Source organism: Ornithorhynchus anatinus, chromosome 3 (assembly GCF_004115215.2).
Source record: "Ornithorhynchus anatinus isolate Pmale09 chromosome 3, mOrnAna1.pri.v4, whole genome shotgun sequence".
NCBI classification, from domain to species: Eukaryota; Metazoa; Chordata; class Mammalia; order Monotremata; family Ornithorhynchidae; genus Ornithorhynchus; species Ornithorhynchus anatinus.
This window is the reverse complement of record NC_041730.1, coordinates 81,602,532-81,858,076: the sequence shown is the minus strand read 5'-3', so window position 1 is coordinate 81,858,076 and position 255,545 is coordinate 81,602,532. Positions and strand designations below refer to the sequence as shown.

General features: G+C 46.7%; 2 protein-coding genes and 3 non-coding genes across 10 annotated transcripts; 3 read left to right on the top strand and 2 right to left on the bottom strand.

Moving 5' to 3' along the window:
* Positions 1-15,713: 15,713 nt before the first annotated feature.
* On the bottom strand, positions 15,714-15,851 carry LOC114810682. The gene has a single exon (XR_003758377.1). It is a non-coding gene; the product is annotated as a small nucleolar RNA SNORA7 (small nucleolar RNA).
* Positions 15,852-37,418: 21,567 nt separating this feature from the next.
* Positions 37,419-37,556, bottom strand: LOC114810391. Its single transcript, XR_003758091.1, has one exon. It is a non-coding gene; the product is annotated as a small nucleolar RNA SNORA7 (small nucleolar RNA).
* A 26,234-nt stretch (positions 37,557-63,790) lies between these two features.
* Positions 63,791-96,006, top strand: OPN4 (opsin 4). Its single transcript, XM_039911324.1, has 11 exons — positions 63,791-63,934; positions 70,221-70,366; positions 73,977-74,110; positions 74,902-75,105; positions 78,488-78,659; positions 81,379-81,540; positions 86,096-86,203; positions 88,234-88,414; positions 89,861-90,013; positions 91,304-91,339; positions 95,821-96,006. The coding sequence occupies exons 1-11, from the start codon at positions 63,791-63,793 to the stop codon at positions 96,004-96,006; spliced, it is 1,626 nt and encodes a 541-aa protein (XP_039767258.1).
* Positions 78,879-79,015, top strand: LOC114810509. The gene has a single exon (XR_003758208.1). It is a non-coding gene; the product is annotated as a small nucleolar RNA SNORA7 (small nucleolar RNA).
* A 4,864-nt stretch (positions 96,007-100,870) lies between the features above and the next one.
* LDB3 (LIM domain binding 3) lies at positions 100,871-244,808 on the top strand. Of its 6 annotated transcripts, XM_039911504.1 has the most exons (18): positions 100,871-101,061; positions 112,829-112,953; positions 145,297-145,448; positions 160,445-160,520; positions 173,207-173,229; positions 174,938-175,141; positions 179,091-179,105; positions 182,940-183,109; positions 183,820-183,856; positions 196,613-196,648; positions 200,343-200,513; positions 201,343-201,450; positions 210,681-210,814; positions 227,755-228,166; positions 229,238-229,418; positions 232,335-232,455; positions 235,817-235,932; positions 241,028-244,808. In XM_039911504.1, exons 1-18 carry the CDS (start codon positions 101,034-101,036, stop codon positions 241,115-241,117), a joined length of 2,199 nt encoding a protein of 732 aa, XP_039767438.1. In that variant the 5' UTR covers positions 100,871-101,033; the 3' UTR covers positions 241,118-244,808. The 6 variants fall into 6 exon arrangements, with proteins under 6 accessions (XP_039767438.1, XP_039767437.1, XP_028915427.1 ...); XM_029059594.2 differs by lacking the exons at positions 100,871-101,061; positions 173,207-173,229; positions 174,938-175,141; positions 179,091-179,105 and adding exons at positions 105,082-105,141; positions 167,024-167,445; XM_029059593.2 differs by lacking the exons at positions 100,871-101,061; positions 173,207-173,229; positions 174,938-175,141; positions 179,091-179,105 and adding exons at positions 109,362-109,451; positions 167,024-167,445.
* The last annotated feature ends 10,737 nt before the right edge of the window (positions 244,809-255,545 follow it).

Sequence of the window (255,545 nt, the reverse complement as noted above, 5' to 3'; positions counted from 1 at the left end):
CGACGCCATTTGCCCTCCTCCTCCTCCTCCCCCCCCCGCCACCGCCGCCCGCTCCGTCACGGCGCTTCCCGCACCCGCCGCCGGCCAATGGGGACGCCGCTTGCTCGGCCGCGCAGGGCGCAGGCGCCGAGGCCTCCCGGGGGCCCGTCTCCCCTCGCGCTCGGGGCCCCGCCGCGAGGGCTGATGGGAAATGTAGTTCCCAGCGGGGGGCTGATGGGAAATGTAGTTCCGAGCGGGGGACGGGGAGGGGCGCCGGCCAGGGCCGACCGCGAGGGGTGATGGGAAATGTAGTTCCCAGCGGGGGGAGGGGGCGACGCCGGCCAGGGCCGCTCTGGCTGCCGCTGGGGACCGGCCGCGAGGGGTGATGGGAAATGTAGTTCCCAGCGGGGGGGGGGGGCTGATGGGAAATGTAGTTCCCAGCGGGGGGGGGGGCCGCCCGGGCTGCCGCTTGGGGCCGGCCGCGAGGGCTGATGGGAAATGTAGTTCCCAGCGGGGGGCTGATGGGAAATGTAGTTCCGAGCGGTGGGGTGAGGGGCGACGCCGGCCAGGGCCGCCCTGGCTGCCGCTTGGGGCCGGCCGCGAGGGCTGATGGGAAATGTAGTTCCCAGCGGGGGGGCTGATGGGAAATGTAGTTCCCAGCGGGGGGGGGGGGCGGTACCTGCCCTGGCTGCGGTTCGGGACCGGCCGCTGCGGGGCGACGCCCGGGAGGGAGGCGGGAAGCTGGGTACATGCATGAAAAGCAGTACTTATAATCATAATGGTGGGATTTGTTAAGCGCTTACTCTGCAGAGCACTGCTCTAAGCGCTGGGGGAGATACGGGGTCATCAGGTTGTCCCACGGGAGGCTCCCAGTCTTCATCCCCATTTTCCAGATGAGGTCACTGAGGCCCAGAGAAGTTAGTACTGATGATAATGTTGGTATTTGTTAAGCGCTTACTCTGTGCAGAGCACTGTGCTAAGCGCTGGGGAGATACGGGATCATCAGGTTATCCCACGGGTGGCTCCCAGTCTTCATCCCCATTTTCCAGATGAGGTCACTGAGGCCCAGAGAAGTTAAGTGACTTGCCCACGGTCACACAGCTGACAAGTTAATAATATTAATAATGTCGGCATCGGTTAAGCGCTTACTATGTGCAGAGCACTGCTCTAAGCGCTGGGGGAGATACAGGGTCATCGGGTTGTCCCACACGAGGCTCCCAGTCTTCATCCCCATTTTACAGATGAGGGAACTGAGGCACCGAGAAGTTAATGATGTTGGTATTTGTTAAACGCTTACTATGTGCACAGCACTGTGCTAAGCGCTGGGGGAGATAAAGGGTCATCGGGTTGTCCACGGAAGGCTCACAGTCTTCATCCCCATTTTACAGATGAGGGAACTGAAGCACAGAGAAGTTAATAATCATTCATTCATTCAATAATATTTATTGAGCGCTTACTATGTGCAGAGCACTGTACTAAGCCCTTGAAATGTACAAATCGGTAACAGAGACAGTCCCTGCCCTTTGATGGGCTTATAGTCTAATCGTAATAATGTTGGTATTTGTTAAGCGCTTACTATGTGCAGAGCACTGCTCTAAGCACTGGGGGAGATACAAGGTCATCAGGTTGTCCCACATGAGGCTCCCAGTCTTCATCTCCATTTTACAGATGAGGGAACTGAGGCCCAAAGAAGTTAACAATAATAATAATAATGTCGGTATTTGTTAAGCACTTTCTATGTGCAGAGCACTGCTCTAAGCGCTGGGGGAGATACAGGGTCATCGGGTTGTCCCATGTGAGGCTCCCAGTCTTCATCCCCATTTTCCAGATGAGGTCAGTGAGGCCCAGAGAAGTGAAGTGACTTGCCCCCCGTCACACAGCTGACAAGGGGCAGAGCTAGGATTCGAACCCATGACCTCTGACTCCTAAACCCGTGCTCTGTCCACTGAGCCACGCTGCTTCCTATTTATTGAGCTCTTACTATGTGCAGAGCACTGTACGAAGCCGTTGGAAGGTCCAGTTTGGCAACAGATAGAGACAGGGCTGCACGTCCTTCTCTCAGTGTCATATTTCTCCCCCCTTTATCTGCAGGTCCCTGGCTTAGTGTCTTATTTCTTTCCTCTTTATCTGCAGCTCCTCCATCGCCAAGGTTATCTGCTTCGGGCAGGGGCTGGCCGTGGGTCTTCTGCAAGGAGCCTCCCGCCCCGGGTTTGGTCTTCATTGAGTAACCGTCGTTGACTCATGCTCCAGCCCCCACCCCCATAAAGGTCCTTTTTTTGTGGTTTTGAGTTGCCTGTTGGAGCGGTTCCTGGATTCCTCCACCCCGCCCCCCCCAAGATCCTCCGTGGGTCTGTGTTTAAGAGGCTCATCCGAAAAGGGGTGATGTCTTTTGGGAGTACCTGACCTCTGGGAGTTTGAAGAAAGGCATGCAATGTTGAAGCAGCGTGGCTCAGTGGAAAGAGCCCGGGCTTGGGAGTCAGAGGTCATGGGTTCGAATCCCGGCTCTGCCACTTGTCAGCTGGGTGACTGTGGGCGAGTCACTTCACTTCTCCGGGCCACAGTTACCTCATCTGTAAAATGGGGATTAACTGTGAGCCTTACGTGGGACAACCTGATGACCCTGTATCTACCCTGGCGCTTGGAACAGTGCTCTGCACATAGTAAGCACTTAACATATACCATCATCATTATTATTATTATTATTATTATTTCATTGGACCTTCACTGTAGCCAAGGGGGTTGGAGACTGGAGTTGGACCCGGCTCCTCGCCCCCTACGAAGACGTCGGTCGTGACTGCTTCTTACCTTTTGAGCAGTGAGACCCAGAAGGTATTACTCTGAAATATGTTGGAGGATCAGAGACCTTGCCAGCCAACATTACCAAACACCAAGAGGCAGAGCCCTCCTGAGAGCTCACCTCCTCCAAGAGGCCTTCCCAAACTGAGCCTCCCCCTTCCCCTCTGCTCCTCCTTCCCTCAGCACTGTGCTCATTTGTATATATTATTTATTACCCTATTTATTTTGTTAATGAGGGGTACATCCCCTTGATTCTGTTTATCTTGATGATGTTGTCTTGTTTTTGTTTTGTTCTGTTTTGCTCTGCTGTCTGTCTCCCCCGTTTAGACTGTGAGCCCGTCGTTGGGCAGGGACTGTCTCTATCTGGTGCCGAATTGTACATTCCAAGCGCTTAGTACAGTGCTCTGCACATAGTAAGCGCTCAATTAATACTACTGAATGAATGAATGAATCCAACTTAGTCGTTATAGAAATTCACAGTTACCAAGCAGCAATCCTTGAACTGAGCCTTGGGGCTCAGGTTACTGACAGCTTTTTTCTTCATTCGGGATCACATGCTTTGGAGCCTTTTCGGGTTGTCGGTTCTTCGGTTTTATTTCTTCCACCCACATCATCGAGTAAGAAAAATGGGAGGCTATAGGGCTCAGTTATTTTTCCTCTTTTCGAAAGCAGGAATTGTATGAACTGCAGAAATGTAAATAAAAACGTTCTAACTCTCCTCTGCAAGGTCTTGTGTGGGGATCGACTTTGTTGTGGGGTTTTGAGGTTGTTTACGTTGGAAGTTCTACCTGGGAAACGCACCCAGAAGAGGTAATGAACCATTTCCTCCGTTTCAGGACCCAGGGTTCAAGGAATCTACACTCCTCCGACGATTTAGAAATGATAGCATTTTTTCCAGGTAGTTTAGAAAGACCCAGTTTAAAGGCAATTCCGATTACATTTTTTAAAGATGAGCACGACGATTGTTCATGACAATATAGGAAGCTGCATTTTTATTCAGTTGACTAGAAGGGAGATTGTCAGTGTAATGAATTCGCTCCATCATGTCCTTGATAGGAATTAATTTCTTTCCTGTGCAAACTGCTGGTAGGAAGCTTGTCACAAATAAAAACTTGTTCTGTCACTCTGGCATTTTCCATTTTCTTGGTTCTTTGAATCAATCGATCAACGGTTATTTACGGAGCACACATCGAGTGCAGAGCTCCGTACTAAGCGCTCGGCAGAGTACAATACAACAACAGAGTCCATAGACAAGTTCCCTTGCCCACTAGTGTTAGGGTAACTTCAGGATTTTGAATCGAAGCCTTGGCTTCGATAAGGCTCCCTTATGGGATGAACTAAATTATAACTGCCTGAATGTTTGATTTTGTAAGAAAATCAATGTAGGATCTCCTTTTATAATTTTGTTTGAAGGGTGCCTGTTGAGATTTTGCCCCCCCCCACTATAATTACTTAAATGATACAATGGTAGGTGCTAATTAAAGGGTAATTATCATCAGAGGCAAAAGGGAAGATCAAAAGGCCCCAAAAGGCCCCAAAGCAGGAGAGTGGCAATTACGCAGAAGGAGCAATGAAGGTTTGCTGCTAACTTTCTAGAATCAAAGTGTCCAGGGTTCTTCAAAGCCCTGCCCGAATGGCAGGGCAGCCTGCTGCGTATAGGAGGACCGTGGCTGTTAAGGATCAAAGATACGGAATAGAAAATGAAGAACCCAAAGGCCTTTTCTAAGCTGAAATTTGAACAAACTAGCTTCCTTCTCCCCTGTCTTGGTTAAATGGTACTCTCAACTGGTATCCGACTAATTTGCTGCCGCAGCGGGGTTTAAAATCAATCACTTAATGACATTTCTTGAGCATTTAAACACTCACCTAGGCCACTTTGGAAAGTACCGTACAGTAGCGTTGGTAGAATTTATCCCTGTCCGTAAGGAGTTGAGTGCTTTCTGTGTGCAGAGCCCTGTGGTAAGTGCTTGGGACAGTGTAGTGCAATAGAATATTAAAATAGAGTGTTTTAAAGAAGCTTGTTCTTAGAGATTATTTTTGCCCTTTTCTACTTAGGTATTTGGTGCTTCACTGCAGGACAAACTTCCAGCTTACCTTCAATAATAACTTTAAAGAAAATACCACGGAGAAAAGTTAGGACAGTTGCCTGTATTGACTTAATCTGTATCTTTGAAATGTGGCCACTGGGGCATTTCCGGACCCCTGCCAAGAGACCCGGGCAGGCAGAGATAGACAGAGACTTGAGAGAAAGAGACTTGAGAGACTCTGACACAAATAGTCAGGGTGGGAGGCGGCAGCCAGTGCATTTCAAGACACCATGACTGTTTCATGAACTTCTACTTATTTCTCTTTAACGGGGTCATTTTTCAAAGCCGTGATCACCAAATTGTTGAGGTGTTCCCCTCCTCCCCCTCTCCCGTCCCATCCCCTCAGCACTGTACTCGTCCACTCAACTATATATATTTTCATTACCCTATTTATTTTGTTAATGAGATGTCCATCACCTTGATTCTATTTATTTGCTATTGTTTTAATGAGATGTTCTTACCCTTGATTCTACTTATTGCTATTGTTCTTGTCTGTCTGTCTCCCCCAGTTAGACTGTAAGCCCGTCAAAGGGCAGGGACTGTCTCTATCTGTTACCGACTTGTACATTCCAAGCGCTTAGTACAGTGCTCTGCACATTGTAAGTGCTCAATAAATACTATTGAATGAATGAATGAATAAGTACCATTATTATCAATTCAATTCATAATATGAATTATGAATGAATGAATGAATGAATAAGAGGCCACTGTAAAATATGAAAATCAGAGTTGTATATCCGTCTTGCCCTTAGAGGAACATAAATTGGTTTGCCTTTTTTTAATTTATCAAAGATCCTGCTTGGAAAATAACCCAAAAGTATGCCTTTCTGCTCAATTTTAGAAAATCGAGACATTGAGAAGCAGCGTGGTCTGGTAGATACAGCATGGGTCTGGGAATCAGAGGACCTGGGTTCTAATCCCTGCTCTGCCAATTGCCCGCTGTATGACCTCGGGCAAGTCACTCAACTATTCTGTGCTTCGGTTTCCTCAGCTGCAAAATGGGGATTTAATACCTGTTCTCCCTCCTACTTAGACTGTGAGCCCCATGTGGAACAAGGCTGTAGCTAGCCTGATTAACTCCTATCTACCCAAGTGGTTAGAACAGTGCCTGACACAGAGTAAAAGAATTAACAAATTCCATAAAAAATTTTTCCAGGATGTTGTGAGGTTGCCATTTTTCCTGCTGTGGTCAGGTTTTATGAGTGTTCTCCCTGTTTCTATAATGTCAGAAATAATTGGAGGGCACTCTTATTATTCACTCCATTAATGGTGAAATCAAGAATATCTCCTCTGGGTCATCTATAGCCTTATGGCAACCTAATACAGCTGATTGTTTCCAATATGGCTGAATGAGAAAATTTCATCTTGGGACTTTGCCAAACAAGAACTTATATATCTGAGCTTTAAAATGTGTCAATAGGACAGGAATTACTAGTGGGTTTCAGGCCTAGGTCTCCCTTTCACACAGTACCTGAAGCCTTAAGTAAACCTAAAGATGGGGTTTAATACAATAACAGCAATCTATTCATTCATTCATTCAATAGTATTTATTGAGCACTTACTATGTGCAGAGCACTGTACTAAACGCTTGGAATGAACAAGTAGGCAACAGATAGACACAGTCCCTGCCGTTTGACAGGCTTACGGTCTAATCGGGGGAGATGGACAGACGAGAACAATGGCAATAAATAGAGTCGAGGGGAAGAACATCTCGTAAAAACAATGGCAACTAAATAGAATCAAGGCGATGTACAATTCATTAACAAAATAAATAGGGTAATGGAAATATATACAGTTGAGCGGACGAGTACAGTGCTGTGGGGATGGGAAGGGAGAGGTGGAGGAGCGGAGGGAAAGGGGGGAAAAGAGGGTTTAGCTGCGGAGAGGTAAAGGGGGGGTGGCAGAGGGAGTAGAGGGAGAAGAGAAGCTCAGTCTGGGAAGGCCTCTTGGAGGAGGTGAGTTTTAAATAGGGTTTTGAAGAGGGGAAGAGAATCAGTTTGGCGGAGGTGAGGAGGGAGGGCGTTCCAGGACCGCGGGAGGATGTGGCCCAGGGGTTGACGGCGGGATAGGCGAGACCGAGGGACGGTGAGGAGGTGGGCGGCGGAGGAGCGGAGCGTGCGGGGTGGGTGGTAGAAAGAGAGAAGGGAGGAGAGGTAGGAAGGGGCAAGGTGATGGAGAGCCTTGAAGCCTAGAGTGAGGAGTTTTTGTTTGGAGCGAAGGTTGATAGGCAACCACTGGAGTTGTTTAAGAAGGGGAGTGACATGCCCAGATCGTTTCTGCGGGAAGATGAGCCGGGCAGCGGAGTGAAGAATAGACTGGAGCGGGGCGAGAGAGGAGGAAGGGAGGTCAGAGAGAAGGCTGACACAGTAGTCTAGCCGGGATATAACGAGAGCCCGTAGCAGTAAGGTAGCCGTTTGGGTGGAGAGGAAAGGGCGGATCTTGGCGATATTGTAGAGGTGAAACCGGCAGGTCTCGGTAACGGATAGGATGTGTGGGGTGAACGAGAGAGACGAGTCAAGGATGACACCGAGATTGCGGGCCTGAGAGACGGGAAGGACGGTCGTGCCATCCACGGTGATAGAGAAGTCTGGGAGAGGACCGGGTTTGGAAGGGAAGATGAGGAGCTCAGTCTTGCTCATGTTGAGTTTTAGGTGGCGGGCAGACATCCAGGTGGAGACGTCCCAGAGGCAGGAGGAGATGCGAGCCTGAAGGGAGGGGGAGAGGACAGGGGCGGAGATGTAGATCTGCGTGTCATCTGCGTAGAGATGGTAGTCAAAGCCGTGAGAGCGGATGAGTTCACCGAGGGAGTGAGTGTAAATGGAGAACAGAAGAGGGCCAAGAACTGACCCTTGAGGAACTCCAACAGTTAAAGGATGGGAGGGGGAGGAGGCGCCAGCGAAGGAGACCGAGAATGACCGGCCAGAGAGGTAAGAGGAGAACCAGGAGAGGACGGAGTCTGTGAAGCCAAGGTGAGATAAGGTATGGAGGAGGAGGGGATGGTCGACAGTGTCAAAGGCAGCAGAGAGGTCAATCTACCAAAGAGACTCTGGGGTAGTGAAGAGGAAAATAAGAGAACAAAACTGGGGCTGTGCATAGAGCAAAGTAGCCTGATGCCGCTGGACTCCCAGATTGAGGGAGGGAGGAGACTGAATTTTTTAAGGGAAAATTACCTCTTAAATCGATCCCACCACCAGACCATCTATACCAAAACAATTTTTTTCCAATGGTTTACCTCTCTTTTTATCAAATGATTTTTGTTAATCGCTTACTCTTTGTCAAGCACTGTTCTAAGCGCTGGGGTAGATACGAGATAATCCGATTGGACACACCCCGTCCCACATGGGACTCATAGCCTAAATATTGAAAATCCATTTTACAGTTGAGGAAACTGACACAGAGAGGTTAAGTGGCTTGCCCAAGGTCACAGCAGGCAAGTGGCAGAGGTGGGAAAACAGGTCCTCTGGGTTAAAGTACTTTGTAGGTGGTAGGACCTTAAGGTAGAGACTTTATGTTTTAAACAAAGGAAGTACCAACTGAACTCAGCCCAATCAGAAGGAGGCGATTTCACCCTGTTCTTCGCAAGTAAAGATCCATCATCTGTGTGAACGTTGTTGGAAGGGAGAATCTTGAGAAGGCAGGGAGGGGAGTTCCTGAAGGTTGTTTTTGCCAGGACTGTGGAGAACTGTCACAGTCCTAACATGCTCTGGAGAAACTGGGGCATTCTGGAACTCTAGCAGATGGTGCAAAGAAGCCCTCCTGCAAACTAGCGAGAACAGAAGCCCCTGCATCATCATCTAACCAAGCGCAGATACCATGCTCCCAGAAATCGGTTCTAATCCCACTCCGCCACTTGCCAGCTCTCTGACCTTGGGCAAGTCACTTAATTTCCCTGGGCCTCCGTTCCTTCATCTGTAAAACGGGGATTAAGGCTATGAATCCCACGGGACTGTGTCCAACCTGATTAGCTTCTGCCTTTCTCAGTCAGTGCCTGGCACATAGGAGGCACTTAACAAATATCCTGCTATCAGAGATAGTCCCCTCTCCTCAGGCCCTGAACTCTAAAGGCCTCGCTGAAAGCCTGTTTGAGTGCCATGGGCACTAAGACTACAAACCCGATTTATGGCTGGGTGATGAAGCAGTGTGACCTACTGGATAGAGCAGGGGCCTGGGAGTCAGAAGGACCTGGGTTCTAATCCCTACTCTGCCACTTGTCTTGCTGGGATACCTTAGGCAAGTCACTTAACTTCTCTGTGCCTCGGTTACCTCATTTGTAAAATGGGGATTGACCGTGAGCCCCGCGTAGGACACGGACTGTGACTGCCATTCATTCAGTCGTATTTATCGAGTGCTTATTGTGTGCAAAGCTCTGTACTAAGCTCTTGGGAGAGTACAATACAACAACAAATAGACACACCATCCCAGCCCATAACAAGTTCGCAGTCTTGAGAGGGGAAACACCATATTGATACCGAATTTAGTGCAGACTCCCGATGGGCATAGCAAACTGCAGCCCAGAACTCCTGAGTTCAAGCGATCCTCCAGCCTCAGCCTCCCGAGTAGCTGGAACTACAGGCACGCACCACCGTGCCAGGCAAACCTGATCAGCTTGTACAGTGCCTGGCACATAGTAAATGCTTAACCAATGCAGACTGTACTGCAGTCTGTCAGGGCTCCCCAGGACTATCCATCCACCAGAGATCCAGATGGCTATTTGGGATTTTTTCATTTTGTTTTGGGGTTTTTTTTTTTGGTTGTGTTTTTTTTTCAAGGTACTTGTGAAACCAAAAGCAAACTTCCCACACTGGAAGTCATCGCATGCCTGCAATTATAGAGATGATTCTGTGTCCTCCTTCTCCATTCCCATCAGTTTAGGGCAAGGCAGGAGTTGGCCTTTAGGGTAGAGAGAAGGGAGTTGACCTAAGATTTCCTAGAAATGCTTATAAAAAACATATGGGGTCTCTGTGTGTGGGGAGCCAAGGATGTTCAAAGCAGAAATTCAAACCTTTCGCACCCCCTCCTGAGAGTTCCCCACGGGCTCCCCAGGGCATGCCTCCATCTGCTTTTCTATACCATATTGGTCTTTCAGCTCTCTTCATGTTCCCAGGGTGAATCTCATTCTTTTCTCTAGTCACTTTTCTAACCAGGCTGAAAAATCATTTTGCCCCATTGGGATTTCCCAGCCTGAATTAATACCGTTTGGATGAAGGAGTCACCCCCTAAATGGAAAAGCCAGACGTGTTTGTAGATTCTTTTTTCAAGCAACTTTATATTACTGGTAGACTGGCAGAACATTACCACTGCACTAAAACTTCTGTGGCAAAATGCCTGCTTCCCCCTCAACCCCTAGCTTGGTGTCCCCGGCACTTCAGGTGAGATTTTTAATTCTTCATGATCATAAATAGCAGAGACTAAAGTTACCTTCAAGCTTATCAAAATCTTTGCTAGAATATTGATTTTTTAATCTGCAGGACCTCAGTTACTATAATGCCACGCATTTAATATGTATGAAATCATAGACTCTAAAGCCATGGCTGGCTAAAGGGTTCCATGTCCTGAGAAAACTTGTGTCCCGGTACTTCTGCATTCACAGAGTACGTCACAGTCAGCATGGCCAAGTGGAAAGAGCATTGGCCTGGGAGTCAGAAGACTTGAATTCTAATCCCGAGTCTGCCATTTGCCTGCTGTGTGACCTTGGGGCAGTCACTTAACTTTTCTGTGCTCCAGGGTCCTCATCCGTAAAATGGAGGATTCAGTCCCTTAGACTGAGAATCTTATGCGGGATAAGGACTGTGTCCAATCTGCCTGGTATTTACCTCAGCGCTTAGAGCAGTGCTCGACACATAGTAGGTGCGTAACAAAAACTGTCCTCATCATCATCACCAATAGCATAAGCTCGTTGTGGGCAGGCAATGTATCTGTTTATTGTTATATTATACTCCCCCAAGCGCTTAGTAGAGTGCTCTGCACATAGCGTTCAATAAATACGATTGAATGAATGACTAACTGCTGTTGCTGCACTAGGCTTTTGGAACATGAAGAAGATGTGAACTCTGTCCTCAAGGGAGTCAGAAGGACCTGGATTCGAATCCCGGCTCTGCCATTCGTCTGCTGTGTGATCTAGGGCAAGTCATTTCACTTCTCTGTGCCTCGGTTACCTCATCTGTAAAATGGGGATTAAGATTATGAGCCCATGTGGGACAGGGACTGGGTCTAACCCCGTTATCATGTATGTACCCCAGCACTGGAAACTGTGCTTGACACACAGGAAGCACTTAACAAATACCATCATCATCATCATCATCATCACTGCAAAGCAAGTACACATGAAGCTTGTGGGATCGACCTGTTTATTGAGACTTCTGCCCAAGTGAAGAAAGTACTTTGGTGGGAAGACCCGAAGCTTTTAGATTTGAATATGAAACCAGAAATGAACAAGGGTTCGTAAAGTCATTTATGCTGATTCTGCCCTCTCCCTATTTTATGGGAAACTGAAGGTGCTAGGTCTAGAATTAGAATTGTTATCAGTTCTCTCACATCCATCCCCTTGCTCATACTGAACCCACACCCTGGAACTCCCTCCTTTCTTTTTTTTTAAAGTACTTGTTAAGTGTTTACTCTGTGCCAGACACTGTTCTAAGAGCTGGGGTAGATACAAGCAAATCATTGTCCCACATGAGTCTCACAGTCTAAATATTGAAACCCCATTTTACAGGTGAGGAAACTGAAGCACGGAGAAGGTAAGTGACTTGGGTCATACAGCAGATAAGTGGTGGAACTGGGATTAGGACTGAGGTCCTTCTGACTTCCAGGCCCGTGTTTCCTTCTCCAAATCCATCAGACAAATCCTCTCCCCATGTTCAAAGACCTCTTAAAATCCCATCTCCTCCAACCTTCACAATTCCCAAACTCAACTCAATAACTGCCTCAAGCTCTTGTGTATTTATTCATACCCATTCTCAGCACTTGGGGATAAATGTATAGTCAATTGTGGATTCAATTATAGTGAATTCTCTATTTGTAAATATATTTATTTCGGCCTTCCCCTATTACTGTAAGCTCCTTGCATCCAGTGAATATTCAGTTTATAACATCATTGTACTACTATTACTAAAATCCAACTTAAAGTCATTGAGGGGCAGTAAATCCAAAGCTTTTATTGTGCTACTTGAAGTTGCGATTGTAACTGTTTCCCACCACCCTTCTGCTAGGAAGCCTTCAAAGTTCTCTTCTTACTTATCTGATCTCTTCATCTGCTAATCAAGCAATCAGTGGCATTTATTGAGCACTTTGAGTGCAGAGCACTACACTAGGGGTTTAAGAGAGTAGTTCTCTTTGCTTCTCCTAACTTAACCTTGGTATTTGTTAAGTGCTTACTATGTGCAGAGCACTGTTCTAAGTGTTGGGGTAGATACAGGGTAATCAGGTTGTCCCACATGAGGCTCACAGTTAATCCCCATTTTACAGATGAGGTAACGGAGGCACAGAGAAGTTAAGTGACTTGCCCACAGTCACACAGCTGACAAGTGGCAGAGTCGAAATCTGAACTCATGACCTCTGACTCCCAAGCCCGGGCTCTTTCCACTGAGCCACGCTGCTTCCCTGCACAAAACAAAAACTCTTCACTCTTGGCTTCAATGCTCTCCATCCCCTTGCCTCCTCCTACCTCACCTCCCTTCTCTCTTTCTACTGCCCACCCCATACTCTCCGCTCTGCCTCTCACCTCCTCACTGTCCCCCTTCACGTCTATCCCAGCGATGACCTCTAGCCCACGTCCTACCACTGTCCTGGAATGCCCTCTCTCCTCACCTCTGCCAAACTAACTCTCTTCCCCTCTTCAAAGCCCTACTGAGAGCTCACCTCCTCCAAGAGGCCTTCCCAGACTGAGCTTCCCCTTTTCCCTCTGCTCCCCCTCCACCCTCTGCTCTTCCCCCTTCCCCTCCCCTCAGCTGAGACCCCTTTCCCTCTGCTCCCCCTCCCCTCCCTTACCCACTGCACCCTCTGCTCCTCCCCCTCCCCCTTCCCCTCTGCTCATTTGTGTATATTATTTATTACCCTATTTATTTTGTTAATGAGGTGTACACCTATCGTGATAATGTTGTCTTGTTTTTGTTCCGTTCTGTTTTGCTCTGCTGTCGACTCCCCTGATTAGACTATGAGCCCGTCATTGGGCAGGGATTGTCTCTATCTGTTGCCGAATTGAACATTCCAAGCACTTAGTAAAGTGCTCTGCACATAGTGAGCACTCAATAAATACTATTGAATGAATGAATGAAGTACTTATTGTATGAAGAGTCCTGTACTAAATGCTTGGGGGAGTGCACTACAATAGAGTTGGTAGACACAATCCTTGCCTTCAAGGTGTTTACAGTCAAGTGGAGGAGACAGATATAAAATAATATGATAAGGGAAGAAGTAGAGTATGGGCTGGGGGAGTAGGGGTGGGCTAAGTATAGCTCCTCTAATACTAACCCTCTCACTGTGCCTCCTTCTCCCCTATCTTGCCAGCTGACCCCTAGCCCACGTCCTACCTTGGGCCTGAAACGCCCTTCCCTCTTCATATCCAAAAGAAAATTACTCTTCCACCCCCCCAAAAGCCTTATTGAGGGTGTACCTCCTCCCAGAGGCCTTCCCAGACTAAGCCCCTCCTTTTCTTTTCTCCCACTCCCTTCTGTGTCACTTGCTCCCTTTGTTCTTCCCCACCGCACTTATGTACATATCTGTAATTTGTTTATTTGTATTGTTGTCTGTCTCCCCCCTCTACACTGTAAACTCTCTGTGGGCAGGGAAAGTGTCTGTTTATTGTTCCATTGTATTCTCCCAAGCACTTAGTACAGTACTCTACCCACAGTAAGCACTCAATAAATACGATTGAATGAATGAGTGAATGGGCATTAAAGTACTTAGAGGTACAGACCCAAGGACATAGGTAATGCAAAAGGGAGGAAGAATAGGATGGAGAGATGAGAGGTTGGTCAGGGAAGGATTCTTGGAGGAGATGTGATTTTAGTAGGGCTTTGAAGATGGAAAAGTGGCCACCTGTCCATTATGAAGTGAGAGGGACTTTCAGGCAGGAGGGAGGTTGTGAACAAGGGGTGGGACAACTGGAGAGAGGAGACTGAGGTACAGTGAATAGGTTGGTGGTGTTAGAGGAGTGAGGTATGCAGGCTGTTTTGTAGCAGGAGAAGAGCGAGGTTATGAAGGAAGGGGAGAGGTGATTGGATGACCGACCCACACTTCAAATCCTCCAGACTGCAGCTCTCTCCAACTTCAAATCCCTTCTGAAAACTCAGCTCCTCCAGGATGCACTCCCTGATTCATTTTCTCTACCCATCACATTCATGTCAACCCAACAGCCACCCTTCCTGTTCATATAAGAAGCAGCGTGGCTTACTGGAAAGAGCCCGGTCTTGGGAATCCGCGGTCATGAGTTCGAATCCTTGATCCACCACTTATCAGCTGTGTGACTTTAGGCAAGTCACTTAATTTCTCTTTGCCTCAGTCACCTCCTCTGTAAAATGGGGATTGACTGTGAGCCCCATGTGGTAGAACAGTGCTTGGCACGTAGTAAGCGCTTGACAAATACCACCATTATTATATATATACAGCCGCCCTTCAAGCTTACGTATCTTTTTACCCTACTTTTTTCATATTTATTTATCATTTTATTTTCCTGCTACTACCTGTTGAACCTCTGCTCCCTTTACTGGGCCCACTATTTATAAATCACTTCTATCTGCCAGTCTTCGCTATTAGCTTGTAAACTCCAAGAGGGCAGGAACCACATCTCTTGCTTTGAATTTTCCTAAGTGCTTAGTACAGTGCTCTGCACACATTAGGCACTCCTCTGAGCCCCAATTGGGATGGAAAGTGGGTCCAATCTGCTTACATTACATCTCCTGAGCACATATAAAATATAACAGGTAGCACAATTAATATTATTATCACCATTGATTGATTGCTTAGCCAAGCTTCCCAGTAGTTTTCCCACATGGCTTAGTGGAAGGAGCACGGGCTCGGGAATCAGAGGACGTGGGTTCTAATCCCGGCTCTGCCATTTGTCTGCTATTTGACCTTGGGCAAGCCACTTAACTTCTCTGTGCCTCAGTTACCTCATCTGTAAAATGGAGATTAAGACTGTGAGCCCCAGATGGGACAATCTCATTACCTTGTATCTACCCCAGCACTTAGGATAGTGCCTGACCTGTTATAAGCACTTAACAAATACCATCATCATCATCATCATTATTATTATTATTATTATTTTCCTACCAAACTTCCCAGGTTACTTTGGCCGTTTTATGGGCTGCCATCTTAAACTTAACTATGATACATGTCTTGCCAGTGGGCCCTAGCCCAAGTTCTGTCTCTGGCCTGGAATGCCCTTCCTCCTCTAATCTGACAGACAGCCACTCTCCCCCACTTTAAAGCCTTATTGAAGGCACGTCTCCTCCAAGAGGCCTTCCCAGACAAAGCCCCACTTTTCCTCATCTCCCACTCCCTTCTGCATTGCCCTGACTTGCTCCCTTTGCTCTTCCCCACCTCCCAGCCTCAAAGCACTTATGTACATAGCTGTAATTTTATTTATCCCTTTGCTCTTTCCCCCTCCCAGCCCCAGAGCACTTATGTCTTGTCTCATGCTGTGGAGTCATCTCTGACCTATAGCAACGCCATGGACATATCTCTCCCAGAACGCCCCACCTCCATCTGCAATCATTCTGGTAGTTTATCCAGAGAGTTTGCTTGGTAAAAAATACGGAAGTGGTTTACCATTGCTTCCTGATGTACAGTAAACTTAAGTCTCCACCCTCAACTCTCTCCCATGCCACTGCTGCCCAGAACGGGTCAGTTTTGACTTGTAGCAGATTGCCTTCCACTCGCTAGCCACTGCCCCAGCTAGAAATGGAAGATGTATGCCTCTGCTTGACTCTCCCTCCCATAGTTGAGACTGGAAGAGTACTGGAAACTCTCCAGGTGCGACCCCAAGAGGGGCAAAGCACTTATGTACATATCTGTAATTTTATTTATTTATTTGTCTGTCTCCTCAACTCCAGTCTGTGAGCTCACTGTGGACAGGGAATGTCACTGTTTATTGCTGTATTGTTCTTTCCAAGTGCTTACTACAGTGCTCCGCACACACTAAGTGCTCAATAAATACGATTAAATGAAAGAATGAATGAACGAATGGGCGCTCTTCCCAAGTGTTGGTCCCTACTTAGAGACTGGCTCATGCTGCAGTAGCCTGCTGGACTTCTACCTGCCCCAAACCAGGCAGCCTAATAATAATAACTGTGGTATATGTTAAGGGCATATTATGTGCCAAGCACGATACTAAGCGCTAGGGTAGACACAGACAAATTGGTTGGACACAGTCCCTGTCCCACGTGGGGCTCCCAATCTGAATCGGCACTTTACAGATGGGGTAATTGAGGCACAGAGAAGTGAAGTGACTTGTCCAAGGTCACACAGCAGACATGTGGCAGAGCCAGAATTAGAACCCATGACCTTTTGATTCCAAGGTCCATGCTCTATCCCCTGGGGGTGCATGGCGGGGAGGTAGTCCTGCGGGCCAGGAACATTTGACCCTCTGGATGACCCGGGATGTCATATTCCAAAACTGGAAGAGGGTGCAGGGTCGCATGGGTTAAGTGACCGTCCCTGCCGGCAAGAGAAGGCAACATTAAACCTACTTCAGGAAGTGGGTTAAGGAACTCCACTAGTCTCAAGTGGGCTGAGTCAGTGCAGCGTCTGCTCCACTTTCGTGAAATTGCTGGGCCAGGTGTGAGAGCCGTCAAGAGCAGACAGGCACCTGTGACCTCATTTTAGAGGTGCCTGTCTGTAAGCCAGAGAAAGCACGGTTGTTTCTAGGTAAGCAGCCTGCACAGTGACTGAACACCAGGCTGGGATTTAGCCTTTTTTTGTGTTCCCCGTCCCAGAGCCGGTTCAGGGGAATGGCTCCTTTGCCATTAAGGTCTCTCAGATAAGTAACCACTGGGCGTGAGCCTAATTGCATAAATGTAGATGTCTGATTCCCTCTGGTAGTGGCATGATGAAGGGGTTTTTTTGAGAAAACATCTTTCTGGTGCAGCACTGAAATCTGCAGTGGTTTAGAGTGAGTCACCTTTGGCTATTATCACCGGTCCTTTGCAGACTTGTTTTCTAATCCAAAATATGGCCAGCCCAAAGTGTGGTTCAGCACTCACTTCCACAGCTCCAGTAGCTCCAGTGACCCAGGTCTAGGGCTGAGACCTTCAGCAGGCTTGTGCTCGCTGGGCTCACTTGTGCCCATCTGGGACCACCACGTCAAAGTGAGTTGTGTGAGTGATCTCCCTGACACTTTCTGTCCCTCTTCTCCTCTGCCTCCACCCTATCTCCCCCGAGGTTTCTGGGCCGCTTACTTAAAGGCTGAGGTCTCTGGGCCTCTTCCTGGGAGTCTGGGCAAGTAGCTCCAAACTGGCATTCTACTGGGCTGGTTTTAGTGCCTGTCGACCCCAGCTAGATCCGTAAGCTTCTTGAGGACGGACATTATGTCAACTAATGCCACTGTACTCTTTCCAAGATCTTAGTACAGTGCTCTGCATACAGTTGGCCCTTAATAAATGCTTTAGAATGATCAATAGGGGAAAAAGTACTGATCACAGAGGATTTGAGTATCAAATCCTTCCACAAGGTTTGCACCTTCAGCCAAGCTACCTAATCGTCAGGCAAAAGGCCTGAAGAAAGGTGGTGAGTGCTCAAAAAAACCACAGATTGGTACCATGGTTGTTTCTGCAGGAAGAAATAATGCATTAGCAGATGCTCTTTTGACTCTAAGCAGGACTAGCCTAAAGTACTTTGGAATCCAAGCAGATTTGAAGCACAAATACTCCCATAATGAAATCCAGTTAGTCACAGGCCAAAAAAAAGTATTCATATTTATTTTTATTTCAAAAAGCAGCGTGGCTCGGTGGAAAGAGCACAGGCTGGGGACTCAGAGGTCATGGGTTGAAATCCCAGCTCTGCTGCTTGTCAGTTGTGTGACTTTGGGCCAGTCACTTAACTTCTCTGTGCCTCAGTTCCCTCAACTGTAAAATGGAGATAAAGACTGTGAGCCCCATGTGGGACAACCTGATGACCTTATATACTCTCTGGCACTTAGGACAATGCTTTGCACATAGTAAGGGCTTAAGAAATGCCATCATCATCATATTTATTGCACGGGCTAATTTGAACTCAAATTTATACCTGTGGTATTTGTGAGAAGCACTACACTAAGCACTGGGTTAGAGATGAGATTATCAGTCCCTGTCCCACAGGGAGCTCATTTAACTCACTTAGACTTAAGGGGGAGGGAGAATAGGGAGAATCCCCATAATACAGATGAGAAAACTGAGTCAGAGAGGAGTCAAGGAACTTGCCTAAAGACACCCATCAGGTAACTGGCAGAGTCGAGGTTATAACACAGGTCTTCGTAGTCCCAGTCCCATCACTCTATCCATAGGCTATGCTGCTTCTCAATTTGTAAAAATAACAATAACAATGATAATAATAATTGTGACATTTCTTAAGCACCTACTATATGCCAAGCATTGTACTAAACATTGATGCAAGTTCATCAGGTCCCACATGGGACTCACAGTCAGTGTAGGAGGGAAAACAGATATTGAATCCCCATTTTGCAAATGAGAGAACTGAGGCACTGAGAAGTTAAGTGACTTCCTCTAGATCACTCAGCAGACAAGTAGGGGAGGAAGGCTCAGAACCCAAGTGCTCTGACTCCCAGAACTGGCTCTTTCCACTAAGCCACACTGTTTCTCATGTATTCTATTGTGGTTGATAAGCTAAGCACCTTTAAGGAAATAGCACCCTGGACTCTCAACTGACTAACACACAGTTTATTAATTCATTCAATGGTATTTATTGAACCCTTATTGAGTGCAGAACACTGTACTAAGTTCTTAGAAAGTACAGTTTGGCAACTGATAGAGACAATCCCTGCCCAACATTGGACTCACAGTCTAAAAGTTTAGATTGGCCCTGCTTTGTGGAAAATGCATGTTTCCATAGCTTAGTGGAAAGAGTGGCTTGGGAGTCAGAGGACCTTGGGTTCTATTCCTGGCTCAGCCATTTGTCTGTTGGGTGACCTTGGGTAAATCACTTAACTTCTCTGTATCTCATTTACCTCTTCTGTAAAATGGGGATTAGATTCCTCATTCTCCCTCTCCTTAGCCTGTGATGCCGGGTCTGTGTCCAACCTGCTTACATTGTGTCATCCATAACGCTTAGTGTAGTCCTTGGCACCATACAAATAATACCACTTATTATTATGCTTATTACTGTTATTGCTACCACAATAAGCACTGCAGCCTGAATTTATGGAGCTGCAGCAGCACCTTCACTTCCAGCAACTATCCTGCTTACACACAGGGCCTCATGCCCCCAAACCTAGAAGCTGAGGCTGTCAGTCATATTTATGGAGTGTTAGTGTTTGCAGAGCACTATACTAAACGCCTGGGAGTATACAAAATAACAATAAACAGACACATTCCCTGCCCACTTGTCAGCTGTGTGACTGTGGGCAAGTCACTTAACTTCTCTGTGCCTCAGTTACCTCATCTGTAAAATGGGGATTAAGACTGTGAGCCCCACGTGGGACATTCTGATTCCCCTGTGTCTACCCCAGCGCTTAGAACAGTGCTCGGCACATAGTAAGCGCTTAACAAATACCAACATTATTATTATTATTAGACTCCTAACCACAAAGTGACCTTGACTGCTATTTGGATGCCTCTGAACCCAGGCAATCTTCCTGCCAACTATGTGGTTTTCCCCATGGCACTGTATGCATTTTGCATTAACCAGGTGGTTGACAGGCAAACTGAGCATCAGAAGTCTTGTTCTGGTGATCATGTGATTTCTCCAAGTGTAAAATATTAATGTGCTTCCTCCTTGGCATATAGTGGTGCTCTGAATAGTCAAAATGCTTTGGATGTTCTGGAAAGTTTAGCAATCCATGTTTGCTGTATTTTGTGCATTGCAAAGCAGTGTGGCATAATGGGAAGAACCCAGGCCTTGGAGTCGGAGGACCTGGGTTCTAGTTCTGGCTCTCCCACATATCTGCTGAGTGGCCTTGGACAAGTCACTTAACTTCTCTGTTCCTCAGTTTCCACATGTGTTACATGGGGATTCGATGCCTGTTCTCCCATTCCTTGACTCTGAGCCCTGTGTGGGACAGGGGCTGTATCTGACCTGACTACCCTCTTGAATCTACCCCCGTACTTGGTACATAGCACTTAACTTATTATTAAGAGGGGGTAGTGGGAATGGGGGTCTTTCTTTTGGTCTTAACCAGGGAATTTCCCATCTGTTAATAATAATTATGGTGTTTGTTAAGCACTTACTATGTGTCAAGCACTGTTCTAAGCACTGGAGTAGATATAAGGTAATCAGGTCAGACACAATCCCTGTCCCACATGGGGCTCACAGTCTTAATCCTCATTTTACAGACGAGGTAAGTGAAACACAGACAAGTTAAGTGACTTACCCAAGGTCACACGGCAGACAAGTGGCTGAAGCTGGATTAGAGCCCAGGTCCTTCTGACTCCAAGGCCCCTGCTCTAACCATTATGCCACGCTGCTTCTCCCATCTGTTATTGAGTTAGCTGGATCTAGTGAGTTTCAGGCCTCAGTTTTGCGGAGGTGTGGGGCTCTATTCCTTTGTGTTTTTTCTCCAACACTAAGATCAGGCTAGGCAGGAGACCAGACCAAGCAGGAGATCACAACAGAACAAAGAGGGAGGGAGAAGAACAGGAAGGTTAAGTCCTTGTGCTTCTGGGTGTGTTTCACTCTGCAGAATGAAAACAGGAATTCTGGCCAATTTCCCAGGCCCTGAGAAGTGACTTTGCAGATACAAAGTGCTTTAGACATGCCAAGCAGCAGTGATCACCATGTCACCGGGATCTGAAATGTTCCACTGCATAACTAAGGGCTGTTTCCTCATTGACATGCACCTCAGTGAAAAGCCTTTTGGAGCCCCACAGTGAAGGCAGATTGCCTTTAATGGGGCCCAGGAAGCCAGGATCATTGAACCCTTTCACATTTTGCCAAAAGAAGGTCTGATTGATTGAACTTCTTGAAGGTGTGATTGATGGGCTACTTACAGGGGCAGGCATTAGGGTGACCCAGGGCACCTTGTGGGGGAGCAGGGGAGACCTTGCCAGGAGAGGCCCTCTGCACCTTTGCAGTTGCGTTAGAAACAGATGAATACCTGGGAATGTGAACCGCAAGACAGAGGCCCACGATTCTTCAACCGGAAACACCAATCGCCTGAGGGAGGAACAGAGGTGGCATTTGATGTTTTGCATTCTTCAGAAAGGCCCCAGTGAGGGCCAGCCCAGCCACAGATTATCCGAGGAAACTGTATGTAAGTCTTAACAGAGCTGCTGGATTCAGAGTGGGCTGGTCGCTCAGCTTCTCTTCACTGGGTCCTGCTGGGTTTGATTTTCTTTTTTGTCAAGTTAAAGAAAACCGGGATTGGACTACTGGCACTAAAGCCCCATTTGGACTTTAAAGGCTAAAGGTAGGGGAAGGGTGTCCCAAACCCACTGGGTGGCAATGCAGTCATTCATTCAGTCAAGCTCATTGAGCACTTACTGCAGGCAAAGCACTGTACTAAGCATAACAGTATAACAGTAAGCAGTCACATTCCCTGCCCACAGTGAGCTTACAGTCTATGGTCAATGCAGTCCAGGCTCAGAGCAGGATGTTCCCAGGGCCAACAGGCCTAGCTCAGGAATCACACCCTACCCTATCTGTGATCGGAGAGAGGACTGCATTATGGGGAATTGTCGACTCGGTTATATTGTACTCTCCCAAGTGCTTAATGCTCTGCCCACAGTAAGTGCTCAATAAATGTGATTGATTGATCTAATAACTGGGGCAATTTGCCTTGCTGTTTGAAGGGTCAGCCCAGAACCATTCTCAGTGGTGGAGGAACAACCCAGGAAAACTTACTTCCAAACTGCTTTTATTTACCCGGGATGATTTGGATGATTTGCCCAAGGGGCACAGGCAGTGTAGGGAGGGGAAATTCACAGAAGATCCCAAACCAGACCATTTCTGGGCCAGACCTGTGGCCTGTGTAAACATGGAATCCGTCTCCTGAAAGAGGTAAGGCTGCACTCGGAGGAGCTGTGGGGCCGGCCCCGTCTATAATAATAATCATTATTATTATTATTTCGGTATTTGTTAAGCACTTACTATGTGCTGAGCACTGTTCTAAGCGCTGGGGTAGATACAGGGTAATCAGATTATCCCACGTTAGGTTCACATTTTTTTAATTCCCATTTTTACAGATGAGGTAACTGAGGCACAGAGAAGTTAAGGGACTTGCCCAAGGTCACGCAGCAAACAAGTGGCAGAGCCTGCCTTAGAACCCACGACCTCTGACTCCCTAGCCTGGGCTCTTTCCACTAAGCCACGCTGCTGCCTGACTACTGCCCTAAATTGGGGTATTCAGCTCTTGGACAGGGCTGACAGGCCTGAATTGAGTAGGTTGCAGTGATTCCCCTCCCCAGACCGTTTGCCTGGAGTGGTGAGCTCTCAAGAGCCTCCTTCCAGTATTCTTTAGCATACCTATTTACTGCTGTTCCATTGAATTTTAACTTGCTTTGCTCCCCAGTGCCTTTGCCCCAGATGCCTGTGGTTCACGGACCAGATCTGAATAGATTTTTGTGTAATTACCCCAGCACTTAGAACAGCGCCTTGCACATTATAAACACTTGATCAGTGTCCTTAATAATTAAGCAGAGAGCTGAGCTCATTTATGGTATTAAACAGAAGGGAGCAGGCCAAATGAAAAGTTCACATTTGAATGAAAATCTGGCTTTCATATATTTGATCTGAATCACTGGTGCTTAGAATTTCAGGCACGCTCTCTGATGGGCCAATTTTTCCAGCCAAACCCCCTGGTTCTCGGGATGAGAAGATAGAGGGCTGGGGGGGGGGGGGCAGATATTTTTCATCACTGGATCTACCTCACTGCCCTGGTGGACTCCCACCCTGACCTGCAAAATGAGCAGGTGAGATGGGCAGGGGCCGATAAAAAGTCACCGACACTTGCGTTCTAAATTTGGATCGGGCTTTGTTCTTTGAGCGCATATGTTCTAAACGACTCCTGTTATTATCGCACCCTTATGGCACGCCAGAGTGGGCTGGGGGTTGCAGGAACCAAGGCTGAAGCAGAGTCTTCCCGATGAGTTCCCCTGGGGTAGAGTTTATGTCTGCCCCAGCGGACTTTTGGGGGATGGGGCTTGGTTGCTACAGGTGAGGCCCTTCAGGAGACACTTTATCTGTTTGCTTCTCAGCCCAGGACCCGGGAGAGGCCAGTGATTGGGGAGGATGGCTTGTTTACTTTGCCGAGTCGATAGGAGAGGCTTCTGAGATGGCACCCTCCTTCAGTCAAGCTGTTCAATCTCAGCTGTGAGTGTTGGGGATGGGGGGTGGGGGAGATGAGGCTGCTTTCCCCCCTTAAGAAACGTTGGGCTTGGCTGACTAACAGTCAAAGGAGGACAAGGGTGTTTTTCTGGAACTCTGTCTTCTGTGTTCCCATCAGAGCCAGAAAATAAAACCAGAGTCCTCAGAGAACAGAGCACTCTGGGTCCTTGGCCTTCGGGGGTTTTGCCCTTGGGAGAGTCAGGGACACCCAGGTGAAATGCCTTTTCAAACCATCAGAAGCAGGTCTGCCAGGGCCCTTTGGATCCCTAGCACTATGCTAGGCTAAGGGTAGTCTAGCTTCCCGGGGGCAGGAGCTGAGTTAGAAATGATTAATCAAACAAAAGTATTTATAAAGCAATTACTGTGTGCTGAGCACTGCACTAGATGCTTGGGAGAGTACAACACAGTAGAGTTGGTGTACGCTTCTTTTCTTAATTTTTTTTAACGGTACTTGTTAATTGCTGTGTGCCAGGTACTATAATAAGCTCTGGATTTAGATACAAGATAATCAGGTTGGACAGAGTCACCTTCCCACATGGGCTCAGAGTCTAAATCTGAGGAAAGAGGATTTATTACCCATTTGACGGGGAAGTAACTGAGGTGCAGGGAAGTTAAATGATTTGCCCAATTGGAAAGTGACTGAGCTGGAATTAGAACCCAAGTCCCCTAACTTTCAGTCACGAGCTCTTTCCACTAAGCCACACTACTTCGCTCCCCATAGGGAGCAGTCTAGACAGGGAATGCCCTGTAAAACCTGGCTCACTAACATTAGTTTGTCTTGTCAGTATTTATTCCCCTCTATTGCATGAGACACTTGGTTGTTCAGGGTGTGGTGGATCAGGGAAGATTCCTTGGACGAGGACTTCTGAGGAAGGAAGAGAGAGAAGGAGCATGGCCTAGTGGAAAGAGAATGGGACTGGGAGTCAGAGGACCTGGATTCTAATCCCAGCTCCTCCCCTTGTCTGCTGTGTGACCCTATGACAAGTCACTTAACTTCCGTGCTTCAGTTTTCTCATCTGCAGACTGGAATCTCACTGCCTGTTCTCCTTCCTTTTTAAAATGTGAACCCTCTGTGGAACCTGATTATCTTCTATCTACCCCAGTGCTTAGGACAGTGCTTGGAATATGGAGAGCCCTTTAACAAGTACAACAATTACTATTAATTTCCCGCCCACCTCACGTCATGTGCCCCTGTAAGATCACAACTCTCTGGAGGGATAGGGTGTGCTGGGTGTTGGCAGAGTGTGGGTCCTTAAAGCCTATTTGGATCAGAGGAAGGAAAGGACATTTAAAAAGCAGTGAAATCGGTCAATACTTCATTGGTATCAAGCCGGGAAACCCCTTAATCAAATTATGCATTCCATTACCTCCATCTTTATTCTAATTAGGCACCACAGAATAGTGGCTACCCCTGGAAAGGTGCTGGAGGCTGGAGTTTATAAAGGGGTTGAATTCTACCGTGTCTGCCTCCTTCCACTAGATTTACTGCAGCTGTCTTTCTATTCTGAGCAGTCAGAAAGCAGAGTGGAGCCTGAAGCCCAAGTTGTCCACATGTGGGCCAGGCACCACTCTGACTTTTCCAGGATTTTCCAGAACCAAACCGATTACTGTTGGAGCCCTTGGAAAAAGCTGCCGACCTACGGGCTTTCCCGAGGTTCAGAACAAGGGAACCATTCAGCCACTCTCCGGTGCAGGAGGGCAGGTCGTCTGCATGAAGAAGCGGGATCTGGCTTTCCAGTGCCAGGTGAGAAGGCTAGAACAAATCTGGCCTTGACAAATTGACAAATCTGGGAAGAGCCAAGGGGTTGTAGCAGGTACTGAAGAGGAAACTGAAGGCTGGGTGATCTAATGGAAAGAAAACTGGATAAAGCAGAGATCTTTTTGGAGGGGGAGGGGAGTCCATTTCTGACTTGGGTCTGAGTCACAGCCCCTTTCTAGCACCAGACAATGCAGTACTCACCCTCTCTGGAAGGGATCTGGAAAATCATATACCTCCCAGAGTTCAGGTCTCTCACTGCAGCCCTGCCCTCTTAGCCAACTGGGATTCAATTTGCCAGCCTCCAGAGAGGCAGCATGGCAGAGCTGTTTTTATGAAGTCTCCCCCAGCCGGATGAGAACAAATGATGATGCAGCCTCGGTAGGAGGGGAAGGGCAGGCCACGGCCTTTCTAGCCGAACTGGGTTGAATGTCCTGAGGCCCAGAGCCAGACTGGTAGCTCAAGGAGGTTCGTTTTGAGGTCAGGAGGAGAATCAGAAGCTGCCTTCCCCTGCTGGAGCAGAGGCCAGTGAGAGTTCCGATGACATGGTCTGTTAGTAGCGGGTCAGATATTTCTCCTTTCCCATTACCACACAGGAGATAATTGCATCAAGAATCAATTAATCACCAGTATTTATTGAGTGCTTACTGTGGGCAGATCACTGTACTCCATATCCTCAGAACACCCATTGGCCTCTGCTCCAGGCAAGGAAGGATTCCAACCCTAGCAGCCTGAGGCCTTCTCAACTTTTAGAAGATTGAGTAGGCCATGTTGTGGTTATGCAGCTGGGACTTTTGTGTCAGTTGGACTAATGTGAAGAGCCTAAGCTCCATTCCTTAATTGATATTTATTCATTTGATCGTTCAGTCAATCGTATTTATTGAGCGCTTATTGTGTGCAGAGCACGGTACTGAGTATTTGGAATATACAGTTTGGCAACAGATAGAGACAATCCCTGCCCAACAACGGGCTCACAGTCTAAAAGCACATGGTCCATGCAGCTGAGAGTGTGTAGAGGTAGTAGACACCATCTCTGCCCTCAAGAGGCTCACAGTCTAGGCACAGTCAAGTTCCTCTAGCCACAGGGCCCACAGTCAAGGTCCTCTAGCCACAGGGCCCACTGTCTTGCATTTATCAGGGCTTGTATTTATCGTCGTCCTTGTCTCTTACTTTTTTGTTGTTTTCATCTTTCTCTAATAGTCCCTTGCCAATCCCCTCTCTACCTTTATTTTTACTCTTTACACCCCATCTATTCTTTTTTCCCAGAACTTCCTAAAGTGCTTTGTATACTATAGACACTTAATAAGTACTATTACTAATATCACCACTGTTGTATGGCCTAATGGAAAGAGCGTGGGATTGGGAATCAGGTGACCTGGATTCTACATTGAGCTCTGCCTGCTGTGTCACCTTCTCTGATGCCTCAGTTTCCTCATCTGTAAAACGGTGATAAAATACCTCATCTCCCTTTCTCTGAGACCCTGAATCCCCTGTGGTGTCTGGGGTGACTTTATCTACTCCAGTGCTTAGCCCAGTGTTTGGTACAGAGTAAGGTCTTAATAGCTATCATTTTTACTACAGCAATAATAGCTATAATAGTAACTACAATTATAATAACTATATAACACTGCAAGGGCTATTGTTCTGCTCATATTGCCAACATTGGAGGTAGAGCTTGCCAGGTCTTTGTTCTGAGGACTGATTTTGTCCCACACTGGTTGATTTGTCCTGGGCTAGAAGGTCTCAGGAATGTACCATCCTGTAGGATTAATAATAATTATTAGGAATAATGTAGGAATTATTCCTAATAATGTAGGAATAATAATATTTATGTTATTTGTTAAGTGCTTGTTAAGTGGGGAAGCAGCATGGCATAATGGATAGTCAGAAGGTCTTGGGTTCTAATCCCGGCTCTGCCATTTGTCTGCTGTCTTACCCTGGGCAAATCACTTCACTTCTCTGTGCTTCAGTTCCCTCATCTGTAAAATGGGGATTGAGATTGGGACAGGGATAAATGTCCATCTTGATTTGCTTGTATCCACCCCAGTGCTTAGTACAATGCCTGGCACATTGTAAGCACTTAACAAATACCATCATCGTCATTATTATGTTTATTATGTGCCAAGCACTGTTCCAAATGCTGGGTTAGATGCAAGCTAAGAGGTGGGACTTCTTAAAATAATAGGGTATAGAGCAGCAGTCTGGGCCTGCCCTACTTTGGGGAGAGTCTTGGCTCCCAGTGCCTAATCCAACCTGCTCTTGAGCCCCAGTGGCAGCTTTGTAGCATGCCAGAGGGAGCAAACTGGGTGGACACAGGAAGGACGCATATTAAACCTAAGGGGAAACAGTACATAGAATGCAGGTGCTTCTCAAGGCTGCTTGGAGGAGCCTTAAAGAAGGACACAAAGTAATGAGATATTTGTTAAGCTCTTACCATGTGCTAAAAAGTACTGGGGTAGATATGGTGCAATCAGATCTGACACAATCCCTGTCCCTCCTGGAGTTCGCAGTCAGTGGAGGGGAAAGAACAGGTATTTTATCCCCATTTTACAGATAAGGAAACTCTGTTTAGGGAGTAGTAGAGAAAACTCAGGAGCCCAAGAGAGTTGAAAGAGATAAAGGGCTGCAATGGAATATCCAGAGGTCTTGAAAGGTGGGGAAAGGGCAAGAAATAGAAATACAGTGAGTTAAAAAGAAATAATGTTCTCTGGCCTTTGTTCAGCTATAAAGAAGAACCCATTTGGCCAGGCTGAAGCTCCGATCCGTTTCTGGAATGAGAAGATGTTAAATACATTGTTCTCCATATTGACAATGCCTAAACATAGTTTCATATGACCAAATCGCTGTCATGCAAAAAAAGTACATTGCTATCCAAGACCCATTCCATTTTATATTATTGATTTGTGCCCTCCAACAGCATGGGAGAGATCAGACAGTGTTAGGAATCAAGAAAGCAGATGTTGAAGAGTTTCATAACCAAGGTCCAATAACTCCCCTTTCACGTTACCAAAGAGGAGATACTCAACTGCATCAAGAATCAATCAGTGGTATTTATTGACCACTTACTGTGTACAGAGCACTATACTGAGTACTTGAGAGAGTATAGAATAACAGAGTTGGTAGACATATCCCTTGCTCACAGCGAGCTTACAGTCTCCAGTGGGAGAAAGATCTTCAGTCATTCGATGGTATTTATTGAGTGCTTATTATGTGCAGAACACTGTCCTAAGTGCGTGGGAGAGTACAATTCAAGAGAATTAGCAGATGTGTTCCATGCCCAAAAACAAGCAAACCAGCTAAAATAAACCATAAATGCTCAAGATTCATAGTAGGGATCATGTCCACTACCCCCAACAACTAATAGAACACTGTCAGGGATGCCAAATCCTAATGTGTGTCACATCTACCAATTTTAAGAAAGCATTTGCTTCTGCGGAATTATGCCCTGTTCTAGCCTCAACGAAATTGGAATCGATTGGACATACATAACCTTTCTGGAGGAGGTGAGCTACAGTCGCATAATGGGCAGCATGCTGTTTTAACAGCCCATGCTGTATGAGTTTACCCAGCTGTTTATGTAAGCCCACACAGTATAAATCTCACCAAAGCTGTTTACAACCCAGTTTCAGTTGCTATTTAACAAACTCAACCTGGAAGAGAGAATCAACATTGAGAGTGAACAACTGACTTATCTCCTTTGCTGACAGCTGAGCATTTGAGAAGAGGGGAAAACGGAGCTGAAAGGCAAGAAATGGAGAGGAGGTACTTGAGGAGAGGAGGGAGACAATTAGAAGAGAATGGTACATAGGTGGGTCACCAGGAATACATTTCCACAAATCAATCAGTCATTCATTCATTCAATGTATTTATTGAGCCCTTACTAAACTCTTTGGAAGAGTACAATATAAGAGTAAACAAACACATTCCCTGCCTGCAATGAGTTTACAGTCTAGAGGTGAGGAGAGGACATCAATGCAAATAAATAAATTACAGATATGTACATAAGTGCTTTGGGGCTGGAAGGGAGGAAGACTGAAGGGAGCAAGTCAGGGTGACTCAGAAGGGAATAGGAGAAGAGGAAAGGAGGGGCTTAGTCAGGGAAGGCCTATTGGAGGAGATGTGCCTTCAGTAAGACTTTGAAGGGGGTGAGAATAATTGTTGGATATGAGAAGGAAGGGCGTTCCAGGCCAGAGGGAGGATGTGGGAGAGGGGTCAGAAGTGAGATAGGGGAGATTGAGTCACAGTTAGGAGGTTAGCATTAGAGGAGCCAAGTGCGCACTGTAGTGATTGGTACATAGTAAGTGCCTAACAAATACCACAGTTTTTATTATTATTAGAAATGGCATTAAGGAAGCATCTGTATTTTGAGGCAAGGTTTGCAATCTGAGATTCTGAACCATTCCAATAGAGTAAGGGATTGTTTCTAGTTCAATGAAGGGATAAGGGAGCAAGTGAATTGAGTTTAGTAGAGAGGGTGGTGTAGAGACCATCAGTTTGGTCATCAAGGGAAGGTAGTTTGGATATGGTGTGGCGAATGATGAGTTGAGAAAATTGGATGGAGTCAAAAGATCAGAGGTCTCAGGGGGACTAGTACAGATTTACAGGGAGGAGGTGTGTGGGAGAGGAGTCGAATGAGGAGGTTGCTGTTGGATAGAGGGATTTCAGAGTTGGTGAGGGTAGAGATTATGGAGTGATTAGAGATGATGAGACTGAGCGTGTGTCCAAGTTGGTGAGTGGCTGAGGTGGGGTGGAGCAGGAGGTCAGAGAAGTTGAGGAGTCATAGAAGGCAGGCAGCAGAAGGGTCATGTTCATCTATGTTCATCTATTTAAAGTCCCCAAGGATTAGCGTGGGCATGGAGAAGGAGAGAAGTAAGAAAGAGATCAAAATGGTTAAAGAAGTTGGAGGTGGGACTTGGGAAGTGGTAAATGACAGCTACTAGAATCTGGAGGGTGGGGGGGTGGTAGAGGCAAATGATATGGGCTTCAAAGGAAGGGAAAGAAAGGGATGGGGGAGGTGGAATGGTATGAAAGCAGCTTTGAGTTTGGAGAATAATAATAATTATAGCATTTGTTAAGCACTTACTGGTACTTAGTACCAGTCACTGTACTAAGTGCTGGGGTAAATACAAGCAAATTGAGTTGGACACAGTCCCTGTCCCACGTGGGGCTCATCCCCATTTTACAGAAGGGGGATTGAAGGGTCATGGTGGGGTCGGTGAGGTAAACGACAGCAATAACAACTTAATCCAGTGATACCCAGAGGAGCTGATTGAATTGTCCTTGAGAATGAAAAGGCCAGGTTCTCCTGAGGAGACAGTTGAACTGTCCTTGGGGCCTTGGGAGTGAAGAAACCGGTGAATAGGAGTAAACAGCCTGGGTTGGGCTGAGCAGGTGTGAAGCTTTTGAAATGTAATAATGTGCTGCTGAGCACTCACTCTGTCCAGACCACTGCAATAAGTAGAGTAAGTAGACTCATTCCCTGACCTCGGGTAGCTTGCAATCTAGTTGGAAGTTCAGGGGAGGCAGACATTAAAATAAGTTACAGGTCAGGGAAGCAACTGTGTATAAAGAGAAGGAGCATGGCATAGGCTTACAGTATGGGCCTGTGAGTCAGAAGGTCATGGATTCAAGTCCTGCCTCCACCACTTGTCTGCAGCATGACCGTGGGCAAATCATTTCATTTCTCTGTGCCTCAGTTACCTCATCTGTAAAATGGAGATTGAGACTGTGAACACCAGTGGGACAGGGGCTGTGTCCAACCTAATTTGCTTGTATCCACCCCAGCGCTTAGGACAGTGCCTGGCTATATGGTAAATGCTTAACAAGTGCCACAATTATTATTAATAGCTATGATGTGGAGGTGGGCTTTTCCCCACCAGTATAGACACTGTCTGCCCAGAGCACAGAACGATGGCAGAAGGTAGGATGAGAAACAGCCTCTGAGGGCAGGTCTGTTGCCGTGGCCTCAGGCAGCTTGAAATCCATTCATCTGCTGGCTAATATAGTGCCACACTAAGAACTGTGAGGAAAACGGGGGTTGGCAATAATAATAATGATGCTATCTGTTAAGCTCTTACTATGTGCCAAGCACTGTTCTAAGCACTGGGGTAGATACAAGGTAATCAGGTTGTCCTGGGTGGGGCTCACAGTCATCCCCATTTTACAGTTGAGGGAACTGAGGCATAGAGACGTTAAGTGACTTACCCAAAGTTACACAGCCGATAAGTGGCAGAGCCGGGATTAGAACCCACGACCTTTGACTCCCAAGCCTATGTTCTTTCCACTAAGCCATGCTGCTTCTCTGGTGGCCCTTTTCCTTTGCTCTGCTCCTGCCACGGCAGCTCCACTCTGGGATGTCACCACCACTGAAATCGTGACTTCTATGGGTCCACGGACATGGCTCTGTGAACAGGTGGCAGATTTGCAAAGCTTCCAGGAAGCCCAGGCCCCTTAATTAAGGGTGCATCTTTGAGGGTGATGGGTGAGGAGACAATAGTAAGCTCATCCTCTAGATGGTAAATTCACTGTGAGCAGGGAATGTGTTTGTTCATTGTTATATTGTACTCTCTCAAGCATTTAGTACAATGCTGTGCACACAGTAAGTGCTCAATAAATACAATCGAATGAATCATTGAAGAGGCCACTGTAGACTGTAAGTTTCTTATAGATGGAAACTCAGTGTGTCTGCCAACTCAATTGTAAAGTACTCTTTGAAGTGCTTAGTAGCATGTACTGCACACAGTAAGTGTTCAATAAATATAATTGATTCTGTGCCCCATAAGGCTCCCAGTTATGGGGGCAAAACCATTATTTCCTCCTCTTCTCATCAGCCTGAACCACAGCCTCACTCAAACCATCCAATGGTATTTATTGAGCATCTGTTGTGCACAGAGTACATCCTCTAGGCTGAAAACTCCCTCTAGACTGTAAACTTGCTGAGGGCAGGGAATGTGTCTGTTCAGTGCTTTGTGGAGTGCCTGGTACATAGGAAACACCTAACAAATGCTATCATTATTACTATTATTCATTCATTCACTGAATCATATTTATTGAGAGCTTACTGCATGCAGAACCCTGTACTAAGCGCTTGGAAAGTACAATTCGGCAGCAGATAGAGATAATGCCTACCCAACAATGGGCTCACAGTTGCATTGTATTCCTCTAAGCACTTAGTGCAGTATTCAGTGCCCTGTGCACAGTAAGCGTTCTGTATATACAAATGAATGAATAAATGAACTTGGGGGAGAACATCAGAAGCGATGACAGGGTCCCTACCCTCAGGAGTCTTAAAGATTATCGCCCCTTCTCTCCCTCCCCGCTCCCCAGACTCCAACAAGGTCTGAATGTCCCCAAGAAGGACTTTCTGAACTGTTAGATCTTGGCAGTCTGTCTCTACTTCCAAGCTTTGTCCTGCTCCCTCAGCCCTCCAAAGTCTCGCCCTTTATCGTCAGTCTACACACAAGGCACAGTGGTCTCCCCTTGAAAAGTTGCAACCCAGCTCTGCCACTTGTCAGCTGTGTGACTGTGGGCAAGTCACTTAACTTCTCTGTGCCTCAGATACCTCATCTGTAAAATGGGGATTAACTGTGAGCCTCACGTGGGACCAACCTGATTACTCTGTATCTACCCCGCGCTTACAACAGTGCTCTGCACATAGTAAGCGCTTAACAAATATCAAAATTATTATTATTAACCCATAGTACAGAAAATGCTTTCTTGTTTTGGGTAGAGCCCAGGGGTGCAACCCCAGAGCTTTGATCCCTTCGCGTTTGGACTCTTTAGACTCCATGAACAGTTGTTGAAGAAGAATGCTTCGTAATTGTCACTGAGGGAAGACAGCAGAGTCCTGTGTCCCATCCCCAGTGCTTTTTCAGCAGGGCTGCTCCAGAGCGGACTTAAAAAAACAAAGCACATTCGGTGATTTAGCTAGTCAGCCAGCCAAGCAGCTAATTATACTTAATTTTGCATAAAAATTCAGAGGTGTGTCTACATAAACACGCACAGAGGTGTGCAAGGCTCCCCACCAAGAGGCAATTAAGGGGGGATGTCAGCATGGACTGAGGCTGCAGCACCCTCTAGTGGCTGTTGATTAATTTGAAGACGTCTGTGAAAGGCCCACAGGTGTATTGCAGAAGTCCGCTCCAGACAGATAGAAAAAATCACTTTTTGAAGTGACTGAAGTTCTGGTCTCCCCTTCACCAAGTTCATCAGGGAAATAGCTCCTCCCTGTCCTCCTTAGTCCATCTCTCCCCGTTCTTGTAGGTTTCCAGACTCCTTTCTCACCCCCTGGGCTCACCCCCTGCCTCCCTGGTCCTCTCAAGCCCTACTCTAGTCCCAAATCTATTTTTGTATTTTTTTTAAATGACTTCAACGTGCTAGACTCTGCTGCTGTTGCTAGTTCTGCCACACCCTGGGGCCGGAAAGTTGGAGGGACAAGGATGGAGTGGGGTGGAGGGAGAAACCTTGTTTTTGTCTGTCTCCCCTGATTAGACTGTGAGCCCGTCATTGGGCAGGGATTGTCTCTCCCTGTTGCCGAATTGTACATTCCAAGTGCTTAGTACAGTGCTCTGCACATAGTAACCGCTCAATAATTACTATCGAATGAATGAAACTTGGGGATGAGACGGAGGGGGATTTGGTGTGGGGATGGAGGGGACATAGGATTGGGTTGGAGGTGGTTTTGGGATGAGTCAGCGGGGACTTGGAGGTGGAATGGAGGGAGACTTGAGGGCGAAGGTCTGAGACTCTTCTGTCCCTTTCCAGTTGTCTGCTTTACTCCCATTCCACCCCAACCTTAACCCCCCGGGGGGTTTTGTGGTCAGGAGTCCCAATGTGCAGGACCACACCCCCTGTATGGTCTTCAGCTGCTGCAGGATCAGTCATGCAGGAACTTCAGAGGGAGAAATGGAAGCTTTGGGCTGGATCTGGAGTGGTGAGATCATGGGAGATGAGTTTGAGGTATGGGAAGAGGGGCTGAGAAGGACCAAAGTCATGAAATGCCAAGGAAGCGGGGATGGGGTGGGAACAGGTAAGGGACTGGAGGCAGGGCTAGTTTTGCCTTGCCCGATTATAAATGCCTCGAAGGCTGGGATCATGCCTACTAACTCTATTGTTCTCTCTAAGCATTTAGTATAGTGCTCTGCACAGAGTAAATGTTACATAAATTCCACTAATCTGAGGCTCCTAGAAGAGTAATTTTTGCTCCTCTGGTGGGTATCTAGTTCAGGATCTCACATTAGCAAAAAGAAATGAATTGTTTTAGCAAAACCTTTGAGGGTTAGAGGTAAGTAATGTGGTCTGCTGAACAAACAGACTGGAGACCCAGGATCTGTGCCTTATTCCCATCTTTGCTTCTCCATCACCTGCTGAATGTCTTGGGCAAGTAACCCTCTACCATTCTCATCTCTGCCAGACAGACAAGCCCATTAATCACCGAGGAAGGACTGAGGAATTACTAAAACAAAAATGGTATAAAGATTGTTGCGCAAACATAGAAAGCTGTCAAAATGTGAGCCATCCCATCTCTTGGGCATTCGTTCCTCACATCACTGTTGAGTGTTTTCTCCCATCATAGACTCCTTTGCTGTTCATCTTCCATCATTTTGTTCTTTGGAATTGAACACCTTTGGGCATTCTACATTGAAGAGACATTCTCAGGCTATTTTATGCTTTTGTTTTTTCCCTCTGAAGGAAACCCAATCTCTAGTTACATCCCAAAATGATGTTTCAGAAGTGAGAGAGAGTGAGTCTTTCAGAGGTGGCTTTGAGATAAGGAAAGATAATCACCTACAGGCAGAGATGCCCAAAGAAAGTTCTTTGTGGCCTTAAGCAGGTGAAGAAGGGTGTTGTGAAAATGGCAGCATTACCAATGATGATGAGTTCATTGTTACTGGGACTATGCCTACCAGCTCTATTGTTTTGTACTGTCCCAAGGGCTTAGCACAGTGCTTCGCACATAAGTCCTCTTTAAGCGCCATTGATTGTGTGATTAGACCTTGGCATTAGGACCAACTGTCCTAACTCCCCATGCAGCAGCTACAGCATCACAGAACCAACAGGTGAAGTACACTGAGTCCTGAGAAAAGTCTTTTCCACATTTATTTCCTTTTCCTGGCTACTTTTGGTCCAGTATGAAAACTGTTCTAGGCCTGCTAGTCTGACCCAGTTGACCCCTCTTTGCCAACCTCTTTTTTATGTGCTGGGCTGAGTGGTGTCCCTCTACATAGGACCTAGCAGAGAGAGGGCAGAAAAGTGTGAAGGGGCCAGGGATAGGAAAATGGGAAGGATCTGGGAGAGGCCAGGGGGCTTTTAATAATAATAATAATAATGTTGGTATTTGTTAAGTGTTTACCATGTGCAGAGCACTGTTCTAAGTGCTGGGGTAGACACAGGGTAATCAGGTGGTCCCATGCGAGGCTCACAGTCTTAATCCCCATTTTACAGATGAGGTAACTGAGGCACAGAGAAGTTAAGTGACTTGCCCACAGTCTCACAGCTGACAAGTGGCAGAGCTGGGATTCTTGCTCAGGCCTGCATGTTCCCAGACTCCTTTGTGTCTCCAGGAGTCCAGTCCAACTGTCTCATCTCCAGAGCTAACCCCTAGCTGAATCCCCATCCCCAGACCACCCTCCTCAAGTTCATCCCACCCCTGGGTATGCCCTCCACATTGTGGTCATCGCTGTGGGACTTTCCCTTAGGTCTCCAGACCCCAGACCACCTCCCACCAAAGATATAATTGTGGTATTTTTTCATGCACTTTTTATGTGCCAAACACTTTATTAAGCTCTGGGAGAGATAGAAGAAAATAATGTGGATCAAAGTCCCTGTCCCACATGGGGCTTCTAAATAGGAGGTAGAACAGGTATTTAATGTCCATGGTACAGATGAGAAAACCTAGGTACAGAGAAGCAGTGTGACCTAGTGGAAAGAGCCCAGGCCTAGAAGTCAGAAGTCCCAGCTCTGCCAATTGCTTGCTGTGTGATCTGGGCCAAGTCACTTCATTTCTCTGTGCCTCAGTTCCTCAACTGTAAAATGGGTATTTAATATCTTTCTTCCTCCTATTTAGACCGTGAGCCCCATGCGGGACAGAGACTGTGTCTGACGTAATTAACTTGTTTCTACCCTGGGGTTTAGGACAGTGTTTGACACACAGTAAGTATTTAATGAATGCCATTAAAAAAAAGTGACTTGCCCAAAGTCACACATCAGGCAAGTGATGGAGCTGGGATTTAAAACTATGTCTTCTGACTCCGAGGCCTGTGCTTTTTCCATGCAACTAGGTTGCTCCTTTCCTGTGGCAGCCTGTTGACCTGAATAATAATAATAATGATAATAATAATAATGATGGTATTTGTCAAGTGCTTACTGTGTATCAAGTGCTGTTCTAAGTGCTGGGGTGGTTACAAGCTAAGGAAAGTCCCTGTTCCACTTAAGGCTCACAGTCTTAATCCTCATTTTAAAGATGAGGTAACTGAGGCCCCAAATAGTTAAATGACTTGCACAAAGTCACACAGCAGACAAGTGGCGGAGTCAGGATTAGAACCCAGATCCCTCTGACTTCCAGGCCCGTGCTCTGTCCCTTAGGCCATTCTGCTTCACTAACAGCTTTCCCACAGGGGCGCCCCCTTCCCCTCAGGGACTGACAAGCCAGCAGCTGAGGTTGTGGTGAGCGGGAGGGACAAGGTTCCCCACTCGCTTCTGCCTCTGCACTAAGTCATCTAGGAGACAAGCATCCTGGGCAGAGCTGAGGATTGTGCCTGGTTACGGACTGGTCTGGAGCACAGATTTGGACTCATGTATGCACGCACACACACACACACACACACACACACACACATGCACACACTCACACACACATACACACACATTCCCCCTTCCCTCCCAGGCCCTTCAGTTGGGGGTGTGTGTGTATCACCAGTGCCCATATAATTATCTGGGCAGCCAACATTGTCTGTCTTGTTCTGGATGAGTAGGATCTCTAGATTATAAACTCTCTGTGGACAGGGAACTGTGGACTTCTCTTCCAGGGGCTTATTACAGTGTTCTGTACACTGTTGTTGTTGTCGAGTCATTTCCGACCCACAGCGACGCCATGGACACATCTCTCCCAGAACGCCCCTCCTCCATTAGCAATCGTTCCGGTAGCGTAGCCATAGACTTTTCTTGGTAAAAAATACAGAAGTGGTTTACCATTGCCTCCTTCTACGCAGTATACCTAAGTCTCTGCCCTCGACTCTCTCCCATGCCCCTACTGTCCAGCACAGTGCTTAGAACAGTGCATGGCACATAGTAAGAGCTTAACAAATACCATTATTATTATTATTATTTTGATTTGTAGCAGTTTACCTTCCACTTGCTAGCCACTGGCCAAGCTAGGAATGGAATGGGTATGCCTCTGCTTGACTCTCCCTCCTGTAGCTGAGGCTGCTAGATTACTGGAAACTCTCCAGGTGTGACCCTGAGAGGTGACTGTTCACAGCTAGAGCTCAATAAATACCGCTGATTGATCTGGTGGAGCTGGAATGTTTGCATATTGGACGAGCCTTTTAGTTCCGTGGTTATACCTTTGGGTAGATTTTTCGTGGTGAAAGGAGTTTGATCTCAAACAGCTCCGTGAGAGGAGCTCCCTGGATAGACCTCGAGTAGGTGTCTACTCCCAGCCCCAGGCCATGGAGATGCTGTGACCAGACTTGGCCACTGGCCAGCCATGCCAGGCTCCGGAGATGAAGGAGGTGGAAGTTGGATACATTTTTTTTTCCTTTCACAAACTCACAGCACTGCTTTCAAAGCCACAGCACTTGCCAACAGAAATGAGCAATGAAAAGCTGATCTATTTTTGTGCCTGTGGAATTTTCCCCTCTCTGTGATCAGTTCTCAGTCACAGCCCCGTTGATACTGGTCCTGGGGGCGGGACTCCAGAGGCCTTGGAACCAGCTAATCAGGCGGCAGCAGCCGCAGCTTGGCCTGTGAATCAGAAAAGCCACCAGTCAGTTAGTCATATTTATTGAGCGCTTACTGTGTGCAGAGCTCTGTATTACACATCTGGGAGAGTACAATAAAACAATATAACAGAAGCATTCCCTGCCCACAATGAGTTTACACCAGATTTTCTGAAGCTCGGGCTCCAACTCAGCCAGGTAGAGCTTCTTTGGTATTAGTTGAGCTGGTTTTGACGGGATGGACCCAGAGGGCCAGGGTATGCCCTGTTGTCCATTTTAGCTTTTTTCAGACTGAATTTAGGTTCCCAAAGACCAGTTGCTTCCAGACTCACTGTCCCTGGAGCAACACAAACCTGCCAGTTAAGCTCATCTCTAGACTGTAAGCTCAACTCTACGATGTAAGCTCCTTGTGGGGAGGGAACATTTCTACCAACTCTGTTAGATGGTACTCTCCCAAGTCTTAGAACACTGTTCTGGATGCAGTAAGTGTTAAATAAATACTGTTGATTAGGTGGTTGATTTAGATGTCCAGGCATCTCAGCCCTTGAGTCTGCTGTGTTACCCTGGGCAAATCACTTAACTTCTCTGTGGCTCAGTTACCTCATCTGTAAAATGGGAATTAAGATTGTGAGCACCCTGTGGGAGGGACTGTGTCCAACCTGATTTGCTTGTATCCAACCCAATGCTTAGAACAGTGTTTAACAAATACCATTATTATTATTATTATTATTATCCATGATGTAATTGAGAGATGCATTCTGGTAAGTAATCTTTCCCTCCAGAATAACAAGATGACCAGAGGAGTGATGGCCATGGAGAAGGGCCATGTTGGCCCAGAGCTAAGGGTGCCACTGCTGATGCTTCCACTTTCACCACCACCAGGAAACATGGAGGTTGAAGATTCCCTTCAGGATCAGGGGTCACAAGGACTGGAAGGTGTCGGAGCTTGGACTGATCTGGACCTGTCGCCTGGGCATCAGGGTTTGGGGTCTGGATTGCCTCCCACCGGTTGTGTTCCCAGCTGGGTACTGCCTGCTCTCCATGGGCTCAGAAGCCAGGAAAGATGTCTGGAATCAGAGGACCCACAGGAAGCAGCAAAAGAAACCAAACTCAGCCCCCACGGCTCTCTCATCCAGAGAGAGGCAATAATATTGTGTATTTGGTAAGTGCCGTCTCTATGGATGCAAGATAATCGGGTCATGCCCAGCACCTGTCCCATGTGGGACTCACAGTCTAAGTAGGTTGAAGGATTGAATCCCCATTTTAGAGATGAGGAAACTGAGATAGAGAGAAGTTAATCAACTTGCCCACAGTCACACAGCAGGGAAGTGGTGGATCGAGGATTAGAATACCTGTCAATGGGCAGGGACTGTCTCTATCTGTTGCTGATTTGTACATTCCAAGTGCTTAGTACAGTGCTCTGCACATAGTAAGCATTCAATAAATATGAATGAATGAATGAATGAATACAGTGTTCCTGACTCTAAGACCCCAACATCTTTCTGCTAGGCTTCGCTGCTTCTCAATTTCCCTGGCATGACAAATTTAGAGATGACAAAATAAATGAAAAAAACCAGAACTAAGCACATTTTTCTTAGTAACCCCAGGCTCCAGCATGTCTTGGTTCCAATTGTGCCCTACTGTGTCCATTCCAATCTGGGCACGTGCCCGGTTTCTTCGCTGCAGGATAGTTTGCATGGCCGTGGCCATGACCACTGGTGGTGAACTTGCCCCAGAAAGTGAGCAAGGTGCCTGGCTGCAGGATTTCTTGTAGGGCCACGGCCGTGATTGGTGGTAGCAAGGTCCCAACCCAGGAAGGGGTGGTGTAGGGTGGTGTAGCCATGCTTGCGAGTGGCATTTTCCTCATCTGAAGAAAGGACCAGAGCTAAACTTAGTGTCTTTAGGTGGGCCCATGGAGAATCCAACCCTGCTCACAGTTAGACCAATTAAAACGAAGTAGCGTGGCCTAGAGGAAAGAGTAAGACCTGGCTCAAGGTGTCTGAGGACCTGGGTTCTAATTCTTCCTGCTCCACCCCTTGCCTGCTGTGTGACCTTGGGCAAGTCATTTAGCTTCTCTGGTCCTCAGTTTCTTCCTCTGTAAAATGAGTGGTCAATGCTTGCTATCTCTCCTACTTGGATTGTGAGCCCCCATGAGGGTCAGGGACTGTGTTGGATGTGATTATTTGGGATCTACCCAAGAGTTCAGTACAGTACCTGGCACATAGTAAGTGCTGAACAACTACCACAAATATTGCTATTATTTTCAAGGATGCCGACTGCTGCACAACACTTTCAGTCGCTTCCACCCATTCTGACTATTTAAATGATTTGGCTGGATCCAAAGGAAATGGGAGGTCTTCCCCTGGCTATACTTCTGCCTCCAATTTCCTCTGCCATTTAAAATGAATTTAAATAATTTCATCAAGTCTAAATGCATGAAGCATGTAGACACTGATGCATGACATGGAAATCTGTGTAAATGATTTGCAGACTGAGAGTCTGGACTCTGTCAGTACGGTTGCCTTGACGTTCTCCTGCACTGAGCCGTGGAGCCTCGGTGAAGGCCTGAGGAACAGGTAGAGGCCTCCCCAGTGCCCCCCTCGTCACTCCTCAGTGTTCCCACCCCTAGTGCTCTCCTTTCCCTCCCTCCCTGCAGCCAGCCGCCGCAGCAGGACAAACTAGTCTGGGTTCTGAGCAACACCTGGATGTTCTGAAGACGAGCTATCACTGCTATTGGGCCCTGTCCATTAGATTATCAGCTCCTTGAGGGCAGGCTTTTGTTGTACTTGTTCGATTAGACTGTAAGCCCATCAGAGGGCAGTGACTGTCTCTATCTGTTGCCTATTTGTACATTCCAAGCGCTTAGTACAGTGCTCTGCACATAGTAAGCGCTCAATAAATACTATTGAATGAATGAAAGTGTTTAGGACAGTGCTCTGCAAACAGCAGTTGCTCAATAAAGGCCACCGATTGATTGATAGGTTGAAAGAGAAATTGGTAAAGGAGTCTCATGATTCTCTGCTTTCGGCTCTTCCTAAGTTTTGGAAAATATTGCATTTTTAACTGTAGCTCTGGCTTGTGTCTACAGATGGTTTTTAAAAAGAATTACTGGGCTATTTTCCACCTAAAAAGATGTTCCGTTGTTTCAAATCTTTGGAAAAAAAACAAGCCTCTGAATGTCCTGGAAGTAGCCACGGAGTGGGTGCTCCTGGAAAAATTTCTGTGAAATGAGAAGAATTCTGAACCAAAATGAGTCCAAGTTACCATTAGTTAGGAGTGACACAGGGCTGCTCACTGAAAAGTTTCTTCATTTTGAGTATATACTTGTGACAAAAAGGGTCCTTTCATTCCAATCCTGGGTTCAGCGCCCTACATTGTGCCAAGCATTGTGCCGGGGGTTAGACAGTAAACTCACTGTAGGCAGGGAATGTGCCTGTGACATTGTTATATTGTACTCTCCCAAGCACTTAGTACAGTACTCTGCACACAGTAATCACTCAATAAATAATAATAACAATAATGGTATTTGTTAAGCACTTACTATGTGTCAAGCACTGCTCCAAATGTTGGAGTAGATACAAGCTAATCAGGTTGGACACAGTCCCTGTCCCGCATGGGGCTCACAGTCTTAATCACCATTTTACAGATGAGGTAACTGAGGCCCACAGAAGTGAAGGGACTTGTCCAAGGTCACGCAGCAGAAGCAGCATGGCCTAGTGGATAGACCATGGGCTTGGGAGTCAGAAGGCCACGGGTTCTAATTCCAGCTCCCCACTTGTCTGCTATGTGACCTAGGGCATGTCACTTTACCACATAGGTGGATATGGTGGTGCAGCGGGGAGGGCTGGGGGTCACCATTGGATGGTCTCCAGCTCAAAGGGTAGTGGTCCTTCACAATTGACCTTGCTAGATCATTCTGGGAGTTTCCAACTGGGTCTAGAAGGCCTGGTTCAGCTTGGTGGCCTCAGAGCATGGTGGGGTTGGGGGGAAGAGAGGAGGAAGAAGAAGGGAAGGAAGATGAGATGATGATAACAGCTGTGTGGCCTAGTGGAAAGAGCACAGGTCTGGGAGTCAGAGGAACTGAGTTCTAAATCCAGCTCTGCCCCTTGCCTGCTTGTGACTTTGACTTCTCAATGACTCAGCTTTCCCACCTGTAAATTGGGGATCCAATCAATACCTTTTTGTCCCTCCTACTTAGACTGCAAATCCCATCAATCAATCAATTGTATTTATTAAGTGCTTACTGTTTGCAGAGCACTGTACTAAATGTTTGAGAGAGAACAATATAATATAGTTGGTAGTCACATTCCCTGCCCACAGTTGAGCTTAGAGCCTAGATGGGAGATAGATGTTAATATAAATAAATAAATTAGTGCTGTGAGGCTGAAGGAGGGGGTGAATTTATAGGTGCCAATTCAAGTGCAAGGGTGCCCCAGAAGGGAGTCCCTCTGGGACAGGGACTGTATCCTACCTGATTATCTTGCATTCATTCATTCATTCAATAGTATTTATTGAGCGCTTACTATGTGCAGAGCACTGTACTAAGCGCTTGGAATGTACAAATAGGCAACAGATAGAGACAGTCCCTGCCCTTTGATGGGCTTACAGTCTAATCGGGGGAGACAGGCAGACAAGAACAATGGCAATAAATAGAGTCAAGGGGAAACACATTTCATAAAAACAATGGCAACTAAATAGAATCAGGGTGATGTACATCTCATTAAACAAAATAAACAAAATAAATAGGGTGATGAAGATATATACAGTTGAGCGGACAAGTACAGTGCTGAGGGGGTGGGACTGGAGAGGGGGAGGAGGAGAGGGAAGGGAGGAGAAGAGGGTTTAGCTGTGGAGAGGTGAAGGGGGGGGGTGGAGGGAGCAGAGGGAAAAAGGGGGGAGCTCAGTCTGGGAAGGCCTCTTTGAGGAGGTGAGCTTTAAGTAGGGATTTGAAGAGGGGAAGAGAATTAGATTGTCAGAGTTGAGGAGGGCAGACATTCCAGGACCGCGGGAGGACGTGGCCCAGGGGTCGACGGCGGGATAGGCGAGACCGAGGGACGGTGAGGAGGTGGGCGGCAGAGGAGCGGAGTGTGCGGGGTGGGCAGTAGAAAGAGAGAAGGGGGGAGAGGTAGGAAGGGGCAAGGTGATGGAGAGCCTTGAAGCCTAGAGTGAGGAGTTTTTGTTTTGAGCAGAGGTTGATAAGCAACCACTGGAGGTGTTTAAGAAGGGGAGTGATATGCCCAGATCGTTTCTGCAGGAAGATAAGCCAGCAGCGGAGTGAAGAATAGACTGGAGTGGGGTGAGAGAGGAGGAAGGGAGATCAGAGAGAAGGCTGACACAGTAGTCTAGCCGGGATATAACGAGAGCCCGTAGCAGTAAGGTAGCCGTTTGGGTGGAGAGGAAAGGGCGGATCTTGGCGATATTGTAAAGGTGAGACCGGCAGGTCTTGGTTACAGATTGGATGTGTGGGGTGAACGAGAGAGACGAGTCAAAGATGACACCGAGGTTGCGGGCCTGAGAGACAGGAAGGATGGTCGTACCATCCACGGTGATAGGGAAGTCTGGGAGAAGACCGGTCTTGGGAGGGAAGATGAGTAGCTCAGTTTTGCTCATGTTGAGTTTTAGGTGGCGGGCAGACATCCAGGTGGAGACGTCCTGGAGACAGGAGGAGATGTGAGCCTGAAGGGAGGGGGAGAGGACGGGGCAGAGATGTAGATCCGCGTGTCATCTGCGTAGAGATGGTAGTCAAAGCCGTGAGAACGAATGAGTTCACCAAGGGAGTGAGTGTAAATGGAGAACAGAAGAGGGCCAAGAACTGACCCTTGAGGAACTCCAACAGTTAAAGGATGGGAGGGGGAGGAGGCGCCTGCAAAGGAGACCGAGAATGACCGGCCAGAGAGATATGAGGAGAACCGGGAGAGGACGGAGTCCGTGAAGCCAAGGTGAGATAAGGTGTGGAGGAGGAGGGGATGGTCGACAGTGTCAAAGGCAGCTGAGAGGTCAAGGAGGATTAGAATGGAGTAGGAGCCATTGGATTTGGCAAGAAGGAGGTCACGGGTGACCTTAGAGAGAGCAGTCTCGGTAGAGTGGAGGGGACGGAAGCCAGATTGGAGGGGGTCCAGGAGAGAATGGGAGTTAAAGTATTCTATCTACCCCAGAACTTAGTACAGTACTTGACATATAGTTAAATGTTTATATATACCAATTATTATTATTGTTTTTAGGTGTTCAGCTTCTTCTTCCTTTCGTTTCTCTTCCCTGCTGTCCTGCTGGCCCCATTGCTGAGCAGGTTTCTCCTGCCATGACCCTACTGGACAGACCTTCTCCATGGTAGTGGTGGTGGATGGCGGTTGTCTGAACACCTTAGTTTTGTTCTCAGAGGTGGGGCCTCAGGGTTGGAAAAAATCCTAGTCCATATGGCTGATTTTTTGCTGGCCTCACTCCAACCACACTTTCAGCCTTGAACCACACTCTCTGTGAAAAGACAAACTCCACCTAAGAATTCAACATTCTAAATCAGGTGAGATCCCCATGTATGTGACATGCAATTGTTAAAGGTCAAAACTCATCCACGTTTGTTCATGGAAGCGGGGGGGGGGTGTTAAAGGGTGGAACATCAAGGAGGTAGAGCATTGAGGTAGAGGGAGGAAAAGGGGGAGTGAAGAAAAATGGAGCTGAAGGGGAGTGTTATAGGAAGCCAGGTTGGGGGGTGGGGTGGAGAATCAAAGAATCAAGTGGGAGAAGAGGAAAAGGAAAGATGAGGAATGTGATAGGAGGGTGCCTGCCATGAGGCCAGGCTGTCAGCAACAATAACACTAACAATAATAATGGTATTTGAGTGCTTACTATGTGTCAAGCACTGTACTAAGTGTTGGAATATATGCAATGCAATCAGAGAGAACATAGTCCCTGCCCCATAGAGGGCTTAGAGTTTAAAAGGAAGGGAGAACAGGTATTTTATCCCCATTTTACAGATGAGATAATTGAGGCACAGAGAAGTTAAACAACTTCCCTAAAGTCACACAGCAGGCAAGTGGCAGAGCTAGGATTAGAACCCATGCTTTCTGACTCACAGGCCCAGTGCTCTTTCCACTAGGCCACCAGCTTTAACCCTTTGCAGTCCACAGTGCATCAAGCATTCTCCAGAACACAGCAGGGGTTGGAACTAGAGCTGGCCTTCCCACTTCCCCAGAGGAAGTTGCGGGCCTCAGAGCCTGGAAACAACCCAGAGCTACAACCCCCAGGCTTCGAACCAGCTCCACAAAAGCTGCAGTTCTGATTCCACCAGGACTCCAGTGGATACCCTGGACGCTTGGAAGGGAGCCTTGCCTCGGGAGGATTTGGGGAAGGCATTAGCAGAGAGGACTCTTCATCCTCCTCTTCCTTCTCCTCCTCCTCCTCCTCCTCCTTCTATCCCTGTTCCTCTCCCTCCTCCTCCTCCAACCCTTCTTCCTCCTCTCCCTCTTCTCCCTCCTAATCTTCCTCCCTTCGTCCCTCCTTCCTTCTCCTCTTCCCCTTCCTTCTTCACCTCCCTTCTCCTCTTCTTCATCCTCCTCTCCTTCATCCTCCTCCTCCTCCTCCCCACTTCCCCCTCCTTCCCCTCCCCTTCCTTCTCCTCCTCCCTCCCTCTGCCTCCTCCTCCCTTCCTTCTCTCTTCCCCCTTCCTCTTCTCTATTCCCCCTTCTCCTCTCCCTCTTCCCCTTCCTTCCCCTCCTCAACCTCCCCTTCCCACTCCGCTCCTCCTTCCCCTCCTCTTCTCCCCATCCTTCTCCTCCTCTCCATTCTCCTCTTCCTCCTCCTTTTCCTCTTAGCAAGGGGCAAGATGTGGGATACACCTCTCAGATCATTTGCCTCCTTTCCAGCTTCAGGAGGCAGAGCAGGCCTGCTATGGCAGCCTCCCCTGCCCCCAGAGCTCTGAGGGTGAAATTGATGGGTTTGCCCCCTCATTGCCTGTCCCGTAGCTCATTCAGTTAGTGCCTTCGACGCTGCTGTTGCTGGTTGCGGGGGATGGGGATGAATATGAAGTGTGACTCACTTATCTCCCACAAACATGACAAGTCTCATTAAAGAGCTTTCAATTTTACAGTGACAAGATCAGAAATACCTCACACCTGGGATCAGGTCGATGTGAAATTCACAATACCCCTAATGCAGTTTTGTTCTTTCACTTACAAAGCCTAAAACAAATCCTCCTATGCGCTACTGTCCTTCCTAGGTGTGATTGTAGCTCAGGGCCCCCCTGGATCCTGTGGCCTTGTGTGCTGGAGGGCAGGGCCTGCATCTTTGGGAGATTGGGCTTCAACCAGAGGAGCCTTATCCATAAGATACCCATGATTACAGGCCTTTACGGGGCTTCCCCAGAGCTTGTTTTTCACTTTTCAACCCTGTGGGGGAAGTAAATTTCAAAACAGCAGAAAAGGACAGGGTTGTGTCCTTGGAGATCTTTAGCTCTTTGGTGCACGTGATTGTGTCTTTTTCATTCCTTTCCCGAAGGTGAAAGCCACAATCCTTTGCAATCCTTGCTCAGTGACAGTAGCAGTTAACCTCCCCTCCCTCCCCATCCTTCTCCCTCCCCATCCTTCTCCCTCCCCGTTCTTCACCCTCCCCATCCTTCACTGCTGCCAGAGGCTAAGGGTCCTCTGACTGGCACTGGGAGCCCAAGTTGGACATGCCTCATCCCCTCTCTATGACAGGGACTCCGCCTCATCTTCTCTGGACTGAGCAAAGCTGCCTGGGTTCCTAAGCTGGGCTCCTGTTTTTGCTGGATGCTGGGGGCCACTCAAACCAGTGAGGCTGTAGAGTCATTGGCTTAGGAGGGGCAGGGTTAGGGAGGCCACTAAAGGCAGATGAGAATACCAGGTGCCCTTTTGCCACTCTGAATTACATTATGTGGTGTGTATTATATTACTTAAATTACCCTTTGCAGGTGATGGGATGGAACGCAGAAGCATTAAAAGGGCACATGAAAAGGAGTTTTGCAGAAATTCATACTGCTTAGAGCTTGTCACTGGGGACCCCTGATCCCTGTCTTGCCCAGGGGCCATAGCTTTCCCCTCCCAGGCCCCGGGGAACATGGACGCCACTTCTGGGCTGTGTGACTAGCAGGCAGGAGCCAGGGCAGAGGGCACAGCAGCTGAAAAATGGGCCACCTGACACGACATCAAATGGCAGGGTCCCTGAGGCCGAGCAACAGGGGACAGTCACTTTTTGCCCCTCTTCCCCACTTCCCCTTCCTCTTAGTTGATTTAGCTCCAGAGTGTTTTCTTTGTCTTTAACCCCCACCCCTCACTTATCAACTCTACTCTCCAACTGCTTTTGGTCTCAGCAAAGGCTTTCAAATCCCTTTTTCCTTTCCTTCAGTTTTTTTCCCATCTTGCTGGGTGTGGGGGAGTATCCTGGGCACCGGGAGAGCATATTAGCCCTGCTGTAGATGGCAGTAATAGAGGGGAGGGGGAGAGGAAACACCTTTTCCTAGTTCAGGGGTTTGAATCAATCAATCAGTATATTAAGCACTTCAGAGTGTGCAATACTCAGTGTGCAACTCAGTGTTGGTAGATATGCTTCTTGCCTACATCTGAAGACATAGGAGCTACTGACAATTGGCTTCAAGAATCTCTATCACCCATTTCCTTCAGACCTTTCTGCTCTCTCTGCCCATTACACATGGTTTACACACTTGGTCCTTCCAAGCCATCTTCCTCACTGCACTTCCCTCTCAATTCTTCCATCTCCAATCCTGCCATTCATCGTAATACTAATTGTGGTAGTTTTGAAGCTCTCACTATGGATTGAGCACTGACATGGATAGAAGCTAATCAGACACAGTCCGTCTCAAATGGGGTTCATTGGTTTAAGAAAAAGGTTGGAACAGGTATTTAATCCCCATTTTACAGATGAGGAAACTGAAGCTCAGAGAAGTAAAGTGATTTGCCCAAGATCAATCAATAGGAAGTAGTGGAGCTGGGAATAGAACTCAGGTCTCCTGATTCCCTGTCCTGTGCTCTTTCCACCTGGCCACTCTGCTTCCACCAAGCCACATTGCTTCTCATCTGCCAAAGACCCCATGAAAACTCATCTTCTCCAGGAGATCTTTCCTGATTAGCAGCCCCCTCCTCCCCTACCAACCCCAGTCATTTCATCCCATTAGCCACTCAAAGCAATTATAGGCAGTTAGCTTTATTCAACCCACTCATTTATCAATTATTTTTTCTCCCTTTTGCTATTTCCTATTACCTTTTTGTTTCTACTCTATGCCTGCCATGTCAGTTAAGCCCTCTGTCCCAAAAATGATTTCTGGGTGTGCTTCTGGAAAGGGGTCTGTCTTTGAAAACCATGTGGGGCTATGTGGGAACCCGAATCCCCCCTATTGATAGTATTTATTGACTGCTTACTCTGTGCAGAGCACTGTACTGAACCACTGGGAGACCACAATAGCACTGGAGTATAATAGAATCTGCAATCTAATTGGGGGTGGAGTCACGGGGAGGAGAGGGAGATAGGTGACAGATACTAAAATTACCAGTAGCGGGAAGCATCAGAGTTTAAAGACAAAGGCTGTGCTGGGGAATAGAACAGTGAGCTGTAGTCTGGACAGACGAGTGGGTAGTGCAGTTTGGCTTAGTGGATAGAGCACAGGCTGAGAGTAAGAGGATCTGGGTTCTAATCCCGGTGCCCCCACCTGTCTGCTATGTGACCATGGGCAAGTCATTTAACTTCTCTGGGTGTCAGTTATCTCATCTGCAAAACGGGGATTAAGAGAAGCAGCATGGCTCAGTGGAAAGAGCTCGGGCTTTGGAGTCAGAGATCATGCGTTCGAATCCCAGCTCTGCCACTTGTCAGCTGTGTGACTGTGGGCAAGTCACTTAACTTCTCTGTGCCTCAGTTACCTCATCTGTAAAATGGGGATTAAGACTGTGAGCCCCACGTGGGACATCCTGATTCCCTGTGTCTACCCCAGCGTTTAGAACAGTGCTTGGCACATAGTAAGCGCTTAACAAATACCAACATAATTATTATTATTATTAAGAGTGTAAACCCTATGGGGGAGAGAGTCTGTGCCCAATCTGATTAACTTATATCTACCCCAGCACTCAGAACAGTGCTTGGGACATAGTAAGTGCTTAACAAGTACAATAATAATAGTAATTATTATTATTACAGGACCGTTGAGCTGAGGGACTCACCCTTCTCAGGTAAGGCAGCTGCAGTCAGAGGATTAATGGCAATCAATTAATCAGTGGTATTTATTGAGCACTTACTGTGTGCAGAGCACTGTACTAAGTGTTGGAGAGTACAACAGAGTTGGCATATGTGATCCCTGCCCTCAAGGAGGTTGCAGTCTAGCAGAGGAGACAGATATTAAAATAAAATGCAGGTAGGAGAAGCAACTGAATATGAGGATATAAATGCTGTGGGGGGGAGGGGGGTAAGGTGAGAACCTAAGTGCTAAGTGGATTGTAGTAAGTTCATGGGTGAGGGAAAACAGGATGTGGGGGTTGAGATCTTAGTCAGGGAAGACTTCCTGATGGAGATATGATTTTAGTAGGGCTTCGAAGATGGGGTGGATGTCAGTTTGTGCATGCACGAAGTAAGCCATGTAACCCTGTGTCTTTGCCATGCAGATCAAGTTCTGCTGCAATAAGTAACTTTAGGGAACCCACAATCTGGCGCTTGTCTTCTGCTATGGGCAGCCTGATTCAGATGAAAGACTTAGATCCTGGGGCCCCTATTATTGTTAGTATTATTATTACTATTATTATAACCATTATTGTTGTTAATGATAGAACAACGTTAAACACTGTTTTAAACACTGGGGTAGATACAAATTAATCCAGTCAGGCACAGTCCCTGCCCCACATGGGATTCACAGTCTAAGTATCAATCAATCAATTGTATTAATTGAGCACTTACTGTGTGCAGAGCACTGTACTAAGTGTCTGGGAGAGTACAGTGTAACAGATCCACAAGGATCTTAAGGTTTAGAGGGAGAATAGGAATTGAATTTCCATTTTGCAGATGAGGAAACTGAAGCATGGAGAAGTTAAGTGACCTTCCCAAAGTCATACGGCAGGCAAAGCAGTATGGCTCAGTGGAAAAAGCCCAGGCTTGGGAGTCAGAGGTCATGGGTTCTAATCTCGGCTCCACCACTTGTCAGCTGGGTGACTTTGGGCAAGTCACTTAACTTCTCTTGCTTTAGTTACCTCATCTGTAAAATGGGGATTGAGACTGTGAGCCCCATGTGGGACAACCTGATTACCTTGTATCCCCCCAGTGCTTAGAATAGTGGTTGGCACATAGTAAGCACTTAACAAAAGCCATCATCATTATTATTATTAACTGGCAGAGTGAGGATTAGAACCCAAGCCCCCTGACTCTCAGGTCCGTGTTCTTTCTAATAGGCCACGCTCCTCCTCTAGGAGCCAAACCTCCCTCATCTTGGAAGTGGAGGGCCTGAGAATGCATAGGTACTGGGGGGAGGGTTAGAGTCCCTTTCCTGCTCAGGATCCCAGATGGAAAACCAGTGACAAACAGGTGGCTGCTGCAACCCTCCTTCAAAAGATTCCCCCTGCCCTGATCCAGATTACAAGACAGAGATGCTACTTCCATGGCCTATTCCTCCTATCCTGCACCTCCAACCTCTGAAATCCTAACATGTAAAGGGAGTCAAAAACCAGCCCTGCCACACTGAGGAGCCACTGCCGCCTCCACCTCCCTCCCCATCTTGGCAACCCGTACACGGAGAATATCTTGGCGGCCTCATTCTGGGGCCATAGGAAAGCCCCTCTTTCTGGATTATCTTTCAGGCCACAACAAGGGACACTGATTTGGAAAGGAAGGACTTCAGGGGGTTAAATACAAACGTGGATTATTTCAGGGAAGATTTCCTACAATGGAAAATATTCATATGTAATTGCTCCAATGTGGCCTGGGTGGTAGGATCCTTATGTCCCTCCTCCTCCAGTCAAACAGCGTGCTAGCAGGAAAAAGTTAGAAGAAGGTGAGCAGGCACCCCTGGCTGCTTCCCAGCCCCTGAAAATTCAGAATTCCCAGTCTCATATTCTGCTTTGAGAAAGGGTGATAGCTAATGAGGATTTCAGGCTCCCCGTTAGTCTGGCCCGATGGAGGCTGGGCTCAAAGGAATAAGCTGCGGAACAGCAGCAGCAGCAGCCGGGCATGGGGGTGCTGGGGGCTTCCTGGTGGCTCCCTGAGCAGCTTGTTGTTGTTTGATTTTATACCTCAGCCTCTTCCTGTAGTGATGACTCTGGTCCCCTCAGTCCCTCATTCTCTCAGGATAAAGAATGTAGTTTGCTCCACCACACTTAGGCACTCAGTAGCACATGAGGGACACTGAAATGGGGCAAATCTGGCTGGTTGACCAGGTTGGGTGGGCTAGGGGAGGGTTGGGGTGGTGGAGCCTGGAATCCTTTGGGCTGGATAGGAATATGAATACTTATTCATATTAATGTCTTAACATCTCTCTCTCACTCTATACCGTAAGCACGTTGTGGGCAGGGAAGGTGTCGATAATTCTGTTTTACTGTACTCTCCCCAAGTGCTTAGTCGAGTGCACTGAACATAGTAAGCACACAAAAAATACCACTAATTGATTGATTTGCTGGAAGACACTGGTTCTTGTCTCAATAAAAGCAAGGAATGGCTCAAGAAGCAACCATCAAAGATCAAGCAACCTAAGATTCGTGGCCTGAAAAATTCATTCATTCATTCAATCATGTTTATTGAGTGCTTACTGTGTGCAGAGCACTATACTAAGCACTTGGAAAGTACAATTCAGCAACAGATAGAGACAATCCCTACCCAACAACGGGCTCAAGTCACTGAAATTCTGCTAGGAAGCAGGTTGTCTCCTGGGCCTGGCCAGTGGTCTCTGCAAGCCAGTGTTTTGTCTCCAGCTAAAAATTCAGAGGGCTATCAGAACAAGACTTTGTGTTACGTCCTCAGGGCTGACTTCTGAGTGGGTCTGTTTGTGCTTTCTGGGACTCTGAGCCCTTATCTGTTTAGAATATCCGGCTTTCATAGTTTCGATTTTGATTGTTTGTCCCCAGCCCAGCTCTATCGTTAACTTACAATAAACCTTCCCTTCTTTGGAGAACAAATTCAACCTTTGACCTTTTCAGTCTTTGACCATTTCACAGGGGGCGGTCGATTAAGCATTCCCAGAAAGCCAGTGATTTGAACCTCCAAATGCCTGCCTTTCTGGCTCATGGCTGGTCCAGCCACTGGAAATCAGATAAAAGGGACTGGGAGTCCGTCCCAACTAGCCAAACCCTACTGTCTTTGGTTTTCGGTTCACTTGACTGTCAAATCTAGTCCAGTCATAGGATAGTCAACTCTTCAGGAAGGAAATGCCACAGCCCTAGTCCTGGACTCTTCAGTTGCATCTGGGTTTAGTAGTAATAGCACTCTGAAGCACTTACTGTGTGCAGAACGCTATACTGGGTCCTGCAAAAAAGAGTGTACAGGAAGGAATTAAGCACAGTACAAGGGACAAGCAAGGTATGGAATTGCTCCGAGTTCATGAATTTGTCTTGATTTCCTTCCAGATCCAGTCAGCCAAGCCATAAAGAAGGGCTTTCTGAAGGATGATTATGTGAAGAAGCACTTTCCTGCAAAATGGTCCATCCTGCCTTAGGAACTCACACTGATCTTCCTGGTTTAGACCCACTGGGAGCAAGCTCTCTCACCCAGAAGAAAGAATTAGAGGAAGCCAGTGGGGCAGGCACCTCTCTTAGGGTGGCACCTGGAAAGTTTCCGGTAACTCTACAAGTCTCGGCTATGGGAGGGAGAGTCAAGCAGAGGCCTGCCCATTCCATTCCTAGCTTGACCAGTGGCTAGCGAGTGGAAGGCAATCTGATACAAAGGCAAAACTCACCCGTGCTGGGAAGCAGCATCGTAGGAGAGTCAAGGGCAGAGACTCGAGTTTACGGCAGAGACTCGAGTTTACTGTACAGAAGGCGGCAATGGTAAACTGCTTCCGTATTTTTACCAAGAAAACTCTACGGCTCCACTACCAGAACGATTGCAGATGGAGAGCAGGGCGTTCTGGTAGAGATATGTCCGTGATGTCCCTCTGGGTCGGAAATGACTCGACGACATAAAATAAGACAAGTGGGGCAGGCTAGCTGCAGAAGGGATGAGGCAGAACTCCCAGTTGATTCTGTTGCCTTTCATATTCTTTCAGGACCACAAGAAGCAGCGTGGCTTAGTAGAGAAAGCATGGACCTGGGAGTCAGAGGACCTGGGTTCCAATCACAGTTCTGCCACTTACCTGCCATGTGACCTTGGGCAAGTCACTAACTTCTCTATGCCTCATTTTCCTCACCTATAAAATGAGGGTTAAATACCCCTTCTCCTTCCTATTTAGATTCTTAATCTGTGACCTTGGGCAAGTCATAACTTCTTTGTGCCTCATTTTTTTTCCCCCCAAAAATGGGGATTAAATATCAGTTCTCCCTCCTACTTAAACTGTGAGCCCCAATTCATTCAATTGTACTTATTAAGTGCTTACTGTGTGTAAAGTACTGAACTATGTGGGTCGGGGACTGTGTCTGACTGGCTTATCTTGTATCTACCCAGCATTTAGTATAGTGCTTGGCACACAGTAAGCACTTAATAAATGCCACTTGTTATTACTATGTCCTCACTAGGATGGGCCTGCTGGTGGCCGGCATTGCTCCTGCTCTTGGCTCCTGGCTGTCCCGGGCTGGTGGCCAGGACTTGGGGAGGTAGTTGGGGGCTCCCAAAATATATGTCATAAACAGCTCATTGAGAGCAGCCCAAAGAACATGCCGTCTTTTCGGAGTATGTGCGATTGTGGAGACCCTGCCCTGAGAAGTTGTCTCCATGTGCCATCTCCAGGCTCTTGGTTGGGGCCAGGTTGTCAGATCGGGTTTGTCCTGGAGGCTTTCAGGGAGCTGCATCATCACCACTGCTTGCCTCAACATTCTCCAGGGCATGGACTCCTGCTACCAATGTAGAGGACACTGATGGGGTCTCCCTGGGAGTCGGGAGGTGAGTTGAGAAAATAATTTGAAGGGTCCCATTCCAGGCCTCTGCCATAGTACTGTTTTGACTGTATCCAGCAGTCAGCAAGCCCATGGTGAGGTCACAGTGAAGCCAAATGTTGATGCCTAAGACACAGTTTGCGACCATTTTAAAAAACTGTCCTCTGGTCTCCAAGGCTTCGCCTGAAGAGCTCCCACCAGACGGGACACCCTCTCCTCATGAAAACTAGTCCAAATCCCCTTTGTCTTCCCCTCTGTCCTCCTTTCTCACAACTTTCTGCCCAGAGAAATACACCCAGAGCCAAGCTGTCCTCTAGTGCAGCAAAAGGCAGTCATTAGCATACCAGATGATAGAAGAATCAAGCTGCTCCAGTGGGCTTCCAATTCTCAGGGCTTTGACCAAGGTCTCCTCTTTTTCCTGGGCTCTGGGCTCCTGCTTTTAAAGTCCCTGCAGTTCCCATTGTCCACCATGATGCCAGACCCCCTACAAATCTTTGAAAATGACAACTTCTGAACTAGGGAGCTTAAGATCATTGTATTGCCTCAGGTTAGTCTATATCAGAGCAAACAGGATGAGGAGAAAATGTGGTCAGAGTTGGCTAGAGGAACAGGAGAGGGTGGAGAACAGGAAGAAGTCAGGAGAGGCAGCTTGGAACAGGTACCAAGAAGGAGGAAGAGAAGCAGCAGTAACAGTCTCCATCTCACCTAACAGGGGCTGCCAGAAAAGGTGAAACTGAATTTCTTACGTGGCCGAGGATGTGTTGGGGAAGAGATGGAAGTACTGATGAAAGGCTGGGTTGGGCACTTACTAGTTAACTTGTGGCTGCTTTTGCTAATGTCCTCACTGCTGCCCCTGAGTCCATTCACACCCTGAATTTCAAAACCTTCAGAAGCTGTGTTCTTCAACTGAAAATGGGCATTCCTCTGCCTGGGTACCGTGCTATCCACTCTGGGGCCACTGTGGGGAGATAAAATTCTGTATGGGGGTGGTGTCAAAGTTTCAAACCTTTATGGAATTAGAAAACTTTATATTTCCAAACTTGTCCATATCCTCATCTTCTCACAGCATGAAATTGACAATTTCTCTTGGACTCAGGAGGCAAACAGGATAATTTCACACCAGGACAGGGAGTGACTGATTCCAACACTTTCTAACCCTTTGGGGAGCTATCTTCCAAGCCTGGGGGAGTGCAGTGTGCACACATGCACACACATATTAGAAAAAAGAATACTGCTAGGAAGATGGAGGCAGTAGGAGCCCATTCCAGAAATGTTTCAGGGACTGGAAGGATGTGAATTTCTCATATCGGCTTAGGGGCCAATGCTACTTCTTCATTGTAAAGAGCCTGTTAAGAAGAACTAAAGCCAGTGCCCTGAAGGCACAATATTTTCAGGCCCTTGTAGCTGGGAAGACCTATCTATGGGTCCCTGGGCCTGATGCCAGCGTCAGTTTTTCAAGGAAACAGGCTTAGAGCAAAGCTGTTGTTCCAGGGCTGCATGGGGCAAGTATGATTTCAACCCCTTGAACCCCAGAAAATCTGTTTCTTTCCTAACTCAGCCCAAGCCTTCACAAGTGACTTGCAGCCAGGGAATTGTTTTGTTGGGGGGGGTCTCCAAGAGACCCACGGTCCCCTATTCCTCATGCTGATGCAGTGCTTAACTCAATACCACGTATTAGCTTCAGGCTTGGGCCCAGCCCAGCTCTCTCTCTCCCTTCTTCTCTCTCCCTCTCACAAATAGCGTGGCTCAGTGGAAAGAGCACGGGCTTTGGAGTCAGGGGTCGTGAGTTCGAATCCCAGCTCTGCCACTTGTCAGCTGTGTGACTGTGGGCAAGTCACTTAACTTCTCTGTGCCTCAGTTCCCTCATCTGTAAAATGGGGATTAAGACTGTGAGCCCCATGTGGGACAACTTGATTCCCCCCGTGTCTACCCCAGCGCTTAGAACAGTGCTCTGCACATAGTAAGCGCTTAACAAATACCAACATTATTATTATTATTATTAAACACACACACACACTGACACATGCACACTTTCTGTCACTCACCTTTGAACTTCCTCCAAAACTAATAAGTATTTTACACAGTACAGTGGACTCCTGCTAATTTTGAAGTTATTATTTTGGCAGCAATTTTGGGTTCCTAATGATAGACTTTCTCAGCCCCTGACTTGCTTGCCTTTCATACAAGGTGCTTCAGTTTCCAGCAGAGAACTGTCTTGGCCAGCTAATATGCAGGGAGCCACAAACTCAGACTGATTAGATGGCCTGGCTCTGCCCCTCCGCCTTTGTTTATTATGCCAGTACAATGTCCCTAATATACAAGGAGGCATCATGGCCTAGTGGAAAAAGCCCAGGGTTGGAATTTGGCAGTCTTGGGTTTGTATCCCTGTTTTGCCCCTGACCTACTATGTGATGTTGGGCAAGTAACTTAATCTCTCTGAATCTCAGTTTCCTCATCTGTCAATTGTGGATAATCTAGATCGTGAGCACAATGCTGTGCCTAATCTCCTATCCTTGTTTCTACCCCAGCATTTGATGATGATGATGATGGTATTTGTTAAGCACTTACTATGTGCCAAACACTGTTCTAAGTACTGGGGTAGATACAAGCTAATCAGGTTGGACACAGTCCCTGTTCCATGTGGGGCTCACAGTCTGAATCCTCAGTTTACAGATGAGGGAACTGAGGCCCAGGGAAGTGAAGTGATTTGCCCAAGGTCATACAGCAGACAAGTGGCAGAAGCAGGATTAGAGCCCAGGACCTCTGACTCCCAGGCCCAGGCTCTACCTGCCATTGTAAGTGCTTAATAAATGCCACTATTATTATGCATTTCTCCAAATATTACATATCTTCAGAACTACTCTCCATCTCCCTGGAAATGTTGGAAAGTAAAAAAAAAAAGACATGATTTCCTGAGGAATAATGCCCCTTCCAGCCAATTTCATAACTTGTTTCATTAGCTCTGATTGGTTAAAAAAAATCAGACTTTGTAACACAAATGGAAAAGTGTCTCCATCCACACTGACACATGCTCAGTCAGTATGCTGTTTAGGCTCCACAGCATTCTGGGACTTCAACAGCTGCTTCATAATCCGTGCTGAATCTCTACCTCCTGTTTCATGTTGAGAAAGAAGGGGAGGACGTGTGAAATTGGGATGAGGATTCCATCAAATACAATTTGTTTACCATGACCTTGGGAAAGGAATGAAGGAGCCTCAATCTCACTGAGTTCCTCATGTGATTCAGAAAATTTGGCCATATCACCATCTGGCCCTCAATTTCCTTATCTTCACAGGTTCCTGCTTTCTTAATTCCCTTGTCCCAGGACCCATTTGTGGGGAAAACAACACCCACACCTATCATTTAAAGAGGGATAAAGCTCTGATGGGTGCTGAGTTGGGTGCACCCCAAAGAACATTTTATCCCTCTAAGCTAGACTGTTAGCTCATTGTGGGCAGGGAATGTGTCTACCAATTCTGTTATATTATACTCTCCCAAGTGATTACTATGGGGCTTGCATAGTAAGCACTCAATATTTAGTTACCACTGTTGATGCTGAGGATGCTGATGATGAGTTCTCATGGTGGATCAGCACGACTCCTGAAGCCATCCCAAATGCCATCTTCAGGGCTTGACCCTGGATGCAAAGGAGCTGAGAGCTTGGAAGCAAAAAGCAAAGCTTTTCTTCCCCCTACCCCTTACCCCAGCCTTCAGGCCAGAGGGAAAAAAGGAACTACTCTTAGAGGCCTAATTAATTCGCCAATCCAAATCATCTGGTGAGATGGACTGTAGTACTGATCTTCCCACCAAGGCTGCTGGGTCACTCCACTGGGGATCTTAAGGCCCTTGGGCAGGGCCAGTCCCCCTGGATTTTTTCACTTTGTGTTAGAGACTATCCCTTCTCAGGGTCACACCTTGAAGAGTTTCCAGTACTCTAGAGTCAAGCAGAGGTATACCCATTCCATTACTAGCTTGGCCAGTGGCTAACGAGTAGAAGGCAATCTGCTACAAGTCAAAACTCACCCATGCTGGGCAGCAGCAGCATGGGAGAGAGTCAAGGGTGGAGACTCAAGTTTACTGTGCGGAAGTTGGCAATGGTACACCGCTTCAGTATTTTTACCAAGAAAACTATGGTTTCACTACCAGAACGATTGCAGATGGAGAGCAGGGCGTTGTGGGAGAGATGTGTCCATGGTGTCGCTATGGGTTGGAAATGACTCGACGGCATATGATAAGTCAGAGGCTATAAAGATTTTCATCTAACCTACAGAGAAAATCAGTTGAGACTCATCACACAAAGCTATGCCAGGTAGCTACTCTTAGCTTATTTTTCAGGTGGGATAGGGGAGTCTACAAAGGGCCAAGTCACATCATCTGAGCTTTTTGACCTTTGATAGGCAGGCTACCTGGGATGAGAATTAAGATCAGAGCTAGGACTGCACGTAGATAGGCTGTGATGACACAGTTATCTCCTCTAGAAAGACTAGATGAGCAAGCAGACTGCCTTGAGGTATTGGGGAGGGGAAGGGGGGATGGTCAAGGGTTCACCCCAGCCTTCGGGTGGTGCCAAGTGGCTGGTTTTTCCCACATCCTGAGCCCCAGTCTCAGCCGAAGTGCCAGACTCAATGAGGTCTGAAGCTGGAAATGCCGCGGAGAGTGGAGAGCTCAGGAGGGAACTCCCGCGGGCAGTGAAACATTTTAAGATCGCACCGAATAAACTGGCAAGCCCCTCTGGGTTAAGATTGCCAGTCCTAGTGGAGGTGGCCAGTGCTTTATCAGAAATGTGTGACTCTAGGGGGGGGATGCAGGGGAGAGGGCTGAGGATGGCTTGCGAGGGGCCTCGGAGGAATCACTGCTAAGTGCACCAACTGCGGTCAAGACTGTGGGAAGGAGCCTCTGATGTCAGTGATCTGGTAGCAATGGATGCCATCCTATCTGCAGCACCAATGGCGAGACAGGTCTGGACTAGTAATGTCCTTGCCAGGGAGAAAGGGATTCTGGGAGAAATTAAACCTGAGCCTCCTCTCTCTCCCAGTGACAGAATGGCTTGGTCCCTAGGGAGCAATTAGGTCCCCCAGATGGATCTGTAGGCAGAAGGCCCACGAAGCTAGTTTGATAAATTTCCTCTCATCTGGTTCATCCTTTGGTTTTTGTCCTTGATCTTCCTGCCAAGAGGACATGTTATTCATTCTGTCCAGTCCAACAGAAAGTACCTGGGCTCTTGAGACAGTGGGAACGCTGGAGAGGAGCCATCATGGAGTAGAGGGGAAAGGAGGCAGGAGATAACCCAGAAATGGCCAGAGAAGGGGGAAAGTCTCATAGAGCTGGGGAAGAAAGGAGATGTCTTGCTCCTGAGAGCTTAGAGGAAAGACTAGTTCTGCCCCACAGGGGAAGCCCTGAGGTTTGGGCCCCGGAAAGCATGCTCTGGTCAAGGTGGTGACCCAGTCAAGGATGTGATCACCTCCATCTTGAACTCTGTGCTCTGACCATAACTCAGCTACAATCTTGGGCAAATCATTTTGCTCCCAATGTTGCCAGTTCTTCAGCTTGGCAATGAACAGAGCAGCCTTCCTCCCCAGTCCTTCTTCCCCCTCTTCTGACCCTCCTCAATCAATCAATCAATCCTATTTATTGACCACTTACCCTATGCCAAGCACTGTACTAAGCACTAGGGAGAGTACAATATAAGAGTTGGTAAACACATTCCCTGGAGGAAAGCATTTCAGATACTTCCAATGAGGGAGGGTCTCAGGTGGAGGAATCAGGTTCCCTCAGCTCCATCTACAAGCCACACAACATCGAAAAGTGAGCCAGGGTCACCCACAGTGAGGTCTTTGAGGGGTTCAGCTCACCAACACTTAGGGGTGTTGTCATCACAATCCACTCTGCTGGGCGGGACCCGAGAAGGGAATGGATGACAACAACTTTTCTAAGCTGCTGCTCTTGGCCGACTAGGCCCCGGATGTGCATGAGCAGAGAGGGCTGAGGAGAAGCTTCCCAAACCCACTGAAACTCAACCCCAAACTCTAGAACATTTCAACAGACCTCTGGGAACTGAATGTAGGGTCTACTTGTCTGAGTCTCTGAGGAAGGAGGAACCCTCTAGAAACAAAACCTTCAAAAACAAACTCCCTGTACCTCCAATTTGCTCCCTTTGCTCTACCTCCCTTCCCGCCCCACAGCACTTGTGTATATATGTACATATGTATAATTATAATTCTATTTATTGTTATTAATGATGTGTATATATCTATAATTCTTTTTATTTATAATAATGCTACTGATGCCTGTTTACTTGTTTTGATGTCTGCATCCCCCCTTCTAGACTGTGAGCCCATTGTGCAGAGATTGTCTCTATTTGTTGCTGAATTGTACTTCCCAAGCACTTAGTACAGTGAAGCCAAGGTTGGATAATGTTTCCAGGAGAAGGGGGTGGTCCATAGTGTCAAAGGCAGCTGAGATGTCAAGAAGGATTAGGATGGAGTCGAGGCCATTGGATGTGGCAAGTAGGAGATCATAGGTGACCTTTGAGAGGGCAGTTTCAGTGGAGTGAAGGGGATGAAAACCAGATTGGAGGGGGTCAAGGAGAGAATTGGAGGAGAGGAATTTGAGACTGTGGGTGTAAACAACATGCTCATGGAGTTTGGAGAGGAATGATAGGACAGAAATAGGGCAATAACTGGAGGGAGCCTGGGGGTCAAGGGAGGATTTTTTGGGATAGAGGAGACATGGACATGTTTAAAAGCAATGGGGAAGAAGCCATTGGAGAGCAAACAGTTGAAGATGGCTGTTGAGGAGGGAAGAAGGGAGGGGGCAAGTGTTCTGATAAGGTACAAAGCACAGGAGTCAAATATGAAGCTCAGGAATCTTTTTTCTGGAAGAAAAATCTCTTCTTTTTGTACTCGCCCAAGCACTTAGTGCAATGGGGAATACTGGTCCACAAATGTGGAGACAGACACTCATTCCCCCATCTCACTCACATCAGTTCACCACCCCCTCCAGAGGTCTCCATTCTGGGGGAGGGGGTGGTCAAGCCTACAGCCCACCCCAGTGGAACAGGACTGATGAGCTTAGTTCCTCACCTTACCCCCCTCAATTCCACTCATTTTTTATGAAGTGACAATCCATGATCCCTTTAACATGAGAATGAAGAAGTCCATCCATGCCTGGCATTTGGGTCTTTTCCCTCAGCTGGGATGCTCCAGACCCATCCCACTGGGTTCAGCTGCTGAACTTGGGTCCAGTATACAACAACCCTCTCCCCTGGGGCCCTGGTAGGAAAAGAGCCCTTTTAGGATGGTGATAATAATAATAATGTTATTTGTTAAGCGTTTTCTTAGTGCCAAGTACTGTCCGAAGCGCTGGGGTAAATACCCTAGTCAGTCCCTGTCCCACATAGAGCTCAAACTCTTCATCCCCATTTTACAGATGAGGTAACTGAGGCCCAGAGAAGTTAAGTGACTTGCTCAAAGTCACACAGCAGACATGTGGCGGAGCCGGGTTTAGAACACTTGACCTTTTGACTCCCAGGCCCGTGCTCGAGTTGGATTAAAATGGATAGTGGTGGAAAGTAGACCGCTGATGACTTAGTGGCATACAGTCAAAAAGCCCAGAGCCAATGCCCCACTGCGGTCTGGTGGTGAATAACTGTGGCACGGAGATGGGAAAATGCAAGCGGTGACACTATACCTCATCAGCATAGTAGTGGTTGTAACAGGCAGCAGAATTTGTTGTGTCCTCCTCTAGACTTTGAGCTCCTTGTGGGCATGAAACATGTCTACCAACTCTGTGGTATTGTACTCTCCCAAGCCCTTACTATAGTTCTCTGCACATAGTAAGCATGCAATAAATACCATTGATTGATTGGGCATTCACTTGATTCAGTGCTCTGTACTAGTTGCTTGAAAAGTACAAAATAAAGAAGTGGCATAGAAATAGCAGGGCCTAGTGGAAAGAGCACTAGCCTGGAATCAGAGGACCTGGGTTCTCATCCTGGCTCTGACACGTCCCCTAGGTGATGTTGGACAAGACACTTAATTTCTCTGTGCTTCAGTCACCTCTTCTGTAGAATGGGGATTAAATTTTACTCCCTGTTACGTAGACTGCAAACCTAATGTAGGACAAACACTGTGTCCAGTCTGATTAACACGTATCTATCCCAGTACTTAGAACAGTATTTCTGTATTAGTATTATGGCATTTGTTTAGAAATTATTATTATTATTATTATTATGAAGGAGTTTAAACACTAACAGAGGACTTACACTGATTCAGGATCAAAATTTTTTCCACTATTTCTTGCACCCAGATCTCTCCAGTTCATCAAGATGGCTGCCCAAGACCATTCTGTTTTTGGTCGTGTTTATTAGGAAGAGATGATTCTCTAGACTCAAGCATGCACCTCCCTTGGACAGACCTGCCTCTGACTCAAGGTTTTTCTAAGCTCCCACAGACCAGAACAGTCATCACCATTGTGAGCCTGTCTGGCATGGGGAAAAAAGTATGCAGGTGGTAGGGTTGGAGATTGGAGTGTCAAACCTTCCGATATTTTTCAGCAACACTGAGAAGCGAGTCTCAGGCTACCCTAAACCAGCTTAGAACCGATTGTCTTTCTAACCCTTCATCATTTCAACTTCCAGTTGAGGTTTTGGCCTGTATTTCATTTATCTCTGGCCAAGAGTGTAGCTCTGGAGCTGGGAGGCTTGGTGGGTCATGTCCACTTTCGTTGAGCACTGACAATAAAGAGAGCAGATCTGGGTCAGAATGGGAATTTTCTCTGAATGGGCTCTCAGAGTGAACTCACAAATCCCCCAGAAAGACAAACCTACTTTCTGGAAAGGTTTCTGGCTGCATTAAAGCACGGGCTCATTACCATCTCTCGAAAGCCGGGGTGTTGCTCACATGGGTCAGAATCAAGGAACCCAGATATTTACCCCAGGCAAACCCAACCTCACAGCCAGGTTTGAAGAAGGGAGAGTCAGGTACTTTTCAGTTTCCCACTGGTCTCCCCTGCTTTACCCAGAGGGAAGCAAGAGCGTTTCGGAGCATGAAGATTTCCAGCTCCTGATCTAGCTGACCTCATCTGTGTTCCTGGTTAAAGCTCAGCTCTTCTTCCTTCCCAGGAAGGCTGCTCCTTGCTAGCTAGCTGAGTTGAGGACTAACCTGGAATTTTCTTCCATTTCTACCCCTACCCAGCCCTTCTTGGGCGGGTGGGGAAAGATTCCCCCACCCAGCAGCAGGAGAATTGGCAAAAGGGGATAAAGCTTAGGTCAGAGAGGGTGAACTCCCCCCCGGACCCTTTTCATCCTGTGAGCAAACAAGCTATTGGTCTAACCCAAGGGAACCTGACTAGAGAGTAAACTCCACTCAGTGCTACCAGAGTGGCATCAGAATCTCTGGGTAATTAAGCTCAACCAGAGAAGAGGATGGGGCAGCACCCTGACTGGGCATGTGCAAACCGGACAGGCTTTGATATTTAAAAGAAAGCTGCTCCCGCTTCTGATCCATCTGCTGCTGCTGTTCCTGCTGCCTTGGCTTAGCCGGCGATGGGAATAGCGATGAGCTGCTGCTAGCCACCCTTCCCTGAGCCGTCCTGGGATACTAGGGAGGGAATCTCTAGCCAGCTGCTGGACATGGAGAAGCAGCAGGAATTTGGCCAGTGGGTGACTTGCTGTGATCACTGAGCTCCAGAGCAGAGTTGTGACATCAGCTCAGGGGCTTTGAAAGCCAGTTTTGCTTCATCGGGATGAACACTCCCTCCACACGCCACGGGGGCCCAGGCCCATCATCAGATGCCAACTGCACCCAAATCGTGACGTCCCTCAACATCTGGAACAGCTCAGAAGCAGACATCTATACTTTGCTGGACCTTCCCCCTGTGACTCCCGCGGTGAGTGTGGAGATGAAATATTTCTTTGTCCCTTAAGCCTGTGGCTGGTGGGGTTGGCAAGATCGCTGTGGGGTCAGTCAGTTTGGCAAATGGTCCCATCTCCCCTTCCCGAGCATCTCCTAGAAAAATCATTTCCAAAACAGACCAGGACCAAGCATTCCTTCATTCCTTGAAAGTGAGTGCAGCAGGGAGAATTCAGGGGCTGGGTTGGGTGATGAGCTGAGGAGAAGGGAGGAAGATCCCATAAAAATGAGGGTGGCAGAATGAGGTCCAGTGTGAATGGACGTTCCATGCTCAATGGTGAGCCAGCAGAGATGGAGCTTGTGTCCAGACTATAGGAGGGGCAGTTTCCTTTCCCCAGCCCAAATTCTTCTGAGCACTCACTTTCCTCCCTTTCTCCTTCCCTCCACTCCCCACCTCACATTTCCTTTCTGGTGTCCTTAGACCTAGAGGGAGGAGGAAAGGGGAGAAGCTGCACTGTAGGCCTGCAGGGAACGGAAAAGAGGCTCAGAAAGTCAGTCAGTCAATCATATTTATTGAGCACTTACTGCATGTAGAGCACTGTTCTAAGCACTTGGGAGAGTACAATATAGCAATGAACAGACACAATCCCTACCCACAACGAGCTTACAATATAGAAAGCCACTCACCCACTGCCCAGAACAACTTCCCCTTCCAGGAGTTCACATGCGGGGACAAGTACTCTAGGCTTCAAGCCTCTCCATCACCTTGCCCCCTCCTACCTCTCCTCCCTTCTTTCTTTCTACTCCCCACCCCATACGCTCCGCTCCTCTGCTGCCCACCTCCTCACCGTCCCCCGTTCTCGCCTATCCCGCCGTCGACCTGGGCCACGTCCTCCCGCTGTCCTGGAATGCCCTCCCTCCTCACCTCCACCAAACTAATTCTCTTCCCCTCTTCAAAGCCCTACTTAGACCTCACCTCCTCCAAAGGGCCTTCCCAGACTGAGCTTCCCCTTTTCCCTCTGCTCCCTCTGCTGCTCCCCTACCCCTCCCCACCTCCCCTCAGCTAAGCCCTCTTTTCCCCCGCTTTCCCTCTGCTCCTCCCCCTCTCCCTTCCCCTCCCCTCAGCACTGTGCTCGTCCTCTCAATTGTATATATTTTTATTACCCTATTAATTTTATTAATGAGATGTACATCACCTTGATTCTATTTATTGCTTTTGTTTTAATGAGATGTTCATCCCCTTGGTTCTATTTATTGCTGTTGTTTTTGTCTGTCTCCCCCGATTAGACTGTAAGCCTGTCAATGGGCAGGGACTGTCTCTATCTGTTGCCGATTTGTACATTCCAAGTGCTTAGTACAGTGCTCTGCTCATAGTAAGCGCTCAATAAATACTATTGAATGAATGAATGAAAGTAGATACAGTCTGCCAGACAATGAGAATCCACTGCCCACTGTTGGCCCTGGCAGGACTCCAGCCATGGGTTGAGCCCCAAACCCTTGAAACGATTCCCCAAACCAAACCTCACAAAAGGGTTGGTGACCAAACAAGCACTTTGCTTCTCATCCTTCCTCAGACAACCCACACTATACACTTTGCTCCTCTAATGCTGAACTTCTCAAATGTACCTCAATCTTGCCTATCTTGCTGCTCATCTCTCACCCATGTCCTGCCTCTGATTTGGAATGTCCTCCATCCTCATATCTGAAGGACAGTGACTCTCCTCTCTTCAAAGCCTTATTGAAGGCATGTCTCCAAGAGGTCTTCCCTGACTAAGTTCTCCTTTCCTCTTCTCCCATTCCCTTCTGTGTCACCCTAACTTGCTTCTTTCGTTCTTCCCCACTCCCAGCCCCACAATGCTTATGTACATATCTGCAATTTATTTATTTATATTAATATTTGACTACCCCTCTAGACTGTGAGCTTACTGTGGGAAGGGAATATATCTACTAATTCTGTTGTACTCTCCCAAGGGCTTAGTACAGTACTCTGGGCATAATAAGCAATCAGTAAATATGATTGATTGCCCTCAGGGATTTTATAATATAGCGGAGAAGACAGACTAACAATAAAATAAATTACAGGTAAGGGAAGCAGCAGAGTTTAAGAAAATGTACATAAAGGGCTGTGGGGGTGGGAGGCATGGTGAGCACCTAAGTGCTTGTGGGGTAGAGACTCAAGTGCATAGGTGATGCAGAAGGGACGGAACACTGTTACCTGGCTGATCCTCACTGATCAAGAGGCAGATGGAGGTGGGTGTAGGTGGATAGGGTCATGTAGGGGAGGGGAGATACGAAGCTTCCCTTGGTTTCACAAATGAGCTCATTGTGGGCAGGGAAACTTGTCTTCCAATTTGTTAAGTTGTACTATCCCAAGCATTTAGTACAGTGCTCTGCACTCAGTGGTCAATAAATACCACTGCTTGATTGATTGAAAGCTAAAAGTGTAGAAAAAGTCAGTGTTGGAATGGGGAACTTATGCTTCTTCCTAAAAGAGGTACAATTAGCATGAGGGGACAGCTTATGGTTCCTGGTTGAATTGCAGGCCCAAACTCGCCTTCAATAGAGATCCAATGGCAGAAGTGCCTGGGCCTGGGTCTGGGCCTGGACCGTGTGAGAGCTCAGGAAGGAGGCTTTCCTCTTGACCCTGCCCATTAGGATCCGTCCAATTACCCCATCCTCTTTAGCACAGGCCGGCCTCTGGTCCAACCCCAACTCCCATTTATGAAGGCTGGTCCCGGGGTTGGCTAGTTCCCACCCGCTTCCAGCCCCTAGGGAGAAGCTGTCCGTCTCCCCTCTGCCATTGAGAGCCCTCAGCATGCTCACCTGGCTGATCTCGGGGAGCACCAGAAATCTCCAGTTGTCATCACATGGCCCGTTTTATTGGAGATCCACCCACCGGGCATCCCAACATCCAGCAGGCACTGTGGAGCACAGCCTGGTCAACTCAGCACCCAAGAGCTCATTGACCCACACTGGTAGGGCCCCCCCCCCCCACAGCACCAAGGCCTGAGTAGCTGTAGTTAGTCTTTCCTCTGGGGAGCAGAGTCCTGGAATCCCACTTCAGGGGGACCACTCACTGAGTACCCAGCAAGAGCTGTTATAATACAAATCTTCATCCTTATCACAGCTTACTCCTTCATTTCCCATTGGTCAATCTTTATTTGTTTCTCCTCTGGTCCTCCCTCCCCTGAGGTGACTTTCCACCCTCTTTATAGAGGGGGAGTGGGGGATGCTCTGCTTCCACTGCTCATAGGGAGGGGTCCTGCTTGGCTCTGGAACTCCTTTCACCAGGTGGTTTTCTATCCTGACCTTGGCTTACTCTCCTCTATCATTCCTCTTTTTTTGGAGTGAAACCAAGCTCTGCTCCTACAGCTCATGAGGAAGGATCCTGCTTGACCTTGGTTCTCAGTGCCTGGTTCTACTCCCCTCTGTCTTGTCTCCTTACTTTGGGAGGAAAGCTAACCTTTACTCCTACTGCTCATGGGGAGGTCCCTGCTTGGCTTTGGAGCCTCCTTTGCTTGTTGATTGCTTATTTTGTACCTGGTGTTAATGCTGCTCATTTGCACTGATTCATACTGGGCTCCTTCCCCAGAATCCTCCGCTGTGTGTGGGGCCTTCCTTTGACAACACAGACCTCTTGGAAAGCTTTGTCCAAGGGCTGGCAAGCATCTCCCTTCTGCCAGCCACAGTTCCAAGGTCTGCCACTTTCTGGTCTTGCATCCCATTGGGCAAATAGGGAAATCCATTCCTTCAAAGTGGGGGCTGCAGAGACAGCAGCAGTAAAACCTGGAACCAAAGGATTGGGATCTGCTTCCCAAGTCCTGGGTGATCCTGGGCTGGATGCCCGGCTTCCTGGCATCGCTATAGAAACCTGGTTAAACTGGAAGGGGAACTCAGGCTTGAATTCCTGTTTCAGAATTAGTTCTCCAGGTGATAGTAGTTACTGAGATCACTCATCAGGCAGCATTCTGAACCAAGCTCTGAGAAGCTTTCAGTACAGTGGTGGTAGCAGGTCAGGTCAGACACATAGATGCCCAAGCAGCTGCAAAGCAGCATGACCTATTACAGAGAAGTTAAGTGACTGGCCCTAAGTCACACAGCTGACAAGTGGTGGAGTCGGAATTAGAACCCATGACCTCTGACTCCCAAGCCTGGGCTCTTTCCACTGAGCCATGCTTAAGAGCACTGTCTTATGTCTTTGGGAGAGTAGAATGCAATGGAGTTGGCAGATACGTTCTCTGCCCACAGGGACTTCACAGTCTAGAGGGGGAGACAGAGACTAATACAAATAAAGAAATTAGAGATACGTAAATAAGTGTTGTGGGGCTGCAGATGCAAGTGTTTAAAGGGGGTATATCCAAGTGCTTAGGCGATGCAGAAGGGAGAGGCTGTAGGGGAATTAAGGGCTTAGTCAGGGAAGGTCACTTGGAGGAGATGTGATTTTAGTAAGGCTTGAAAATGGAGAGAATAGTGATTTTTTTAATGGTATTTGTTAAGCACTTACTATGTGTCAGGCACTGTTCTAAGCACTGGAATAGATACAAGCTAATCAGGTTGGACACAGTCCATGTCCCACATGGGGCTCACCATCTTAATCCCCATTTTACAGAGGAGAGAACTGAGACACAAAGAAGTTAAGTGACTCACCCAAGGTCACAAGGCAGACAAGTGGTGGAGCTGGGACTACAACTCAGGTCCTTCTAGCTCCCAGGCCCATGCTCTATCCACAAGCCCAAAGCTGCTTCTCTGTCATATATGAAGGGGGTGGGAGGCCGGTGACGAGATAGGTGAGACTGAAGAAGAGTGAGTAGGTTGGCATCAGAGGAGTGAAGCCTATGGACTGGATTGTAGTAAGAAATCAGTGAAGCATGGTAGAAGGGGGAAAATTGATTAAGTGCTTTAAAGCTCTTGGTAAGGAGTTTGTCTTCAGTTTGGAGGTGGATGGAGAACAACTTGAGAAGCAGGAAGAGGTACTGAATGGCTTTTTATAAAAATGATCAGGGCAGCAGCATGTAGTAAGGACTGGAGTGGGGAGAGACAGGAAGCAGGGAGATAAACGAGGAGGCTGCTGCAGTAGTCAGGATGATGTAAGGTAAGTGCTTGGATCAGTTTGGTAGCAGCTTGAATGGAGAGGAAAGGGTGGATTTTAGTGATGTTGTGAAGGTGACAGAGTGAATATGTGGGATGAATGAGAGAGATTAGTCTAGGGTAATGCCAAGATTATGGGCTTGTGAGATAGTGGTTTTGTCTACAGTGATGAGAAAGATAGAGGAAGGGCAGGGTTTGTGAGGGAAGATAAATTCTGTTTGAACCTTGTTGAGCCTTCTCTATCTGTGAAGCACTCACAGTGTCAAACACTGCTCTAAGCACTGGGGTAGATACAAGTTACCCAGGTAGGACACAGCCCCTGTCCCACGTGGGGCTCACAGTCGAAGTAGGAATAGGAGGGAGAAATCTTCCCTCTAGATACCCATGAATTTAACCAAATCCTCTTGAACTTATTGGTATTTCTGGCTGTAGAAATTCCTGTAGCTACAGATTCCATGTGTTTTCCCCACCTCTGGTGGAGGAATGATTTTTTTCTCTCTGTTTGAATCTGCCACACTCCAGCTCCAGTGGATGCTCCTTAACTCTTACACATTCCTTCACTGAATCTTATTTATTGAGTGCTTACGGTACATAAAGCACTGTACTAAGCACTTGGGAGAGTACAATAGAACAATAAGCAGATCCATATTACTACTGCTACTAATAATAACAATAATAGTAAGAGTAATAGTTGTACTTATTAAGTGCTTACTATGTGCTAAATACTTTGAATTTAGGGAACAGTAATCCTGTACTTCACTATCCATCCCTTTCATGCATCTTTCTCCAAGCCTTTGGGTCTCTCCTCAATCAGAGGTGGCCTCATCCTACTGTCAACTGGGGAGGAAAGGAACAAACTTCCTTCCATTAAGAAGTAGGTGATGATGGTGGTGGGCATGGGGTTGGTTAGGGTGGCGGCGGGGGTGGTGGTGAATCCTCGGTGATGCAAGCTCATGATCCCAGGATTCAACCTGGAGGCCCAATGTGATGCTTAACATGCTTTGGCCACTGCTTGTCTCAGGTGTGAAATCAAAAGGCTCAACAGAGATTTTTATAGCATTATCCAGCATTTTGAGCAATGCTTGTCAGATAGTAAGCACTTAACAAATACCATAGTGATCATCATCATCATCATCATCATCTTCCCTGTGGAATCCAAGACATTTACCAGATCCCAGAAACTGGAAATCCCAATGCTAATAGGATCTATCTTGCTCCACCATCTTTCCCTGTAGGGTGAAGCCTCACTGCCCAGTTCCTACCACGCCTTCCCGACAGTAGACGTCCCAGACCACGCTCACTACACCATTGGGGCCATCATTCTGGCTGTAGGCATTACAGGCATGCTGGGGAATTTCCTGGTCATCTACACGTTCTGCAGGTACTGAGGTCCGGAGGGGGTGGGGAGGAGGCTGGAATCCCAGGTGGTGTCTCTTGGGGTTGGGTGCTGGGGCTTGGGGGAAGTGGGGTTGGGTTAGTTGGTGGGGTGAGAGGTGGAATCTGTGGCTTTTTGGGAACATTTAAAGACCTGAATGGACTGTAATCCTGGTGAGTTACTCAGGACAGTAGAGGAATGATCTTCCTGAATAGTTCATCTTAGACACCCATGGAGGGGCCTTTTAAATAATAATGGTTTGAATTGGTAGAGTGGTTTTAATTTTATTTTGATGAGAGAGTCTCATCAGTTATCTGAATTTATCCTCACAACAACCCTATGAGGTTGAGAGAGTCTGGTATCATTATTCCCATTTTATGGCTGAAGCAAATGAGGCCCAGAGAGATAAAGTGACCTCTCAGGGTCATGCAGCAGGTCTATAGCAAAACTAGGCCTGGAATTCAGGTCTTCTGGTTCCTAGCCTCTTTCTCTTTCCACTAGCCACACTGGCTCTAATCATTATAATATTTATTAAACACTTGCCATGTGTCAAGGACTGTACAAGATAAACAGATTGGACATGGTCTCTGTCCTACACGGGGCTCACCGTCTAAGTATTATTATTGTTATTATTATAACTATTATATTATCATTATAATTATAAGTATTATCAAGAGCTAACTATGTGTAAAGCACTATTTTAAGCACTGAGGTGGATACAAGTTAATCAGGTTGCACCTAGTCCCTGTCCCACTTAATGCTTTCAGTCTAAGTAGGAGGGAGACCAGGTATTGAATCCTCAATTTACAGATGAGGAGACCGAGGCACAGATAAGTTAAGTATCTTGCCTAAGGTGACACAGCAGGCAACTGGCAGAACTGGGATTAGAACCTGTCCTTAGACTCTCAGGCCCATGCTCTTTCCACAAGTCCATGCTGCTTCTTGAGGGAGAACAGGTATTGAATACCTATTTTACAGATGAGGAAACTGAGAGAAGTTAAATGATTTGCCCAAGGTCACACAACAGGCAAGTGACTGAGGCAGGACTAGAACCCACGACTTCTGACTTCCACTTTCTACTAGGCTACACTGCTCTTTCTCTAGTCAGCAGTGGAACCTGGCCTTTGAGGAGACTGGAATCAGCCTATATGGCTGTGATAATTGTTCTAACTTATAATAATAATAATGTTGGTATTTGTTAAGCGCTTACTATGTGCAGAGCACTGTTCTAAGCACTGGGGTAGATACAGGGTAACCAGGTTGTCCCACGTGAAGCTCACAGTTAATCCCCATTTTACAGATAATAATAATAATAATAATGTTGGTATTTGTTAAGCGCTTACTATGTGCAGAGCACTGTTCTAAGCGCTGGGGTAGACACAGGGGAATCAGGTTGTCCCACGTGGGGCTCACAGTCTTAATCCCCATTTTACAGATGAGGGAACTGAGGCACAGAGAAGTTAAGTGACTTGCCCAAAGTCACACTTATCTTGCTTGTCATCCAGCAGCGACCCCATCTGACCTTCTTCCTGTTTTTTGGTGGTCCCAGGAGAACTGGGTTTTCCCCACTCAGACATTGACCTCCCAGAGAATCATTTTAGGCCTTGAGCATCAGAGGGATCTTATTCGAGGGCTGGAGCACTACAGTGGGGAGGAAAATGGCTCTTCCACAGAGAACCACAATCCTTTGCGCTGGGTCAAAAAGGATAGAGGAGTCTCGTGAGACCCTACTAGCCATCAGCTTCCAGGCCACCTGACAATTTCAATCAATAGCATTTATTGAGAGCTCAATGTGTGCAGAGCCCTGAGAGCTTGGGAAAGATATTAATACACATTATTCCTGCCCTCAGGGAGCTTAAAATCTAGTGGGGGAGACAAACTCTTAAATAAATTATAGGGTGGAAGAAATGAGAGAGAATAAGGATACATACATAAGTGCTATGGAAGGTTGTGTAGTTAAGTGCTGAGGTGGTGTAGAAGGGCTGACATTGCAGTTGGGGGAAATAATTTGGGAAAATTGAGATTAATTGTAGAAGGCCTCCTGAAGGAAAGGTGATTTTTAGAAGGGTTTTGAAGATGGGGAAAGCAGTGTTCTGTTGCATATGAACAGAAGGATTTTCCGGGTAGTGGTGAGAACATCAACAAGAGATTACCTGCAGGTGAGGCAAGAATGGGCACATTGAGTATGATAGCTTGAAAGGAATGAAGAGTGGGACCTGGGGAGTAGTGGGAGAAGAGAGTAGATAAGTAGGAGGGAGAGAACTGATTGTGTGCTGTAAAGCCATACATATGTTGACATATACTGAATGGTGTTTCATTCCATAATCAGATCAATAGAGAGTAGTATAGACTGGAAGGGGGAGTAAATTGGAGGCAGGCAGGCCAGCGAGGAGGTTGATGCAGTTGTCAAGCTGGGATATTGCTAGTGCCTGAACCCCTGTGGTGGTTCTTTGGATGAAGAGGAAGGAGGGAAGATCCTAGAAATGTTTTGGAGGAAAAATAGGCAGGATTTGGCAAATGATCTAAAAATGTGGGTTGAAAGAGAGGGAGGAGTGGAGGATAATGTCAAGGGTACAGACTTGAGAGGTAGGGAGATGGTGGTGTTGTCCCCGGTGATGGGAAAGGGAGGAGGAGAAAAAGATGTGAGAGGAAAGATGAGGAACCCATTTGGGACATATTAAGCTTGAGGTGCCAGCAGGACCTAAGTGTAGAGATGACCTGGAGGCAGGAGGAAATGTGAGATTGGAGGAGAGAGATGAGGGCTATCTATGAGGTAGATTTGGGAGTCATCCACATAGAGGCCGTAGTTAAAGCTGTGGAAGCAGATGAGCCCCTCTGCAAAAGTGAGATGAGGAGACCCAATATAGAGGCTTATGGTACAATTTGGGGGGTGGGAGGCCAAGAATGAGCAGAGGAAAGAGAAAGAAGGATTGTCCAGAGAGGTAAAAGGAGAACCAGAAGAGGACTATATCATAAAAACCAAGACTAGATGGATAGTGTTTCCGGGAGAAAGGAGTGGTCCACAGTGATGAAGGCAGCAGAGAGGCAGAGGAAGATTAAGACTCAGACCAGTGGGACCCACCCACTGGGCCCGACATCTCTGCCTGAGTGGTCAGACCGGTTCGTCCTCCTTGCTGCTGCTTTGTCAGGTGAGGTGGGCATTGCCCTGGCCAGCTCACAGAGTTCATTGTCCGCCCCAGTAAGGGGAGCAGCTGGGCTTGATGAGGCGGAATGCCTTCCTTTTTAATCACCCCATTCGGCAGTTGCTACTAATCCCATCAGCAGTGGAAAATGCCTCCCCAGATCAGCCTGACCCAGATCCAGAAAATCCATAACGTGTGGCCAGGACATCAATTTCCTGTTCAACAAGGCCAGGGGGCAGGCAAGGTCAGAGAATCTAATGGGCCGTGCTTCCTTAGAGGTTGAACGGATCCACAAAATCAGCCCACCCTCCCTCCCCAAGCTGGGGGGGTATGAGTGAGACAGAGTTGCCTCAGACTTTATTTTTTCACTCAACTGGGGCCCCCAGACCCTACTGAGTTTCTCAGGGAATGTGCCCAGCCTCATCGGCCCTGTAGCCGCATGTGGTAACTTGACTTTGGTCTGTTTCCCACAGGAGTCGAAGCCTCCGGACTCCTGCCAATATGTTCATCATCAATCTTTCCATCAGTGACTTCTTTATGTCCCTCACCCAGGCTCCCGTGTTTTTTGCCAGCAGTCTTCACAAGAGATGGATTTTTGGGGAGAAAGGTATGTGGGTCTGTAATTGCCACAAGGTCATTCCTTTCAGGTACTTCTTGCTCCTGTGACTTCAGAGTACAAGCCTGGGTATATATTGGTCATTGGCTTTCATTAATGTCTGTTGGGCATCAGATAAATGGCTGGGAAAATGTGCCACAGATTAGCCAGAGGAAGAATTTCCTACTTTTTCCCAAGAGGCTCACATGCCTGGACCCAATTGGAGAGGTATTTAGCCAGAGTTTTAAAACATCCAAAGGCTCAGTCATATTTCCCAGATTTTTTTGGTTGCATGAATGACTGCACAAACCACCACATGGCTAATAGTAATTGTGGTATCTGTTAAGCACTTACTATGTTCCAAGCATTGTTGTAAGCACTAGGGTAGATAGAAGATAATCAGGTCCCATATGGGCTCACAGTCTAAATAGGAGGGAGAACAGATATTGAATCTGCATTTTGCAGATGAGGGAACTTAGGCACAGAGAAGTTAAGTGACTTTCCTCAGGTCACACAGCAGGTATGTGGCAGATCCAGGTTTAGAACCCAGCTCCTCTGGCTCCCAGGCCTGTGTTCTTTCCACTAGGCCACACTGATTCCCTTGGAACTCACATCGTTCCTTCAAGGGTCCTTTTTGTATGGCAGGTTGGCACCACTGACTAGGAATTTTACATTTTACCCTCCAGTCCTCTTGACTAAATCCCCAAGGCCTTCCCCTCCTCATCCCTACATTTCTCAGGAAGTGACTTGTTGGGAAGCTGTGTGCTCACTCTCTCTCTCTGTATTCCTCTGCCTGGGAATAGGTTGCCAGCTCTACGCATTCTGTGGTGCTCTCTTCGGCATCACATCCATGATCACCCTGACGGTGATTGCATTGGACAGGTACTTCGTCATCACCCGCCCGCTGGCCTCCATAGGCGTCATCTCCAAGAAGAGGGCTCTGCTGATCCTGACCGGTGTCTGGTTTTACTCTCTGGCTTGGAGCCTCCCGCCTTTCTTCGGATGGAGTGAGTGGGGTAGCGGCAGGGTAACATGGGGAAAGTGGGTCAGAAAGGGTCTAGGGTGAAATTCCTGGTGGCAGCAAGTTTCCCAGACGGTCAGTAGTATTTACTGATTACTTACTATGTGCAGAATACTCAATAAACATGATTGGTTGATTGATACAATAGAGTAAGTAAAAATGATTCCTGCCCTCTAGGAATTTACAATCTAGGGAAGGAGACTGTAGCTGTAACTAGACTGTAAGCTTCTTGGGGGCAGTGAACATGCCTTCTAACTCTGTTTTCCTGGACTCTTCCAAGTGCTTAGTACCGTGTTGTGCACCTGGTAAGTCCTCACTAAATATGATGATTGAGTGATTGTCTGAAGGAGACAGACACTGAAATCAATTGCTGGCAGGTGGAAGCAATAGAATTTCAAGCTATGTACATAAGTGCTGTAGAGAAAGAGGGTGGAGTACAGAGTGCCTAGGGGGTCAAGGACTCAAGTGCATAGATGATGCAGTAGCGAGGGAAAAATGGTGGGGAGTTGAGAGATTAGGCAGGGAAGGCCTCCTGGAGAAGATGTGATTTGGAAAGATGGGGAGAGTGGTGGTTTGCCAGATATGAAAGGGGAAGGAGTTCCAGTCAGGATGAAGGCCATGAGCAAGACCTCCACGGAGAGAGAATTGAGAGTGAGGCACAGTGACTACATCGGTATTTGAGAAGCGAAACATGAGGACTAGGTCTCGATGGGAGAAGAACTAAGATAAGAAGGGAAGAGAGTTGATTGGGTGTTTTCAAGCTGTTGGTCTAGAGTTTCTGCTTGTTGGGGAGAGAAATTGTCAACCAATGGAAATTTTTGAGAAGAGGGGAGAGGGGTGCAAAACTGTTTTCTAGAAAAATGATTCGGGTAGCAGAGTGCAATATGAAATGGAGAGGAGAGAGTTTGGAGGCAGGGAGGTTAGCTAAGAGGATGATTGGTACTGGAGGGGACAACCAGTAGAGGCCAAACTTTAAACCCTTGTTCTGAAGGCACTTTCTTCTTGCCAATGAATCGATGCTATCTAGTTATTAGTTCAGGTCTCCAGCTCCATAACCTGGATTTTTATTAGCTCTGTCTAAGAAAAACCGCATAAGTTGCAATGGTTTCTGGTGTTTCAAGCTTCTGATGATTAAACAAAACTAGTAGAATAATCAAAGTTAATGGGGAAAGGGGAGGAAGAAGTGAGTTGGGAGTCCTCATGCAGTGCCCAGTAGATAGTAAGTGCTTAACAAATACCACTATTATCATTATTATTATTATATTCAGTATTTGCTAAGCATTTACTATGTGCCAGGCACTGAATTAAGCATTAGGAGATGGAAGCTAATCAGACTGGCCATTGTCCATGTCCTACCTGGGTCTCACAATATTAATTCGCATTTTACAATTAAGGGAACTGAGGCACAGAGAAGGTAAGTGACTTGCCCAAGGTCACACAGCAGACAAATGGGGGTGCTGGGGTTAGAAGTCAGGATCTCTAACTCCTAGGCCTGTGATCTATCCACTTGACCATGCTGATTCTCAACAGTTCCATCTGCAGTGTTTGTGTGGCTCAGCTGCATCACTGAACCCCCAAAGGGACCATCATATTCCACTGGGAACAGTCCTTTACAAATCCCTAAACAAGAGAGCAGCTCAAGCCAAGGGTGTTTCCCAAAGCATAACTTACATACCGAAGAAATACCAATGATGGAGCAATTACATTAAAATGTGGCATATTAAAATGACCATGATAAGCAGCCTTATGAAGCTGGAAGAATTTGACTGAAGCTGTTAATTTACTATTAGGGTCTAATAGTTGTATTCCGAGTCTTGGTGGATAATTGGGCAACAGATATCTGGTCTATTGTTCAAGTGTTCACCTTGAAACAGAAGAATATTGAGAACCAGGAGGAAAAACACAGGACAGTGATCAACATTATCTGTCCCCTCTAGATGATTCATTTAATCTCCGGGTAGTTTCTTTTTTCTCTTGGGGCAGGCTTCCTCCAACATTCATTTCCCAATTTTAATTAGCTTCCTGCTGTTCTGAGTAGTATTTGATAGGCTGTTGGGGCTCAACAGGCATTGACAAAGCTCACAATATCCTATTGCTACTATTTGCAAAGAAATCTTTCCTGGCCAGAACATTACAAAGAGTAGAGTTTCAATTTCTGAGAGTTAAATAGGAGCAAGTGCTGCCCAACCTTTGGGACGTGGAGGCCCAGTTCGAAGCATAGGCAGATGGGGTGTTGCCAGCAGGGGGTCCCGGAACCCAGCTCTTATCGATGCAACAGAGTCGGCAGATGTGTTCCCTGCCCACAACGAGTTTACAATATAGAGGAAGAGACGTAATGCTCCTGTTGTCGAATGAATCAAGTAAGTGGTCCTGTGGGTTCAGGAAGAGAGGAGAAGGGAGGTACTTTAGGGAGCACAACATGCTAGAGGGCCAGGCTTTCCTTTCAAGTGGGAAAGTGAGATTTGTGGAATTAGCTGTGGAGTCATGATAGACCTGCCATAGTAAACGATCATCAGTGCTGTGTTACCAAGAAAACACTGAAGTGGAAGCTAACAACCACTGTGGGTCAGCTTTGCCCTCAATAATGCAGAATAGGTTTGGAGAGAAAAAGAAATATCTCCTCCCTCACTCTAGACAAATTCCTTGTGGGTGGGGGTTCCCAGTCCAGAGATTGATTCTCCTCCATTAGACTAATCTCCTTGCAGACAGAGAACGTGTCTATCAGCTCTGTGGTATTGTACTCTCCCAAGCGATTAGTGCAATATTCTGCACACATTAAGCACTCAATAAATAGGTTTGATCGATTGTCTCTCTTCCCTAGGCCCTGACCGTATATTCTCTCCTGTGCAAATGCTGCATGTGCAGCTGATATCTTTAAACAAGACTATCTTGAAAGTTTTTAGTCTTTAGTACTTAGGCTTTAGGGGATGATGGAGTATGCTGTCTTGGGCAAGGGTTATACTAAGAGTCGTTGTGTATGGCAGGACAAAGGGTGGGGCTGGCCAACCTTCACCTCCGCAGTGCTTATACTGTGTTGCTTCCCTTATGTGAAATTTATTTTGATGCCTGTTTTCTCTACTAGATTATAAACTCCTCCATGGCAGGGGTAGAGACTCCAACTTTATCTACAAAATACACACAGTAAGTGCTCAGCAAATACAATTGATTGATTGAAGGGTAGCAGAGAGAGGCCTTCCCCAGTAAGGTTATTTTGAAATGAGCAACTTTCCCAGAAAAGACTCTAGGGCAACAATTCTATTTTACATAATTGGACTCTGTCCCGCATCAACTCTTCCCATTCCAGAAGAAAAAGGAGCTTTGAGGCTGGATCTCATGTCAGTTTCCACCTTTCTCTTCCCTCTTCCAAGGTGCCTACGTACCTGAAGGGCTCCTGACGTCTTGTTCCTGGGACTACATGACCTTCACGCCACCAGTCCGGGCCTACACTATGCTACTCTTCTGCTTTGTCTTCTTCATTCCCCTGATTATGATCATCTACTGCTACTTCTTCATCTTCCGGGCTATCAGGGGTACCAACAAGTGAGAGATTCTTTTGATCAGGCTTGGGACTTACCAGGGTTAGGAGAGGGAGAGAGGTAAAAAACAAGGCCCCACCCAAAACTCACCCCATCATATCCATCATTATTACCATCATCATCATCACCATCACCTCCACAATCAATCCACCTGATCTGTCATCAGGTTGCAGTAGCTCACTGATCGTTGTGGCATTTATAAAGTGTTTTCTATTTGCCAACCCCCCTCTCAGGATTGCACTTAGAGAGATTCCAGTATTCTACCAGTCTCGGCTTCCAGGGGGAGAGTCAAGCAGAGGCCTACCCATTCCATTCCTAGCTTGGCAGTGGCTAGCGAGTGGAAGGCAATCTGCTACAAGTCAAAACTCTCCTGTTCTGGGAAGCAGCAGCATGGAAGTGAGTCAAGGGGTAGAGACTCAAGTTTACTGCTTGGAAGGAGGCAATGGTAAGCCACTTTCATATTTTTACCAAGAAAACTCTATGGCTACACTACCAGAATGGTTGCAGGTGGAGAGTGGGGCATTCTAGGAGGGATGTGTCCATGGAGTCTCTATGGGTCAAAGACTACTCGACAGCATAAGACAAGACAAGGTATGCCAAACACTGTGCTAAGCACTGGGACAGATACAAGGTAATCAGGTCAGACATAGTCGCTGTTCCACATCAGGCTCACAGTCTAAGTAAGAAGGAGAAGAGATATTTAATCCCCATTTTATAGTTGTGGAACCCGAAGCTCAGAGAAGTTAAATGACTTTCCCAAGGACTCACAGCAGGCAAGTAGCCAAGCTGGGATTTGAATCGGGGTCTCCTGACTCACAGTCCTTTGGTCTTTTCACTAGCCACAGTCTACTGGTATCTTCCAAAGCATGGGGCAGAGGGACCAATCATCTTCAGAGTAGCTCGGTAGACTTAATGTTGGGCTCAAATGTTGCTTCAGCCACTAACCTCATAAACCTGTCTGAGTCTCACTTACTCAGCACAAAGGATCACCATTCGTATCATCATCAAGTATTCATCCTGTCCCATGTCCTCCTTCTAGCCTGAAACTCTGTCTCCCTTCAGATACCACAGACCACTACACTTCCCACTTCAAAAACCTACTAAAATCACACTTCCTCCAAGAAGCCTTCCTTTACTAAGCCCTCACTTCCTCTACTTGCTCTCCCTTCTGCATTGCCTATTCGCTTGAATTGGTACCTTTAAGCTTCTGATATTCACCCTATCTTCAGCCCCACAGCACTTATATGTCCTTCAAGTCTGTAGCCTTTAATGCCTGTCTTCTCCTAAAGACTGTAAGCTATTTGCGGTCATTGAACATGTTTACTGACCCTTGTGTATTGTAATAATAATAACTGTCGTATTTGTTAAGTACTTACTATGTGCCAGGCACTGTACTAAGTGCTTGGGTATATACAAGCTAATCAGATTGGACACAGTTCCTGCCCCATGTGGTCACAATTTTATTCCCCATTTTGCAGACTAAGGAACTGCAGCCTAGAGGAATGAAGTTACTTGCCCGAGGTCACACAGGAGATAAGTGGTAGACATGGGATTAGAACCCAGGTCCTTCTGACTCCCAGGCCTGGGCTTTAACCATTGGACCACCCTGCACCCCAAGATTGTACTCTTCCAAGTGTATAGCAGTGTATTCTGCACACAATAAGCACTCAGTAAATACCACTGATTGATTAGAATTTAGTCCCTATTGGACTCCCTAGAACTCTCCCTATTGGAGAGGCAGCTGTGGGATGCACAGAGGCAGTCCCAGAGCTGCTAGAAAAGATCCAACTCTGTGCCTCAGTGAACACCTCCCAAGCCCCATTTTCAGTCTCCATTCTTGCTCCTGTGCAACTGGTTGCTGTGGGATCTGCCAAGAATGAACAGATATAAAAGAAAACTCCTTCCTGGCAAAGACTCAAGGGTCTCCAGAGGCAAAAGAGTTATGAAATAGAAATGCTTGTCTGGGCTGCAAGATAATGTCCAAGCCAAGAGATAATGACGTTCAAGGCTGCATTCTTAGGAGAGATAGGCCAGGTTCCTAAATAGGAGGAAATAGGCTTTCCCCCAACCAACCTATTCCTGAATGGAGTGAGTTCCCTAGGATATAAGAGAAAGATACCTGCACTTGGTTTCAGAAGATTATGGGCAAGGAATGTGTCTGAAAATTCTGTTGTATTGTACTCTCTCAAGTGCTTAGTGCAGTGTTCTGCACATAATAAGTGCTCAATAAATACCACTGATTGATTGATTTGGAACCTACTCCTGACTTAACTGCTGACATGCTGGGTGATTTTGGGCAAGTGCTCTATGGGCTTCAGTTTTCCTATCTATAAAATGGGAACTACTTGCCTCTCTGGGATTTTTCAGGGTACAGTGAAATAATAAGTGGGCTAATAGATGCAATTGAGGGCTTTAGAAATAGTGGAATAATTAATGGATTGAGTGTTTTAGAAATGCATCTCCTTATCATCATCAAGTTCTTCCTCATTCTCTTTCTCCTCCTCTCCTCCTTGTTCCCCAGGTCTCTGTTCAGTCTGGACTGAGCTCTTCAGTAAAGGCAACCAACCTCAAGACTGTAAGCTCCTTGTGGGCAGGGGACATTTCTACCAACTCTGTTATATTGTACTCTCCTAAGTGCTTAGTACAGTGCCCTGCCCATACAGTAAGCGTTAAATACGACCTATTAATTGGTAACCAACTGGTTCTGGTGCTCATTTCCCCAGGGCAGTTGAGACTATCGGCTCAGACGACTGCAGAGGATCTCAGAGGCAATGCCAGAGGATGAAGAACGAATGGAAGACAGCAAAGATCGCCTTGATGGTTATCCTGCTCTATGTCATTTCCTGGTGTCCTTACTCAGTGGTGGCTTTGGTGGCTTTTGCAGGGTACTTCTCTATTTCTGTTACCTGCTCCTCAGAGAACCCCAGCTGTCTTGCAAATCTCTCCCCCATCCTACCCTCATCCAGGAGCCATGCCAGGCATAAAAGTGTGCACTGGCAACACCCGTGGGCTGGGTGCAGCCTGGCAGTCTTTCACCCCATGGTGAGGAGCGGCTTTTGTCCTGCAAGTGGCAGATACTGTTGAGAAGCAGCTCCTTGCAGCTGAGGAGACATTCAGAGGATGAATGCATGAAATTGCCTAGTGGACTCTGGGTGACGCACAGGGATGGGCCTTAGGGCAGCTGAATCATCTCCATCCTCTTGCTCAAGGCTTGCCACCAGTGATCTTCTTATATTTGGTTTGATATGTACTCTAAAAATATGAATTGTGGTGCTTATTAAGCCCTTAGTATGTGTCCAGGGTCGGGGTTGATACACGATAATCAGAGGTCCCTGAGTTAATCCAAGTGAGCATCTTCTCAGGAACTGTGTGGATGAGGCAGATGCCCACCCAGGGCATATCAGCAGGGTTATTCAGATCCTGTGGAGACCCCATCTGCTTGTACTGTAATAACTATAAAAGCAGCTTGGCCTAGTGGATAGAGCATGGGCCTGGAAGTCAGAAGGACCTGGGTTATAAGTCCAGGTCCTCCACGTATTTGCTCTGTGAACTTGAGCAAGTCACTTAACTTCTCTGTGCCTTAATTACCTCATCTGCATAATGAGGATTAAGTTTGTGAGCTCCATGTGGGACATGGACTGTCTCCAACCTGATTTATTGCTGAATTGTACTTTCCAAGTGCTTAGTACAGTGCTCTGCACATCTATTCATTCATTCAATAGTATTTACAGAGCGCTTACCATGTGCGGAGCACTGTACTAAGCGCTTGGAATGAACAAGTCGGCAACAGATAGAGACAGTCCCTGCCATTTGATGGGCTTACAGTCTAATTGGGGGAGACAGGCAGACAAGAACAATGGCAATAAATAGAGTCAAGGGGAAGAACATCTCATAAAAACAATGGCAACTAAATAGAATCAGGGTGATGTACATCTCATTAAACAAAATAAACAAAATAAATAGGGTGATAAAGATATATACAGTCGAGCGGACAAGTACAGTGCTGAGTGGGCAGGATGGGAGAGGGGGAGGAGGAGAAGGAAAGGAGGGAGAAGAGGGTTTAGCTGCGGAGAGGTGAAGGGGTGCTAGAGGGAGCAGAGGGAAAAAGGGGGGAGCTCAGTCTGGGAAGGCCTCTTGGAGGAGGTGAGTTTTAAATAAGGATTTGAAGAAGGGAAGAGAATTAGATTGTTTGAGGTGAGGAGTGAGGGCATTCCAGGACCACGGGAGGACATGGCCCAATGGTCGACGGCGGGATAGGTGAGACCCAGGGACGGTGAGGAGGTGGGCGGCTGAGGAGCGGAGTGTGCGGGGTGGGCAGTAGAAAGAGAGAAGGGAGGAGAGGTAGGAAGGGGCAAGGTGATGGAGAGCCTTGAAGCCTAGAATGAGGAGTTTTTGTTTCGAGTGGAGGTTGATAGGCAACCACTGGAGGTGTTTAAGAAGGGGAGTGACATGCCCAGATCGTTTCTGCAGGAAGATGAGCCGGGCAGCGGAGTGAAGAATAGACTGGAGCGGGGCAAGAGAGGAGGAAGGGAGATCAGAGAGAGGGCTGACACAGTAGTCTAGCTGGGGTATAACAAGAGCCCATAGCAGTAAGGTAGCCATTTGGGTGGAGAGGAAAGGGCAGATCTTGGCGATATTGTAAAGGTGAAACCGGCAGGTCTTGGATATGAGGCAGGATAGGATGCTTGGGGTGAACGAGAGAGATGAGTCAAAGATGACACTGAGATTGCGGGCCTGAGAGACGGGAAGGATGGTCGTACCGTCCACGGTGATAGGGAAGTCTGGGAGAGGACCGGGCTTGGGAGGGAAGATGAGGAGCTCAGTCTTGCTCATGTTGAGGTGGCAGGCCGACATCCAGGTGGAGACATCCTGGAGGCAGGAGGAGATGTGAGCCTGAAGGGAGGGGGAGAGGACAGGGGCAGAGATGTAGATCTGCGTGTCATCTGCGTAGAGATGGTAGTCAAAGCCGTGAGAACGAATGAGTTCACCAAGGGAGTGAGTGTAAATGGAGAACAGAAGAGGGCCAAGAACTGACCCTTGAGGAACTCCAACAGTTAAAGGATGGGAGGGGGAGGAGGTGCCTGTGAAGGAGACCAAGAATGACCGGCCAGAGAGATAAGAGGAGAACCGGGAGAGGACGGAGTCCATGAAGCTGAGGTGAGATAAGGTGTGGAGGAGGAGGGGATGGTTGACAGTGTCAAAGGCAGCTGAGAGGTCAAGGAGGATTAGAATGGAGTAGGAGCCATTGGATTTGGCAAGAAGGAGGTCACGGGTGACTTTAGAGAGAGCAGTCTCGGTAGAGTGGAGGGGACGGAAGCCAGATTGGAGGGGGTCCAGGAGAGAATGGGAGTTAAGGAATTCTAAGCAGCGAGTGTAGATGACTCGTTCTAGGATTTTGGAAAGGAAGGGTAGTAGTTGCTACTTGCACAGTACCAAGTAGTTGGTACTTGCACATAGTAAGTGTTCAATAAATATGATTGAATGAATGAATGAATGAATGAATGATTAGCTTGTATCTACATCAGAGCTTAGTACAGTGCCTGGCACGTAGTAAGTGCTTAACAAATGCCATTAAAAAAAAAGAATAAGGGCCAACTTTCCTGATCTCTACTGAGGGTAGACCTGGGGCGAGATACAGATGGGGCATAAAGAAGTATTCCCCCCAGGGATAGTTGGAATATTAAAAGGAGTTATGGTAGCCTTTCAAAATGGGATGGAATGTTAGATATCTGGGAGGGTTTCTGTGATGGCCTGCCTGGAGGAAGGGGGATCTCAAGGCCCTGTCCAGCCTCTGGCATCCAGTCAGTCACCATCCAGCTAAAAAAAATAGTATTTGTTGAATGTTTACTGTGTGCCAAGCAATGTTCTAAGATGTGTGAATTAAGCTTTTACAAAAATCAGTCAGGAGAGTGACTATGAATTGGAGCAGGGAGTGATTAGAGGCAAGGAGTTCAGCAAGAAGGTTGATGGCTGTAGTCGAACTGCTATATGTGACAAGTTCCTGGACCAATGTGGTAACCATTTATATGGAAGAGAAGGGACAGATTCTGAAAATGTAGGATTAGAGATGACATTAGTTGGCAACCCCCTGAGTGTGAGGGTCGAAAGTGGAAAAAGTCAAGATAATGCCAGGACTATGGGCTTGAGGGACGGGAGGATGGTGATGGTGTCAACTGTGAGGGGAAAATTAAGTTGGAGAAGGGTAGTCGAGGGGTTCACTTTTGAACACATTGAGCTTGAAATGACCAAGATATTACGTCAAGATATTACGTTATATGATATTGAATGTAGTATGATAGAGATAATCAGGTTGTACACACTCTGTCCCACATGGAGTTCACAGTCTCAATCCCCATTTTATGGATGAGGTAACTGAGGCCCAGAGAAGTGAAGTGACTTACCCAAGGTCATACAACAGACAAGTGGCAGAGCCAGGATTAGAACCCAGGTCCTTCTGAGTCCCAGGCCTGTGCTCTATCCACTAGGCCATGGTGAGGTCATCAGAGGTCCCAAGAGAAAGGGAGGTGTTGTTGCCCCTTCACACCCCCCCCACACCCACCGTACCCTTTCTTAGCCTCTGGCAATCATAGCCTTCTTCCTGTTTTGGTCTGCTTCTGGAACTCCAGAACCCTAATTTTTTTTTTCTAGCTTTGAGCTGGACCTACTAAACATTCTAGATCGTGGTTAGAGAGCATCTTCAGGGCACAAAGGGAAAGAACAGCCACCAGCCTGTTACGTGACCATAGACTAGTCATTTAACCTCTTTGTGCCTCCCTTTCCAGGGGTGTACAATGAAGAGGAAGTACCTGTACGTCTTGCCTCTTAGACTGTGAGAAATGTGTAGTATGGAGACTGTCTGATTTGATTATTTTATAGCATAACGATGATATTTATTAACCACCTATTATGTGCCAAGCAACGTGCTAAGCTCTGAGGTAGAGAAAATATAATCAGATTGGACACAGCCTCTGTCCCACCTTGGGCTCGCAGCCTAAGAGGGTGGGAGGGAGAACAAGTATTTTATCTACATTGAACAGATGAGGATACTGAAACATGGAGAAGTTAAATGATTTGCCCAATGTCACATAGCAGGCAAGTGGTGGAGTCAGAATTAGGACTCAGGCCTCCTGACTCCCAGTTCTGTGCTCTTCCATGCAGATCAATCCCAGCCCTTGGCCCAAAATAAGCACCTAATAAATCCCATAATCATTGTCATTATTTTGAACCTCTGGAAGTAGACTTGGTCAGCCCAGAGATGGAGAGAATGAAGATAATTGGGTGGGGAAGACATCCAGGTTGGAGGAGCTAACTGAGCTGAACAAGGACGCACTAAAAAGCATTCTCCTTGAACTTGGCCGATTCAACTTGTCTGGGAGGGGAGATCTGCAGAGTTCGTGCTTCAGACCCCATCTTCTCAGCCCCAGTTTCCTCCACATTCAGGTATTCCCACCTCCTAACACCCTACATGAATTCAGTGCCAGCTGTGATCGCCAAGTCATCCGCCATCCACAATCCCATCATCTATGCCATCACTCACCCCAAGTACAGGTAAGCCGGGCTGCCCGCCAACAACATGCTCTTGACCCGTGTCTATCCATTGTCCCAGGGAGATGGCTTTGAACTCCATTTCCTTGGCCCTGGCACTTTGCCAGCACTTAACTTGCCCTGCTCCTGATCTTCCTCTGAACTAGCAGGGGCTTCACAGACAAACAGGAGTTTGAGATGTTTAAGATGGTTGGTAAAGAGTAGAGAGTTTTCTAGCTAGAAACTACTTTTAAGGCACTTGTAATGATTTCCCAGGAAACTAGGCTAGAAACTAGACATGCCTAGAATACAGGTAATAACAACTTGTGGTATCTGTCAAGCAGTTACTATGTGCAAGGCTTCGTACTAAATTCTGGAGTGGTTACAATATAAGCATATCAGACAGTCCCTGTCCCATAAGGGGCTCCCGAGCTAAGGGGGGGTAGAATAGGTATCAAATCCCCATTTTATGGATGAGGAAACTGAGGCCCAGAGAAGTTAAGTGAACTGCCTAGTGGCCCACAGCAGGCAAGTTGCAGAGCTGGAATTAGAACCTAGATCTCCTGGCTCCAAGGTCTGGACTTTTCCCACTAGGCCCTGTGGTTTCTGTGAGAGGAGCAGAGCCTGACTTCACAAAGCCTCTCATTTACATGGCTTCTGGACTTTTGGTCCCAGCAGCTTCCAACTGTGGTGTGTCCAGCTCAGAGCTGAGTTTCCTTCAGGCAGTTATGAAGCTGGGCACAAAGCGACTGAACTAAAGGGTGCAATCTGCCCTCTCCAAGGGGAGAACACCAGATGCTTCAAAACCCAGCCCCCCGTTCAGAAAGGAGGCACAGCTTGCTGGATAATGGAAGCTCTTAGCTAGGCAGCCAGCAAGCAGATGACTGGGTGGGAGAGGGGAGAGAGCTGTTTTGGGTGAATTTAAATGATTCTCTGGAAAACCACTCCAATGGCCTGGTTTAGAGGGGAGAGAACCTTTTGGATTTTACGTTACTTCCAATTAAACTCTATATGGATAAAAATCTAATTTTAATAGTTGTTTTCCCCCATGAGATTGATGTTTTAATGCCCTTTTTCCATGCCAAACAATATCAGTGCTAAATCCACTCCCAATGGCATAAGGCATAAAACATCCACGTTTTGTTTCATTCAGAGTCTGCCTTTGCAAATCAAATTTAGATGTGATCATCTAAAATCAGGATCATTTCTGTTGATGCTGGGCCTAGGGTGGTCCCATCCCCCTGACCTACCTGCCTCCTAAGGATCCTTTAGGTGACAAGGCCCACTTCCAGGAGAAGCAGTGTGGCCTAATGGAAAGAACATGGACTTGGGAGTTAGAGGATCTCGGTCCTAATCCAATCTCTGGCATCACTTGCCTGCTCTGTGACCATGAGCAAGTAACTTAACTTCCCTGGACCTCAGTTTCCCCATCTGTAAAATGGGGATTAAGTACCTGTTTTCCCTCTTATTCACAACATGGGACCTGGTGATTCTCTTGCTTAGTAGAGTGCTTGGCACATAGTAAGCACCTAACAAACTATATAATCATTGTTGGTATTAAGACCAGGATGAGCCACAGAGGTTCTGAGCAGAAGGGAGGCCCAATGTCCCTGGGAGCCCTCTGGCCTCTTTCCTGGGGTCAGGACTGTGATTTATTTATCTATTTATTTATTTATATTTATGCCTGTCTCCCCCTCTAGATTGTAAGCTTGATGGGGGCAGGGGATGGGTCTATTTATTTTCATATTGTATTCTCCCAAGTGCTTAGTACAGTGCTCTGCACACAGTAAGTGCTCAATAAATATGGTTGACTGAGTGACTGACTCCTGGGTCTAGTCTCAGCTGTGCTGGAGATCAGTCCCTTGGACTCTGTGAGCTGGGATTTGCAGCACTAGCTGTTCCTCACCTTGGAGGCAGGAGGAGAGGAGGGCTATCGCAGGCACAGACGGGGCTCTGATGATGGTGGAGTTGCCAAGGATGGGGTTGGTGGAGCCAGGGCAGAGTGGAGTGGGGGTGGGTGGGCGGGTCTGAGGGATCGTGCTTCTTTCCGCCAGAATGGCCATCACCAAGTACATCCCCTGCCTCGGTCCCCTGCTGAGAGTCTCTCGCCAAGACTCTAGATCCTCCAGCCACTACGCGTCCAGCCGCCGCTCTACGGTCACCAGCCAGTCCTTGGATGGGAGCTGGCTTCCCGGGAGGAGGCGGCCCCTGTCTTCTGCCTCAGACAGTGAATCGGTGAGCTTGTGGGGCCCAGCCATTTGGGCTCCATGTCATGTACTTGGTGCTGAAGCCCAGTGCTGCAGTCAGTGCTGGGCGTTAGATGCTGATGACAAAAATTGCTTGCCGATGGCATGAGTGATGTGTCAGGGCCATGTTATTGGATCATCTAGATCTTCCAGGGTGCAAGGACCCCCAAAACTGGGATGAACTCTGGGTGATCTTGGACCCCAGATCTACTGTGGGGTGATGTGACCCTGGAATGTGGCAATTGGCTTGGTGTGGCCAATTCCCTTCAGACCAGGACTTAACCCATTGGGTCCCTTTGACCGGCCATGCTCTCAGCCCCCTCCTCCAAGTCTGAGCCCAAACTGGACTATGACGGCAGCGAGCTAGTTGATTTCTGGGGTGAACTCCCCCTCGGATGTTCCTCCCTCTCTGGACTCCCAACTTGAAGTCCACTGTGGGTCATACTTCTGATTTGGGTTCTAGATGGATACCATATACAGGCCTGCCAGGGAGACCTACTCAGTGGGACATGGAGGATCCTGTGTTCCAGAAACCTGACTGCCCCCATTGCTCAGAGCAGACTAAGTTCTCTAGACCCCTGGAATTGGGAAACCAGGACTTTTCTGGGGAGCAGAACTGGAGGGCTGGAGCTAAGGCCTTAGTAGTAAATATTTCTCTTCTTCTTTGTGGGTGAGGTGGGGTGGGTGGGGGACAGTACACTTTCCAATGGGACTGGCTCTATCTCTATTGTTGGAGACCAGAGGTTGACTGAGAAACCAAGAGTCAGGACTCCTGGGTCTCAGCCCCTCTTTCCCTCAGAAACTCAGCAGGTGAAATTGGACCAGACATATTCTCTGATTTAGAATACTCTGACCCTTCCGCTGCTGACTGGAGAGTAGTTTCCTGATCCTGGCCTGCCTCCCCAGGACACAGGTTCCAAGTTCCCAGGGTCCCAGAGACAGCATCAGGTGGAGGAAGGGGAAAGTGCCCTGAGCATGTGCCAAGCCCTGCTGAGAACCAGAGGTGATTTTTTTTTTAGGGCAGCATGAGTAAAACCTGACCAGACCTCTGCTCTCCACCCATCCCCAAATTGGTGCTTTGTTATGCGACAGCTATTCTGCAGTGCCCAGATTCCTTCCTGAAGAAAGAAAATTGAAAGACTCCACTTGGAAATATCTACAATCCCTGCACCCTACAACATACAAAACTCACTTACACAGGATTATATTATGGGGATTTTTGTAGAGAAAAAAGCTGGAATTTGTACCATAGAAATCTTTGGTACACTTACCCCTAATAAATATCCTAGTTGGTGAGAAGGGGGAGGGAGCTGGTGGGGGTTGGGTCCTTTAAAACCTCTCCTCTAAGCCTGTTGCAATCCTCTCACCTTCCATAACTAGAATGGAGTGGTGTTCAGGGATGGAAAAAGAGCCTTTCTTTCATGGTTTGCTCCAGGGCTGGACAGACACTGAGGCCGATGCTGGCAGTGCTTCCTCCAGGGCCGCCAGTCGTCAGGTTTCCTACAGGATGAGCCAGGGCCCCACAGAGCATTGCGACCTGCGGGCGAAGGTCAAGCCGAAGAGCTGGGAGGTGGGAAGTTTCCAGAAGGTAATCACTGTTGGGTCAGGTGCAAGGTTCAAGGAAGTCTTGGCAGTGAGCACATCCCAAATACCTGGGGAGAAGAGAAATAAGTTAAGGCTAATGATAATGATGATAATTGCAGTATTTGTTTGGCATTTACTACCTGTCAAGCTCTGTACTAAGCACTGTAGTAGTTAGAAAATGAGCATATAGGACATTGTCTCTGTCCCACATGGGCCTCACAGTCTTAGTAGGAAGGAGAACAAGCATTTAAATCCCCATTTCACCATTGAGGATACTGAGGTACAGAATAGTGAAGGGACTTGCCCAAGGTGACACAGCAGGAAAGTAGCAGAGCTGGGATTAGAAGATCTAAAATAAGGGTCTCAGCCCGGCCCCATGGTACGTAGTTAATTATTTAAGTCTCTGCCTTGACCAGGCCAGGCATCTTTCTCACACTTCAGGGAACGAGCTGCTTCTAAACTCCAAGCAGTTTGAGCAAACTAGACTACCTCATGCTATAGTTAACCAGGCACAGAACATGATTCTTCTCCTTCCCTTGTCTGGCTAGATCTATTTGTCCATTTTGGTAGAATCATTGCAATGAAAACTGGCTGGTGAGTAAATACTTCCACCCCACTCTGCTCCTGAGGATAGGATAAGGATTCAAGCTGCAGCAGGAAGGATTCAGGTTAGATATGAGAATGGTCTGAGAAGAAGGGTACTTGTCTCCTCTTTGGAGATCTAAAATGGGTGGAGGCAGGGGCATGTCTTCTCCCTAATTAAAACCTTATTTCCCTCCTACTTAGACTGTGAGCCCCATGTGGGACAGGGACTGTGTCCAGCCTGATTAACCTGTATCTATTCCAGAGCTAAGAACAGTGCTTGATATATGGTAAGCACTTAAATGCCATAAAAACCAAACACCATATTTATAACTTGATATATGGTAAGCATTTAAATGCCATAAAAACCAAACACCATAATTATAATTTCAATTCTCCTGGGGAGTCTTCCAGCCGCTGGAAATGTCTATCTCTCTTCCTCAGTGCCATTTCTTGAGATGTCAGCATTGTTGCTCCCATTTCACAGATGTGAGGAATTTGTCCCAGATCTGAGTTCAGACCTGGCAGCCCTAGAGGGCATAGGCTGCTGGCCAGCCCTTCCAGAACCTCCACCCTCCTTCTCTTCCTCCTGCTCTTCTTCCTCCTTCTCCCTCTCCCTCCCCCTCTCCTTCTCTTTCTCCTTCCCCTCTTCCTTGGTTATTGCCTGAGGTCAGCCCCTCTGGAACCTTGTTCAATTCTTCTTTGTTTCTAGGTTCTGGTGGACACAGAGGACGTTTCCCCAGCAGAGGTGAGTGGGGCAGGGCCAGCTCGGGGCAATTGGCCCCAAGTAACTGAGGGAGACAGCAGCAGGACCGAAATGTCTGATATTTATTTGCCTCTTGGAATCCAGCCTGTCACCTTGATGCTGCCATTTACACTGTGGGACTATCCTTTGGATCCCTGCCACTGGAGATTGGGAATCTGGGAGCTGAGTCAATTGAAATGAGTTTGAATTCTTCTCTGAAACGTTCCTCCCGGCCATGTAATTCCACCTCCAGGTGTTCGCAATTGCTTGGGGCCGCCTCCTCTTCAGTGCAGAGTGCTGATTCAGCTCTATCACCCTGGAGAAGCTGGTTCTGAACTGAAAATTGCCAAGATCCAACTGTGGTCCTTTGCCAGAGAAAAGGTCTCTGGGCTGAGTACTACCAGAATAGTGGGACCGCTAGTTTTTCCAGAAAAATCAGGGACATCTAACTGTCACCATCACCGCCTTGGTGCCCTCTGCAGCAGGATCAGTCTAGGGTGGGGAGGGGCCACAGTGGGGGCTCACCCTGAAAGTCAGGGAGACCTGAGAGGTCAAGGACCATCAATGTCCAAAGCCCCAAGGGTGAATCTGCAAAGCAAAGCCGTGAAAAGCATCCCCTCTTGAACTTCCTTGAATTGGTAGTGTCCTAGGAGGAAAATTCAATTTCCTCATTGGTATAACAGAGCTGATGGCAGCTGTCTTTCAATGCCTTGCAGTAATGCAGAGAGACCATTATGTCATGGCTGGTGAGAAGGTTTGGGCTGCAAGGGGTTGGCGATTGGGCAGGGTGGAAGTAAACACTTGGACAGATTACTCTTTTCTGTACTTTCTGCTGGAGGCCTGGAGAGTGTCTACAGGATCAGGCCACTGTAGGTCTCAGGTTTGAATTCTGCCCCAGGGCTCTAGAAGAGGCAGCCTGATTGGCACTCAGATCCAAGCTCTTTTCCCTTAGAGAAGCAGCTTGGCCTAGTGGCTAAAGCACAGACCTAGGAGGTAGGAGGCCTGGGTTCTAATCCTAACTCTACCACTTGCCTGCTGTGTGACCTTGTGCAAGTTACTTTACTTCTCTGTGCCCCAGTATCCTAAATAGCCAATGAGGATTCCATCCCTCTTCTCCCTTTCACTTAGACTGTGAGCGCCATGTGGGTCCTGATTATCTTCTATCTCCTTCAGCGCTTAACATGTAGTAAATGTTTAAAAAATACCACCATTATTATTATTCCCTGCTAAGATGCCCAGTCTGTCTATGGACAGCCTCACCTCACTGACTGGCCTGGACTGCCCCAGTGATATCATACTTCCCTAGTTCAGTGCCTCCACTGGGATGAGCCCAGCCTCCTGGCACCCTGCCCCTGTAGTCCCATAACTCCCATAGTGGATAGAGCACGGACCTGGGATGCAGAAGGTCATGGATTCTAATCCAGATCTGCCACTTGTTTGCAGTGTGCCTTTGGGTAAGTCAGTTAACTTCTCTGTGTCTCAGTTACTTCAGTTGTAAAATGGGGATTGAGATTTTCAGTCCCACATGGGACAAGGGACTGTGTCCAACCTGATTTGCTTATATCCATCTTTGCACTTAGTACTGGGTCTGGCATATATTAAATGCTTAACAAATACCATTATTATCATTATTATTTCCTGAAGGCTCACTCCTGGAGCCTTCATTCATTCATTCATTCATTCATTCATTCATTCATTCATTCATTCATTCAATAGTATTTATTGAGCGCTTACTGTGTGCAGAGCACTGTACTAAGTGCTTGGAATGTACAAATAGGTAACAGATAGAGACAGTCCCTGCCCTTTGACGGGCTTACAGTCTAATCGGGGGAGACAGGCAGACAAGAACAATGGAAATAAATAGACCCGACCCATGCTCTTTCCACTTGGCCATAGTTGCCTCCCTCTCATTCCACCTTTTGTCAAACTGCTTCTTTCCTGTGGAGGGTTGGCAGGTAGTTGTGTGAATTATTTTCCTGGTGACCTTAGTCCTAGGTCATCTTGCATCTCCCTCTCCCACTCCACTTCTACCTGAAGACACCCATTCCCCACTACTCGGTACAAATCTTTGTGAATAAATCAGCTGGGTGGCCAGGACTGATTGACATGCAAGTTTTGTTTCCACAGACTGGAAGATTGCTCACCCACCTGAACCTTGGGATTTAACAAGACCTCTACACTCCACAGCCCCACCAGCTTTTCCTTTGTTTCTTTAGGTGTTAGCTAGGGGTCCTGTTGCACATGTAAAAACCTAAACATCTGAGCATTTTTAATGTGATTAAGGAGCTGATATTCCAGTGATGTCTTGTACTTACATTGTCCCAGCCTCAAACCTGAGCTAACCATCTGAGCTTGGTCTTTGCTATTTTGGGTAGCTATATATCCCCTTGATAACAATCTGTTTGTCCAAATGTCTGTTTTAAAATAAAAATATAAGGTCTCAGCCAGGTTTGGGCGATATGGTTCACTTATGGGTTATTTTAAACTTGGAAATATGGATGGCACCATTTTCTTTATTTACTGATGGAACAAAACCCAGGATAAGCTTTTTCAAGTTTTCCTAAACTGAATTTATTCATGTAACACATTCTCTTTCTCTCTCTCTCTCTCTCTCTCTCATACACCCACACATACACAAACACCATCCCCCCATACACACACTTACTTCCTGTATGTTTGAGGTTGGCTTCAAATCCACCCAGTGGACCTGCTTCAAGTTCAGTGCAGTTTTTAAATTCAGAGAGATAGCTATGAAATGACAAGACCTTTCCCCTCTAATACTTGTTAAATGTCAGTGAAAAATAAGAAGCTTTGAGGGTTAACTGAACTCAGGAAACTCATTTAAGCTGATGGTATGGTTTGTAGGTGCAGTCAGATATGGGTGAAATGACAGGGAACCCCTAAAGTGGCCAACTGAGTTCTGCCCTGTGAACTCAACAGAGACCACCCCTCCCTCCCCTCCACCCTATCACCTGAACCCCTAATTGGCTGTATAATGGTGTGGGGGGAACATGAGTTGAACTGAGGAGAAACATCTGGGGAAGAACAGCATAAACAGAAAGAGGCAAAGAAGAAAGGAGGAATGTGCTCTCCTCAAATTGTGCAGAAAATGAAGGGAGAGGGAGCAGCAAAATGTGGGGAAATCACAGAAGAAGCAGATGATGTCAGCAAAAACCATGGCTCCAACCCCCACCAAGGGACTTCCAAGACTGTCCAGGTTGGAAGAAATGGGAATTAATTAAACTAGGGGTAGTGGATCCTGATACTTACAGGAAGCAGGAGTTGGACAACATGTGTCTGAGGAAAGAAAATCTCCCAAAAGCTCGACTCCTGCTTCATTTTGGGATTTCTTTTTGGAAGTGTGCTCTGACCCAGACTTCGGCACTGGGAAGGAAGGAAATGAGCTCTCATCAGCATGTTCACTCTCTCCCTGGGGTGGGGGATTGGAGAGGAAGGGGAGTTGCCCCAATCTCAATCTATCAAACAATCAGTAAATCCTATTTATTGAGTGTGAACTGTGTGTAGAGAACTATACTAAGTGCTTGGGAGAGTACAGTACAATTAGAATAGGTCAGTGATTTCTGCCCTCAAAGGACTTTCAACCTAGCATATATCTCTTGTCTTCAGGTTGACCTTGATCTTCTTTGATCCCATTGGGAGCCAGGCACATTGGAGTGAATGGGGGTGGGGGGGGCATTCTGGAACACTTCTGTTGCTCAGAAGGACTAGTGTTGGGGTCAATTCAGTTCTGGAACTCTTCTCCTTTCCCTCTCTCCTGGTAAGCTCACAGAATGGTGTACTCATCCCCAGGATGACATAGATTGAAGTCTGCTTGGATTACCCAGAGGAGCCCCAGACTGGACTGCTTTCTCCTCTGTAAAATGGAGAAAAAGCATCTTCTTCCCTATTTTAGAGGGATGTTGCAAGTGTTAAATGATACATGGCAAGTGCATTGAGCTCCTCAGAATCTGATTTTGAAACTCTAACCCCAACCGGCCCAAAAATCTGGTCTCTTGGTCCTTCTTTCCTCACAGATGGCATCTTCTAGACTGTAAGCTCTTTGTGGACAAGGAATAGACCAACAGACTCAAGGCCCAAGGTCCCTGAACAGAGCTGAAAGAGTCTCCCTCTTGTCACAGCAAGTTAGCACTGAGACCAAAAATCTTCTGCCAAACAGACTCAGCTTCCTTCTTTAAATATTTTTTTAATGGTATTTGTTAAGCACTTACAATATACCAGGCACTGTACTAAGCATTGGGGTGAATACAAGCTAATAAGATTGGACACAGTCCATGTCCCACATCTCTTAATCCCCACTTTTTGGATGAGGGAACTGAGGCACAGAGAATCTAAGTGACTTGTCCAAGGTCACACAGCAGGTACATGGTGGAGCCGGAATTAGAACCCAGGTCCTTCTGACTCTCAGGCCTGTGGTCTATCCACTAGACCATGCTGCTTCTCAATTTGCCATGCCCAACTGCCAGGGGTCTTCTTTAACCAGTGGGGAACATGGGCACATACCCACAGCCCACTGGCACCAAGCAGGTTCCATGGGAGCTTGTGAGGAGAGAGTCCTCGTTCCTGTCAACGTGTTCTTGTGCAAGCCAGGAAGCGACCTCTTCCTGAACACCTCACCACTGCAAACCCTGGGGGAATCAAGCTACAAGTAAGATACATCTTCTGGCTCTTGGACAGGATTTATAGCTTACTACAGCACCGCCCCCAGCCCCCCAAAATTCCTAAACTAATGTTCAATCTCTCTGAGCCCCCAGGCCTCCCCATCTGGCCGCTCGGGATCAGGCAGACATTGCTATGATATTGCATTATTCCAGGCACACTGCCAGTATTTGATGGTTCAGTGTCACAGAATCACGGTATACTTAGCCGTCACTGTGTTTTCTCTGGGCATTTTGGCTAGAACACTGTTGGGAATTAGGAAATGTTTTTCCAACACTGCATGTCTATGTGATTGAAAGAGGTATGTCAAAAGAAATGGCTGTGGCATCAGGAGCATCACTCCTGTGTTAGAGGAAAACTCAGTGGATCTGAGAAATCATTGCAGGAAACATTAGGCAAGGGAAATGCTAACTAGTTCAATGAGGTGAATTTGTAGTGGGATACAAGATGACATTAACACAGTTTGTTCTGCCAAAACATGTGTTTCCAGTAACCATTTTGACCAGGATGCTCTTGCAGAATTAGGGAATGTTCTTTCACCATTGCGCATCTGCCTACAGCATGATGCTGTGTTGGAAGAAACAGTTTTGTACATGTGTATGGCATCAGACATGGTATGAGTACTACCATGTGACTTTTTGTGAATGCAAGTTTTTCAGGCAAACGATCCGCACTCGACGCAAAACTGACTGTATCTGGAAGTAGTAATAGTAGGAGTAGTAGTCAGAGGTCCTGGGTTCGAATCCTGGCTCTGCCACTTGGCAGCTGTGTGACTGAGGGCAAGTCACTTCACTTCTCTGTGCCTCAGTTACCTCATCTGTAAAATGGGGATTAAGACTGTGAGCCTCATGTGGGACAACCTTATTACCCTGTATCTCCCCCAGCGCTTAGAACAGTGATCTGCACATAGTAAGCACTTAAATACCAACATTATTATTATTATTATTATTATTATTGAGTGACCACTTGATGTGGGACACTGTACTAAGTGAAGAGGAACTACAGAATAAAAAAATGGTAAGTCCTCCGTCCACAAGGAGCTCACACTCTTAATAAGAGTTTTGCATGAAACAAAAACTCCTCACTCTTGGCTTCAAAGCTCTCCATCACCTTGACCCCTCCTACCTCATCTCCCTTCTCTCTTTCTACTGCCCACCCTGTACTCCGCTCCTCTCCCGCTCACCTCCTCACGGTCCCCTGTTCACGCCTATCCCGCCGTTGACCCCTGGCCCACGTCCTTCCGCTGTCCTGGAATGCCGTCCCTTCTCACATCTGCCAAACTAACTCTCTTCCCCTCTTCAAAGCCCTACTGAGAGGTCACCTCCTCCAGGAGGTCTTCCCAGACTGATCCCCCCTTCCCTCTGCTCCCCCTTCCCTCCCCCCACCCTCTGCTCTTCCCCCTTCCCCTCCCCTCAGCACTGTGTTCATTTGTATATATTATTTATTACCTTATTTATTTTATTAATAAGGTGCATATCTCCTTGATTCTATTTATCTTGATGATGTTGTCTTGTTTTTGTTTTATTCTGTTTTGCTTTGCTGTCTCCCCCGGTTAGACTGTGAATCCTTCATAAGGCAGGGATTGTCTCTATCTGTTGCCGAATTGTACATTCCAAGTGCTTAGTACAGTGCTCTGCACATAGTAAGAGCTCAATAAATAAATACTACTGAATAATAGAGACAAACATAAAAATATTTAAACTAGCTACATAGGCTCAGGGGCATGTCTACAGGCCACCCAATTAATTATCGCCAGACTGAGGCACTCTACTCCACTCCACTCACTTTCCCATCACTACACTCACTTTCCCATCACTTTTGATGGCGCTACCATCCTTCCTGACTCACAAGCCTATAACCTTGGAATAATCCTCGACATCAATCTCTCGTTTCACCCACATATTCAAGCCATCACTTAATCCTGTCAGTTCTACCTTCCCAACACTGTCAAATTCTGCCCCTTCCTCTCCATCCAAACTGCAACCATATTAATTCAAGCACTTATCCTATCCAATCTTGATTATTGTATCAGCCTCCTTGTTGACCTCCCTGTCTCCTGTCTCTCCCCACACCAGTCCATATTCTATTCTGCTGCCCGAATCATTTTCCTTCAAAAACATTCAGACCATGATTCTCCACTCCTCAAGAAACTGCGGTGGTTGCCCATTCATCTCCACATCAAACAAAAACTCCTCACCACTGGCTTTAAAACACTTAATCACCTTGCCCCTTCCTACCTCACCTTGCTACTCACTCCCTCGGTGAACTCATTCGCTCTCACGGCTTTGACTACCATCTCTACGCAGATGACACGCAGATCTACATCTCCGCCCCTGTCCTCTCCCCCTCCCTTCAGGCTCGCATCTCCTCCCGCCTCCGGGACGTCTCCACCTGGATGTCGGCCCGCCACCTAAAACTCAACATGAGCAAGACTGAGTTCCTCATCTTCCCTCCCAAACCCGGTCCTCTCCCAGACTTCTCTATCACCGTGGATGGCACGACCATCCTTCCCGTCTCTCAGGCCCGCAATCTCGGTGTCATCCTTGACTCGTCCCTCTCGTTCACCCCACACATCCTATCCGTTACCAAGACCTGCCGGTTTCACCTCTACAATATCGCCAAGATCCGCCCTTTCCTCTCCACCCAAACGGCTACCTTACTATTATGGGCTCTCGTCATATCCCGGCTAGACTACTGTGTCAGCCTTCTCTCTGACCTCCCTTCCTCCTCTCTCGCCCCGCTCCAGTCTATTCTTCACTCCGCTGCCCGGCTCATCTTCCTGCAGAAACGATCTGGGCATGTCACTCCCAGTGGTTGCCTATCGACCTCCGCTCCAAACAAAAACTCCTCACTCTAGGCTTCAAGGCTCTCCATCACCTTGCCCCTTCCTACCTCTCCTCCCTTCTCTCTTTCTACCGCCCACCCCGCACGCTCCGCTCCTCTGCCGCCCACCTCCTCACCGTCCCTCGGTCTCGCCTATCCCGCCGTCGACCCCTGGGTCACGTCCTCCCGCGGTCCCGGAACGCCCTCCCTCCTCACCTCCGCCAAACTGATTCTCTTTCCCTCTTCAAAACCCTACTTAAAAATCACCTCCTCCAAGAGGCGTTCCCAGACTGAGCTCCTCTTCCCCCTCTACTCCCTCTGCCATCCCCCTTTACCTCTCCGCAGCTAAAGCCTCATTTTCCCCTTTTCCCTCTGCTCCTCCACCTCTCCCTTCCCATCCCCACAGCACTGTACTCGTCCGCTCAACTGTATATATTTTCGTTACCCTATTTATTTTGTTAATGAATTGTACATCGTCTTGATTCTATTTAGTTGCCATTGTTTTTACGAGATGTTCTTCCCCTTGACGCTGTTTATTGCCATTGTTCTTGTCTGTCCGTCTCCCCCGATTAGACTGTAAGCCCGTCAAACGGCAGGGACTGTCTCTATCTGTTGCCGACTTGTTCATCCCAAGCGCTTAGTACAGTGCTCTGCACATAGTAAGCGCTCAATAAATACTATTGAATATTGAATGAATACTCTACTACTACAACCCAGCCTACATACTCCATTCCTCTAATGCTAAATTACTCATTGTACCTCGATCTTGTCTCACCACCAACCTCTCGCTCACATCCTATCTCTGGTCTGGAATGCCCTCCCTCCTCATATCAGACAGATAATTGCTCTCCCCTACTTCAAAACTTTATTGAAGGTACATCTCCTCCAAGAAGCCTTCCATGAATAAGCCCTCCTCTCTTATTCTCCCACTCCCTTCTGTGCCACTCTTATTTGCTCCTTCATTCATCCTCCCTTCCATCCTCACAGCACATATGTATATATCTGAATATATCTGCAATTTATTTATTTAATCTATTTATTTATGTTAATGTCTTTTTCCCCCTCTAGACTGTCAGCTCGCTGTGGGCAGGAACGTATCTGTTTGTTGTTATATTGTGCTCTCCCAAGCGCTTAGTACAGTGCTTTGTACCCAGTAAGCACTCAATAAATACGGTTGAGTGAACGAATGAACTCCACTCATCATCATTAATGGTATTTATTGAGTGCTTATTGTACCCAGAGTACATATTGAGCATTTGGGGGAGTATAAACAGTAGAGTAAATATACGCGGTCCCTGCCCTCAAGGCACTTACAGTATAGTGGGGAAAAGAGATATTGAAATAAATACAAATGGGGAAAGCAATTGAGGGTATGGAGATATACATAAATATTGCAGTGGGGCAAAAGGGGTGAATACCCAAGTGCTTAGAAGATATGGACTCAAATATATAGGTGATGCAGGAAGTGGGGAAAATAGGGTGAGGTAGGGTGTCATGGACTGCTTCCTGGAGAGGTGATTTTAGTAGGGATTTGAAGATAGGAGTGGTTGTCAGATAAGAATGGAGGCAGGGTGGTCTTATGGAAAGAGCATAGGCCTGGGAGTCAGAGGACCGGAGTTCTAATCCCATCTCAGTCATTTGTCTGCTGTGTGACCTTGTGTAAATCACTTAACTTCTCTGTGACTCAGTTACTTCTTCTGTAAAATGGAGTTTTAATCTTCTTCCCTTTGATTTAGGCTGTGAGCTCCATGTGGGACAAGGACTGCTGTGGTGAGCCCACAACCAGCTGCCTTATTAGTGACTGTGATCCCACAAACAACAACAAGAAAGAGAAGGCAAATAGGTGATAGGCTCTACCTGAAAGCAGGTGATGGCTGGCCTGTGGGGGCGGAGCATGGAGGGAGGCGGGGCTTTCTCTCCCTTCTCTACCCAATAAGGAACCTGGACCAAGCAATGACTGCTATGTACAGCCACAGCTGTGATGCCCCCAAGCAGACAAAAGGCGGTCATTTCAAAGCACTCAGTAGGCACAGAGGGAAGCACTTGGAGCAGAATCATGTAGAGGAAAAGCAAGAAGGAAGCATGTTGAGAGCAGCAGAAGTAGTGGGAGAGCAGCTCTCAGCGAAGCAGCAGAAGGTAGCAGCACTTGAAAGCAGAAAAAAGAAGCATTGGCAGAAGGGGCTCCCATGACCAGCAGATGGGTATTGGATCCTTGGTGGAGTGGAGTAAGTGTGTGTATGTCATTCCCTTGCACATTGTAAAATTAAGTAAAAAAACTTTCCACAATAACCTTAGTCATCCTCTGATGTGTGTTTGACATCATGTGTGTTCTACTATGTGTCACTGAGGCTCTACTGGTCCAAAAAGGTCCTGGTTGGTTCAAACTGGGGATTTATGACAATTCTGTCCAATGTGATTATTTTGTATCTACCCCAATGCCCAGTACAGTGTCTGGCAAATAGTAAAATGCACAAGTATTGTAAAAAAATAAATGAAAGGGGAAGGAGTTCCATGGAGTGGAAAGGTATGAGCAAGGGGAGAGCAAGAAGCAAAGTGTGTAAGCTGGGTTGTAGTGGAAGAGAAGCAGCATGGTCTAGTGGAAAGATCACAGGTCTGGGAGTCAGGTGACCTGAAATATTATTGCTAGGGTACTTAAGTGCTTATTATATGTTGAGCACTGTCCTAAGTGCTGGGTTAGATACAAATTAATTAGCTTGGACTCAGTTTCTGTCCCGCATGGGGCTTAGTCTAAGCAAGAGGGAGAACAGACGTTTAATTCCTATTTTATAGATGAGGAAACTGAGGCCCAATAGAGTTAAATTACTTGCCCAAGTTCACATAGTAGGCAATTTGGAGAGCTGGGATCAGAACCCAAGTCCTGTGACTCCCAGGCCCATGCTCTTCCCACTAGGTCATGCTGATTCTCTTGTTCAAATGGAACAAGACTTTAAGTTCTTTCCCTGTGGATGTGGGGAATGTTGTGGGGAGAACAGGATTTGAGGTGGGAAAATAAGGAATTCAATTTTGGTTGTGTTGAGTTTGAGGTGATGGTGAGACAGCCAAGTAGAGATGTCCTGAAGGCAGGAAGAAATGTGAGATTGAAGAGAAGGAGAGAGGTTGGGGCTGGAGATGTAGATTTGGGAGTTTTCCATGTAGAGGTGGTAGTTGAAGCTGTGACAGCAAATCCGTTCTCCAAGTACTTCTCATATTCCAAGTGCTTATCATATCCCACCTTGACTACTGCATCAGCCTCCTTGCTGATCTCTCTGCACTCCAGTCCATACTTCGCTCTGTTGCCCAGGTCATTTTTAAAAAAAACATTCAGTCCACATCTCCCCATTCAAGAACCTCTAGGGGTTCAAACAGAAACTCCTTTCCACTGGTTTTAAAGCACTGAGTCAGGTCCTCCTCTCCTACCTTACCTGGCTGATCTACTGCAGCCCAGAATGCACACTTGGCTCCTCAACACCATCCTACTCACAGTACCCTGATTTCATTTATCTCACCACCAACCCCTTGTCCATGTTCTCCTTCTGGCCTGCAAATCCCGCTCTTTCCACATCCAACAACCCACCACTCTACCCACCCTCAAAGTCTTATTAAAATCCCCATCTCCTCCAAGAGGCCTTCTCTGACTAAGCCCTCATCTCCTAATTCCTCTCTCTACTTAATTTCCCTTGTACTTGGATTACTCCCCTTTAAGCACTTGATATTCACCCCACCTTCAGCTCCACAGCACTTATGTCCATATCCATAATTTATTTGAATATGTTTCTCCCCCTAGACTGTAAACTTCTCATGGGCAGGGAAGGTGTCTACAAACTCTGTTCTGTTTCCCAAGTGCTTAGTACAGTGCTCTGCACACCATAGCCATTCAGAAAATAGCACTGATTGATTATGGGTTCAAATCCAGGCTCTGCCACTTGGCAGCTGGGTGACTGTGGGCAAGTCACTTAACTTCTCTGTGCTTCAGTTACCTCATCTGTAAAATGGGGATTAACTGTGAGCCTCACGTGGGACAACCTGATTACCCTGTACCTCCCCCAGCGCTTAGAACAGTGCTCTGCACATAGCAAGCGCTTAACAAATACCAACATTATTATTACTATTATTAATCAAGGGAGTGATAGTCAAAGGTTGTCTCCTATTAGACTGTCAGATTTAGCACACCTCTCAGGGGGCTCCCATGCCTGTCAGCAGACCCATTAGCTCCAGCTGGCCAAAATCAATCAATCAAACCTGCTTTCCTCTTCTCCAGCTCTTACCGTCCCTACACCAATATGTACCATATGTGGCCGGTCATCTGGTTTTAAACGGACAGTCTGGTTTTCTACAGGCCTGCTCCCAAACTGGACACTTCTAGGCCCATGTTTGTGCCATGGTTCCCTCTCCCACAGCTCCTGCTGATGAGTTCTGATGCTCAGATGCCAGGCCAGATTTTGAGCTGGCCAGGAAGGGGAAATCATTCAACTGTATTTACTGAGCACTTACTGTGTACAGAGCACTTTAATAAGCACTTGAGAGAGTACAGTATAACAATAAACAGACACATTCCCTGTCCACAGTGAGCTTACAGTCTTGCAAAGGCTCTGGAGTTAGTTGGGGTTTCGAGTCTCCCCTTCCCAAGAGAAACACTTGAGGATCTTGTGAAATCTGCAGACTTCAGGAAAACAGAGTTCATGAGGGTCACTACTTTTCAGTGCATGTCCAGCACAAAGCTTGCAATGTCTTGTGCATTTCTCCCCGGTACCCAAAAGGTGCATCAGTGACCATCCTGGCCTGCAAGCGCTGATGTGGGCTTGACACGTATTCAAATATTAGGGAAGGACAGGGGCCTGCAGAGTTGGGGGCACCCCTGCTTCAGGGAAGGCTGACCTTGGAACCCCGACTGGGGGCTCTAAAGCAAGAACTCACTGTGACAGGCTGTCATCTCACTTCACCTAGCTACCATCCTAGTACAACTCAGCCCACAAACTTTGCTCCTCTAACGCCAACCTACTCATTGAACCTGGATCTTGTCTGTCTTACCACTGACCTCTCACCCACATCCTGCTTCTGGCCTGGAACACCCTCCCTCTGGCTAAGTGGAAAGAGCCCAGGCTTGGGAGTCAGAGGTCATGGGTTCTAATCCCGGCTCTGCCACTTGTCAGCTGTGTGACTTTGGGCAAATCACTTAACTTCTTTGTACCTCCGTTACCTCATCTGTAAAATGGGGGTGAAGACTGTGAGCCTCACAAGGGACAACCTGATTACCTTGTATCTACCCCAGCGCTTAGAACAGTGCTCGGCATATAGGAAGCGCTTAACAAATACCAACATTATTATTATCATATCCAACAATTATTCTCCCCCTCTTCAATGCCTCATTAAGGGCACATCTCCTCTATGGGGCCTTCCCCAACTAGCCCTCTTTCCTTTTCTTCAACTCCCTTCTGCATCACCCTGACATGTTCCCTTTATTCATCTCCCACCCCCCTCAACCTAGTCCCACAACATTTATGTACATATCTTCAATTTATTTATATTTCTCTCTCCCCCACTAGGCTGTAAACTGGTGGTGGGCAGGGAATGGGTCTGTTTATTTTTTATATTGTACTCTCCCAAGTGCTTAGTACAGTGTTCTGCACACAGCGCTTAATAAATGCAATTGAGTGACAGTCAGATGGGTCCCAGATAAGTCCCATGCTGAGCAGGTATCTGGGAGGAATTTATTTCTGCTTTGACTTTCTCACCATTCTCCATCACTGCATCTCAGAAGGCAACTGGGCTATTTCACATCTCTTTGTGGCTAGAAGCAGTATGGCCTAGTAGAAAGAGCACCGGCAACCTGGGTTCTAATCCCAGCTCTGCTACTTATCTGCTGTGTGATTTCTCTGTGCCTCAGTTTCTTCATCTGCAAAATGGGAATTCAATACCTCTTTCTCCATCCTACTTAGACCATGAGCCCCATTTGGGTCCTGATTATCTTAGTGCTTATCCCAGTGCTTAGTTCAGTGCTTGGCAAAAAGTAATTGTTTAACAAATACCATTATTATTAGTATGCCCTGATCCTCCGAGGACCCCAGAAAGGAGAGGTGACTGAGACAGTGGCAAATGCTCAATTAGGGAAGAGAAATCCATTTTCCAAATGAGGCCCTGCCCCTTTAAGAGGTCCACCTTAAGAGATGGCTCCCTTCCCTCCCCTCCACCAAGGCCAGAGTGTGTGTGTGACATCACCGGGATACAGGGATCAGATAAATGTGCAGCTAGAGCAGCTGGGAGCCTCAGGAGCGCCAGAGGGGACCTGCCCAGCTAGCTGCTCCCAGGTATAGATTGTCAGCTTGCCGCTGGCTAATGCCCTGCCCGGTGGCCTGGCCCTGCTCATTCCTGCAGGACCTGGACTACTGTTGTAGCTGTTGATTTCTATTCTACTTTCTGCCAGTGGCTACTGGACATTTCTACTTTCCTCTTTCTTTTTACTTCTTTCCCTCTTTCTTCCTCACCTTCTCTTGCCCCCTGCCTTATTCCCTTCTCCTTCCCTTCTTCTCTCTTCCCCCTTCCTTCCCCTTTTCTCTTCTCCCTCTTCTCTTCCCCCCTTCCTTCTCCCTCTTCTTCCCCCCCAATTCCTTCCTTCAATTCCCCTCCTCCCTTCTGTTTCCCTCTTCCCTCCCCCCTTCTATCCTTCTTTCCTCCCCTCCTTCTCTCCTCTCCCTACTCTCTCTCCACCTTCCTTAATATTTCCCCATCAGAATTAAGCAGTCAGAAATTTACTTGCTGCTGCGCTGAGGCTTGTGCCTGCTGTGGGTTTAATCAGGTTGTATAGCACCAGCTGCAGAAGCTCCTGGCCATTTGGTCACTAATCACAGATGATCTGCTGGAGAGATTGCTTTGTAAACTGAAGCCCTGGTCACCCAGTGGTCAGAGCTGTCCCCGTTGCTGGTCTGCATCTCTCTGCCGTGTATTGTGGGCTTATCCTGGACTGGACCGTGAAGCTTGGTCTGCTTTCTCTGAAGTCCACTTGGTCCCAACAAGTTATATCTTACTGGGTCCCTGCCCCTGCTCCTGGACCTAGCCCTACAGTTTTGGGCTTCCCCACCCCCTAAGAGCTTGGGCTGCCCATCTAGAGAGATTTATTTAGGAGGCAGGGATGTGGAGAGTGGTTTCTTGCCGAATGCAATAATTATCGGTGTTTGGGGGAGGGAGAGGCATTCAGAAAAATCCCCTAAAACTGCTATAATTCTTCCCACCTCCCTCCAGAGGCAGGTTGTTTTTTTCCTCTTTGAAATTTCAACTTTGTTTTGGGTCACTAGCAAATTTTCCAATTCAATGCACTGATTGTACGTGCAACAAGCGACCATTTCATGCCTTCACGTTTTATAAGGCATATCATGCTGTGCTCCTGTATTTCCACATCTCTATATCGCTCCATGCCGTGTGCTACATGGCATTAGTTGTGCTTTAAAACATACCATTCTTCTAGTAACCAGGGATAGTAGGGTCTTTTTCCTGAGGGAACTGATATTCACTCAATGGATTAATCACGCCCATCTGAGCATCTTGATCACTGAAGTGTTAATGCTAGATTAACTTCTGGAACAGGCATCCTCATGCTGAAATACTGGGTTAATGCCCTTTGAAGTTGCCCAAAGTACCATACAGCCTTAGAAGGGGAGGATAAGGGAAGAGCTAAAATCAATCATTTGTATTGTGTGCACAGCACTGTGTTAAGCACTTGGTAGAGTTCAATATAAAAGAGTTGGTAGACGTGTTCCCTGCCCACAAGGAGCTTATAGTCTAGATGGGGAGACAGACCTTAATATATTGTGAATAAATTACAGATATGTACATAAGTGCTGTGGGGCTGAGGGTAAATAAAGGGTGCAAATCCAACTGCAAGACAGATCCGGAAGGGAGTGGGAGAAGAGGAAATAAAGGCCTAGTCAGGGAAAGCCTCTTGGAGGTGACATGTCTTCAATAAGGCTTTGAAGACATCTCCCCCTTGGAAGCCTGGCCTGAGCCCCCATCTATTTGCAGGCTTCCCCCTTGCTCATGCCCTCTTTGGGCTTTAACAGAGGTGGTGAATGGGAGTTTGGAATTTGGTTAGAGGGTTAAGGCTGAAAACTGCAGGTCCCCAAGATGCTGCTTCCATCCTCCCAGTCACAGGTGGCTTTTACCCATTCAGGAAGGTATGGTCTGTCCCACCTTGGCAACATTTAGGATCCAATTCTTGCTTGACTCTAACACAATTTATGGCTATCACATCTCACCAAGCCCTTACCCTGGATGGTTCTCTGGAGGAGGGGTGGAGGAGTGGGAGGGGCTGAGCAGAGATGCCACTCTACCTGGGATAGAATAAATGCTGAAAGGCTTTGAGACTTAAGGGAAGGAGAAGGGAGCTAGCTGTCAGTTGGGGGCTGGGGCTGGGGCTGGATCTCATGGGATAGCAAATCTCCTTTCCAATGGAATTGCTGGGGAAGGAGTGTGGGGAAAGAAGAGAAAGGGAGGTTCAATCCCTTTTATGATCATGAACTTTGGGTGGTTCTAAATTTTCTGGCCAGACAAACTGGATTAAGTGCGTGCCCAGCCGGGTGCAATTGGACGACTCCTGCTTGGATGGGGAATTTGAGCTTGCTAGCAGGCTGTACTCTGCCTGACACACTATTCTAGACCATGCTTTTATTCTCTCAACTGCCATTTCCAGGTTTGAGCATAATGATGGACAGGGCGTGGGTCCTCAGAGAGGTGGGTTTCCTGCATGGTTGCTGGGGGCTTCTGGATGTCTGTGAGGTGAAGTGGCACGTTGTGGTTCTTTAAAAACCCACTTCCCTCACTGGTCCGTCAGCCTAAGGGTTTTGATCTCCTGCACTTGGCTGTTAAGCAGCTAGTTGGGGATTTTTCACATTCTCCATCAACAGAGCCACCCAAATTGAATACCTTTCCTGAGTTCCTACTAAAAAAAAAAAAAAAAAAACCAACCAGTTTTAATTCTACAGGATTCCTGGGTTCCTACTGTGGGGGGCAAAAATTCTTGTTCTAGGAGCCTAGTCCTGGTGGAGTTAACTTGCCCAAGAGCTAGCTCAGACAGGGCTCTTTATTTTTATGGTATTTGTTAAGCACTTAATATGTGCCAGGCACTGTACTAAGCACTGGCGTAGACACAACATAATCAGTTTGGACACAGTCCATTACCTGTATGGGGATTGCAGTCTTAATCCCCATTTTACAGATGAGGTAACTGAGGCTCTCCTTTCCCAAGCTCACACAGGCAATTTGCAGAGTCAGGATTAGAATCCAAGTCCTCAGACTTGCAGGCTGGTGGTCTGTCCACTAGGCCACACTGTTCTCTTGCTACCCTGTCTTTAAGACTTTGACATTCACATTGGAGCCACAACTTGGGTCTGCTTTTCAGGGTGCTGGGGGTCAGGGTAGTTCAATGATGTGAATTGGATGGGGCTCAGGAAGGAGACCAGCTCCCCATGAATCAATCAATCAAACAGTAGTATTTACTGAGCTCTTACTGCATGCAGAGCAATCAGTCAATTGTATTTATTGAGTTCTTATTGTGTGCAAAGCACTGTACTAAGCACTTGGGAGAGTACAGTTTAGCAATATAACAAACACATTCTCTGCCCACAATGAGCTTATAGTCTAGAGGGGGAGACAAATTAATATAAATATATTACAGATATGAAATTACAAAGCACTATCCCAAGTGCTTGGGAAAGTACAGTATAACAGATTTGTTAGATATGTTCCCTTCCCACAAGGAGTTTATAATCTTGAAGAGCAATGGGGGAATGTAGGAAGGGTTGGCAACCGCTGAGTGGAACTTTGGTGAAACTTTATTCAGATCTCATCCTCTGACGTCACTTCTAGGTTGTCTGCCCCTATGTGGTTCACAGTAATTGTGGATCACAGAAACTGAATCATCTTTTTTTTTTTTACAATGGTATTTAAGTACTTAATAATGATGGCATTTGTTAAGCGCTTAATATGTGCCAAGCACTGTTCTAAGTGCTGGGGTAGATACAAGGAAATCACGTGGGGCTCAGTCTTAATCCCCATTGTACAGATGAGGTACCTGAAGCATAGAGAAGTTAAGTGACTTGCCCAAAGTCACAGAGCTGATAAGTGGTGGAGTTGGGATTAGAATCCTCGACCTCTGACTCCAAAGCCCTGGGCTCTTTCCACTAAGCCAGGCTGCTTCTCTACTTACCTGCTTCTCTGCTTACCTTGTGCAGGCACTGTACTTAGTTGCTGGGGTAGATACAACATAATTAGTTTGGTCATAGTCCCTTTTCTTTGAAATGCTCACAGTCTTAATTTCCATTTTACAGATGAGGTAACAGGCCCAGAGAAGTTAAGTGACTTACCCAGGATCACACTGCAGACAAGAGGCAAAGGCAGGATTAGAATCCAGGTCCTCTGACTCCCAGGCCTCTGCTCTTTCCACTAGGTCACGCTGCTTCTGTCAAGTCTGAAGTCCCAGCAATCCCAACTTCTTTTCCCGCTTCCAAGCAAAGAGGCCCAGGGATAACCCTGATCCTCTATAAAGTTCCCTTTCTGAGCAATTACTACTGGGACCCACAGAAGTCAAAGTCTGAAGGAGCCCAATCCAAGTGATGGTATGAGACAGGTATGAGCAAGCTATGAAGGGAAGGGGCAACATTACAGTTCATGACCCCAAAGTTTCCTGCCCCCAGAGACTCCTTCCTGTTTCCTGTACCCCAGGATTTAAGAGTGTACGGTGAAATACAACAAACCCTTATCCCCTGTTCCTCATTGTGATTCCTTTTGCTAGTGTGGGACACTTTATTCATTCATTCAGTAGTATTTATTGAGCACTTACTATGTGCAGAGCACTGTACTAAGAGCTTGGAATGAACGTCGGCAACAGATAGAGACATTCCCTGCCGTTTGATGGGTTTACAGTCTAATCGGGGGAGACAGACAAGAACAACTTTAGAAACCTTGAGTCCCCCCTACTCTACCCCCCACCCCCACACCCCCGGGGGTCTTGCCAATAGGTGGTGTTAAGGAACCTGGCTTGGTTTCCCTGTCTGAGCCCCACCCCAAGCTATCTGGAATCCCACCCTCATTTCTTTCCTTATGGTGATTGTCACCATTGCCTGACCCAGGGAAAGGAAAATTCGAGTCACACCCCTAAGAGCACAGTGATAACAGGTTGGATCTCATGACGACTGAGAGGATGTTTTCCACAACAGCAACGACTGGGCATTAGTGGCAACAGCTCTATTTTGAGCCCCTGGTGCGAGGGTCTCAGGATGGAGTGAGGCTCCTTAGTCATTTTCAACCAGAGACTTCTACATCATCATCATCATCATGGTATTTATTAAGGGTTTACCTCTAAGTCAAATGCCAAGCAGATTGGGCACAGTCCCTGCCCCACACGGGGCTCCCAATCCTAAAGGGAGCAGGTATTCTATTCCCATTCTACAGATAGGGAGACTGAGGCACCAAGAGGCTAAGTGACTTACCCACAGTTACACAGCAGACCAGTGGACTCACTGAGATTAGAATCCAAGTTTTCTGATTCCCAATCTTAGGCCCTACTTTTTTTTTAATGTCTGTCTCCTCCTGTAGATAGTAAGCTCCTTGTGGGCAGGGACCCGGTCTACCAACTGTATTAAATTGTACAGAAGCAGCATGGCCTGGTGGAAAGAGCATGGACCTGAAAATCAGAGGAACTAAATTCTAATCCTGGCTCTGCCACTTTCCTATTGTGTGACCTTGGGCAAATTACTGTATTTCTCTGTGCCTCAGTTCCCTCACCTGCAAAATGGGGATTCAAAACCTAGTTAGACTGTGAGCCCCATGTGGGGCCTTATATTTTATATCTACCTCAGCGTTTAGTACAGGTCTTGGCACATACAAAGTGCTTATCAAATAGCACAATTATTTTCCCAAGCAGTTAGTACAGTGCTTGACACATAGTAATTAATAAATGCCATCGATTGAGTGATTCTTTCCACTAGGACACACTGCTTTCCTGATCCTGCCAGTTTCCAGCCCCCTTCCAACTCCAGCCATGAGCAATTTACCGGACCAGTTGGTCATGGAAGGAGTATGCAGCAGTTATCTGCTTTAGCTATCAGAGGACATTCTAACTCCAAGATTATTTAAGCCCCTCTCGCCCCACCCTGCCCTCAGCTCTTTTTGGTATCTGTTGCCTAGCAATGGAGCAAATGGCATCTCCTCTTTAGAAGAAATGAAATCCATAAATCCCACAGGGCACAATGCGTTGACACAATGGAGCACGCTTGTCCCGCAAGGGGATTTTCTGCTAATGCTGTCAAGTTTTCCAAGGCCTCGGGGCCCTTGAAGATAAAGATGATAAAAAAAAAAAAAGTGAGACACAGACTTTGTGGGGTGAGGGTGGAAACACCTCCAAGATCCCAGTAGTTGTTTGTTGGAGTGGAATTTGCTTAAGTCAATTGACCCTTCCTCCAACATCTCTATGCTCCACTCTCCTACTGTCCCAACCCCACTTGCAGATCTGATTTTTGGGTTACCGGCCCTGACCAAGTAGATGCTCAGCCCACTGACTGGGCTTCAGCAGTGTGAGAAGCAGTGTGGCCTAATTGAGCACGGAACTGGGAGTCAGAGGACCTAGGTTCTAATTCCAGTTCTGCTACTTGTCTGTTGTGTGACTTGGGCAAGTCACTAAACTTCTCTGTAACTCAGTTCCCACATCTACAAAACTAGTATTCAATATGAGAAGCAGCGTGGCGCAGTGGAAAGAGCACGGGCTTTGGAGTCAGGGCTCATGAGTTCGAATCCCAGCTCTGCCACTTGTCAGCTGTGTGACTGTGGGCAAGTCACTTAACTTCTCTGTGCCTCAGTTCCCTCTGTAAAATGGGGATTAAGACTGTGAGCCCCACGTGGGACAACCTGATTCCCCTGTGTTTACCCCAGCGCTTAGAACAGTGCTCTGCACATAGTAAGTGCTTAACAAATACCAACATATCTACTCTCCTTCCTATGTAGACTGTGAGCCCAGTGTGGTACCTGAATTTACCCTAGCGCTTAGTACATGCCTGACACATAGTAAGTGCTTAGCAAATACCACAATTATTATTGTCATTATTATTATTATTACTAAGCTGAAGCTGCAGGGCCCAGAGAGCATATGGTAACTCCACAAATTCATGACCGTCCCTAGGTCGGAAAGAATAATAATAATAATAATCTTGGTATTTGTTAAGCGCTTACTATGTGCCGAGCACTGTTCTAAGTGCTGGGGTAGACACAGGGGAATCAGGTTGCCCCACGTGGGGCTCACAGTCTTAATCCCCATTTTACAGATGAGGTAACTGAGGCACCGAGAAGTTAAATGACTTGCCCAAAGTCACACAGCTGACAAGTGGCAGAGCTGGGATTCGAACCCATGACCTCTGACTCCAAAGCCCGTGCTCTTTCCACTGAGCCAGGCTGCTCACATCCTCCCTCATCTTCCCCACCCCAGATTTCTTTAAGGGCCTCGTTTTGTGAAAATGAGGTGTGGGATCCCCTGCGAAATCTGCCTTACAAACGGAACAATGCGATAAGTCATCAGTTAGGAAGGAATCAGCCACAGACTTCCCATGAGGACGGGAGCAAGCCAGACTGAAAGGGTGGGAACTTCTTTTCTGTAATTATTAATAATATACATTTCCTTATCGTGAGCCACTCTGAGTCCAAAGTCAGGGTAGTGGAACCGAGAAAGATCAACTAACCTCTCTTGGGGCTATATTAGACTTCTGAGTCATGGAGCCCCTAGCAGAGTGAGTGTTTGGTTACAACCCTTTTATGGACCCAGCTGAGCTGAGATATCAGTATCTGCATTAAAGCTCCTGCCTATTCTTAGGTGACTCTCCAACAGGACTGAACAGGCAAGGCACCAACCAGCTGGTAGTGTGCTGATTTTTCCTTGGTGTGCGGGTGACTTTTTTCAAATTGATTCCGAATCCCCCCCCTTCACCTCCTCTGCATGTCTATTTGTTTGTTCTTTAGAACTTAGAAGTAGCTGCTACGAGAACCACAAAATGGCTTACAGCGTGACTCTGAACGGCCCGGGCCCGTGGGGCTTCCGACTGCAAGGTGGAAAGGACTTCAATATGCCCCTGACCATCTCCAGAGTAAGTACTCACAGTGGATGGGGCGAGGTGCTCCTCTTGGGGGAGCGTCTGCTGAGCCCCGACTCCCCCTAGCTGGTTCTGCTCCCCCGAAACCCGGCAGGTACCGGGGCCTGGAGCTGCGGACCACACAGTAAATCTAGGGATGCCTCACAGTGGGGGAAGCAGTGCTGACCAACTGGTGTCTGGGGTGGATGCTTGATTTTACAGTAAGCTCGTGTGGGCGGGGAGCATATATACCAACTCTAGTTAGTAATTTAGCAAAGTGCTCTGAATAGAGTAAGTGCTCAAGAAGTACCATTGATTGATTTTACAGGTGCCTGGGGAAAAAGCTCACTGTCTGTCAGAAAATGATGCTTCTCCTTCTTTCCTCAGAAAAGGGAGGGTAGCTCCTTTTAAATGGGGATCTGTCCTCAGGGAAATAACCGTGCTAATCCAAGTTGATTAGAAGGGAGTTAACACTCCTCTGTCATCCAGTCTGAAATGGTTTACCCAACCCTTTGGTGGCATCTGCATGCTTTCATGCTCTGCTTCCTGTGGCTGGTCAATAAATGGTTGTTGACCAACAGACTTAGCAATGAATAGCTCCTTTGACTGACCAGAGGGTAGGGGCTTAGAGGTGAGGTATTGATCCAGTGTAGAGTCCAGAGTCAGAAATAACAACTACATCTGACCTAGCCCCCGCCAATCTGGATCCTGGGATGTGTTGGGGCCCGGGGGGCAAGGGATGTGAAACCAAGAGAGGGAAAGATCAGGTTGAAATAGCTTTTCCAGTGAAGACTTAAGGAGCTGGGTAGAACTCTCGATTCTTTCTTCCCCTATTCAGGAAGGACAAATCTATGCTTCAAGCAGGGAAGTGAAATTCACATTTGAAAAAGTCTGGAAATTCCCTGCTCTTTCAGGATTGTCCTTTGTGCTCAAAGGAGACACCCCTGGCAAATGAACTTGATCCCTGGGTACAGGTATAACTGAAAAGGTTAATAATGTTGGTATTTGTTAAGCGCTTACTACGTGCCGAGCACTGTTCTAAGCGCTGGGGTAGACACAGGGGAATCAGGATGTCCCACGTGGGGCTCACAGTCTTAATCCCCATTTTTACAGATGAGGTAACTGAGGCCCAGAGAAGTGAAGTGACTTGCCCACAGTCACACAGCTGACAAGTGGCAGAGCCGGGATTCGAACTCATGACCTCTGACTCCAAAGCCCGTGCTCTTTCCACTGAGCCACGCTGCTTCGTCAGACAGTCTCAGTACTGATTGCTCCCATGCCTCCACCCAGTTCCTTTAATGCTTTAGGGAATGTTTTTCCCTCTCACTTTTCAGGGGCTATTCTGTGTTACATGCTTTCTAATGAGGCTCTAGGGGAGACCGGTTGTTGATAGGTGGAGAGGGTTTGGGGAGCTAAGAAACCCTTCTTTGAGTCCAAGGTCCTGAATATTTCACAAAATAGAGGCGTGAATGTGGGGGAAGCTTGGCATGGGAAATGATCATTTAATCGGAAGACTAATGAGCCAATCTTCCAGCACAAGACTGTGGGATAAATGAGTGCCTCTGTAAATGCTCCTTTGGTGTACGATGAACTAAAGCTGAATCTGCCTGCCTTTCTCTGACCACCTGGCAGTCCAGTGAGTCTGAGTGAGGCTTTTTCTGAGACCAGACCATGGAAAGGCTCTGAAGTAGTGTGTTATCAGAATAATCCTGGGGGGTGAGCAACCAACCTTTTGACATTCTCTCTGGTTCCCCTGACACTTGAGATATTCAGTGGAAAGTGCGTTCAGTTCTTTTGGAAAAGCACGCCTGTTATCTAGTTAGCCAAAGATGGGCGGCCGCGGGGAGCTGGAGTGTGCCTATCTGTTTCAACATTCTTCCAGGAATACCTCTGACTTTGGGTGCTAACCTCTCTAACTCTTTCTTTCTCTCTCTCCCTTCTCAACTATTTCTCTATTTCTCTTTCCATCAATTTTTTTTCTATCTCTCTTATTTCCCTCCCTGCACTCAGTTTTCTCCCATATTTTTACTTGTTGTGTCTCCCACCCTCTATGTGTGTGTGTGTGTGTGTTTTTCCCCCCCACTCACATTCTCCAACACACTTGCTCCTTTGCTCACAGGTCTGAGGGAGGCTTTCTATAGCTACTCCCTTTAGGAGAAGTTATCATTTGGGAGTTTAGAAAGCACAAGGGCGCCAGTTAAATAAAAGTTGTCCTGCTACAAAATGGCCCATCTTAAATGCTTCACGATGGGAAGGCTTCCACTTTCCTGAGTACTATTTGAGTCACTTACCTCCCAACCCAATGTGGTCTCCCCAAGAGGAGGTTTGAGTTTTTCTGAAGGCTTGCCCAGTTTGTCACATCTTGTGGGGGCTGGCCCAGGGCTCTCTGGTGACCCTCATGTCTATGGGGGCTCCCAGATGGAGAACAGCAAGTCTGGTCCTGGTCCTGTCCTGCACCATGAGGCCATGCTGACCTGGCTCAGCATGTCTGCACACAGGACAGAACCAAAGAGGGTCTCGAGCTCACCTCTGGGAGGCACTGCTGTGCCAGCATGGCCACCCAGTGGGCTGCTATAAATAAATATAATTTATTTATATGATGCCTCCCTCCTACCTCGAGACTGTAAGTTCCTTGTGGGCACTTATATTCTCTTTTAAACACTTAGTACAGTGCTCTTCACACAGTAAGTGCTCAATAAATATGATTGATTGATTAATTGATTGCTGGGTGTTGTAATCAATAGTAGCCCAGGGAAGGACTGCCGGCAGTTTCAGTGTGAGGAGGAGGAGAAATAAGTCAGGGGCAGAGGCAGGGAAAAAGGGTTGTGAGGACAGCAGTGGGGGAAGGAGAGTGGAGGAGATATAATAATAATAATAATGTTGGTATTTAAGTGCTTACTATATGTCAAGCACTGTTCTAAGCGCCGGGGTAGATACAAGGTAATCAGATTGTCCCACGTAGGGCTCACAGTCTTCATCCTCATTTTACAGATGAGGTAACTGAGGCACAGAGAAGTTAAGTGACTTGCCCAAGGTCACACAGCTGACAAGCGGCGGAGCAGAGATTAGAACCCATGACCTCTGACTCCCAAGCCCAGGCTCTTTCCATTGAGCCAGACTTCCCTGGGTGAAGAACTCTAGAGAGTAATAATAATGCTGGTATTTAAGCACTTACTATGTGCAGAGCACTGTTCTAAGCGCTGAGGTAGATACAGGGTAATCAAGTTGTCCCACGTGAGGCTCACAGTTAATCCCCATTTTACAGATGAGGGAATTTAGGCCCAGAGAAGTGAAGTGACTTGTCCACAGTCACACAGCTGACAGGTGGCGGAGCCGGGATTCAAACCCATGACCTCTGACTCCAAGCTCGGGCTCTTTCCACTGAGCCACACTGCTTCCCTAATAATGTTGGTACTTGTTAAGCACTTACTATATGCCAAGTATATTCTAAGCACTAGGGTAGATACTAGTTAATCAGGTTGGCCACAGTCCTTGTCATCCATGGGGCTCACACTGTTAATCCCCTTTTTACAGATGAGGTAACTGAGGCCAAGAGAAGTTAAGTGACTTGCCAAGGTCACACAGCAGATAAGTAGCAGAGCTGGGATTAGAACCCAGGTCCTTCTGACTCCCAGGTCCACGCTCTATCCACTAAGCCACGCTGCTTCTCTAGCAGTGTAGTGATCTTGTGTTTTGCTTGGTCTAGAAGAGGGGGCCATCTTTGAACTCTACTACTCTAGAAAAGGGAGACTGGCTGACTGAGAAGGGGTGAAACTTTGCTTTGTAAGGAGCCAGGGTGTCAAGACAGCCCTCTGAAGGGAATAAACTGAGAGCCCTCTGTGGTCAGAGCAGGCGGGGAACTCTAGAGCTGGGAGGCAGAGGTGTGGCCCAGAAGACAAGCTGGATATTTGGGTGAAATGACCCTCTGCCCTAGTTTTATGAAGAAGCCCCAAGGGAAAGAGAAGCTGACAGCACAGGATGGGGCAGGGCTCCAGCTCCTGAGGGCAGGGAGCAGACTGTTCCTGTGCGGAATGGCTGCCCCTTTGCCTCCTCTATCCAGAATAAGGTACAGGCCAAGCTGTGCCCTCTGGCTCAGCCCCCACTTCTCTCACCCACCCACCAAAAGCACTTGGAGTGTCCATTCCCCCATTCAACTCTCACCTCTCAGAAGCACAATTCACCAGCTTCAATTCCCCTTTTCTGCCCAGAGTGAGGCCAGGTAGTCTTGTCCTCACTTGCTTTGCTGACTTCTCCACTCCATGGCCTTTCCCCTCCCCTTTTCTCCTGAATTTCTGTCTCCTCTACCTGCTCCCTCAATACTGCCTTCTCCCTCCCAACCATTCCTCTGCCCTTGGGCAAGAGTCCAGCTGGCACCAAGCAGGGTGGAACACTTTTATTTTCATATCCATTTCTCATTGTTTTACCCTCAAAACATGCCTGTAAAATAGGGAGTGGCAGGGATTCTTTTCCCCATTCTACACATGAGGAAAGGAGACACGGAGAGGTTAAGTAACTTGGCAAGGTCACGCAGTGGGCAAGTGGCAGAGCTGGGATGCAAACCCTGATCTCCTATGACCTGTGGTCTATCCACCAAATCTGTGGTCTATCCACCAGCCCATGCTGCCTTCCATGCCTCCCTGATCTTTTGTGATGTGAGGGGAAGAAACCTCAATTAAAGCTTCCATGTTGTCATTACAACAGCTGCCCCTTCCCCTCCTCCTTCCCTCCCACCTCAGGAATTATCTTGAAGGTGGAAATCGAAGCCTGAGCAAACGGAAAAACCGAGAGTGCTGGGGGGGAGCGGAGAGTGTGGTGTTTCAGCCAGTTCTGCGTCCCTGATTCCAGCCATGGGCCGCTATGCTTGTCACCCCACACTGGGGATGGGCCATGAAGGGGATGGGAAGCCAGGGAACCCTGCCCCCAGCCCAATGGTTAGGGACTGCAGCTCCCTGCAACTTCACCCCCATTCCTTCTGAGATACAGAAAGTCTCTCTGGCCATCGGGAGCCACCCATCCTCCTGTCCTTTCTCTGCTGCTCTCCGCCCTGGGTTCCCAGGCCTCTCCTTTCCCTGAGGATCCATTGGATTTTCCTTAAGATAATTCTGTGGATGCCTTGCTTTCTGAGGATGTGGGTGTCAGGAGACCCTGCTGTGGAGGAGAAATGAGGGCCAGATACCCCTCCTGTGGTGGAGCCTTCTGTCATTTTTTATCTTTAGGGTTGGTCATCACTGAGGGAGAGGAGTGAACCAGACTCTCCCTGGGACACAGCCCATGGGAAGGCTGATGGTTTGGGGCTGGGTGCAGCAGCCATCTGCAGGGTGACTGGATTGCTGTAGGGCCCAACTCAATCCAAGGTGTTTGTTTTCCCACTCTCTGCCACCCACAGCTGCCTTAAACTGTCAGAGCCCAAGGGGAAACCAAAGGGGTTCAAAACTGACTTTTGATCATTAAGGGAGGCAGTGTGGTCTAGTGGAAAACTCATGGGGCTGGAAGTCAAGACACCTGGGTTCTAATCCCAGCTCTACCAGTGGCCTGTTAGGTGACACATCACTTCATTTTTTTTGGCCTCACTTTCTTTGTGTGTAAATGCTGTCCCTCCCTCTGAGGTTGTGAACCTCATGTGGGACAGATACGGATCTATCTTGCAGCTACCCAAACACTTAGCCCATAATAAGTACTTAAATACCCTTATTAAGATCAACTGTAGTACTTTGCCCCATCTAAAGAGGGAGATGCTTCTGGCCAATGAGCCAGACTCATGTCTCAGGGTCAGGTAGCCCAGATCTTTTCCAAGAGAACACCTCCTCCTCCTATGTCCATGGAGAAAGGGAATAACCATCGATCGGGGACTCTCTGTGCCAGGGATCCACGAACCTCACTCTTGGCTGAAAAAAGCTTCGGCACATTCTTCATGTTCCATGTTAAACATAGCTTGTGACTTCACTCCATGTCTCTGAGGGGTCACAGAAAGTTAACTCCATGTTCTCGGTACAAGAATGCTGGCACGGAGGTGTAGGCTTAAACTGCTGCAAAAGGGACTTGGGGCTGTTTAACAGTGGAATGAAAGGCCTCTTGCTCTTCAGAGGTCTTTATAAATGGTTTAGATTCTCCTTGGCTTAGGAAGGTTGAACAGTGTCCTTTTTAGAGGCAGTGGGCTGGATGACATGACCACTTAGGGTCCTTTCCAACCTTTTGGTGATTGGTTTTCCCAAGAGCATGTGGTGTTCAGGGCTGTCTAGGGTGTGGGTGGTAATCAATCAATGATATTAAGCACTTATTGCATGCAGATCACTGTACTAGGTGCTTGGGAATATACAATACAGTACTGTTGGTTAATCCCTACCCTCAAGGACCTTACAGTTTATGGTGAGGGGAAGATAGTAAATTAAATTACAAGTAGGGGAAGTAGAATATAAGGATATGTACGTAAGTGCTGTGGGGCTGGGGTGAGAATCAAAGTGTTTGAGGGATACAGATCCAAGTGCTTAGGTGATGCATAAGGGAAGGTGGGTAGAGGGGAAATGAGTGTTTGGTCATGGAAGGCCTCTTGGAGGGGATGTGATCTTAGAAGGACTTTGAAGAGGGGGAGAGTAGCGGACTCGAGGGCAGGAAATGTGTCTGCCACTCAGCTGTACTCTCACAAGCACTTCATATAGTGCTCTGCACTTAGCAAGCATTCAATAAATACCATTGTTGATTATGGTGATGGCTGTCAGACATGAAGGGGAATAGCCAGAAAGGACTTTATTTGCTGTTATCCAAAACCCAAACTCCCAGGGTCACATACTGAGCACGAAAGTGGCACCCTGTGGATCGTGCACACATGAAATCTGTTCCCACAAAAAGCCAGGCAACTGAAAGTGCCTATATGTTCCAGTTTCAGGAGGGTTTGGTACATCCATGTAGGAGTGTCCATGCTGGTTCACTGGAAGGAAAATTAGGGATGGAGAGGGGTAGAGTTAAGGGTGTTGGATAGTCCATCCTCAACCATGATGAGTGGAGTGCAAAACAACAGCTAGTCCATGGTTCTTCCCAGCATTCTGGTGCCACTATTGATGACACATCCCTGGGCCATGGGACTGATCCAGTAATGGTGGCGCTCATAGTTCTCTTCAATAAGTAGTATTTACTGAGCACTGACTGTGCAGAGTACATTACTAAGTACTAGATAGAATACAGTAGAATTCTAGTGGGGGAAACATGTGAAAATAGATTACAGGTACAAAGTAATAGAGTATAGAGATATGTACCTAAGTGCTATGGTGGCTGGAGGAACTGGGGGTGGGGGGAAGAAAAAAGGGTGTGGGTGTTATAGAAGTGCTTAAGTGGCAGTTGGGGTTGGTATATAAAGTGAAAGATTAAAGATTACTCAGGGAGGGCCTCTTGGAGGAGATGTGATTTGAGAGGGATTGAGGATGGGAGTCAGGTTGAAAAAACATTTACAGGATCCTGTCCACTTTTGAATGGTACAAATGTTTATGATCTCATTAGCCTGCCAACAAAAGGGTCTTATCAACTAGTGCTTTATCTTGCAATTTAGCCCTGTAGGGCCAGAACCTGCTAAGCTATGCTCAGGAAGATAATGAGTTTGTTTCCTCCTGCCCGGACTGCCGATTGGTGCAATACTGCCCTTCATAGATAGCGAGATGCTGTCTGGGGTGGATCTACGGCTACGGGGCAGATGTCAGGAAATATGAAGAATGCATCCATCCATTATAACCCTTCTTAGAGCCCCTGAGCTGGAAATGTTCTTTGCAGGAGAGTACTTGTATCTGTGAATTGAAAGGGAAAACATAAATCAAAATGCAACATGACTTGAGGAAGCGGAGGGGGTACTCCTGCATGTAGTTACTAGAGAAACCTGCTCTCCTCCTGTTTCTCTAAACAGCCTGGGTTTAAGGGTCAAAGGATTGACCACTGAGGCTGTCCAATTTGCCCCTGGATCAGGTGGAATATCTATGTCTAAGGGTGGTGTTGCTAGGGTGAGATTTTTGTCTCCATGGAAGCATCTTGTCTCCTCTCTGAAGCTTAGTGGGAGCAAGAAAAATAGCTCAGGAACTATTCAGGCAGTGAAAGGCAACTCAGCCTGGGCCCAAGATAAGCAAGGAAACTGAGAAGTGGCTTAAGACTCTGCTGTATGAGGAGCAGCAGCATTGGAGAGAGACATTCCAGCCCAAACCACTGCAGGAGGAATCCAATGTCGATCAGTCAATTGTATGTTACAGTGTGCAGAGCACTGTACTAAACATTTGGGAGAGTACAGTAGAACAGCAAACAGACACATTCCAAGAAAATGATGAGTGTCTTGGGATTTTACACTGGATCAACTCCCCCATATAGATAGAGAGGGAGGGGGCAGGCAGAGACAGAGGCAAACTACCACATATCACTTCTTTGGGAGACTGATTCAGCTTAAGTCTGGAGTGAGACCCAGGCCATTGTAGGAGAAATTAGAGAGAATGACAGGTAGCAGGTTTCCTGAACTTCTGTTTGATTGAGCCCCTCCAGCCATGTTAGCAAGCTCCTCCATTCCAGGTGACCAAATTCACTGGACACTTCTCAAGGGGTTAGGCTGACCATTTAGCTTAGAAGTGGGTGAGTTGCAAAAGTGACCTTGGGGACTTCAACATCTGCAGACTAGCCCAAGCCTTTGAAGAATGTTTGGGCTTGGAGGGGGAGGTCTGGGGGAAATCAGGGCAAGAGATCCCTTCCGTTCCTGGAGGCACTCGGCCATGATCTGTAAGGAGTAGCTGGCATTGATGCTAGGACCCCACCTCAGACCCGTGCACTCTGCAGATTCGCTAACTTCAGAAGGCGAAGGCGGGATGGGGTGGGGGGATCCAGCCCAGTCCTGTGATTGGCACTGGAGTGAGTTCCTGACTTCTGGTGTTGGTAGCTACTGGGTCAGGAGGAACTGGGCATTTGATGCCATGCTAAGCTCCCTGCCACCTTCCCTAAAGTTACTTTCTCCTCGTGGCTGCCGCTGGCCCTGAAATCAATTGTTTGAACACCTTCTGTAAGCAGAGCACTGTCCTAAGCACTTTGGCCTGCACCATGGGTTTAGAAAACATGATCCCTCCTCAAGGAGCTTACAATCCAGCAGACTTTCAGCATGGCCAATCTCGAGCTCTGGAGTGTCTGTGGGCATCCATCACTGTTGGTTCCTGTCCAGGACAGTGACAACAGCTGAAGGACATAGAACCCCCCCACAGTACCTGCCCAGGGCCACATTTAGACCCTCTGAGTTCTCTGAGGTGGGGGAAGGGGGTCGGGGGGGGGGGGTAGCCATCACTATTTAAGGCAGTTGGTAATGCAGGAGCTATTTGGAATTGGAGCTCAGAGCACACTCATTTCACGCTGCTGGAAAGTTTTCCCCAGGGCAGGTGGCTGCTCTGGGTCCCAGGTGTCCCTGCCCCTATCCTGGCTTTTGGGTGCCAGCCCCACCCCCAGACAATTAGCCCACCAGGTGCAGAGTCACAGCCTTGGCCCCTACCCACAGCTAATTCATCTATTGGGTGAAGAAGAAGGTCCAATCAATTATTCAATCATCAATGGTATTTATTGAGTGTTTACTGTGTTCAGAACACTGTACTAAGTGCTTGGGAGAGTATAATATAACAATATAACAGAGTAGATAAGTTCCCTGCCCTTAATGAGCTTACAGTCTAGAGGGAGCCCCATCACCCCTAGGAGGAACCCCGCTGGGCCCAATTTTCCCCAGACTTGGACAGGTAATACAAGATGGCCAGCCACCATAGGCCCAAGGCTACTCAGAGTGGGCCAGGGTTGGTCCCCCGGGATTTCTGGTCCAACTGAGTCTGGGACCATAGTGACAAGAGGAGGAGTGGTCATTACTGGGGCAGAGAGCTTCCTCTCCCCAGGGGCTCCTCTATCAGCCCTGGGGTCAGGAAAAGAAACAGTCTTCCGCTGCCTCTTTCTCCATTCCCCCTCCCCAACTGCCATCAGCTGCTGGAGCTGGGAGACAACGTGGAACAGCTGAGGGTGCTGAGAGCTAGAGCTGGCCCAAGAGTGAGGAGAGCAAGCAGAAAGTGAGGAGGGGAAGGGGGTGGGAACTCCTGGATTGGGGCCCTGTCAGGGAGATCACTGGGAGACTGCCTCGTGCAGATCAATGTACCCGACAGACTGGATCGATACAGCTGAGCTGGTGAAGCTCCCCTCAGCAGGCTGCAGACTTCAAGTCTCAACTGACTGAGGAGGTTGGAGCTCAGGCCGGGCTTGCAGGAGCCCAAGGCCCTGGCGGTGAATGAAAATGAGCCCAAAATGGCACAGCTTTATTTATCCCCACCGACAGGTGCCGGGAGGCTGCAATGTGAGTGCTTTTCATTCCCTCTCCTTGCCCCGCTTCTCCCTATCCCAGACTATGTCCCTCTGGCCCTCAAACCCCAAACTGGGCCCCTCCTGAGGATAGTTGGGTTTGGTGGGCTGGAGTCTAGGAGCTGACTGCCTCTTTCCTAGGAGGGAGGGAACCCACCAGAGCTCTTTTCAATTAATCAGTGGTACTTATAGAGCACTTACTGTGTGCAGAGCACTGTAATAAGCACTTGGGAGAGATAAGTAGATATCCCTTTCCTCAAGGAGTTTACAGACTAGTGACGGTAGAAGGGAAGGAGCAAAAGAGAAACTCTGCAGGTGGAGCATTAGAATGGTGGCTATCCCCACCCCCCAGAGCCAGGCCCAGAGTTTGCCTTGCTGTTGAGCAATCCTGCTGGCCTAATTAAAATAACTGTGGTATTAAGCACTTGCTATGTGCCAGGCACTGTACTAAGTGCTGGGGTGAATATAAGGAAATCTTGTTGGACATAATAATAATCATGGTACTTGTTGAGTGCTTACTACTTGTAAAACACTATACTTAGGGCTGGGGTAGATACAAGTTCATCAGGTTGGACACAGTCCCTATCCCAGTGGGGTTCACACTCTTATCCCCATTTTACAGATGAGGTAACTGAGGTCCAGAGAAGTTGTCTTGCCCAAGGTCACACAGCAGACATGTGGTGGAGCTGGGATTAGAACCCAGGTCCTTCTGACTCCCTGACCCATACTCTATCCACTAGGCCATGCTACTTCTCAGCAGCTGGGGACTGGGTGATCTGCTTGGGGGCCGAGAATCCTCCTGCTTCATTGACCCCAGCTGTTGGGTTGAAGCAAAGAAAGCAGGAAGGCTGAAGGGTATGGATTTGGTTGCAAAAGGAAGTAGACTCTTATTGAAGTGACTGAAAAGATGCCCAGCTCAATTCTCCTCCATTCTGGAGCTCCTATAACTGTTTCTTCTCAAACTTGAACTTCCCACAGCCCCAGAATGGCATTGCTTTTTGGTGTACCAGGGCCCTCACATGCCCATTTCTCATCACCCCTGCTATGGGGCTAGAGTAACTGGTTAGAGCAGAGAGGTTGTAGTCCAGCCCAGAGCCCTTTATTGTGGGTCAGCCGAGCAGAACTGGCTTCAGATGATCAGCAAAGTTGGTCATCACCTCAGAGGGCTGCACCAGCCCTTCCAAAGCCACCACCCTTCCCAAAGATGGTGGCTGCACAGTTTCTCAGAAATAGTTACACCCTCATCCATCATAAAGTGGGCAGCGGAAGGGCAGGAACTGACCCATTAGCAGGATGAAAGTTGGTAGCTCAGAGTCGAGTGGCCCAGGGCTCTTGGTAAAAGGCACTAGTGATATGGCGACTGCCAATCTCTCATCGGCAAGAATTTGCCTCGGTTGCCATTGCGCTATATCGCAAGAGCATTGTGTCATAATGATGTCATCCTGTTGGGCTGCGTAATAATAATAATGGTATTTAAGTGCTTACTATGTGCCAAGTACTGTTCGTAGTGTGCTGTGGACATATAGCGGGATAGGATGCTGTCATGCATAATATCGGGGGCACTGTTGAATGTCTGCAGCTGAGCCTGTCTCTGAGATCAGTGGACCAGACCTTGGTTGGCTCTTGCTTCCAATTAACTCTGTCCCAACGTTCTGCTAAAATGTGTTCAGGATCCTCGAAGGTCCTGGGCCTACTTTGGTTCTTTCATATCAGCATGGGGACAGAGTGACTGGCATTTGGGGCACCTTTTCACTGAGCCAGCTAAATAGACCGAGTCCCTGCTTGGGAGAAACTTCAATTAGTAACTCCATGAGCGAGCCAGGACCCAAGAATCCTCTAGGGTGGACGTTGTGGGCAAGCATTGTGTCTGTGTATTGTTATATTGTACTCTCCCAAGTGTGTAGTACAGTGCTCTCCACAAACCAAGGGCTCAATAAATATAATTGGCTGACTGACTGTAGAGATTGCTGTTAGAGGAGAGGGTGGCTTCACCCTCGTAAGCTGAACCGGACCTGCCAGGCATGTTGTCCAGCCCGGTTTCCACGGGAGTTAATACCATGGGAAAAGCACTCCAGAGCCTCGTAGGAGACAGGGCCCCCAGCCTTGCTGACCCACGTTAGAAAGGAGGAGCAGGAAGAAGCTCAAACAGCGGCTTCTGGCGATTTTGCGCTGTGAGTTGAATTTTACTCCTGTCACTCAGCAACATACTCTTTTCCTCAGTCCAGGATCGCAATTCTGAATTCTCTGTATCTGCCTTGGGCTCTCCGCCCACACCCCCACTCTTCCTCCTGCTCCGGCATCCCTCGATAAAGGAGGCAAGAGAGAAGCCAGTCGCAGTGTGGGCTTGGGACTCAGCTATTATTGGTGATGTTGCCCCAAATGTTCCTGGAATTTGACAGCAGCAGGTCAGACTTCTGCTTTGTTTAAGATATCACCCGTGGGTGAAGACAGACAAGACTGTTTTTAGCCTGGTCCTGAAGGTCAGGGGAGCCTTTGCCAAATGCAGGAAGGCTGACGATACTGGGTCCTCTGAGCTAGTCGATAACGGTACAGGACACTATCACCTGAACTGGAAGATAAGGGGCTAGAAAAAATCGTTTCTCTTGAAGGATGAGCCAGAGACAAAAGAATTTCTTCCTTTTGCCTTGCTTTTAAAGAGGGCTGGAGTGAAGAGAGGCTCTAGGTGGTGACAGGAATCAATCAGTGGCATTTATTGAGCGCCTACTGTTTTAAGTGCTTTGGAAGAGAAGAATAGTTAGTAGACACCTGTCCTCAAGGGGTTTACAATCTAGACAGGAGAGCCGAGATTTTTCTCCCACTCTCTCACTGATTCACTGTGCAACCTTAGAAATATCACTGCCCCTCTCTGGGTCTCAGATTTCCTGGACATCCAAGGTGGCGACTGATGAAAAGGCACCCCAGAGGGAGACTTGAGAGGAAATAACAGCAGAGATTGTTTTGCTCCTCATGGGGCCAAACATAGCACCTACAAGGTCCTTATGGGCAAGGAATATGTCTACCAACTCTGTTATATTCTCCCAAGGACTTATACTGATGGACTGATTCATCGCAGGCCAATATACTAAATGCTTGGGAGAGTACAATAGAGTAGATGACACAAGGCTACTTCCTTCAAGCAGTTTACGATCCAAACCCAGACCCTGGGATCATTGCTGAACTCCACAGGTGAGTGATCCTGGTCAGGGGAGGGAGAGAACTAGAACTCTGCTTGGTGGCTAACAGATTAGGCCCAGAGAATAAGTGATTTGAAATGAAGGAAGGGAACAGTTCACTGCTAGGGTCTAGGGAGAGGAGTGAGGAGTTTTCCTCAGGCAGTGGCTGGGTGAAGCTGGAGCTCAGGCCATTTTCCACAGCTGCTGACAATTCAGCCCTAAGGCTTGGGCATGTCAGGCCCACTGGAGTGGAGAGACCATGCCTTGATCCCTCAGTTTGGGGCTGTCCTAGGCCTGAGTCTAAATGTGGAGGATGGCTGAGGTTTTGCTTGGCCTTGTAACATTTGTTAACCACTGTACTAAGTACTGGGGTAGATATGAGATAATCAGGTCAGACGCAGTTTCTGTCCCACCTGGGGTTCACAGGCTGTGGAAAATAGAATGGGTATTAAATTCCCATTTTATATATGAGGAAACTGAGACCCCTAAAATAAAGTGACTTGCCCAAACTCACCCAGCAGGCAAGATGCAGAGTCATGATTAGAACTCAAGTCCCCTAACTCCCAGGTCTGTGCTCTTTCCATTAGGCCATGCTTCTTCTTTGCCCCTTCCACATTCCACCAACCCAGGGTGACTTAGCCAGGCAGCATTAGTCAGTCCAGTACCCCCTTCCCAGAACCGTTTGGTTAGGTTCAGCCTGGACTGTGTTGCCAGGACCAGGTTCTAACCAAGACTTAAGGATCTGACCTTAGCACCGTAAGGTTCAGCAGACCCCAGCATGGGTGAGCAGGTTGGCCAGGGGGTTGTGTCCCAAACCCAGGGTAAGCAGCGTGGCTCAATGGAAAGACTCCGGGCTTAGGAGTCAGAGGTCATGGGTTCTAATCCCAGCTCTGCCACTTGTCAGCTGTGTGACTGTGGGCAAGTCACTTCACTTCTCTGTGCCTCCATTACCTCATCTGTAAAATGGGGATTAACTGTGAGCTTCACGTGGGACAACCTGATTATCCTGTATCTACCCCAGCCCTTAGAACATTGCTCTGCACATAGTAAGCTCTAAACAAATACCAACATTATTATTATTATTATTATTATTATTATGTGCTCCTATCAGTGACAGCCTGGGACAGAAGAGGGAAATGTTCATCAACCCCCACAGGGGGGCTGAGGGGGACACCCACCTGAGCTTTTCATTTGAGGAAAAGTCCTATGACAATCTGTGGCTTTGCAGAGCTTCTGGTCTCTCCAATTTCTCCTGGTGTTGGTTCCTAAAGGCTGCTGCACTTTTTCTAGTTGCATTTTTTAATCTCTTGAGAAGAACAGGTGGAAATAAGAGATGGGCCATCCTCTACTCTGCCTTTCACCCCTTCTTTCCGAGGGCAGGATGTTGATGCTGCAAATCTCAAATAGATCTGGAGTAGGGTCTGGGCTAGGGCTGGCCTTTGGGGAAAGGGCCAGCCAGTTGCCTTGTCTCCCTTCCAGTCACCGGCAGGGTCTACCAGGCCTTGTTTCTCAGTGCCAGCCTTTAGAAATTCTCCCTGCTGTAATAGCATTCTCCTTTGGTTTGAAACCTTTAATTTCAAAAGTGACTCTGCTCAGGCTGAGGTTCTACCCTTGGTCTTAAGTTTCACAGAGAGAAGTCTTTGCACACTTTGTCCATGAAAATACAGTCATACACATTTTCTGGTCCCTTGCCATTTGATATGCTCTCCCCTAAGCTCAATCTGCCCCTGGGCACTTGGTTTTCTTTCCTTTGGAGAAGTCTTTTCTATCTCTGCCTTTTCAGAGACAAGGTCACAAAGAGGGATCTGGATTTCCCAGATGATGAGGATGTCATGCCCTGAGGGGGAAAGGTCAGAGTGCCTTGAGTCTTTTGTGGGAAGAGATGAGGAGAGAGGGAAAGGAGAGGTCTGGAGAGTCTGCAAAGAAAGAGAAACAACTGCTATGGGGCTCAGAGAGAGGGAGAAAATGAAGCAGTGTGGCTTAGTGGCTAGAGCATGGGCCTCAGTCATAAGGACCTGGGTTCCAATTCTGGCTCTGCTACTTGTCTGCTATGTGACCCTGGGCAAGTCACTCAACTCCTCTGTGTGTCAGTTACCACATCTGTAAAATGGGGATAAAGACTGTGAGTCCCATATGGGACATGAACTGTATCCAACCTGATTAGCTTGTATCTATCCTACTGCTTAGTACAGCGCCTAGCACATATTAAGCCCTTAACTTGTCTTGTGCTGTCAAGTCATCTCTACCCATAGCAATGCCATGGACAAATCTCTCCCAGAATGCCCCAACTCCATCTGTAATCATTCCGGTAGTGTATCCATAGAGTTTTCTTGGTAAAAATACAGAAGTGTTTACCACTGCCTCCTTCTGCGCAGTAAACTTGCTTCTGCACCCTTGACTCTCTTCCATGCTGCTGCTGCCCAGGGCAGGTGAGTTTTTTTTAAAAAAGCATTCAGAGTTGGGACCCAGAAAACTCAGGGAAATTATGGTCAGGAAAATCCCAGAATGATTGTTGAGAGAATTTCTGATACCTGGGGAGGAAAGTGGGGAGGAGAGAGGCTGGTAAGCCCCAGGAAGAGAGGATTCATACAGGTCAATGCTGATGGCTCTTGGTGCTGCTTCTGGCTGCAACTGCCTCCCCAGCGCAGCTGGAAAATTGGAGCCCAGCAGCCCCCAGGAGCTAATTTTAGGCAGCGACCTTTCCCTGGGCTTCCCGGAGGCGGCCCCACCCTCCACCCAGTGGGGTGCAGTCAGACAGTAAACTCGGGAGGGTGGATTTCTCAGTGCAAATGGACACGCACTGGACCCTGGGGAAAAAACCAGCAGCTGTCAGCAGAACCACCCCAGATTGGGTCCCCCTCTCTGTGGCAATCACAGTTTCGGCCAGCTGGGGGGTTGGGGCCAATGAGGATCAAGGAGCATGGCCGGGGGGCTGAATGGGCAGTTTGCTCAGGGCAAGAATTCAGGAACCTGGGACCGGGAGATGTTGACTCTAGCCTGGGTGCAGGGGATGGGGGCTTCCCTGCAGCGTTTGAGGCTGGTTTCTGGGAAGGTCAATCCCCTTCCCGATTGGGTGATTTGCAGGCACTTAGACACCCCCTGCTTTCCAAAGGGGAGAAGGAGAAACAGCCAATGTGCAGCAGTGACCCTTGGTTTCAGCTCAATCTGATTCTAGAGCATCCTGGTGCTAGCTAACTTCCTCCCCTTCTTCTTTACTTCATACTTCACTTCATGAGAAGTAGTATGGCTTAATGGATGGAGAGTAGGCCTGGCAGTCAGAAAGTCATGAGTTCTAATCTCAGCTCTACTTGTCGGCTGTGTAATCTTGGGCAAGTCATTTCATTTCTCTGGGCCTCAGTTTCCTCATCTGTAAAATGGGGATTGATACTGTGAGCTCCATGTGGGTCATGGACTGTGTCCAACCCAATTTGCTCATTACTACCCCAGCGCTTAGAACAGTACATAGTAAGTACTTAACAAATAACATTATTATTATTATTATACTTGGAAAAATTGTTCCCATGTTTACCCCTTTTGGTAGACTTCCCATTTGCTAACTCCCCTCTCAGGATCATTGAAGGGACAGAGACCATGTCTGATCTGATTGTATTGTATTTACCTAGTATTTAGCACTATGCTTGATACAGAGTAAGTGCTTAATAAGCCCCATTATCATTATTATTACTATTATTACTGAAGAGCTATTACTGTTAGAGGGTTTATTTTCCAGGCTTTTGGTGGACTTTCTCCAGTCCCCAAACATCCCATGTCCAATATCCTGACTCCCAACAACCTTAAAGACACTTTCTAGAAGGTTAATATGCTCTCGCTCACTCTCTTGCTTGCTCTCTTGCTTGCTCTCGTAATAAGAAATTATCAGCATACCTGCTAGTTCAAGCACAGGCAGCACTTTCTAATTACAAGCCAACAGGGAACTCAGAGCCTGCTCCCCTCTTATCTGCCAGACATGGATAGGGTGGACTTGTGTCAGTTCTGAATGGCAGCCAGCTGCAGCCCAGCCTGTCAGCCTGTCCTTCTCCCCCGGAGCGATCACATTACACATTCTTTCAGGGTCAGGCATGGCAGGACCAGGACCTCCTGGGGTCCATGGCGGCTCCCTTATTGTCAGCTGGAATCTGTCCTTTGACAATCTCCTGGGCTCTCCCTCCAGATGCCCCTAAACGTGATACCCTAAGATAGAATAACCTCCCTGCCTGATTTATTACTTAGCACCCTCAGAGTTCAGCTGTGACTTAGCTCTGACTGCCATTCTCTGGAATTATGGGAACTAGACATCGAGACCTAATTATGCTCCTGATCAGGGTCCCTTTCAATCAATCGGTTAATGGTATTTACTTTAGCATTTACTCTTTGCAGAACACTGTATACAGCAATGGGGAGAGGTCAAAAGAGTTAGTGGACCCGAATCCTGGCCTCAAGAAACATTATAGTCTGATGGGATTTCTTTTTTGTATGGATGTGCTGGGGTGGAGTTTAGGGGCCTCTATTGGTGAGGGGAGAGAAAAACCAGTTGATACTCATTAAATGTCAACTGTGACCAGCAAGACGAAGTAGCATATTTAGAAGCCCTCCTCCTTTCTGTGCAACAAGAGAGGCTGGGGGAGTTGAAGTCACCCAACACACACTGCCCTCCCCACAGGCGGCCCTCCTGCCAGTCCCATTGGTAATCCTGTCTTTTACAGGAGAGCAAACCCCTAGGTAAGGAGAGATCGGTAGAGGAGGGAAAGTTTTAAAGAGCCATCCTGCTTCTGCCACCACCAGATTTTCACAGCCCTCTGAGACCAACATTACTAAGGAATTTTGCTCTGCCTCCCCTACTGCCCCATTCCAGCTGAGCTTAAATCCCCAAAATGACAGTCCTGTGGTATTTCTATAATGGATGACTGTGGGCCTCTTGGGCATTTCTATGGTGGAGGACTGTGAGCCCCATGTGGGATGGAGACTGTATCTGAAATCATGTATCTGTCCCAGTGCTTAGAACAGTGCTTAACACCTAACATACGCTTAGTGAACACAATAATTATAATAATAATAATGATGGAGGGGAGACTGGTCCCTCAGGAAAACTCCTCCCGCTCTCCAGCACATCACCCAGAAGCTACCAGCCCTGATCATTTTGCAATGGAAGCTCACTGTTCACCCTAAGCCAATAGAAGAAGTATCGCTGTTGGTCCTGCAAGGTGAGCTCCATAGTACAAGTAGTACAAGTCCAGAGAGTATCTGAATTCTGTCCCAAACCACCCTGAGAAAACCCTAACATAGCCAAGAATTTTCTCTACTGGTTAACCAGTGATGGAGGTGTCCCAGGAATGAGCTGATAGAAAAGTCAGCCCGATTTGGACAAAGGGATAGTGTGTTGGGGTGGCCAAACAAAGCCTTGTGAAATAGAGAGGATACCCAACCTTCCTTATGGCTGTGAAATTCAAACCTATCACTGAGCTCACATTTGACTTCTTCAAGGTTAGAATCACATTTACCCCTAAATGGCAAAGCCAGCACTTAGAGTACCATTTTGGTCTAGAGGAAAGAGCACGGGCCTAGGAGTCAGAGGATCTGAGTTCTAATCATGGCTTCTCCACTTGTCTGCCATGTGACGTTGGGCCTTGATGACCTAACTTCTCTATGCCTCAATTAGCTCCTCTATAAAATGGGGGTTAAGACAGTGAGCCACTTGTGGGACATGAACTGTGTCCAACCTCATTACTTCATACTTATCCCAGCTTTTAGGAAAGTGCCCGGCACATAGTAAGTGCTTAACAAATACCATAATAAAATGGTTGGACCACTGCCAATGAGGTCCCAGAATGCAGTGTTTCCACCAACACCAAAATGATGCTTTTGACTACCTAGGTTAGAGAAAGACCAACCATGGTATAATGATAATAATGATGATGATGACAAAAATAGAAATAATAGTGGTAAATGTTAAGCACTGACTATGTGCCAGGCACTGGATTAAGCACTGTGGTAGATACAATGCAATCACATCACATCTGTCCCCCATGGAGCTCACAGTTTAAAAGGGAGGGAGAAGTATTTAATCCCTAGTTTACAGATGAGGAAATTAAAGACCAGAGAACTTAGGTACTTGCCTAAGGTCACAAAGTAGCCATCTTTCCTGACACTTGGCCTGTGCTCTTTCCACTAGGCCTCAATGCTTCAGGATACCCAAGTAGCTTCATTTGGCCAGCAGGAGTAGGGCCTCAAGGAAGTTGAGCAGCAGAATATGGGTAAGGGAGAACACCAAAGTCCAAATTCAAACCATGTCAAAGAAGTATGGGGTTCTGGGTAGTTGTAGCAGGGAGGCTTCCCTTTAAAAGTACTAGGCAAGACTTAGAGAGGCAACCTGCAAGAGCAGCACCAGTCCCAAGCTGAAGGATAGTCTACAGGTGGGCACTAAATAGAAAGACCACTGGTTACACATCAATCTTTTCAGCCCCTGAATCTCCCCATAGCCACTGAAAACACCACTATCAACTTCATGCATCCTCCTCAAATACCAAGGCCAAGAGGTTTCAAGAAGATGGTCAGATGGAAAATCTCGGAAGCCCGGAAGGTGGGATATCTTACCTAGTGCCTTCCACCCATCAACCTGCTGGAACTGGACAGTAATAACAATAATAAATATTTCTTAAGGGTTTAGTATGTGCTAAGCACAGTTCTAAACCCAGGGGTAGATACAAGATATTCAGGTCGGACCCAATCTCTGTCCCAACCAGGTTTCATAGCCTAAGTATAGAATCTCTATTTTATAGATGAGGAAACTGGGGCACAGAGAATTTAGGTGACTTGCCCAGGATCACCCAAGAGGTAAGTGGCTAAATTGGGATTACGATCCAGATCCTCTGACTCCCAGACTAATGCTTTTTCCCCTAGGCCATGCTGCTTCTCTAGTAAACCAAACTCTCTCAGAGCATCAAAGCAAGGAGAAGCTACCCCTCCCTCCCAAAATCCAACTTCAAATAACGTCACTCTTGTGCCCGTTGGGATCAAGCTCTGTTCTCTGTCACTAAGCCAGGGTTCCAGCATTGGCGGAGTAGGTGAGATCCCAGGGAGAGAGGCTGGAGAATACTTTGTTGGTTTACTGGGGCCCAAGGATCACCAGTTTCACAACAGTTTTGGCAGCATGCTCAGAAATGCGAGTTCTTGGAGGCATTTTCCAGGGGACGGGTCTCAGGTTTTCCACAGAGATCTCCCAACTCATCTCGTTCTCTGGGTGTCCCCAATGCAGATGGAGCTGCTAGACTGTCAAGTTGCTCATCTTGTTGATCAGTGTTGACGACAGAGAGGTGGGAAGCAGGAAACTGTGCAGCTCCAGGGAAGGAAAAATTCCCTGAGGAATCCCTTTGTTTGTGGAGTCAGACTTGTGCCAGGCAATACTGAGTAGCCGAGAGCAGTGTTGATTTAAACATCTCTTTTGGTCAAGCTCTGCAGCGGATTGCTGGAAGGGAGGTCAACCTCTGGGGTCACTCTGCAGAAACCAGAAAACAAACCCAGGAAACATCCCAGGGGCACATTCTCTAGATTGTTGGCTTGTCCGAGGGGCTTTAACGAATAATAGCCCTTCGGTCACCGTAGCCCCTTCCTTTCAGTATGGGGATGTGGCTGCTTTTGACCTCTCCATTTTGTGGGTAGATCTGTTGAGTCTGAGCGTTGGATGAAGCTATCTGAGATTGAGCTCCTCTGCATCAAACAGAAACTTCTTACCATCATCTATAAAGCACTCAATCAGCTAATCCCCTCCTCAGTGGAAAGAGCACGGTCTTCGGAGTCAGAGGTCATGAGTTCGACTCCCGGCTCTGCCACTTGTCAGCTGGGTGACTGTGGGCAAGTCACTTAACTTCTCTGTGCCTCAGTTCCCTCATCTGTAAAATGGGGATTAAAAGAGTGTGAGCCCCACATGGGACAACCTGATGACCCTGTATCTCCCCCAGCGCTTAGAACAGTGCTCGGCACCTAGTAAGCGCTTAATACCAACATTATTATTACCTTACCTCAGAGCTTACACTCTTCACTCCTCTAGCAGCAGTTCAGTTGCTCTACTCTGATATATCTTGCCACCAACGCCTTTTCCACTTCTTCCCTCTGACCTGGTACTCCCATTCCATATACACCAGACCACCTGCAAAGCCTCCATAAGGACACATCTCTTCCGAGAGGTCTTTCCTGATTAAGGTCTCTTTCCCCAATTCCTTCTGCCTTCTGTGTCATCTATGCATTTGGATCTGTATCCTCTAAGCATTTGATATTCACCCCACTCTCATTCCCACAGCAATTAAGTACATATCCATAATTCATTTATTTATATTAATGTCGGTTTCCCCCATAAACTGTGTGCTCACTGTGTTCTGTTTTACTCTTCCCAGGGGCACATTCTGTAGGTTGCTGGTTTGTCCCAAGGGCTTAGACAAATAATAGCCCTTCGGTCACCCTAGCTCCTTCCTTTCAGTATGCGAACATGGCTGCTGGGGATTCTTTCAACCTCTCCATTTTGTGGGTGGATCTGTTGAGCCTGAGTGGTGGATGAATACCTGAGATTGAGCTCCTCTGCATCAAAAGAAACTCCTTACCATCATCTATAAAGCACTCAATCAGCTCGTCCCTTCCTACCTTAACTCAGAGCTTACATACTTCGCTCCTCGAGCAGCAGCTTACTTGCTCTACCCCGATCTATTCTTGCCACCAACTCCTTTTCCATGTTTTCACTCTGGCCGGGTACTCCCATTCCATATACACCAGACCACCCACAGAGCCTCATAAGGACACATCTCCTCCAAAAGGTCTTTCCCGATTAAGGTCTCCTTCCCCAATTCCTTCTGCCTTGTGCATCGCCTATGCATTTGGATCTGTATCCTCTAAGCATTTGTTATTCACCCCCCCCTCATTCCCACAGCACTTAAGTACATATCCATAATTCATTTATTTATATTAATGACATTTTCCCCCTTAAACTAAGCTCACTGTGTTCTACTGTACTCTCCCAAGCACTTAACACAGTGCTCTGCACACAGTAAGTGCTCCATAAATACCATTGATTGATTGAACTCAGGCAGGGTGCTAGCCCAGAAGCACAGCTATCAATCCTGAACTCTAATCCTTGGGTCCCACAAAAGAGTAGCTGCTAGTGATTGTGTGAACTCTTTGTCTTAAGGGTGTATGAACACATCTCATCCAGGTTTAGTAGTAATAGCAATAGGAATAGCAGCATTAGGAACATTAGTAATAGTATTAGTAGTAATAATATCAGTAATAGGACATTTATTGAGTGCCCATTTGGTATAGTGCCCTTTGTCGGGGCTTGGGAAGTACAGTGGCAAAGTGGCATGGTTCTGCCTTTAAGGTGTTTACACAAACAGGGGAGACAAATATAAAAATATTTACAAATGGAGAAGTCATAAATAAAGCAGACATGAGGACCAAAGAGGGCAAAATAAGTTCATAAAAGATTCTGCCACTGTCTGCTGTGTGACTTGGGGCCAGCCACTCAACTTCTCTGTGGCTCAGTTACCTCATCGGTAAAATGAGGATTAAGATTGTGAACCTCATGTGGGATATGGATTGTGTCCAATGTGATTATCTTCTATCTACTCCAGTGCTTAGTACAGTGCCTGGCCCCTGGTAAGCACTTAACAAATACCATTAAAAGAAAAAAAAGGGATTGAGTTGGCCAAACGGATGATATAGGTCAAGGTGCTGGGAAATGAATCAAAGAAAGCTTGATGGAGAGTCAAGATGGGACTGAATTAATTCAGTGAGTTCTGGAGGGGTAATGGAATAGAGGCAAATGTGTGACCCAACATCCTCCCCCTGCTTCACGATGGGCTCTGAGTCCTCACGGCAGAGTTGATGCCCCTCCTTCTCTCCACATGTTTAAGGATAATAACCGGTTTTTGTTAAGTGCTTACTATGTGCCAAGGACTATACTGAGCCCTGGGGTGTCCATAAGCCCATCAGGTGAGACAGGGTATGTTTGACCCTTCAAGCTTCATATGCCTGTGTCCAAGCTCCAGGTGAGTCTGGAGTGGAGGTGGATGGAGGGGACAGCTGAAACATGGGGATTAGGGCAGAGGATTAGGCAAAGCTGGTGTCTGATGGATTGAAGATTAGCTGGAGATTCTTGAACTCCAGGCAACCTGGAGCCAAGATAATGCATAAAGGAATATTTCTCTGAGTCTCTGTATTCCCTCCAGTGATGGACACAATGGTGAATCCTTAGCCAAATGCAGACTGCCCTTCCAGAAATCCCTTTCCCCTTGGGATAAATTGTGCAAAGCATGTTAAAAAGAAGCAGATGTCTTGCCAGTGATTTGACTGGGGGCAATTTTTCTCCCTTTAGCCACATGCCCCCTGAATTAGAGATTTCCGGTTATACAGAGCCTAACCCAGGTGTCATGAGGTTAAAATGGAAAGGTCCCCGGGGCTCAACCCAGCAGCTGGCTCCCACAGCTAGTGGGGAGGGTACTAATTCAGTTCCATGTATATCCTGGGTCCCTGCCAGGAAACTTCCCAGTTGTCTTGGACAGGGGGTCTGGGGGTCTGGGTCTTTGTTCTCTCCCCAGAAAGAGTGATGCTTATAGATTTAAGTCAAAGCCGCATCCCACTACTTGAACAAGAGCAGGGAAGTACTGGAGGGTGGAGGGAGGGAGTTTGGATGGTTGTCAAACTTGCTCAAAGCTGGGAGACACCATTCCCCATCAGCCCCAAGGTCCCTGTGTTCCAGGAGAGAGAGATCAGAGCAGTACAGTTCTAGTTCCCTCTGGTGTGGACGGGGAAGGGCTAAACCCTACTAAAATCATAACTCCTCCAAGAAGCCTTCTCTGATTGAATATCTCACTTCCCTATCTTACTCTCCTTCCCTTCTGCGTTGCCCATGCACTTGGGTCTGTACCCCTAAACTTTGATACCCCACCCCTACCCTCGGAGCACCTCTTTACACTGCTGCTTCCCCAAACTCTATTTTATTTTGATGTCTGTCTCTCTAGATTGTATTTGAGGTCAGGGGTTATGTCTACTAACTCTATCGTATTGTACTCTCCCAATGCTTAGGGTAGTGCTCTACATACCGTAAGTGTTCAAAAAAACCATTGATTGAATGATTAATTGGCTGGCCCTTAGATGGAGAGAGTAAAGGAGGAGATGGAGTGGCCCCCATCAGTGGGAAATGTAGGCCTGGAGGGCTTGATGCAGTCCGGTGTATGGTCATGCAAGAGGGACCAACTGCATCCAATTCTGCAGGGTGATTTCTTTCCTTTGGGCTCTGAGTTTTCCATAAAATCTCAGCTAGTGAAAATCAAGTCTTTTCAGTGTCTGATACAGTAGCCAGCCCTCTATTGCTCATACATGGAGTGCAGGAGGGTAAGGAAAGGGGAGGGGTGAGATGAGGAAATGGAGAGGCAGGCTTGCTGTGATGGGGCCACTGTTGGGTTGGAACAGACCCCGCGTTGGCACAGGACCCCAAGAGGGTGGAGGTGCAGGATGGTGAAGTAGGAAGACCTCTTGCAGGAGAACCCACCGATACAATGGACCTGGCCCCTCCTCTGGAGCAGGGGCCCCAGGGAGGAAGGGAGAGGCTTCTCTGGAGCAGCATGGCGTAGTGAATAGAGCACAGGCCAGGGAGCAAGAAGGTCATGGGTTCTAATTCTGGCTCTGCCACATGTTGGCTGTGTGACCTTGGGTGAGTCACTTAACTTCTCTGTACCTCAGTTATTGCATCTGTAAAATGGGGATTGGGACTGTGAGCCCCAAGTGGATCAAAGGACAGTGTCCAACCCAATTTGCTTGCCTGCCTGGCATGCACAGTAAGCACTCAATAAATACGATTGAATGAATAAGGGCTTAACAAAGTCCATCATTATTATTATTATTTTAGAGGTAGGCAGCCACTGGTCCTTTGGCATCATGTCCCACTGCGAAGCCATAGCCCCTGGGATTTTCTCTGTTTTAGGGGTGTCAAAGGGGAGTGGCACCCCGATTCCACATAGCCCTTTCAGGACAGTGCCAGTGCCTTAGACTGAAACTTCATTGTCTATCTCCCTCTCTCTGGTCCTTTGGGGCAGAAAGCACTCAACAAGTACCATTGATTGACTGAAGAACACAATGAAATGCAGATTGGTTGACTGACGGATTGATTGATTACTCTGCCTCGGTGGGGGATCTGTGGCAGTGCAGAGACGTGGGACCTTGCTTTGGGCACTCTAGCCTTGCTCCCATGATTTCAGGGAGATGAATTCCAGGAGGCCTTTCCTGATTGATTACCAATTTACCTGTCACCCATTCTTTTCAGCCACTTCAGTCTTCAAGGATTTATCTATGGTTTTTTTTGGATACATTTATTCCCCTAGAGTTAGTTGTATTTCTTCTCTTCCTCTTAACTCTGGTTTATTCTCCAACCTATATTTATTGTATCTCTGCTAGACAGTAAACTCCTTAGGGGCAGGGACCACTGTCCTGCATATGCCCAGTATAGTGCTCTATCAATCTTAATGGCAAGCTCTGCCAATCTTGATGACCCTGACATTAATAATAATAATAACGTTGGTATTTGTCCAGCACTTACTATGTGCAGAGCACTGTTCTAAGTGCTGGGGTAGATTTACAGTGTAATCAGGTTATCCCACGTGAGGCTCACGGTCTTAATCCTCATTTTACAAATGAGGTAACTGAGGCACAGAGAAGTTAAGTGACTTGCCCACAGTCACACAACTGACAAGTGGCAGAGCTGGTAATGCTGTGCTATTGATGCCTGTTTACTTGTTTTGATGTCTATCTCCCCAATTCTAGACTGTGAGCCCAATGTGGGCCGGGATTGTCTATGTTGTTGAATTGTACTTTCCAAGTGCTTAATACAGTGCTCTGCACACAATAAGCGCTCAATTAATATAATTGAATGAATAAATGAATGATAAGCTGTCCTAGCTGTCTACTTATCACACAGAGTTACTGGGAAGCAGATAGCTTAGGGTTTTTCAAGTCTGACCCCTGACCCTCATCTCCACTACCTGCTAAGGTCCTGTGTCCTTCTGGTCCAATGTCCTCACCCTGGTGTTTAGTGAATGCGACACTGAAGATGAATTAGTCAGCCCCAATTTCTGAGGAAGGTTTGGGCAGCTGTAGTCAACCCCAGCAAAGATTCTACACTAGCAGAAGGAAAGGCCTCCCTTTTCCTCTAAAAAGAGGCCTGCTCTTTCTGTCCTTAAGAGGACTGAAGAAGAGGAAGTTTTTTATTGATATTTCTTCTTGAGATGAGCCTGTTCCAAAAAAACCTGTATTTCCTGCTTCATAGACTGTGAACCCTCATACATCGTGAGCCCCTCATGGATTGTGAGGCCCTCATAGTAATAATTTTTACTATTATTATGGTATTTGTTAAGCGCTTACTATGTGCTAAGCACTGTTTTAAGTGCTGGGGTAGATACAAGGTAATCAGGTTGTTGCACGTGGGGCTCACAATCATAATTCCCATTTTATGAAAATATTTTATGGAAATAGTTGGTCCATTTGGGGTTCAGGTGACCTTAAGGCTCTTTAGATTTTGGCTTAAACACGCCAATAATTTTCCCTTTGGGATCTTTAACAAAGTAACTTCCACTTGACACTTGAGATATTCTTTCCAGAAAGACTCCACCATCAATTGCTTGTTCTGCCCTTAGAATAATTTCAGCAAATTCTGGATCTTCCAAGAATATCTTAATATAACAGAGAAGTTAAGTGACTTGCCTAAGGTCACACAGCAGACAAGTGGTAGAGCTGGGATTAGAACCCACGTCCTCTGACTCCCAAGTCCGTGCTCTTGCCACTAGGTCATGCTGCTTCTCTAAGATATTGAGCCCCTTGAGAGACAGGGTCTGTGTCTTATTCCCACTTGTATACTTTTTCCTGGCATTTAGTACAGTGTTCTGCACATGGTAAGTGCTTAATAAATTACTGCTCCTTCTGCTTTTGCTCTGCCCATTGTGAACAGTGGTAATCAGGCATGCATGCTGATCTCAGCAAAGACAATGAGCTATTGTCATAGAAAACTAGCATGGGGCATCAGATTTGGGAGCTGGTGACAGCAGAACTGGGAGTTGCAGAAATAATTCTCCAGCCTAGTTAGGAGTCCACTGTGTCTGGCTCATTCAATGGGCGGCTTTGGGTGGCCTAAGCTGGAGGAACCTGCTGTGATGGGCTCTGAGCTCTTTATCCCTTAGAAACTAGAGCTTTTAATCCTCCCAGTCATCTTTCTAGAGCCGTGAGACGTCTCTTGGGTGTACACAAGAAATCTCCAGGAATTGGAGATGGAGAGGAGGGTGGCTGGAGAATCTTGGCCCTGAGGGAAGGAGGTTGGCTGACTAAAGCCCTCTAGGGCTCCTCCTCAGAACTTGGCAATTTTGAGGCTCAGAACCTGCCCCTTTTAGTAGTAGTAATAATAATAGTAAAAATAAAAATGTTACTTGTTAAGCACTTACTATGTGTCAAGCATATCACACTAAGCACTGCGGTAGACACAAGATATCAGGTTAGACACAGTCCCTGACCCAGGTGGCATTCACAGTCTGAGGGGAGAGAGAATGGGTATTTCATCCCTGTTTAACAGATGAAGAAACGGAGCCACAGAAAAGCTAAGTAACTTGCCCAAGTTCACAGAGCAGGCAAATGGTAACGCCAGGCTTAGGACTCAGCTCCTTGAACTCCTAGTCCTGCACCTTCCATTAAGTCATACTCCCCCTCTCTTCCCTCAGTTTCCCAGTTCTCTCTCTGGTGGGGGTTGGTCATATTTCAAGACCATTAGCTGACCTCTGGCCAGCTGGATGATTTTTTTTTCTAAACTGGGGAGACTTGCCCTGAGCCTTGGAGATATATTGGAAGTTTAGGAAGACATTGAAATGGAAACCTATCATATCATAGACTTAGTAAGATCACATCTCTACCCAGAGGCCTTCCCCACTTAAGCCCTCTTCTCTGGCTCCCTCTCCTTTCTGCGTCATCTCTGCCCTGGGATCTGTGACTTTGGGCATTTGATATTCGACCCACCCTCAAACCCACAGCACTTACGTACATATCTTTAAATTACATATTATAAATTATATTAATACCTGTCTCCTCTTCTAGACTGTACGCTCGCTGTGGGCAGGGAACATGTCTGCTAACTCTATTGTATTTTATTCTCCCAAGTGCTTAATACAGTGCTCTGCACATAGTAAATACTCAATAAATACTACTGATTTAGTGATAGGAAGTTCCTTGGGCCTGACAGTGGATTCCTGAGAACTTCAGGCGAGGCCCCTCTCTCCTTTCCTTGCCTTGGGACACTTCCTGTCCTCATGTTGATGAAACCCCAGAAGGAACCAGTTTGAACTCCACAAGAGGGTCCTGACTGAGTTCTTCTTTATAGTTCATCTTTTACCTCTTCCTCCCCATTCCCAGCAACCAGCACAGAGCCCCAGGGACTGATGGAGTGCTTCCCCCCTACCTTGATAACAGCAGCACAAGGTGAAGCACTAAGGGCCTGAATAATCGCTCCCCAGCCCACATTCTCAGCCCAAACTCTGAAAAGCTCAGTGTAGGTCATGACTCAGCCTCCCACTAATCCTGAAGCCTCTCTCATATGAGGCCAGACATGCCTGGATCTGAAGCCAGGAGCAAGAGTGATGCCCCTTCCTTCAGGGGACCTCAAAAAACAGGAACCTGGTTGGAGCAGCCATGCCCTTATAGGCTTTGCCCAACAGTCCTTTCGTTGGCTGCCCATGAGGAACTGTAATGCCCTCTCCCGGACCAACCCGGACCAACCTGGACCAACCTGGAGAGCTGATTTGGGCTGTGCTGGCCCTGACGGGCGACAGTCGGAGGGTTTCCACTTTGAGATGCCACTCTTGTTTACATAACAAAGCCAGATTTTCCAGGCCGTCATCGTTCCCAGAGCTCAAGCCCTAAATAGTCCTCACAGTTGAGGGTCAGAGAAATCAGAAGCAGATAAGATTAAAGAGGAGCCAGACCCCTGGCTCCCAGCCTCCGGCCCGTCTCTTGCTAGGATGGTTTCCAGTCCAGATGAGATTTCTGATTTTCTCCCTGGGGGAGACCTGCTTTGGAGCAGTCCAGGGAATACTCTGCTGTTTGTTTTCCTTAGGAACCATTCCCCAGAGACGTGCATTGCCCTGAACACTCCTATGCCAATGGGTGTGTCTTCTTTCAGACAAAGGGTCACCACAGGAAAATTCCCTAGATACCTTAGCTCTCTCACCAGATCCTCTGCCCTGGATTTCTCCCCATGTTGATCTGGCCTATCTGCTCTCCCTTCCTGCCCCCAGTTTCCAGCTGTGCTCCCTCAAAGATGCTCACCCAGACCTCCACCACCTGCACATGAGTGTTCTAATCCTGCTCAGGTGTGAGGTGGACAAAGGACTTTCTTTGGATTTCAGGGAGAAGATGGGGGAAGCAGGTTAACTTGGATCTGACCTACACAGTTGAGTGGCGCTATGGTCTTGTTGTTCCAGTTCTCCACCTTGCTCAGTGAAAGTGAATTTCCACTGACCGAGACCAAGAGTGCCTTAACAGAGGTCCACTCTACTGGTTATTGGGAAGATGGAACTTCTGGAAGAACCCAGCTAGATTTTAATTCTTTTTTTGTTTTTGGTATTAAGCATTTACTCTGTGTCCAAAAGTGTTCTAAGCCCTGGAATAGGTGGAGAGCAATCAGATTGCACATATATCCTGTCCTATATGAGGCTCATAGTCTATGTAAAAGGGAGAATCCCCATTTTAGAGTTGAGGAAACTGAGGCACTGAGAAGTTGTGCCTTTCCTAAGGTCACAGAGTAGGCAAATGGAGCTGGGATTAGAGCCCAGGTCTTCTGATTCCCAGTTCAGTGCTCTTTCCACTAAGATATGCCACTTCCCAGGCAGGATTGGAATTAACAGCCACAAAACCACATCAGTGCCTGTTGCATTCTGGACTGAGATGCTCAGGCCAAACTGCTGTTTTGGCAGGAATGGACAGATAGAATTAGTACCTTTGGGTCTCTCCCATTCCCATATGCTCCTAAATACTCCCCTGTAGGCATGGGCCTCCATGCCAGCTCTGAACTCCCTCTCACCTTCCCTCTGCCCTCTCCAGGTCCAAACCCAGGCTGTTCTGGACAAGGAAGGATGAGGAAGCTGAGGGGGGATGGGGTACACTGCAGTCTCTAAGGCAAGGGGCCTTTGGCTCACTGTTAGCAAACAGTGAATCTGAGCCCTGCCTTGATGAACAGGAGCAGGTGGATCGAGGAGGTGAGGGAGGGAGTCTAGGCTCCTGCCATTCACAGAGGTGTGGAAAGAGTCCATATTTTTTCTGAAGCTTTTTTTCCCCCAGAGAAAGAAAGAAAGATGGCGAGCGAGAAACTCCAGTTTGAGTCCTGATTGGAATCAGATTGGGACACTGAATGGTTGGAGACTGGACTAACTCTGGGTTCTCTACATCCTAAAGAAGTGTGATGAGGGGCCTTATTTGTTGTTGTTGTTGTTGTTAAGCATTTACTATGTGTCAAGCAGTGTTCTAAGCAATGGGATAGATACAAATCAATCAGGTCAGACATATTCCCCTTCCCACATAGGGCTCACGGTCTATGTCTGAGGAAGAATCCCCATTTTAAAGTTGAGGAAACTGTGACACTGAGAAGTTAAGTGAATTGCCTAAGGTCACACAGCAGGCAAATGGCAGAACTTACTATGCTTTAGACACTGTACTAAGCACTGCGGTAGATACAAGCTGATCATGTTGGCCACAGTCCGAGTCCCACATGAAGCTCATAATCTTAATTCCCATTTTACTGATGAGATAACTGAGGCACAGAGAAGTTGTGACTTTCCCTAGATCACACAGCAGACACGTGGCAGGGCCAAGATTAGAACCCAGGTCCTTTGATTCCCAGGCCTATGATCTTTCCATCAGGCCACACTTCTTCTCATGCATGGGTTTCATTAAGGTATATGATCTTAATATTTCCAGGGGGCACATCCTATCCCATGCATTAGACTCTGACTCCGGGATACTCTCCCTCTCCCCTTTCTTGCCCATGGCTACTGACATCCTCATATCTTTCCTCGTGCCCTGAAGCCTAGTTAACAGATTTCAGTTTATCTCCTGAAGTGCCTAAGAACTTCATGGGTTAAGTTTGCCTTCCTGCAGTGAGGTGAGTCTCCAGCCTCCTGCTAAGAGACAGATGGCCCTTTCTGCTGAGCATTATAAGGAATGAAGCAGAAGGCCTGATCAAACCTCTCGGTTGTGTGGACTCATGGTGGTGAAATCAAAGGACTTGGAAGGGCTGAGAAAGTGAGGAAGAGGCCAAAGTTTTCCCACTGACCTTTGCTAATTTCTGCTGTTCCTGGCCTTGTGGACACACTTCAATTCCTAGGCTATGGTTGGGAAATTTCATGAATTCATGTTGGATTTGATGACTGGAACGAAGTTCTGGTCACTGACGCCAGGGTTGAGTGGGATGAGCCATCCATGGAGAGAGATTTAGGGTTTCCTAGGGGCTGAGCTGCCCCTGCAATCACTTTCTCACCTTCTGTACCATTCAGAAAATATGCAGGCCAGCTCAAAGGCCTGGACACAGGTCTGATTTCTTGATAGAGTAGTCTGAGGCAGCCTCAAAGTGAAGAGAAAGTTGTTCCGGGAGTGAAGCCCTGTAGTGACATATCTCTAGAACAAAGGATAGGAAGAATTGAGGAGCTTATCTGACAGGTTAAAAAATGATGGACAATTGCTTCTTCTGCTGTGATTGATTTGGTTCCCAGAAGCCACCCCAGCATGATGCTGGCCCAAATGGCCAGCCTAGAACCTCCTAACGCTCTTTCTTTTTCCCCCTCAGATCACTCCCGGCAGCAAGGCGGCCCAGTCACAGCTGAACCAGGGTGACCTGGTGGTGGCCATCGATGGCATCAACACGGACACCATGACCCACCTAGAGGCCCAAAACAAGATCAAGTCGGCCAGCTACAACCTGAGCCTCACACTCCAGAAGTAAGTTTGGAGGCCTGAGGGCCCAGGGACAGTTGGGAACATGGTCCTAGAGATAAGGATAGAGACCTCTTCCTTTGGGTAAAAACAGAGGTCATTTTCCCTGACTAACTCCTTGAGGGTAGGAATAGGAATCTTGTTTCCCAACTCTATTGTAATAGACCTATTCATAGTATTTATTTAGCACTCTGTGTAGAGAACTAAATTATGCACTGGGAAAGAATATACTGGGAACTAGACACGGTCCTTGTCCTCATGGGGTTCACAATCTAAAATGTTTAGTACCCTACCCTGCACATATTAAGTGTACGATAGAGAGCATTGATTGAACGGTGTCAATTTATATGGCCATCAGTAAGGGGAGAGTGTTTTGGTACCCATGTCTGAATTAGTGAAACTGACCCAAGTCCTGGATCAGGACTCCTAGATGTGGTTTTAGCTTCAGTCCATTGCCCAGGTGAGTTTTTTTTCAGTGATATTTGTTAAACGATTACTATGAGCCAGGCACTGTACTAAGCCCTGGGGTAGATCCAAGATAATCAAGATGGACACAGTCCATGCCCCACATGGGGATCACATCCCCGTTTTACAGACGAAGTAACTGAGGCACAGAGAAGTGAAGTGACTTGGCCAAGGTCACATGGCAGACTTGAAGAGAAGCAGTGTGGTTTACTAGAAAGAGCCCGGGCTTGCAAGTCAGAGGTCGTGGGTTCTTATCCTGGCTCTACCACTTGTCCCCTGTATGACTTTGGGCAAGTGACTTCACTTCTCTGTGCCTCACTTCCCTCATCTGTAAAATGGGTTTAAGACTGTGAGCCCCATATGAGACAACCTGATAACCTTGTATCTACCCCAGTCCTTAGAACAGTGCTTGGCACATAGTAAGCGCTTAACAAATACCATTATTATTATTATTATTATTATTAGTAGTAGTAGTAGTAGTGGAGCTGGAATTAAAACCTTGGTCTTCTCACTCCCAGGCCCGTGCTCTTTCCACTAGGCCACAGTGCTCTGAGGTAGTCCCTCCCCTTTCTAGGCCTATCTAAGAAAGGAGGCTATAGATCCCTTGTGTCTTCATCCCGTGGAGAAGTGGAAAGTGCAGCCTTTCATCATCAAGTACTAAGAGCTGTCACTTGTAGAGGAGAGGATCAATGACTCAGTGGGGAAATAACCAGTGGTGAACCCTAGAGATCAATACTAGTTGATATCTTCATTGATGATCAAGGTGGAGGAAAAAAGAATAAGTGGAAATAAACTGGTTAGCGGCGGCTAACACTTGGGAAGACATGGAAAAATTAGACCAGTTGGAAAAAATGGTTGTGCAAAAACAGGATGAAATTCAATAGGGTCATGGTATGAGGGGCGAAAAACAAATGGCAGTCCAGGATAGGGGAAAATCAGCTTTGTCCAAGAAGGACAAATAAAGACCTGGGAGGTCATAGTGGATCATAGCTGAATGAGTCAGCATTATAATTAAAAGCTCACATTACCCTGAGAGATATTGGCTGGAACAGGACACGGAGTTGAGAATCAATCAATCAGTGGCATGTATTGAGTGCTTACTGTGTACAGAGCACTGTACTAAGCACTTGGGACAGTACACTATAACAGAGTTGGTAGACACATTCCCTACCCACAATGAACTTACAGTCTAGAGGACTTCTAATGCATTATTAGATCCTTAATAGAGTCTAGGATCCTGTGTTGATCGTTGCATTTGGATGTGTAAAAATGAGAGGCTCTAGGGAAAAGCAGCCAAAATAATTCACAGATTGAAAAATAGGTCTTTTAAAGAAAAGTTATTAGCTTTGGGGCTGTTTATCCTGGAGAAGAGAAGGCTAAATAGGTTAATTAATTAATTATGGTATTTGTTAAGGGCTTACTATGTGCCAAGCACTGTTCTAAGCACTGAGGTAGATACAAGGTAATCAGGTTGGACACAAGATTTTTTTCCTATAAAGGGTTTTCATGGAGAAGACACTGACTGATTATTCTCCAATGGAATTTAAGCAGGAGAGGTTTTGATTGGCTAGAATGTTGTAGCCGTGGGGACAGTTCATCATCCTAGTAAGTGTCCAGTGGATGGTGAAGGGTCTCCCTAATGATCTCTAAGGACAGAATAGACACCCAGCTGTCCTGGATAACTTTTTCATTCTCAGGCCTGAAGGCAGTGGGTGGACCAGATGGCCTCTTGAGGTCTCTGTCAGCTCTGGGATCCTTGGATTCTAGCTATTGATTACCCAAAGTTCCTACCCAGAGGAAGCAGCGTAGTGTAGTGTAAAGAGCAGACGCCTGGGAGTCAGAGGACCTGAATTCTAATCTCTGCTCCAGCACTTGTCTGCTGTGTGACCTCAGGCAAGTCACTTAAATTCTCTGTGTCTCAGTTCTCTCATCTGCAACATGGGGACTCAGTACCTGTTCTCCCTGTTGCTTAGACTGTGAGTCTCATGTGGGGCCTGCTTATCTTGTATCTACCCCAGTAGATGCAGTGCTTTGCATATAGTAAGAACTTCACAAATACCGCAATTATTATTATTACTACTAGGCCTTATTTTGGGTGCTTAAGATCTTTGGTACAAAATAGGTAAAATCCCTGCCCTTAGGAGACTTGCAATCTAAGTGAAGCTATCTAATTGTGAGGATTAATGCAATGCCTTTAAAGCAGTCAGACTCCTGAGGAAACTAAGTGGGTTTTACACTATCTTGTTTGTGGTGTAAACACTGGTAAGAAAGACCACCCCACAGATTGGCTGTACAAAGCCACATGAGGGTTGAACCCAGCTCATATATCCCACAGGTCTTGGATCCAGGGGACTTCCATGGACTTGAGCTTCCCTCCCCATGCCTAGTTACAGACTAAAATTGTCATTGCTATTGTACTTCCACCCCAAAACAGTTGTTGGGACTGCTGCTAGGACTACCGCACATGTCCAGTCCTGCACCCAGGGGGAGCCTGAATCTTTTTATGGCTTGGCCTGATGCTGGAAGCCTGGAATACTGGAGGCCAGAGTTGGTTCTGGGACCAGCGGGATGGACTGGGGGGGACTGGGCCCAGACATCTGGCCCATTCAGGATTTTAGGTTGTTGACCAGTGTTTGCTGATGTGCAGATTCATTTTAGGAAACTAGTGACTTTTTCTAATGATCTTAGTTCTTGTGAGCTACTAGTATCCACCAGCAGTGGGGCTACCCATCAGATTTTATATCAGAAAATCCAGTTTTTGGCTTGCTTTTCTCCTGTCTGGTACAGATTAAGGACCATTCATTCATTCATTCAATTGTATTTATTGAGCTCTACTGCGTGTATTAAGGGCTTGGGAAAGTACCATACAACAATGAACAGTGACATTCCCTGCCCACAAGTTTACAGTCTAGAGACGGGCTTACAGACTAGAGACTGTAAGCTAGAGACCGCACAATTTAATATCCAGTATTTATATTTTCGGTGCCTCAACTCCCTGAGTCACAACTCTTGCCACCGAGTTCCATGGCCTGGAAGTGGCCCCTGTGTTCAGAGGGACTTGGGAGGGGAATGCAATGATACCCGGAGAAACGTTTGAGCTTCAGGCACGATCAGGTGCGCTTCTGCTAAAATGGCATCCGTATGATGTCGTCATGTTATGCCGTATGCTGGCAAAACACAATGTGACATCCCACGAGTTTAGGGTCTTGATTTTCTGAATGCTATCACTGGCCACCCGACATCCATAGCCAGGAATTAAATGGGATTAAGCCTGTGGCACTGAGCCCTTTGCCATCCTTCCGGAGTGCGGTCAAATGGGCAGAGGGAATGCCTGACCACAGCTTGCCCAGGGTCAATCAGTCAATGGTATTTATTGAGTGCTTACAGTGTGCAGAGCCCTATACTACGTGCTTGGGAGAGTACAATGCAATAGAATTAGTAGACAATACTGCTGTCAAAGAGCTTACAGTCTAAAGGGGAGATAGACATTAAAATGAATTTCAGACTGGGGAAGCCCTCTGGCGCCACTGAGCACCCAGCCCCTTCTGCGTCACTCCTGGATGGACAGGGCAACAAGCCAGACTCCCCCCCTCCCCTGGCCTCACGCCCCCCCGACCAGATTCCCGTCTCTCCGCACCTGTCTCTGGTGATCCCTCCAGGCACAGGCCCAGGGTCCAGCCCCCGGCTTCCAGAGCGACATCAGAGGCTGCGTTTCCATTTTCCCTGACCATAATTGTCCGGACCTGCAAGAGGAGGGTCACAGGGGCCTGGCAAGTTTCCATTGGCTCATGGAATGGAAATCCCTGCAAGCTGAGGTCTTGGCTCGCCTCAGAGTCACAGATCTTGCTGCACCTAAGACGCTGACCCATCAGGGTCACTAATGGGGAACTAAGACAAAAAAGTTCCCAAGATCTAAACAAACGGAGGCATAAATCTGCTATGGGGCCCAGCACCCTCTATTGAAATGCTGTGACTGGGAACCACTTCATAAGCTTTTGCTCATGGGTGCAGGATCCTCTGTTCTTCCTGTTTCACCCACTCACTCTGACCCTCGTCACATCTCCCCCACTCACCCCCATCCTGGTCCTGTCCCACAGAGACCCTTCAGAGAAAGACCAGGCTCCATTTCCTAGCACCTCCTTAGTACAGATCTACATAATCACACTTTGCCTGCACTGATGATCTGTGGGCACCCAATGGAGAGGTGAGAGTCAGACCTGGTCATTAGTGTTTCTATATGGGTGCAGATCAGGTGAGAAGCAGCGTGGCCTAGTGGAAAGAGCACTGGCCTGGGAGTCAGGGGATCTGGGTTCTAATTCTTCCTTGGCCACCTGACTGTTCTGTGGCTTCGGGCAAGTCACTTAACCTCTCTGGGCCTCAGTTTCCTCATCTGTAAAATGGGGATTCAGTCTTCCACTTAGAATGTGGGCCCTATGTGAGACAGGGATTGTGTCCAAATGATTACCTTATCTCTACTCCAGTGCTTAGTGTAGTGCTTGGAATATTGTAAGTGCTTAACAAATATCATTATTACTATTATCATTATTATTATGATAAGCTCTGCTGTGAAACTTGGTAGCAGTCACCAGCGCTGCCTCCCAGGGCCTAGAAGACAGGAAGACGCCACAGTCAGGACTGTTTTAGGCCTCAAACTGAAGCTGCCCTGTTCCTCTCCATTTTTTCTCCTCTCCCTTCCCATCTCTGTCCTCTTCTGCCCTCTCCTGCCCCAACTTTGGACCCACACTGCTGTGCCCCGAGGGTACATAGCTTTATGCTCAGTTTCTTCCCCTTCCTGTTATTTATTTTAATATTTGACTCCCCAGCTAGGGTTTAAACTCCTTGGGGGCAGGAATTATGACTCCTTACTCTATTATACTCTCCTAAGCATCTAGCACTGTGGTCTGAGCAGAGTAAGCACTCAATAAATACCACTGATTGATTCATTAGGTGGACAGCAAGGCGGACAGGGAAGCCACCTAAAAACACCCACTGAACTCTGACTCTCAAAGGGACAAGGATCTGAGCAGGGTTTTATAGACCGCCTCCCCACTCCTCCCCAGCTGTACGGTCTCATTCCCAAAATATCCAAAATTTACTCCTCCCTAGTGGCGGGTACCAACAGCAAAGTTGCACATCGGATCAGTTAAGCAGGATGTTTTGGGGGTTATAAGTAATGAGCGGGTGCAAGAGAGTCTCTATGCAGGTGTCTCCTCCTAAGTGCCCTGTCAGTTTGCTGTTCTGACAAGAGGAGGAGTGGAAGGTCTTTCAACATATTCTGGGCTTCACTGAGTTCCATTCCAGTCACCGATGAGGGGGAAACTGAAGACTTCCAGTGTTTTAAAGAAGCACTGAAATGCTCTGAGGTGATGTTCCAAATTTCTCTTTTTTGTAGTTTTTCCAGAGCTTGTCATAAAATAAATATTTAAGAAATGCCTGTGGTGATGAGGGGAGATATTTATACACACACCCACAGAGGCATGTACACACACTCATTCAGTCATGGACACTTTTTTACCATCCTTCTTTAGTGCCCTGAACCTCAGGCTGCTCAGAGGATGAGGAAATTGGATTCGCTGTAGTTCTGTACCTCAGTCAGGCAGAGAACAGCCTCTCTGAGCCCATTAAAAAGCAGCTAGCAGGCACGCTGCCATGAGGAGAGGAGGTGAAGAGAAAGGGAAGAAGATCGAAACCAGCCAGAGAGGAGAGGGCAGAATCAGAGCCGATCTCCCTTAGTCCTGCCCTAGAACTACGACCAAGGTGTGGATCTCCTCAGCCCACTGCCGTAGAGGCTGGACAAACAGTCCAGAAACTATCAGTCAGTCAATCGTATTTATTGAGCATTCACTATGTGGAGATACTGTACTAAGCGCTTGGGAGAATACAACAATAAACAGACACATGCCCTTTCCCACAATGAGCTTACAGTCTAGGGGTTGGGGGGAAAGGGATTGGGTGGCGTGGCCTTCTGCCCAGATGGGCCAAGATCCCCACTGTGGAAATGACTTGAACCATCATCGAATGTTGGGTGGGTGGCAGCCCCTACGTGGTGCCCAAAGGCTCTGCTCAGCCCCCACTGGCACGTAGGCCTTGCTCCTGATGGCCTCATAAATATTTGTGACTGCTGCCAAGCCTAGTTATATACAGTGGGCCTATTTTCTGCAAATCTGGACTGGAATTTTAGACACCAGATCCTCAACCTTAAACAAGTGCCTTACTCAGTCACCCTAACAGCAGTGCATTGGTGGGTCTCACCAGAAATAGTAAAGTCCAGGGCTGGAGGAGTGCCGGGGAGGGAAGGAATGGATGGTTGACCCTTTCTCAGCAAAGCTTTCCCTGTAGGGACTTGGCTAAGGAGCAGAGCTCAGCCCTCTCTGCTGAGGTCCAAGAAACACCCATGCAGAGTGGTATCTGGTTGCTTTATCACTCGTGACTTAGAAAAGGTCTCCAAGACCCATCCTGGTGGAAGGAGGAGGGAGGAGCTGAACTGATGCTGTTTTTTCCTAAACAATGGCCTACTTTGACCAGGCTTCTCTGAATCCCTGCCACCAGCTCCAGGGCATTTCCCCCAGAGCTGCATCCTGAAAAAAGCCTTCCTGGGATCCTCCTCAAACAGACCCAAACACTTCAGCTCAGCCATGCAGAAAAGGAGTGAAAGTACCAATCTGGCAAGTTTTTTTAAGCAACTAGCCCCATGCCCTAGGTTATCAGCCAAGCCTCTCTGAAGGAAAAGCAACATTCTTTCCACCTGTCAGTTGTTCCTGGTCAGCTGCCCGACATTTGAACTTCTGCATGAGGGCATGGCAGTGTTTTCTTAAACTGGAAAAAAGAATACTTCTCTGATATTCCTTGGAAAATCTCAAAGTCCTTTCTGTCTTCATTTCAACTCATAATTCCTAATTAAGGTGAGAAAGTGATACCATATTGCCAGTGGAATAAGAGAGGCCCTGAGAAGTTCTGGTGACTTGACTAAGGTCATTCAGCAAGGGGAGACCTGAGTCCACAACTTTCCCATGCCAATATTTCCATGTCAGGCATGGGTTCCTAATTAGGTATGACTTTTACATTTTACAAGAGGCTGATGTTGTCACTCCCAGTCTGGGCCATCTCTTCGTATCTGAGGAGCAGATTTGAAACCCAGAGAACCACCAGAGGTCCCAAAAGGACGCAGAAGTTTTCATCATCTTGGAAGAGTATTCCAGGCAACCGGGTGGTCCTCTCTGTGGATCCTTCACCTCTGCACAGGTGGCTGCAGAAGAGTTTGCAAAAGGGCACCAAAATTGCCTGATGATTGAGTGCCAAACTTGGGAAATCTCTGGGAAAATCTGGAGTCTCACCCTTCATTGCCCAGGAGAGATGATGATCAATAACTCATAACGCATTTTAGTAGTTCAGATGGACTCCAAAGATTCTGTCAGCCAATCAATCGTATTTACTGAACAATTACTGTGTGCACAGCACTATACTAAATGCTTGAGAGACTACAATATAACAGAGTTGGTAGACACGTTCCCTGTCCACCAGAAGCTTACATTCTAGAGCTTCGCCTAGTGGATAGAGTAAGGGCCTGGGAGTCAGAAGGACCTGGGTTCTAATCCTGGCTCTGTCGTTTATCTGCTGTGTGACCCTGGGCAAGTCACTTAACTTCACTGGGCCTCAGTTACCTCAACTTTATAATGGGGATTAAGAGCGTGAGCTCCATGTGGGACAGGGATTGTGGCCAACCTGATTTGCTTGTATCCATCCTAGTGCTTAGTACAGTGCCTGGCACATATTAAGCATTTAACAAATACCACAGTTATTATTATTATTATGGGGGAGATAGAAAAGTGAAAGTCTGAAAGTCTGGAGGGAACATGACTGGGTCCTTCAGACCACATAACACTGTTACCAACTCTGTAAAACCATACTCTCCCAAGAACTTAATATATAACGCTCTGCATACAGTGAGAGCACAATAAATACCACTGATGGATAGATTGATTGATTGATTGCTGCCAACAGTCCCTTAAGGCACTTCAAAATCAAACCAGACAATCCAGGAAATGGATGGGCTAGAATTTAATCACACCTTAACCATGAGATGTGGAATGAGGAGGTAGATGAAATCAGGTCCTCAACACTGACATAGCAACTGCCCCCCCATCTCACCCCTGCTCCAGGCCCAGCTAACTGCATAGAACTGTCCCAGGGGAGAGGGTTCCGAAGGTCTCTCGGCTAAAACCGAGATGGATAGCCTGTGGATCCCTCAGAGCATCAGCCTGTCTCTCTGACTAGCCCTCTGGGCCAGAGCTCTCTGCTGGACCCCAAGCCTTCAGGGTCCCTGGTATCGAGTCTGGGGGTGGGAGGAGCTATCATGGATCCATTCACATTTCCCTGTGGAATGGGAGGAGGCACCTTGGCTAAGGGAGAGCAGGACAGAATTTGCTGAGGCCTGTTCCTTGCTCAGGATGCTGTTGATAGGACACGAAATCCATGGATTCACTAAAATGGTCCACATCCACTTTGGAAGGATTTAGTCTGGAAAGCGGGGTCATATAAAAAGTTGAAGTTCAGCAATTCAGTGTGTTTTGGTTAGAGATGTGGGAGGAGTGGGGGGACATTCTGAGTTTGTTAGATCTGCTCATCAACCCAGAAAAATTGGGATGTCTGAGGCTGATCTGATCCAGTACAAACCTTCAGGAATGTGGTTTCTGGCTTCTCAGATGCAACATTCCAGAGAAATCCAAAATATCTTTAAGCTTTTGCAGTCATTTTTGTTTTTGAACCTTCTGCTCAATCAATTGTATTTATTGAGCGCTTAGTGTATTTAGAGGACTGTATCAAGTGCTTGGAAGAGTACAATATATTAGAGTTGGTAGACATATTCCCTGCCCACAGTGAGTTTACACCACTCCTTTCATAACAACAGCGAAGATGACACACAGTCCGAGGCTTTACTTACTGCATAACTAAATGGTTTCCTCTGTCATCCTTGCATTCAGCTGTCGAATTTCAGCTGTCTATAAGAGAGCTGTTTTGGAATCCTTTTGTCTTCCATTCTCCTCACATCCCCCAGCCCCATGAAGCTGGGTTGCAATGAGCACGGCTTCAATGCTAACAGACTGACTTTTTACCAGGATTTTGTTGTTCATGATCCTGTCTTGTCACTTGATATTGAGTCTGGCGCGAAAATGATGCTAATGGAGCTGTTTAGGGAGTTGGTGACAGAATCTTTGAGAGGTTGGCCTCACATCAAGAGGAGGGTTGGTCAGAAGCTCCGTAAACCTTCAGTTGAGTCTGAAGCCTGATGCTTCACTACAGTCACACTCTAATAGTCTCCCTTCATTTGATTTTCTTGCTTGACTGTCATTGCAATATAGGATAGATAATAGAATTCTGCAATGACTCATTTCCATTTAGCTAAAGAAGATATTTGGTATGAAGAGGGTTTGCCTGGTACAGGTCAACATACCTTGATTTTCTTCAGACTTTACATCAAATTGTAGTAATGAGCTGAATCTGCAAAGCTGTTTATAATAATTTGCATGCCTTCTTGGCTCTGTGTTTTCTTGGGCACAGTCCTACCCATATGAAGAGGGAGTCTTCCATTGGGAATCAATGAATGAGATTTGGTTGTTAGACTTCGGGACTGCTAACCTGTGTGGAGAATTTGATTACAAAGATAATAATTTACGCAGCACCACTCACACTCGTTTTTCCTGCCAGTCATATTCCCTCTGGGTGTCAGAGGGCAACAAGAAAATAGGACTGCAGGATTGCAGCCGATTGCAAAGTATGTATAAAACTTTTGAATCTGTAAGTTGCATTTAACAACTCTTGAATGGCTGTCTATAGGATTTTAAATGATATTCCTGGACTGCCAAGTCAGAAGAGTTTCCCAAGGATTTGGGAGCATATTCCATTGCAACTTCCAACATGTCTGCATAGAATACACTGAAGAGAAGTGGCTCTACTTTGCCATATTGGCAGTGGTCCCAGCTCTGACACAACCAGCCAGGTCTGGCATCTCACCGATCATTACACCTATCCCTTTAACTTGATTTGCATGTCATGGCTTAAGTCTCTGTAACCTTCTTTCTTTTGTCGGGAACTCCAAGTATTAATCTTGTTGATGCATGATCTGTTTTGCTGAAAGAGGTCTTTGGATCTCTGACTCGTTTTTAGTGAGTCAATCTTATCCAATGTCTTAATGGCTGCCTGGGAGACAGTGCCATGTCCCATTTGCTGTTTACGCTGTAGATTACAATCATGGTTCCACGTTCCACTAGTGCTGCTGTACTGCTGTTGTGGAGCTTAATCAATCAATGGTATTTATTGAGTGCTTACTGTGTGCAGAGCACTGTACTGAGTGCATAAGCTTCTAAGCTACTAAGCTTCTTGTGGATGTCTTTGATTTTTAAGAGCCTAACATTTAGTCTAGGCTGTGAGCTCCTATCTAGACTGTGAGCTTGTTATGGGCATTGTACTCTCACAAGAACTTATTACAGTGCTTTGCACACAGTAAGCACTCAATAAATGCAATTGAATGAATAAATGGTCATCTTTATGGTTTGGGGGCCACTTTTTGATGTAAAAAGCTGTAATTGCAGAGAACTTTTTAAGTTGATCAGATGATGATGATTATTCTAAATAATAATAATAAAATAATTTTGGTATTTGTTAAGCACTTATCTCCCAAGCACTATACTAAACACCAGGATAAATACAAGATAATCAGGTTGGACACAGTACCTGTCCCATGTTTAAGAAGTCAATCGATCATATTAATTGAGAAATTATTGTGTGCAGAGCACTGTATACTAAGCGCTTGGGAGTGCAGTGTAACAGTTATATTAGTTAGACCTGTTCCCTTCTCACGAGGTGCTTGCAGTCTAGAGAGAACAGGTATTAAGTCCCCATTTTACAGAAAACTGAGGCACAGAGAAGTTAAGTGACTTGCCCAAGGTCATACAGCCTGCAAATGGCGGACCCGGATTAAAACACAAGTGCCCTGATTTCCCAAGCCTGTGCCTTTCCACCAGATCTTGTCAAGGACTTATAGAGTGGTCTAGCCCATGTGTGGCTGTCATGATCTGAACATTCTTCACATCCTTCTGTCACACTAGGATTTAGCCCTGAGATACTACTGTTTATAAAGGTCATGGTGGCATCCAGAACATTCTCATTTCATATTCAGTTTTCCTATAACAAGGAGGTTGCCATCTTGTTAAGGAAAACTTGAGCAGGGATCAACACTGGGCATTTGCACCCAAACTGTTTTTTTCCACTGTCATGTCACACTTTATCCAGACTCATGTTTTCAGATGAGCATTCCCAGTTCCATACCAGTGTGCTAGCCAAAATCTGGAATGAGAATATGCATTGTGGCAGAAATAAATATATTTCTTATCAGCTGTTGGTGTTGGAGATTATGAGATAGTGTTTGGCCCATTCAATCAATCAGTGAATCAATCAGTCATATTTATTGAGCATTTACTGTGTGCATTCACAAGGAAAAGTAGATCATTGTTGCTTAGTTTGCCAATCCCATGGGTTTCCTACATTTGGGTTTTGCTACCAACTTGAACACTGTAATCTCCCATTATAATCAGTTTGTCAAATTCCTCTTGTGATGAGTCTATTGTAAACTGGCAAGACACTATTTATTTTTATTGTAGCCTCTCGCTGTGGGGGCATCTGAGCTGTTGATGGGGGTGAAATATTTTGACTCGTTGACAGATGTTACAACATCAGGCATTCATATATCTCTAGATATATTTGGAAGGCTTGATACTAATGATCAATGGATTGCAAATCCATCATTAATTATATTTATTGAGCACTTACTGTGTGCAGAGCACCATACTAAGTGCTTGGAAGAGCGCAGTATAACAGAGTTGGTGGACACATTCCCTGCCCACAATGAGTTTTCAGTCTAGAGGGGGAAACAGACATTAATATAAATAAATTATGGATAGTAACCTAAGTGGGGCTGAGGGAGGGATGAATAAAGGGTGCAAATCCAAGTGCATGAGATACTGCATGGCCTAGTGGAGCAGAGCATGAGCCTAGGAGCCAGAGGACCTGGGTTCTAATCCCGGCTCTGCCAATCACTTTGCCAAATGCTTGTTGTGTGACCTTGGGCAAGTCACTTCACTTTTCTGTCCTTCAGTTTCCTCAACTGTAAAATGGGGACTAAATACCTGTTCTCCCTCCTGCTTAGACTGTGAGTCCATGCAGGACAAAGACTGTATCTGACCTAATTCACCCGTACCTACCCCAGCACTAAGAAGAGTGTTTGACCAATAGTAAGCACTAACAAATACCTTAAAAAGGTGCAAGGGTTAAGCAGAAGGGAGTGGGAGAGAGGAAATGAGGGCTTAATCAGGGAAGCCTCTTGGAAGAGATGTGCCTTCAAAAAGTCTTTGAAGGTGGGGAGGGTGATTGTCAGATCTGAAGAGGGAAGATGTTCCAGATCAGAGGCAGGACGTGTATGAGAAGTCTCTGTTCTGAAGAGGCTCTCCAAAAGAAGATGGGCTGAGCACCAATGTAAGTGGGATCTCCTGCCTCCAGTTTCCCTTTGCCCTGTGATATTGGCTCGTCCCTGGCCCATTCACACACACTATAAATGCTGATCTTCTTTGGGAACCGGTCTCTTATCATCATATGGTGTCATTCATTCATTCAGTCATATTTATTGAGCACTTACTGTGTGCAGAGCAGTGTACTAAACGCTTGGAAAGTACAATTCGGCATGTCCCGAAGTCTTATGAAGTTCTGGTGGCTTTCTTAGATGAACCAGTGAGCTGCTTAGTTTGGGTGAGTCAGGACATTTTTCAGGTTACCTCTTCTACGTTTCCTCCCCATTTAGGGTGAGTGGTACGTTCCTTGGTAGGGCTGCTCAGACACCCGGGGTGATGCCCAATGACACTGGTGCTTCTTCAGCGATCATCATCATCACTGGTATTTACTGAGTGCTTACTTTGCACAGAGTGCTGTACTAAGCGCTTGGGTTCAAGCGCTTAGTACAGTGCTCTGCACATAGTAAGCGCTCAATAAATACTATTGAATGAAAGAGTACAGTACAGCAGAGTTGATAGACACATACCTTGCCCTCAGTGAGTTTACAGTCTAGAGATGACGGCCAAAATCCTTGACCATCTACTTCCTCCTTCCTCTGAAGTTTGGTCTAGGGCTTGGAGAATCCCAATATGAGTGGGACATGTTGCATGGCTTAGGGGCAAGAGCACGGGCTTGGGAGTCAAATGGCTTGGGTTCTAATCCCAGCTCCACCAGTTGCCTGCTGTATGATCTTGGGCAAGTCACTTCTCTGTGCCTCAGTTATCTCATCTATAAAATGGGGATAAAGACTGTGAACCCCACGTGGGACAACCTGATTACCTTGTATCTACCCCAGAGCTTAGAACAGTGCTTGGCACATAGTAAGAACTTAATAAATACCATCTTTATTACTATTATTTTTCAGGGGTAGTGGTGATTGGATCCCTGTTCACCTGACATTATGAGATGGCTGTTCAGGATAAGGTAGCAGTCTCTGGTTGAAAGCAGGAGGCTTCTGTGCCCTCTCTTCAGCAGCTGCTGGGTCTCATCTGGCCCATACACTGCTGTAGAATGAGACACTCACATCCTTTAAAGAGCTGAGTTCTTTACCGGCAGGCAGGGACCTAGAGATCAGATTAGGAGGATGCAGAAGTTACAGTTGTAAATAGTAAAGGAGTGAGGATGTGAAAGTCTTGGGTCTGCAAGTGGATTGGCAAATTGTAAACCCACTCCTTTTACTCAGAAGCCAGGACTAGGGGCATCACACAGTGTATAGTAGTGTGGCCTAGTGGAACCATCATGAGACTGGGGAGTCATGAGACTGGGAGTCAGGAGACCTCGGTTCTACTCTGGACTCTGCCTCTTCTCTGCTGAGTGACTTTGGAAAAGGCATTGAACTTCTCTGTGCCTCAGTTGCCTCATCTCAATAACACCAACGCCCACCTTGCCCCACAAGCCCTCCACAACAGTGTCTGTCTTGACTCCTTACTGTCTTTCAACTCTTATGTTCAGTCTACTTCCAAATTCTGCCAGCTTTCCCTACATAACATCTCTTGGATCCATTTCTTCCTTTCCTCCCAAATTGCTTCCCCCCACTTCAAGTTCTGGTCTTATCCTGTCTAAACTATTGTCTCATTCTCCTCAACGGTCTCACTATCTCCTGTTGCTCGGCCCAAATCTCTCCTCTCCTCAGACCCTCTACTGGCTTCCTTTGTCTCTCATCGAACAAAAACTTCTCCCTATTGTCCTCAAAGGCTCTCAACGTACTCACCCCACCTTACCTAAATGTTCTTTTTACCTGTTGTTCCTCAACTCGATCTCTCCATTTCCCACAAGCCAACATTCTAGCGGTATCTCTTTCTCAACTCTCTCACCTCCATCTCCTTTCTCAAGCTGTTGTTGTGTCTTTTTGATGCTGCTCTCTGAACAGCCATTTGAAGAAAATTGCGGGGGGTTTCAACACTCATTTTTCCTGTATTATTTCTGAATTTTTTCAGGTCCAAGCGCCCCGTGCCAATCTCCACTTCAGCCCCCAGGATTGACTCGCCTCTGCCTGTGATTCCCCATCAGAAGGTAAGTGATCCCAAGTGGCCTTTGGCCCCGATCTCCTGCTCCAACTTCCTCCAACCCCAGGATCACCAGGTCATTGGTGCTGGTGGGTTGTTCCATGCTGATGACCTCTGGCCTGGCTCCTTGCTGTTGATGGGGAGCATGTGAATGGGAGAGTCCATGTCCATTCCTCGTTGCAGGCCTCTGGTGACCCTGAAAGCCTCCCTAGTCACATCTAGGCTACTGGAACAAGGGTTGGGTTACTGGGATGGGAAGTAATAGAGCACTTGCTTTGAAACTGGTCAAGAGACTGTCAGAGTCAGATTAGCTCCAAGAAAAGGAGGGAACTTGCTGACGGGAGGGGAGGTCCCACTGAAGGTCTCTGTCTCAAAAATATTCTTCGTTAAAATCCATCTTCTACCATCCCAACCCAGGGGGTCAGGCACAACTGGTCTTGAGAGATGCAGAAAGACCAGCATAATATCCAGCTTCCTGGCCAGAGCCTTGACTGAACTTTGTCTGAGGGGGGAGGAGAGAGCTGGTACTAGTCACCTCTCAGTCAAAGAGGCCTCCCATAGCAGAAAGCCCAGGAATCCATGGAGGTTGAGGAGAGGCAAATTAATCCCAAGGGCAGATAAAGCCCCCAGTTCCTTGTCTGGTTCCTAGGGTAGATGAATGAAGCCTGTCTGTGCTTTTGAGAAATTGGTGTTTGAATGTGTACGTCTCTGGCTCAGAGAGGGGTCGGAGGGTGTTGGGGCAGGGAAGGGTCAATATGGGGGTGTTTGTCCTTTACCTGTAACCTACGTGCAGTAGGCTGGACTCCTGGGAGGACCAGAGGCCCCCAAAGTCCATCCAGATGTGCCGTCTGCCCTTGGCAGCAGAAGGCTGTGAACTCACAAGCAAAGATTTGGGTATTTCAGGTCATCTGAAACTCTATCTCAGGTTGCCCGAAACTCTCCTTTCATATGGGGGGCATGGGTGCCAACTCCTTGGAGTGATGGGGGATATTGCCCCCTAGGGTTACCAGCCATGGGGCTGAAGCCATTGTTTTCACCTCCCTGGCCTTTTAAGTTAGACTTCAGCCTTTCTCCCCACAGTCTCTGTCAACTAGGGCTCAACTAGGGCTAAAAAGACCCAGAAGCCCAGCCAGCTCCTCAAAGCCTGCCTGCCTGCCCCTCCCAAATCCCATCCTTTTTTTGACTTTTCACTTGAATAATAATAATGTTGGTATTTGTTAAGCGCTTACTATGTGCAGAGCACTGTTCTAAGCGCTGGGGTAGATACAGGGTAATCAGGTTGTCCCACGTGAGGCTCGCAGTTAATCCCCATTTTACAGATGAGGCAAATGAGGCCCAGAGAAGTTAAGTGACTTGCCCACAGTCACACAGCTGTCAAGTGGCAGAGCCTGGATTTGAACCCATGACCTCTGACTCCCAAGTCCAGGCTCTTTCCACTGAGCCACGCTACTTGAAAAGAAATGTTGGCACTTTTCACCAGAGTGCCTATGGTAGGAACCCTCACAGAGAATTAAAATGAGAACTTTCCACCACCCTTTTCTGAATGATGCTGGCTGATGGCAGAGTCAAATCCCCTGCAGGATTTCAGGGTTCTGAGGGCTTTCCCCTGGGCCATTTCCATTTAGATCCCCTCAATAAGGGAAAGAAGTCTCTGAGGATAAGCCCCTCCCACCCAGACCCTAATTTTGGAGCCTGAAAAGAGTGAGGAGGCACTTGCAGGTGAGATCCCCACTCTTTCCCTTACCAGCACGTGCTAGGGAAGGGTTGGGCCACCCAGAGATAGCTAATCGAATGTTGAGGGAGTGGGCTGGAACCCAGAGGAAGGGTTTAAGGGCTCCACTGTTTCAAGATCCTTAGGGATGGCAGGCAGCTGAGCAGGAGATGTGACTAGTTCCCCAACCTCCCCATTCATTCATTCATTCAATTGTATTTATTGAGACCTTACTGTGGACAGAGCACTGTACTAAGCGCTTGCAATGACCAGCCCTCTTCCCAAAATATATTAACCCATTGCAAGGAGCCCGGAGCCCGGATCCAGAACTTGCTTTCATCTCCTAACTACTGCCCCCAAAGCTGGAACTGAAGAGTCCATAGCGTCTTAGTCTCACAGAGCTCAGAATATTTATAGCTTTCATTCTACTGTCCCAACGCATTGCCAATTCAGCGGTTAGGGCTAGATCCTGCCCTTTGCCACTCTTTTTACGTCCCCAGTGGCTGGGCCCTGGTGACTGGGGCATTGTATTCTGAAAACTAGGGCTTGAGAACGGTTAATAATCTGATCAACATTTCTGGTGTACCTGTCGCCTTGAAAAATCTGGCAAGAGGAAGAAAGGGAATCAATGATGACTCTAGGGATGAGAAAACGTGGGGTCTGAAGAAAGTGAGTCTTTCTACCTTTCTCTACTTCAGCCTGGACATTTCCTGCTGGCACTGCTTCGGCATATTCATTGAGGATGTAGAAGGCCAGGGAGAGGAGAACTCAGAAAAAACAGATTTGAATTGTTGTGCTATGGGGCAAGGTCTAGTATAACAGAGAAATGGCAATGTAGCCCAGTATCAAGTGCCCTCTACTGGAAATGAGGAGAATTAGTCTCTTGATGTGAAGAGGCACAATTGGGCCAAGACTTTGCCTCTGGTCCCCACCCCCGACTCAGAGAGTTTGGTTATTGCCTTCAAAGGGCTTAGTATCCCGGTTGTGAAAGAGAGATTCTCCGATCCATCTCCTCCAGTGGGCACTCAACTGGGAAGCTTATGAAGGAATAATAATCAGAATCTTGATCATTAACCCAAGTTCCAGAAGGATATCACCAGTAAAGTCGTGTTTCCTCTGTGGTCATCATCGTGAAATCCCTAGAGGAGCTTGTGATTGGTGAATGGTCCCATGGCACACTTGGGCTAGTGGCTAAATTTCAAGCCTGACAGTTTTTCAGCAGGACGAGGTTAATGCCCAAGTAGCAACCAACCGTATTGTGAAATATCGAACGCTTCGACACTGTTGAAATGCAGTGGATTTGGCAGAAAGGAGGTGCAGGTGGCAGGGGAGAGGGCCAAGATTTGAAAGATTTGATTTTTGGTCAAAATTGTCTTGCACCCTCCTTGCCTCAGGTTTGGGTTTTTGACATATGGATCATTATTTTCCTATAGCTCATGTCGATTTGCAATTGGCAACATTTATGGTGAATCATGTATTGAGGTATTTAATGCAAAGCATATTTTCCTGAAGATTTACCAGATGGCTTTGGGAGATCTCTAGTTTGTGTGTTCCTTGTGGCAGATTTATCAAAGCTGCAGGGCCAACAGTTTCCATCCCCCTGTACTCCTTTCCTGATTTAGGAGCCATTTATTTAACCCTTGAAAGAATTATTGCCTTCCCTCCCTCCACAAGAAACTCCCATTTGGGTGAAGGAGAATTTCACGTGTTCTGAAATATGGCAGGTCTCTATGGAGCTCTGTAAATTGAGTTAGGAGGCAGAAAGCTGCCTCATAATGCTGCCTGCTGTTGGATTTTTATTCATCCTGAAACAGGAAGAATAAAAATCTCTAATAATCCCAGATTTGGTCAGTCTGGGGAATCTCTGCTGTTTGTGAGAGGTGGGAAATAGATTTCAGACTGCACTTTGCCAGCCTTAAAGCTAACAATAGTAGTAAATATGGTATTGACTGAGTGGTTACTGTCGGCAAGCCCTGAGCTAAGCACTGGAGTGGATTTAGGATAATCAGATCAGACCAGTCCCTGTCCCATAAGTGGTTTACCATCCGAGAGGGTGGGAAAGCAGGTATCTTATCCCTTTTTCTCAGGTGAGGAAACTGAAGTTCAGAGAAGTTAAGCAACTTGCCCAAGGTCTCTCAGCAGACCAGTGGCAGAGTTGGGACTAGAACCCAGGTCTCCCAAATCCCAGCCCTGTATACTTTCCACTAGGCCACACCAGACCCCAGACCTAACAAAATAAAATAACAACTGTGGTATTTGCTATGCACTTACTATGTGCCAAGCACTGTATTCAGTGCTGGGAAGATGCAATACAATTAGATCAGTCTCCATCCCAAATGGGGCTCACTGTCGAATCAGTCAGTCAGTCATTCAATCAATCAATCAGTGAGTAGTTGAGCTCGTACTATGAGTAGAGCACTGTACTAAGCACTTGGGAGAGGTAGAACAAGTATGCAATTCCCATTGTACAGATGAAGACACTGAGGTATAGCAAGATTAAGTGACTTGCCCAAGGTCACCTAGCAGCAGAGTGGCAGAACCAGAATTGGCACCTGGGTCTTCTGACTCTCAGCCTTCTGCATTTTCTACTAAGCCAGAGAGGACCCCAATCAGAACAAACTGAAGTGCCCATTCAGAGGCTCCTGGCCAGGTATGGCTGAGCAAGCTCAACAGTCTCCCCCACACACCTATATCTGCCTGTGGAGAAAGGCATTGGAAGACAAAGCCATGGGGAGCAGCTTTCTTATCAGACATGAGGCTGAGAAATGCAGGAGCCAATAATTCCTTTCTGAGTCTTGCAGACCCACCGTCAGTATGTGGCAAAAGTATTTTGGGGCCTCTGAAGAATGAAGAGAGAGCTTAATTTTGCTGTACTTCAGGACAAAATTCCAAGTTGATCTAACTCCTGGTGGTCTGCATCTTCCAGGTCTAGCAAGCCCTCTGGGGTCATGGATTTGGGGCAAATTACCCCCCTGGGTCAGCAGGAAGATTTGGGTGTTAGAGTGTAAGCATTTTAATGAGTGTTATTATTGACTGTAATGCCAGGAAATCAAGAATCCAAATCAACAGTGGACTGAGCCAGAGATGGAAAATCTCAGCAGATTATTGGGTGAAGTGCACTCAGAGAAAGTTCTTTTTTTGAATGGTATTTCTTAAGCTCTTACTACTTGCCAGGCACTGTACTAAGCGCTAGGGTAACTACAAGGTGGGACATGGTCCATGTCCCACGTGGGGCTCACATTCTTAATACCCATTTTACAGATGAGATAATTGGGGCACAGAGAAGTGACTTACCCAAGGTCACACAGCAGACAAGTGGTAGAGCCGGAATTAGAGCCCAGTTCCTTCTGACTCCCAGGCCTCTGCTCTATCCACTAGACCATGCTGCCTTCTTTCTCTCCAGTCTTCATGTCTGTCGGTCAGGGGGCCAGGACTATGCTGCCATCATGCAGAGCTCTAAATGATGGGGTCCAGCTCTAGGCCAAGAACTCAAGTAGCTGGACACTGGCTGTGGAGCTCCTTGGTTGGAGCAGAGGGAGGGCCGCTCTGATGAAGCCGTCATTGGCTCCCACAAAAAGTTTTCATTTGATGAAAGCATAGTTCCTCATTCCTCTTCCTCGGCCACGTTGCTGAGTGTGTCCAAGGGGAAAATTTGAAAGGAGAAAGGTGTGGAGGATCAGAGTTGCCTGAGGGGAAGACTGGTCCAGCTTCCCTGTTTTAGGAGGACGGGAGGGTGATTCTTTCCTCTGGTATGGATGCCTGCTCTGGGTTCAGCCTGCTTCCCATGGTTCAGCAGTCTAAAGAAATATCCCTTCCACGTCTAAAGGAATGCCTGGAAGGCCGCAGATTACTGTACTTGGGCTGGTATGAGTCCCAGATACCGGGACTCAAAACAGGGGATCAACTGTCAAATAAAACTGGGAGGGATTGCTCAGCTCCACCCGGCCCTGCCCCTCTGGCTGGCCAGGGTTCAGAATAAAGAAAAGAATCCAGTGGATCTAGGAGAGAAACTGAGCCTTGATGTAATCTGTTTAAGGCCCAAGTTACAAGGTCAGCTGTGGAACCAGTTTTCGGTCTGGTTATGGCCCCAATTATAGCCCTAGTTATACCCCAGATCCCAGGCCTGGTTGTGGCCTCGGTTTTGAACTCAGGTTACAGCTTGCGATGCTGCGCAGAGATAAAACTCCAAGTTATGACATGGGTCACTCAGCTCCCCCGGGATCTGACATGACCTTGACCCAGGTGACCAGTGGCCCCCAGACTCCTGAGCTAGCTCCTTTCACCTCCTGCTAACTGTTGTGCTGAACTGCATGGGCTAATTTGCATGGTCTGGAGCCTTAAGCGGGCAATCTGGTGGATTGGCCAATTGAATTTCAACTCCATTCCAGGTGACTCCAGTAACTTCTGTCCATTCTGACAGAAGTTCTGATGAAGGTTTGGCCTCTTCCCCTGTGCTGTTGTGATCCACATCATGGTCTTCTTCCTTAGAACAGGAAACAGAGGCCATGGAGCCAATCTTGGTGCTGGTGAAAGATCAAGCTCGGCTTTGCTGCCACTGGAGCTCCTTGTTAGGGATGCAAAAAAAAAAAAGCTTTTTCTCTTTCAGGTTTTATCTCTGAAGAGGAACTGGAGGGTGGAAGCCAAACTCTTGGTTTTGTTGCATAGGTGCATCAGGGTTGAGATCGCAAAGCCATTTATTGCAGGTGCCAGGAGACAGAACGTCCAAAGAGCGGCGATGTCCTTGGGTGCATGTGTATGCTGATTGCTTTTTCTCTTTCTCTCCTTGGCCTGCATGTCAGTTGCTCCAGGACCCCACAGCAGAAGGAAATGGCCAGCAGGCCTCCCCACCTCCTCAGGCCGGTCCGGCAGCTGGGTCTCTAGGTGGTGATGTAGTCACCAACGGAGCGTGGTCAGGCTTTCTCGGCAAGCAGGAGATCAACCTGTCCCACAGCTCCTCTTGCTCCCAGTCCACTGAACTGCAGAGCTCCTTCCCCTCTCACCCAGCGGCCTCCACCCCGTCACCTCCCCGGAGTCACTTGACACCTTCGGTCAACCCAGTCGGCTCCTCTAGCCTCAGCCCCAAACTCCAAGTGAACTCTGGGAAGCAAAGACAGTATAACAACCCCATTGGCCTTTACTCGGCGGAGACATTGAGGGAGATGGCCGAGATGTATCAGTTAAGCCTCAGAGGGAAGGCTTCAGGAGGTGGACTCCCGTCAGGGTAGGTATTGTGATGATATCAATCCATGGTCTTTATGTATTTGTATTTAGAACGAGGGGCCACAACCCTAGTTAACTCTGGGTTCACTGCTGTATTGCTGGTAACTCTTGGTCCGTGGGGGTGCACAGCCCTGCCTTGAAGTGGGTCTTGACATGATGTTTCTCCGGCTGAGACACAGGGGCCCAAGTGACCTGGGGGAGACCCCATGGGAGCGAGGCTGCCCCCTAGACGTGCCGGTTGCTGTAGGCATTGGGGGAAAACCTTGTGGCAGGCATTTCAGATTGCCTTGGGTAAACAGGCCAGAGCCCGGCAGTTGTAGCCAAACATACAATTTCTCTCTAATCTGGGCCTCTTCTCCATCAGTGGAGTTGGGATGTGATTGGTTAGACCCGAGACTTTGGTGTGGGATGGATATGGGCCTGCTATTCATGTCAAGATAATATATCTTTGTCTTCTAGGGAAGAGGTGGGGAAGGGTTTGCCAGCAACAAAACTGGGGATCGGAGCTGGTACATAGCCCAGTGCCATCGAGGTTGGGGTGGGATGCGTGGGTTCTTGCCGAATTGATACAGCAGGGGTCACTCAAGATAGAAAGTGCTCACCGTGGAGGTCAGATTCAAGAGAAACAGCCTTCTAAGGGTATAGTCACCCCTCCACAGCCTACAGGGTAGGCACCTTTGGCACTGAGCTCAAGGAAATCCAAAGCTGGGAGACTGGAGCCCCCACTAGAAAGGTCCTTCATAAGGAATGAGAAGGGCATCAATGTATGTGGGTCTCCGGGCCCTCAGTCAAGTGGCATCATTGGACTTGGATTTGTGTAGGCAAGAAGGGGAATCTGTGCTTTTGACTACCTCCCCCTTCTTAGTCAGGAATGGAGGGTGGGGGTGGGGCTGGTTTTCCATGTCCCAAGAACATGGATCCCATTGAGACCCCCGTCTCTGCATGAAGGGTGAAAGTCAGCCACTGCCACTGCACAACCGGGCTTTTCCTCAACTGTTTCCAGGGAACTGAGGGCAGGGGAAGCAGCTGGACAAGGAAGAGAAGGGGATGAGGAATGGAAACAGGGGGACTGATACTTGGGAAATCACCAACATCCGTTGGGAATGTACTAGATGGCTCCAGATTTCTCATGTTGCTCTCCAATGAGGTCTAGCCTAGCCTATTCTAAGAAATTAGTCCCAGAATTCTACAATTTAGGAAGTGGAAAAGTGGTAGAGGAAATCCAGGCTGGTCTAGGAGCTCTCTCTGCTGGCTTTCTAGAGTTCCCGGGCCAGGTGGTAATTGGTAAACATTTTTTTAAATTATTATTATTTATGAATCTCTTACTATGTTTTAAGCACTGAGGAAGAGGAAAAATGGTAGAGGAAATCCAGGTTGCTCTAGGAGCCCCTCTCTGCTGCCTTCCTAGAGTTCCTGGGCCAGGTGGTAATTGGTACACATTTATTATCATTATCATTATTATTATATTTGTTAAGCTCTTACTATATTCTAAGCACTGGGGTAGATACAACGTTCATCAGATTGCACACAGTCCCTGTCCCATATGGGAGTCTCAGTTTAAGTAATGTATTACCTCCACTTTGGGCTTGACTCTGGAGAAGCTGGGACAGGGCCGAGGATTTTTCCATGGGGGTGTGCTCAGAACCTCTGGGGCCCTGTGTGACTGAGGGATCCATGACCAATCCTGTCTGAGGCCGGTTCCAGCTGGCCTGTTGAAAGGGCAGGTGGCCCCCGGCTCAGGCACCAGTGGCCCCGTCCCTGGTGGAGAGTGATCCGCTTACCCAGCAGTTCCCCAGCAGCAGCTGCTCAGCTGGGCAGCACATACCTAAAATGGAGAAGGAATTTCTGTTCCCCTCCAAAGACTTCACTGTTCCTAATATACCTTGGCAGCTGATATTTTTGGCTCCACTCCTGGTTGGAAGAGCTGTTGGAGTTTCTTGCAGTGAGAGTCTAGGGGTGGGGGAGGAGGGAATCTCGGCTCTCCCAGGATCCATGATAAAGATCCTTCCACAGTTTTGGGGAAATGGGGGCTTTACTCGGGACAGCTAACCTCACCTTCAGTAAGCTAGGGAAAGAAAGTCACAGGGGCCCTGATTGGCCATTACACAGCTTGATGAACTACTGGCTTGTTGCATCTTGTTCTCTTAGTGGAAAGAGTCCTCCTTCTCTGCCCCTAAAAGAGACAAGACACATTCCTTGTTCACAAAGCAGAGGATGGGGTGTAAGGGAGGACTGAGGGAAACAGGGCCCTCCACCCCTTCCCCAACCTGGCCTGGGACCTCTGGGCCTTTCATTCATTCATTCAGTAGTATTTATTGAGTGCTTACTATGTACAGAGCACTGTACTAAGCACTTAGAATGTACAATTCAGCAACAGATGGAGATAATCCTTGCCCAGTGATGGGCTCTCAGTCTAAACGGGCCTTCTTCCTATTCCCCCCCACCCAGGTCCCCGGCACCTGCCAGAACAAATTTTGGAAGGGGACTGGACCCCTGCTCCTTGATCCAGGGTACCCAAGCTATGGTCATCTTCAATGGGCTCCCAGGAAATGTACTAGAGGGGCAGCACTGGATGCATTGGATTTATTGTGGCAGAGGCCAGGGGAGGACTGAGCTCTGGGATTACAGTCTCACTGGTCAAGACCTGTTCCTGTCTAAGTGAAGGTGCTCCCTTGGGCTAGGGTGGCCCATGATTGCAGGCCAATAGGAGCCAATGAATCCTCGGGTTGAGCAGTGCCTACCCACTCCTTGACCGCCTAAATCCACCAGAGCTCCAGGCCAGCCCGAGCATGATCTAGAGATTTCAGCCTTGGGATCTGGGATCAGCACACCATTCTTTCATTCAGTCATATTTTTTGAGTGCTTACTGTGTGCAGAACACTTTACTAGGTGCTTGGGAAAGTACAATACAGCAATTGAGAGACAATTTCTGCCCACAATGAGCTCATAGTCTGGGCGCAGGGGGGAGGTGGGGAGAGACAGACATCAATACAAATAAATAGACATCAATATAAATAAATAGAATTACAGATATACACATAAGTCCCTCGGTCTCGCCTATCCCGCCGTCGACCCCTGGGTCACGTCCTCGCGCGGTCCTGGAACACCCTCCCTCCTCACCTCCGCCAAACTGATTCTCTTTCCCTCTTCAAAACCCTACTTAAAAATCACCTCCTCCAAGAGGCGTTCCCAGACTGAGCTCCTCTTCCCCCTCTACTCCCTCTGCCATCCCCCCTTTACCTCTCCGCAGCTAAAGCCTCATTTTCCCCTTTTCCCTCTGTTCCTCCACCTCTCTCTTCCCATCCCCACAGCACTGTACTCGTCCGCTCAACTGTATATATTTTCGTTACCCTATTTATTTTGTTAATGAATTGTACATCGCCTTGATTCTATTTAGTTGCCATTGTTTTTACGAGATGTTCTTCCCCTTGACGCTGTTTATTGCCATTGTTCTTGTCTGTCCGTCTCCCCCAATTAGACTGTAAGCCCGTCAAAGGCAGGGACTGTCTCTATCTGTTGCCGACTTGTTCATCCCAAGCGCTTAGTACAGTGCTCTGCACATAGTAAGCGCTCAATAAATACTATTGAATGAATGAATAAGTGCTGTGGGGCAGGGAGAGGGGGGAAGAGCAAAGGGAGCAGTGGAAAAGATGAGGCACCACCCCTCCCCCTTCCCCCCCCAACTACACACACACCCCCCCCAAGCTTCCAAGGGGCTGAATTTTTGAGAGTAGGATTGGTGAGCCGAGTGGAGGACGGCCGGGAGTGATACAGAGGTTGATACATTCAGACGAAGAATCTTAAAGGGGTGAGGGTCTGGATGGTAGGAAAGGAGCTGGCCTTATGAGCTGACCAGGCCAACTCCCAGTCCCTACCAAAGGGCAGCCATGCCAGAGGGCCTCAAGCATTACTACTTTGTCCTCTGGGGAAGTTTGGCCAAGATGTGGGATGATATCCAGTTCTTGAGGGACTCTTAGGTGTGAATTTTGGAGAATAATGCTGATTTCTCCCCTTCACCCTGGGACTTTGGACACTGGGCTAAAGATGGAGTGGCTGAGAGGTCAAGGAAAATGAGGTCAAAAGTAGAGTCTATTCAATTTGGCAAGAAGGAAGTCATTGGTGACCTTGGAAAGAACCATCTCCATGGAGTGAACAGAGCAGAAGCCCGATTCTAGAGAGAGTTGGAGAGGAGAGGAATTGGAGGCAGTGGGCAGACACAACCTGTTTTAAGAATTTGGACAGGAATGGTAGACAAGGTGATTGCTGATGTACTCTAGAATCCAGAGAAGGGTTTTTTTAGGATAGAGGAGATGGGTAAAGTTGGAGCGAAAGGGAAAGGAACCATCAGAGACAGTGGTTGTGGGGCGGGGGAGAGAAGACTGTGGGTGCAAGTAAGTGATTTTCGAGGTTAGAAGGGATGGGCTTGGAGGCAAAAGTAGAGGGGGTGGATTTTGGAAGCAGGTGGTGGGAGCCCCTGAGTCACGATCAATCAATCCATGGTATCTACTATTTGCTATGTGCAAAGCACTGTACTAAGGACTTGGGAGAGTACTACAGTAAGTAACAGGATTCCTGCCCTCAAGGAGCTTTGCCACACTTTCATGTCCTTCTCTAGCATAAGAGGATTTAGGGGGCTGGGACTATGGGCCAGAGTGGAGTACGAAGGTGCTGTTGAAAAGACTGTGTTTGTGTGTGTATGTGTGTGTGTGTGTTGTGGGGGGCAGGGGCTAAATGTGGCTGGGGGAGCCGGGGAGAAGAGGGAAGAGGCTCAGGTCAGTTAGCCATTTAGACAGATTGTTTGAGAGTCCCAAACCCCCATCTGTATGCCACACTGCTTCCCTGTTGGCTACCCCCTACCCTCTGCAATATTTTCTTCTCCTCCATCCGGTTCATGGAATCCCTGTCTTTGGGATGGTTTTACCTCAGTCAATCAATCAATTGTAATTATTGAGCACTGATTCTGTGCGGAGCACCATACTAAGTGTTTGGGAGAGTACCACACAACAATATAGTAGAGACATTCCCTGCCCACAGTGAGCTTACATTCTAGATGGGGAGACAGACGTTAATATATATATAAATAAATAATGGATATGTTCATAAGTGGGGTTATGGGGTGTGAATAAAGGGAGCAAGTCAGGGCAATGCAAAAGGGAGTGGGGAAAGAGGAAATGAGGGCTTAGTCAGGGAAAACCTCTTGGAAGAGATGTGTCTTCAGTAAACCTTTGAAGGTGGGGAGAGTAATTGTCTGTCAGATATGAAAAGGGGGGCCATTCCAGGCCAGAGGCATGATGTGGGCAAGAGGTCGGCAGTAAGATAAAGGAGATTGAGGTACAGTGAGTAGGTTGACATTACAGGAGCAAAGGGTGTGGGCTGGGTTGTAGTAGGAAAGTAACAAGGTGATTGAGTGTTTTAAAGCCAATGGTAAAGAGTTCCTGTCTGATGCAGAGGTGGATGGGGAACCCCCAGAGGTTCTTGAGGCATGGGAAAACACAGACTCAATGTTTTTTTGAGTCATCCGGACAGCAGAGTGAAGTATGTACTCGAATGGGGAGAGACACAGGGCAGGGTGGTCAGCAAGGAGGCTGATACAGTAATCAAGGCAGGATAGGATAAGCACTTGGATTAACAAGATAAAGCATGTGAAAATACCTTCTAACCGATTCTACTCACTGTCTGCTATCCTCAGGCCTCTCCCTCCTTCCTTCCCTCCCTCCCTTGTTTCCTTTGTTCATTTTTTATTTGCTCTTTCTCTCCCCTAGGTGATACCCAACTCTCCAGCCAAGTTAGTATTGAATGACTGGTGTGTGTGTGTGCGCGTGTGTGTGCGTGTACATGCACACACAACGCTACCTGCTTTCTCTGTGGCAGAGATGGGGGAGCATGAATCTCTGTGTTCTTGCCGGGAGCATTCTGCTTGTGGGCTTTCAGTAAGGCTTGGGACTGTGCTGTGTTGGCTCTGTCGGCTGAGATGGGGCAAGGCTCTCCCGCCTGCCCCCCATAAGCCTGGCCATTTCCGGGCACGCACTCCTCTCCAAATTACCACTCTTCAGCCTCTTTCCACTTCTTCTGACCACTGCTCAGAGACAGGGAGCACGCTCAACAATGGAACAGACAGCCCCAGCCCTAGCTATGAGGCGACTTTGCTTTAACTCTCAGCATGGAGCTCATACCTACCATGCTTCAACTCAGGAACTCTCAGTTAGTGCAAATGGGACCCAGAGGGCCAGCGCTGGACACTTTCTGTCAGGAAACATCTCAGGAAACATCTCAGGAAACTTCTCAGGACCTCCTGGGCATCAGCTGGAGGCCCAGTTTCAAGAGAGCTACCATGGCTGCTGAATGAGTCTTCTTGTTTTCACTGCCCTTTGGCCCTGCAAAGTCCTGCCCTAGTCTTTCCTGAACCTGGAGCTTAGGCTTGAGGATCCATGCCAGTCTTTTGGTGGTGGCCACCGTCTTCCTGAAGTGGATGGATGAGGCATGGGGCATCCCTAGGCCTCTGGTAGAGCACATCAGAGCCAGGAAGTGGACAAGCCCAGCTGTGAAATGAGCCAAATGGAGACCTCCATCTGTGTCTTCTGTGGCTTCTGACACCATCTCCCAGAGGGCACTTGCCCTTCTCGGCTGATACACGCATGGGCCCGAGGACCCACAGAGAGCAATGGAAAGACGGAGAGGTCAGAGAAGATCAGTGACGGAACAGAGACTTTCCACTCAAAGAAGTCTCAAGGTGTTGGCAGGGCATGTGCACAGCTTCCGTGTGGTCATGACCTCTAGAGCTTTCAGGCTGGGAATTCTGGGCTTGGATCTCTGTCTTGCATGAGTCTGTCTCTCTGTCCCCTGCGCATGCTACTGTCTGGATGTTCTTTGGCTGCCGCACCTCTGTGCCTCCCCTGGAGATATCTCACTAAATGAAAAGACACTTCCATTCATGCAGCAGCGAGCTTGTCCCATAAACTTTCATAGCAATGACACTAACTTATGAAGATCAAACCCGTTTTCAGACCCATGATCCAAAACCCACTCCAGTATTTCCTCTTTCTCTAATAGTGACACCAGAAAGCTTGGAAAAACTAAGTTGTGAGGTGGCTGCCTTCCTGGATACCCATCCTCAGGACAGGAGACAGTCCATCCAACCCCGTAACTTCCCTTCTACAGACTGTGAGGTTTTCTTTCATTGAAATTGAGGCTAATCAGTGAATGTTTAGCCTCCTCATAACCAAGGCTGAACATCCAAACTCCCATATCCTTTTCACATCTCCCTTTTGTATCCAAAGGTTTGTTCTCTCTATAGTGCTTGAGGCTGAAGCTTTGGTGTGGTGAGATTTTCATCCACGTATGCCCCATCACCCCCACCCCCAGCCCTGAGTTCTTTCATTTTTTTTGATTTTCCATGTAACCACTCCGCCATTCTGTGCTGTTTCTTGTTTCCCTCTCTTTTCTCTTGCTTCACCCCCACCCCACCTGCTCCTCTGCTTCCCGTCGTGCCCCAGTGCCGAGACCGCTGAACGCTTCAACCCCAATGCACTGAAGGACTCGGCTCTCTCGACCCACAAGCCCATTGAAGTGAAGGGGCTGGGGGGCAAAGCTACCATCATTCACGCCCAGTACAACACCCCCATCAGCATGTACTCCCAGGATGCCATCATGGATGCCATTGCTGGCCAGGCTCAGGCCCAGGGCAGTGAATTAAGTGGGTAAGAACCATCCTCTTTGTACAACTGGGGAAGCCAGTCTCTGCCATAGTCTTGAAAATAAGCTTGGCCCACATCTTGCTGAGGGAGCAAAACTCTCAATTTCCTCACCAGTGCTACTCCAGCACAGGTTTGGTGTGGCTGCCTGCGGCCTAGGTTTGAAGAGTCCTGGTGGATGGAAAACCACTCCCTTTGGGTTAACATGGCCCAAGGAGCAATTAGCCAGCAGCGGGGGAAACAGTGATGGGTAGAGGGGACAATGGACTTGAACAGGAGAAGCCATAAGGGCCCAGCAGAGCGGGAGTCTCTCACTGAAATAATAATAATAATATTGATGGTATTTGTTAAGCGCTTCCTATGTGCAAAACACTGTTCTAAGTGCTGGGGTGCAGGGGGGGAATACAAGGTGATCAGGTTGCCCCACGTGGGGCTCACAGTCTTAATCCCCATTTTACAGATGAGGTAACTGAGGCACAGAGAAATTAAGTGACTTGCCCAAAGTCACACAGTTGACAAGTGGCGGATCCGGGATTAGAACCCATGACCTCTGACTCCCAAGCCCATGCTCTTTCCACTGAGCCAAGCAGCTTCTCGGCCACCCCTACCAAATTAGTCAACATAAATGATTCCCATGAACTTCCTGAAGAGCTAGTGCAGAGAAAGAGACATCACAAAGGAACGTTCTTACTAAGAGGGGTCATTTTTTGCAACACATCTGGGGCTATTTCCTACCTCAGTGACCTCCGGCTCCTCCTCCTGCCAGCAAAGGTCCAGTTGATTCCCAATCCTTCAAATCTAAATGGCTTTGTGTCCATGCTTTCTGCATTGAAATTCCAGAGACCCCAGTAGGGATTTTAGGATTGAATCCAAAGCTTCTTGCCCTTTGACTTGAAGGCCATTGCCTCCAAATCCATCCTTTGGGGTGGTCAAGGGACTGAGGCTTCATGAATCATAAGCCAGAAGCATGAAATGCAGTTCCTGTTTTGGTTGGTTTTGTAGAGTTGCTTCAGGTTGGAGTCCTGGAACCCTTGGGAAAACCCAGAGGAGGAGTTCTGTAAGCAGCAGGAGGAGGAGGAGAGTAAATGCTTAGTCTAAGGCAAGATAGGGGGAGGAGGGTTTTACAGAGCTGCCACATTCTCCACCATCATCCCACTATCACCACCACCCACCACTCCTGGTCTCTGGAACTAAGACTTTCAACCCAGCCATCATTCCCTATGGGTCTCAGACCCACTCAGACCTATAAGTCAGTAAGAGTTCCAAGATCTTTTCTGAAGAAAACTGGCTTGGGTTTATGCCTCATGAGCAAGTGGATGAAGCACTAAAAAGATTGATCTCTGCATATATATATATTGCGATCCATCCATTCCGCACACCAGGTTTGAAAGTGGCTTCTATTCAGTCTTGGGGAAGTTTGTATCTTTTTTCCCTCCCAAGACACTGGATAAGTTTTAGCACATCAGAGAAGAGAGGAAGGAAAGAGATGCCAAGGGAAACAGGGCAATCAATTTTGTGCCATACATATCTCTCTTTCATATCCTTGTGATGTTAGTAGGGCTTGGGTGCTTCTACAAGGGAAATGGAAGAAGTTTGAAACTGTGGACATATTCCTCAGTTCAGCTTTTGTTTTTCACCATGAATCAACTCAGAATTTCCAAGAAAAAAATCTTCCTCCTTGAGTTTTCAGTTCTTTCAGAGCTAGGCACTCCTAATAAGAAAGCATTTGATATTTAGAATGCCAGATTAAAATAGATTTTCTGTAACCTTTTTGCTAAGAAGCTGAAGATTTATTATAAAGGTCTGAAAGCAGTAGAAGGGAATTCTAAATGGAGTGTTGAGAGATGTGTAACTGGAATTTGGATTCTGGCCACTCGCTTGCCATCTGAAATCTGAATTGGTAAGAGGGCCCTTGTTGGCACAGATATAAGGAGTGTGGAAATGAAACTCAGATATCATCTGGTTTCTGAAGGAAAGAGGAGGATTGTAGAATCAATCAATCAATCACTGGTATTTACTGAGTTCTTACTATGTGCAGAGCCCTGTACTAAGCACTTGGGAAAGCACAGTACAAAAGAGTTGGTCGGCACGGTCCCTGCCCATTAGGAAATTACAGTGTACTGATGGAAGAGCCAAAGCCAGTTGGTAGTCATGGAGAAGGTTTTTTTTGGTTTTTGGGGGTGGGGGTTTATGGTATTTGATAAGCACTTACTATGAGTCAGGCATTGTACTATGCTAAGGTAGATACTAATCAGGTAGGACACAGTCCAGATCTCACATGGGGCTCACAGTCTTAATCTCCATTTTATAAATGAGATAACTGAGGCACAGAGAAGTGAACTGTCTGCCCAAGGTCAGGGCAAGTCCCAGGCCCCTGGTCTTTCCACTAGGTTAGGCTGCTTCCATGTTTTGTCCCTTACTTCCATGGCCCTATAGAAAGGAATCTGAGCTACCCTTTCCTCACTCTCTCACTCTTCTCTCCAGGGCCCCATTTCTTCCATTTCTCAAAATAACTTATTTGCCCATTTTCACAGCAACTCCTCCCTGATTCATTGAAAGTCTTCTGATCCACTGGGGAAAAGAAGAGACCGTTTAAAGTTGAATATTAGTAATGATGGTACTTTTTAAGCACTTGCTATGTGGCAAGCATGGTGCTAAACTCTGGGGTAGGTACCAAAGAATCAAATTGGACACGGTCCCTGTCCCACACAGGGCTCACAGATTAAGAGGGAGGAAGAGCAGGGATTTTATCCCTGTTTTACAGATTAGGAAACTGAGGCACAGAGAGGTAAAGTAACTTGCCCAAAATCACACAGCAGATATCCTGAATTATGATTCCCAGCCCCATGCTTTTTCTACCAGGTCATGCTTTTTCCAAAAAGATGAAGCTTTGAAAAATGAGTGGGTTTTTCCTTTATAAACCATGACTTTTTCATTAAAGCAACACCTGTAGTCACTGCTTGTATGTGTGTGTGTGTGTGTGTGTGTGTGTGTGTGTGGTGTATACATCTGAAGCGGGCCAGAAGGAAATTTTTACAAAGATAAACTGGCTGGAAACTCTCTTGTGCCTCCCATGCAGAAGAAAAGCAATTATCATTGTATTAGTATCAGTGTGATATAATGAGAACATACTGTGTGCAAAGCACTATACTAGTCACCTGCTGTGTGCAGAGCACTGAACTGAGTACTTGGAAGCATACAATAAAACTAAAAGATGCAATCCTTACCCTGAAGATGACAGTGTAATGAGACAAGCATACCACAGATAATAGTGATGTAATAATATACAGAGGAGAAAAGATAAATAGCAAATATAGTGATAATAAATACATAGGTGCTGAAATGACAGGCAGGGTGGTACAACTGGAAAGTTGAGGTATTAACAAAGAATGCTTCCTGGAAGAAGTGGCTTTTTAGATGAATTTGTACAGACCATAACTGCTTTCCAGGACCTTGGAGACAGTATACTGCAATATGTTTACTCTAGCAAACATTCCAGACATTTCAGGCCTAAAAGAACACTTGAGTCTGAAGAATCCAGAAAACTGACTGGTCCAAAATGTGCTTTGGGGTCCAAAATATTCAGGGTAATTTGCTAGGGCAATAACAGCCTGTGACACTGCCCAAACCCAAGTCACTTCCTTCCTTCTCCAGCCAAGAGTGTCAACACTAGGCAACTTTTCCATCTTGTGTAGGTGGGGAGTGAAAAATGATCTTCTAACAGAAATCTGGAGTGATAATACGGATTCATGTGCTTCGTGTTGATTTCTTTCATTTCTTCCTCATTGATGATTTCTTTTTTCTCTTCTCTCTTTATCCAATCCTTTCTTTTTTTAACTTATTTCTGATACCAACATTGCTCTATTGTGCTCACCCATCACCCCCTCTGCATAATGATGGAAACCAATCAATCAAATCAATACCATTTGCTGGGTTTTCATGACATGCCTTACAGTGACTCTCCACTGGTGTAAGTAGATCCATCTTCCTTTCTCACAAAGTCTTCAGTGGTTATGTTGATTGGGAAATGGTGTGCTGATTTGGTGTGTTGGGTTACTGAATGGACTTTGTCTCCCACTGTCGTAGTTAGGGGAAATGGTCACAGTTGTTCTTCATCTGGTCTGTCTGTCTCCTGGTTGTCGCCTATCGTCCTGGTCACATATTCATTTAATGGACTTAGAGCCAGTGAAATCGGGGCAGTTCCATTCTCCAGTGCCTTGGAGCTGGTGGATCTGGTTTTGCTTCATCTCTGGTTTCGAGGACTTGTGTAGTAGGAAAGATTCACATAGTCAGACCTATGCTACCCTTCAAAGCCTTAGGAACCCCTGTGATGGTTTTCAGAAGATAAGGAGACGTTCCTGCAATGATCCGGCACTGAGCAGAACAAAGGAGGGCTTCAAACAAGGGTCTTTGGTCGTTTCTTGTGCAGCCCTGTTTTCTACAGGAATGATGAAGGATGACCTCTAGGGAAGGGACTTTTTCAACTGAGGCCAAGCCTGCCGTGCAATAAAGGAGGTCAGAGTTGGTAGTCAAGTTCAAGGTCAAAGATCAATATATTTGCACAATAAAACCCCAATGCTCAGTTTATAGTAAAGTCCATTTTATAAGGGGTGAGAGACCCAATTACGCCTGCCGTTTACTTCTGGGTACATGAGAGTTTAATGAGTAAGAATTTAAGAAGATACTTCAAGATTAGAAAGCTGTTCTGACCATTTCCATTCATCTTCAAGCAGAAATTTCCAACATCCCCTTTGTCCTTAGCAGGGTTCTGGAGTTGAGCATAACTCAGAGGAGTGTTTTCTTGGGTCAGGAAAGGAAGAAGAGTGGAGGAAAGAGGTTGTCTGAACTGCCGGACCTCAAGCTGACTAGAAAGTGCTGTGTTTGACACTGATCTTGCTGATTTGGGTCAGATCGGGTCAGATGGCAAAGTGAACCTTCCCTGAGTGATGTAGGGTTGTGGTAAATGAAGCTGAAAAGCTAAGCATACTACCTTTCTCTAAGTCAACTCCAAGTCCATTTAATCTCAAATGAATCAGTCAGTCCATTGGTCATATTTATTGAGTGCTTGCTCTGTGCACAACACTGTACTAAGCGCTTGGGAAAATACAATATAAACAGATTTGGTAGACACATTCCCTGTCCACAATGAGTTTACAGTCTAGAGGGGGATACAGACATTAATATAAATAAATAAATTACAGATATGTAAATAAGTGCTGTGGGACTCAAGGAGCGGTGAATAAAGGATACAAATCCAATGCAAATTTGATGGAGAAGGGAGGGGGAGAAGAGGAATTGAGGGCTTAGTCAGAGTAGACCTCTTGGAGGAGATTAAACTATTCAGTCAAGAGAATACTCCAAACTTCTTAAGCGGGGAAGAAGAATTCAGGACATAATGCTATAGATTTCATAGTATTTTGATGTAGAAACTTGAAACAAAAGTCAAAATTTAATGCCTAGTAAAAATGGCCAAACCAATAAAAATGGCAGGTAACATATAAGAAGTAACACTTGACTTCAAGATCTTAGAGTCAACTTTCCCAAACCATCTCTCAGTGGCTCTGACAGATATGCATAAACCCTGTGTTTACTGATCTAGAAACACAACTTCACTGACTACACCAGCCATAAAATATAATGAAACCATATGTTCGCCACATAGCGTTTGAGTGACTGGGTGCCCCAGGGATTGCTACCGGCCATTTAGATCGGCATTATCGAAACCTCATGTCGAGACCTATGGAAAGGACATCCTTCCTAATGGACAAATTTTCCATTTTCATTGTGCCATACTCTATGTCTGTGGAATCCATAATGTACCAAGAACCAAGAGTTACATGCTGTGGTCGTATCTTTGTGTTGCGTGTTTCAATCAAACCTCTTTTTCAAAGCCATAATCAAATCCTGCCCCTAGTGCCCATGAATGGAAATATCCAAATGGGTTTCCACCTCCTCTGCGGTGCCCAGGTTATTTTCTCATTCCATTCTGAGTGATGGGTTCCTTTGGCATTCCAGTTGGGGCACACACACCGACCATTGCCCCAGAAATTTGCTTCCCTGTTTCTCTGTCTCCATCCATGGCCAAATCATGAGACTTCACTCTCAATTGGATTGGACCCTGGCTCAAAGAGGTTTGATGGCCTTCATTCTCATTGTGGTGGAAGTAGTTGGCGGGAGGGGGTGGGGTAGTGGTGCTTGCTGGAATGTTCCAGTGCTCCCAGAGAGCAGTACGGGGAGGTGGAGAGAGGTCCTAGAAGGGGACGGGTCTCATTCCTTCAACTCGGCAGTCAACATGCTCGACGTGAGAGGTCCCCTAGTTCAGGTGAGAAATGGACTTTTCTGCTGCTTCTCCCCACCCCTACTCCCCAGTCCTGGCAACTTAAAGAGAAAGGATTGAGGCCAAGTCATGCTTAGCTCAAAGCAAAGTCAACTTGAGGCATTGATCCAAATAACCTGTAATACATGTCAGAATCATCCTTTCTCCAGAGCAAAAAGTGCAACTCTTTGGGCTCCATTTCTGTGCTCTGTTCTCAAATCCTTGACAGCTTAGCTTCCCCAAATGGTTACTGAGAAATACACTTTTTGCCCTACACATGTGGAAATCCATCACCTCTCTGAGGGATGAGCCAATGGAGAACTGAGTGCCTATTCACATAGAAGGCAGCCACCAAGCCCTTTATCCCAAGGAACCAGTGGAGGGACGGCCCAGACCGTGACTCAATTCAAAGGAGAGGAAGACATCTTATAAGACACCTAAGCCCTACACTACAACCCCCTCATCTAGAGGGTAGAGAACTGAAGTTCAGTGGGAAGAAGACAGTCCTGTTGACTGGTTAACCCTATTTTCAATAAAGGGAACTCCTAGGATCCTGTTCTTGAAGGCATCAGGGCCGTGGGACAGGAGACAGTGGTTTCTTGCTCTTGTTCTTCTCAGCAGCTACCCTTCAATTTCAAAGCACCAGATGCAGGGTGTGCATTCTGGTGGGTCAAAATGCAAGGTCTGGAACCCTAACCACAGTAGGTCCTGAGCTGTAGAAATAGCCTTGGTTGTTGAAAAGGGCAAGAGGGAGATGCTTCCATCCTTCCCATTGCGAGGAGGCAAGCAACTGTATAAAGATAATAGTGGCACTGTACCTGATGCAAAGCCCATTATTCGCTCATGGAAGCAATGAACGGATGGGGAGGAAGAGGGAGCCTAGGTCAGGGGGCAAGGTCAGGAAGCCAACAGAATAGGCTGCAAACACTCAGGACTGGAACTGATTCCTTGGCAGGGCAAGATTCCACTGGGGAAACCAACAGAGCGAAATCCCCCTCTCCTTGCTTCCCTTTTAACCCTTTTAAAGGAATAGATACCCCCCTCCGCTGCCCTTTTGTTGCCATGGAGAGTCACAGAACCATACACTTGCCTACCCACCGGTCTTTGGGGTCAAACCAATGCTGCTGTCCAGCTCCAAAAGCACAAGGACTGTTCAGTGGTCTTTAGTCTACAAAATCCCAGGGACCACCCTGTTGAGAGATCCTGATGGAACTCCTACCACTGAACTCCTAGTGGGGGTGGGGATGGGAAGGTGGATCGAGCAAATCCCAAGCCAGCCCCTATGAGAACAGATAAGTTGGACTGGGCCACAATAGTTTTTGTCCTCTCCCTCCTACTGAAATCACCTTCTTGGTTTCTCCATTAAGTCATCTTTTTTCCTCTTCCCACGGAAAAGGCAAAAGTCAGAGAGGAGGGGAGGGCATGGGTGTTGGGGGCAGGCCCACCTCTCCCTGGCCCCTTTCCGATGGGCCTCTTTCTGCGTTGCAGTAACCTTCCTGTTAAAGATCTTCCCGTAGACAGTGCTTCCCCCGTGTATCAGGCTGTGATTAAAAACCAGAACAAGCCAGAAGGTGAGACAGACGACTGGGCCCGCCGTTCTGCCAACCTGCAGTCTAAGTCCTTCCGCATCCTCGCCCAGCTGACCGGAACGGAATTCAGTAAGTCTGGGGTCTGAACTCGCTCTGGAGCTTGGGGTGGGTTTTCCATACGTCCCTCTGTGATTCTTCCATGAGCCCTGAGCACAAAGCCCAAATTGCTAAACGAGGCAGCCTGGTGAATAAGAACAAAGGTCGAATGGCCCCTACACAGTTTCTGCCAGCTGTCTCTGCTCTGGCCACTAGAACAATGACAGAAACTCTCCTGAATTAAGTGGCTGTTCACCATTGGTGAGTAGGAGAGAGAGACTGTTTCTAAAGCAATTAGCCAGTTGCTTTGGCGTGAGAAACTCAATGCCTGGTCGGGGATGGACCTCCCACTACTTCACATTGGCAGGTAGAGTTGTGGCTGTACTTGGGCATTTCTTCCTCCTTTCTGGGAAGTTTATTACTATGATTCTTCTGTGACCTCTTCCAAACAATCTCACACACGAACGTACCTCCCCTCCACCAACCAAGTTCTCTCCCTTCCTCAAGTTGGTGGAGGAAGTTGTACAACAGCAGCCTCTAACCCTCCTCCCTCCCCATCTTTCCTATTCCTCCACTCCCTCACTCCTCAAACCAACCTGGGAACCCTAAATCCCAGTCCAAATTCTCTAGAAAATCTGGATTCCCCAAAGCCTCAGAGATGGACTTTCCATTACATTTGCTGGGGGATTTGGGCCAAGGACCCAATTTAGCCATTGGTGACTGAATTATTTTTCCCTCCTCAGTGCAAGACCCTGATGAAGAAGCTCTGAGAAGATCAAGGTAGGCACCATGAAGCCCACTCTGAGACCCTCTCATTACAGATAACCAATACCTAATGCTCCGTAACAGCTGTAATCTGAATCAGTGTTTTTGAAAAAGCTAATTTTCCCTCTGTTTGGAAGAAACCATTCTAACTCATTTACTCAAAAACCACTAAACCCCTCAGGGCTACTGGCTTAGTCTTTGGCAAGCAGCAGTCAATCCAAAGAGCAATGTTGGGGACCCATGTTCGGGGGAGATGCCCAAACCACTGGATTAGGGAGAAGGTGGGACCCATGGATTGGAGAGGTCCCTGGATGTGGCTAAAGGCTGTGATGAGAGAGCTGATGTGGCACAAACTGCATCTCCATGATTGACTCAGTTGGGGAAAGTGGAGTTTCTAACTCTACAATTTGAGTGTTATGCTCATTTGGTTCCCATCCATTAGAGGAGGTGCAGGGCTGCTTTTGTTAATTAAATCTAGGGACTTCTTCCTGTACCTCTTTGTGGGTGGATTGGGGGCATGGCAGCAGGTGTGTGCTGCTGCATCTTCAGTATTCAGGGTCTTGTTCGAAACACTCCGGCTTTCCATACATGCACTACGCTCCTTCCACCATATCAGCTGAGACCTGGAACTTATCTTTGGCCCACTCCTCATGCTCATCTTGGGTACCACAAAACTTTGGTGGAGGAGATGGGAATTTAGAGGTACTTTAAAGATGGGAAGAGATGTGGTGAATCAGAATTGGGAGGAAAGGGAGTTCCTGGTTGAGGAGCACCATGAGCTAGGCGTTGGAGGTGGGAGAGTTGAGATTGAGAAATTTGGAAGATGAGCTTGGAAAGAATGAAGAATATGAGGGGAGTATGGTGGTGAAGAGAGCCTATATATTATATATATGTGTGTGTATGTGTGCATAGATATATATATTCATGTATATATTTACATGGATATATGTATATATGTGTGTATATGTTTATAGGTAAATATATATTTATATATAAAAATAATGGAGAGAGCTGGTAGAGAGTTTTCGACTCAGTGGTAAGGACTTGATTCTGTGAGAGATGAGTAACTAATGAAGGTTTTTTGAGTAGAGAGATATGTGCCCGGTGACTCTACAAAAAGATGATTCATGTCATAACATGGGCATAGAGTGGGGACTATAGTGGGGATTATAGTGGGGAAAGGCCAGAGGCAGGGAGAACAATGAGGAAGTTGATGGAATAGTCCAACTAATATGACCAGAATCTGAACCAAGGTGGTAGCTGTTTGAGTGGACAGAAAGAGGCAGATCCAGGAGATAAAATGGAGGCAAAATGAACAAGATTTCATAGTTGACTGAATGTGAGATCTAAAAAGGGGTATGGAGGCAAAGGCAACACCAAGATTTTGAACTTCTGGGATAGGGAAGATGGTGGTGTTGCCAACAGAGATAGGAAAGTTAGGAGGAGAACTAGTTTTGAGAGAGAAGATAAGGACATAATTGGACATTGTTTTAAGATATTTGCTAAGTGCTTACTCTGTGCCAGACACTGTACTGAATGCTGGGGTAGATACAAGATAATCAGTTTGGACACAGTCCATGCCCTACATGGAGCTCAAAGTCTTAATTCCCGTTTTCCATATAGGGTAACTGAGACACTGGGAAGTTAGGTGACTTGCCTAAGGTCACATAGCAGTCAAATGGCAGAGCTGGGATTAGAACCCACATCTTTCTGTCTTCCAGGCCCATGCTCTATCCACTAGACCAGGCTGCTTCTCACTGGACATATTGTGTTTGAGGTGTTGACAGGACATCACATGGATACATCCTGGAGTCAGAATAAAATGCTGGATTTTATATTAAAGGAGAAGTCATGACTGGAGAGGTAAATGTGGAGGACATGTACACAGAGATGGTAGTTAAAGCCAAGTGAGTGGATGAGCTCCTTAAGAGAGGAAATGTAGAGTGAGAACAGTAGGGGATCCAGAATAGAGTCTTGCATAATGCCCATAGTTAGGACTGAGAGGTGGAGGGGGAACCAGTGGGGAAGCAGAAGTACCTTGTTGGCAAAACCATGGTCTGAAAGACTTTCAAGGAGAAGAGAATGGTCCACAGTGTTAAAGGCAGAAGACTGAGATCAAGTTGTGTTAGGACAGAGTATTCCCTAATGGCTTTTGCTAGGAAGAGTTCATTGGTGACCTTAGAGAGTGTTGGCTTTAAAGCCAGCAGTAAGGAGTTTCTGTCTGATGCAGAGGTGGCTGAACAACCACTGGAGGTTACTGAGGAGTGGAGAAACAGGGACTGATCAGTTTTGTAGAAAAATGATCTGGGCAGCAGAGTGAAGTATGGGCTGAAGTGGGGAGAGACAAGAGGCAGGGATTGTCAGCAAGGAGGCTGATGCAGTAAACAAGAGGGGATAGGTAAGTGCTTGGATTAACATGGTAGCAATTTAGGTGGAGAGGACAAAGGTGGATTTTAGTGATGCTGTGAAGGTTGAACCAACAGAATTTGATGACAGGTTGAATCACATAATTTGATGACAAGTTGAAAATATGGGTTTAAAGAGAGAGATAAATTGAGGATAATTCCCTAGCAAAGACCCTAGCCAAAAGCAGCCCTGTCTAACCCAATCAATCGGACCAGCCAAACCAAGTAGCTAATCCATCCAGCCAATCCAATCAGATAAGACAATACAGCCAGTCCAATCCAATCGGATGATCCCACCCATCCTTTCCAATCCATCTGATCTGAGGGCCCACGCTACGTATCTGCTGAATCTGGTGGAGTTCCCAGGAAGACAGCATAGCCTGTCAATGATTCTAATAATGGCAGCCCAACTAGAGAGGGTCTTTGGTGGGGATGTCCAAGCCTGGCTAACTGTGAAAGCTGGCAAAGTTCTGGGAAGAACCCAGGGTTCAAATGCACTGTAGGTAAGCCCATGGTTGGAGCCTCCACCCCTGCCCTTTGGAGGACCCAAACCTCCAGGGTGGGGCCAGAACACTGAAGAACTCTCAGAGTTCTTCCAAGCCATACCTGACATGACTGGTCTGGGCCAATACAATCCCCCAGGCCTGGCCCTCACCCAGCTCGGAGTCTGATGGGGAAGAGGGGAGCAGAATTTGCCTGGTCATTTCCCCCAAAGGTCTTTTCCCCATAGTCAGCACCCACCCCTCCAGCAGGAGTCTGATGAACCTTCCAGAGCTGCCATCAGCCCCTTTGGGTTGCTCTTGGATACCAAACTAATCCAATCAACAACTAGATGTACAGGAAGGGAGTGGTGGACACATTCTTTAACCCCTTTCTTCCCCCTCTCTCCTCTCTCTTTCTCTCTCTTTCTCCTTCCCTCTCCGTCTCTCTCTCTCCCTCTCTCTCTCTCTCTCTCTGTGCCACAGGGAAAGGTTTGAAACGGAACGTAACGGCCCTCGTTTTGCCAAATTGCGCAAATGGCATCATGGCCTTTCTGCGCAAATTCTTAATGTTAATAGCTAAAAACACACTTGGAAACCCTCCAAAATACCTAAAGGCAATACCTATGGTGATACTAGAGAATTCTATGCTGTGCTGAGAGTTTAAGCAGAGCAGGCAGTCTTCTATATTTATGAGATCACTGTTTTCGGTTGCTAGCTAGTAGTCCTCTACCACCACCCAAACCACCCCTTCAAGCAAATATTGTTGATTGTACACTGGATTGCTGTTTGCTGCTAAATCAAATATAATCTTAAACTGTAGCCGGGAGGAAAGACATATTTACTACTCTACGTGCCTAAATAAAGAAAATAGGATACATTCTAGGGTCAGCTTTTCTTTGAGGGGGAGTGTTATTGGAGTACAAATTGGATAATCTGACACGAAGGTCTTCTGAAGGTAGCCTGAAGTTTGCCAAGTCGGTGCATATGGTCATTTTCCTAGAGATGAGCAATTGCCTCGGATCAAGGGCTGGGCAAGACCTGGGATTATTTTTCTGAAATGTCAGACAAGGTCCCAGACATTTCCTTTTGGAGCCAGAAATCCAAAAGGCCCAAGTTGGGTAGAGCAGCTCAGGGAATGGGAGAGGGAATCTAGGGAGATAGCAGTTTTGTTAGAGGAGGTTCAGGGCTCTGAAGAGTAGACGAGCCAGAGATGACTGGTCCTGGGATTTGCCACGATGGTTTAAGTTTCAGCCCTGAGTGCTCCCCTCTCTATTCTGCTCTCGCTTTGCTTCAACACCCTTTTTTCTTCTGTACATAGCAGCATGTTTCTTCTGAAATAAAAAAGAATTTGAAAACCTATCCAGTCATGCTGTGCCTGTTTTGCACTAGAGCTTCAGTCTGGAAAGGAGAAGATGTCAAAGCCTATGAGGAAAAGAAAGGGAGTATACCTTTTTCACCAATTCCTAGGGCTTGGCCACATGTCCATGACCCTGCCATTACTGGGTCAAACCTGTAATCTATCAGCCCAGGGTGCTCTGTCCCCAATCTGCTCTGTCCCCAGTCCTGGCTTCAGGATGCTAAAAGGACCAGTGGCAGGGTTGCCCTCCTGGGTACTTACCCTCATCCTTAGAGATGGACCATCCATCCTTACCAATTTACCCCCCAGTGACCCATGAGAGAATGCATGCCTATGCATCTAAATCCCAAACCCCTTGGAACCTGTACAAGTTTTTGACTACCCAGCTTCCTAAGGGGATGGATTTAATGTGTTTCTTCCTACTGGTTAAAGCAGTATTTGGTCCAGTGGTCAGTCATGGGATTCTCTATGTACTCACTCCAAAGGTTTATAACCAGGCTGGACAAAAGCCTCAAGCTAGCCAACAAAATGGAACAAACCCCCATGCCCCCACCCCCAAAAATGGGAGGAATATTACAATCAGGCCTAGTTCACTTCCCCTTTCCCTTGGTGATTGATTGATTTTTTTATTCTGGTGGTAGTTTTCCTGGCCTTAATCTTGGTGAGCAGATTCGGAGGGGGGGTGGGGCAGGCCCAAGGAGGTGGGGAGCGCTTGGTGGGAGCTCTCATTGATGATCCAGAGAAGCTGCTTTAGGGCAACGTTGAAGCCTTACTGATCTCTAAACAAGACTGGACTATTTCCACCTCTCTGGGCTGTGTCTCATTGTCTCTGTGATCTCTGCTTCTGGGACACTGCTCTAACCCTGGGAGGCTCTGGAGACATTGACAGTCAAGAGAATTGGCAGCTGGTCTAGAAGGCAGAGAGGCTTCTGCTGTTGGACTCTGCAGCTCAGGACCAGACCCCTCCAGTTCTCAGTGCCTTCTCTGGTGGGCCCAGATGGTTTGTGTGAATTCTCCACTTTGCTTGGTTGCAGAGGCGAGTGTATCTGAGGGGCAGGAGAGGCAGATGCTTTCTTGGAGTTTATGACGAGATATGGAACTGCCCTTGGACGTGGTCTTTGCACTACAGCAGGGAAGTTGAGATTTCTCCATCCAGCTGGGCCTGGCTTCCTTTTGTTCCTCTCATTCATCTTCTCTCCAGGCCTTGGAGCCGAGATGAGGATGTGGTAGCTTGTAGGCCGGGCTAGCTTCCTCCCATGCTTGTCATACTGGGTTTCTGGAGCACTTCCTCAAGGCCTGGGGTAGAAACCTGAAGGTAGTGAGAAGCAGAGAACAGGGACTGGGCAGCTAGGTGACCAGGAAAGGAGCCGGCTGCCTATGAGGGTTTGTTTGGGGGTCTGGCCGGCCCTTGCTTCCCTCCTGTTTTAATAGAGGTGACCCAATATGCTGGGCCTGCAGCCCTGGGAGCCTTGGTCCCTAGGTCACAGGTTAGAGTGGCTGAGGTCCCTCTCCCCAAGCCACTCTCCCGCACAGAGAGAGATGGAGGAACCCAGAGTGTGCTAATCAAACCATCCGGGCCCTGCCCCCTTCCACGCCACCAAACCCAGCCCCCGCACGTCCTTCCTTGAGTATTTAACGAAGATCCAGCCAAGGCAGTTCCAGCAGTCATGCCTCCAGGTAAATCTGCTTGTCTGGCTGCAGCCCAGGGAAGTGCTCACTTTTGGCTGTAGGCTGAGTCCTGTTTGATCACTACTAACCCCTTTCCTGCCCTCCATGGAGAGACTGTCTCCCCTTTGCCTCTCCCACCCGCCAATCTTGGCATCTTACCCATTTTGGGCTTGCAGCAGGACTACTGACAGCATGTGGCGCATGCAGTGACCGGCATGTGCTTGTGTGTGGAGACTTGAGCACTCATCTTCCTGCCACAAAGCTGGAGGTCCTGGAGGGAGGAGGGACATCCAAGCAGGATCCCCTTTTCTTACACTTCCCCCCACCCGGGCCCACCCAAGAAATAGATGGATCCTCTTGTTAGTGGGGGAATTGCAGTGATCTGTGGGAAAAAAGGCCCATGGCAGACAAGGACAGCTTTAGCCTTTAGGTAGAAGCCCAGGCAAATGCTGATGGTCATAATAGTAATAATGTTGGTATTTGTTAAGCACTTACTATGTGCAGAGCACTGTTCTAAGCACTGGGGTAGATAGGTCATCAGGTTGGCCCACGAGAGACTCACAGTCTTCATCCCCATTTTGCAGATGAGGTAACTGAGGCACAGAGAGGTTAAGTGACTTGTCCACAGTCACACAGCTGACAAGTGGCAGAGCAGGGATTCGAACCCATGACCTCTGACTCCCAAGCCCGGGCTCTTTCCACTGAGCCATGCTGCTTCTCTAGTAATGCCTTCTCGAGTAGTGCCTTCATGAGAGAGGGAGAGGGAAAGAAGGAGAGAGAAATAGCAAGGGAGAGAGATGGAGAGGGAGAGAAAAAGGAAGGATGACAGAAATAAGGAAGAGTAGGGGGATAAACAGAGAGAGAAATAGCAAGAGAGAGAGAGAAATAGCAAGAGAGAGAGGTCCTTGGCTCATTTCATTCTAGCTGGTACATCGCCTCTGAGGCTGAACTTTTAGTCCTCCATAACTAGGAGTCACAGAAGGAGCCTTGCCTGGTTACAACCCAGCCAGGCTTGTCAGTGAGGACGTAGAACCCAACTGAGAGCTGAGAGCCCCCCTTGGGCAAGGCTCCCCCCAGGCTGGACACCTTCTGAGCACTGGAAATGCATCGTGGATGAGCGATCTGTGAGCAGAGAAACTTGGCGGAAGAGAAGGGAGATGAGGCTGAGGAAAGGAACATGGAAAGGGGAACTGAGGCTGAGTGAATGACCTAGGAAAATCCAGGTCACCTTGATCCTAGGTCAGAATCTCACTGTAGTGCTCTTGAAATGCAGTGGGTCTGAAAGATGGGCCTTCAGTTTTGCCAAGATGGCAGATTCAGGGCTAGGACCAGGATGCTCCCAGACTTGCCCGGTACAATTCACTGCAAAGCAAGGAAGCTGAGTGAAATTGACAGGCTTCAAGGTTCCCATCCCAGGAGCGTGAGGGTGACTAACCAGCATCTCTGTCCATCAACTTTCCTGGTGGGGTCTGCTCCAGTCCTCCTCCAGGACCCTTGTCCTCCTTCCAGGGAAGGTGGGACAGAGCTCCTGAAACATTCAAGTTTTGGTTGAGAATGAACAGGTTTTCTGGAAATTTCAACATCCAAGCTTGAATGTGAGGAAAGTAGGACTGGGAATACCCTGGGAGCAGAGTATGTTGGGTATCTGCAGGCTTCAGACTAAGGGAATGCAGTCTCCCAGGTAATATGAGGTAGAAATATGTCCAACTCTCAGGTAACGAGGGGTAAAATTACATCTACCAAGTGATCTGGAGGGGGATTGAGCCATCACCCTAGTAACCAGGTGTAAAGGTTACTTCATCTCCTAAATCATCTGGTATATGGTTTCACCATCCTCCTTTTTCCCAGGAATTCAATTACACTGTCTCCAAGATGATGTGGAGTACAGTTGCAATGTCTCCCTGGCAACTGGCCATATGGTTACACCATCTCCCAGATGATCAGGGTTTCCTTCCAGGCATCTTTAGCTCAGTTCATTTTCCCTGAATCCAAATTTAGGGACCTTGGTGATTCTTGTGACTTGATCATATCTTCCAACTCCTTCTAATTACCAGGTTGTGACTGAGATAGTTGTTAAGGAAAATGACTAATACCCACTTCTGAGCTCCTGACATTGACTTGCCTAGAACTTTTCCCCTCCAGTAGCTTCTCCCTTCGGAAGGGGGTTGGTTAAAGGAATAGTGGCCCAATCTCCTGGGTAGGCTGAAATGTCAGTAGCCCCTGGGGTAACAGAGCCTTGTGGAACAGGCACTTGCGCCACTCCACTTCACTGAGAAGTTCCCCACCTGCAGACCAGGGACAAGGTCCCTTGCTTTCCCTGGTTTCTGCACCTGGGCACTGACTTCCCAATTCCTGTAAGTGGCTTCCCTCAGTTCAACTCAAACTGTGAACCCTGCTTGTGGGGCTGTCGCAGTTCTGTAGTGTTTGTTCTTTCTCTCTCCCTCACTCTCTCTCATTCTCTATCTCTCTCTCTTTTCCCTCAGTGGGACACTTGGTTGAGGCTGGAAGAAGACAGCCTCACTCTACTTCAGTTTTCTTCCTAAGGGTTATCATTGCTTACTGAGGCTGGACCAGGATTTTTGTGACAGGTGGTCACAAAAACCTGGGAAAGGCAATTGCCAAGTTAAAGCTCTTCCAGGGAGTGCAAGGTGTGCACTGGGGGAGAAAGACAGAGGGGGCAGAGAGAGAGAGGAGTTATTATCTGTGGTTTTTTGGACTAGGGCCAGACTGGTGCTGAAGTACTTATTGGGAAATCCTTGAAAGAAACTTGAGAGCCAGAGGGAATGGTTTGAGGAGTGGAAGTCCCTTCATTTCTACTGCGTTGGTCTAACTGTTTCAGAGCCAAGGAGTCACCCAGAGCCAGGCCGAAACCCAGGCAGGAGAGTGGCACATTGGTTCAGAGCCACCAAGAGTTGCACAGTGGGTGTGAAGAAGAACTTAAAGTCTACACCAGCCCAAATGAGCATTAGCCTTCAGGATCATCCCAGTGTCTTGCCTGTATGTGGGGCCCTAGGGGCCTCTGTGACCACTTGGCTTTGACCAGAAAGTCTGCAGTCATAGAAGGCTGAGGTGACCTGAGTTCAACCCAGAGAGGTGGCCATGTTCTCAGGAGCTCGGTCATTACTAGAGTGACCTCTATCCTTTCTCCTTTGTGGGGGAGCAAACTCCCCCACAGTTAGTGTCTAGGCCTATGGTCTCTTTTTCCTTCCCCATGGTTCTGGGGAGATGTTTCATCCCCACATTGCTGCTTCCAAGCATGAGCTCCCCCGAGGCCAGTGGACACCACCGTCCAGCAGCCCCTAAGCACATGAGTGGCTGGATGATATATTGAGGACCTTCTGGAGGGAGGTAGATCTAGTTGGAGCTGGGTAGTGTTAGGGTTGGTTCAGTGCCCAAACGCCATGCTCAGTCCACTCCCCAGATGTTAGCCCCAAGTGAGTCTGGGTCCCATGACAATGTAGCTGGGCCAGCAGCCCTAGCCCTGATGTATATTTACCATTTCACTGGGGACAGAGCATTCCTGTGCCACTGAGACCAGAGTCCATAGTAAGCCACCCAAAACTGGGGTGTTCTCATTAACAACATCATTCACTAATACAACCTACCGACCGTGCTTGCTAGATTGGGATTTCTTTTTCCCTCTCAAAAGTCCTCCCCATACCCCATGTCCAGAGTACCAATCTCAGAGGCCTGCAAACGACTAAGGAGAGAACTTCCTGGAGACCAAATTTAGGATAAGATGCCATTGGCAGCAGCTGTGGGTTCTGAAGCAGGTGGAATGGAGTGGCCTGGACCTTGGCTCAGTTCAGAGGATGTTTTCCATTTGGTTGGTGGGCAACATCTCCCAAGTTTCTGTTGAGGGACATGGGAAGTACCAGATGAAGCGATCCAGTGTCGTGTAGAATCCTTACCATGGAGTGGTGTAGAGTCCTTACTGTGACTGGCTCAGCACTGCCACAGGCAGGCTGGGCCTCGGGGGCAGTGGAGACCACCCACCTCTCACCTCATGACCATAGGAAGCCGGGGCAGGCGACCAGCCAGTCATTGCCCATCTTCAAGCCAGGAAAGAGGGAGCAAGCCCTCCACACTGATGGCCTAAGGCCACAGACCGGCTCCACATCAACCTTCCTACGTCTGCTCGGCTCCAGACCAAAGCTCCTGTTGGGTTTTGGACCTGTCTTTTTCCCTGCTTTGCCTGTTGGCCTCATTTATTTCCCAACCCACCCCACCCCACATTCTCTGTCTCCACCCTTGGGACTCCCCCGTTGCCCCTTTAGTGTCCCCTCTTTGACACACACATCAGCGAGAGGGTTCCTGGCTGTGGCTGCACTGAGCAGGGAGGTGGTGGGGATGAGGGGCTCATGCCAACTGTAGTGGCTTATTGCTGCTTGCCTCTTGATCTGGATATGGGGCTTTGTCCGCACACACAGTGGCAACCCTGGAAATAAACCAGCTTCCTACTTCTCCAGCAGTGAGCGTATTTTGTGGTGTGTGTTTCTTTTAATGTCTCTCTGGTCCTGCATGGTCTCTTGGTTCTTGGTATACTCTGTTGGTGTCTCCCCTTTCGGCACAGACGTGTGTGTGTGTGTGTGTGTGTGCGTGCGCGCGTGTATGTGTGATCCAATCCCCCACTCCCACCCCGACTTGTGTCACACTCAAATCCCACCCCCGTGGGGTCGCAGTTTCCTGGTGTTGTTTGGTTGATCCTCATTGTCTGGGAAATGAGGGGTGGGTCACAGAATTCCGCTTTCCACTTGACAGCTCCCAGCAGCCTCATGGAGCCCAGGGAGGGGTCACCCTCAAACCCAGGGCAGGCTGGAGAGCTACATGGACAACAGACTCTCGATCCTGGCTGATTGTCCAAGACAGCTGCAGATGGACAGTGGGATCAAAGTCGTTGCATTGGTCAATGGAGCCGAGCCACTTTCCTTTCCAGCTATCACAGCCCTGGGCAGAGGGTAGCATTGAGCGTGAGCAATGAAGGCCACCTCCTTCGATTGACTTAGGATGTGAATTGCTTTACAGATGTGGGCTAAGGACTTCTAGCTGGGAAGGGGGCCTGCACCAGGGACTGATCTGCATCGGCTAAAGTTGCCCAGGGGTAACTGGCCCAGGGGCCACCTCAGTGGCTGACTTGGGTCTCTGGGGCACCCAAGAGAGAGCTGCCCCTTCAGCTCCCAGACAGGAACTGGTCTGCTCCATTTACATTCTCCAGGGGGCCCACTGCCAGCAAACCCTCATTATGGTCAGGGAACGTGTCTACCAATCCTGTTGTATTATACCCTCCCAAATGCTTAGTAGAGTGCTCTACACAGATTAAGCAGTCGATAACTACCATTAATTGATTGAGCAACAAGACACCTTTTCAGTCCACTTGTTCCCTCAGATAGCCAACGCCCTTATAGGACTTGTGGCTGGACCTTCATGGCCAAGCTTGTTTTGGAAAAGGATATGGGGACTTGAAATATCCATTTTTTCCCCACTCTGCAAGGGGCAACCCTAACTCTCAATAGCCAACTGACCTTAGGGGAAAGACTGTGTGGGCAGGCCTTGCCTATGGCAATACGTCCCACTACTCTCCACCTGTCGTGGTGATCAATCATCTGAACTGAACACTATGCAGCGCTTGAGAGAGTACAACAGAATTAGCAGGTGCGGACCCTCAAGGAGCTTTCACTCTACTGCCATAAATCCCACTTACTCCTTCTTGTGTCTGCTTTGCCCAGTAGTTAATAATAATAATAATGTTGGTATTTGTTAAGCACTTACTATGTGCCGAGCACTGTTCTAAGTGCTGGGGGAGATACAGGGTAATCAGGTTGTCCCACGTGAGGCTCACAATTAATCCCCATTTTACAGATGAGGTCACTGAGGCACAGTGAAGTGAAGTGACTTGCCCACAGTCACACAGCTGACAAGGGGCAGATCTGGGAATCGAACCCATGACCTCTGACTCCCAAGCCCGGGCTCTTGGGTTCATGTGAACTGTCTGTCACTGGCCTGATCACCCTGGATGTCTAGGAATTTTCCAGCCCCTTGGTCCAGCCCCTCCACCTCCTGCCATCCTTGACACTTCATGGCCGTCTTCAGAGCCCAGGCCTACAAGCTGACAGCAGACGGGGAGGAGCCCAGAGTCCCCAGCATGTGCAGGCAATAGTTGTCAAGCAGTTGCCCAAGCCAGTCAAGGGTGTCCATGGACAAAAATCCATGACTGCATGGCCACAAACCAATCCAGAAAGTAAAGCTCAATCAACTGTGCCATTAAGAAACGTGTGATTGATACTGCCATGTCCGGTGAGAATGTTTTTTTTTCCTCCTGCAGAATCGGTCTTTAGACTCGACCAATTAAAGCCCAACTAGGTGGAGCTGCTTCTGCTTTCAGAACCTATCAGGCTCCTAACACTCCGTATTGCTCTAAAACATGGGATAAAGGGCTTTCTCGTCCTCTCCCCCAGAGTTTTGCCCAGGAGATTGCTTTGGTGAGGATCGGTTGGTTTTTCCTATGACTTTTGGCAGTTGACTGGGGAAAGAGGAAATCAGAAAGCACGTGGGATATGGTAGTAAAGAGATTTGCCCACCAGAGATGAAGGGAAGTCCTTGGAATTGTAGTTGGGCAAAATGCCCAGTATATTCTCAAACTAAGGGTCTCAGAACAAAGGATCCGGAGGATTTCAAGTCAAAGGTCCCTAGGCCCAACTCCGAAAAGACTTTGGCAACCAAGCATCTGTCCTGGTACTGCTGCGGCCTTGTCTTCCAATTCCTCATGTTTCTTCTCCTTCTTCCCCTTCCTGCCCCACCCCCGTGCCTTTACCCCCTATATTTCCACTGGCTGTTTTCACTTTGTACCCTCCTTTCACAGTGGCAAGCAACGGCTGACTACATCAGCAGGAAACAGGTAACATTTGCTATGTCCCTTGTTTTCCCAGCTGCCCACCCTCCTGGAAGGGCCCTGATGTCTGACCCTGTGATTACCCTACTTTGTGAGCAGATTCACAACTATCTGGGGATCTGTGGTTGAATCAAGAGCATTTGCAAGAACCAGTTTCTTTTTTTTTCATCCAGATCTTTGCATGTTTCAGGTGAAATCTAGATTTAAATAGACTGTAAGCCCCATGTGGGACAGGGAGTGAGTCTGGCCTCATTATCTTGTACCTATCCCAGGGCTTAGTACGGTGCTTGGAACAAAATAAACAGTTAACAAATGACACAGTTATTATTATTAGCAGGCCCCACTTGAAACAATAATGGGGCTGGGTCACTGGGGTTTGTTTAAAACAAGCTATAGATTTTTTGTTGTTTGCCAGGGAGTTCACAACAACCCATCGAGAATGGACCTGGATTCAGGGAAGGCATACCAGCAAGGTAGCATTCAATCAATCAATGGTATTGATTGAGCATTTTCTGTGTGCAGAGCACTGTTTTATAGAGTACAGTGCAATAGAGTTGATAGACCTGATGCCTGCCCACAAGTCCATAACCTTGGCATTATCCTTGATTCATTTCTCTCATTCAACCCACATATTCAATCTGTCACCAAATCCTGTCAGTTCTACCTCTTAAACATTGCTATAATCCACCCTTTTCTCTCCATCCAAACTGCTACGATGCTGATCCGAGCACTTACCGTGTTCTGCCTTGACTACTGCATCAGCCTCCTTGCTAACCGCCCTGCCTGTTGCCTCTCCCCACTTGAGTCCATACTTCACTCTGCTGCCCAAATCATTTTTCTTAAAAATGAGTCAGTCCACAACTCCATACACCTCAAAAACCTCTGGTGGTTGCCCATCCACATCCTCATCAAAGAGAAACTCCTTAACATTGGCTTTAAAATATTCAATCTCCTTGCCCCCTCCTACCTCATCTCATTGATTTTCTACTGCAAACCAGGATGCACACTACTCGATCTCACCTATCTCATTGCCGGCCCCCACCCACATCCTCCCTCTGACTTGGAATGCCCTCCCGCTTCCGTTACAACAGATCACCACTCTCCCTACCTTCAAAACATTAATAAAATCACATCTGCAAGAGACCTTCCCTAACTAACCCCTCTTTTCCCCTATTCCCTCTTCCTTCTACATCATCTATGCACTTGAATCTACACTTTTGAGCACTAGTTATTCACCCCACACTCAGAGCAAAACAGAACAAAACAAAAACAAGACAACATCATGATAAATAGAATCAAGGGGATGTATACCTCATTAACAAAAAAAAGTAGGGTAATAATATATACAAATGAGCACAGTGCTGAGGGGAGGGGAAGGGGTAAGGGGGAGGAGCAGAGGGTGGGGATGGGAGGGGGTCGGGAGGTTAGGGTTGGTCTTTAGACTGTGAGCCCATCATTGGGCAGGGATTGTCTCTATCTGTTGCCAAATTGTACATTCCAAGCGCTTAGTACAGTGCTCTGCACATAGTAAGCACTCAATAAATACTATTGGATGAATGAATGAAAAGAGCATTTTTCCGGGGTCAACTTTGGACTAAGGTATAGAGGGAAGCCCGAGAAGCAGAGCTCTTTGCCAGGACCAAAATTCTGCTCCTTAATCTTCCTGGCCTGGACATCTAACCTCCAGGGGTCCTGTACTGGATTTCTCCCTGATCAGCAGACAGAGCAGAGCGGGACCTCCTACCATGGCCAGGCAGGACTGCTTCCCTTCTCTTCCCTCCCTGTGACAGTCCTGCCTGGTGCCTCTCACTGCAGGGTCTAAACTCTTCACAGGAATGGCTTCTCCTGAAGCTACAATGAGCATGGCAGTTAAATGATTCAGCTCCCACTGCCTGTCAAACAAAGTAATCAATCAATTGCATTTATTGAGTGCTTACTGTGTGCAGAACACTGTACTAAGCACTAGGGAAAGTTCCTCCAGACTGTAAGCTCATTGTGAGCAGGGAACTTGTCTGTTATACTATCCCAAGAACATAGTATGGTGCTTGGCACATACTAAGTGCTTAACAAATACCATTATTATTATTATTGTTATTAAGAAGACTGAAATCTCTTCCTGGTCATTTAGAAGTTTAAGAAGCATTTGGGCTGATGCAGTGAAAATTGTTTAAAATGGAAAAGAAAAATGGGTAGGAAACTTGAAGGCAAGCAGTTTCTAGGTTTGCTGATATGAAAGGAGAAATGCAGAAGCATCAAGCTACAGGAACACCTCTGGGGATAAGAACCAAAGATTTAGAGAGGCTGCCCACTCCTGGTCAAGTTAAACAGGGCAAGATTTGGGTGTGAATCATCTTATCAACAGGGGTGAGACTGTGCCCACTTTGGGTTGAGAGCATGGACTTGGCAAAGGGACTGTCAGCAGAAGTCTGTGAGTGTGTAAATGTAAGTATTTGTGTGTGTGTGTGTGTGTGTGTGTGTGTGTGTGTGTGACTGGGTGGGAGTGGAACAGGTAAATTTGCAACTTCCCGTCATACAACCTTGAGAGTTCCTTGCTGGTATAACTTTAGACATTTTTCATGATACTGAAAGACAAGGGGTTCACATCTGGAATGGCTTTTCTGTAGGAAGAGCTCATTCCATCAGTGAGAGCAGAGTCAGATCGACTCATGAGGCCAGATCACTGAACTTTACCAGGGTGGCAGGGAAAGCAACCAGGTGTGAACCAAGCCTCCGTTTTTATCCCATACTCTCACCCTAGTTTAAGGGATCAGTAGAGCGAAGTGAGATGAGAACCCAGACTCAAGTAATGGAGAAAACCAACACCTAACCCATTCTATTCAGGGCCCACACAGTCGTTTCTCTAGCTCTGCCCTAAGACAAGCATCTGCCTGTGCTCCTCTAAAGCACTTAGCTCTTTCGTGTGATCATTTCTTGATTTTTTTCCCATCTTTCTTCCTTTCTTCTCTGCTTTCTACTATCTATTCTCCCTCCCTCATATCTCCCTTCCTCACCCTCATAGTGAGGAGCAGAGAAAAGTGCCCAGTTATTCCCTCTTCCCAAGGATGTGAACTTCTGAGCTCCCCATGTGCCCTTCCATAAAGGGAACACTTTCTAAAATGCTGAGCCCTTTTGAGAAGCCCTGTCTTTAACGTCTTCTCTTAAGGTGGACCTGAGCACAAGTGCAATGTCTAAGTCTGTAAGAAAAATCTCCAGTCTCTCCAAACAGAGCAGACATCCATCTGTCTAGGGTGGTTAAACCAGTTCATTGAAAAGGAAGGGTGCTGAGAAGGAAAGGAAACAGAGCATTTTGGTCATAGCCCTCTCTTAAAATTAGACCAATCAGGACTGATTGTAAATGGAAGGTACAGTATCTGAGAAAATACAAATAAATGAAACAGGATAAAGAATATCGATGGTTGCAATTATTTTGTTGGCAGCTGCACCAGTATGACCGGTTGTCCCTCTTGACCATGCTGCTTTGGAGTCAGGGGACTGGGTCAGATGGTTTCTGCAGCGCCACCCCTTCAATGTTCTTATTCACCCCATCATTTACATAACTAATGTCCTTTTTTTGTCCTTAGCCCACCTCAGTGTTTGCTGCCCTGGGACGCAATCGCGTTGGTTTTCGGACCTTTTAAAAGTGTGTGCCACCTTTTTCTCAAGCCCCTTCTCTGTTCTATTTAATTTTAATTCTAATCAGTACCCCTGTTGAGCATGCTCCAGTGTCCACCAGCTCTGCCTCCGCTCCCATGCCAGCTGCTTCCGCCCATCCGCCCGCTACTGCTGTTCCCAATGCAGTCCATCCGACGTCGCCTCAGGCCTCCGCCTCTTTCGCCAGTCCTGACGACTCCCTGTCGCCCTCACTCCGAAGGTAATGCTCCTGGGACTGGGGCTCTGGTCTCTGTGGTCCATACTAGTTTAAGGAATGAGCTTGACCTTCCTGCTGCAGGAGGAGAAGGGAACCTCTGCCCCTTGAGTATAAAGAACTAGAAAAGAGCTGGGGTGGCAGCAGGCTCAGCCCAGCTTTGTCCCGGGTGTTGGGGGCTCCTGGTCGACCAGAGAGCTGAAATCCACCAATGTTCCCAAGCCCATTTTTATCATTAGCTCACCTCCTCCAACCCACCAAACTTTTCCCTGAGCGGCCCCTATGTTGCATATCTGAAAGAGATTGGGGGAAGAAGGAGATTCTTGGAAATCCACAAATTTGATCACCCACTATCCAGGAGCTTCAGAGGAGTTCTCTGCTCGAGCCCCTGGCTGCACTCCAATTCTTTTTCCTGGGACCCAGCCCTAAGATGACCTGGTCCAAAGGGATGGAAACCCACATTTTGCTCCCCTCCCAGGCTGCTCCTTCTAACCTTTACAGGTCAGTTATTTCCAGGAGACAAGCTCCAGTGCCACTCCCCCGATCTCGGGGCAACCTGACAGACCTTCTTTCCAGGGCTCTGGGCAGTCTGACCTCTTTTCTCTTTTCTCTTTCCCTTTCACCCAGGCAGGTCTGCAGGTCCTGTGAGCTGCAGGGGTGTGCTAGCTTGGGACCCCCAGCCAAGATGCTGAGCCAGAAAATCAATGTGTGGCCGATGTCATTGCTGCCTCCCTTTAGGGTCCAGACTGACTTCAGGCTTGGGTTCCAGATTGGTTTTGATCCTGGCATATTTCACGTGTCCATGCTTTGGTGCTTTTTACTGTGTCCTCTGCAGAGTGCTTGCTGCTCCCAGCTCTTCTTCACAGCCTAAGCTTTTTCCTGACCCTAAGAGTATATCCTTGGCGGCTTCTACCATTTCCTCTGCTCTGTCTTCTCGGTCTAGGTATATCTCTCCTTTGCCTATTTCTCTGTCTTCTCCCTCCTCCCCCTCGCTCTCTTTTTAGTTCAGTTGTTTGACTTTATATGTCTTCTCTCTCCATTTTCCCTCAACAGGGTAGGGTTCCTGGGGCTGGAGCCAAGATGTGGGAACAGTGTAAGCTCTGAAAAATAGCTGGTGTGGGTGGAGCTTTAGTGTGATTTGGATGGATTTTGGCATGAAGAAGCCCAGGGGTTTCCTTGGGTGCATTTCTGTGTTCTCCTTCTCTATTCTCAATGTGGTGGCTGAGGCTCACATAACCCCTCCTTAGGCAAGAAGGTAGCCCAGGTCTGAGTCACATTAAAATGGAAGGTGATAGGACCAGTAATCCCATTTCACAGAGATATGGTCCCTAGCAGGATGTGACCCGACTCAGTTGGCTACATGCCGGTGTCCAGAAAGTCTCCCCATGTCGTCACTGAGAAGTGAGATAGTTTGGATAAATTCCAGTTAGAAAATGAACCTCAGAGTTCAAAGTGCTGTGTTTTCATCCCCAGCTTTATCACCAACTGGCTGGGTTATCTGGGACAGGTTGCTTAACCTCTCTGTGCCATGGTTTCTCCCTTTTTCCAGGGAGGATAACAGTAAGACATCATATGGCCTCACAAGAAGCCATTTGAACCATTTACATCTGCTTCTATGGTAGAGGTGTAAACAAGGAAGATGTAACCTATCCTTCTAGGCCTAAAGGAAGGCTTTGGATTCCATTCCATCTGGCATCCTCATTAGCAAGCCAAGGCAATGATTATCAATGATTCATCTTCAGCCTGAGGGACAGGAGGGATAGGAGGGAGGGGAATTAGCTATATCAAAGGGATCAAGTCTAGGAGTGGTTCTAGTTTACATCTTGCCTGGTGACCTGAGTGTAAGAACTGAGCATGCTCTTCACATGTTTGAAATGGCACTAAATTAGGTGGGGTTGCCAACAGTTTGGAAGACAGGAGTAGAATTCAAAGTTTTCCTTGTGCATGGCCTAGTAGAAAGAACATGGGCCTGGGAATCCAAGACGGGGTGAACAGGCGGGTCTCCCTTCCTGTTTCTTCTCTCCCTCTCTGTCCCCTTTCTTTGACCCCCTGCCCCACCTCTCTTTCTTTAGACCTCTCCTCATCCTGCTTATAGGCTAGAAGTATGGGTTCTTTCGGCAGGCAGATCAAGCCTAGGCCAATGTAGAGTTTTAACAGGAGGGAAGAATCTAGTTCCCTCTCTGCAAGTGGTTCTTATATAAATGCTTATTCTACAAACTTTGGCAGTTAGGGATCTAACATTTGCCTTCTGACTCCCACCACTAACAAGCAAACACAGCCCCGCCCTCAGTCCACCTCACCCCTCACACTGCCCCCTCTCAATCTGCCTCTTTTCTGACCTTACACAACCTTCTCTGGGCCTGCTGTGTGACCTTGTGCAAATTGCCTGACCTCTTTGCCACCATTTCCTCACTTGTAAAATGTGAATGAAATACCTGTTCTTCCTCTTGCTTAGACTGTGAGCTCTCATGTGGTACAGAGAATATATGATTGTAGTGTACCTACTCCAATGCTTAATATATTGCTTAGCAATATGGTAGGTGCTTAAATGCTATTCCTGTATTATTAATGATAATAATAATAATATTTCCTCTTCCACCCATGAGACCTCTGCTCAGACAACATACTCTTTCTGGGTGGATGTGTGCTTTCTCATACTCTAAGAAAATAATCTAGTTCTGGGCTATTTCCAGATCAGTCAAGAAACAGTAGTATTCCCTGAGTACCTACTGTGTTTAGAGTACTATACTAAGTGTCTGGAAGAGTACAGTAGTGTTAGTGGATCTAATAGTCAGCGCTTGACAAATACCATCATTATTATTATTTCTCCCCTCAAGGAGCTTACAATCTAGTTGGAGAGACAAACAGTATAATAAATAAAGATATGTATGTAAGTACTACAGGGGCTTGTGAGTTCTTGCATGCTTTTGTGTTATAAAAGTCCTGAAATTGCAGTTGGGGAGAATATAAAGTGAGATTAGAAATCAATTGGGGAAGGCCTCTTGGAGGAGCTGTAATCTCAGAGGGGATTTCAGGGTGAAATGTGGAATATCAGGCGTAAAAAGGGGATGGGAGTTCCAGGCATGAAGGAGGATGTGAGCAAGAAGTAATGGCAGGAAAGCTATGAAGAAGACACAGGTGAGCAGCCAGCTTGAGAGGTGTAAAGACTGGGGCCTGAGGTGTAGTGGGACAAGAAAATGGATAAGTAAGGAGAGAGACAGTTAAATCAAGTGTGTCAAACCAAATGATCAGGAGTTTCTGCTTAACGCACAAATGAGTGAGCAACCGTTGAAGGTTTTGGAAGAATGGGCAGGAGTGTTCAGAATGATATTTTAGAAAAATGATCTGACCAGCATCCTGAAGTATGGACAGGAGAGAGGAGGAACTGGAGGCAGAGATAGCAAGGAGGAGACTAGTGCAGTAGTTAGTCTGGAATCAGGCAAGTGCCTAGACCAAGAGCATGGTTCACCTTGCCTTGATGGCATGGCATGGCAGAGGAGTGACTGGCTCTGAGATGCAACCACAGAAGGTGGAGGTCAGATCATTCATTTATGCATTCAATCGAATTTATTGAGCACTTACTGTGTGCAGAGCACTGTACTAAGTGCTTGGGAGAGTTCAGTACAACAATAAACAGACACATTCCCTGCCCACCGTGAGCTTACAGCCTAGAGGGGGAGAGACAGACATTAACATAAATAAATAAATTACAGATATCTACATAAGTACTGTAGGTCTGGAAGTGGGGGGAGAACAAAGGGAGCAAGTCAGGGCGGTGCAGAAGGGAATGGGAGAAGAGGAAAGGGGGTACTTAGGGAAGGCCTCCTGGAGGAGATGTGCCTTCACTAAGGCTTTAAAAGCGGGGAGAGTAATTGATTTGAGGAGGGAGGGCTTTCCAGGCCAGAGGCAGGATGAGAGCAAGGGGTCAGTGGCGAGATAGGTAAGATTGAGGCACAATGAGAAGGCTAGCATTAGAGAATGAAGTGTGGGGGCTGCATTGTAGTAGGAGACTAGCGAGGTGAAGTAGGAGGGAACAAGATGATAGAGTGCTTTAAAGCCAATGATGAGGAGTTTTTGTTTGATTCAGAGGTGGATGGGCAGCAACTGGAGTTTTTTGAGGAGTAGGATGATATGTCCTGAACGTTTTTGTAGAAAAATGATCTAGGTAGGAGGTATCTGGGAAGGTAATAATAATTCTGGTATTTGTTAAGCACTTACTATGTGTCCGGCACTATACTAAGTGCTGAGGTGAATGCAAGCAAATTAGGTTGGACGCAGTCCCTGGCCCACATGGGGCTCACAGACTTAATCCCCTTTTTTCAGATGAGGTAACTGAGGCCCAGTGAAGTTAAGTGACTTGCCCAAAACCATCCTGCTGACAAGTGGCAGACCTGGGATTAAAACCCATGGCCTTCTGACTCCCAGCCCCATACTCTATCCACTAGGCCACATTTGAGATGGTTTAGCTCAAACCTGATGGTTTCCATTTCATCTACAAAATAGTTGGCAAAGACAAGGGACTTCAGAAGAGAGTTAAAAGTCTGGTTTGTTGCTACAGGCAATAGGCATAGGAATAGATGAAGGAAGAGAAGTAGTGCTGCTGAGTGAAACAGAGGATAGAACATTTTAAGAACAACTTTGAAGTGAGCAAACTCAGTGTGATGCCTGGATTTTCACCAGGACACAAGTGGAGGAAAGTATACTGTGGAGGCGATCCATGCCTAGGAGATGGTGGTGTGAGATTGACAGAGGGTCAGGGGACCAAGAGAGTTGAGTTGAGATAAATCTCCTTCCTGCGGACCACTGGCTCTGTCCTGGTCTGGAGGATGAATGGCCACCCCTCTCCTGGCTTTACTTTTAGTCTGACCAGAGTAAATTAGCTGTTTTTTTAAAAATCTCCATTTGTAGCATGTTGGAGAAAGTCAGAGATGGAGGAGGATGAAAATAAGAATTCCTGCAAGAACCTCTGCTTTCTAAACCATCATTTTTAATCTCTCCCATCCAGAGTAGCATTTGACAAACCAGGTCATAATTTTTATTCAAATTTTTCCCCAGTTCTGCCCAGCACAGCACACACACTTTTTTCAAATAACAGAAGGGAGGAATTGAATACAAGGGATGAAACTCAAAGCTCATGAATGTGACCCCCAGGTTGATCTAGAGTGGAGTTTGCAGCTGAAGCATTCTTGATGGGGCTCCTGTTGGGCAATTTCACCATTTAATACTGCGTGGAATCCTGGAGGCTGGGAGTGTCCAATGGGCACTGGAGCACTGTGGGTTCCTCTCTCTCTCCAGTCATGCTCTGCTGTTTTCCTCTTACATTCAAAATGGTTGGCCGGGATGCCACTGTCGCAGAGCCATCTGCAGCCCTCCTCGAAGATGCTAATGAGAATGAGTTAGCAAGTATCTTCAGCTACAATTTACCCATAAAACTGAAGCCTTAAATGCTCCATAAATCTGAATGATATGGCTAGCTCAGTGGCCCACCTGAGATTCCCAGATAGGAGAAAGCAAAGTATATCTTGGAGGCTGGTTTACCTAGATAATCGGGATATTCAGGCCCAGCCCCTAACTGGATAAATTTGTTGCTCGTTGCAGGAGGCCTCTGAGGTATGGTAAAGGGTTTGGTTTTGAAATGCCAGACCACACATCTGGATTACTTCTTCTCTCTGAAGTCTAGGGTTCGTGGTTAGGAGGTCTCTGTGGCCTCCTGAATGCAACCACAAACCCTGGCACATGGAGCTTTTGGAAGCTCTCAAGAGGATGTGTTTGCTCAGCAGAGGAGGGTGTGTTTGCTCAGCAGGACAGGGGAAACTGTATGGCCTAGAAGAAAGAGCACGGATCTGTGAGTCAAAGGGCCTGGGTTCTAATCCTAGCTCTGCCACTTGTGATACCCTGGGCAAGTCATTGAACTTCTTTGTGCTTCAGTTTCCCCTCTGTAAAATGGAGGTTAAATCCTACTCCCCCTTACTTAAGCTGTGAGCCCTATGTGGGTCAGGGACTGTATCCAATCTGATTATCTTATATCAGCCCCAGCCCTTAGTATGATGCTTGGCACTTACTAAATCCATCACAAGTACCGGAATTATTAGCAAACAGAGACTGTCCCATCTGTTCTGCTAGCTAACTATTCCTGGCACCACTCAGGAAGTGACTTCCAGAAAGACAACAAAGAAAGCCACAGGCCTTAAAACATGCTTTAAAGAGGACCTTCTAAATCCATTCCCCAAACTATACTTGAATTCTCCTTTCCCTTCCTCCCCATTGACCCTCCCAAGAGTTGGTCCTGAAACCCCCCTGCCCAGGATCAAGGCACTGCGATCATCCAGGCTTCAGGAGGGATGCCCGGGCAGAGGAATCCTGGGGCTCTGTCAGCTCGAATTCTCCAGGGCAAGGACCCAACACAAGACCCAGATCTCTCTTAACCTGACTGCAGGCCGTGATAAATCTAATCATTCCAACAGTGTAACATGAGGGAACTGTGCGGGGTGAGGTTTGGCAGATTCGCTGGCAGAGCCAAAAGGGACAGATCGGCCGCCCTTGGTTTATTATCTGCTTTTAAAACTTCAGGGGAAAAATAGCACTTACCAGGAGAAATTTAAACTAGATTCCTTAAGCAGCATTCCACTGAGTTCTTCAATCAGTAGATGGTATTTGTTGAGCATTTCCTGAGTGCAGAGCTCTGTACTAAGCTCTTGGGAGAATACCATACGATTGAGTTGGTGGAGCCGATTCCTGCCCTGAGGGAGATTAGAAGCTTCTTTTTTGCCCGAATTTAAAGTGTTTCAATTTCAAAATTAAAGTGTCCTTAGTTTTCACTTTTTAGGAGAAGCGGCGTGGCTCAGTGGCAAGAGCCCAGGCTTGAGAGTCAGAGGCCATGGGTTCTAATCCTGACTCTGCCACTTATCAGCTGTGTGACTTTGGGCAAGTCACTTAACTTCTCTGGGCCTTGGTTCCCTCATCTGTAAAATGGGGATGAAAACTGTGAGCCCCACGTGGGAAAACCTGATGACCTTGTATCAACCCCAGCGCTTAGAACAGTGCTTTGCACATAGTAAGCTCTTAACAAATACCATAATTATTATTATTATTACTAAAGCTTCAACAAGCATACTTTCATGTCATTCACTAGCAGTTCAGCTGGAGGGAGAAGCTCTGCTCTGTGAGCCAGGTAACAGCACTGTCAGCAGTATTCAAAAGGCCACTTCAATGCTGTTGGCAAATTTTGAGCAAAAGATGAGGTAATCTAAAAAATGACCTCATTCTCTGTACTGTCTACCCCTGTCCTATCCCTGTTGATGAGTCATTTTCAGACCTGGCTGTCCCTTTCCTACTCTTAGGGTTTGTAAACTTGTTAGGGTTTGCCTCAGTCAGAAACATGGCTCAAACTGTTTGCTGGCACAGATGCCTTTGCGTGGTACCATTAATCCTCACTAGCGTCCTCCCGCTTCCTAAATCTGTCTCAATCTCTGAAGCAGAAATTGTCCCCTCAACAAGTCAATCTTGCTCTGGGCTCAGGTGGTCCTAACTGTCATGGCAAGTTATTAAGCACTGACAAGGGCCTGGAGTCATGTGAGTCCCTGTATAAGTATGTCCCAAGGACTTCGGGGACCTTTTAGCCTGAAATGATGTTCAGGAGCCAAACGTTTCCTGCTCTGCTGTGACAATCCATTCTCCTCCCAGTCCAATTATGCTCTTCGGGGCCTATCTTGGTGGATTGGTGCAGATGCAGGAGACCAGGCAGACCTATGCAGCAGAGAGCTCCTTGAGAAAGGTCTCTGGCTCTATCCCACATCCCAGTTTTGTATGCCACCCCATTACAAAAATCAGTGACTGGGTTTCTAGTCGGTCAGCTTGATTGTCTTGTCAATAAGGACACCCCAGAAAGTCTGTCAGAGGGCCAATCAATCAAACAATCATATTTATTGAGCACTTACTGTGTGAAGAGCACTGTACTAAGCGTTTGGTTCCCAGGTGTGAGTTGATGCCTCCCCAGACTGAGATCAGCCAGCACCTGAGTGAGTGGAATAGTCCTAGGAGGAGAAGAGTCTTCTTTCCAGTATCTTTGGTAATGACAGTACTGTCTTGGACGTAAATAACCATCAGAACAGTGAATTTCAGCTGTGCTCACTGTGCAGTTTGGCTGGGGGACTCCTTTGCATCAGTCAGTCGTATTTATTGAATGCTTATTGTGTGGCGAGCTTGGGGGAGTACAATATAACAGAGTTGGTAGACATGTTCCCTGCCCTCAGTGTGCTTACAGTCTAGAGGATGTGGTCTAAAGGACCAGATTTCACTATCCCAGCAGGAAGTTGCAGTTATTCCTCTGGAACTGACCACAGCCTGAACTGAGGTATCACCTGATAAGTATCTTTCACTCATGGAATCCTAGGGATTCAGGTTTGGAGGGGGTCTTGAGAGGTCATCCAGTCCATCTCCCCAGCTCCTGGCAAGATTCTTTCACTGCCCCCCCACCAACCCTCCACATCCCAGACAGGTAAGATCTGATATACTTTCAAACACAGAAACAGAGATTCTCAAATTTCCCACACTTGCAAAGAAGCAGGGCAGTTTCTAAGTGTGAAAAGAGGGCTCTTGAGCAAGTCGAGAACTCTGCCCTTGAATCCCAGCTCCTCCATCTCTGTGCTTCAGTTTACTCCATTAAAAAATGGAGGACAATATCTAACACCTGCTTGCCTCTATGGAAAACAGATAATGATAATAGTGGTATCTGTTAGGTGCTTATTATGTGTCAACCATTGGAGTAGATATAAAATAATCAGATTAGACACTCCCTGTCCCCTGTGACAGTCTAAGTGGTAGTGATAGCAGTAGAAGTATTTATTAAATACTTCCTTTGTGAAGTGGACTGTATTAAGCATTGGGAAAGAATTCACAAGTGGCATGAAGGATTGTTATTTAACCCCCATTTTATAGGTAAGGAAATGGAAGCACAGAGAAGTTAAGTGACTTGTCCAAGGTCATACAGCAGGCAAGTGGCAGAGCAGGGCTTAGAACCCCGGTCCACTGACTCTTGTTCCTGTTCTCCTTCTACTAGGCCAAGCTGCTTCTTGGTGAGGCTCCATCAGGAAATATGATTGTTATACATTTAAAATGTACCTCCTCTCAGCACACAATTTTTCAGAGGCAGAAAGAAAAAAGATGGGCTCCCGAAGTGGTAGGCGCTGACAATCACTGCTCAAGAGTCAAGCGATCTCAGAGTTAGGAATGAAATTATGTTGCAGTATTTCAAGGAGGATCCCAGGCTGGCCTGTAGATGGAGAAGTATCCGGTTGAGTTAAGGTCCAGTGGCTCTGGGGCGAAGCAGGAATTGGAGGGGCCTGGGCCCTCCAAGACAGTTTCAGTGATGTGAAGGGCAGAGTTAGGTCAGCTGGGCTATAGCTGGGCTGAGTGCAAGAAGAAGGGAGTGCACACTGGTGAGGCCTCCAGAATAGGAAGGTGTTAAGTCACGGAGAGTCCCAGTGGCTGGGCGATCTAGAACTTTGCAGCTCAGTGCCATCCCAGTCTAAACCTGCAGAAAGAAAAGAAAGGCTGGAAGTCAGGCTCTTCCTCTGCACAACCTCATTATCACTTGTTCATCCAGGGGATAAACTACCCCGAACTTCCAGGGTTTTGTTGAGGGAGGGGCACCTCTAAGAGAAATGGCTAGAACAGGGGGCAAAAGCTCTCTTCCAAGGGACTGGTTTCTAGAAACCCAGGCCATTTCTTCTGAGTTTCCCTGAAAGTCCTCCATGCACAGCGTTCTCTGAAAGCCACTTCAGGGCGCCTCCAAATAGAGAGTACTTTTCCTGGGGCAGGCAGGGACCCAGCCTGGCTTCTGGGATCTTCCCTCTCTCTAAGGAAAACATTCTCCTCCAGTCTCTTCCTCTTCTTTTGCCCTCTCCCCTCCTCACATCAGGGTGCGAACCTGCTTTTCTCCTTGAACTCGGGTGAACCCACAACCGTGGGGACCTCATGGTTCAAATTTTCCTCCCAAGGGCCACTTTGAAGATGCTGAGCTGTGAGATTACAGAGGGGCCCCCATCCATGCAAGGAACTGGGTATCCCAATCAGGGCTTCTGGGAGCACTCTCATCCTAGCCACGTCTCCTGGGGCTGAGGCTGCCCCTCTAACTCATTCACAGAGTCACTGACCGCTCCTCTTTGCTTTTAGACTCCTGGCTTCATCCTACAGCATGGCTCCAGCGTCTTCCCAAGGATCCGCCACCTACAACGAGGCCCCGGCCCCCGCCCCGAAGCCCAGGATGGTCACCACCGCCAGCATCCGACCCTCTGTCTACCAGCCAGGTAAGGCGATCTCCCTGGGATCTCCCCAGGAATCCTGAGTGGCCTGGCCAGGAAAAGGCACCTGGAAGTGGAAAGGTGAAGGTCAGGAATGGAAGCATTTAGGAGAAGGTTAGTGCTCCCTTAGGCACTAGTTGATAGCAAATATGCTCCATGGCGTTTCTGGGAGAGAAATCAAGAGTCTTAATGACTTAGCTGGACAAGATGAACATCAGTCAGTCAACCAATCGATGGTTTTCATTGAGCACCAACTGTGTGCAGAGCACTGTACTAAGTTTATATTTATGGAGAGTACAATACAACAGAGTTGATAGACAGGATCCCTGTTTTTTGGGAGCTTTCAGTCTACAGGGGGAGAAAGACATTTAAAAATATTACAAATAGGGGAAATAATAGAGTATAAGGATATGTACATATATTCATTCATTCAATCATATTTATTGAGCACTTGCTGTGTTCAAAGCACTGTACTAAGCACTTGGAAGAGTACAATATAACAATCAACAGACAAGCCGTAGGGCTGGAGTGAGTATCAAAATGTTTAAGGGGTGCACAGCCAAGTGCATTGGGGATGCAGAAGGGAGGGTGTATAGGGGAAATGAATGCTTTGTACAGTGCTTAGTCACCCCTACTGAGCGAGCCAAACCCTCTGGGATCTCAGCATTGACTGAAATCCAGCTGGAGTCTGGCACGCTGGGCTTTGTATGGGGAACAATGGATTCCAAGTTAAAGTCCGTGCTCAATAAATATTTTTTCAATGGCATTTTGGCATTTGTTAAGCACTTTTGTTGTGGGCAGGGAATGTGGGGAAGCATGTCCTGAAAGTTTCTGTAGAAACATGATATTGGCAGCAGAGTGAAGTATGGACTGGAGTTGGGAGAGACAGGAGGCTGGGAGGTCAGCAAGTTGGCTGATACAGTAATCGAGGCGGGTTAGGATAAGTGATTGTATTAACGTGGTAGCAGTTTGGATGGAAAGGAAAGGGCAGATTTTAGTGATGTTGTGAAGGTGGAGCTGACAGGATTTAGTCATGGATTGAGTGTGTGGGTTGAATGAGAGAGAGGAGTCAAGGATAATGCCAAGGGCTTCTGAGACAGGAAGGATGGTGGTGCCATCGACAGTGATGGGAAAGTGAAAGGGAGGACAGGGTTTGAATGGGAAGATAAGGAGTTCTGTTGTATTGGACTCTCCCAAGTGCTTACTGCAGTGCTCTGTACACAGTAAGTGCTCAGTAAATATGACTGACTATGTATTAAGCATTGTATGAAGCACTGGGGTAGATACAAGGTAATCAGGATGGACATAGTCCCTGTCCTTTATGGGGCTCACTGTCTCTACCCCCATTTTACAGATGAGGGAACTGAGGTATAAATTAAGTGGCTTGCCCAACGTCGCATAACAGACAAGTGGCAGGGCAGGGATTAGAATTTAGGTCCTTCTGACTCCCAGGCCTCTGCTCTATACACCAGGCTACGCTGCTTCTCTGTTGACTGTTGGTTGATTGGTGATGGCGATGATGATATCCGAAGCAGGCGCCAAACTCTAGGACCCAGAGGAATGATGGCTGTGTACAAGCTCCTCCTCTTGGGAAAGATTTCTCTTGAAAGTTCCTGTATCTCTGACAACAAATGTCTCTTATGGGCACCCAGCCGTCACTGACCTCCTTCCATTGAGCGGGGTCCGTGTCCTTGTAAATTGCAGTGGAACAGATGACTAGACAGTGCACTCGTTGTGGGCAGGGAATATGCCTACCAAATTTGTTGTACTGTATTCTCCTCAGTGCTTGGCACAGTGCTCTGCACACAGAAAGTGCTCAATAAATACGATTGATTGGCAAATCTGCTCCATCGTCAGATGGTCTGCTAGAGCACAGGCCTGGGAGTCAGAAAGGCCTGGGTTCTAATCCCTGCTCTGCCGCATGTCTGCTGTGTGACCTTGCGCAAGTAACTTCTCTGTGCCTCAGTTACTTCTTCTGTAAAATGGAGATTAAGACTGTGAGCTCCCTATGGGACAGGGCCTGTGTCCAACCCGATTTGCTTACAATGATCCCAGTAGTTAGAACAGCATCTGGCCCATAGTAAGCACTTAAAAAATGCTATAAAAAAAAGTTAAGGGACAGAGCAGGTACGAGTTTCCAAACTCTCCACCAGGGTTTTTTCCCCAGGAGAGCTGATGAAACTGAGGCGTAAGAGTATTCCCACCTCCTCCTCCACCCACTAAGGTGGTCTGTTGGTGCAATTCACTGAAGGGGGACGCTTTGAGCAGAAAGGACCTGGGGTGCCTCTCATATTGTCACCATCCAATGACATCTGGCAGGCAGCTGTGTAGAATTGAAAATGGACTAGGAAATGGCGAAACACAGGCGTATCTTCATCATCATTATTATCAGCATCATCATCACCAAGGAGGACTAACCATTTGCTGTGTCATGGTGCTCTGCTCTCGTCCTCTCCCAACTAGATTACTGCATGTCACCTCTTCAATCTGGACTGCACTCAATCAATGAGTCAATCAATCGCATTTATTGAGTGCTTACTGTGTGCAGCGCACTGTACTAAGCACTTGGGAGAGTACAGTGTAACAGTTAGTAGACACATCCCCTGCCCATGATGAGCTTATAGTCTAGAGGGGCATCTTTTTAAAACATTATTCGACACAGGATCTCTCTGTGCTTCAAAACCTTCCAATGGTTACTTGTTTCCTGCTACATAGAGCAGGGAATGGCTTCAAGGTGCTCCACCAACTCCCTCTTTCTTTTATACTAGTGCTCTGCACACACTAAGCACTCAGTATATAACTACTGACTGATTGAACATATAGAGCACTGGGCTAGGTGCTTGGAGGACATACCCAATAGGATAGGATGTGGTCCTTGCTCTTGAAACGTTTATAATCCTGTAAGGAAAGAGAGGCATCAAATGGACTTCAGGGTGGCCTTACACTAGAGTGAGTCCTGGTGGATTTCCTACTGGACAGAGGAGTTCTCCAGTGGAGTTCTCCAATTCAGGTCCCCTGCCCGGGTGAACCTATTCCATCTTCAAGCAAAGTTGTTTAGTGGAAAGAGTATGGGCCTGGGAGTCAGAGGACCTGGGTTCTAATTCTGACTCTGTCAGAAGTCTGCAGTTAACTGCACAGTTAACTTCTCTGGGCCTCAGTTACCTCATCTGTTAAATGAGGATTAAGAAAGGGAGCCTAGTATGGGACATGGACTGTGTCCAATCTGTTTCTACACCATTGCTTAGTACAGTGCCTGTGGCACATAGTAAGTGCTTAACAAATGCCATTAAAAAATACAAAACAACAAAAAAAAACCCCCAACACATTCTGACATACATTCAACAAACACATACATTCGAAAATGCCCACCTAAAACCCACACCTACACATTCACAAACACCCACCCAGTGAGGCCCTCAAATACACTCTCACATACATAAACACAAGTACTCATGAATGCTCAACCATTAACCTTTACCCACACCCACACAGAGAATTTATCCACACACTCTCACACCCAAGCATAGCCTCTCACATTATCTCTTTCACATTCTCACTCCTCTTCAGAGAAAGCATTCAGGCATTTCCTCAGTGGCTCATGTACCAGTCCATGAGCCCAGTATGCTGGGTTTAGATGAGATAGCCAGTAGTCTGGTTATATCCCTGACAATCCAGTTTTCATCTGACCCATTGCCATATTTCGTTCTGATATGGCACTGGACTTTTGCCTCTTTTACGACTGGTTGTTTAATTTTAATGCTGTGCCTTGCTTCACTGTAGCTCTGCCACCAAGCTCTGTGGCTCAGATCCTGGGAAAGACTTCACACTGACCCAAGAGGGGAACAGGAAAGCTCTGCAGCAAGTGGAAGTGTCCAGTGCTCCCCAGATAAATGCTTTAGAGATCCCATAAAAGCCACATATTCCCACAAAATGGAACCTGAGATAGTGATGAACCTGAGATGTCATGGGAGTCTCCTTGCCTGGCCTACGGGAGGGCTGTGAGGGGCCACCCTAATTGGTGCCCTCATTGTGCCATCTTTCTGGGGGTCCCAAAGTAGGGTACTTTGGGATCGGGAGCTCCAACTGGCAAGCCGAGAGCCTTGGGGTCTAACCCTGACTCTGTGTGTGACTAGCAGTGGGCCCTAGAACCTGACCTACTGAGTCTTCCCTCCTGGAGGGGTTGCTCAGCTTCTTGTTCAAAGGCCCTATCTGAGTGACTACTACTACTACTAGGGGACCCAGGGCATGTTAGTATGGCACTGTGGATAGAGCTCGGGCCTGGGAGTCAGAAGGTCATGGGTTCCGATCCTGGCTCCGCCACTTGTATGCTGTGTGGCCTTAGATGTCACTTCACTTTTCTGGGCCTCAGTTACCTCATCTGTAAAATGGGGATTGAGACTGTGAGTCGCACCTGGTTCAAGGACTGTGTCCAATGTGATTTGCTTGCATCCACCCCAACGCTTAGTAAAGTGCCTGGCACATAGTAAGCGCTTAACAGATACCACAATTATTATTATGTTAACTCCCCTTCTAGCCTGTAAATTCACTGTAGGCAGGAAACATGTCTGCCAACTCTGTTATATTGTTCTATTGTACTCTCTCAAGCCCTTACTACAGTGCTCTGCACATACTAAGCACTGAATAAATAGGATTGATTGAGTGAGCAATTTAGTGGAGAGGAAGACTCCATTCACACCCTCCCAACCAGATCCATAGCCTCCGACCCCATTCATTCATTTGATCGTATTTATTGAGTGCTTACTGTGTGCAGAGCACTGTACTAAGTACTTGGGAAGTGCCATTCAGCAACAGATAGAGACAATCCCCACCCATAACCGACTCTTGGCTTGTCAAAATGGCAGGTCCAGGAGACAGCCTCCAGCAGCCGAGATGGGCCCTCTCCCATCTCCAAGCCTTCTCCTCCTCCTGGAAGGCAGCCCTGCAGCCGCAGCCCTGCAGCACCAATGACATCCCAATGACAGAAAGCAGCATGGCATAGTGGATAGAGCACGGGCCTGGGAGTCGGAAGGTCAATAACATGCCAATGACAGAAAGCAGTATGGCATAGTGGATAGAGAACGGGCCTGGGAGTCGGAAGGTCATGGGTTCTAATCCCAGATCTGCCAATGTTCTGCAGTGTGCCCATGTGCCTCAGTTCCCTCATCTGTAAAATGGGGATCAAGACTGTGAGCCCCACATGGGACAACCTGATTACCTTGCGTCCATCCCAGTGCTTAGAACAGTGCTTGGCGCATAGTAAGCGCTTAAATAGCATCATTATTAATTATTACTATTCCAGGTCCTCCCGCAGCGCACACCCTCCCATCAAGCCAGGCCTGTTTTCTGAGGCAATTGATGCCCATCACCACCCTTGGCCACGAGGGGGCAGCACACCCCTATTTTTGGGGGGGTTGGGGGGCTGAGTGGGAGCTTGATCTGCTCCTTCAGCTCAGTTTGATGGGAGGATCCTGAAGATGATGGGGGCGTCACCACCCTGGGCCACCAGCCAAACTCCCTCCTTCTTGGAAGAAAGGCCTCTTCTTCTTAACTCCTTCACTCCCTACCAGATGACCCGCTTTCAGCCCGGAGGGCTGGCCTGGATAGAGAACCCCATTCTGCTCCCAGACATTAACTCACTGGCATCTGGAGGGAGCAGAATGGTGGAGGGAGGAGAATGATGGAGGAAGGAGGAATGGGGTGGGTGGAGGAGAGAGAAAAAGAGACACAGAGAGAGAAAGATGACCGGGGTCACAGGAATTAAAAGTCAAGAATGGACTAGAACCCACCCTTCTTGATTCCCAGTTCCTCCCTGCCCCCATCCCTGAGGAACACCACCTGACTGAATACCCCCTTGGGAAACCAAAGCAGGATAACTCCTTGGGCATGGACTGAAGGCCCCTTTCACATTCGTCAATTCAATCGTATTTATTGAGAGCTTACTGTTTGCAGACCACTGTACTAAGTGCTTGGGAGAGTACAACAGAACAGTAAACAGACACATTACCTGCCCCCAAAGACCTTACAGTCTACGGGGGCCAACCCTGCTATGGCAGAGGCCAAGGTTGGAAGATGGTAGGGGGAAGGATGGGATCTATAGATGGGAGACACTGGGGTTTGTGTGAGAACACATCCCCTTCAGTTTTGTCTGTTATAGCCCCAGCAACCCTGGCGCCCAGTCACAGAGGAAGAGGAGGAGGAGGAGGAGAGAGAAGCATGAGCTCACCTGAGATGCATGTAACAGCTTCCCCCGCAGAACTCAAAGCACTTCTCCAGACACCATCTCACCCAGCCCCACAGCAACCCTAGAAGGGAGGAAGGGGCGGAGATTAGAGCAAGCCCTCTTTCCTAAGTGGGGACACTGAGGCTCTAAAGAGTGAAGCAATGGTCTCCCTGTGAGCTCAGGACTGAGATGAGGCATGAGGAGTCTGGGTCCCCCATCCAACCCCCTCTCCATCCTAACCTTACAGTCTCAGGAGCAGATGGAGCTGTTGGCTCCCGCTCCTGCAGACTGGGGGACTGAGGGTGTCCTCCTGCAGCAGAACCTACAATCATCCAGCCATGGATGATCTTATCGGGATCTCTGTTCGGCTGGCGCCTGCCTCGCTTGAGCCGGAGGTGTTGTGATGATTGATGAGGTCTCCCCAGAATCCTTTGGGCTTCAGTAAGAAGGAGGGAGCAGGTGACTTTAGAGGAGCTCACCTTTGAAGATCAACCCTCCATGAATTAATAGGCCCAAGAGTATCCTCTGATGGGAAGTGCCCTGTAGATTGAGTACCGGTTGGGATTTTACCCTGGGGAATTACTGAACACAGAGTAAGCGCTCAATAAATACAACTGAATGAATGAACAGTCCTACCGGCTTTCTCTTTGCCACCGAGGAGGCAGCAAAACTGGAAACGTTCCTTACCCAGCTTTCCATGGGAGATTTTTTGACAGTCAGAAACAGTGTCTCAGCTCTTTGAGAGAGAAGAGGGAAAGAGAGGCCAAAGATGTCATGCTCCAAACTTAGAATTAGTTAGAAATCACCTTGTTTAATTACAGATTCCTGAGGCAAGCTTGAGAGATAGGGGCCTTTTGAACTTGCCAATTAGAGATGAAATATCACCTTCTAATTTGGACGGGTTTAATGCCATCGTGCAGAAATAGCAACCGCCTCGGGGCTTAAAGAGATTGAATATAAAGTCTCTGTTCTGGGAGCTCTAACTACTGTTTACTGTTCCCAGGTGGGAAACAGGAGCCCAGGGGCTAAGGTGGGTGGCTGGGGGAGGGGTCGGGGGTGAGGGTGGGGTGTAATGGATCTGAGATGTACCACTGGTGATCAGGACAGATGAAGGTTTGAGGGTCTTCTTGGAGGAGGTGTCAACCTGACTGAAAAAGGGAAACACTGGGAGGTGGGAAGGGAGCAGCCAGCCATACCAAGGAAATGAGTCCCTGCTCAGTTCAATTTCCTCTGGGAGAGCATGGACCTTGAAGAAGGCATTTCTGGTTGCAAGAGGGACTTCTTTAATATGGCACTGCTGAGTCTCACCATGACTGTATATGTGTGCCTGTATGCACACAAGTGCTGCACATTTTCCTGTCCTTCACGTTCAACAACACTGTACAAAATCTCCCCACCACTGGCATCATCCTCCTTGGGTCTCATAGCTTTGTGTTTGTTTTTTTAATGGTATATGTTATGACCTTACTATGTGCCAGGCACTGTACTAAGCTCTGGGGTAGATACAAACTAAACCAGATTGGACACAGTCCCTGTCCCACTTGGGCCTCACAGTCTTAATCTCCATTTCACAGATGAGGTAACTGAGGCATGGAGAAGCTAGGTGACTTGCCCAAGGTCACACAGCAGACAAGTGGCAGAGCTAGGATTAGAACCCAGATCCCTCTGACTCCCAGCCCCATGCTCTAACCACTAAGCTATTTGCTTATGTTGTCTATGTCCCAGCACTTAATGCATTATGGGGCACAGAATAAGCACTTAATCAGTGGTATTTATTGAGCACTTATTGTATGCAAAGCACTGCATTAACTGCTTAGGAGAGTAGACTATAATAGAGACGGCAGACAGAATCTCTGCCTACCCCTGTGAGCTTGCCTCAATTATTATTGAGCTCTCCCTGGGTGCAGTACAAAACAGGAAAGTGACACATTCCATGCCCACAAAGAGCTTACACTCTAATGGGGAAGATGGATATAAAAAGTATTCAAAATAATAATGGTGGTATTTGTTAGGCACTCACACTTGTCAAGCACTGTTCTTAGTGCTGGAATAGATACAAGACAGTCTCTTTCCCAAAAGGGGCTCACAGTCTAAGTCAGAGGGAGAACAGAATTTGAATCTCCATTTTACAATTGAGAAAACTAAGGCACAGAGAAGTTAAGGGACTTGTATAAGGTCATCCAGCAAACAAGTGGTAGAGCTGGGATTTAGAAACCAAGTCTTCTAACTTTTAGCCCATGTGTTTTCCTTTAGGCCACGCTACTTATAAAGAAAGTAATCAAAATAAATAATTGAATAAACATATATTGATAAATGCTGAGGGTGAGTATAAGTACATAAAGGCTAGAAGTGGCTGATGAATTCATATGACTTGGGTTGCTAAGCCCTTTGTGGGCAGGGATTGTCTCTATTGCTGAACTGTACTTTCCAATCGCTTAGAACAGTGCTGTGCATACAGTAAGCACTCAATAAATACGATTTAATAAATGAACGAATGAATGAATGAATTAGTCACGGAAGGTATGTTGGAAAATGTGGGCTCTCAGATAAGCTTTGATTATAATGGAGGGCTGTGGTCTGTCAGATCCATGGTGGGGAGGGAGTTCCAAGCCAGGAGCAGTGTGAGTGAAAGGACACAGGTGGGAGAGTCAGGATTGAGGTAGTTAGAAGTCTGGCTTGTCAATCAGTGGTATTTATTGAGTTCCAAGTGTGTGGAAAGAAATATACTGAGCTTGGAAGACTCTGCCTACTTTACCCTCCATTAGAGAAACAGCATTGGTCTAGTGGCTAGAGCCCAGACCTTGAAGTCAGGAGGCCCTGGGTTCTAATCCTGACTCCTCCACTTGTCTGCTGTGTGACCTTTTCACGCTTGTCCTGCCATCAACCCCTGGCCCATGTCCTACTGCTGTCCTGGTTTGCCCTCCCTCCTCACGTCTGACAAACTAACTCTCTTCCCCTCTTCCAAGCCCTACTGAGAGCTCACCTCCTTCAAGAAGCCTTCCCAGATTGAGGCCCCTCTTTCCCTCTGATCCCCCTTCCCCCCACCCTTTGCTCCTCCCCCTTCCCCCTTCCCCTCCCCTCAGCAAAGTGCTCATTTGTATATATTATTTATTACTCTATGTATTTTGTTAATGAGATGTACATCCCCTTGTTTCTATTTATCTTGGTAATGTTGTCTTGTTTTTGTTTTGTTCTGCTTTGCTATGCTGTCTGTCTCCCCCGTTTAGACTGTGAGCCGGTCATTGGGCAGGGATTTTCTCTCTCTTTTGCCGAATTGTACATTCCAAGCACTTAGTACAGGGCTCTGCAAATAGTAAGTGCTCAATCAATACTACTGATTGAATGAATGAACAAGAGAAGTAAAAGACACTCTTTAGATAACCTACTGGAATGATTGCTGATGGAGTTGGGGCATTCTGCGAGAGATTTGACCATGGCATCTCTATGGGTCAGAGACAACTCGACAGCATAAGACAAGACAAAAAACAGTCCCTGGCCTCAAAGGGGTTTCAGTCTAATGGGGTAGAGGGATGGATATTTATTTACAAATGGTGAGAGCAGGAGGAATAAGTGTACAACTGGTAAGAGTAGAAGTATGGAAGGAAATTAATATGTAATTTGAATTATAGTCAGTCTCTACCATTACGCGAGTTTCACAATGCTAGAATGCAATAGGAGAATTGGGCACTGTTCTTCTGACAACACAAATCGGGATGCAGCACTATGCAATGTCAGAAGTAATGGTTATTTTATTATTATTATCATTATTATTATTATTATATTTGTTGAGCACTTAGTATATGTCAGTCACTGGGGTAGAAACAAGTTGATCAAGTTGGACACAGTCTCTGTCCCACAAGGGACTCACAGTCTAAGTAGGAGGGAGAAGAGGTATTTAACCTCCACTCACAGATGAGGAAACTAAGGCACAGAGAAGGTAAGTAACTGGCCTAAAGTCACACAGCAAGCAATTGGCAGAGCTAGAATTAGAACCCAGGTCCTCTAACCCCCAGGTCAGTGTTATTTCCACTAGGCCATGCTACTCCTCACAGTTGTGCCCAAGCAGTTGGCATCAGACTCGAGGTGTCGTATAACCCTGGACAGGTCACAACTTCTCAGGACCTGAGTTTCCCCAACTATAAAATGGGAATGCCTATCTCCCTTTCCCTTAGGCTGTGAGCTGCATGTGGCACAGGAACTGTGACTGATGGGATATTACTGTATCTACCCCAGTACTTAGTACAATCCTTGGCATAGAGTAAGCACTTAACAAATACCACAATTATTAATGAGACTTTCTTTAACATGAGGCATATAGATAAGTTCATTCATTCATTCAGTCATATTTCTGGAGTGCTTACCGTGTGCAGAGCACTGTACTAAGCACTTAGAAGAGTACAGTGTAGTGATAAACAGATACATTCCCTACCCATGACGAGCTTACAGTCTACAATGGGAGACATTAATGCAGATAAGTATAATTATAAATAAGTGTAAGTATAAATATAAATAATGTAAATAAGTGTTAAACCTAGCACTAGAGTGGAGACTTAAGCTCCCAATAACCCCAAATGAACCTAGGTTCCCAAACAATTCCCCCTCCCAACTGGAGAAACAGTGTTCTGGAGTCCAGGTGGCAAGGGAATCTTGGAGCAGGTGGCCTGGTGGGGCACATGTTTAGCCTTACCCCTGCATGTAGCTGGGGGAGTGAAATAAAGGGGGACCATGTAAATGTGGTCTCAGGGGCCGCCAGCCCCATTAGCACCATCCAGCAACTGTCTGAATTTGGGCACAGAGAAAAAGACAGTTCTGAGGGGCCTCATTTGTGAGGGCACTGCTAAGCCATCACCATTCATTCATTTGACTGTATTTATTGAGCACTTACTGTATACAAAGCACTGTATTAAGCGCTTGAGAGAGTACAATATAACAGACACATTCTGCCCACTGAGCTCACAGCTTAGAGCACTAGGAGTAATTTAGAGAGTTTCCTGCTGAATGTTGACCTTCCAAAAATGGTAGGAGGCTCACTGACTTCTAAATAGCTCACTGCAGACAGAGAAAGTGTCTTTTATGTTGTTGTGTTGTACTCTCCCAAGAGTTTAGTACAGTGCCGTGTACACAGTACACGCTCAATAGACGATTGATTGATTTAGCGTCTTGAGCAACCTTTGAGCATAGTCCAAGGCCAACCCCCCACATACTCCCATGGTACCTATCTAAAATGCCAAAAGCCTGGAAACCATTTAACCTGGCTGGCTGACTGGACTGGCCTGGAATCTGCTAACACCAGTCCAAGGTTTTCAGGAAACAGGAACCCAGCTGGTAAGGTGGGGAGTTTTGAGTATCGAGTTCTCCAGAATTTAACTTCTGAGGCAAAAGTCATGGAGAGATGACCGGGTCTCTACTGGGGAACTGTGTTGCCCAGAAAAATCTGCCAGTCAGGAATGGGGAAAGGTCAGGAGAGGACTTCTTCCCTCCTTTCCTCATACCTCACCCCAGGGGAACAGAGGGTTTCAGCAAACCCCAGTCATCCCCAAGGAGAATATTTTACGCTGGAGCCTGAATATCAGCAGCACCACTCCATAGTGGGGTTGGGAGAGACCTCGAGAGTCTGGGCAAGTTCTAAAGCTTTTAATAGCAGGGCCTGGGAGAAAATGCATGCCAGGAAACAGTGGCACTGAAGAGTGGAAATGCTTCCAATTCCAGGCTGGGAGCCCCTGTTAGAGCTGCTCAGACGCTCAGCCCCGGCAGCCCGCGAGGCCCACGAGAGCCGCAGAAGCCGCAGGCCTCCCAGACTCAGGAATGGGGAGTTTGTCCCGACATGTTTTCTGGCAGTGGGGAGAGGGAGGAGGGGTGAAGAAATCAAGTTCTCTGGGGGAGGAAAGCATAAACGCACTCTCTGGTGAGAAATGGAGGAGCCAATCTTTAAACCCCATGTGCTAATGAGGGCTTTGGGAGCTTGCCGGAAGGAGGAAACCAATCTGTGAGGATTGCCGAGATGTCTATGTCCTAAGCATGGCAAACATGGAGCTGCTTTGCTTCTTGAAAGTCCTGCTTTCTTGGGAGCTAGGAGGTCTACTGTATCCTGAGTATCAAGGATCGGCAAGGGCCGCATCTTGCTCTATTGTGACCCAGAGCCCGGGGTCGTGTTAGCTACTGCCCCATGCAATGGTTGGGGAGAAAGGAGAACTTGAGAGAACCTCATCCAGCAGTCAAGCAATGGGGAAGGGGTCCTGGATTATCTTTCCGCTCTCCCTTTGATTTATTTGGGAATGCTGAAAAGTCTCTTTAGCTCTCCATATGCCCCAGTTTACGGATGAGGTGAGTTGCTTAGCTTTAATAATAATAATAAAAATAATGATGGTTTTTTGTTAAGCACTTACTATGTGCCAGGCACTGAACTAAGCGCTGGGGTGGATACAGGTAAAATAGGCTGGACATAGTCCCTGTCCCATGTGGGGCTCACAGTCTCAATCCCCATTTTATGGATGAAGTAACTGAGGACCAGAGAAGTGAAGTGACTTGCTCATAATCAAACAGCAGACAAGTGGCAGAACTAGGATTAGAAGCCATGACCTTGTGACTCTCATGTCCATGCTCTATCCACTATGCCATGCTGCTTCTCATGCTGCTTTGGAGTCCAAAGCCCTTTGGGCCACCACAGCTAAAGTAGAGAAGCAGCGTGGCTCATTGGAAAGAGCATGAGCTTGGGAGTCAGAGGTCATGGATTCGAATTCTGGCTCTGCCACTTGTCCGCTGTGTGACTGTGAGCAAGTCACTAAACTTCTCTGTGCCTCAGTTACCTCATCTGTAAAATGGGGATTAAGATTGTGAGCCTCACGTGGGACAACCTGATTACCCTGTATCTATCCCAGTGCTTAGAACAGTGCTCTGCACATAGTAAGCACTTAACAAATACCAACCTTATCATTATTATTATTATTATTATTATTATTGAAGTAGATGCTCTGGGAAACGGGTGAGGGGAGGGGGCAAGGTTCTGCCTTCTCTATTTTCTTGAGTTTGGGGCCAGGTTTCTCTCTAGGGACCTTCCCACAGTCCTCTCTGCCAAACTGGCACAGATTGGTAGTTGCTTATTACTGGACTCATTTTCCCTCTACTCTACTGTGAATCACATCATCTGGTATTAGAGAAAAACACAATTCCCACCTGCTTAGAAAGAGAAAAAGTTATATCTGAATAGAGATTAATAACTGTGGCATTTGTTAAAGCCTTACTATGGGCCTAACACTATACTAAGCGCTGGGGTAGGTACAAGATAATCAGGTTGGATCCAGTCCCTGTTCCACACTGTCTAAGAGGGTGGGAGAACAGATGTTGGTTCCCCAATTTAGAGATGAAGAAATTGAGGCATATAGAAACTAAATGACTTGCCCAAGGTCTTACACCAGACAAGTGGCGGAGCCAGGATTAGAACCCAGGTCCTCTGATTCCCAGTCCCACGTGTTTTCTGCTAGGCCATGCTGCTTGGATTAAAGCAGAATTTAGGGCATGGGGACATTTTGTCACAACTCCGTCCTGGGAACACCCCTAAGGCACATACCTAGGGGAGTAGAGCTATGAGGGAGGCTGGGAGAGCTGGGTCTCACTGCTGTGATTCTGCTACCTCTCACAGGGGCAAATTGGTCATGGTGCCACCCACAGGCAATAGGCCTACTGCTGCCCCTTAGTTCAGTCAGTCAGTAGTATTTATTGAGCACTTACCGTATGCAGAGCACTGTACTAACAGCTTGGGAGAGTACAATCAAAAAATAAGCAGGCACATTCCCTGCCTACGGTGAGCTTACAGTCTAGACGGGGAGACAGACACTAATATCAATAATTACAGATCTGTACATAAGTGCTGTAGGGCTGTGACAGGGGGTAAATACTGTACCTTTCTTGGGGGAGCTCAAGAACGGATCTGACCAGGAATCCTACCTCACTACATGCTAGCCTCTGTCAGTGACCTCAGAGAGGATCTAGAGACCAAACTGCAACTGAAAACAAGACAGAGAGCGAGGCTTTGGGTTAGTAATAGACAACTTTTCCTTAGTTCTTTTTCTCCTGCAAGTGACCCTCTTCCAGCCTCCCTTCCCCATTGTTTGCCATGCCAGGCCAGGGCCTACTCGGGCCTATTGGGAGTTCCACTGAGGATGCTGTGCTTTCTTGGGTCAGCACCAGACCGAGGTTTAGGGTCCCTACAGGGAGAAGCAGGGTCCTTGGGCAGCTTCCGTCCAGGTGATGATTCCCTGCCTGAAGCTGGAATGGGCCATCCTCTTCCTAGCCCTCATTATCATCCTGGCTTCTGATTTCACTCCCGTCAGGGGAGACTCTTTCGGTTACAGCTAGGCATAGCTCTGCAGGGCAGGAAACTCACTTTTACTTCAGCAGAAGTAAAATAGGCAAGGTGAACCAACCAGGCAAATGAAAAGCAGTGTGGCCTAGGGGAAAGAACATGGGACTGAGAGTGAGGAAACTTGAGTTCTAATCCTGTCTCTGCCCCTTGCTTTCTGTGTGACTTTGGGAAAATCATGTCCATTTTATGTGCCTCAGTTTCCTCATCTGCAAAATGGAGATTCAATAGTCATTCTCTCTTTTTCCTTAGACTGTGAGCCCATCTGGGGCAGAAACTGTGTTTGATAAGATTGTATTATATCTCCCCTAGTGCTGGGCACATAATAAATGCTTAACAGATACCCCAATTATTAATATTATTATTAGGTAACCCCACCCTAACCTCTTTCACTCTGTCTCTGATCACATATTGTTAAACTTTCTCCCCTTCCTCTTCCCCTACCACAGAATTTAAAATTCTTTCCTTATTCCCCATGGTTTCTGTGCACCTCACAACCCCCAAATTCCCTTATCTTCCATGTTCTTCTCTTCTTTCCTCCCTCTCCTTTTTGAATTTTTTGAAACTTGTTTCACAGGCAGGCCGTCCCCTTTCCTGATCAGGGACCAGGGGATCAGGCCAGACTCAGTTGATCCAGCCAGGGCATTCAGGCCAGGGTTAGAGAGGAGGCCTAGGTGGGAACCACAGAGATCTGTCCCTTCCCCTTCCCTCTCCTCCCCTCCATCCTGTCCTCTCTCAATCCCTGAGGCTGCAGTAATAATTATTATTATTAATAATAATAATTGTGGTATCTGTTAAGCTCCTACTATGTGCCGAACATTTTTCTAAGCGCTGGGGTAGATGCAAGGTAATCAGATTGTCCTACGTGGGGCTCACAATCTTAATCCCCATTTTACAGATGAGGTAACTGAGGCACAGAGAAGGTAAGTGGTTTGGCCAAGGTCACACAACACGCAAGTTGTGGAGCCAGGATTAGAACCCATGCCCTCTGACTCCCAAGCCCGAGCACTTTCCAAGGGGCTTCGAGCGGGAGGGAGTGTGGTGCCTGTGCCCTTCCAGACCTTCTCTCTCACCCTGGCTGCCCTGACCCCAAAGTTGTAGCAATGCAGCAGTGCAAGGCTGGGCAACAGGGGAAGTTTTACCTTGAAACAAGTGGAAATTTTTTCAAAAAGTAGCACCAATTATCATTATTATTGTGGTATTTGCTCAGCGCTTACTTTGTGCCAAGCATTGTTCTAAGCTCTGGGGTAGATACAAGCTAATCAGTTTGGTCGCAGTCCTTGTCCCATATGGGGCTCAAAATATCACTCTCCATTTTACATATGGGCACAGAAAAGTTAAGTGACTTGGCCAAAGTCACGAAGCAATCAAGTGGTGGGGCCAGAATTAGAACCCAGGCCCTCTGACTCCCAGGTCCGTGCTCTTTCCAGGTCATGTTGCTTCTCTATGAGATGGGAGATGTAGGGAATTGGAGAAATAATTAAAAAAGCCACAGTGGGATGGATACTCCTACTAATAATAATGATATTTGTTAAGAGCTTATTTTGTGCTAACCCCCCCTCCCAGGCCCACATCACTTATGTAAATATCGCTAATTTATTAATATTAATTTCTGTCTCCCCCTCTAGACTAAGCTCATTATAGGCAGGGAATGTGTCTGTTTATTGTTGACCTATCCTAAGCGCTTAGTACAGTGCTTTGCAGGTAGTAAACGTTCAATAAATCTGATTGACTGACTGACTGACTGACTGACTATGTTACTGAGATAGGCACAATACAGGCAAACCACAATACAAGCAGACCAGATACAGTCCTTGTCCCACATACGGCTCACAGTCTAAGCAGGAGGAGAACAGATTCCCCACTTTTCAGATGAGGTAGCTGAAGTACCAAAAAATTAAGTGGTAGCCTAAGGTCACACAGCAGGCAAGTAGTGAAGCTGGGTTTAAAACCCAGGTCTCCTGACTCCCAGTCCAGCACACTTTCCACTAGGCCGCACTGCTTCCAGGGTTCTGGGGCTTACAGGACAATTCTCTGGAAAAAGTTGGTTTGGTCAGATTTTGCTCTTGTCATTATTCGATCAATGGTATTTATTGAGCATTTACTGTGTACTAAGTACTTGGGAAAGTACAACCCAAAAGAGTTGGTAGACATGTTTCCCTGCCCACGAGGAATGAGATCCTCAGCAAAGCCTTGTGAAGCCCTCCAGTTGGGGAGGGACAAACCCATCAGATAGTGTCAGTACCATTATCTGGTGGTTTGGAAACAATGTGGGTGGAGGGGAGGGAGGGGTAAATTTAGGGGGGAAACATGGAAGTTCCTAACTCTTCTCTTTGGGTTTTCTTTTGGTTTGGGGTGGGGTTACAGCTCCAGCTGCCAGCTACAGCCCCGCACCAGCTGTGTCTTATAGCCCTGCCCCAGCAGCCCCCTATAGCCCCGCTCCAGCAGCCCCCTATAGCCCTGCCCCCTATAGCCCCGCCCCCTACAGCCCTGCTCCAGCAGCATCCTACAGCTCTGGCCCAGGAGAACCAGCCAGCCGCCCACCCTGGGTGACAGATGACACCTTTTCCCAGAAGTTCTCTCCCGGGAAGACCACGACGGCTGTCTCCAAAAACCTGCTGCCCCGGGGCACCCCAGTCTCATCGGCAGCTCCAGGCCCAGCCTACACTCCTTCGGGCACCCAGGTGCCCACGCTGGCCAGGGGCACCATCCAGCGGGCGGAGCGTTTCCCAGCCAGCAGCCGGACCCCTCACTGTGGACACTGTAACAGCATCATCCGGTAAGACCTTTCAGGGGATGACAGGAGGAAACTCGGCAGTTCATGGGGAAGCATTTTCCCAGGCTCTGGAAATGCAATCCCGTAGTCAATGCGGGAATAAAAATAATCTAGCAGAGGAGGTCCGACTCAGCATTGCCCAGGCATTTCCTATCTCTGGGTCTCAGCTTCTTGTTTCCATCTGTCTTAACCTCTGTATCTCCGTCTCCCCAGTTCTCATCCATCAATGTAGGCCAGACTCTTTAGCTAGAGGAAAGCTTGCCATTTGGCAAAGAGAGCTGTGTGCCTTGTTATTGCCCAGAGACACTCACTGAGATTATGCCAGGTTCCAAGAAAAACACTTTCAATATTCACAGTACTCCTACAATGTGATACCTCTTCAGTATCTAAAATGCAACAAAGTCCTTCCAAGAAAGCTACCCGGTAAGGCAGTGTGACAATACATGGAAGCCAAGATTCAGGCAAGCTATCCTCCTAGCCCCAGAGCAGCTTTATGAGACTCCTGGAGCCATGGAAGGATGCTGGAGTTGGCTTAGATGCCTCCCCTCCCTCCCTGTCCATTCTGAACTCCAGAAAATATGGCCATTTTAACTTTGAAGCTATTTATCCTTTAGAGAACTGTGAACGCTATGAGCCTGGTCCCTTGCCAGTTTAATGAGTTTTTTAGGTTTCTCCTTTTGTCTTGTTTTGTTTATGGTATTTGTTAAGCGCTTACTATGTGCCAGCAACTGTTCTAAGTGCTGAAGTAGATACAAGGTAACCTGGTTGGACACAGTCCGTGTCCCACATGGGGCTCATCCCCATATTATAGATGAGGTAACTGAGGCAAAGAGAAGCGAAGTGGCTTGTTCAAAGTCACACAGCAAACAAGTGATGGAGCCAGAATTGGAACCCAGGTCCTCTGACTCCCAGGCCCATGACCAATCCACTAGGCCACGCGGCTTCCCCGGGTCCAACCTGATTACATACCCCAGTGCTTAGAACAGTGCTCGGCACATAGTAAGTGCTTAACAAATACCATGATTATTAACCTTGATTCCCTGGAGCCCATTAGACATTCTGCTTTGTCCACAGGGGGCCATTCCTGGTCGCCATGGGCCGGTCCTGGCACCCAGAAGAATTCAACTGTGCCTACTGTAAGACCTCTCTGGCAGACATGTGCTTTGTGGAGGAACAGAACAATGTGTACTGTGAACGGTGTTATGAGCAGTTCTTTGCCCCTCTCTGTGCCAAGTGTAATACCAAAGTCATGGGGGTAAGTTGTAACTCATCTTTTCCCCTTCAAGCAAGGGTGGTCAAACTGCAGCTTACCAGCGGCATTCGGCTCTTCTGCACTTACCGTGCAGCTCGGGTACATGCACTTTGCTATTTATTATTTTGTCGAGGCTGTTGCGGTGGCAACAAGATGCACGATGCTGCTGCTCCAGGCTTTTGAGCAGGGTGGTGATGGTCCCTGGACCGCAAACGGGGCCTGGCTCCATCCCCCAGCTCTACCCCATTGTCTCTAGTTTCTCACCACCACTGCTCATCACAAACCCCAGCCTCCCCAGCACCTGCCCTTCACCGCTCATTCTCCCCTCCCCGTCTCATTCTCCCCTCCCCCTCAGAAGCCATTCTTATGACTACTCAGCCGTACGTTGTGGGTTTTTGCAACTTTTAAGTTTAAGAAGTTTATCAGTTCTTTGTAGGCAGGGAACGTGTCTTGTAGTTCTGTTTTCACGTGCTTAATAAATATTCATTCATTCAATCAATAGTATTTATTGAGCTCTTACTATGTGCAGAGCACTGTACTAAGCATTTGGAATGTACAAGTCTACTTCTAGTGCTCCAACTGCTACAAGAGCACGGGCTTGGAAGTCAGAGGGCATAGGTTCGAATCCCAGCTCCGCCACTTGTCAGCTGTGTGACTTTGGGCAAGTCACTTCACTTCTCTGGGCCTCAGTTACTTCATCTGTAAAATGGGGATTAAGACTGTGAGCCCCTCATGGGACAACCTGATTACCTTGTATCAACCCCAGCGCTTAGAACAGTGCTTTGCACATAGTAAGCGCTTAACAAAAATCATCATCATTATTATTATTACTTCTACTAGTACTACTAGTGTTATTACTACTATCTTTCCCTGGTTCTCTATTTATGCAGAATCCTCAGACTGTAAGGGGTCTTTAGGAGCTATCTAGTCCATATCCCTGCCATCATATAGGGCTTAAAGCCATCCCAGTCAGAAGAGAATGTATCCGATTTTCAAAGATTGCCCAATTTCCTCCATCTTAGTGTCAACCAAATTTCATTAACAGGACATTCTGCACCATTCATTTCATCCTAAATGCATGAAGGCAGTTTCTGGACTACAGGACACCAGAGAACAAGTTGAATGGTGCAGTGCAAACCATCACTCTTGTGCATATCTCTTTTGTTTTGATTAATTTACCTGGAGTCCCTTCAGAAAATGGGGGAATGGCCTAGGGGATCTCCATAGGCCTCTCATCCAGCCTGGGGAATCCATGATTATTCTCCATTCTGGAGCAAAGGGCATCGCAATTCTCCTCAAACCTCTGGTCACTCTTACTACCACAAACTGATTTTAACTGATTTTCTGTGAGCTGACCGAAGTATTTCTTTCTTCCAAACTGCAGAACTGCATTTCTTTCTGTTGTCTGGGGAAGAGGAAGAAGGAGAGGAAATTTAATTTCCCCGAGAGCAGGCGCTCTCTATCATGAAGCTGCCGGAATGTCTAGAAATATGTTTGGGGTGAAAGAGTTAGATGATTGTTCCGCATTTTGGGAAAGACATTTCCTAGGTAGAATTGCCCAAGCAGGCAGAATTGCCCAGGGCCATTTAAGAAATCAGTGGTGGTTTCTCTCTCAGGACCTGAATCACTGTTCTGACTGTGCTGAACAAAGGGGAAGTAGGCATTTGGAACATGGAATTTGGGCTGAAGGAGGTGAGGGAGGAGAGGGAAGACAGCTTGGAGGGGGAGTGTATCCCATAGAACTGTACTTGGGTGTATTGCTGAAAATATTTGCTTATAAGTTTCCACACTTGGTGCCCTTATGGTGCCCACATTTTTTAATAAATGTGTAGTTTTCTATTTTGTATATGATCATAAAGACATAACCATTAAAGGGACAGACTAATGTTCCATACAGCCCAGGTTCTGTCTCCAGTAATGACACCAGGATGTTTGGAAGAACAATTTGCTGGTTGCCCTCTTGGACGTCCACCCACGTTGTTAGGAACAGACCATCTATCTTTCCCAACTTTCCCTCTAGAAAGCCATCTTGGACTGCCCATTTACCCAAACCCCTCTTGAACACACTGAGAGTCTTCTGGCTCCCCAACTTTATTTTATTTACTCGTATTTATGGTATTTGTTAAGCGCTTACTCTGTGCCAGGCATTGTGTTAAGTACTGGGGGGGGGATACAGACTAATTAGATTGGGCACAGTCCATGTCCCACACTGGGGCTCACGGTCTTAACCTCCATTTTACAGATGAGGCAACTAAGGTACAGAAAGGTTAAGTGACTTGCCCAAGGTCGCACAGCAGACAAGTGGCATAGCCAGGATTAGACATCAGGTCCTCTTCCTCCAGGCCCGAGTTCATTCAGTAGTATTTATTGAGCGTTTACTATGTGCGAGCACTGTACTAAGCACTTGGAATGTACAATTCGGCAACAGATAGAGACAATCCCTGCCCAGTGACAGGCTTACAGTCCAGGGGCTGCTTCCCATCACTTACTGTGGTAACAAATTCCATCTGTTCACACCTGCTGTGTGAGAAGGTGCTTCTTTTCATTGTTTTGAACACGCCACCCACCCACTTCAATGGGTATCCCCCTCATCCTAGTGTTTGGAATTTCTTGAACTATAATTCTATGTTCACCCTGTCATCCTTCATGATTCTGTACATTTCAATCACATCCCCTCTCCGTCTTGGGCTTTCCAGACTTGAGTTTTAATCTTTTTGATCCACTTACATGGAAGCTCCCCAAATTCCCCTTGGTCGCTCTACTCTATAGGAACATTTATTTATGTTTGTGTGTGTTCTGCCTTACCTGTAAGATTGCAAGGAACACGTTTCTGTTCTTCTTTTGTGACTCTAGAAGTAAATGCACAGTAAATCCTGGCCTGAAGAGTATGTGTCTGATATCTGCTGTGTGCTTTTACAGGAAGTGATGCATGCCTTGAGGCAGACTTGGCACACGACCTGCTTTGTCTGTGCGGCCTGTAAGAAGCCCTTTGGGAATAGTCTCTTCCATATGGAGGATGGGGAGCCCTACTGTGAGAAAGGTGAGAGACCTCCTGGGGTCTTGGGTGCAGGATGTTAAGAGTGCACAGATTTTAATGGGACAATCAACCAAAGTATGTCAGATTTGTAAAGGGGCATTTCTTATGCTGCATGAAAACCTGATCTTTAGTGATTCTACACAGCAGAAACAGAGATCTATCCAGAGTAACCATGGCATACAGATAAAAGCTAAAAAAAAAAAGTTTTCTAGCATTTCTCCTCTGCTTGTTTCCTCTCCACAGCTGTACCTCAAAGTAAATGATTTCCAAGGATAGGGATTATGTCTTATGTATTATCCTCTATACCTACCTCTGCCATCCACCTTTCCCACCCATCTTGCCCAGCCCTGAGCTAGTGCTTAATACATAGTCTAGGCCCCAAAAAATGCTTTTGGGGTTTTTTTTAAATAACAACTACCAATTTCTATCCAGCAAAATTCCCTAGGATCATCTGTGATTTAAATGACAGTTTTAAAACCCATGAATTACTATATGTTAACTCTGCATGGAGAAGCAGCATGGCTCAGTGGAAAGAGTCCGGGCTTAGGAGTCAGAGGTCATGGGTTCTAATCCTGGCTCCGCCACTTGTTATCTGTGTGACTGTGGGCAAATCACTTCACTTCTCTGGGCCTCAGTTCCCTCATCTGTAAAATGGGGATTAACTGTGAGCCTTACGTGGGACAACCTGATTACCCTGTATCTACCCCAGCGCTTAAAACAGTGCTCTGCACATAGTAAGCGCTTAACAAATACCAACATTATTGTTATTATTATTAACTGTAAACTAGACTCTAAGCTCTAGCCTGGAAGCTCCTCCTCTAGATCGTAAACTCCTTGCAGGCAGGGATCATATCTACCACCTCTATTGTATTGTACTCTCCCAAATGCTTAGCACAGTGCTCTGCACACAGTAAGCCCACATTAAAACCATTGACTGATGGATTTCTGATTGAGGTGGAGATAGCCCAGGAGGCCAGAAGCCTGAGTCTGGAGAGTCAGAATCTTATGTTAATAATAATAATAATAATGTTGATATTTGTTAAGCGCTTACTATGTGCTGAGCACTGTTCTAAGCACTGGGGTAGATACAGGGTAATCAGGTTGTCTTATGTGAGACTTCACAGTCTTAATCCTCATTTTACAGATGAGATAACTGAGGCACCGAGAAGTTAAGTGACTTTCCCAAAGTCACACAGCTGACAGGTAGCGGAGTGGGGATTAGAACCCATGACCTCTTACTCCTAAACCCGTGCTCTTTCCACTGAGCCACGCTGCTTCTCTAAGATGTCCAGCTCTAGTTCCGTATGCCAAGTCAAGCCATCCAACCTCTCTGTTTGTATTTTCCTTGTCTGTTTAAAGGGAATGACCATTCTTAATAATAATAATAATAGTGGTATTTGTTAAGTGCTTACTATGTGCCAGGCACTGTACTAAGCACTGGGGTGGATACAAGCAGGTGGAATGGTGGAGCTGGGATTAGAACCCATGACCTTCTGACTCTCAAGCCCAAGCTATATCCACTATGCCATGCTACTTCTATAAAGCTCTTCCTTACAGGGATGAAGTAAAGATTAATTATGAATGGAAATGTTTCATAAAGTCTGTGAAGCACTTTAAACTTCTCAAAGTGCCTCAGAAAAACCAAATTTTCTTCAAAGTAGCTGACTCTAGTTCATCAAAAGTTTCTGACTTTTGCCTGTTTGGTGCTAAATATAACGAGTTCTTTTTTTCAGGGGAATGTGTAAACACTTAAGAGTCTGGAAAGCCAAAGTTATGAAAGTCAAAGTTATGTTTCCCCAACAACCAATCCAACCTAAGTACACACAGTAGATATTGTTTCATTTTAAAAGAGATGTACCTTAGGAGCAAAGTTGTTTTTGGGGGTGGGGAGGTTATGTTCTCTGTTGAGCAGTTACTAGGTGCCAGGTACTGGTTCTTTTTGGTTTGTTTGTTTTGGATTTTTTATAGTATTTGTTAAGCACTTACTATGCACCAGGCACTCTACTAAACACTGAGGTTGATACAAACTAATCAGGTTAGACACAATCCATGTCCTACATGGGGCCCACAGTCTTAAACCCCATTTTACAGATGAGGTAACTGAGGCACATAGAAGTCAAGTGACTTGCTCAAGGTCACACAGCAGCAATGTGGTGGAACCAGGATTAGAAGCCAGAACCTTCTGACTACCCAGGCCCATGCCCTATCTGTTAGGCCACACTGCTTCTCAGTCTTTGAATGAATTATCACTCCGAATTTCCCCAGTTTGTTAAAGGTATTTGCATTTTTACCCAAACAGTGGCCAGGAAATTTTATTTTTTTCATTTTTTTGAAATGAGAAAAAATAGGGAATATAATCATTGTTCTGAAAGCTATTCAATAGCAGTAAAGCTGAGTAAATAGAACACTGGCCTGGGAGTCAGAAGGACCTAGGTTCTAATTCCTGCTCCGCCTTTTGTCTGCTGTGTGACCTTGGGGAAGTCACTTAACTTCTCTGTGCCTCAGTTACCTCATCTGTAAAATGGGGATTAAGACTGTGAGCCCCATATGGAACAGGGACTGTGTCCAGCCTGACTAGCTTGTACCTACCCCAGCACTTAGAACAATTCTTGGCACATCATAAACACTTAACAAATACTGTTGCTGTTATTATTGTTGTTATCATTATTATTAATAATAAAGATCTAGAAAAATTCATAAACAAAAACAACTTGAGCAAGTAGATAACTCCCTCCTCATTCACATCCAAAGACTACAATTCCCCCTATCTTTAGAACCCTTCTCAAATCACATCTCTTCCTAGAGTCCTCACTTCCCCAATATGACCTCCTTTCTTTGTAGCTTATGCACTTTCATTTATTTATTCATTCATCCAATCGTATTTATTGAGCACTTACTGTGTGCAGAGCACTTTACTAAGCACTTGGAAAGTGCAATTTAGCAACAAATAGACAATCTCTACCATAAAACGGGCTCACAGACCAGAAGGGGGGAGAGAGACATCAAAACAAGAAAAGGGGCATCAATATAAATAAATAGAATTGGGTCTGAAACTCTTAAGCACTTTGATCTTCACCCCTCACCCCCACAGCACTTATGTTCATATCCATCTGTTATCTATTTTAATGTCTAGACTCTAAACTGCAGATTTTAAATTCCTCCCTCTAGACTTTAAGCTCCTTGTAGACAGGGAACATGTCTATGAACTGTTTGTATTCTCCCAAGGGTTTAGTACAGTGCTCTGCACTCAGTAACAGCTCAACAGATACCACTGATTGATTGATGGGCTCAGACTTTTTCAAGTGGTGCTTTGATCTGGCCCATCTCAGATCTCTTTGTTAACTCTGTGTTGGTTACTTTGCAGATTACATTAATTTATTCAGCACTAAATGCCATGGCTGTGATTTCCCGGTGGAAGCTGGTGACAAGTTTATTGAGGCCCTTGGACACACTTGGCATGATACCTGCTTCATTTGTGCGGTAGGTTTCTGATCCTGACTCGGACCATTACAGAATCACTTTGCCACCCTCCTGAAAGTGGAGGTAAAATGGCGGAGAGCATAACTACAGGAGGAGGGAGTCATAAACTGTTGTTAGCTCATTTATTTCCTTGACAAATGGTGACTCTTCCTATTTTAGTGCCAATTTTCATCATGAGGATTAGCCTGGAGGTTGTTGATTATCTCAGAAGTGTAGAGATAAGGTGGATTTCTATTGACAAAGCCTTTAGAAAGCAGGACAGAGTATCGCTTTAGTTTTCCAAATGACCCCATTCTCAATATATAGCAGGCCAGAGGCCAGAAGATAAGCATGAGTTGCCCATTAACCACCCCACAATTTCTTTCTCCTGTTTGACTGCGTGGAAAGCTAAGCATTTTCCTTTAGTGGATTTAGACAATGTTTTTAGACTAAATGAACTGCCACTTGAAAAGGTTTACAGATTGGAAACATGCTAACTTGCAAATAAGAGACAAATAAGACTGTAAACTACTCTCTAAACTGTAAGCTCCTTATGGGCAGGGGAACATGTCTACCACCTCTGTGATGTAGTACTCTCCCAAGCACACTGTAAGTACCTAATAAATATGATTGAATGATTACCACACACTTCGCTCCTCTAATGCTAACCTTCTCACTGTACCTCCACCTCATTTATCTCGCTGACCTCTGGCCCACGTCTTGCCTCTTCATATCCGACAATTACTCTCCCCTGCTTCAAAGCCTTATTGAAGGCACATCTCCTCCAAGAGGCCTTCCCTGACTAAGCCCTCCTTTCCTTTTCTCCCTCTCCCTTCTGCATCACCCTAAATTGTTCCCTTTATTCATCTCTCCTCCCAGCCTCACAGCACTTCTGCATATATCTGTAATTTATTTATTTATATTAATGTCTGTCTCCCCCTCTAGACTGTAAACTCGTTGTGGGCAGGGAATGTATCTGTTGTATTGCTATACTGTACTCTCCCAAGTGCTTAGTACAGTGCTCTGAACTGCACACAGTAAGTGTTCAATAAATATAACTGACTGACTGACTGAGGAAAGGAGCACATACCTTTCGTTGATGTTTGGCTCGAACTCTGAACATAAGACCAGTAGCAATCTCTCGAGCAATTCCACCACTTGGTTGAAGCCAATCGTCCATCCAGCCGTGTTCTATCTCTGTCAGTGGCACCAAAGGATGATTGGAAGGCTTCCTCCAGGAAGTCCTCCCTAACCTCCCTTTTTCCCCAACTTACCCTCCCTTCGTCACCTAAGAGAAGAAGCATGGCTTAGTGAATACAGCACGGATCTGGGAGTCAGAAGGACCTGGGTTCTAATCCCAGTTCTGTCACTCATCTGCTGTGTGACCTTGGGCAAGTTACTTCACTTCTCTGGGCCTCAGTTACTTCATCTGTAAAATGGGGGTTAAGAGTGTGAGCCCCATGTGGGACAGGGACTATGTCCAACCTGATTAGCTTGTATCCACCCTAGAGCTTAAAACAATGCTTGGCACATAGTAAGCACCTAACAATAATCATTATTATTATGACTATGCATTTGGATCTGTACCCCTTAAGCACTTTGATACTTGACCCACCCTATCCCCACAGTACTTAGATACATAGCTTTATACTCTGCTCCTTCCTCTATCTGTAATTTATTTTAATGTCCACGCCTCCAGTAAACTGTAAGATATTTTAGGGCAGGGATAGCTATTATATTCTCCCAAGTGATTACTACAGTACTCTGTAAGCACTAAGCATTCACTAATGAACCAATCAATCGTATTTATTGACCATTTACTGTGGGCAGAGCATTGTACTAAGCGCTTGGGAGAGTACAACACAACATTCCTTGCTTAATAAATATCAGTAATTTATTGATTGGAAGAACTGGTTAATGGGCTATCATTTATAAATTGATTTAACCCTCTTTGAACCCTTTATTATCACAAACCTTTCCCTTCTAGCATTCCTAACATTCCTCCTAATAGTCCAGTGTAGATTGCTCTTAGATGAATTTATGTAAGGCCGTCTTGAACTTGCCTTGGAGCATCTCGATGCACTAATATTGACTTTGTCCTGAAGAACAGCTCACAGTTCTTCAGTTGAGCCATGTGCATATCTAAATATACTCATACATTTCTACACATGTATAGGCATATATCAGTAGTTGAGCCCTCAGTTGAAACCACCTAGTAGATTAGGGGCAGACTTTACATTACACAGGATTTCGGACCTTGTCAACTTTATTGGGCTGGTGGATTGGGACAGAGAGGGGGAAGAGAAAGGATGAGAGTGTATTCTTGATTCACCTTGGAACTGGGACTCAAAATCACACAATAATAAATAATAATTGTGGCTTTGTTAAACACTTACTATGTGCCAAGGACTATATTAAGGGCTGGGGTAGATAATAATTGTGGTATTGGTTAAGCCCTTACTATGTACTAAGCAGTGAGGTAGATAATTAATTTGGACACAGTCCCTGTCCCACACAGAGCTCACAGTCTAAGTAGTCAGGGGAACAGGTATTTAGGAAAATGAGGCACGGAAAGTTAAGTGACTTGCCCAAGGTCACCCAGAGAGGAGGTAGCAGAAACGGCATTAGACCCCAGGTTACTCTGACCCAGTAGGCCTGGCTCTTTCCACTAGGCCATGCTGCTTGTCCGTTGCCCAGGGGATGAGTTTCCTTGGGCCTCTTTCACTTCTGCTTCTTTCTTTTGTTCTCTTAACCATAAAAGCCCTTGTTACTCATGTAGATGAGTGTTCTTTTGCTCCCAGTTCTGCAGTCAGAAGTGAGAAAAGAACACTTCAGTTTTTATGGCACTTGAATTCACTCTTGTGACTTTAATATAAATCAGTAACTTCTTATCTGGAAGCAGTTTAGAATAACTGACCTGGGTTGAACTCTGCCTTTAACAATTCCATATTGAAGACTTGTTTCTTAAGGAGTGTTACCAAATTTGCATACCCATTTGAGTCTTATCTCTCCCAGTGTATTTATATTTACCTATCACCATAGTAGCTCAGAAGTGCTTAGACTCAGATATTACATTAAACTAATTCCTTCCTAAATTACTGCAGCCCAATCCAGTTAATAAACTGGCTTCTCCTAAAACACAGGCTGAAGCTACTGACCTTTATCATCTTGCAGAAACTGTAGGTCCCTAGATTTAGCGATCCCTGGCAGTCAATGAGAACACCTCTAAAACTCTTTTTCAATGTGTTTTTCTACGCTTATTACCCAGGCAGCAAATTGTGTACTTGTTCTCCTTCCCAAATAGACTGAGCCTGTGTGGGACAGGGACTGTGTCCAATCTAATTATCTTTTCTATATCCCAGTGCTTACTTTTTTTATGGTATTTGTTAGGCTCTTAATGTGTGCCAAACAGTGTTCTAAGTGCGGGCCAGGGGGTAGGTACAAGGTAACCAGGTTGGACACAGTCCACGTCTCATATGGGGCTCACAGTCTTAATCCCCATTTTACAGATGATGATACTGAGACACAGAGAAGAGAACTGACTTCCCTACTTAGTACAGTGCTTGGCACATAGTAAGTGCTTAACAAATACCATTATTATTATCATCATTAACAATAATGGAAATGAAAGAGTAATACAATCTCAGACTGGAGTTTCCAGTTACTCTAGTTAGAGATCAGCTTTCCAACCAACCAGTTTTAGATTAACTCGTCGAAATAGCAACTGTGACTCTCCCTTTTCCTCCTTTTTTTCTGGTATTTGTTAAGCACTTATTATGTGCCAGGCACTGAACTAAGCACTGGGGTAACTACAAGCTAATCAGGTTGGTCACAGTCCATGGGCTCAGAATCTTAATCCCCACTTTACGGATGAGGTAACCTAGGCACAGAGAAGTTAAGTGACTTGCCTAAGGACACACAGCAGGCAAGTGGCAGAGACTGGATTAGAAACCAGGGTCTTTCTATTAGGCCACATTGCATCTCTGATGTCACTCCCCGTTTTGACCAAGTTATCTAAGCCTCAGCTCTCCTATCTCTGTTCAATCTGTATTGTACTCTCCCGAGCTATTAGTTTAGTGCTTTTCCCACAGTGAAGGCTCAGTAAATATGATTGAATGAATGAATGAAAGCTCCCCTGCTCTGTCTCTTGGAGAAGGAGGCAGATGATAACTTTGGGCTTCTCTTCCCCTGGCTTCATTCACCCTCCAGGCAGAGCTGTTGGTCAGGCAAAAGGAGCCACCCGGGGGAACTCTCCCATAAGGAAACTGGAGAAGTCCAGGAAAGTGGCTTTGGCTCTTCCCTTCGACTTTGCCTCATAGCCATGATATAACTACAGGTCCAGCCCAAGAGGGAGGTCAGAGTTCTGGGCACCAGCTGTTTTTTACTTGGGTGACATAAAACAAGGATACAGTTCATGAAGCTGCTATCAAAATGTCTTCACTAAGCTCCTACCTTTAGAGTTTCTTTTTCCTTTGGCCACATTTCACTTTGATGTTCCATCATTTCTTCCTTGGATACTCCTTGGGCGCCGGACACTATCCAGCTTCCCAGAAACTCCAGTTTGAAATGTTATTATTATTAACAATATGATCATAATCATCATCATCATAATAGTGGTATTTGTTAAAAACATATTATGTGCCAAGTACTTTACTAAGTAGGGAAGTCACTCCACTTTTCTGTGCCTCATTTACTTCATCTGTAAAATAGGGATTAAGACTGTGAGCCCCAAGTGGGACATGGACTGATTACCTGCTTACCTTGTATGTACCCCAGCACTTAGAAGAGTGCCTGGCACTTAGTGGATGCCAAACATTACCCAGCTTCCTGGGAGAAGACTCTCCACACCTACCCCAAAGTAGGGTAATGGAGCTCTCCTGAGAAATGACCCCAGTAGACCAGGAACAAACTGTAGGGTGCAAGGCTTTTTATTTTCATTTTTGCAAGACGGTGAGTCACAAAATCACAATTCTGCAGGTTTATCGTCCCATGAACACAATCACACACATGCATGTACCTTCCTATTGATTTCTTGGTGGTTTCTCTATTTGTCTCTGCACTTCTATGGCACTTCTGACCCTTGCCTCAAGCAGGATGCTGTTCATTTTTGTTTCAGGTGTGCCACATGAATTTGGAGGGCCAACCTTTCTACTCTAAGAAGGATAAACCACTGTGCAAGAAACATGCTCATGCCATTAATGTCTAAAGGAAAGGCTGGAAGCCACTGGTGCTGGAGGATGATGGCTGATCTGAAACCTGCTAAAAAGGATAAACAGCTGATAATGTTTCTTACTGTTAGGGGGTGGGAGGGGGGCTAAAAAACACTTGAGCTCTTGTGAAGTATAATTTTAGTCCTTTGTGGATGCAGAACTTGCATTTGCATAGTTCAGACTAGAAGTCAAAGTAATGAATCCAAGACTAGAATGGTACTTCAGAAGTTTGGGACTAGATTCAAAGAGCTCAAAATCCAAACACTGAAAGCAACTTTTATCAAATGTACTTTCCATTGACTCCACCAGAATAGCCTTAGAACTACTGTTAATAGGAGTTCAAACTCATTCTGAGTATGCTACATATCTACAGCTGGCCAAAGAATGAAATTGCCAAAAAGGACTGGCTGCATAATATTTTTAGAGCCAGAGCTGAGAGTTTGTAAACTAAGACAGATCAGGCATTCCTCACCAAAAAAGGAAGTATTATTCTTTCATTAATGTCACCGTGCTACCTCCAAGCATCAAATTTAAGACTTATGAATGAACCAATGCGAGGCATTCTATTGACATTTCAGGGCAAAGCAGTGGCCAGGATTCAGAGAAATCTTGACTGCTAAAAGCAGGAGAAGAGGGGCTATTCTAGGAGAGTGTGGGTAATGGAAAATTGATGAGTGAAGGGATCGTGACATTTCTGTAGCCCACACGAGATTGAGAAAAGTTGGGCTCTTCAGTTAACCTCTTTCAGTTCAGATCCCTATACTCATAAGGCTTTTCTTATTTTCTGCTTGGTGTGGAAAACTGGAATTGGCTTTCATTGATTTTGCTCTTTGTTGGGCAAAGGAAGGAAATTGAGAAAGACCTGGGTTTTGTTTTGGTGCCTTGCCAGTTCTGACAGGTTTGTGGGCAGAGATGAGTTTGCTCTGCCTCGTTTCCCCTGTTTGCAGGTCAGCATGTGTTGTCTTTCTTAGAACCCTTTACTGGACAAGGCGATCCAATTTTGAGTCACCATCACTGAGACAGGCAAACGTGGAGTCTTCGCAAACTAGTATGTCAGAATGGTGGTCGCATCCAGTGACAAGAGAGGAGTCTTAATTTCTGCCAAACTCAGTGAACACAGAGAAGACAGATTAGAGGGCAGCACCAAATCATAGCTTGATCTTCCACCACTGTGACTGATTGTTTTATATGGAACATGTCCTACTCTGAAGATTTGTTGACTACTGGAAAGGATAGGCAGGCTGAAGTTTAGCTTGTGCTCAGATATCTGGTCTTAAATCAGTTTGATCTAGCAAGTATTATAGCTTGGCCTCTGTGGTTTAGAACAATCCATATTCTTGATAGTAGCAGTAGCTTATTATTTTCAAATTTCTTTATAAGTACACTATGATTGTTTTCTATGTGAGATAGTGGTTTAAAATGGCTCCACGAGGGGCCAGGAGTTTGGCTTTAGTTCTGAGTGTGGAAATTTCACCCCATTTTAAAAGTGCATCTATTTTTTTTTTTTTGGAAAGTGTTCTTTATGCTCACTGATGAAGTATAGTGTGAACATTTTTCATCTACGCAAAACAATTCGACATCTACACCAATCTCTTTTGGATTTTTTTAAGTAATTTAAACATGGCAAAGTGGAATCAGAAATATCTGTTTCCTTTCCCCCCAAAGTAGTGCTTGTCTTGGAAAAGTATCTTTCTTGGCTATGTTTAATTCTTCTGATGGGGAGTCAAAATCTAATGCTAAGAGATGTTTCCTTTAAACACCATCCAAAAGTTGCTGGAGGGTCATATATTTTCAACTTTGTCCTATGAACTGCCATGAAACCAACACACTTGTCCTCCAACACAGAACATGGAGGAGAGCATGTAAGTATGCACATGCTGCTTAGTCAATATGAGGCTCTTAGTTTGTTTAGCACTAAAGTCACGACTGTAAAAGCAGTTTATTTTCAGACTGAATAAAGGTTGCCCAGTCATGCCAAGCAATTTTTTCAGGGGTCTAATAAGACTGCTGTGTACAGTCATTTAAAAAGATTTAATATATAAGGACAAGTAGATTCTTAGTACTCAAAAAGTGAAATCCTGGGTAGTTAAATAGGAAAGGAATTCTGAACAAATTTGATTTAATCCAAAAAACTTTCAAAACTTTTGCATTCTCATTTATTCTCATTCCCTCTCCCTCTCTTTGCGCTCTAAACTGCCAGTTCCTTCAAGCCAGATGTGTCCCCAAAACCCAATGTGGGAGTCTTTTCAATAAATATATTTTTATTATATCTACAAAGTGAAGAAAGCTAAATGACTCTTGAAAGAGTTTCTTCATTGGGATTTGACATTGAAATCAGTTTCTTGAGGTTTGGTGTAGTGGATAAATTAAAAATTTAAATTATAAACTGATAAGGGGCAGTAGCTTTGTTGGAGTTTGGTCTTTTTCAGTAAGTTAGTTCCAGTCTTTTGGACAAATTTTTTCTATAGATAATGATGTGAATGCCTAAGCTTCAAAGCACTAAACTTCGGGCAGGATAATTTGGATTTGCAATACCTGTCTCTTTGTAGTAGACATTTGTTTATAATTTAATGACATTATCATTTACTGCTGAGTGAACTGTAGCTGCAGTGATTGGGTTGGAAATCTAGCTTTTTTTAATGTTTATGATTAGCCCAAGTGCTCTTGCTTTTGAATCATCAAAATTTCTATTTATTATTATCTGAGGCAGAATTTAGTTCTATTTAGAGGTGTGTGGAAATAAATCTTGCATGGATTATCTATGCCAATATGAATAAAACTTCACAACAAACAGAGCAAAACGGTGTGAGAGCATGGAAAGGTAGCTTTGAGTTTAAAGATTTTCATTAACCTAAAATTACAGTCAGTTGTCCCTTACAGCCATAAATGTAAATTAGAGAGAAGAAAATTGTTTAGGTGCCCTTCTTCAGATTCTGAAAACAAAATAAAATGCCCAGTGGAAAAGTGGCTATTCATTCAAGACTCTCTTGTCATGCCTCATCACTGAATGTGATACACTGGCAGTTCAGTTGCCTTGTTTAAGCAAACAAGTGTAGGTCAATAAGCAGAAGTTCTACATTGTAGGGTTTGACCATAAACCTGAGATGGGCCCTAACCTTATTGTCACTTTTTATTATTGTATCGGACTTTCCCAAGCACCTAGTATAATACTCTTCACACAGTAAACACTTAATAAATATGATTGATGAATGAATGAATTAATGAAAAGGTTTATATACTAAATACTTGTTTACCACTCATTTGAGATTTATTTTTATTCTAGCACAAATCAGCCAATGTGTCTTTAAGATCATTCATTTCCTGAAGTTGTGTTTTTCTCTAGAAGCACTAGATTGCAAGATCATAGCAAATGCTTACAATCATTAGATGGTAGGATTCTTGAGATCAGGGATCATGGCTACAAATTTTATTGTACTCTCCCAAGTGCTCAGTACAGTGCTCTGCCCACAGCAGGCACTTAGTAAATAATATTGACTGATTGATTCTCCAATTCTGCTTCCTGGTATAAAATGAATGGAAAATTTTTCAGTTTAACCCCTAGGTTTACTGCTCTCCCTCCCTCTGAGACTGTGAGCAATGTGTGGAATGGAGACTGTGATTATTCTGAATTGACTCCCATATTTAATGCACAATAAAAGTTTAATAAATGTCATAAGTGATTAATAACCTTCTGATTTGTTACAGACCCCCTTTTTATACATCCCTTTTGTATATAGTATTTGTTAAGCACTTACTAAGTGGCAGGCACTGTATTAAGCGCTGGAGTATATAGAAGCTAATTGGGTTGAAAAGAGTTCATATCCCATATGGGGCTCATAGTGTTCATCCCCATTTTCCAGATGAGGTAACTGAGGCAAAGAGAGGTTAAGTGACTTGCCCAAGGTCATCCAGCAGACAAGTGGCAGAGCTGGGATTAGAACCCAGGTGCTTCTGACTCTTGGGCCCATATTCTATCACTAGGTCACGCTGCTTAGCAAAAAAGAATAACATATCTTTTCTTTTTATAGATTTAAAGACCTGGTCTTAGTTCATCATAATATAATTAAAAACCATAGTAAAAAAAATTGCTATTTCCTTAACAAGGGACAGAATCCACTTTTAAAAGCAAAGTAGAAGAGCACACAAGACCTAATACATGAGCATGCTCCCATTTATTTTAAGCCATGGCTGTTTACAGTAAGCCAAGAAAGAAAGTAAGGCATCAATCAGATATAATATGAATTGGGAAATTAACCCTGTGGTGTAGACAGATAATTCAACTTTAAATCCGAATCAGTAGTCAGTGAAATTATTTCTGTCCTGACCTTTTGCCCTTTTCATTAAGGATCTCCACAGAAGAGAAGCAGTGCTTTGTCTATTTAAAGATGGCCTATAATCTTAAAACTGGGGTTCTCTTTGTTAGCCATCAATCTTACACGCAACCCAAATCCCTCCAGCTTAGCTGAGAAAGAAGGGGTTGTGGAGAAATGGCTACTGCACACTTCAGTGGCACAATGAAATGCTTTGTTCTTTGAGATGCACTGGAGAACAACAACAAACTGAGCCCTCAGTTTAGACAGAAACTCCCTGACCTATAGAGAACGTAATATTATGGCTAAGGAGGCTCAGTCCACCAACTGCACATGGAATTGAGTTTGAGTCGGTGAACCATGAGGCTGGAAGGCTTCCAGGGATTGAGCTGGAGAAGGGCTTTACCTTCCCCCACTTCACCCCCACCACACCGAAGAAGCTTGCAGAGAGGGTTTGCAAGATATTTGCAAAAGATTTAACCACCCCATTTCTACTGCAAAGGCCCATGCTGTCTCTGGAGATTCCATCTCAGTCCAGTTCCATCTGCTTTGCTTGAATCGATCTCAGACTGGAGAGCAGAGTTTCTCTGCTCTCTCCATAGTCCCTGCTTTTCAAAAATAATAAGAAAAAAACAGTTTCACTACTAATTCTCTGGATTGTTGTAGTCCCTTGCTTCCAAGGTGGGCTAAGAACTTTCATATAGACTGTTTTACTCCATTTATCTCTAAGAAATCCAGAAGGACTAAAGAAACAGATGAAGATTGAAGTATAGGGAAGATTGAAGTATGTAACTTGCCCAAGATCACAAAGCATTTTGGTTATGTAGTCAGGATTAGAAAGATGTGTCCTACTCTTCCTATTCCGGTGCTCTAACTTGAAGATGACACTGCCTCAGAGCAGAGCTGTTTGTTTCAGAACCCTGTATTATATATTGGTGGTTGGCACTAAAAAAATCAAGCAGTTGGAGGCTGTTTAAACTGGAAAACCTAAATACTAAAAAAGATCACCTCAGCACCCATGACAGTATGTTCACTGAAGTACTGTAAATAGAATAGTACCTCCCTGCTTCGATGGTTTAGGAAACCAGTTGCCATTCTAAGATAGCTTTTTAATTTTTGTCTCATGTTAAATCATACTAATGTATTAGGAAAATCGGTGTTGAAACAAAAGACTTAGTGACTGCAGGGCAAGTGAAAAGGTTGACATGTTGAAAGAACGGGAAGTAGTTAAAGGGAAAGGCTATTTAGTGGGCCTTCTTTATGTACCAACTTAACTGGAAAATAATCATCTTCAAAATCACAGCTCACACTGAAGGGTGGATTAAGAATTGAGGAATCTTAAAAAACAATGTTTCCAGGCCATAGAAGAAAATGTGTATGAACAGCATAAAGGCTCAGCTGATAGATTGTAAAGGCCTCAAGGACAGGTATTGTAATTACTATCTCTATTGTAATTACTATCTCTATTGTAATTACTATACTCTCCCAAGCACTTAGTATAGTGCTCTACAAACAGTAAGTGCTCAATGAATATCATTGAGTGATTATTAGCTTATAGAGATTTACATTGCCTCTAGGAGAATAGAAATGTTGACTTGATCGGGACAGCATAACCATAAACCAAGGCTTTTATTTCACAACCAAGTTCTATTCAAATCCTATTTAAAAAACAGCTAGTCCTGCAGCTACATCTATCTGCTAACCAGTTTTTTTTATAACTCCGGCCAAATTCCTTTCTGCCAAAATCTAGTTGATTTGGTGCATTAAAGCAAGAAGGAATAAGTTGTTTCAAGAAAGCTTTTCCTTGTGAATGCAAGATTCACTCCCATTTTTGATGCCCCTGGGCATCCAGTGGTCTTGGGGAAACGATGATGCCCTTGGCATATTTAATGTTGTGAGAATCTTTCTCACGTATCCAATGCTTATTTTTTACTAAAAAGGTGCCCAGGCCCTTTTATTTTGTAAACTGTTATCTCCAGAGTCCAAGTTTGTCTATGAGTTTGAATGGGATGATATTGACTCTGGAGACTAGAGTTGGGTAGGTCAACACAACTGTTTGGAAGTGGCAGGGCCAGGGAAGCTTTTGGAAAAAAAACTCTTCCCATCACTTATCTTTTATTAGCCTAAGAATTTGTTTTCCTGTAAATGAGTGTTGGTAGTAACTGAGCCTCTTTTACCACATCTGAGTGGGCCAACTTAAAAGCAAGTTGAAAAGAAAATATGCACATATTAAAGGTCCCAAAGATATCATTTATGTTAGCCAGTGAGTTGGTTTGATCCTAATATTTCTGTAGCACTTTGGCTCAGAAGGAAGCAGAAATGTAGAATGAACTGGAGCCAGCAAGGTTACTGTCTCCATAAGTCTGCAGCCTCATTTTTAAAATTATTTTTTATGGTATTTGTTAAGCTCTTACTGTATGCCAGACACTGATCTAAGTGCTGGGGTAGAGACGAGTTAAGCAGGTTGGATACAGTCCCTGTCCCACAGGGGACTCACACTTTTAATCCCCTTTTACAGATGAGGTAACTGAGGCACAGAGAAGTTAAGTGACTTGCCCAAGGTCACACAACAGATAAGTGGGATTAGAACCCAGGTCCTTCTGACTCCCAGGCCCTGTTCTATGCACTAGACCATATTGTTTCTCATAAAGGCAATGCCTGGCTGGGCAGCTAACACCACAGATTTTGGGAACTTGCATCTCCCTTCTCACCCTACTTCAGCCTGACAGACTTCCTAGGGTAGGAGCACAGATCAGGAAGTTGGAAAAGTCTAAAATGTTGTCTGTCAACTGCTGGTCGAGCCACAAACTGGGCCCCTGCATGGCCTCTGAGCAGGCACTTGGGATAGGCAGTCCTGCCTTAATCAGCTGGATCTCCGATTATGTGTTCCTGGGAGCTGAACATTCTGTTTGTTCTATGCCTATCTGGAACAGAAAAGCCATTTTCCACTGGAAAATTCCTTTAAAAAAATCTTTGTTCGCCCATGCAGATTTTTTCACTGCTCCCATTAAACAGTTTGACGTTGAGGAATTCATCTCGAGCCCAGGCCTACAGAATAAGGCCCTGCAGATGCCTGACCCTTGCTATGGAAAAATGTGACATCTAAATAATAATCCCACTCCATATAGATACTATTACACATCCTAGCACCTCCTCAAGAACTCAAAGTTCTGAAGAGTATTATTATTTTATTCGTTCTCATGATTTTCCAAGAAACAGCAATTAATCCCATTTTTCAGAGGGGAAAACTAAGGCCCAGAGTAGAGGAAACGATCTCCTCAGACACCAAGCAGGCAAAGGAGAAAGTCTGACTGGAAAAAAGGAGCCCTGACTGCTAAACTGCCGCTCCTCCATCCCAACCCCTTATAGCTATTAGCCACAGGGGTCTGGTCACCAGTGCTCCTCTGGTTAAACAATCCAGGTGCAAAGGAGATCACCCCCAGCGCTCTCCAACTCCTGTCCACCAGGAAATGGCCGGAAGCTGGAGAATGGAGGAAGTTAAGTCAGGACTGGGGCTTGAGGCTCTAAGCCAGACCTGGGCCAGGTCTGCCATCTAACTTTAGTTGCCCACCTACCCCTCTCACCACCCACCCCACCCTCTAGTTCTCCTCTGGCAGCAGAGGGCAGCACCGCAATGACTATACCCAGGATGTGCCACCTGGCCCAGTCCGGTTCATGATTTTGTTCCCATACAGGTCATTCAATTGAAGGGGAGCCCCCCAAATAGAGCTCAGGCCCATCTGCTATTCTGTGCCCATAAACTGGAGCTGCAGGTCGGCTGTTTGGAATGGTTAAGACAGCATTTCCATTAATCTAGCCCTCTTAACTCAGATTCTCAAACCATACACTAATGATCCTATCACCCTTTCTAGCATGCGAGCTTCTTCCCATACTAGATTTGGATAGGGGGAAAAGATTACTGAGCTTCTCTGCTTGATGGACTGCTCGTGACCTAGAGAAACCTGGTTCCCCAAGAGCAGAGGGAGAGTTCAGCTGACCTCAGTGGTGAAGAAGTTAAGGTTTTGGGAACTTTGCTTCTAAATTCCTTTTGCGGTGTTATCCTTCATTCATTCATTCAATTGTATTTATTGAGCACTTTCTGTTTGAGAGAGTACAATATAGCAATAAACAGACACATTCCTTGCCCACAAATCTCTGTATTATTTCCCTTTTTGACCTAGATGCCAAAGTAGGGTCCTTTCCCAGAAATCCGTAGACCGTATGTATTTGGTTAGAATAAAGCATTGTGGTAACAGTGGGGAAAACCAAAGCTTGGCCTTGGTCCTAGCCACTCCCTAGTCCATGGGAGCTGTGAGTTCCAGGGAAGATCTGGAAAAAATTGTCTCCTTGTTCATGTAGCCATGTAGGAAGGGGATTTTTAGACTGGGGGCTTTCCATCTTGTTTAGGGTCCCAGTATCACCAAATGACTCTGCCAGATCCTTTTGGGCCTGGACTGAGATCAGTTGGTGCTCATCAGGCAGATACAAACAGGCTGGGTTGGTTCCCCCAACCCCCCCATCCCTTATGCACTTCAGAATTTATTGTAAACAGCTTGATGTTCCTAATTAAACCTGTACACTCATGTCTGAATCTTTAGGAAATGAGGAGCTGTTTTTATTATTCTCTTCCCAGTGGAAAATGCCAAAGGCATTATCACTGGGTTAAAATACGGCTCCTTAGCTTACTGGGTCTATAGGTGAGACTCCAGGAAATTTCTGACACTGGTCCGGAGGGGACCTTAACTTGGTCTCTCTTTTCCATAAAATGGACACTTTCACTCAGTTTTTTCATTCAGCTGACTGGATTCACTGGAAACAACAGAGACCTTTGCTTAGTGTCCTCTGCAGGCACCTGAGGGAGAAGTGAAGAAACATTCCCCTCTTTAAGGATGACTATCTGGGGATCAGCTTTAAATGACTGAAGTGCCAAATGGCCACTTCTCCTTTCTTTGGCTGATGAGATGAGATGGACAACAATGTGTGGGAAGGGGGTGGGGCACGATCTCATGTCTGGATTAAAGTCCAGTTTAATCAATTGGCCCAAATAGGCCAAATGAATTCCCACTAGCTTGCATAAACATTCTGCTTTTCCAACACTCTCAGATTTTATCTACGTCTTGGCCAGTCAGTCAATCACTAGTATTTATTGAATGCTTACTATGTGCAGAGCACTGTACTAAGCACTTGGGAGAGTACAATACAACAGAATTAGCGAACAATTTCCCTGTGCATAATCAGTTTACAGTCTAGAGGGGGAGACAGACATTAATATAGACAGGAATATAAAAAATCATTTATAATATATAATTTAAAGTCAATGGCAGTTGGGATGATGCTGGGCTTCATTAGGCAGTTCCAGAATGTACAGTCAGTCCTGGGATCCTGAACCAGAAAAACCTGGAATTTTCCGGGCTTCCTGGCGTAGGCTCATCGAGAATGAGCAGTGAGTGCTCTGAACAAGCATCTGCCACTGGTTTTAGCCAGAACAAGGAAGTCCAGCTATTTGTTCTGGGACTACCATTCCTAGGAACACTTAGAGGATTCAGATCCCTCCCCCACTTCCCAACATTCTGTTCTCACAGCCTCCAAGGCACTGGAGAATCCAGACTGAATGGGAAGGGAGGCCACAGAGGCTATTAGCCCAGTTTTCTTGTAAACCAACCCCCTTTCAACAAAGATAGTAAGCTGGAGAACTGGACTCTTGCCTGCCTTAGGTTTGCAAAAATAGTTGGTGTTTGTGTTTAGACTTTTCTTCTGAACCGAGTTGGGACTTTTCCAAAAAGACTGTAAATTGCTCAGACTCTTGTTGCCCATAAGGATAGGGTCTCTCTGGTACATGGTGAGGGAAAGAACGCTTGGGGCAGATTAAAACCTTAGTAGGAACAAGACCAAATCCCTCTTGGGCCGTTCTGTGTAGCAGTACCTATTTCTTGTTCAAGACTCTAGTCACTGCTAGCTGATCTCTTAAGAGTCAAGAGGGCAGATGCACTGCAGGTTTAGAAGCAGACTTTTAGTAGTGAATTCCCAGTCAGTTAGTCATGTCATGAATGCTCCATCTTGGGAGCAGAGCAAAGTAAAATAGAAGATGAGACCATTACCATTTTCTCCTTCTGCAAAAGAACAACTAATCAGCCCTTTTGGCCTATCTTCTTTCATCGCAGAATAATCCAGTGCACATGAATTAACGGTGAAAGGTTCAGTAATAGCTTTCAGTAAGGAAATAGGGGCAGCATAGCAGGATATCCTTTTTCCGCACTAAAGCACCCAATACTTTCAATTTTATATACAGCGGAAGTAATTAATTGTACTAGAGAGAAACACAGCTGGGTTTTCCTGATGGCCTCACAAGCAACAGCCACTAATATTCAAGGCCCAAGTTTATGTGTAATTCAGTCAATTGCCCCGACAACAGTTTTCATCATTCTGTGGTTTGAATTTTGCAGCATAAAGGCAAAGGTTCAAATCACAATATTAAAGTGTTACTACAAATCACTAACCTGTTGAAATTTAACTTTTAAATGTGTGCAACTGAATGTTAGGTAAGGGAGGAAAGAACTTACATTTCTCTGTAGTGTGTTTTTTTAATATTATTTTTATTGTTTCTTTCAAACACAACATGACTATCCACTATTTTTCTCCTGAAGCTCTCCCTGGTAAAATTCAAGTGCTGTTAATTTTTGGATTGTTTGTTTCATCTGTTTTTATTCAACTGAGCTGTACTGTTAGCACTTCTTTTGTTTTTCATATTATAGAGTGTGCATGTTGTAAGATGCATGAATGCAAATGATAAAATACCAATAAAGAGGGCTATATGTGAAAAACTGGGAGTGTCAATCATTTTCCTTAATTTGCCTCTTTGTACTACCTTCCAAATAGCCAAACAATAGAAAAGATAAAAGGGTATGATTATTCTGATGCATCTGTATCAACACAATTGCAGAAATACCTCAGTGGTTATGTCTGTAGAGAATACATGCAATAAGAGCTTGATTAATTACATATCCAGTACTTGCTTTTTATGGGATTCATATTTGTTTCATTCTGACAAATGTGCAGTATGTCTTTTGCTTAAGTATGCAATTTTCCAAGTCTCTTACTTCAATACGCCTTGCTGAAAGCCCTGAAAGATGTACACCAGATGTAAACTGCAGAGACCATACAAGGGAAGAAAGGCTCTAAACAGAATATTCAGGGGGATAACAGCTAAACACTGAACTTAGACTGTGAGCTCCATGCGGGACAGGGAGTGTGACCCACCTGATTAACTTGTATCTACCCCAGCTCTTAGAATTGTGCTTGTTACACAGTAAGAACTTAACTACAAATACCACAATAATAACTGTGGTATTTGTTAAGCACTTACTGTGTGGCAGGCACTGTACTAAGCATTGGAGTGGAGACAAGCCCATCAGGTTGGACACAGTCCAACATGGGGCTCCCAGTATCAATCCCCATTTTACAGATGAGGTAATTGAGGCCCAGAGACACAAAGTGATTTGCCCAGGGTCACACAGCAGCCAAGTGGCTGAAGTGGGATTAGAACCCATGACCTCCTGACCTTCTGACTCCCAGGCCTGTGCTCTATCCACTATGCCATGCTCCTTCTCATAACAGTAAATACCATAATAATTGAAACACTGAGGAGGAGATTCTAGGCTTGGCCTTGAAAAATCCTTTCAGGGCTCCAGCTATTCACAAACAGGCACTTCCCAGGCAGGTCAAGGGCAATTTTTGCAGGTATTTTCTCCAGTGGAAAAATTTCCACTTTTGGCCCAAATCTGCCAGGGCAAGCAATAACATGAATAGGAACTCCATGATGCAAGAAAATGCCACCCTTAGTGGGGTGTGTGTTTGGGGTGTAGGGGAGGGAGTACTTAGCACTCCTCCAGTCTCTGGATCTGCCCTCAGAACCCTGACATCAGCACCATGTCCTCCTCAGGAACAGTATTTTGGAATCCCTCCCCATCCTGCCCTGTCCTCAAATCCTCCTCCTCCGCAGTCTTACCATGCCTCAGGCTATTGCCCATAATCCAGGGAGGATGACGGAAGGGCAGAGAGGAGGTTGAGTGAGTCCTTAGCTACTCTGATGTACTTTGAGGGTAAAGGAGCCTTTCCTGATACAACCTTGCTCAGTGTTTGGAGCATGGGGCCTGTGTGGACCTTGCAGTTCAGGACTGAAAAGACTAAGGCCTGGGGAATACCATGATGGGGATTTAGAAAAGCTGCATGAAGCAGAGCTGCACTCAATGCCCCCCCACCTATTCACTATCATGGAGGTGTCTTCTTCCAAAGGAAAAATATTCATTGGCTTTAGGATTAGCATGACTTGTCTGGGAGTATGGCAGCTTCCACTGAGAACACAGGCTGTTGGATTCTCCCAGCATTCCTCTTCCAGTTTGATATAACCCAGCTGGAGGAGAGATCCAAAAAGAGGGAATGGGGAGGGGGGCTAGAGGAGAAAAGAAGGAGAGAACAAAGGGTCAGAAGAAGTGAGGCAGCAGTGGGGGATGGCATTCTTTCCTCTGCAAGCAGGGCACTTTGGTGGCACCAAGAGAGAGGCTAGAAACTATGAAATGTATTTGATGATGGTTGTCAGGAGTTTAAGGTAAGGGAAAAGAGTCCTCCACTGTTAGAGCAAAAAGCTTAGTGCTGATAGGAAACCTGTCAAACCAGCTACATGCCACAATGAAGGGCACTCCATTACAAATGAATAAAAAATGTGCTATCAATTGACCTGAAAAAATGAGAGCAAACTATTAACAAAACACAAAAGGGAACCTCAAATCTATCAAGGGGAATGATTCCACCTCAAGAGCAAATGCTAGGATACATATCTTACATTAACGTTCCAGCTGCCTTAAGAAGCTAAATTTAACCAAATCCCAGAGAAGCTTCTGTCTTTGACAGGGAGGGGATTTCAGCACTTGCTGCTGCTTACAGGAAGATGCATTCCCAGCAAAAGAGAGAACAGAGATGCTGGGATTTTTTCACCTAATGTTTGCTCACTAGAAAGTACAGCTGGATGCAAATGCCAGCTATAACTCACCCCAGCTATAAGTCATCCCTGCTACTCACTTATGATGGCCATGGAGAAAATGTTTGCACTCATAAAACTGTCCTTGACAGAAAACGTGCCATCCCTCCATTCATTTGAATATTGAAATCTCAGCAACTCTGGTAGGAAATGGCTGCTACTTCAGCCCTAACTCTTGTAAGGCTCCTTCACCCATGTCAGGGTTTGGCTGTGGTGGCTTTCTCCTAGGTTTCTGGAATTCAAACTGCAGACACTCCTGCAACTGGGATGTGGATTTAAAAGTGGGTTCTGCATTTCACCAGGAGTGTTTTGGGGTTTTTTCCCTAATTAAAACAAAAATAAAATTTTATAGGAAATAAACTCAATGACTGTAACGACATCCTCTGGAATCTGCATTTTTCAGCATTGTAAAGAGGTTTTATGAGGCAAGGGGAAATTACAGTAAGCTAAGTAAGGAAAAAAAAGCTGGAATCATTGGAAAGTTAAAAAAAAATAGCAGAATGGGGATGACATTCATCTGAACCTGTACCTCTCCCCAAAACCTTAATTTTGAAAACAAACAAAAAATACCTTTTACTTTCTGATTTTTACACTATAATTTACACAGAGTAAATTTTTAATTTAAAAAGCACATGTTCCTCTCTCTGCATTGACCATTCATTCTTTTATATCCACTTCCCTGTTACACAAAATGTCTTCCTGCCTCAGTCTGGTCCTTTTGATCTATGATTAACTGTTGTTAAGCAATAAAAAGTCCTAATAGGGCAGTCCTCTATTGCTGTTTCTCCACTCTCTTTCTCATTCTTTTCCCCTTGATGTTTGCCTTCAAGACCAATCCGAAGATCATTCCATGGAAGCCACCTCTCCCCTAGTCCACATTACTAGATTCAAAGTGTTGCCTCTTGCCCCATAAAATCTTTACAACAGGAAAGGGAACTGGGTGACCTTGGCATGAGTGAAAGATGATAGACTCACATTCTTAAAAAGGAAGCCCTGCCTAGCCATGGCCAAGATATTGACAGAGTAATAATAATAATGGTATCAGCGTGGCTCAGTGGAAAGAATCCGGGCATGGGAGTT

Bases quoted from the DNA above. Each gene is read 5' to 3' on its own strand.
- OPN4 (XM_039911324.1), top strand. From the start codon at position 63,791: ATGAACACTCCCTCCACACGCCACGGGGGCCCAGGCCCATCATCAGAT. The intron at 75,106-78,487 runs GTGAGTGGGGTA...CCCTCTTCCAAG, and splicing joins CCCGCCTTTCTTCGGATGGA to GTGCCTACGTACCTGAAGGG. The intron at 90,014-91,303 runs GTAATCACTGTT...CTTTGTTTCTAG, and splicing joins AGGTGGGAAGTTTCCAGAAG to GTTCTGGTGGACACAGAGGA.
- LDB3 (XM_029059594.2), top strand. From the start codon at position 112,861: ATGGCTTACAGCGTGACTCTGAACGGCCCGGGCCCGTGGGGCTTCCGA. The intron at 183,857-196,612 runs GTAGGCACCATG...CTCCTTTCACAG, and splicing joins GAAGCTCTGAGAAGATCAAG to TGGCAAGCAACGGCTGACTA. The intron at 229,419-232,334 runs GTAAGTTGTAAC...GTGCTTTTACAG, and splicing joins GTAATACCAAAGTCATGGGG to GAAGTGATGCATGCCTTGAG.